The sequence below is a fragment of the Coloeus monedula genome (assembly GCF_965178545.1).
Source record: "Coloeus monedula genome assembly, chromosome: W".
Classification (NCBI taxonomy): domain Eukaryota; kingdom Metazoa; phylum Chordata; class Aves; order Passeriformes; family Corvidae; genus Coloeus; species Coloeus monedula.
Window position 1 is genome coordinate 12525388 of NC_138821.1, and position 288358 is coordinate 12813745.

A 288358-nucleotide genomic window follows, 5' to 3' on the forward strand; every position below is an offset into this window, starting at 1 on the left:
AAGGGAGCACCCAACATTTGTAGATGCCCATGGTTGAAAAGGAATGACAAATGTCAGAAGGTCTGAAAAAAACTTACAAAGATTTATTAGTAAATTATAAAGTTGGCATGGAAATTGGTATAAGTAAGTCCCTTATCTTCTAGTAGCAAGAAAAATAAAAAATAAAAGAGGGAAGATGGAGAGAAAGAGAAATAGGTCAGATAGGAGAGGAAAGGAGATCACCAGTCCTGGATCCAGTGTTTATCTGGCTGACAGGGTGTCCAGGGTCCTGGGGGGAAGCCACATGGGCTTTGTGAGGGTACCTTTTTATAGATAAGTTTTCCCCACACCGGAGATAAGTTCCTCGCTTTCTATGCAAATTAGTCATTATATGCAGTTTGTTCTTCTCGACCTTTCTGGAAATGGGTTGGAGGGCTTTGGGGGTCTGTGGTGGTCTCATCCCCCCTCTACTGGTCTTGCCTATTACTTGACCTCATTCCTGCCCTTGTTCTGGACTGTGTTGTACTTATCTCCAGGAGCCAGAACAAGGATGTTTGTCCTGGAAAAGTGCTGCCCTACCTCTGCATGGCCCCTTTTCCAGCCACATCCTGCTCTTTTTTTCCAATTTGCACAGCATGCTCTTACTCATCAATCCTTGTTTGGCTCCATGGCTATCAGTGTTTGAGACGTACACATTAGCTCCTTATCTTCTGGGCTTCTACACACCAATGGTAGTGTGATTTGAGAGAATCATACTTTACATGAAGAATGTGGGCAGCATCCTGCCTGTGCTTCTGATATTGGTCAAGAAGCAGGGTGTCAGGAAGCAGGGTGTCACCTCCCCCAACTGCCAAAATCTTGCCATGTAACTTGTTTTGTTTTAAACCACACTTTGTTAAATGTAATGAGGATATTTCGTTACTTCATATGCCCTCGATAGAGAGCTAGTGATAGAAATTCATCTGAAAGAATGCCTTGCATGTCATAAAGCTTTATTTTATGACATAAAACCAAAATAAAAGGTAGAAATTAAGAAACCACGCAGATGCTCACTTGTCCCCCCCCTCCCCCATAACCCAGTGGAACGGGGAGGAGAATCAGAAGTAAAACTTGTATGTTGAGATAAGAACAGTTTAATAATTGAAAATAAAGCAAAATACAATAATAATCATAAATAATAATACTGATAATAAAAAGGAAACAAACACGTGATGCACAATGCAGTTTCTCACCACCCACTGACCAATGCCAGACCCCCCTTCCCAAACCCAGACTGGCCACCCTTCTGGGTAACTCTTCCCAGTTTATATACTGGGCATGATGTTCTATGGTGTGGAATATCCCTTTGGTCAGTTCGGGTCACCTGTCCCGGCTGTGCTCCCTCCCAGTTTCTTTTGTGAACCTCCTCACTGACAGAGCATGAGACAAGAAAAAACTCCTTGACTTAGGATAAACACAACTTAGCAAACACCAAAACATCAGTGTGTTATCAACACCATTCTCATTCTGAATCCAAAACACAGCACTGTAACGGCTACTGAGAAGAAATTAACTCTGTCCCAGCTGAAACCAGGACAGTGCAAAAGGGTTTAGCAGTACTTAATCATGGACTAATTTAACATTTATGAAATGATTCAATAGGGTTTACTACAATTACAGCGACTTAATTATAGATTTGAGATAGCAACATTCATACCATAATCAATTCACATGCACTCACACAGATGTATGCATCTATATCTATATGTGCAAAGGTACCTGTTAAAAACTCCCCTTGAGTTCAGTGAAACATGCCATATCCCTTTGTGTTCTCAATGAGCAAGGGTTGCGCCTCGAGGAGTGTGTGTGTGTGGCCTATCAGCCTAAGCCTCATTATCAGCAATAGTCTTTCAATAGTCTTGCAAACTTGAGGGTTCATGAGCTCCGAGTGGCATCCCACTCAGAGGGAGGTGCTGGCACAGCCCACTGCAGTCCAGGAGAGCTCAAAGGGCCTTTATAGGGTCACAAGATGATTTGCTTTAGTCATCAGTAAGTTTCCATCCTGGCCATAACCCAAGTTGGTAACTACTGGACATTTTTAAAAAAATATAACAATGTAACAATGGTACTATTTCACTTATTCAGGTAAATAGTTTTCCAAGGCTGTCAGGGGATAACTGATTATCCCTTGTTCCCCACCTTGATCAGATGTTCCTGATACGATCAGTGTTGTTTCCACCTTTACCATGCAAGAGCTCCTGGTCAAGGGGTGCTTCATTACCCAACTGGTTTGATCAAGGCTTATCAGGAGCTCCTGAGATCTGTTTGTATTTCAATATCAAAATAATTAAAAGTGTGACTAGGTCTTAAAAGTATGGAAAAAGGCAAATGTTACGCTCATCTTCAAGGAGAATGAGGATGAGGAACTGGATAACTACAGGTTTGTCAGTCTAACCTCAGTCCATGGGTAGGTTATGAAGGACGTCCTCTTGTAAACTGTTTCCAGACACATAAAGGATAAGAAGGTGTTTGGGAACAGCCAGTGTGGATTTACCAAGGCAAAGTAGTGCCTGACCAACCTAATAGCTTTCTGTGATGAGCTGACTGTGTGTGTGTCTCTAAGGGGAGAACAGTGGATGTCACACCTTTTACTTTAGCCTTTGATATGGCATTTCATGGTAACCTTATGGCCAAATTGGTGAGATATTGATTGGATAAGTGGACAATAAGGTGGATGGGAAAACTGTCTTGGCCTGCCTGGCTCAAAAGGTGTTGAGTAGTGATACAAAGTCTAGTTGGGAACTGGATAGCAGTGTTGTCCCTCAGGGATTGATACTGGGGTTGATAGTATTTAATGTCTTTTTTAGTAACCTGGACAGTAGGATAGAGTGCACCTTTGACAAGTTTGTGGGTGACAGTAAATTGGTGTGAATGGTCAATATTCTGGAGGGCAGGGCTGTTGTTCAGAGGGACCCCAACAGGCTGGAGAAATAGGCTGATCAGAATGTCATGGAGTTCAACAAAGGGAAATGCCAAGTCCCACGTCTGGGCTGAAATAGCCCCATGTACTGGTACAGGCTGGGAGCCAACTGGCTAGAAAGCAGCCTTGTAGAAAAGGAAGGATCTGGGGGTGCTGGTGGGCAAGAAGTTGTACACGAGCCAGAAAAACATGCCCTTGAGACAAAGGCAGCCAAAAGCATCCTTGGCTGTATTAGTAAGAGTGCAGCCAGCAGGTCCAGGGAAGTGATCCTTCCCCTCTATTCCATGATGATGAAATCACATCTGGAATCCTGTGTCCAGTCTTGAACTCCTAGTACATGACAGTCAGAGAGAGATTGGAGCAAGTCTGGGTCTGAAGCATGTGACATGAGGAGAGGCTGAGAGAACTGGATTTGTTCAGCCTAGGAAAGAGAAGTCATGGAGAGACCTTATTGCTGCCTTTCAACTACCTAATGAGAAGGAATAGAGAAGATGGAGCCAGACTCTTCTGGGAGGTGCACAGTGAAAGGACAAGAGGCAATGGACACAAGTTGGAACAGGGGAAATTCTGACTTGATATTAGCAAAAGTTGTGTAGAAAGGGGGGGAAAGGATGTGTATCAGGAGGCATTAGGTAGTGTGTTTTCAGTCTCCCTATCATCTGTTTAAAAAAAACCCTGAAGAAATCTGTACCAGCCATATGTTTTTGGTTTTCTTTTTTTTTAAAAAAAGGCAAGTTTTTTATTGTGGCCATGGATTCTGGTTTTAGGAGTATTTATTGAAACTGGTTAGGAATTTATTCTCTTCAGTGTTATATAGGAATCTCAACTATGTTTAAAATTATTTCTGAAAATGAAGCAGCCATAAGCAGGATCGGAAATTCTTAGTAATAATCTAAATAACATTTCAGTCTTATTTTCAGTTAAAATTATTTCCTGACACACATTCTAGATATAGATGTTTTCTGATTCTACTTAACATGACACTCAGGAAACCTATTCCTAAAATTCAATTTTGAGTGGAAAACAGATATGTATTAATGCCATTTGATCACAACGCAAAACCAAAAAGAATGAACACAGTTTAGGACAGTTTTCAGGTAGATGGTTACACGACACCTCAAAATCAGCATATACTTGTGTATTTCTTGATGCCTACCAGTAAGAATTTATTGCAAAGTTTAGAAGTGAAGTTTGTGCAACATTTGACTGAAAAAAGACCCAGCTGAAAAGGATCCGAGGGTGCTGGTCGACAGCCAGCTGAACATGAGCCAGCATGTGCCCAGGTGGCCAAGAAGGCCAATGACATCCTGCCCTGTATCAGGAATAATGTGGCCAGCAGGACTAAGGAAGTGATTCTTCCCCTGTACTGAGTACTAGTGAGACCGCACTTTGAGTACTGTGTCCAGTTCTGGGCCCCTCACTTCAAGAAGGACATTGAGGTGCTGGAACGAGTCTAGAGAAGGGCAACAAAAACTGGTGAAGGGTCTAGAGAGTAAGTCATATGAGGAACAGCTGAGGGAGCTGGGGTTGCTTAGTCTGGAGAAGAGGAGGCTGAAGGGAGACCTTATTGCTCTCTACAACTACCTGAAAGGAGGTTGTAGCAAGGTGGTGATTGGCCTCTTCTCCCAAGTAACAAGGGGTAGGACAAGAGGAAATGTCCTTAAGTTGCACCAGGGGAGGTTAAGATTGCATAACTACTGTTATAATTTCAAATATATACCTGTAGAAAATCTGTTGAACATCTCATTCCTAATTACTGGCAGAGACAGAACAATACCTATACAATAGCTAGGCAAAACTTGAAGCCATATGATAAATGCTTATTTAATTTGGATCACATCTTCCATTTTATTGTGGCACTAAGTGGTGTTGGGAAATATAATAAAAAGATCAGAAATTACTGACAACATAATACAACAGCTGAGATATTAGCATCCTTTCAGGTAGTTATAGAAAACAATAAGGTCTCCCCTGAGCCTCCCCTTCTTCAGACTAAACAACCCCAGCTCCCTCAGTTGCTCCTCATATGACATTCTCCAGACACTTCACCAGGTTCAGTGCCCTTCTCTGGACACACTCTAAGACCTCGATGTCCTTCCTGTATTGAGAGGCCCAAAACTGAACACGATATTCGAGGTGTGCCCTCACCAGTGCCAAAGAACAGGGAGATGATCACTGCCCTAGTCCTGCTGGCCACACTATTTCTGATACATATCTTCCACTTTCCTTACTGGTACTTAGTTAATATGAACAGGAGCTTGAACAGGGAAGACATTTATTGGAAAAATAAATTTTGTATAGAGAAATCTGGTGGTACTTGGAAGCAGATACCAGGGAGGGATAGGACCGTTGGACTGACTTTGAATAGAGGATGGAATTTTGAGGGATTTGAGTTCTGATAAATACATACCTTAGGTGAAAGTGGAAAAAGAAAGGGAGAACAGGATCAAAATCTTCAGAAAAGGGGTAGGTGAAGGAGGGTATGAGAAATGTTAATTCTATGTACTATAGAGGGATTATTATCAAATATAGCAATTCTTTGTTTTTGACTAAAATGTTACAAAATAATTTTTTAATGAAGTTTCTTCCTTCAAAACTGTGGTTTTTTAACCTTTTTCCTGCTTTTCCTTTCTTTTTCTGTTTTTCCTTTTTTGAAATTGTCATGATGTACAGTAGTGTATTTTGTATGGTTCTCTCTAGTGTTTCTCACTTTTAATTTGAAAAGAAAGTCCAGAAATGAGGGTGTTAATCTGGAAACCTATGCTAAATTCCCTGCTGTGTTACAGATTATGTTTGTGGTCTTGTCTGGAGCAAATTATTTGGGCTCAGATAATCAAAGATAATCAGGGACCTAATTCCTCTTAGCTACTCTTTGGTTGCAATTTTTAAGTATATGAAAGTGTGCAGGGTTTTTTTACTTTGTTAATACCCTTTATATGATTTTGTATTTGGTTCATTCTCTGGTATATACAGTAGTCAAATTAAAAGGAAAATAACTGGGATTTCTATGCTTTTTGTCAAATTGTCTCTCCTGTCTCCAACAGTTGCAGGGGAAAAAAGGGTTTTGAGTTTCATTGGGAATATCACATTTGAAGAAAATAGTTTGTTCATACTAAATTGACCATGTTCTAGTAAAAAATAAAGGAAAGGATACTGTCACATGAAAGGGGGTTTTTCCTCAAACCCTATATATTTGATCAGTCTGTCAATGCCCCAAGAAAGATGAGACTCTTGTATCTGACCAGCCTGTCAGTGTCCTGTTATGGGGACTCCACTAAACAGTCCACTGTATTGGAGAACATGCATCAACAGCAAATTGGAGTAAATTCCTTTATTTCAGTTTGCAAGGAGAGACCCCCTTCTGGATCTCCCCACTCATAGTTGGTATATTATTGGTTTTGTTCAAGTATGTTATCTGCTGCCATCTGCTTCTAGTGCCCTTGAGAAGGACTCGCACTAACTAGTTCATGGAATAACACACTTTATTAACAGACACACTGATAATAGGAAATTGTGACAGATTAAAGTTCAGAGATTGCCATTGAAAGTATATTGACTGCAAAAAGAAATTTGAAGCAATATACAGAAAAGCTCTAATCCCTAACAAAAGATGGACTCGAGATAATCATTCAGCCCACATAGAGTACAGTTTGTACCCAATAGGTGTCCTTAGGGAGAAGAAGACAGGTTCAGCCTATCGACTGATCCCTGCAGTTATGATGGAGTCTTCTCTAACTTCTCCCCATTCTTAATTTACTTTTATACTATTTCTTTGTGTTTAGGTGGAGTTTAAGTGGCTCTAGTCATACATACCTTTGTCACTGATTGGTGTAAAATTCTCTCCCTTTTCTCTTAAAGACATAGTCAATAAAATCTAGAGTGCATGCCCAGTGAGCGGTGGTCATACCTTGGAGGTGGGTAACTTTGGGATGGAGGTATGCTCTGGTATTACAATGAGATTATAATGAACCAAATTCATCTGAGGAAAGTGGTTTTGCCACAGTTGCTGGTTCGACAACAAGACATCTCCTATCTCCCTTGGTTGACAGCTGCTATGTGATTTATCAACTACATGGTACCATCAAGTTCTCATTCCTGCAGGGATTGCAACAGAGCCTGGCCAAGTGTCTTCACTCACTCCACCCTCCTTTTCTTCCCTCTGAGCATGTGCTTAAGGTTGCAGGATGTGTTGTGTGGGGAACTACTGTGGAATAGGTTTTGGGCATGCCAACCACATTCCATCCTGGGAGTAGCAACTGCATTTCACCCTATAATTTCCTTACTGTTATAACTTCTGTTAGAATATGAATATAACTTCCAAGTTTTCTCTAATTTTATCCCCAGTCATTTTCTCACAGATACTAAGTTGACGTTTAAAGTCCTTTAGTATGGACCAGTCTCCAAGAAAAGTTTTGGAATTCAGATGTCGATGTCTTCATCTTTACCTTCAATTCACAGTGACCCTTAACATTATGAAACTGCAAGAAACGAAGTTTTAAACTTCATTTTGAAAGCGCATTGATTGTATCATTGTTTTTAGCACTACAGCCTAGATTTGGTGTGATGTATTGAAACTGTATTGCATTTTTAGTACAATTCACCTTTTTCCATTGTAGAGATTATGTCCCATTATTTAATATCTGGAATTGTATCACCATGGAAAGGTAAATCCTAAAGATAGTGCAAGAAGATTACTTTGTATATTTTAACCCTATTCTTCTATGCATATCCCTCCCTTACTTTGGGGACCTTTTTCAGATAAGCCTGCTTAAAAAGACTTGCTTCCTCCTGTGGAAGAAGCATTTAAGAAATTCAGGTGAATTAACTTGACTCAAGTTGTTTTCTGATCATAAGGAGGGATGATAGACTACGGCTCATTTGAGACAATGCAGTTCTTTTACAAGAAGTTTGATTTATGTATACTGACTTTAGTCAAATCTGTCTTTCTTCATAAATTGGTTCAGAGGAAAAAGATGCATGCTACTATATGCCTGTCAAAACTTTACAGCTCTGAGATGTACACTTGAAGGAGATGTACACAGTTGAAGGAGATGACAATTAGTGAAAGACCTAACTTCTGGTCTTTCTACTTTCCTGTGTGCATTTACAAAGTGTCTGTCACTGTTCCTTCTGGAACAGACTGCTCTAGCATGGGTCCCCCACAAGTCCACAGGTCCTGCCAAGGAGCCTGCTCCAGTGTGGGCTTACCACAGGGTCACAGCCTACTTTGGTCATCCACCTGCTCCAGTGTGGGGTCCTTCACAGGCTGCAGGTGGATCTCTGCTCCCACGTGGACTCATCCACAGGTGCCTTTGACTCAAGTTTGCACTAGAGTTCCAGCCTGTCCAGTACAGCAGCACAGAAACAGCAGCAATGCCATGGCCATTTGCCAACCTAGGCACATCATCATTGCTGTTATCAAAATGTGCATGGGGTTATTCTTCCCCAGGTGCAGGACCCTACACTTGCCTTTGCTGAATTTCAAAAGTTCCATTCTGTCCATCCCTCGAGCCTGTCAAGATCCTTCTGAATGGCTGCATAGCTCTGGGGTATCGGCCACTCCTCCCAGTTTTGTATCATCAACAAACTTGCTGAGGAGGCATCTACCTCCTCATCCAAGTAACTGATGAATAAGTTAAACAATACTGGACCCAGTATTGACCCTTGGGGGACACCACTAGTTATAGGCCTCCAGCTAGACTCTGGACCACTGATCACAACCCTCTGAGATCTGCCATTCAGCCAATTCTCAATCCACCTCACCATCTACTCATCCAAACTGTGTTTCCTGAGATTGCCTATGAGGATATAATGAGAGAGTGTTATAAGCCTTGCTGAAGTCCAGGTAGACAATATCCACTCCTTTCCTCACATCTATCCAGCCAGTTGTTCCATCGTAGAAGGCAATCAGGTTGGTTAAGCAGGCTATCCAAGCAGGATGTTCCCTTGTTAAATCCATGTTGACTACTCCTGATCACCTTCTTGTCTTCCATGTGCTTAGAGATGGCCTCCAGGATGAGCTGTTCCATCAGCTTGCCAGAGATTGAGGTCAGGCTGTAGTTCCCTGTGTCCTCCCTCTTGCCCTTTTTGAAGACTGGGGTGACACTTGCTTTCTTACAATCTTCAGGCACCTCTCCTGATATCCACAACCTTTCAAAGATAATTGTGAGTGGCCTAGCAATGATGTCCACCAGCTCCCTCAGCACTCATGAGTGCATTCTATCAGGGCCCATGGACTTGTGGATGTCAAGTTTGACTAAATGGTCTCTAACTCAATCCTCCTCAACCAAGGGAAAGTCTTCCTTTCTCCTGACCTTCTCCTTGGTCTCCTGGGTCAGGAATTCCTGAGGACTGGCCTTGGCAGTGAAGACTGAAGCAAAGGAGTTCAGTATCTCAACCTTCTCTGCAATCTCTGTTGCAGAGGGTCCCTGTTCCATTCAGTAGTGGGCTCACATTTTCCCTGGTATTCCTTTTGTTATTGATGTATTTGAAGAAGCCCTTCTTGTTATCCATGCCATCCTTAGCCAGATTTAATTCCAGATGGGCCTTGGCCTTCCTTGCTGCATTTCTGCATACTCTGACAATATCCCTATATTCATCCCTGGTGGCCTGTCCCTGCTTCCACCCCATGTATCTCCTGCTTATGTCTGAGTTTTAACAGTTCCTTGTTCATCTGTGCAGGTCTCCTGCCCCTTTTGCTCAATTTCTTGCCCATGGCAATGCACCATTCTTGAGCCTGGAGGAAGTGGTGTTTGAATATTGACCAGTTCTCTTGTACCCCTCTTTCCTCTAGGACACATTCCCATGAGATTCTTCCAAGAAGGTCCCTGAAGGGGCCAAAGTTAGCTCTCCTGTAGTCCAGTGTTGTGATCTTACTCATTGTCCTGCTTCCTCCTCACAAGATACTGAATTCTATGATCTCATGGTCACTGTAGCCAAGACTGCTCCCAACCTTCACACCTCAAACCAGACCTTCCTTGTCAGTCAGTATAAGGTCCAACAGCACACCATTCCTCATTGGCTCCTCCATCACCTGTATCAAAAAGTTATTGTCAATGCTTTCCAAGAACCTCCTGGATTGTTTGTACCTTGCTGTGTTGTTCCTCCAGCAGATGTCAGATGCTATCACAGAAGCGCCACAAACTTCCTAAAACTGACTGTCAAACATGGGGCCAGCTCCTGATTTCTTTGCACAGAAGCACCCCCGCAGCCCCCCCACTTGCCATGTAAACCCAATACAGGCACCAAAAAGGGCTATTGTGATTTAACTGCAGTAGGCAGCTTAACACCACACAGCTGCTCACTCACTCTCATCTTGTCAGGTCTCTCATGTCTCTCATCTCACTGCTCCTATATCATCCAATCTTTCTTACCTGTCTTGCCTGATCTCCCTCTCCTCATCTCTCTTCTGCTTCTGTCAGCTTGTCCCTCATCTTTTTTCCCGTTGCAGCTCTCTCATCTCTAGCCTCTAAACTCTTGACTCTCTGTCTCTCTTCTCATCACTTGCCTCCCCTTTTCCTCTTCTTTCTCCCATCTCTCATTTCCTCTTGTCTCTCATGGCTTGTCTCATATTTTGTCTCTTGTCACATTTCTCATGTCCCACCTCTCATCCCCCCCATACCTCTCGCCTCTCACATCGCAATTCTCTTGCCCCTCCCTGTCTCTCATCTACCTTGTGTCTCTACTTTCTCAAGTTGCTCTCACCTTTCTCAGCACATGAAACCCCCTCCCCCCACCATAGAATCATAGAACATCATAAGTTGGAAGGGACCCACAAGGATCATCAAAGTCCAGCTCCTGGCCCTGCACAGGATAGCCCCAAGAATCCCACCATATGCCTGAAAGTGTTGTCCAAATGCTTCTTGAACTCAGGCTTGGTACTGTGACCACTTCCCTGGGGAGCCTGTTCCAGTGCTCAACCACCCTCTGGGTGAAGAACCTTTTCCTAATATCCAACCTAAACCTCCGCTGACACAGCTTCAGACCATTCCCTCAGGTCCTGCCACTGTGCACCAGAAAAGAGATCAGTGCCTGCCCCTCGTCTTCCCCTCACAAGGAAGCTGTAGAACGCAATGAGGTCGCCCCTCAGTCTCCTCCAGGCTGAACAGACCAAGCGACCTCAGCCATTCCTCATACGGCTTACCCTCTAGGCCCTTCATCATCTTCATAGCCCTCCTTTGGATGCTCTCTAATAGGTTAATATCTTTCTTATATTGTGGCACCAAAACTTCCCCCGGGACTCAAGGTGAGGCTACCCCGGTGCAGAGCAGGGCAATCCCTTCCGTTGAGTGGCTGGCAATGCTGTGCTTGATGCACCCCAGGATATGATTGGCCCTCCTGGCTGCCAGGGCACACTGTTGACTTATATTCAACTTGCCATTAACCAGGACCCTGTGTGAATCGACACATACAGGTAACCAAGGTGACCATCAAAACACGACTTTATTTCATTACCTTGCTAACAATGCTGGGCAGCAGAGACACACGAGGACACTGGCTCTGTTAGGCTCTGTTAGGCTTAGTTCATTCTAGTGGACAGCAGTGGGGGGGAAAGGGTAGGGTATCTGCCCCCAATATATCAAAAGTCTTTGGGCATGCACAGTTTATCACAAGGCTGTGCTTTTATGATCGCTCTCTCTCCCAGCAGGAGGCTCAAGTGTGTCTGTGAGAGTGTGTTATCTCCACACAGGAATTCTACTTCTCAAAACAGGCAGAGGACAAACAACACTAGGCATAATAAGTGGAGTTTTCAAGGTTACTTTGAGTGAAATTATTCCCTCCTTGCCAAATATTCCGGTTTTAACCCTTTCCTCCCAACAGACCCTCAGGTCCTTTTCTGTGGCACTGCTTCCCAGCATCTTGTTCCATAGTCTCTACATACATCCAGGGTTGCCCTGTCCCAGGTGCAGAATCCAGCACTTGCCCTTATTAAACTTCATATGGTTGGTGATTGCCCAGCCCTCTAATTTATCAAGGTCTCTCTGCCTTTGAGGGAGTCAAGACCTCCCAATTTTGTATCATCTGCAAATTTGCTTAGTATACCTTTGCCAGTCTGATGTCACCCCATTCACTAGAACCCTTTGCGCCCGACCTGTGAGCCAGTTGCTCATCCATTGCATTATGTGTTTATCCAGCTGTGGGCTGGACGTTTTGTCCAGAAGGATACTATGAGAGTATTGAAAGCTGTGCTGAAGTCCAAAAATATTACATCAAGTGGCTTTTCTTGACCAAGTAGGTGGGTTACCTTTTCATAAAAGGAAATGAGGTTTGACAAGCAGGACTTTCCCCTCATGAAGCCGTGCTGGCTGTGACCGATGACTGCATTGTCTTTCAAGTGTTTTTCAATAACTCCCAGAATAATCTTCTCCATAACCTTACTAGGCATGGAAGTGAGACTAACAGGGTCATAGTTTCCAGGGTCATTCTTCTTGTTTTTTTTTTAAATCAGGACAACATTCGCCAGCTTCTGTTCAGCTGGGACCTCTCCAGATTCCCAAGACCATTCAAAAAACCTCAGGAGAGGCCTTGCAATTACATCAGCCAGCTCTTTGAGGGTTCTTGTGTGAATCCCATCAGGCCTCATAAATTTATAAGGATCCAGCTGGAACAGCAGATCCTTCAAAACTTCAGGGTCAACTGGGAGTTGACAATTCTCACAGCCATGGTCCTCCAGTTCAGGGCACTGGGACCCTGTTAGTCTATCATCAGTGTTGAAGACAGAGGCAAAGAAAGCATTAAGCACATCTGCCTTGTCCATGTCCCTGTTTGTGAGGTGACCATCCTCATCCTGTAATGGGCTGATGTAATTTCTGCACTGCCTATCACCATTAATGTATATAAAAAAAACCATTTTATTGTCCCCCACAGTTCTGGCAGCTTCAACTCCAACTGAGCTTTGGTTGCACAAATTTTCTCCCTACAGTGGTGAGCAGCGCCCTTTTATTCTTCCCATGTCACTTGACCTTGCTTCCACTGGCCATACACCTTCCTTTTTGGCCTTAGCTCCAGAGGAAGTTCCCTGCTCAGCCAAACCAGCCTTCTGCCTTGCCTGCTTGATTTCTAACATTTGGAAATTGCCTGCTTCTGTGCCCTTAACTAGTGGTTTAAAAGTGACCAGCACTGATGGACCCAGCACCTGCAAAAGCATTTTCCCAGGGGACCTTATTCACTAATTTCCTGAGCAGCCTGAAGTCTGCTCTCCTCATGTCCAGAGTTGAGGTTTTGCTGGCACTTTTCCTCCTGTCAACAGAGATTTTAAACTTGATCATTTTGTGGTTGCTGTGGCCAAGACAGCTGCCAATCTCCACTTCTCTCACAAGACCCTCTCTGTTGACAAGCAACAAATCAAGGAGGGGATCTTTCCTAGTCAGCTCTCTTAGTACCTGTTCCATAAAGTTGTCATCCAGGTTTCTTAGGAATCTTCTGGACTTGTTTGTACCAGCTATGTGGTGTTCCCAGTTAACATCAAGCATGTTGAATTCCCCCATAAGGACAAGGGCAGTTGATTGAGAGGTTTCTCTTAGTTCCTCAAAGGATAATTCGTTGGTGTCATCATTCTGGCTAGGAGATCTATACTAGACTCCCACAATGACATCTGCATTATTTATTTGTCTTACCCAGATGCTCTCAACTGTACCATTGCCATCTGTAAGCTCCATATGTTCCAGCCCCTCCAATACATACAACTCCACTCTCCCGCCCTGCCTTGCCTGCCCTGCCTATCCCTCCTGAAGAGTAACTGTCCAACATGGCACTCCATTCACAGGACTCATCACACCAGGTTTCACTTATGCCAATGATGTCAAATCTCTGGGTCTGGGCCAAAACTTTGAGCCCGTCTTGTTTGTTCCTCATGCTACATGCGTTGGTATAGAAACACTTCAGGTGTGGTTTATTGTAGCTGACACCTCATGGAGCCAATTGGCCAATTGAGGGATCCCACTAGTGCTCACCTCCTCATGTTTTGGCACACCATCCCACTGTCTATCACTGGCAAGCCTGGTTTCATCCCTTTCCCCTTCCAATCTAGTTTAAAGCCCCACTAGTTCCTGTGCTAGAACCATTTTTCCCCTCTGAGAAAGGTGCATCTCATCAGGTGTCAGTAGACCAGGTGTTGAGTAGATCATCCCATGGTCATAAAACCCAAAGTTTTTCCAATGACGCCAGCCTTGGAGCCATGTGTTGATCTCATGGATCTGCCTGTTCCTTTCTATATTATACCTTGCTACTGGAAGGATCAAGGAAAAGACTACCTTTGCTCCTGATCTTTCAACCAGTTGTCCCTAGGTCCTGAAAGCCCTTTTGATTGCCCTTGGACTTCTCTTTGTTATCTCATCATTACTGACTTGAAGAAGCTATAGCAGATAATAATCAGAGGACCTTATTAGACTGGAGAGTTTTCCAGTAATATCCCTTACCTGAGCCCCTGCAGACTTTCCTGTCAGTTTTGTCTGGTCTGCGTATCAGGCCCTCCGTTCCCCTTAGAGGGGAGTCACGTATGACAACTACCTTTCTTCTCCTCTTAACAGAGGTGGTCGTGATGCAGGGGGTAGATTGTGTTGCCCTAGGTGGCCCCTCCACCCCAGAAGGACCTTCCTTCACCTCGTCAGTTGACTGTCCTTCTGGTTCCAGGGCTTCATACCTGTTGTAAAAAGTGCCAGTCCTACTTGTCATCGTCAAGTTTTCAGGAAGAGGAGCCTTCCTTCTAGTATGGTGTATTAGTTTGAAAACAAACCAGTGGGAGACTCCAAGTCAGAAGTACAATTTGATAGGAAAATTAAAAATTAAGGCAGAAAACACTGGCTTAAACTGACAGAGTCAGGATATAACCTGATACCCTGTTTGTCAGGGTGGTGGTAGCAGTCCAATTAAATGGTGGCTGCAGTCTTCCTGGAGTGATATATGTGGTTTTGTTGAAGCAGTGATCCTGTAGAAGGGTCTGGTCTTCCTCAGAAGGTCCAGTGGTGGTTATGTAGCTCTTGTCCTCTGGGAATCCAGTAGGAAAGGGCTGACTGTGGTGTTCCAAACCTCAGATTATATCCAGGTAGGAATGCTTGGTTCCTCCCCCTGGGTGGAGCATCTTACAATGGGATGATGTAATTTTATGAGTCATGCAGTGAGACTTGATGGCCCATTAACAGAAGAGAGTTATCAGGGATGTGTCATGGAAGAGATAAAGAACACTGCCCCACCTGGTTTTAACAGCTTATGAAGATGGTGATAGAATACATACTTTTGGTTACACCTTGCATTGTAACCTAAGACATATGGGCAGTGACCAGCTTCCAGCCTTTCTGTTCAACAGACCTTTGACTGGCTACTTGACAGGGTTCCAGGTTGTCCTGGTTCTGGCCAGGAGGGGCATGGCTAGGACCTGGAGGTTATTCTATACCACCTCATGTCATTGTCAGGGGCAGGAGGAAGGGAGTCTCTTCCGTGGTTGGCATATCATGGCAGAGGGAGTAATTGGGTATTGTCTATTGTCGGGGAGTTTCTGTGTTTTCTTATTCTGGTTCCAACCAGGACAGAGTTAATTTTTTGCAGTAGCCAGGGTGGGATGCAGCTAGGACATGGAAGTTATTCAATACCACCTCATTGCTGGGGGCAGTGGGGAAGGGACTCTTTCTTCCAGGTAGAAGGAGTTCCTTCTGGTGGAGAAAATATGGTGAGGGGAAGATGATTGGTATCGTTTATTGTCTCAGGCTCCATGGTGAGCATTTTTGCATGTGAATCATTCTCTCTTTTTGCATACCTTTGTTATTAATATTGTTGCTCTTACTGTTGGTTTTCTTATCTCATTGCTGTTTCCAGTAAATTGTTCTTCTCTCAACCCGTGATCTTTACCTTTTGTGCCTCCAATTCTCCTCTCCAGCCTGCCAGAGGGGGAGGGGGAGGAGGGGAAATGAGCAAGCAGCAGTGTGGTTTGGAGAGTCTCAGTGGGAACACTAAATTGGGGAATACCATTCCTAAACCACGACAAGGGTTCACCTGGCTCTCCACTACTAATGCAACCGGGGGCTTGTAATCACAAGCCCCGGCATGCCCTCGGGCAGAGGGGACACAGCATTAGCCTCCACAGCGTCCTTGCTGGACGGCTCAGTGGAATCAGCGTGAGATGGGTGCGTGATCTGGCTCCTCCTCAGAGGAAACACGTCGGGCAGCCGGTGGAATGGCTTGCGTTAGCCCGGAGGCAAAGAAGGTGGGAGGGGCTTCTGGTGTGAGTTCCAACAGGTTTATTTGCAGGAGGGTCCAGGGACCAGCAAAAGCCCTGAGGAGACGTGGGCTAGCCCCTTTATGGGGGGGTGGAGTAAGGCAGGGAAAGAGAAAACAACCAATGGGGTACAAGCAGAGGGGAGGATACAATTTTTCAGAACAAATGGGGAAAACAGGGAGGCAGGAGTCATAACAGGGAACCAATTAATAACTAAAAAAGGGAGAACTTTCTGGAACAGGGGGAGGTAATTTAGGATTGGGAGCCACCCAGGGGGAGGTAACCTAGACCTCAGTGATCTCATCTGGTCCGCCTTCCAATCCACTGTCCTGGGTGGGGAAATCCACCCAGTGGATAGCCCTGGTTTGACTGACATTTGATGGTTTCAGCCTGAGAGCAGGCTGATCCACCCCAACATCTCCCCCTTCTTTATTACAGTGAAATGAGGGGAAAGGCTTAAGGGATTTCAAAACCAAACACTTAAAAATGGGAAAGGCTAATAAAATTAACAACACTATAAACAAAACCCAAACAATGTTCTTGATAATAGATGGAATCTGGCTGCTGAAGCTCCCGGTGGATGAAGAGAGACCGGAGGTGGAAAAGATGTTTTTAAACCAGTCGCTGCCCTCTGCACGCAGGTTGTCAACTTGGGCACGAATTTCCTTAATTTCGGCACGGATGGACTTGCTCTTTGACAAAAAGTCCATACAGCAGAGTCCTTCAAACTCATCGTAGCCATGGGCGAGGAGAAGGAAATCGACGGCAGCTCGATTTTGTAATGTTGCCTGCCTTGTTTTTTCTACCTCAGCTAAAAGCTGGCTGAGGGCGGTGGACGCGGCTTGGGCGTTTCTTCCTAGCCAGCAAGAAATCTGCTCAAGTTCTCCAAGGGCTTTAGCTGCCGCCACCCACGGCATGAAAATTGATAGGATAACTCTTTTAGAATGAGGCCAATTAGTGACCGAATTCTCACAATCATCAGGGATTTTGTAAATTGACCCAGCCTGATTAGCCGAATTTTGCCACTTGAGAAGTTGAGCCCTATCTGGGGTGAGAGTGGTCAAATACCCCAGAGTGCAGTGGGCCACCTGTGAGAAATGGTGGGATTCTGTTCCACGCTCGGTCCCCACAGATTAAGAATAAACCCTCTGGCAGCACTTTGCTGTGACTGATGGAGCTGGAAACTGACAGAGTCATATTGTGACACCAACTCTGGGTTTTATAGATTCTGTTGAAAGGGCTGACTGGGAATTGGTGTTCTGGCTTGCTATAGTGTGAGTTAAAACAAAAGGCTGCCCCAGCAGATCCCTTAAGATGCAATTCTCGGGGCTCCTGTATGGCTACTGGAAGTTTCCGCATCCACTGGTCCCAGCGGTGGGGCTGGAGGATGTGGGTGTTGTGGGTGTAGGCAACAAACTTCTCAGCATGCAAGGGAATACCAACAAGGCAGGAAGACATTGGGTCCTTCGCCTTGCCCGTGTCCAAGCATATCTCTGTCTGGTTGAGGGCTTGGGCCAGCGATACCCACATGTTTTGTGGCTGTGGTATGATCCATGGCTCGCCTCGTTAGTGGTGGCACAGGAGGAGCAGCAGCAGCAGGTGGGACAGCAGCATGCAGGAGTTCATCACACAGTCAAGGGTGGTAACTTTAGGAAAAGTATAACACAAATAGAATTAATACAAATACAATTAACTTAAATAACAATGGCTCCCTTGGACTCCCCCTCTTTCAAAACAAAACTGAGGGGTTATTTTGGGAAGGGGGACACTATAGAGAAGGTGGGAAAGGGAATGTTTGTCTTTGCAGCCTGGGAGGAGAATTTCTTGTTTATTCAGGAGGTCTTGTTTCTCCTCCTTTTCCAGGCTGTGGCAGCTTCTTTCCTTCGCTTGGCATCTGCAGGTGGTTTCAAAAAGGGTTTGATCCACTTCCCAGGGATCCATCTTGGACCCTCTGGGGTGGAAACACACCCGTAGCCTCTACCCTGTGTGACTAGGGGGTACGGGCCACGTATCTGTAAAGTGTCAGGGTCCTTTATTAGGACCTCAGGTCTCTCAGTCAGTTTATGTTTGGCAGAGTTTGTGAAGTGTCTCAGGATGGGAGGATCAGGTTCCTCATAGGAACAGTTTAAAAAGTTCAAAGTGAACAACGCTTTGGACAGTCTTATGGTGGGGGCAGCAATCTCACTGCCACCCTTTTGTTGTTCGAGTAGTCTGTTGGAATTGTAAAAAGAAGAAAGGCCTGGTGGCTCCGGTGGGGGGAGAAAATTGCAGTCCAAAACCAATGTGGTTGATAAGAGCAAACGCCGTTTATTCGCAATCCAGAGGCACTTATATAGTATACCAGCTTGTTAACTCTTAAGTGGCTTAAAACTTATCAAAGCGCATTTCTACTTCTACCTAATTTGACTTAGATTGGCAAGCTTCTACAGTTATGTTATGATTAAAAGAATTCAGAGTTCACCTCCCTTCTCTCCCGGTTAGCACATCTTATCAGTACAGCTGCATCGTTTCAAAACTCCCTCTTTGTTTCCCAGGCCTTTTCTCACACAAGAATTTTCTCATGGAGAGTCTTTCTCACACAGGCCTTTTGCTTGCAGGCTCTTGCTACAGTTCTTTTATTGATCCCATAATTCTATCAATGATCCATGTCCCTGATCCTTTAATAATTCCCAACAGTAGTCTTTTTAGTGTCTGATGTTTCCTCTCCACAATGGCTTGGCCTGTGGGTGAGTGAGGGATGCCAGTGATGTGATCCACACCCCACTCACTCATGAATCTGTTTAACTCTGCAGAGGTGTATGCAGGGCCATTGTCAGTTTTTAATTTATTTGGTGTCCCCAACACAGCGAAGGCCTGTACCAGGTGGTTGATGACATCTTTGGCCCTCTCCCCACGCTGAGCTGAGGCATTAGTTGCACCAGAAAAGGTATCCACTGAAACATGAATATATTTCTGGCGGCCAAATTGGGGGAAGTGGGTGACATCTGTTTGCCATACCTCACAACTGCCTAGGCCTCGGGGGTTAACCCTCTGACCTAGTGATGGAAGCTGATGTTTTTGGCAGTTGGGGCATGTTGCCACAATGGCTTTCGCCTGGTCTCTAGTGAGGTGGAACATTCGAATGAGAGCTGGAGCATTTTGATGGAACATTGCATGGCTCAGCTGGGCTTGCTGGAATCTGTTAGGCAGATTCGCTAGCTCGATGGGCATAGCTAGGGCATCTGCTCTCCTGTTCCCTTCGGCAATAAATCCTGGCAGGTCAGCGTGTGACCTCACATGCATTACGTAAAAGGGTTGCTTTCGGTGGGAGACAATTTGGATTAGCTTCGAAAGCAATTTATAGATTTTTGGATTTGCCACCTCTCTGAGCGATGCTCTTTCTGCTCTGGACACCACTCCTGCTACATATGCGGAATCTGTTACCAAATTAAAAGGTTCGTTGAACCGCTCAAATGCTCTGACCACTGCGGCAAGCTCTGCAACCTGCGGTGATCCTTCGACCACCTGCACATCAGATTCCCACTTCTGAGTGCGAGGATTCTTCCAAGCGATGACAGACTTGTGAGATGCCCCAGAACCATCCGTAAAGATTGTCAGGGCATTGAGGGGTTCACGACTCTGAATTTCTTTTGGAATTAATTTAAAGGCTGAATTGAACAATTTGTGTTTCGGGTTGTGAGCCAATATTTGTCCCAAATAACTATCAAAGGCAAATTGGAGATGATTGTTGTTTTGAAGGAGATGGTCCAGTGCATTGGTTGTTAGTGGCAGGTAAACATATGTGAAATCACACCCCGCAAGGGTACGGAGGCGAGACCTAGCCTTCATCACCAACTGAGCCATGAGCTCCTGTGGCGTGGTAATACTTTTGGACGGCTGGTGCGAGAGGAAAACCCACTCAATAATCAGAAGGGGATCCCTCTGCACCTTGTCCCACTGGAAAACCAGCCCATGGAGGTATGGCATTTTCCTCAACACTATGAACTGAAAGGGCAGACCTGGGGCATAACGATGGGCTTGGCGAGATGACAGTGCCTCCTGGACTTTGATGAGAGAGTTTCTTGCCTCTTCTGTCAACTGCCTCGGGGATGTGAGATCCTCATTCCCACAAAGCAGGTTGAACAGAGGGGCAAGGTCCTCAGTCGTCAGTCCCAGGAGCTGCTTCACCCAGTTGATGGATCCGCAGAGTTGATGGAGTTCCTGCAGAGTCTTGGGGTTATCATTGATCTTTAACGGTTGGAGCACCACCGTCTGCTCCTCAATTTTGAGTCCTAGATATTTAAAAGGTGAGGTCTTCTGGACCTTTTCGGGATGGATTTTGAATCCATCAGCCTCTAAAGCCCTGATTACCTCCCCCAGAGTCCAGTCCAGGTACTGCTGCGTGGGCGCACACACCAAAACATCGTCCATGTAGTGTAGGATCACAGCTCTAGCTGCCTTTTTCCGGACGGGACAGAATGCGAGCGACATACCACTGGCAGATGGTGGGCGAGTTTTTTATGCCTTGCGGCAGAATTCGCCAGTGGTAGCGCTGCATGGGAGCCTCTCGATTGAGGGAAGACACCGAGAAGGCAAACCGGGGCGCGTCGTCCGGATGCAGGGGGATCTGGAAGAAGCAGTCCTTGATGTCTATGACTGCTAGCTTCCACTGCCTAGGGAGCATAGAGGGTGATGGCATTCCAGGCTGCAGGGGTCCCATGTCCTCGATGACCTCGTTAATTTTCCGCAGGTCGTGAAGGAGTCTCCACTTGTCTGTCCCCGGCTTCCGGATCACAAAGACCGGGGAGTTCCAAGCGCTGTTGGAAGGCTCAATGTTCCCCTTCCCCAGCTGCTCCTCCACGAGTGCAGTGAGCGCTCTCAGTTGGTGTCCTTTTAAAGGCCACTGATCCACCCAGACCCTTTTATCGGTGAGCCAATTCAATTTCTGGGTGGGGCGCTCTGCAGTGGCCCCTACTAAAAATCCCGGGGTTGAGATGGGATCTCAACCCGGGCTCCCCACTGGGACATGAGATCCCTGCCCCACAATGTAAACCCAGAGTCAATAACAAATGGACGGACTGTTGCAATCCGCCCCTCTGGACCCTCAATCTGGACAAGCGTCCTGCTTCTCTGGGCGGCCACAGATCCTCCCACACCTGTAACAACACCTTCTGCCGGCTGCAACCCCCAATGTGAAGGCCAGTTGTTGGAGGCAATGACCGTCACGTCTGCCCCCGTGTCCATCATCCCTGCTAGGCTGATGTCCGAGCCCTGGCATGAAATCTTGCAGCTTAGCATCGGCTTGTCCTCCCCTACCACCTCAACCCAGAAGACAGATGGGTTGTAGTTATCTGGTGAACTTCTGGGCATGAGGATGGCCTGGGCGAGAACCTGGCCAGCTGCAAGAAAGAAAGGTGGATGAATACATTGCATGTTAATTGTAAAGAGTCCTTGTGATCCTACTTGGATGATCTCTGGTGTTGTTGAGATCTCTGGTGGTGTACGCGTGGTGTCTCCTATAACAAACAAGCAGCAGTCTTTCAGTCCTTCGCAGCTCACGAGGACCCGTTGAGGTGTGATGGAGTCCATCGTGGTTGCAGTAGTGGTAGTCACAGTCTTTCTGGTTGCGGCTTCTTTATTTATGTCGTCACGCGGGGCCGCAGATCCGCGCTGGGTCCTCAGTTTCCCGGCTGTACCTCCATGGGAGTGGGCGATGGTACTTGCCCTGGTGAAACAGCTCGGGAACTTTGATTAATTGGGGCTGGAGCTCTGCAGTTCCGGGCCACATGTCCTGGCTTGCCACATCTGTGACAAGTCCAGGTTCCGTTTGTCATCCTCTTGTCCTGAGGTGCCGTTGCCTCAGCGGCACCCGCACCTCCTACCACATTCCCCCTCATTTTTAAATTTGGTTGGCCAATTGGAACTAAGGTTGTGCAGTGCCGAATCATCTGCTTTAACGTTGGTGGAGGATCAAGTGGAAGGGTCATAATCACTCTCTTACAAGGTTCATTTGCATTAGCTTTTGCTATTTGAGTGATTATGCTTTCTCTAATTCTTGTATCTTCCACTTGCTTTTCCACCACTAATTTTAATTTGTCAATAAAGTCAATAAATGGTTCATTGGGAGTTGCCGAATTTCAGTAAAATTTAGTAGAGGTGCCGATTTAGGGGGCATCATTAAAAATGCTTGCTCTGCCGCATGTTTAACAGCATTTAAGACCGGCTCTGGGGTGTTTCAGGCCTGGTCTTGTGGCTTGGCAACCCCTCACTGGTAAGGTGGTCCATGGAAACCCCTGCGTTATTAGGGTCTTGCAACAGGATTGGGAGGACCTCTCATAGTTGCTTTCTCCACCCGTCATCCCACAACTCGAATTCGGCTGGAGAAAGCAAGCAAGAAAAAATGCTTTGGAGGTCTGCTGGGACCAACACTGTATTAGTGAGGGTGGCCCGCAGGAGATTCCGGAAATAGGGACTCTCCCTCCCAAACTCCTTCTGGGCTTTACAAAGTTCTTTGAGCCCAGCAGGGTCAAAGGGTTTCCAGGTGGGGTTGCCGCCAGCTCGGTTATAAGTAACCGGAGCGGCGAAGGGACCGGAGGAGGCTCCCGGTTCCGGGTTCAAATGGCGTCGGTTCCGGTTTCCACAGCGTGGGAACCGGAAGACGAGGCGTGGGAACCAGAAGGCTCTTCCCGGTAGGCGGGGGCTGAGGACAAAGAGGAGTGGCCACGGGAAGGGCGGGGACTCCCGACGCAGGGGGCGGGACCCGGCGCAAAGGAGGAGCTCACAGACGTCACGTTAGGAGGGGGCGGGACCAGGACAGGGCGAGGAGGAGGAGGGGCAAGAGGATTTTGGGAAGAAGAAGGAAAAAAGGCGGGCTGTGCCATGTGGTCTCCTCCATTTTGGGGGAGTGCAGGAACAGCAGGGAAAGGGGACAAAACGGTGGACGAAGAAAAGCCTTCGCCGTCATTTTCAGGGCAATAAAACTGGGAACCGCTTTTTGGGAGAACAACTGGGGAAGAGGGCATAGGAGAGCGAGTTTGGGTAGAAGACGAAACAGCCTGGCCAGGGCTACTGCGGCAGGGCAGCTGAGAGAATCGAGGAGAGTCAGGGAGACGGTGGCAGTCCTGTGCCTCTGGGCATTTTACAACTCCCGGTCTTTTCAGCGAAGGGGTAGTGGGATGAGGAACGCGAGGAGGGGGAGGAGGGACTTGGGAAGAACTGGGGAGAATTCGGGGCTTTTCTTTAATTTTCCGATTAGCTTTGTGTATATCTCTCAAAGCCCAGACCATGTAGAGAAACCTCTCTCCGGAGGGATCTCCCCTTTGGTTTAATTCTAATATTTTGTCCCTCACAAATTGCCAAAACGTGGCTGACTTCAAATTAGCAGGGGACATCTGGGGAAAATAAAAGAACAGCCACTTAACAAACCTTTTCAAAAACGCCTTTGATAACTTTAACCCACAATTCTTCAGGGACTCCCCAACTTGGAGATAAACCTCCCGCTGAGGCTGGGAAAGCTTAGCTCCCATCTTAACCTCAGCCTCAACTTCACCCACCACCGGCAAAAAGGAGAAACTAAAAATAATTTCCCAGGGGCCGGGAATCACAATACTCACAAGAAGACACAGGTGTCTGGTCCTGGAAACAAAAAGGCACGGTGAGGTCCTCCGGGACAGGCTGCTCTCCTGGCAGGAGTTGGCAACCTCCTCTTGGAGCGCGGCTTTTAAAACAGAGCGTGCTGCCACGAGAGGAGTCGGTGGCTCCGAATCGCTGACGCTTGCAGCCTCCTGGCAGCGAGGACGATGCAGGAATGCACGTGTGTGTCGTCCCTGTTCGGTGCGCCAACTTAACACAACCGGGGGCTTGTAATCACAAGCCCCGGCATGCGCTTGGGCAGAGGGGATGCAGCGTTAACCTCCACAGCGTCCTTACTGGACGGCTCAGTGGAATCAGCGTGAGATGGGTGCGTGCGCTGGCTCCTCCTCAGAGGAAACACGTCGGGCAGCTGTTGGAATGGCTCGCGTTAGCCCAGAGGCAAAGAAGGTGGGAGGGGCTTCTGGTGTGAGTTCCAACAGGTTTATTTGCAGGAGGGTCCAGGGACCAGCAAAAGCCCTGAGGAGACGCGGGCTAGCCCCTTTATGGGGGGGTGGAGTAAGGCAGGGAAAGAGAAAACAACCAATGGGGTACAAGCAGAGGGGAGGATACAATTTTTCAGAACAAATGGGGAAAACAGGGAGGCAGGAGTCATAACAGGGAACCAATTAATAACTAAAAAAGGGAGAACTTTCTGGAACAGGGGGAGGTAATTTAGGATTGGGAGCCACCCAGGGGGAGGTAACCTAGACCTCAGTGATCTCGTCTGGTCCGCCTTCCGATCCACTGTCCTGGGTGGGGAAATCCACCCAGTGGATAGCCCTGGTTTGACTGACATTTGATGGTTTCAGCCTGAGAGCAGGCTGATCCACCCCAACATAATACAATGGAAATGGGAGACAATGACAACAAACAAACCTCTCCAGTCACACTAATTAATGGACTGTTAAGAAACTACAGTCACCACTTTCAGGAAGATCAACATGGACTTTGCAACTGATAAGATGTTAAACCAAGGGCGATCCCAGACACCAACCATAGAGGGATGTGGGAACTGATAGAACTATACAAAATGATGAGGGGATGTGGGAGGGGAAGGAGAAGCAGGGAGAAACAAAGAGGAGAGATAGACAGAAAGGGGGATAAAAGTTTCCAGTCACAGGTAAAAATGGGCCAGTCAGTGTTGGGGTCCCTCCCCTGCCATGGAGCCCTGGGAGAGGGGCCCTGGGGGGGGAGACACAGGGTTTCCCTGCCCCTGCTCAGATTCATTCCCCATTGGTTGGTTTGGGTTCCCTGATAACGCCAAGGACCCTCGGGTCCCGTGACTGCGGAGTTCCTGAGCTGAGCCCCGGACATGCGGCTGGAGAAATAAAGACCTCTGAAACATCTACCACGAATCTGTCCATATATACTTCGGTTTCCACGGGACTCCTGGTTTGAAATATACTTGTTGCAGTAATCCCTGCTGCAACAAACTGGTGGAGGAATGCGGGCAAGATACCGATCCCTGAGGACAATTCGTGAGTAAAAAACCACTCTAGACCTCTCTCTTCTCATCTTGGTTTGGATATTCTCTCTGGACTATGGAAGAATCGTGGGAAATGGGGCTCTCTGAGCCACAGAAAAAAATGTATCTAGAAGTAAAAGGAATCCTTGAACAACAAAACAAAAAAGTAATGCAACCGGGAGATCTAGAACATTTCTTTATCTGGCTTTTCAAAAGGTTCTCCGATATTTCTCAAGACTTACTTTTTAATATCGAACCTCCTGTATCTTGTGAGGGGTGTTTCTGGGACGAGATCTGGGATAAAGTATGGGATCAAAGAGAAGCTTTCCGTGCATACCTTATAATCAGGGAAGCTCTTGAGGAGCATGTGTATGGTCCCATTACCACTAAAGCAGAAGATCATCCCGTGGCCGAGGCCACACGGCCGCCATCCCGGGAGCACATGACTGCAGCCGTGCCGGCGGAGGTGTCTGCGCTGGATGCGCCCGGCCCCCTCGGGAGCGCGCGCCTTATCGCGGACCCCATCCCTGTCTCGGGGTCCCCGGCCACGTGGCCGCGAGTGAGGGAGCGATGCCGCAGGCGCCGCGGGTGCCGTGGGCCACGAGCAGCCAGGAACCGGGCATCGGCGTGGCAGGCCGCTCTGAGCACACGGCTCGGAGAGCCCTGCGGAGGGAGAAGCGGCGGTTTTCACAGCGACACGAGAAGCCACGCGGCGCAGTGCTGAGCCGGAACGGGGCCGCTCTCAAAGCAGCGTGGAGTTGGCCGAGCGGAACCACTCACAGGGCACGGGGCCAGCAGGGATGGCAACGTGGGGCCGCGCAGAGCCCAGACACGTGCCGGAGCAGCGCCGCTGGGAGGGCGAGGAGCAGCCACAGCATGGGGGCCCGGCCGAGACGTCGGAGTGTGCGAGGCGGCGGCCACGCAGGACCAGCACCCACGACAAACACGCAAGCACGTGATGGGAGGAGTTATAGCAACTGAAGTCACAGGAACTGTGAAATGGTACAATGTAAAAAACAACTATGGATTTATAACACGAGATGATACAGGGGGAGATCTATTCATCCATAGAACTGCCATTAAAAGGAATAACCCTAAAAATTACCTGCAAAGTGTAGGAGATAGGGAAGTTGTACAGTTTGATATAGTGCAAGGAAAGAAGGGTTTACAAGCAGCAAATGTTACTGGGCCTGGGGGTATTCCAGTCAAAGGCAGCCGTTATGCACAAAATTATAAACAATATCCATCCCTGCAATTTCCCTACCCACAGCCTACTTCCCCCTTTTACCCTATACCCAATATGAACCCCTTCCTAAGTTTACCCTATCCCCAGTTTATTCCTAATCGGTTTTTCACCCCATGGCTTCCCTATACAATTCCATTTCCCTACAATTCCTCTCCGGTACCGAGGGGGGGATGAAAAGGGGGAGGGAAGAAATTAAACCCTCTCCTGCCTCAGTTTCCCCACAAAGCATGCCCGGAGAGTTCTGTCTCCCTTCTGTCAGCCCTAAGATGTTCCACAGAATCTGTTTGGACATTTAAAGACTCAGGAGGGTGGCTTGTTTTATCTTGAAACTGTTCTTGTTATGTTTATCCAATTGTTTTCATTCTCCTTTTATTAAAATAAAACGGGTGAGGTGTTGGGGTCCCTCCCCTGCCATGGAGCCCTGGGAGAGGGGCCCTGGGGGGGGAGACACAGGGTTTCCCTGCCCCTGCTCAGATTCATTCCCCATTGGTTGGTTTGGGTTCCCTGATAACGCCAAGGACCCTCGGGTCCCGTGACTGCGGAGTTCCTGAGCTGAGCCCCTGACATGCGGCTGGAGAAATAAAGACCTCTGAAACATCTACCACGAATCTGTCCATATATACTTCGTTTCCACGGGACTCCTGGTTTGAAATATACTTGTTGCAGTAATCCCCACTGCAACAAGTCAGTATGGTTGTCTTGATGCCTTAAGAGGCCTCCTAGAAACAGAGACTAGACAGGAGTAAGGGAATAAAAGTAGGTATTTATTTGAAAGGCCTTCAAAGGTACCCCCTGGGGCCAGAGGCTATTACCAAGATGGACCCCAAGATGGACAACAGGTCACAAGTTCTTCACTCTTTTATAGGTTTGGTTCATTTGCATATCAGGGTTAATTCTCCAATTAAAGCTTCAGTTTTCCCCTCAGCTTACTCCCTCTCCCCCCCCCCTTAGTGGCTCTTTGGTTTATACTTTTGAGCCTAGGACAGTCTAGGTGTCCTTGAAGAGCAGGCCCAGAGAGGCTTTGTTATGTCTACCTAGCATGAGAGAGCAGAAATTAACAGGCTACAAGAAACTTCAGAGTTACACACTAAGCAGTACAGGATTTGAAAAATTTAAAAGTTAAAACCTAAGGCATCATTTCCCCCCCCCCTTTAGAGGCTTGACAAGGTCTCTATCTTGTTGAGACTCTATTCTAAATATCCACTAATAATATGTGTCTAACAGCAGTATATATCTATAAACGAGAATTATAATTACAATCCTTATAAACAATCTTTAATTCAGGGCCAGTTTGGTAACCATGAAACCAGGGTGTGGAAGATACAATCAGCTTTGAATGTTATCCAGTATAAGATCTAAGTTAATTGTCAAATTGTAAACAAATTTTGTTGATCTTTTCACTTCAGTTCACAGGTCAATTATTAGTTTTGTATCCAAATGAATGTCTTTGGATATACTTTGGACTAGAATCATATGCAAAATTTAGTTCCAAACCTGAGCCAGGGTTACCAACTGTGTAGATAATAAGCACAGGAAAAAAATCATTTAAACTACATCATCTTCGTTTGTATCAGTCTCTGTTTTCTCAGCTGTTTCAGGAGCAGAAGCCTTCTTAACTCTGGAGTAGTGAATCCAGGGTCCTTTGCCAGCGACTTTGACTGCGGTGAGGGTGGTCAGCAAAATCTGGAGTGGTCCTTTCCTCTTGGCCTGTAGAGGATCACTATACCACCACTTGACATAGACCCAGTCTCCAGGCTGGAAGGGATGTGCAGGGGTGTCCAGTCCTATGGGTCTGGATAACACAATGTAATTCTGGAGCTTCTGCAAAGTAGAACCTAAAGCCATTAGATATCTCTGCAAATCAAGTTTTCCCCTCATGTGAATTTCACCTGGAACATGTGGAATTTGATATGGCCTGCCATACAATATTTCATAGGGACTGATGTTATCCCTCTGCCTCGGTTGTATGCAGATCCTCAGTAAAGCTATAGGCTGAATCGCACCGAAACCGGGCCAGGAGACACTTCAGAGACAGAGTCAGAGAAGTGGGTATTTGCTTTATTCGGCGCGCCGGGTGTGTGGGGATTGCTCCTCCAAACACACACCAGTGCTCCTTACAACACAGTATTAAGGGTTAAATTATGAATATTCATCACATTCCTTGGGACAGGTGTGGTTATACAAATTATTTCTCGGAAGTCATTAATATCATTAGCATACGGGCCACGCATGCGCTGTGTGTCCTGGTGGTCTCACTGAGGAAGGCTCCTTCTTCTTCCTCAGGGGTCTTTCTGATGAAGAGCAGTAGTCATCCTCACAGTACACTTTTCACCTTTCTCCCTGGGCATGCGTAGTCCTTAGAGGAATGATTCAGCAGTCTCTGAGATGATCCTTGTCCCCTCTGTCTTGACAAGATTAGGGTGAATTTGGCTTCTTAGGCTTTGTAATTAACATCTGCTGTCTGAACTAACATTTGCTGTCTCCCAATAGTTAACTTGTGCTTACATGAGTTAGTTATTGACTGCCCTTTCCTCAGGCAAGGCCTGAACCCACATCATGGATGTCTCTTGACAAATTTTACTAATTTGTGCCTTAAGGGTCCCATTCATGCATTCCTCCTTACTGCTTGCTTGGGGTCTGTAAGGTGTGTGCAGATCCCAAGCAATTCCCAAAATCCGGCTAACTTCTTCAATCGCATTTGCAACAAAATATGGTCCTCTGTCTGAAGACATACCCAAAGGAACCCCAAACCTTGGTATTATATGATTAAGCAAAACTTTCACCACCTCCTTGGCTGTGTTAGTGTGACAGGGGTAAACTTCTGGCCATCCACTGAAGGTGTCAACCAACACCAGTATGTACCTGTATCCCTCTTTGTGTGGTAACTCAGCAAAGTCTATTTGCCAGTAGTCTCCAGGAAGATCCCCTGCCTTTGTTACTCCTAACACAACTCTTTTCCTCGTATCAAGATTGTTTTTGTAGCAGATTTGACACATGCTCGCTAATTGTACAAGATCTGTCGTTCCTTTTCCTATTACTATCTTTTTCAGGTGTTTCAGAAGATTTTCAACCCCAAAATGTGTGCTTTCATGTTCTCTTTGAGCTAGCTCTCGAAGAATTAAGAGGTGGGACTACAACCTGATTTGCAGGTGTAACAGCCCATCCATTTTCTGTGATTTCAGCCTTAAGAAACTGTTGCAGTGGGGATACTGCAACATGCATATACCAAACCAGGAGTCCCATGGAAAGGAAATATATATGGACAGACAGATTCTTGATAGCTGTTTCAGAGAGGTGTTTATTTCTCCATCCGCATGGCCGGAGCTCTGCCGAGGAACTGTTACAGTCACCGGACCAAGGGTCCTTTTGCCCGCGCAGGGGAACACAAACCAACCAATGGGGAACGAGGCTGAGCAGGGGCAGGGAAACCCCGTGTCTGTCCCCTCAGGGCCCCTCTCCCAGGGCTACACGGCAGGGGAGGAGACCCCAACACCTCACCCGTTTTATTTTAATAAAAGGAGAATGAAAACAACTGGATAAACATAACAAGAACAGTTTCAAAACAAAACAAGCCACCCTCCTGAGTCTTTAAATGTTCAAACAGATTCTGTGGAACATCTTAGGGCTGACAGAAGGGAGACAGAACTCTCTGGGCATGCTTTGTGGGGAAACTGAGGCAGGAGAGGGTTTAATTTCTTCCCTCCCCCTTTTCATCCCCCACTCGGCATTGGAAAGGGATTTTTGGGGAAACAATTGGCAAAAGCATGGTTTTGTGAGGGAAACCATGGATAAAAAACCGGATTGGGAATACACTGGGGGTAATAGGACATAGGGTAAAAGGGAAAGGTGGGATTAAGAAAGGGAGACTGTAGGGGGGACTTACAATGGAGATATTGTCTAACATGACTACGATTTTTAGCATATATACTGCCTTTTACAGGAACATCATCAGGCCCAGTGACCTGCGATGCTTGTAACCCTTTTCTAATATAATTTTGAATTCCACCACCTCTCCATCTCCCATGCTTGGGATGCATTTTTCAGGGTTATTCTTTTTAATAGCAGTTCTATGCACGAATATGTCTTGCTGGTTGTCACACCTTGTTATAAAACCATAATTTTGCTTAACATTATACCATTTTACTATCCCTAAGATCTTAGCTACTATGATTTTTTCCTTTTTTCGAGTGGCTGCTGTTTTCTGTCTCGCTGCATCTTTGCTCTCTCTTTCGGTCTCTCCCGTGTTGGAATTGTTGGAGCTGCTGGGGCTTGCGTGCTCTTCCCGGGGTTGCGTTCGGGGCTGCGCGGGCCGGGCCGGGCCACACCGCTCAGTTCTCCGTGCGTTGCCTCCTCTGGTCGCAGTTTCGCTGCCGCTGCCAGGCGCTGTGACCACGTCTCGGCCGGGCCCCTGAGTGACGACTGCCCCGCGCCCTGCTCCAGCGCATGTTTCGGTTCGGCACGGCTCCGCTCCACCGCCACCGCCACCAGCCGCTGCCCGCGCGCCGCCCCTCTCGGTCGGACGTCCACGGGGCTCGCTCCACCACGCGCTGCGCGGGGCCGGGTGGGCACCGCCGGGTCCCGCCGCGCCTCGCTCTGCCACCGACACTGCAGCTCGCGTGGCTCTGCCCGCACGCGGGAACTGCCTCGCTGCTGCTCGGAGAGCGCTCGGTGCACGTGGCCTGGGCCGCACGGTCCCTGCGCCAGGCTTCCCTTCGCCAGGACACAGCTGACATTGCTCAACAGTCTCGGAAATTAAATAATATTCACGAAAATATTCTTCCATCGGCATATATTTTGACTCAAATATTAACTGTGTCCAAACGGTTTTCCAAAAGCCCTTGGTAAGAATTAAATCCCAAGAAACATAGAAAAAGTTCTTAAACAACCATGCCAGGAAGTGTTTCAGTTCTTTTTGAGCTTGAATCAAGCTAAAATTTACAAATCGTTGTTCAAGAATCATTTTAAGTTTAAGATAAATGTCCATATGCAGCTCTGAGAGCCAAGAGTCTTCCCACGGTTCCTCCATAGTTTAGATATGGAATAGCAAAGCAAAACCAAGAAGAGGAATCCAAAGTTTCCAGGGTTTACTCACACAAATCAGTCGCTTAGGGATCGGGGATCGTTCTGCCCGCATTAGCCACCATTATGTTGCAGTGGGGATACTGCAACATGCATATATCAAACCAGGAGTCCCGTGGAAAGGAAATATATATGGACAGACAGATTCCTGATAGCTGTTTCAGAGACGTTTATTTCTCCATCCGCATGGCCGGAGCTCTGCCGAGGAACTGTTACAGTCACTGGACCAAGGGTCCTTTTGCCCGCGCAGGGGAACACAAACCAACCAATGGGGAATGAGGCTGAGCAGGGGCAGGGAAACCCCGTGTCTGTCCCCTCAGGGCCCCTCTCCCAGGGCTACACGGCGGGGGAGGAGACCCCAACAAGAAACTTAATTAACTTGTGGTCTGCCTACTCATATTTTGGGGTGAAACCTGAAAAATCAATCTTTTTTTGTTGAATTACTACAAGAATACCTTTTTCTGCAACTCCTTTTGCTGTTTCATCAGCAAAGCGATTTCCCAGTTCTGGAGTGGTTTTCCCTTTCTGGTGACCCCTACAATGCATGATAGCTACTTCTGTGAGTTTTTTGATGCTCTCTAAGAGGGCAAGGATTTGTTCAGCATGTTTGATCTGGTTACCTTGAGCATTCAACAGTCCTCTCTCCTTCCAGATGGCTCCATGGGCGTGGACAACACTAAATGCATATTTAGAGTCCGTCCATATATTTACCTTCTTTCCTTTGCTCAGGTCTAGGGCCTTCGTTAATGCAATCAGTTTGACTTTCTGCGATGACACACCTGCTGACAGGGCCTTTGCGTCGATCACCTTGTCCTGGGTGGTTACTGCATAACCTGTCATTTGTTTACCATTTCTCATGAAGCTGCTCCTGTCTGTAAACAGCTCCCAGTCTGGATTTTCTAGGGGCACGTCCTTCAGGTCTAGTCTGCTGGAATAGACCTCCTTGATTGTCTGCAAACAGTCATGCTCAGGCACATCGTCAGTTAAGGTAGAGGACAGAAACATGGCAGGGTTAACAACAGAAGTTGTTTTCAGGGTAACATCATCCTGTTCTAACAGCAGTGACTGATATCTAAGCATTCGGTTGCTGGACAGCCAATGTCCTCCTTTCTGCTCCAGTACTGCTGCTACTGCATGTGGCACATACACTACAATGTGTTGTCCAAGGGTGAGTTTCCGGGCCTCTTGAATCAGGATGACATTAGCCGCCATGGCCTTCAAACACCCAGGCTACCCTTGGCTAACATTGTCTAGCTGTTTGGAAAAGTAGGCCACAGCCCTCCATTGGCTTTTGAGGCGCTGTGCTAGTACGCCCAGTGCCACATTCAGTCTCTCATGTGTAAAATTTCAAGACTTAGTCAAGTCTGATAAGCCCAGTGCTGGAGCTGACATTAGAGAGTGTTTCAGCTGTTTAACTGCAGCCCTTGTGCTTTCAGTTCAAATTATAATGCCATTTTCAGCTGCTTTTATTGCTCCATACAAAGGTTTCACCAACAACCCATAATTTGCTATCCACAAACGACACCAACCTACCATTCCCAGGAAAGCCTGCATCTCTCTCATGGTGTGGGGCTCTGGCAGCCGGCAAATGGCTTCTTTCCATTCCTTGCTGAGCTGTCGGTGTCCATGAAAAATCTCAAGCCCCAAGTAAACTACTGCTTCCTTGGCAATCTGTGCCTCGTCTTTGGAAACTCTGTATCCACTCTGTCCCAAAAAGCTTAACAAGCTTACAGTGAATTGAATACAGTTATCTCTGGTGTTAGCTGCAATCAAGATGTCAACATACTGAAGGATAACCCCTCCTGGCTCTTGTCTCCTCCAATCTTCCAATTCCTTTGCTAGCTGGTTTCCAAATATTTTTGGGCTATTCTTGAAACCCTGGGGTAGGACTGTCCAAGTAAGTTGACTTTTCCTCTCCATTTTGGGATTCTCCCACTCAAAAGCAAAAAGCTCCTGGCTGTTTTGATGCACAGGAATGCAGCAAAAGGCATCTTTCAGGTCCACAACAGTAAACCACCCTAATTCATCTGTCAGTGTGGTCAAAAGTGTGTATGGACTGGCTACCACTGGGTGTATGTCCTCTGTAATTTTGTTAATTGCCCTCAAATCTTGGGCTAACCGATAACTTTTACCATCAGCTTTCTTCACTGAAAGGATTGGCGTGTTATACCTGGACTCACACTGCACTAATAACTCACGGTGGAGGAATTTTTCAATTATAGGTGCCAGTCCTTTGCAACTCTCTAATTTTAAAGGATATTGTTTTTGCCTTACCGGTGTAGCTCCTGGTTTGAGTGCAATGCTCACTGGTTCTGCCTGTTTGGATCTTCCTGGAACATCACTGGCCCACACAATTGGATTGACAGCATTTTCAACTTCAATGGGGATTTCACCACATCTGTCCTGTATAAAAAGTGCAGTAACTTTGACAAATTTAGTTTCTGGAATTATAACTCGTACACCCTTCCCTTTTTAGAATTTAGTTTCAGCTTCCAATTTTTCTAACAAATCCCTCCCCAGCAATGGTTTAGGGGAGTTGAGCATATAAAGGAATTGATGAGTTACCCAGTGCTTCCCCAGTTTAAATTTCAAAGGTTGGAAGAAAGGCCATGTTTCAGTTACCCCTGTTGCCCCAACCACATGAACAGTTTCATGACTCAGTTTCCCTTCTAAAGTATTTAACACAGAATATGCCGCACTGGTGTCTACCAGAAATTCTATATCATCTTTCCCCAGCTTGGCTATAATCAAAGGCTCTGCTGGGGGAGAAGCCTCCAGTCCCCATCATTCTGAGTATGAGTTTTGTTCCAAAGGGAGATGTGGAACTGGGGGTGTCTTCAACATTGGACAGTCAGCCTTCCAATGCCCTTTCCTCTTACAATAAGTGTGTGTGTCTTTGTCCCTAGGGGGAGAGGCTTTCTTAGATGACTTTTCCTGGCTATCCTTCTTTTTGGGACAGGGTTCACCTTTGTGACTGGAGTCTCTATCTCGAAATGCTCTTCAGGCTACTTCTAACATTTTATTCATGTCTTGAAACCTGTCTTGGTTTGAAAGACAGGTGTCTGCTAAGGAAGGCAGAAACCTCCCTTGGAATGGCAGATGCAACCCATTTCCCTCAGAGTTATTATAATTTTGAAATCAAGGGGGCTTTTAGGCAAAGATGTGGGAAATAGGAATAACAGTTCTTTACTATTATATATGTGTATAACCAGTCAAACAAACAACAATAACTATGGCAGTAACAGCAAACAATCACAAACCCAGTGCCAGCCTTCTCGGCTGTCAGGCCCTTTCCCCTCGGATGCAGTTCCGCTCGCAGCCGGCAGAGGCGCTGGCGGCTCCCGGTGAGCAGGGCAGGTGCGATGGTTCCCCCGCGGCTGCAGGGGGCGCTCCGGAGCGAGCTCGAGGAGCACGCGGCACTGGTGCCCTAGGATCCCGGGGAAGGGATGGGACAAAGAAGATTCACAAACCCCTGGGCAGCCGATCCCGGTGTCCGGCCGGACCCTCGGGAACAGCAGGCTGGAACAGCAGGCTGGAACAGCAGGGACGAGCACAAATCCCGGATGGCAGATGAGGTGTATCCAAACGGGGAACACCCCTGGAGGTCTGGGCAGGCAGGGCGAGCAGGGCTACAACGTAGCGAAGCCTCGAAGTGGCGGCGGGGCAGGGCGGCCACGGCTCGGCTCCGAGCGGGGCAGGGAAGGCGGGCTTGGGATCCCGGGGCTTTCTCCAGCAGAAAGCAAAGCGGCCGAAGAAAAAGCAGCTTCCCTCTCTGTCCGAACGCCGCCGAGACCGACTGCTCCCACACACTCAGATGAAAACAAAAGAGTAGCCAGATGTGCCCCACCCTATAGTCAGCTCTTTTGTTTTTCTTAAATACCCAGCCATTTGCTTCCCAGCAACATGTATGGGCAAAATTCCTTTAACAGAAGAAAAAAACCAGGAGAGCTCCTAAAACCCCAACATTATCCACCCCGAATTTTTCCCATACTAACATGTTACATGAAACTTAACCCTTTTAACCATATAAATACATGCATCACCTGAATTATATACATATATACATGCTGATACTGATACAAGTACAGAGCCATGGGTAGTTCACCCTAAAACAAGGTCCCCCTGAGGTATGCATCCGGTCTCTCCATCCTTTTGCATCACCCATCAGGTGCAACCTGGTCCCTGAGCGAAGACAACCCCACGGATGGGTCTGTCTTTGCTCAAGGCAGAATGAACCCAAACAGTTTTTCCAAGCATACCTCTCGTGCACCACTGGAACCTTCCCCGTCTGTTGTTTGTAGGGGTTCGGATTGGGCAGGGCCTGCTCGGCTGGTGGAGCCTCGGGTGTTAACTAACCAGGTGGCTCTTGCTAAATGCACCTCCCAGTTTTTGAAAGTTCCCCCACCCAGTGCCTTCAAGGTGGTTTTAAGCAATCCATTACACCGCTCAACCTTCCCAGCTGCTGGTGCATGGTAAGGGATGTGGTACACCCACTCAATGCCATGTTCTCTAGCCCAGGTGTTTATAAGGCCGTTCTTGAAATGAGTCCCATTGTCAGACTCGATTCTCTCAGGGGTGCTATGCCTCCAAAGGACTTGATTTTCCAGGCCCAGGATGGTTTTCCGGGCAGTAGCGTGAGGCACAGGGTAGGTCTCCAGCCATCCTGTGGTGGCTTCTACCATTGTGAGCACATAGCGCTTGCCTTGGTGTGTTTGAGGCAGTGTGATGTAATCAATCTGCCAGGCCTCCCCATACTTGTATTTGGACCACCGCCCACCATACCACAGGGGCTTCACCCGCTTGGCCTGCTTGATCGCAGCGCATGTCTCACAATCATGGATCACCTGGGAGATACTGTCCATGGTTAGATCCACCCCTCAATCTCGTGCCCACCTATAGGTAGCATCTCTGCCCTGATGGCCTGAGGCATCATGGGCCCATCGAGCTAGGAACAACTCTTCTTTATGTTGCCAATCCAAGTCTATCTGGGACACCTCTATTTTCGCAGCCTGATCTACATGTTTGTTGTTATGATGTTCTCCATTAGCCCGGCTCTTGGGAACGTGAGCGTCTACATGACGGACCTTCACAGGTAGCTTCTCTACCCGAGTGGCAATGCCTTTCCACTCCTCAGCAGCCCAGATTGGTTTTCCTCTGCATTGCCAGTTTGCCTTCTTCCACCTTTCCAGCCAACCCCACAGAGCATTGGCTACCATCCATGAATCAGTGTAGAGGTAGAGCTTTGGCCACCTCCCTCTTTCAGCTATGTCCAGAGCTAATTGGACAGCTTTGAGTTCAGCAAATTGGCTCGATCCACCTTCTCCTTCAGTAGCCTGTGCAAGTTGTTGTGTGGGGCTCCATACAGCAGCTTTCCATTTCCGGCTAGCACCTACAATTCAGCAGGAACCGTCAGTGAAGAGGGCATATTGTCTTTCACTCTCGGGTAACTCGTTATATGGTGGGGCTTCTTCGGCACGGGTCACCTGCTCCTCATCTTCTTCAGAAGATAACCCAAAAGTCTCACCTTCTGGCCAGTTCGTAATTATTTCCAAGATCCCAGGGCGGCTTGGGTTTCCAATTCGGGCGCGCTGCGTGATGAGGGCGATCCATTTGCTCCAAGTAGTGTCGGTGGCGTGATGCATGGAAGGAACCTTTCCTTTGAACATCCACCCCAGCACCGGTAGTTGGGGTGCCAGGAGGAGTTGTGCCTCTGTGCCAATTACTTCTGAGGCAGCTTGGACTCCTTCGTAAGCTGCCAAGATTTCTTTCTCTGGGGGAGTGTAGTTGGCTTCGGACCCTCTGTAGCTTCGGCTCCAGAATCCTAGTGGTCGACCTCGAGTCTCACCAGGCGCCTTCTGCCAGAGGCTCCAGGACAGACCATTGTTCCCAGCTGCAGAGTAGAGCACGTTCTTCACCTCTGGTCCCATCCTGACTGGGCCAAGGGCTACGGCGTGAGCGATTTCCTGCTTGATCTGGGCAAAAGCTTGCTGCTGTTCAGGGCCCCAGTGGAAATCGTTCTTCTTTCGGGTAACCAGGTAGAGAGGGCTCACAATCTGGCTATACTTGGGAATGTGCATCCTCCAAAAGCCTATGGCACCTAGAAAAGCTTGTGTTTCCTTGTTCGTTGGTGGAGACATTGCTGTGATCTTATTGATTACCTCAGTGGGAATCTGACGTCGTCCATCTTGCCACTTTACTCCCAGGAGCTGGATCTCTCGGGCAGGTCCCTTGACTTTGCTCTTCTTGATGGCAAATCCAGCTTCCAGGAGAATTTGGATGATTCTCTCTCCTTTCTCAAATGCCTCCATTGTCGTGTTCCCCCACACAATGATGTCATCAATGTACTGCAGATGTTCTGGAGCCTCACCCTTTTCCAGTGCAGCCTGGATCAGTCCATGGCAGATGGTGGGGCTGTGCTTCCACCCCTGGGGCAGTCGGTTCCAGGTGTACTGCACACCCCTCCAGGTGAAGGCAAACTGAGGCCTGCACTCTGCTGCCAGAGAAATGGAGAAAAATGCATTATCAATGTCAATAGTGGCATACCACTTCGCTGCTTTGGACTCCAGCTCGTACTGTAGCTCTAACATGTCCGGCACAGCAGCGCTCAATGGCGGGGTCACTTCATTCAAGGCACGATAGTCCACAGTCAATCTCCATTGCCCGTCAGACTTGCGCACAGGCCAGATGGGGCTGTTGAAGGGTGAGTGGGTCTTGCTGACCACCCCTTGGCTCTCCAGCTCACGGATCATCTGGTGGATGGGGATCACAGCATCTCGATTTGTCCGATACTGCCAGTGGTGCACTGTCAAGGTGGCAATTGGCACTCGTTGCTCTTCCACTTTCAGGAGCCCAACTGCAGAAGGATTCTCTGGTAGTCCAGGAAGGGTGCTCAATTGCCTAATGCCCTCTGCCTCCACAGCAGCAATCCCAAATGCCCACCTGAGTCCTTTCGGGTCTTCGTAGTAGCTGTTCGGGAGGAAGTCTATGCCCAGAATACACGGGGCCTCTGGACCAGTCACAATCGGATGCTTTTGCCACTCCTTCCCAGTCAGGCTCACCTCAGCTTCCAAAAGGGTCAACTGCTGTGATCCCCCGGTCACCCCAGCGATGGAGACAGGTTCTGCCCCCACATGTCCCGATGGCATTAAAGTACACTGTGCCCCAGTATCAACCAATGCATCATATTTTTGTGGCTCTGATGTGCCAGGCCATCGAATCCACACCGTCCAGAAAACTCGGTTCTCCCGTGCCACTCCCTGGCTAGAGGCAGGGCCCCTCTAGCCCTGGTTATCATTCTTTCTCTGGGCGTACATGCTCGAGGTCCCTTCAAGGGGATCTGACATATCATCCTCCCTTCTGTAATACCTGGCATCTTGGTCACGGGAGGCTGAGGCTACCTTCACCTTAGCGGAACCCCCTCGGTTAGTGCCTCCCTCCTTGAGTTCACGCACCTGTGCTGCCAGGACAGAGGTGGGTTTCCCATCCCACCTTCTCATGTCTTCCTCATGCTCACACAGGAAAAACCACAGCGCAGCTCGTGGGGTGTACCTTCTCTCTCTAGCTGGGGGACGATGGGCTCTGACTTGGGGGCCTGTGACTCGCACTGGTGCCACACTGATCTTCCTCATCTCCTCCCTCATCTCCTCCCTCATCTCCTTCATCTCCTCTTTGAGGTCCTGGACCACAGCAGAGACATGAGCTTTCAGCGGACCACTGACCATACTGTCATAATTCCTGAGCTTGTTGGCAACAGAGCCCACTGTTTCTCGGTTATTGTCAGCATCAATTGTTGCAATGGTGTATTGCGGTGGCCCTAGCTTTGCCAGGTTCCACATCATCTGTCCTGTGCACTTAACCTTATTGGGGTCATTATCATGCTGTCCATCCCTCCCAAAGAGTACGTCTAATACTGCCACCTCTCTTAGCTGCTGGATCCCTTCCTTGAGTGTCTTCCACTGCATTCCATGGTGGTACTCCTGCACTCTGTCTTTGTGAACGAACCTTTCTCTCACACCCGTTAAGAACCGCTCCCAAAGGGGCCCTGGCTCCCGCACAAATATCTGGTCCACACCTGGGTCCTGGGTCAACGATCCCAGATACCTTGCCTCACCACTATCCAGTTGCACACCTGTGCCCATAAGGTCCCAAACCCAAAGCAGCCAGGTTGTATAAGGCTCACGTCCCCTACGCACAATGTCTTTTCGCATACTACGGAGACTGTCATACGACAGGGACTCGGTGATGATTTCTGGTTCTGGCTCTCCTGCTGGTTGTGAGGGCCCTAGTTCCCCATCATCATTAACTGGTCGTACTGATTTGGTCTTATACTTCCTCCTTTGCACAGGGGCGACTGCTGCTGGCTGTGGTTGTCCTTGTGGTTCAGCTGAAACCTGGACGGTTGTAACATCCATGGGTTCCGCTGCTGCACCATCGGACTCACCCTCTTTGGGGCAGGGAGAGGGTTTTTCACTAGGTGAGGAGGTGTATTCCCTTAGCACATGGCATATCCCCTGTCGCACCTGGCCCATCTCCTGGCATATCCCCTGGCACACCTGGCCCATCTCCTGGCATATCTCCTGGTGCATCTCCTGTATCCCCTTCACCAGTACTCCCACCCAGTTTGGGTAGTCCATTTCTGAGGTGGGCTGTTGGGCGGTATCAGGCTGTGGGGCAGGGTCAGGCTGTGGGGCAGGATCTCTAGTGTCTGGGGCCATGTCAGGCTCTGGGGCTGGATCAGGCTCTGGGGTAGGATCTCTAGTCTCTGGGGCCATGTCTGGGTAGTCATCCAAGCTGATCTCAACTTATCCCTGAGTGCTAAATAGAGTAGGCCTATCAGCACCAGTTGGTTAGTACTCAGAGGGAATCTAAACTCTTCGAAAATTGGTGGGGTGGGCCCAAAGAACTGGTTGAGGGGTTGGGAGAAAACTTCCCCTGGTGTCATTTCCTCACAGAAGGTACCATTGTTAACAAAACTCCAAAAACATGCACTTAGTGTGTGATAGCCCTTTAGCCATGTACCCACATTCCGGAGGAAGTTAAAAACCCATGAATTCCTCACCTTCTCGACCCATAGCACAAACTGGATAACAGCAATGGTAGCCTTAGTCAGAGGACCCGTGTTTAGGTAAGGAGCTGCAAAGGGGAAGAATATAGCCACGACCACCTGCCACCTGAACCAGGGTAAACTAGACCACATAGTGCTGCCTAACAAGGTTCCTATATCTAGCACACTAAATTAAGTTATCCAGGAACTGTTATTCCTTTTTCACCTCTCTCTCTTAATGCCCTCAGGCCCCACGGTTGGGTGCCAAGATCTGTCTTGGTTTGAAAGACAGGTGTCTGCTAAGGAAGGTAGAAGCCTCCCTTGGAATGGCAGATGTGACCCCCCTTCGAGTTATTATAATTTTGAAATCAAGGGGGCTTTTAGGCAAAGATGTGGGAAATAGGAATAACAGTTCTTTACTATATCTATATGTCTTTAACCAGTCAAACAAACAACAGTAACTATGGCAGTAACAGCAAACAATCACAAACCCAGTGCCAGCCTTCTCGGCTGTCAGGCCCTTTCCCCTTGGGTGCAGTTCCGTTCGCAGCCGGCAGGGGCGCTGGTGGCTCCCGGTGAGCAGGGCAGGTGCGATGGTTCCCCCGCGGCTGCAGGGGGCGCTCCGGAGCGAGCTCGAGGAGCACGCGGCACTGGTGCCCTAGGATCCCGGGGAAGGGATGGGACAAAGAAGATTCACAAACCCCTGGGCAGCCGATCCCGGTGTCCGGCCGGACCCTCGGGAACAGCAGGCTGGAACAGCAGGGACGAGCACAAATCCCGGATGGCAGATGAGGTGTATCCAAACGGGGAACACCCCTGGAGGTCTGGGCAGGCAGGGCAAGCAGGGCTACGACGTAGGGAAGGCTTGAAGTGGCGGCGGGGCAGTGTGGCCACGGCTCGGCTCCGAGCGGGGCAGGGAAGGCGGGCTTGGGATCCCGGGGCTTTCTCCAGCAGAAAGCAAAGCGGCCGAAGAAAAAGCAGCTTCCCTCTCTGTCCGAACGCCGCCGAGACCGACTGCCCCCACACACTCAGGTGAAAACAAAAGAGTAGCCAGATGTGCCCCACCCTGTAGTCAGCTCTTTAGTACCCAGCCATTTGCTTCCCAGCAACATGTATGGGCAAAATTCCTTTAACAGAAGAAAAAAACCAGGAGAGCTCCTAAAACCCCAACTGATGCCTTTTCCTGGTCTTAAAATCAAGAGGCATACACGGTTAGAAGGGGAAAAGGGATTTTACCTTGGTATTTATTTTTAAGGATCCTTAGGTGTACACGTCCAGGTCATATGCATTGAGATGTACCCCACCGAGTCTTTCCCTGTGTCTCTGTCTTTCTTCTTGTGTTTCCCCCCCAACATTGGGTATAACATTATAGGCTTTACTAATTAGCATATCTATCCAAGATTCCCCAATGAGAGGTTCAAGTGAGCCCCCCTCCCCAAGGAACCTTCCCCTGGATGGTTCTATCTTGGTTTGCAGAATGTGTTCTGGAGAGGACCTTGGGGTCTGGGGCACACTGATCCCTAGCTATGAAGCTTCTAAGATGTTTAGTCTCTTAGATTAACAAACAAGTCCAAGAATGTAGGCAAAAAGCACTAGGAATACAGAAGCTGTAAAAAGGTATAACAGGGGTATAAAAGAAAAGGCAAAAATCTTCATGGCATCATTTCCCCCCTTTTAGAGACTAACAAAACTCTATCTTGTCTAGTCTCTACTCTACTCTACTTTTCTTTACCTGCAGAACCGGTTTACACAACCGGCTGCTCCACAGGAAATTACATAGATAATAACTACAATTACAACTATTATGAATATTTCTTTTACCCAGGCCCAGTTTGGTAACCATGAGGTGAGGGTATCAAAAATATGATCAAATTTTAAGGTGTTATTTCTAGAAACTACTTCATGTAGAATTTGAGTTCCCTTCCAAATTTCATCCAAATCTTTCTTAATTCTTCTATTAAAATGCCAATCAATGGCCAGTGACCCTTCCCATCTAGGTAACTGAGTACAGATCCAGCAATCGCTCTTATTAAGAATTTTGGAAACATTTTGGACCACAGTCTTATGCAAATCATGGGGTGAACCCTGAACCATGGTTACCAGTTGGGCAAACAGCAAACATGTAAAAAACAGTTTAGACTGCATCTTTCTGATTTGTCTCAGTCTCTGTCTTCTTGGTGATTTTGGGAGCAGAAGCTTTCTTCACCCTGGAGTAGTGAATCCATGGTCCCTTGCCAGCAACCTTGACCGCAGTAAAAGTGGTCAGCAAAACTTGCAATGGTCCCTTCCACTTGGCTTGCAAGGGGTCGCTGTCCCACCACTTGATGTAGACCCGGTCTCCAGGCTGGAATGGATGAGCAGGTGTGTCCAATCCTATTGGTTTGGATAACACGATGAATCTCTGGAGCTTCTGCAAAGTGGAACTCAGAGCCATTAAATACTTTTGCAAATCATTTGTACCTCTCATATGAATTTCCCCTGGGATATGTGGAACCTGGTATGGCCTGCCATATAATATTTCATAGGGACTGATGTTGTCCCTTTGCCTTGGCTGTATGCGGACTCTCAGCAAGGCTATAGGCAGGGCTTGAACCCATGTCATGGATGTCTCTTGACAAATCTTGCAAATCTGAGGGTCCCATTCATGCGTTCAACTTTGCCACTTGCCTGGGGCCTGTATGGTGTGTGCAGGTCCCAGGTAAGTCCCAAAATCCTGCTAACTTCCCCAACCACTGTTGCAACAAAATGTGGTCCCCTATCTGATGACATTCCCAAAGGAACCCCAAATCTTGGTATTATATGATTAAGCAAAGCTTTTACAACTTCTTTTGCTGTGTTGGTGCGACAGGGGAAAGCCTCAGGCCATCCACTGAAGGTGTCAACCAGTACCAGTATATACCTGCATCCCTCTTTGCGTGGCATCTCAGCAAAATCTATTTGCCAATAATCTCCTGGGAGATCTCCTGTCTTTGTCACTCCTAACACAACTCTTTTGCTTGTGTCAGGGTTGTTTTTACAGCAGGTTTCACACTTGCTTGTTACAGATTGTACAATATCAGTCATTCCTCTCCCTATCACTACTTTCCTCAAATGTTTTAAAAGATTTTCTGCTCCCCAGTGGGTACTTTCATGCTCTCATTGGGCTATTTCCCGAAGGATCAGAGGTGGAACTACGACTTGTCCTACTGGGGTAACAGCCCATCCACCTTCTTTGATTTCAGCCTTAAGGAATTTAATTAATTTGTGATCCCTCTGATCGTATTTTAGGGTAAATGATGACAAATCTATCTCTTTTTGTGGTACCACTGCAAAAATGCCTTTTTCTGCAATCCCCCTGGCTGTTTCGTCAGCAAAACGATTTCCCAGTTCGGGGGCTGTTTTCCCTTTTTGATGACCCTTGCAATGCATGATAGCCACTTCCATAGGCTTCCAAATGCTCTGTAAAAGTGCAAGAATTTGTTTAGCATGCTTAACTTCATTACCTTGAGCAGTCAGCAGGTCACGTTCCTTCCAAATAGCTCCGTGGGCATGAACAACACTGAAGGCATATTTGGAATCAGTCCATATGTTCACCTTCTTCCCCTCACTCAGTTCTAGAGCTCTCGTTAGTGCAATGAGTTCAGCTTTCTGTGATGATACATCTGGAGGCAAGGCTTTTGCCTCAATGATTTTATCTGAGGTGGTTACAGCGTAACTGGTCATCCTTCTACCGTTTCTCATGAAGCTGCTTTCATCAGTGTACAGTTCCCAGTCTGGATCTTTCAAAGGAACATCTTTCAGGTCTGGTCTCCTGGAATAAGTTTCCTCTATTGTCTGCAAACAATCATGCTCAAGCACACTGTTAAGTAATGTGGATGATAAAAACATCGCAGGGTTTACCACAGAAGTTGTCTTTAGAGTAACATCATCCTGTTCCAACAACACAGATTGGTATTTGAGCATCCTGCTAGGGGATAGCCAGTGTCCCCCCTTTTGCTCCAGCACATTTATCACTGCATGGGGTACATACATGACAATGTGCTGCCCAAGGGTGAATTTACGGGCCTCCTGTATCAGAAGGACTGTTGCTGCCACAGCTTTCAAGCATCCTGGCCAACCCTGGGCTACATGGTCTAATTGTTTTGAGAAATAGGCCACAGCTCTTCGCTGGTCTCCAAGGTGCTGTGCCAGTACCCCCAGAGCAACATTCAGTTACTCGTGTAAAGAGTTCAAAAGGTTTAGTCAAGTCCGGCAGCCCCAGAGCTGGGGCTGACATCAAGGAATGTTTCAGCTGTTTAAATGCAGCCCTGGCATTCTCTGTCCACATGATTGTCCCCTTTTCAGCTGCTTTAAGGACCTCATATAAAGGTCTCACCAGTATACCGTAGTTTGATATCCACAGGCGACACCAACCTACCATTCCCAGGAAGGCCTGCATCTCCCTTACGGCATGGGGCTCTGGAAGTCGACAGATGGCTTCCTTCCGTTCTCTGCTGAGTTGGCGATGTCCACGGAAAATTTCCAGGCCCAGGTATACTACTGTTTCCCTGGCAACCTGTGCCTTCTCTTTCGAGACCCGATACCCACTTTGGTCCAAAAAGTTCAACAGACTTACAGTGAGCTTCATGCAGTCATCTCATGTCTTGGCTGCTATCAAGATGTCATCAACATACTGGAGAACTGCTCCTCCTGGTTCTTGTTTCCTCCAGTCCTCAAGCTCCTTTGTCAGCTGGTTTCCGAATATGGTCGGGCTGTTTTTGAATCCTTGTGGTAAAACTGTCCAGGTGAGCTGGGTCTTCCTCCCTGTTTCTGGATTTTCCCACTCAAAAGCAAAGAGTTCTTGGCTATTCTTATGCACAGGAATGCAGAAAAAGGCATCCTTGAGATCTAAAACAGTGAACCACCCTAATTCATTTGTTAGTGTTGTCAAAAGTGTGTAACGATTTGCTACTACCGGGTGTATGTCCTCTGTTATCTTGTTGATTTCCCTCAAATCCTGTACCAACCTGTAGCTTTTACCATCAGCTTTCTTTACTGGCAAGATCGGTGTGTTGTACCTGGATTCACATTCTACTAACAACCCAAATTTGAGAAACTTTTCAATCACAGGTACTAATCCCTTACGAGCTTCTAATTTCAGAGGATATTGTCTTTGTCTTACTGGTGTAGCCCCTGCTTTGAGTGTAATACTCACAGGTTCAGCTTTTTTGGATCTCCCAGGAGAATCATTGGCCCACACTATTTGAATGACAGCCTCTTCAACTTCCTTGGGAATTTTTCCATGGCATTCCTGTACAAGTATAGCAGCTGCTTCGATAATTTTAGATTCTGGGATTATAACTTTCACTCCTCCTCCCTTTGAAAACTTAATTTCTGCTTCCAATTTTTCCAATAAATCTCTGCCTAACAATGGCATTGGGGAATTTGGCATATACAGGAACTGGTGAGTGACCCAGTGTTTTCCCAATTTAAATTTTAAAGGTTGGAAAAAAGGCCTTGTTTCACTTACCCCTGTAGCTCCAATCACATTCACAGTGTCTTGACTCAGTTTACCTTTTAAAGTATTTAACACAGAATATGTTGCCCCTGTATCAACCAGAAATTCAACATCATCATTCCCCAGCTTAGCTACAACCAAAGGCTCTGCTGGGGTAGTTACCTTCGGTCCCCGTCAGTCCGTATTTACAGTTAGTTCCGAAACTGGGGGCTTCTTTTCTGCTCGTGATGGACACTCATTTTTCCAGTGCCCCCGTTTTTTGCAAATTGCGCATTGGTCCTCAGATAGGGGAAAAGGGGGACCCCCTTTTGATGTCTCAAATGACTTTTCCTTATCATACCTCTTCTTGTAGTGGGGTTTATGATGTTTATCTGCTAAGTCTCTGTTCTGGTATACCTTCCAGGCTACAGTCAACAATTTACTTATGTCCGGTGGCCCATCTATCTTTTGCAGCTTTCTCTTTATGTCATTAGCAGATTGACCTATAAACAGGTAGGCCAGGTGGATTTGCTGCTCAGGTGAGTCAGGGTCTAAGGTAGTGTATTTTTGTGCAGCCTCTTTAAGCCTATTTAGAAACTCTGTGGGGGTCTCATTTGGATTTTGTTTAATTTCATATAATTTAGCCCAATTCACTGCTTTAGGAACAGCACATTTTAACGCAACAACCACCCATTTTTGGTATCGCTTCAGCTTTTCCATCTGTTCTGGGACATTGGGATCCCAGTTAGGGTTCGCTAGGGGACAGATATCATTAACTGACCCTTGAAGACTCCCAGTTGCAATTTGAGTTTCTATAGCAGATATAGCAGCTTTGTTGACCATTTCTCTCTCTGTTTTATCCAATAATTCATCTAGCATAACATTTAGATCACCCCAATCTGGGTTTTGGGATTTTATGGCCATTTCTACACGCATAGCTACTCTCTCTGGGTTGTCCCTGTACTTCCCAATTGAGTTTTTCCACTGCTGTAATTCTCCGAGAGAAAATGGTACTTTTATATAAATGGCTCCTTGATTTCCCACAGCCTGTCTCAGAGGTGCTTCTAATGCAAGTTCTTCCTCCCCCCCTTTACCTGCTTTGGACCTTGTGTGTTTAGCGACGGGACTGACTGCTCTCATAGCTTCTCGGGCTATCCTGCCCCTCCTTCTACCTCCCTCCCCGTGAGAACCATCTGTATCAAAATCATCCCATTCGCTTTTAATTGAAATTGGTTCATTGGTTTTAAAACTTGTTCCAAGCGGATATTGATCAGGAACCGTCTCGCTCTTTGCAGCAGTGGAGGGGTAGGGAGGCAGGGGCTGCAAGCAGGTTCTCCCGTCCCTGGCTCTGTAAGAGCCGCCTGGGTCGGGGCCATCCCATCTGCCCTCAGCTTTAACACTGCCTGTGCCGCGAGGTGGGGAGAGCGAGCGGCTCCTCCTGTCTCTGGCTCGGAAACTTGCGTTTCTCTGTATTGGAGAATGCCGCTGCAATTGCCTGTGTCCATTTCTACCTTCACTTCTGTGTTCAGGGTACTCGGGGAAAGGCGGCTAGCCTGCCCCTTCCCCTTCTCCGCCTCTGGATTGGTTAGGGGGCGGTGGCCAATCCACCCCTTCTCCGCCTCTGGATTGGTTAGGGGGCGGTGGCCAATCCACCCGTTCTCTGCCTCCGCGCCCGCCCTCCGCCCCTGACGAGGCTGGGGGTGGGGGGGCCCCGCGCCGCTCCTCCGGCTTGGAGCTGGCCGCCTGCTCCCTCCCCTGCCCCCGCTCGGACAGTGGCGGGGACAGCGGAGGCGGCGGCACCGGCGGTGGGAGAGCCACTGCTCCCCCATCCCCCGCCCCCACCTGTGCGGGCTGCCCCGCCGGTGGAGCCGCCGCTCCCCCACCCCCCCGCTGTGCGGGCTGCCCCGGCGGTTGAACAGGGTGGGGAGACCCCCCCTCCCCCATTGCGCAAAGCTGGTGCTACCATATCTGTATCTGTCATATCAATTTCTCTGTCCGTATTAGTATACGAGTCAGCTTGCTGCAGCTTTTTCTTTCCCTTTCTCTTCCTCAAAGTCATTTCCATATTACTTTTGTCTACCACATATGCTTCTTCCCTGTTCAAATACATAGTAAAAAGTTCTGCATATCTTAGTTCATCAAACCTACGTAATGATCTCAATTCTACCATCAGGTCATTAATGATGTTATTTTCCAAACTCCCATAGCGAGGCCAATTTCCTTGACTTAATTTTGAAGTCGGCCAAACCCGTGTGGACAGCCTGATCAATTCTCGGGTGTCTAAAGTAGTTTTTCGCCCTGTCAGCCATTTCCAGTGTTTTATTATCAGCTCCAACGGGCTGTTAGGAGGAATTTTTTCATTCACACCACCCATGTTTTCTCACAGACAGGAAAATGCTGCCAGAAGAAAGCTCTTAACTCTGGAATTCAGCCTGCAATCTGGCCTTGGAATTCCGATTTCCCAGGCAGTTTATCTAGGTTACTACACTAACACTTCAAAACAGCACTTTAAAATACTAAAAAGCAACTAGTTTCAGCAAGCAGTAAATGCGCGCGCGCGAAAATCTGATCTTAACAGGATTCGAACCCACAACTCCTGATGTCTGAACCAACCAACCAACCTCTGAGCCTCTCTTGCGGCTGCGTAGGGTGCAGCCTCTGGGCTCCTGGAGGGCGTCCCCTCCTTTCTACAGTTTGCAGGGGAAAAGTTTAAGCTTTCCCCTTTTGTGGGCTTTTATGCCCCCAACCTTTCCAACCCCCTCGGAAACCTCCTTCCCTAGTGCTAGCACAGTCTCAGTGGTACTGATCCCCTTTTCACTCACCTCTTTCCGTGCTTCTGCCTTTCCGTGCTGGGTCCTAAAGTCCTGGTCACAGACTGTTGCTCCGGCCCCTCTGTAATTTGCCGGCAAAGAGAGGGGCAAAGCAAGATGTGTTCCAACCCAAGACTGCGAGTTTCAAGGTCTTTAGGGTCCCTTCGTGGTCGCCAGCAACTGATGCCTTTTCCTGGTCTTAAAATCAAGAGTCATACACAGTTAGAAGGGGAAAAGGGATTTTACCTTGGTATTTATTTTTAAGGATCCTTAGGTGTACATGTCCAGGTCATATGCATCGAGATGTACCCCACCGAGTCTTTCCCTGTGTCTCTGTCTTTCTTCTCATGTTTCCCCCCCAACATTGGGTATAACATTATAGGCTTTACTAATTAGCATATCTATCAAAGATTCCCCAATGAGAGGTTCAAGTGAGCCCCCCTCCCCAAGGAACCTTCCCCTGGATGGTTCTATCTTGGTTTGCAGAATGTGTTCTGGAGTCTGGGGCACACCTTGGGGTCTGGGGCACACTGATCCCTAGCTATGAAGCTTCTAAGATGTTTAGTCTCTTAGCTTAACAAACAAGTCCAAGAATGTAGGCAAAAAGCACTAGGAATACAGAAGCTGTAAAAAGGTATAACAGGGGTATAAAAGAAAAGGCAAAGTCTTCATGGCATCACAACAAACCCCTTCTAACTTTTGCAACTTTCTTCTTATATCGTTTGAAGCCTGACCCATAAAGAAATAAGCCAGATGATTTCCCCCTTCCATTGTATCAGGATTTATGTTCGTGTATTTGGTAGCAACTTCTCTTACCCTATTCAAAAAATCAGTAGGATTTTCATTAGGACCTTGTTTCACTTCATAAAGCTTTGCCGTTAAGAGCTTTAGGGACACCATGCTTTAACCCATATACTATGAGATCTTGATACCATTTTAATCTTTGCATTTCTGCTGGCACATTTGGGTCCCACCTTGGATCATCTGTTGGAAATATTTCTGCAACCGTGTTTTGTAGTGTCCTCTTAGCTATGCCTGATTCCACAGAGTCTATAATAGCTTTGTTTACCATCTGTCTTTCAGTGGGATCAAGCAATGTCTCTATCATAGCTGCCAAATCACTCCAGTCAGGGTTCTGTGCTTTAATTGCTCTTTGTACCAAAGTAGCCACTTTGTCTGGATTTCTTTTATATTTTCCCACTGTACTCTTCCATTGTTCTATGAGGGAGTATGTAACTTTCACATAGATTATCCCTTGATTACCCACAGCCTGTCTCAGAGGGGCTTGTAAAACTGGCCCCCTTTTTGCTCTGGTCCGTTTAGCAATTGGGCTCCACTCCCTTATTGCTTTTCTTGCTATCTTTCTCCTCTTTCGCCTGCTTAAAGCAGCTATCTCATCTTCATCTTCAGAGGAACTGCCTGGGTGAGAGCTGTCTGATTCCGTGGAGTCGGCTGTGTCAGGTCTGCCCCGGCCAGTTCTGGTACCTGGTATCACTGACAGGGACCTACTCCGTCGCAGGGACCGAGCAGTGTCCCTAGGCCTGCGCGCTTTGATGACGTCATCCTCCAAGCCAGCCGCTCGGTGCGCGGCGTTGTCATGGAGACTCCGACGCCTGGGAGAGGGAGGAACGCCACCCCCCCCCCCCCCCCCCCCCCCCCCTTGGGAGGTTCCCTCCCCACCCTCTTGGTGGAAAGCCCTACCCCCCGGCTCCTCCTCTAAGGGCGGTGCCGTAGGCTGCACACGCTGGCTGTCCCCTCCCCTCAGCCCTTCCTCCCCTGGTGAGATCAGATGGGAGGGAGGAGAGGGAGAGCCGGGCGGCTTCTGGGCAGAAGTCACTGAAGACACAAACGCCTTCCAAAGCCGCCACTGCAAGTTTTCATTCTCTTTCAAATACGGCCCTGTCGGAGCCTGAGTCGGGGCCAGGAAGTCTCCCGGGTCCGCGGGAGGCGGCGGGGGCGGCCAGTCCACCTCCCCCTTCTCCTTTTTCATCGGCCGGAACCCATCTAAAGCTGCCTCTCCTCCTCCCCCTACCCCCTGGACCCAGGTCGGCTGAGAAGGAGGAGGAGGGGGAGGGGGCCCCATTCTCAAGGCGGGCGCTATTAAATCCATCTCCACGTCTTTCCCCTTTGTCAGGTCCACCATAGACTTAACATTTTTCTCTTTTTTCCTTAAAAACAGTAAATGCTTCCTTTTAGATATTTGTAACTTAGATGCAGCCAATAAGAGCTTCGCATACTCTAGTTCTAAGAAACAGTGATCTCTTCAGTGATACGATATTAAACTCAATATTAATTCTTCATCTAGGCTTCCAAATTGCGGCCACTTTTGCCAGTTATCTAACCTATTAGCTGTCCAAATCAGTGTGGAAAGCCTAATTAATTCTGCTTTTGTAAGGGTTTTATCTTTGCCAGTCAATTTTCCCCAGTTATCTAAGTTTAAAGGTGAGTTCTGTGGTGTTTCACTCCCCATACAAGAAATATTACCACCCATGGTTTTATGCTTATAAACAGAAAATTCACAAAAACAAAACAAGATCTAAAATACTCTATAAAGCAAAGAGAGAAAACTAGAGAAGGTAGGATTTGAACCCATAACTCCAGGATTTGAACTCTGGCTGGAAACTCATTCCAAGCCTCTAGGCCACTATGCCACCTGGCTGGATGTCCAAGGGTGGTGGCTGGACAAAAGCTAGCAACAAACCAACAGAGGGAAAATTAAATTCCCTGGGACTCTCACACAAGTTCCATGACAAGCTCTCACGAGCTGCCAAGCTAACAAAAGGGGAAACACCAAATAAAAACCCCCTTGGACTCTCCCGAGTCCCTAAACAAACTGTAAGAGATCTCTTAACACCCAGTCCAGGTGCCAACAGAATACCATCTTTATTCAGTTATGTGCCTCTGTGCTGGATCTGGAGAGTTTTCTGGGCTCTTGGAGCTCCTCTGCCTCCTGGACTCCTGGCAACTGCCCCCTCCCTCCCGGGTGCTGGCAGAGGGGGGGAGCTGAGCTGGATCTTTCTGAGTTCCAGAGGATTTTCGGAAGCCTCGTTGTCCCTTCTGGTGGTGCCAAAGAACTGATGCCTTAAGAGGCCTCCTAGAAACAGAGACTAGATGTAGTGGTTTGGTCCAAAATACTCATTACTGTTTATCTGCTGTGAGATAAGAATTAGGAGAAATGCAAAGCAGGCACCAAACTTGAAAGAATATAAAGAAGTTTATTAACAACTCTAAAAGAGGGAAGAAAAAAAAAAGTATACCACCTTCAGAACTCTCCTCCTCCCCCCACCTTCCTCCCTTCTCCCACTGACAATGTGAAAAAACAACCCTTAAGATGTTCAGTCTGTTTACCACTTCCATAATAACCTTGTTTAGTCCATTTAGAAAGAGAAGTCTCTTCTTGCTCATGCTATGAAAACATTATCACAACGAGACAGCCGCCCACTTCCAAATATTGTTCAGTCCATTTAGGAAGAGGAGTCTCTCTGCCTGCGTGTGAGTCCTTTCCCCCGACTTGCAGCTTTTCCCGCAACTGCTTTCGAGGGTCCACTCTTGAAGTTTCTTGGGGTACAATTTTAAGGTTGAGCCGTTCAGAAACAAAAACAGAGGCCCTTCTCCTTCCCTGGGAGCAAAGGGTCTTCATCATCTTCATCGTTAAGACTATCTCTGGGAGCATCTCTAGGTACTGAGGCTTTCTCCTTTCCCGTTTGGAGCAAAAGTCCTCATCTGGTTCATCTCTAGGGACTGAGGTTTTCTCCTTTCCCGTTTAGAGCAAAAGTCCTCATCTGGTTCATCTCTCCCTGTCCAAACTTCTCATGAAATTACAGCTGCGTCAGCATCTGCCTATCTCAGCGCAGGTGCTTTTGCTTACGAGTTGAACACTCCACCCCCCAGATCTTCATGAAATTACAACAGGATATTCTGATATATCATAGCTTCACAACAGAATTTCAGCTTTAAGCATCTCCTCTCTCTCTTCCCTCAGGTTTTCAGCTCTTCACAGCAATAAAAAGGGTTAATCTCACCTCGGCCTTGCAGCTTTGCAGCTGGAATGTTGAATTTTTCTTATCGCAGTGGAGAGTGGGGAGAGCCGAGCCGCTCCGGCTGCCCACGGCAAGGCAGTGGGGGGGGTTCCATGGCTGGAACAGGTCCATGGCTCCAGGATGGCCGTGGCCCGGCCCGGCCTGGCCCAAGCAGGGCCTGGCCGGGCCCGCTGGCCCCCACACGGGGCCCGCAGCCACCTGTCCCAGCGCCGGAAACGAGAGAGAGCTTGGAGGGGGAGTTTGCCTATTCTTAAATGTGAATCACAGAGGTGGTCACAACTTTAAGTGGCTCAGAGAATTGTCCATATTCAAACTGGCCAGCTGATAGGTTCTATCAGTTCCCAGAGGAAACTGTAAGCACCCCTTAGCAAGGACATCCCTTCCGGGACTATGCTTGCTAACCTATGACACTAGACAGGAGTAAGGGAATAAAAGTAGGTATTTATTTGAAAGGCCTTCAAAGGTACCCCCTGGGGCCAGAAGCTATTACCAAGATGGACCCCAAGATGGACAACAGGTCACAAGTTCTTCACTCTTTTATAGGTTTGGTTCATTTGCATATCAGGGTTAATTCTCCAATTAAAGCTTCAGTTTTCCCCTCAGCTTACCCCCCACCCCTTAGAGGCTCTTTGGTTTATACTTTTGGGTCTAGAACAGCCTAAGTGTCCTTGAAGAGCAGGCACAGAAAGGCTTTGTTATGTCTACCTAGCAGGAGAGCAGAAATTAACAGGCTACAAGAAACTTCAGAGTTACACACTAAGCAGTACAGAATTTGAAAAATTTAAAAGTTAAAACCTATGGCATCAGTCTGGCTGAGCCCTGTGCCTGATCACTGCAGTCTGTCCTATTTTCTTATATTTTCTTTTTGAATGTTTTCTTAACTATCGCACTGCTTAATCTCACTCTCTGTCCTCTGTGTATGTGTTGTGGCTTAACCCCAACCGGCAACTAAATACCACACACAGCTGCTCGCTCACTTCCCTTCCCCCCACCCTCATTGTGATGGGAAGGAGAACCAGGAAAGAAAAGAAAATTAAACTCATGGGTTGAGATCAGAACAGTATAATAATTGAAACAAAGTAAAATATAATAATAATGATGGTAATATGGTAATACTAATACTACTGCTAATAGTTGTAATAAAATGAGACGGAGAGAGGAAGGTAAAACCCAAGAAAAAGAAGTGATGCACAATACAAATGCTCACCACCCACTGACCGAGCAGCAATTGGCCCCTTCTGGCTAACTTCCCCCACTTTACTCACCGAGCATGATGTTCTAGGGTACAGAATATCCCTTTGGGCAGTTCAGGTCAGCTGAGTATGCTCCTCCCAGCTTCTTGTGCAGCTCCTCCCTGGCAGAGCATGAGACACTGAAAAGCCCTTGACTCAGGGTAAGCACTGCTCAGTGACAACCAAAACATCAATGCGTGTCCTGGTTTGAAAGACAGGTGTCTGCCAAGGAAGGCAGGAGCCTCCCTTGAAATGGAAAAATGCACCCCCCTTCCCTCCGAATATTATAATTTTGAAATTAAGGGGCTTTCAGGCAAAGATATGAGGAATAGGAATAGCAGTTCTTTACTAATATATATATATGTGTATAACAAGGCAAACAAACAACAATAACTATGGCATAACAGCAAACAGAACCACAAACCCAGTGCCAGCCTTCTTGGCTGTCAGACCCTTTCCCCTTGGGTGCAGTTACTGTCGCAGCCGGCAGGGGCGCTGGCGGCTCCCGGTGAGCAGGGCAGGTGCGATGGTTCCCCCGCAGCTGCAGGGGGCGCTCCGGAGCAAGCTTGGGGAGCATATGGCAATGGCAGCTTGGGATCCCGGGAAGGGATGGAACAAGGGCTTCACAGACCCTCTGGGCAGCCGATCCCGGTGCCCAGCCAGACCCTCTGGAGCAGCAGGCTGGAACAGCAGGGACCAGCACAAATCCCGGGTGGCAGATGAGATGTATCCAAACTCTGGAGCTGCAGCAGGAACCCTGGGAGGTCTTGGCAGGCAGGGTGTGTGGAGCTACAGAGTAGCAAAGGCGCGAAGCAATGGCGGGGGCAGGGCGGCCACGGCCCAGCTCCCAGTGGGGCAGGGAAAGGCGGGCTTGGCAATCCCGGGGTTTTCCCTGAGGCACCTGTGCAGATGGTGAAAAGGTCCCTCTTTTAGTAAGGCAGGGTGTTAAATAGGGTCCCAGTGTAACAGTCACTCCAGCAAGCAAGCTCCACTCACAGTAGAAGGAAGGTAGCCGAAAGCAGAAGCCTGCAGCACTGACAAACTCCCTCCACAACGATGGGAGCCCTCCTCTCCCTCCGAACGAAGAGAACACCAGCCAGCCAGGGACTGTACTCACCCCCTTTTTCCCAGTTCAAATCTCGAGGCATCCCCCGCCCTACAGGAGAAAACCACAGGTGAAAGAGAGTAGCCAGTTGGACCTCTCCCTCTGTGGCCAGGTCTTTTGTTTTTCTTAAGCACCCAGTAATTTGTCCCCCTGGCAACATATATGGGGAAAATTCTTTAAGACAAAAAGAAAATAGAAGGAGAACTCCTAAAACCCCAACAGTGTGTTATCAGCATTATTCCCATACGGAATCCAAAACACAACACTGTACCAGCTACTGAGAAGAAAATGAATTCTATCCCAGCTGAAAACAGGACAGTATGTGTGCTGCAAGGAACAGGTGCCAGCTGCTGCTGAGACCTGTGTGAGTGAAATTTGGTGCCCAGCTACTGGAGTCAGACTGGGGAGTGTAGGCACCCTGGGGCCTGTGGTGTCAGCTACAGGAGTGAGTGAGGGTTCTACCATCAGTAGTTGGACAGGCCATAGCTCTCTAAATCATCATCATATGGTTTGGGTTAGAAGGGACCTTTAAAGGTCCAACCCCGCTGTCATGGACAAGGGCACATTTCACTAGATCAGGTTGCTCAAAGCCTTGTCCAACCTGACCTTTAACACTTCTAATGATGGGGCATCCAAAACTTCCCTGGGCAACCTGATTGTTCCAGTGTCTCACCATCTTAGTTGTAAATAATTTCTTCCTTATGTCCCATCTAAATCAGTTGAAAACCATTGCCCATTTTCCTGTCACTATGGGCCCTGGTAAAAAGTCTCCATATTTCTTAGAAGCCCTATTTAAATGTTAAAAGGCTACTATAAAATCTCCCTGGAGTCTTCCCTTTTTCAGGCTGAGGGACTCCAGCAACAGATATGAAACTGGGAGGAGTCGTTGATAGACCAGATGTCTCTCGTGCCATTCAGAGAGATCTTTACACTCTAAAGAACTGGCAGAGAAGGATCTCATGATATTCAACAAGTGGGAATGCAAAGTCCTGCATCTGGGGAGGATTTACCCCAAGCACCAGTACAGGCTGCAGGGTGACTAGCTAGAAAGTAGCTTTGGGGAGAAGAAAATGTGTGTCCTGATGGAGAAACTGAACATAAGCCAGCAATGCACCCTAATGACAAAAGAGGCCAACAGTATCCCTGACTGCATTAGGAAGAGTATTGCTAGGATTTGAGGTAGATCCTTTCTCCCTACTCAGTGCTCGTGAGGCCACATGTTCAGTTCTGGGCTCCCCAGTACAAGAAAGGGCAAGGGCAGCAAGGGACTACAAAGATGATTAAGGTACTGGAGCATATGCCATATGAGGAGAGGCTGAGAGCTGGGACTATTCAGCTTGGAAGGAGAAGGCTCAGGGAGGACCTTATCACTGTGCATAAATACCTGATGGGAGGGAGTGAAGATGAGGGAGCAAGACTATTCTCAGTGGTGCTCATTGACAGGACAGGAGGCAATCGACACAAATGGAAAAAAGCAGGAAATTCCATCTGAACACTCAAATACACTTTTTTACTGTGAGGCTAGTCAAGGACTATAGCAGGTTTTACAAAGATGTTGTGGAGTGTCTATCTTTGGAGGTATTAAGAACCCAACTGGACATGGCAACTTGTTCTAGGTGACCCTGTTTTGAGCGGGAAGGTTGGACGATGATCTCAAAAGGTTCCTTCCAACCTAAACAATTCTGTAATTCTGTGCAAAACTGAAGATTTCTCTAATTCCTGTTATGTATAAGTGTGGTTGTTTGACTGTGGCTGGATGCCAGGTACCCACCAAAGCCGCTCTATCACTCCCTTCTTCAACTAGACAGGGGAGAGAAAATATAATTAAAGGCTCATGAATTAAGGACTGGGAGAGATCACTTGTCGATTACCATCACAGGCAAAACAGACTCGACTTGGGGAAATTAATTGAATTTATTACCAATTAAAATCAGAGCAGGATAATGGGAAGCAAAACAAATCTTACAAATATCTTCTCCCCACCCCTCCCTCCTTCCTGGGCTCTACCTTCTCCCTCCCCAACAGCACAGGGAGACAGGGAATGGGGGTTACAGTCAGTTCATCACACGTCGTTCCTGCTGCTGCTCAGGGAGAGGAGTCAGAGTCCTTCCCCTGCTCCAGCATGGGGTCCTTCCCATGGGAGACAGTCCTCCACGAACTTCTCCAATGTGAGTCCTTCCCACGGGCTACAGTTCTTCAGGAACTGCCCCAGTGTGGATCCCTTTCCATGGCGTGCAATCCTTCAGGCACAGCCTGCTCCACTGTGGGTCCCCCACAGGGTCACAAGTCCTACTGGCAAACCTGCTCCAGTGTGGGCTCCTCTCTCCATGGGTCCACAGGTCCCTGCCAGGACCCTGCTCCAGCACGGGCTTCCCACAGGGTAACAGCCTCCTCTCAGGCATTCACATGCTCCAATGTGGGGCTCTTCCATGGGCTGCAGGGGCACAGCTGCTTCACCATGGTCTTCACCACAGGCTGCAGAGGAATCTCAGCTCTGGCGCCTGGAGCACCTCCTCCCCCTCCTTCTGCACTGACCTTGGTGCCTGCAGAGTTGCTTCTCTCATGTTCTCACTCTGCTCTTTTCTGGCTGCAATTACTTCTATGCAATATCTTTTTTTCCTTCTTAAATATATTATAACAAATGCGTTATTACCATCACTGATTGTCTCAGCCTTGGCCAGTGGTGGGTCCGTCTTGGAGCCGGCTGGCTTTGGCTCTGTCGGACATGGAGGAAGCTTCCAGCAGCTGCTTTCAGAAGTCACCCCTGTAGCCCCCCTCAACTCACAAAATCTGGCCACACAAACCCAACAGAGTAAGTCATCCTCAGTCTTCTTTATGATAATCTAAATAGGTTTTCTTTGTAAGGCATTTTCCTTCATTGTTGGACCATTTCTGTGCTGTATCCAAATTTTGAATATTCCTCTTAAAAATGTCAGTGCCACAACCTCATGTAGGGGTAAAATCCCTGTTTATAACTCCAGTGATTACACTTAACACTTTCTGCTAAAAAAGCTTACTTGAGTCACTTTTTCACCTTTAAAATGCTTTCCAGGGTCTTCTTTTCAGGTTGAAGCCCCTCATTCTATCACCTGCCAGAGCTTTAACTCAGCATTTGAATATGAAAAATTTATAGTGCAACTCATTAAACCAGAGGAAGGACAGCTTTGAAGAATGTGTAGTCATTTACAAGCTGATGGCAGGACTTTGACTTATTTCTGATTTTTATGAGTTGTTCCTGAAGTCACATAAATAAGTGAGAAAAGTTTCTGTTGATTTGCATTATTAAATAAGATATCTTGAGGGCAAGTAAGGTAAGATAAAACTTTTAATATTTCAGTACATAAGGATTTGAACTGTTTCAGGGAAGAAAATGAAAAGAAATTTCTTTCTGGTATTGCATATTTTACCCATTGTTTTCTTACAGTATACTTTATTCAGTGTATGTTAGTTCTTTCTGAAAGCTGACGATATTGAAGGTACTATAATTTGCTTGTACTATGATTACTACATAAATTACTCTTTTTGTTCTTTAGAATTGTGATGACTTAGTGGGAAATATTTCCATCATTCAGTTTTATTGCATTGATGATTGCAAGTCTTTTTGTGAAGGCATGCTTAATTAAGAAGTAAACATTTATATGTGCAGCTTCTAGAATTAATTATTTTTGTGCATATAGGTAGCTTAAAGTGTGTTGTCTTAATATGGTATAAGGTTTTGAGTCTCCTCTCAAAATTTAATAATAGTTGCAGCTAATGTATACAAGTGTAGTTAGAGAAGAATCAGGCCTGTGAATGGATGTTTTTCTAAAAGTTCTTTACTTCAAAGCAGTAAATAGGTTTGTGTGCACCTTGCTTCTGACTTGATAAATGTATTTGCTATTACAAAGCAGACTGTAAACTGTTAGAAAGAAATCATGAAGTCCAAAGCTTATTCTCTTCTCAGTGTGCTGCAAGCTCTAAGCAGACCTTAGATTAGATAAAGTAATAACATAATATATAATACGAATTTTCTAATACTTTAGGCCAAAACAGCATTTTAAAAAAGGAAAAATAAATTAAATATCTCTGTGTACTCATGTAATAGAACATGAAACAATCTTTAGCTAATCCCCAGATTTGATTTTGGGTGAATATGCTTCTTTTAAGATCTGAATAAGTGACAAAAAGCAAAGAAGTTCGTGCTGAACTTTTAATTTTACATTTTAATTTTATTCAGAGACCACGATGCAGACATCAGAGACTGGGTCGGACACAGGTTCGACTGTGACTTTACAGGCATCTGTGGCTGGCCAGGCAGCAGTACCCACACAGGTAGTACAGCAGGTACCGGTTCAGCAACAGGTAGGTGTCTGTTAATTTTGGGAAAACAAAAAACCCTGGCAAGACAGAATGATGCATTTCAATAGATGTAGTGAAGAACTGATTTTTACAAGGCTGCAAAACCAATTCCTTTTCATTGTTTTATTCAATTTTATTTTGATGGAACTAAAATAGCTACATAAGCAGACATGCAGTTTTCAGAGTTTATTTCTTGAACTAGAATATTTGTCAAACACCAGAAATATATATGCATGATTCTGTAAGTAGATTATTATGAAATGTGTGAAATAGCTCATAAAAATTACATTCATTTAAGTTAATGAATATTCAAATTTATTCCTTTGAAAGGAATGTGGATTTTTAAAATAAATTCAATATAGATGTAAAACACAAAAGCAATGTAATTTTGTACTTCTAAGCTGATCTCCCTGCAGGTTCTTGAGCAAATGCAGAAAGATGTGAAGTAAAACAGTAAGTAATGCATAATTTGGATTTGCCAGGGAATTAAAAGGGCTTCTGAAGCAGCCAGTTCAGCACACACTTCTGTGACATGATTAATCACCTATGCAGCCCCACCAACACTGGAGGGTGCGCTTGCATGGGGAGATCAAGGAGGGAAGCAGGAGTTGGAAAACAAGAACTGAATGTGAAAAGCCATGACTTTTGTCCAAGACTCCTTTAGTATGTGTAATTTAGCATTTTTTCTTTTTTTAAAAATTCTTTGTTCCAGTTGGAAGGGATCTACAATGTCTACTTCAACTACCTGACCACTTCAGGGCTGACCAAAAGCATAATATTAAGGGCATTGTCCAAATACCTCAAACACTGACAGGCTTGGGGGCACCAACCATGTCTCTAGGAAGCCTGTTCCAGTGTTTGACCACCCTCTCAGTAATGTTTTCTAATATCTAGTCTGAACCTTTTGTGATGCAGCTCTGAAATATTCCTACTCATCCTGTCACAGGATACCAGGGAGAAGAGAGCAGGATCTCCCTCTCCACTTTCCCTCCATTCAGCTGTCACTGTTTTAGGTTCTTTGGGTGAAATCTGATGTTCTTTTTTTCATATAAGTTGGCTTTACAGGTTCAAAATCACCAATATTAAAACTGAGAATAGCTTGTTAAATTATATGTCTGTTTCTGTGCTAGTGAATCATTGTTGTCTAAACTAAAATTTCTAGCACTGTGTTAAGTTTAGTTTTAAAATTTAAGGTTATTACCGCAGGCCTGGGCCCTAGGGTATATCACTGTGTTCCGCAGCCATAGGGAGGAGGAGGAGAGAAGATCCAGCAGGCAGGAATTGTGCAGCAAGATTGATTTATTTAATTATTTTACAAACTCTTTTATAGACTTTTTTCTTCATAGTCTAATTGGACAAAGGATCAGCCACCCCTTGGGGTGATTGGCTAAAATCCTAAAACATCCATTGTCAAAATATTTTTCTACTATACCATAAACAAGACTTTTCAAGGTTGCAGGTGTTTGGTTGTTTACATACTCTGCTACCTCTTCTGTGAGAGAGAAAAGTCTCTCACGGACTTAGAAAATAGCAAGAAAATCCTTGCTAGCAGCATTTTTGTATCTACATAAGGTGATGATTTTTTTCTGCATGTGTTGCAGGTTAATGCTGGCTGGATGCCAGGCACCCAAGAAAGCCGCTCACTCCCTCCTCTCCGCAGCTAGACAGAGGAGAGAAAATTTAACAAAGGGTTCATGGGTTGAGATAAGGACTGGGAGAGATCGCTCATCAAATACCACAATGGGCAAAACAGGCTCAACTTAGAGACATAAAGTGAATTTATTGCTAACAAAATCAGAGCAGGATAATGAAGAGTAAAATTAACCCTTAAAAACACATTCCCCCCCCCCCCCCTCCTGCCCCCCCTCCTTCTTCCCAGCTCTACCTCCTACCCCAGTGGCACAAGGAGACAGGGAATGGGGGTTATGATCAGTTCATCACCCATGGCTTCTCCTGCTGCTCAGGGAGGAGTTGTTCCCCTGCTGCACCCTGGGGTCCATCCCATGGGAGACAGTTCTCTGTGAACTTCTCTGACATGAGTTCATCTCACAAGCAACAGCTCCCTGTGAACTGCTGCAATGTGAGTCCATCCCACAGGCCACAGTACCCCTCAAAATGCTGCAGAGCGGGTGACTCTTCCATGGAGTGCAGCCCTTCAAGAACAGGCTGCTCCAGCCTGGGAGCAGGGCCCCTCCCTCCACAGGTCTCCCACAGGATCACAGCCTCCTCCCAGGTGGCGTGGAGCTCTTCCATGGTCTGCAGGTGGATCTCTGCATCGCCGTGGTCCTCCATGGGCTGCAGGGGGACAACCTGCTTCACCATGGTCTTCACTATAGGCTGCAGAGGAATCTCGGCTCTGGTGCCTGCAGCACCTCCTCCCCCTCCTTATTCACTGACCTTGGTGTCTGCATAGTCATTCTTCTCGCATGTTCTCACTCCTCTCTTCTCTGGCTGAAAATTACAACTGTGCCACAACCTTTGTTTTGATTTCTTCTTAAATATGTTATCACAGAGGCGTTACCACCATTTCTTATTGGCCCAGCCTTGACTAGTGGCATGTCCATCTTTGGAGCCCCCAGGGATTGGCTCTGCCGGACGTTGTGGAAGATTCTGGCAGCTTCTCACAGAAGCCACCTCTGTGGCCCTCCCTACCAAAAACCAGGCCATGCAAGTCCAATACAGCATGTTCTTTGCAATGCTGTTTAAATGCCTCATACATTTCACTAATAATATTTCCTGGTATACAGACTCAATTTATAATGTATAATAATTCCATTGCTATCACTTCTACTTATAATGTACCTTGGAATACATTTGCTTTTTTTTTTTAAACATGCACCCCCAAACCCCAAAAATGCAGTGTTTCAGCAAAACATTCAAATATTGGGCACTTAACATGAATTTAAAAGCTTATCTTCATGTACTTTCTCCTCTTTTAGTTCAGAACGATTCCCTCTTGTCCTATTACTATCTGCCTGTGTGAAAATGATAAGGTCTTTCTATTATTGTGCTAACTTTTTAAATGAAGCTACTATGGTGCTTTGACTTAGTAAAGCTTTCTATGAGGCTTACTGTGGTTAACTCTTTTTAAGCTTTGCTTCAAACTTTTGAAAACTAGATATAGTTTTTATCAGAATATATTTTCAATAAGGTATTACTCATGTTCTAGCATTATTATTTCCAATATTTCCTTTTCACTGAATATTTAATCTGTACTTTGGAGCATTTTCTGATTCTATTAGACTGTATATTTCAGTTGAGTCTTACTTTGAAAGTATAAGTTATGTAAGGTTTCAAAAAGGAATGTTAGGGGATCAGCCTGGCCAAGGAAGAGGAGTTTGCTGCAATAATTTGTATAGACTGAAAAGGTGATGCATATGTAGTGAAAGCCAACGCAGATGATTCTGCAGTGATTAAGACAGAATATGAAGGAGATACTGGTTTAGAGAGAAAAGGATAGATGTTAAAAGTGCTGAGAAAAGGTCAGGAATTCTAAAGGAATTGAATGTGTAGGGTAAGCAAAAGGAAGAATCAGCAGTCCAGCCCGATCAGCAGCCCAGAGCTGTGTCAGAGCTTGGAAGCTCTTGTGAGCCAATCAGACAAGGAGGGGTCATAGCCAGGAACACTGTGGGAGATTTAAATGACTCCAGAAAGCACGAGCAGCCCAGAGAGCATCGAATAGGGTGAGCAAACAGGATGTGGCATGTCAGAAGGATGTGACGCGGCAGTTCACGAGGGCAGGGCATATGGGGAGGGTGCTGCAATCTGAAAGTAGGTCCACAGCTCAGGTAAGTGCTAAGTGCTCTAGGTCTCTGCCATAATGGTGGGCACTTGTCTCAGAGCCAAAACCAGTGTGTCTACTGAGATAGCACCTAAGAAGTCTGATGCTTCTGTCCAGATGGAACTGGTAAGGAAGGAGATGTCAGTACAGGTGGTAGCTTGCAATGGATGCCCAGATACTTCTCCTGGAGAAAAGGCTGGTGCCTGCACAAAGTGTGCACAGGTTGATGACCTGTTGCAGCAGGTGGCTGAATTACAGGAGACAGTTAATAGGCTGCACAGTATTAGAGGGGCTGAAATGGAGATAGATAATGTGGCTTTGAAACCATCCACCTACAATGGATACCACTGAGCATGAGGCACCTTGGAACCTGGTGACCCACAAAAGCTGGGTTCCGATTCAACCTCCAACATCCAGACCAAAAACAGATTTGATGCTTTAAAGGCTTTAGATGTCCATGAGTAAGGCCAACAAGGAGAATCCACACCAGCAGCACACAGCAGTTACCATAAAAAGAAACTTTGAGTGCTCATAGTGTGCGACTCTCTATTAAGGGGCACTGAGGCCCCTATCTGCCAGCCTGATAAACAGTCACAAGAGGTATGCTGCCTACCAGGGGGTAGGATTGGTGATGTTACTGAGAGGGTACCCAAACTTGTCAAGAGCATGGACTAGTGCTCACTACTACTTTTTCATGTGGGTACAAATGACACCGCAAGCCAAAAAATAGATAGGATCAAGGAAGACTATAAAGCCCTGGCGAGGCAGGTGAAAAACAACAGTGCCCAAGTCATCTTCTCATCTATCCTACTGGTTAGAGAAATGGGGACAGACAGAAGCAGACATGTAGTGCACATCAATGTCTGACTTTGTGGCTGGTGCCATCGAGAAGGTTTTGGTTTTTATGACAATGATTGTAGCCTGTTAGGGAGGGATGGGATCCACCTGTCTAAAAAGGGCAAGAGAATCTTTGGCAGCAGGCTGGCCAATTTGGTGAGACGGGCTTTAAACTGAAGGACTGGGGGAATGGGGTCCAAAGTGGTGATGCTTGTGCCATTGCTTCCTCATGGGGAGTAGGCCATGCCAACCAGTGCAGTGACAGATGTTCCTTGGCTGCCTCTCAGGATGAAAATCACAGGGCTAACCACATCGAGGGTGTGTATGGCTGTGGTGAATCCTCTTACACCCCTTCTAGCGAACCTGCATGCTTGGTTACCTCTCCGAAGTGCCTGTATACAAACACACGGAGCATGGGGAATAAACAGGAAGAACTGGAAATCTGTGTGGTCACAGGGCCATGATCTCATTGCAATTACTGAGACATGGTGGGATAGCTCACATGACTGGAATGTTGTCATGGATGACTATTTACTTTTTAGAAAGGACAGGTCAGTGAGGCAAGGTGGTGGAGTTGCTCTTAATGTGAGGGAGCAACTGGAATGTATCGAGCTGGGGACAGATGTACCCAGGAACAGACTAACAAGTTGAGAGTTTATGAGTGAGAATTAAGGGACAGGGTGATATGGGTGACACTGTCATGGGTGTTTACTGTAGACCACCTGATCAGTAGGAGGAAGTTGATGAAGCTTTCTATGGACAGCTGGAAATAGCCTCATGGTCACAGGCTCCAGTTCTCCTGGGTGACCTCAACCACCCTGATATTGGTTGGAGAGACAACACAGTTTGGCACACACAGTCCAGGAAGTTCCTGCAGATTATTGATGAAAACTTTTTGAGGCAAGTGGTGGAAGAGCCAATGAGGAGAGGTGTGTTGCTGGACCTTGTGCTAACAAACCAGGAGGGACTGGTTGAAGACATGAACATTGGAGGCAGCCTTGGCTGTAGTGACCATGAGGTGGTGGAACTCAGGATCCTGCATGAAGGAAGCAAAGCAGTAAGCAGGACTAGAACTCTGAACTTCTGGAGATCTAACTTTGACCTCTTCAAAGACCTACTTAGAGATATCCCATGGGTTAGGGCCCTAGAAGAGAAGGGGATCCAAGAGAGCTGGTCAGTATTCAAGCATCACTTCCACCAAGCTCAAGACCAGTGTATCCCCATGAGCAAGAAGTCAAGCAAAGGGGGCAGGAGACCTGCATAGATGAGCAGGAAGCTTCTAGCAAATCTCAAATGGAAGAAAGAAATGTATGGGATGTGGAAAAAGGGACTGGCCACATGGGAGGACTATAAGAATATTGTCAGAATATGCAGGGATGTGACGAGGAAGGCCAAAGCCCACTTGGTTCAACAAGAGCAAGTGTATGGTCCTGCACCTGGGGAGGAATAACCCCAAGTACCAGTACAGGTTGGGGGCTGACCTACTAGAGAGCAGCTCTGCGGAGAAGGACCTGGGAGTCTTGGTGGATGACAAGTTGACTATGAGCTGTCAGTGTGCCCTTGTGGCCAGGAGAGCCAATGGGATCCTGGGATCAGGAAGAGTATGGCCAGCAGGTCGAGGGAGGTGATCCTCCCCCTCTGCTCGGCCCTAGTGAGGCCATATCTGGAGTACTGTGTTCAGTTCTGGGCTCCTCAGAACAAGAAAGACAAGGAACTACTGGAGACAGTCCAGTGGAGGCCACAAATATGGTTAGGGGTCTGGAGCATCTTATGAGGAGAGACTGCAGGAGCTGGGCCTGTTTAGTCTAGAGAAGAGAAGACCGAGAGAGGATCTTATTAATGCATATAAATATCTCAAAGGCAGGTGCCAAGAGGATGGTCCCAGACACTTTTAATTGGTGCCCAGAGACAGGACAAGGAGCAATGGCCACAAACTAAAACACAAGAAGCTCCACCTCAACATGAGGAAGAACTTCTTTCTATTGAGGGTGGCAGAGCACTGGAATAGCTGCCCAGGGAGGTGGTGGAGTGTCCTGCTCTGGAGACATTCAAAACCCACCTGGACGCGTTCCTGTGTCACCTGCTCTAGGTGACCCTGCCTTGGCAGGGGGGTTGGACTGGATAATCTCCAGAGGTCCCTTCCAACCATAACTATTCTGTGATTCTGGGAAGAAGATGTGAATCTACTATAACACTAGGAAATGTGGTGAAGAATGTGGGTAAGATAGGTGCTTTTCCACTGTAGGAAAAGAAAAGGCTATCAGGCATTAAAACAATGTCTTTGATGAAGAAGAATGGCTTTGCTCTGAAAAAAATTAATGTATATACTATATATTTGCTTAAATTTAAAATTTGAATTTATGTACACATGCTTTAGGAGCAGACTACTTTAGGTAAAAATGAAAAATTCAGAAGAAATAATTTATTTTTTTTAATTCTTTCTTGTAGTTATGAGTGGAATAATTTTTCAATGTCTAAATTATTTTCTGCTAAAATAAATTTTTTATTTGCACACTAACAATATAACTATGGCTTTCATGAAAGTTTGATATGGTGCTCCAAATGAAGAAAAAGAAATGTCCTTAATGAAAAACTAAGATTCCCTTCTGATTGTAGGGGCAGTAGTTTCACAGATGTTTTTAAATGACACAGCAATTGTCATTTTTGGAACCTTGAATTGGTGAAGGGAGAAACCTATATATGTGCAAGTAAAAAGTAGCAAAAGTAAGGCAAAAAAGTGAGAAGCATAATTAAATGCCATTTAACATCTTGTGCAATTTTTCTTAGTCTTATATTTCCTCAAATATGATTTTCCACTCATATATCATTCCTGTTTTAACATGCATTCTTAAGCATGAGGTAGCAAGCTTATAAGGATTTTAAATTAATTTCACTGACCTTATGGTTTATGTCATGCAATACAGAAGGATTCAAAGAGTAAAATTAAAAACAAGTGTCTAATCTATTTTAGAATGTGTATCCATACATTAAAGGTTACACAAAACAAATCTTCCTATTCATAGTAGACTATGACCATAGCATTCAGAAATAAATGTATCATTCAACTGGACATACAAACTTCTGCTAATGAAAATTGGAGCTTAATGAAAAATCATTTTTAACATAAAAACTAGTCATGAACTTATATTGGTCATTTATCTAAATATCAATGTTACAGCATGAGCTGCTTTCCAAAAGTATTACAGATTAATTAATGTATTAAGATGATTTTTTTTCTCTGAGAACAGAAATCTTTGTGTATACAGCTCTGATTTTTTTTTTTTTTTTTAATTTAAATGGGGTTTATAAATCCTCACATATTTTACCCTGGTATTATTCTCTTAACCGTATTAGTACTTTTAATGCAAACACTTGTATCTAAAATCAAAATTCTGTACATTTTTATCTTGCTTTATAATAAGAGATGTATTTTTTGAATTTGGGAAATTATAGTTCAGGAACACTGTTAAGAGATGGCAGGCCAATGTCAATTTATGTAACAGTTAACATGTGAAATCAGCAACCTGCTGAATTTTCCATTTAATCATCAAAAAGAGTACATATCATTACTACTGATTGACAGAAACTCTGTTTTTCTGTCACACTTGAACAGTCTTTTTCAAAGTAATGTATTTTTTTTCAAAATTAAGGTTTTCATATAAATTTTTCCTTAGGTGTCATGATTTCACCCCAGACGGCAACTAAGCACCACAGCAATGTGCTCACTCACTCCTCCCCTCCCCCCAGTGGGAGAGAATTGGAAGGGTAAAAATGAGAAAGCTCATGGGCTGAGCTAAAAACAGTTTAATAATTAAAAAGTAATTCTAATAAAATGTAAGGAAAAGAGGGGGAAAAAAGACCCAAAGAGAGAAAAATAAAATCCAAGAAAGATGAGAGTTGCAAATGAAAACAATTGCTCACCACCAACTGACTAATGCCCAGCAGTCCCCCGGCCAACCTTCCCCCAGTTTTATTGCTGAACATAGCATCATATGGTATGGAATATCCCTTTGGTCAGTTGGGGTCAGGTGTCACAGCTGTGTTCCCTCCCAACTTCTTGAGCACCTCCAGACTATTCCCAGTAGTTAACAATGAAGTTTAGAATCTTGTTTTGAAGTATATGACTTAATGGTGGAGAAGGAGGGATAGGAATTTTAGAGAGTATAGTGAGGATGATGAATGTGTTCTAACTAAAATGTTATTAAAGAGCTCTTGTAGATCATAGAATCATAGAATCAAAGAATAATTTAGGTTGGAAAGGACCTTTAAGATCATTGAATCCAACACTGCCAAGTCGATCACTAAACCATGTCTCTGAGCTCTACATCTACACATCTTTTAAATACCTCCAGGGATGGTGACTCAATAATTTCCCTGGGCAGTCTGTTCCAGTGCTTGACAATGCTTTCAGTGAAGAAATTTTTCCTAATATCCAATCTAAACCTGCCCTGGCGCAACTTGAGGCCTTTTCCTCTCATCCTGTCACTTGTTACCTGGAAGAAGGGACTGACCCCCACTTCACTACAACCTCCTTTCAAGTAGTTGTAGAGAGAGTGATAAGGTCCCCCCTGAGCCTCTTTTCTCCAGACTAAACAACCCCAGTCCCCTCAGCTGGTCCTCATAAAGACTTGTGCTCCAGACCCTTCACCAGCTTTGTTACCCTTTTTTGGACACGCTCCAGCACCTCAATGTCTTTCTTGTACTGAGGGGCCCAAAACTGAACACAGTATTCGAGGCCTTTCCAGTGCCTGGTACAGAGGGACAATTACTTCCCTGGTCCTGTTGGTGTCTTGGGGTGACTTTGTGATGTGTATCCCATATTGCTGCCCCATGCCCAGAAATTAATTTTGTGCCTTTCCGTGCCTTTAAACTGAGCCTGAGAGGGGGGAGGAAAACCTGAGCAAAACTTCTTCAAAGCAGTTTGCAGCTTGTTCAAGGTCACACAGAGAAACTTTTTTTTTTGTCAGCTGCGGCAGGAGAGCGAGAGTGGGGAAAGCACCATGCTTGCTTTCGGCCAGTTTTTTAGCTCCTTTTTCTTTCTCCAGAGAGAGACGGAGAGTTGAACTTTTGTTTTCCTGGGACTTTGTTTTTTTTCCTTTTTTTTCTCTGCTGGACTGTTTCAACATCAGAATACATCGGGAGGAATTTCCACCGAGGCATTGGCCCTGGAGGTGCGCCCACCACCCTGTCCCAGCTCCAAGGAGGGGGAGCGAGAGATCTATGGAAGGACTCTGAAATTTTCCCAGGTTTCTCTCAGCAGGGCAAGGGGTTTTATTTAGCATCATTATCCCTTTTCCTGTGTGTTTGTTAAATAGTTTTTATCTCTTTTACTTTCCTTCTAGGAAAATTTATTTTTTCCCAAACCTGGTGGGGGAGGGATGGTTGTAACCTGCCTTCTCTCAAAGGATATATTTCTAAATTTGGCCAAACCGCCACACTATTTCTGATACAGGCCAGGATGCCATTGGCCTTCTTGGCCATCTGGGCACACTGATGGCTCATGTTCAGCTGGCAATTGACTAACACCTCCAGGTCCTTTTCTGCCAGGCAGCTTTCCAGCCACTCTTCCCCAAGCCTGTAGCATTGCATGGGGTTGTTGTGACCCAAGTGCAGGCCCCAGCACTTGGCCTTATTAAACTTCATACAATTGGCCTCTACCCATTGATCCAGCCTGTTCAGGTCCCTCTTCAGAGCCTTCCTACCCTCCAGCAGATTGACACTCTCACCCAATTTAGTGTCGTCCAGGAATTTGATAATGGTAGGCTCAATCCCCTCGTTTAGATTGTCAGTAAAGATATTAAACAGGACTGGGCCCCACACTGATCCCTGGAGAACACCACTAGTGTCTGGTCACCAACTGGATGCAGCAGCATTCACCACCACTCTCTGGGCCTGGCCATCCAGCCAGTTTTTAACCCAGCAAAGAATACACCTGTTTAAGCCATGGGCTGCCAGCTTTTCCAGGAGAATACTGTGGAAGGCAGTATCAAAGGCTTTACTGAATTCCAGGTAGACACATCCACAGCCTTTCCCTCATCCACTAGGCAGGTCACTTGGTCATAAAAGGAGATCACATTGGTCAGGCAGGACCTGCCTTTCCTAAACCCACTAATGACCACTAATTGGGCTCGCCTCTTGAGTTGGTAGGGGGACTGTGTCCTCCCTGCATGCCCTTCTTGCATGAACTGCTGTGTAAACTGCCAAGCCTGCCTTGGCTGATGTGCCCCTGTCCTGGGTTTATCCAGAACAGAGTTAATTTTTTGCAGTAGCTAGGAGGGGGTGTGGACAGGACCGTAATTTTATTCAGTACCACCTCACACCACTGCCAGGGGTGGGAAAGGGACTCTCTCTCACTTCGGGGGCAGGGAAAAGGGTCTCTCTCGAGGAGAAGGATGTTCCTTCCGGTTGAGAAAATGTGGCAGGGGAAGCCGTCCAGTATTTGTTTATTCTTGCGGGCTTTCTGTGTAAATAATTTCTTTTTCTTATGCCTTTTGTTATTAATATTGTTGCTGTTTACTGTTCATTTTCTTATCTTATTGCTGTTTCCAATAGATTGTTCTTATCTCAAAATGTGATCTTTGTCTTTTGTGCTTCCAATTGGAGGGGGGTGGGGAAGCAGAAGCATTTGTTCAGTGGGAGCACTAAATTGGGGAATACCATTCCTAAACCACAACAGCGTTATTTGGCACCCAATGTGAGGCATGAAGGGTTGAGATAACAACAGATCTGCCCAGAGAGGGTTGGAAACAAATTTTATCTAAGCATTTGTTGTATTAGGTATGGAGCCACTGGTCACAATGTTGCTTGGTCTGTTCCTGTGGATGTGGTACCCAACCCTGTATATATTCCTGTATGTGCTCCTTGTGATGATCTTCTTTAGAGCAGGGAGAGGGATCAGCATAGCTTTGTTGCTGTATTGTGGGATATCAGCTTATGACAGGATAGCATCAGGGGCAATGAGGGTCATTTGTGATGTGTATTCAGTGTTGCTCTCCTAACCTTACCTCAGGCACTACCTTTGGGAGTGCATTAATAATCATACCCAGTCTGTGGGGGGAACAGGGGAGGATGATTTTCTTCACCTTTTCACCCCCTTTTCCTCCTTCAGGCCTGTTACAAGAGCTTTTGAGAATTTAGAATTTCCCTTGGATGTTAAGGAAAGCATGTTCTTGTTTCTAAGTCTGCCAGGTCTCCTCAGTGCGGCCCATACCATGTTTAGAGTCAAGAAGGAGATTTTTAGGACGGTCATTTAGAGATCTGCCCCAAGGGAGAATAGTCATGAGTGGCATGGAATGTGGGAGAAAATGGGCCAGTTTTTGGAGAAATTCTCTCCTCCAGTGTTTTGGGAGTCCACCCCTGAACAACTACAGGACCCTGATAAAATGACAGAATATTTACAAGGAGAAAGCTGTGTCAACTCCAGAGAAAAACAACTTATTACAGTGTGCTGGGCCCTGGCTACTATTTATCAGACACTGCTCATCACTAGACAGCACCCTTGGGGGAGGAAGAGGAAAGCAGACCAGCAGGCACCATGGCCACTCAAACTGCAGCTGAGCCAGGGAGACAACCCATGCTGGTAGCAGTCGCCCCCATACAGAAAAAAAATCTTAGACTAAATCAGTTCGCCTAGTGAGGGCTGAAGAGGAATCAGGGCCGTCTCCAAAGGAGGAAGAGGTAGGGCCAGAGATAATCACCCAATCCCTATCCCATGTGAGCTGCAAGATATGCAAAAAGATTTCAGCCGCCAATCAGGTGAGCCCCATGTGACCTGGCTGCTCCAATGCTGGGATATCGCAGCCCACGATATGAAACTAGATGGTAGTGAAGCCAAGCAACTGAGATCCCTGTCCCAGGAAGTGGGCATTGACAAGACAATTGGGAAGAAGACAGAAACTCTCAGCCTCTGGAAGTAACTCCTGTCAAGCGTGAGGGAAAGGTATTCTTTCAAGGATGATTTAATAGTGAGCCAAAGCAGGTGGAACGCCATGGAGAAGGGTATCCAGTACCTGAGAGAATTAGCTGTGCTGGATGTACTCTGAAGGGATTCAAATAACAAGCAGTCCCCTGTAGATCCAGATGGGGTCCAGTGTACACAATCAATGTGGCAGAATTTTGTACAGAGCACGCCATTGTCATACACCACCTCACTGGCATTGATATCAATGAAAGGAGAACAAACAGTGCTTCAGGTGATTACCCGACTGGCAATATGAAGATCTTTTTTTTCCTCCCTACTAACCTGTGCCTCAATTGTGGAAAGACTGTCCAAGACTATGCACAGACTTGAAAGACTCAAGCAAGTTAGAGAGAAAATGTCCCATGCACAGCCAGTATGGACCAGAGTCTCTGCTATTGGGAGCAAGCACCCTCCTGCTCAAGAGAGAAAGTACAAACCATGAGGTAACCTGTGGTTTTACCTGCCTGACATGAGAAAGTGGGATGGAAAACCCACCTCTGCCCTAGTAGCATGGGTATGTGAGTTGAGAGGAAGAACAACCACCACAGGAAATTCTTCAAGGATAAATGACGCTCCAGTTTCCAGAGGGCACGTCATCAGATAGAATAGGAGGGCTGATGTTACTTCCCATCGTCTTGAAGGGAACTCCAGTTCATATTTACAAGTGAGCAATGAGTACTATGACCAGGACTAGAGGGGTAATGCCCCCAGCCAGGTGGAGGAAAGGAACAGTAGGATCTATTGGACTGTGGGGATCCCATGGCCTGGCACATCAGACCCACAAGAGTATAAGGCTTTAGTTGACACCAGTGTATAATGTACCCTGATGCCATCAAGATATGCAGAGGCAGAATCCATCTCTATTTCTGGGGTGACAGGGGGATCCCAACAGCTGACTGTATTGGAAGTTAGCCTGACTGGGAAAGAATGGTGAAAACACCCCATTGTTACTGTCCCAGAGGCCCTGTGCATCCTTGGCATAGATTACCTCAGAAGAGGGTATTTCAAGGACCCAAAAGGGCATCTGTTGGGCTTTTGGGATAGCTGCTGTGGAGACAGAGGGAATTAGGCAGCTGAATACCTTGTCCGGTCTCTCAGAGGACCCTTCTACTATGGGACTGCCGAGGGTTAAAGAACAACAGGTACCGATTGCTACCAGAACAGTGCACTGTCAACAACACAGCACCAACCAGGACTCCAGGACTCCCATCCATGAGATGATTCATGGAGAGCCAGGGAATGGTCAGCAAGACTTGCTCACCCTTCAATATCCCCATATGGCCAGTGCGTAAGTCCAATGGAGAGTGGAGACTGACAGTGGACTATCGTGGCCTGAATGAAGTCATACCACCACTGAGTGCTGCTGTGCTGGACACACTGGAGCTTCAGTACGAACTGGAGTCCAAGGCAGCAAAATGGTGCTACCATTGATACTGCTAATGCATTTTTCTCCATTCCTTTAGCAGCAGAGTACAGGTCACAGTTTGCTTTCTCCTGGAAGGGTGTCCAGTACACCTGGAACCGACTGTCCCAGGGGTGGAAACACATTCCCACTATTTGCCATGGACTGATCCAGGCTGCACTGTAAAAGGGTGAGGCTCCAGAACACTTACAGTACATTGATGACATCGTCCTATGGGGCAACACAGCAGAGGAGGTTTTTGAGAAAGGGGAGAAGATAATCCAAATCCTCCTGAAGGCTGGTTTTGCCATAAAACAAAGGGAGCCCTAAATTGGGGAATACCATTCCTAAACCATGACAGTCACACCCTGTTTACCTGCCCTATTTGCGCCACTCCTGGTTGTTTCTTGGGTGCGTCTTTTGTACCTGTGAGAGTTGGTTACCTTCACTCCTGGTGCTGCCCATGCTGAGTTAGAGCTGCCACTTGTCTAGCTTTTAACACTTCCTGCTCTGGCTGAGGCTGGTGCATCCTCTGTCTCTCTGCGCTAGGTTCACAGTTTTGCTGGGTTTTGGAAAGCTCTCCTTGCACAATCCTCCACTCCAGAGCATTTCTGCCAGAGTAGTTCACCTCGGAGACATATGATGATGCATCACATGCATGAGAACCAGACTCTTCTAGGATTACACTGAATTTTTTAGGACCTACTCTCACAGGTCAAAGTTTGCCTTTTAACAGCACATGTGAGTTGTGATTTAGAGGCTTGTATTGTATAAATTGGAGTAAAAAAAATACAAAAAATCAGCATATAGATGACCAAATAAAATTTTCTTCCTTCCTATAGTTCCTAAGCTTGATGTCAATCATATAGTTCTTGTTCTTTCTAGATGGTTCTTTCTTTGGCATTGAAAATACCCATACTCTCAAGGGCCTCCATCTCCAATGTTAGTACTCCACTTAGCATATTACAGACTTGCACCACAATATTACATTCCGTGTCATTTAGTAATTGTGAGAATAGGGATATCCCATAATTGAGAGCATTGTTTAGAAACCATTAGATGCACTGAAGCACTAGTCATTCTTTTTATAAGGTAAACTATCCTATATTTCTGGTGTTCTTGTTTGCAGGTACAGCAAGTACAGACTGTGCAACAGGTACAACATGTCTACCCAGCCCAGGTTCAGTATGTGGAGGGAAGTGACACAGTCTACACAAATGGAACTATGTAAGTTGCTTATTGATCTAAATTAGAATGTTTACTAAAATATGAAGTTAAATGCACATTCTTTTAATGACATCATATGGGCTACTATATTTTAATTAGCAGAGAAAAAATGTTTGAACAAAAACTTTATTTTTTGTCATTTTAAATCATTATTTGAGTGAAAACAAGTTGGATTCATATCACTTGAATTAATCTAAAATGAATTCAGATAATTGTTACAGTTGGGCAGTGTGAAGCTGTATATGCATCATTTTGTTGTTTGGGGAAAAAACTTGAGTTTATGGACAAGTTTTAAGTTATAGGAAGTATGATCTAAATTTGTCATAATATGATCATTTGTGTAATAAAGAAGTCTTCATGTGGCCCTCTATTCTTCTAGTTGAAATTATACTGGCAATTTCCTGAATTGCTGAGGCAGCTGTAGTCATTACTTACAGAAAACAATTATGTAATTGTTCCGGTTTGGCCAAATTTAGAAATATATCCTCTGAGAGAAGGCACAACCACCCCTCCCCCCACCAGGTTCGGGAAAAAATAAATTTTCCTTGAAGGAAAGTGAAGAAGATATTTATTTAACAAACACACGGGAAAGGAAAATAATGTTAAATGGTAAAATCTTTCGCTGTAGAGGAAAATCCTGGGAAAGTGTTCGAGTCCTCCCTTTGGTCTCCTCGGAGCTGGGGCTTGGCCCAGGGCCAGGCCCTCTGTGCCCGGTGGAAAGTCCTCCCGATGTGCTCTGATGCTACAGCAATCAAGCAGTCCAGTAGAAAAGGGAGAAAATCCGAAATTCCAGAGAAGGAAAAGTTCAACTCTCAGCCTCTCTCCGGAGAACAAGGAACTGGAAAAACTGGCCAAAAGCTTACTGGAAAGCCGCAAGCCGGGTGCTTCCTCGCTCCCCTGCCCCAGCTGGGGAAAAAAAACCTGCTATCTTTTTGTGTCCTTGAACAAGCTGCAAACTGCTTTGAGAAAGTTTTGCTCAGGTTTTTTTCCTTCCCCCTCTCAGGCTCAGTTTAGAGGCATAGAAAGGCCCAAAAATTAATTTCTGGGCATAGGCAGCAATATGGGATACACATCATAAGGTCACCCCAAGACATTCCACCCCTTATCCCATATTGTTGGCACAATGCCCAAACTAAGATATTCTAATTCTACATACACATTAATACATATATATATATATATATATACACAGCTATATACGAACAGTGACAGTGACAATCAGCAAGCAGGGGTATACTGGCATTTCACACTACAGGTGGTTTTCACACAACAATCAGATCTCCCTGTGGTACACAACACGTTGTTCATCTTTCTGCATTACCCGCCATGTGCAACCAGGTCCCTGAGCAAAGACAACCCCACGGATGGGTTTGTCTGTACTCGAGGCAGAATTTACCCACACAGTCTTTCCTAACAGACCTCTGACATGCACTACTGGGACCTTATCTCCATCTGTTGTATGCAGGGATTCAGATTGGGCTGGACCAGCTCTATTGGTGGAACCTTGGGTGTTAACTAACCAGGTGGCCTTTGCTAGATGATGTTCCCAATTTTTGAAGGTTGCCCCACCCAGTGCCTTCAAAGTGGTTTTCAACAATCCATTACACCATTCCACTTTGCCTGCAGCTGGTGCATGGTAAGGCATATGGTGCACCCACTCAATGCCATGTTCTCTAGCCCAGGTGTTAATAAGGCTATTCTTAAAATGAGTCCCATTGTCAGATTCAATTCTCTCAGGGGTGCCATGCCTCCAAAGGTGTAGGTGCTCGGGGGGTTCGGCAATCACGATGGGCGCCAGACTGCGGGATCTCTGTCTGGGGGGTGCTCGGTGCGGGTTCGGACGGTCGGGACGGTGACGGATGGAGACGGGTGGAGACGAGAGATCTCTGTAGTCAGATCTTGGAACATGCGGTTTATTGCAAAGGGCGTGGGTACAGGGGCACTGCTTAGAGCTGCAGCTGGCAGCTCTGAGCAGGCCCAAGAGAGCAAGAGAGTAAGCGGGTAAGCAAAGAGAGAGAATAGTAAGAGAGAATAGTAAGAGTCTATAGTAAGAGTAAGAGCGTAGTAAGAGTGAATAGTAAGAGTCTATAGTAAGAGTCAGAGCGTAGTAAGAGTGTATAGTAAGAGTCTATAGTAAGAGTCTAGTAAGAGTGAATGAAGTCCTGGTTACAATACAATAAATCATCTTCTGTACTGAATATTCTAATTGTCACTAACCAATCTAATACAAGATACAAATCCTATAGCATTTACATACAGCCTATAAGAGTTCTTATATTACCATAGAGTGTTACATCTTAACTTCTAAAAACTACTCTTTGGACCCCTTCTGCTGAGCTAGTAGGGTCTGCTCTGACCCTTGGACCTGCCTGCAAGCAGAGGGTATTGTTCAATCAAGAGGGGATTACCTTCAGTCGGCCATACCATTGTTTTCCAGTTGTTCAGTAACTAAGACTTGGTATCTCAAAGGTGGCTTTCATTTCAATGTCGCTTATAGTTTTCATATTCCCAAAATCTTTTGTCAGGCAATCATATTTATAAGGCTTTCCTGTTTCATCTTCCCCAACATCTCCCCCGTTCCGATGAACAACTAAGATATTAGACACAGTCCTACTCGTCATTTTTTGCACACACTGAAGTATACAAGGTACTGCTACTAAAACTATAATTATTACTACTAGAATAATCAAGCCTATTTTACAGAGTTCCCTTAGCCAAGGTGCAAAGCTCCAACCATTAAACAAACTGTCTAGCCAAGACGGGTTATCTGTTGTAATTTGGTTAGCTAGGTCCCTTAGGTTTTGTAACTGTACTAAAACCTTCTGGGAAAGGCACTCTATAAGTTGAGAAAGGTTTGTCAGGGCTTGTGTCAGACAGACAGATGGTATCGGAGCCTGCAGATTTGGCTAAAGCAACCCAAACATTTGTCTTTGGTTGATTTACAGGTAAAGCTTCACTGCAAAAACAAAAACAAAAGGTTAAAAATAACATGCATCTACACAAATAATACTAGAACTCCATTCTTTTCTTGAGCCGTTTCTGGCAGACGATCTTCTCTCAGTGGTTCTGCATAGTTCACATTTGGGTGACGGCTTCTCGGCTCCCACTCGCGGGGTCCCTGGCTGAAGTGGAACCGACAACAGGCTTTGATGCGTGGTACAGCTTCACGTTCTTTGCTGGAATCCACTTGGTTCCTTCACCTGTGGAGAGACATGCAAATCCCTTTCCCCACATTATGAGATTGTATGGTCTTTCTATTTTTCCTGATTCTAGAATCTTAATTAAAACTGGGGGGTGTTTTTTCAGTTTTGCTTTTTTATTGTTCAAGAAATATCTGAAAATGGGGGGATCAGGCTTTTCTGCAGAGCTGTTCAAGAAATTAAAAACATACAAGGCTTTATTCAACCTTCTTTGAGGTGTAGCCTGGGCTTTTCCCCCTTTCTGTTGATTTAAAATGCGTTTTAAAGTTTGATGTGCTCCTTTTAGGGTACTTTTTAGCAGTTTAAGATACGGTGAGCAAATGCCACTGTATCTTACAGCCCTTTTTAGTTCTTTAATTTCAAGAGTGGGGATGGGAGCCCACGTTTTAGGACTGTCAGGCTGTTGGCTAGCTATCACAGGCTTAGCTAATAGACTAAGACTTCCATCTTTATAGATTTGGAGTCTTATTTCATGCCAATCTGTTAATTGAGCATAATCTGAGCACTTTGGAGGATTTTTTGATTCAGAAGGTAGCGCTGACAAACTCTTAGAACTCGTTTTCTCTTTATGGGTTGCAAGATCCACGCCGTTTGCTGGCGGGACTCTGGGGCTCATTGCAAACAAATCTGGCTGCTTTTCAGAGTTAACCTGTGTTAGATTTAAAGCATCAGCTCCGGCAGAGGGGCTCTCCGTCTCCCCTGCCACTGGAGCTGCATCATTGCTCCCCGTTCCCTCCCTGCTCGCGGCTTCTGAGGCGAGGCTGCGCTGCGCGGAGGGATACGGCTGGGCGGCGGAGGGATACGGCTGCGCGGTGTCGGGGGACCCCGGCGGGGGCGGCGGCGGCGTGGGGATGGGGCCCGGCTGGGGCGGCGATGGCACGGCTGAGCTTGGGAGTGGCGCAGCCGATCTCGGTGGCGGCGGGCGAGGAGGCGGCGGGGCCGCGGGGGACTGGCTCCGTGACTCCGGCACGGCCGATCGAGGCGGCGGCGGGCGAGGCGGCGGGGCGGAGCTGCACGGCGGTGGGGGGGGCGCGGCGAATAGTTCCATTAACGCTGCACAAGCCGGGATGAGTTCTGCGGTACTCTTGTCCCAGCGTGATATGGCATTAAATAATTTGATTCCCACTGAGTCCCAAAAGTCTCTGGTGTAGACTGCTGAACGGTCAGTATTTGGGAAATTAATCAGAGTCCATTCTAAGAGGTTTTTTAGCTCCTGTTTAGGTAATTGTCTTGAACTAGAGCTTAGTAAATGCTTAAGTTGCTTATAGAGATCTCTGTCATGGGCAGAGTGCGTTTGTCCCATTATCAGACCAGTATGATACTCACTTAGATGATGTCGTAGGAGCAGTGTCCTTACTCAGAGGTCCGACGTGGGGGCCTGGCCAGGCACTCCACTCGGCGCTCAGGACGCTGCTTTTGGGTCCTTTCTCAGAGCTCCGGTTTTAGGCGTCGCTTGGCGACGGCTTTCCGTGCTCAGGACCTCACGGGTGGGTCCACACTGAGAGCTCCAGTGCGGGCGGTGCTGAGCACTACTCGCCTGTGCTCGGGGCGCGCAGCAGGGTCCCTCCTTAGAGCTCCGGTCGGCACTGCTTAGCAGCGTGTCCGTGCTCGAGGGGTGCCACGGCAAACTTCCTCAAAGAGCTCCAGGTAGCCGCTGCGCAGCAGTGGCCGCCTGTGCTCGAGGACTGCCAGGCAATTCCCTCCAAGAGCTCCAGGTAATCCCCGTGCTCGAGGGCTGCCTCGGCAGAATTATAGAGCTCCGGCTTTTACGATGCGCAGCAACGGTATGCCGTGCTCACGACACGTTCTAGGTGGCTATAACTGGTCTTTTAGTTACCGTCCATGGAGAAGTCTCCCACAGATGGAGAAAGCTGAACCGAGCCTTCAATCACGTTGTGCGCCAGACTGAAGGTTCTTGGGGGGTTCGGCAATCACGTTGGGCGCCAGACTGTAGGTTCTAGGGTGTTCAGTCTGGACCGGGTGTAGACGGATGGAGACGGGTGGAGACGAGAGATCTCTGTAGTCAGATCTTGGAACATGCGGTTTATTGCAAAGGGCGTGGGTACAGGGGCACTGCTTAGAGCTGCAGCTGGCAGCTCTGAGCAGGCCCAAGAGAGCAAGAGAGTAAGCGGGTAAGCAAAGAGAGAGAATAGTAAGAGAGAATAGTAAGAGTCTATAGTAAGAGTAAGAGCGTAGTAAGAGTGAACAGTAAGAGTCTATAGTAAGAGCATAGTAAGAGTGTATAGTAAGAGTCTATAGTAAGAGTCTAGTAAGAGTGAATGAAGTCCTGGTTACAATACAATAAATCATCTTCTGTACTGAATATTCTAATTGTCACTAACCAATCTAATACAAGATACAAATCCTATAGCATTTACATACAGCCTATAAGAGTTCTTATATTACCATAGAGTGTTACATCTTAACTTCTAAAAACTACTCTTTGGACCCCTTCTGCTGAGCTAGTAGGGTCTGCTCTGACCCTTGGACCTGCCTGCAAGCAGAGGGTATTGTTCAATCAAGAGGGGATTACCTTCAGTCGGCCATACCATTGTTTTCCAGTTGTTCAGTAACTAAGACTTGGTATCTCAAAGGTGGCTTTCATTTCGATGTCGCTTATAGTTTTCATATTCCCAAAATCTTTTGTCAGGCAATCATATTTATAAAGCTTTCCTGTTTCATCTTCCCCAACACAAAGGACTTGCTTTTCAAGGCCCAGGATGGTGTTCCAGGCTGTAGCGTGAGGCACAGGGTAGGTCTCCAGCCATCCTGTGGTGGCTTCTACCACTGTGAGCACATAGCGCTTGCCTTGGCGTGTTTGAGGCAGTGTGATGTAATCAACCTGCCAGGCCTATCCATACTTGTATTTAGACCACCGCCCACCATACCACAGGGGCTTCATCTGCTTGGCCTGCTTCATCGCAGCGCATGTCTCACAGTCATGGATCACCTGGGAGATACTGTCCATGGTTAGGTCCACCCCTCGATCTCGTGCCCACTTATAGGTGGCATCTCTGCCCTGATGGCCTGAGGCATCATGGGCCCATCGAGCTAGGAACAACTCTCCCTTGTGTTTCCAGTCCAAGTCTACCTGTGACACTTCTATCTTTGCAGCCTGATCTACCTGCTTGTTGTTTTGGTGTTCTTCATTAGCCCTACTCTTGGGGACATGGGCATCTACATGGCGGACTTTCACAACTAGCTTTCTTACTCGGGCAGTGATGTTTTTCCACTCTTCAGCAGCCCAGATTGGTTTTCCCCTACGCTGCCAATTTGCTTTTTCCCACTTTTCTAACCATCCCCACAGAGCATTGGCTACCATCCATGAATCAGTGTAGAGGTAGAGCTTTGGCCACTTCTCTCTTTCAGCAATGTCCAGGGCTAGTTGAACAGCTTTGAGTTCAGCGAGTTGGCTTGATCCACCTTCTCCTTCAGTAGCTTCTGCAACCTGTCGTGTGGGACTCCATACGGCTGCTTTCCACTTTCGTTTCATCCCTACGATACAACAAGAACCATCAGTGAAAAGAGCGTAGCTTGTGTCTTCTGATGGCAGTTGGTTGTACGGTGGAGCTTCTTCAGCGCGTGTCAGTTGTTCTTCTTCATCAGCGAGACCAAAGTTTTCACCTTCAGGTCAGTTTGTAATTATTTCCAAAATCCCAGGGCGATTCAGTTTTCCGATACGGGCGTGCTGTGTGATGAGAGCAATCCATTTGCTCCATGTGGCATTCGTGGCATGGTGGATAGAGGGAACCTTTGCTTTGAACATCCACCCCAGCACTGGTAGTCGGGGTGCCAGGAGGAGTTGTGCCTCAGTGCCAATTACCTCTGAGGCGGCTTGGATTCCTTCATAGGCTGCCAAGATTTCCTTCTCTGTTGGGGTGTAGTTGGCTTCAGATCCTCTGTAGCTTCGGCTCCAGAATCCCAGTGGTCGACCTCGAGTCTCACCAGGCACCTTCTGCCAAAGGCTCCAGGACAGGCCATGGCTCCCGGCTGCAGAGTAGAGCACGTTCTTTACTTCGGGTCCTGTCCTAACTGGGCCAAGGGCTATGGCATGAGCGATTTCCTGCTTGATTTGGGCAAAAGCTTGTTGCTGTTCAGGGCCCCAATGGAAATCGTTCTTCTTGCGAGTAACCAGGTAAAGAGGACTCACAATCTGGCTGTACTCAGGAATATGCATCCCCCAAAAGCCTATGGCACCTAGGAAAGCTTGTGTTTCCTTCTTGTTGGTTGGTGGAGACATTGCTGTGATCTTATTGATGACCTCAGTGGGAATCTGACGCCATCCATCTTGCCACTTTACTCCCAGGAACTGGATCTCTTGAGCACGTCCCTTGACTTTGCTCTTCTTGATGGTGAAACCAGCTTCCAGGACAATCCGGATAACTTTCTCTCCTTTCTCAAACACTTCTGCTGCAGTGTTCCCCCACACAATGATGTCATCAATGTACTGCAAATGTTCTGGAGCCTCACCCTTTTCTAGTGCAGTCTGGATCAGTCCATGGCAGATGGTGGGACTGTGCTTCCACCCCTGGGGCAGTCGGTTCCAGGTGTACTGCAAACCCCTCTAGGTGAAGGCAAACTGAGGCCTGCACTCTGCTGCCAGAGGAATGGAGAAAAATGCATTAGCAATGTCAATAGTGGCGTACCACTTTGCTGCTTTGGACTCCAGTTCATATTGGAGCTCCAACATGTCTGGCACAGCAGCGCTCAATGGTGGAGTCACTTCATTCAAGCCATGATAGTCCACAGTCAATCTCCATTCTCCTTCTGATTTGTGCACAGGCCAAATGGGGCTGTTGAAGGGTGAGTGGGTCTTGCTGATCACCCCTTGGGTCTCCAGCTCGCGGATCATCTTGTGGATGGGAATCACAGCATCTTGTCTGGTACTGTTGGCGATGCACTGTCGAGGTAGCAATTGGTACTCTTTGTTCTTCCACCTTCAGAAGGCCTACTGCAGATGGGTTCTCTGATAGTCCAGGCAAAGTGTTCAATTGCTTAATGCCCTCTGTCTCCACAGCAGCTATTCCAAAAGCCCACCTGAGTCCCTTTGGGTCTCTAAAATACCCGTTCCGGAGGAAGTCTATGCCCAAAATGCACGGGGCCTCTGGGCCAGTCACAATGAGATATCTCTTCCACTCATTTCCAGTCAGGCACACCTCAGCTTCCAACAAGGTCAAATTTTGTGATCCACCTGTTACACCAGAAATAGAAACAGATTCTACTCCCACATGCTCCGATGGAATTATTGTACACTGCGCACCAGTGTCAACCAAGGCATCATACTTTTGTGGTTCTGATGTACCAGGCCAATGAATCCACACAGTCCAAAAAACACGGTTTTCCCTGACCTCTACCTGGCTAGAGGCAGGGCCCCTCTATGCCTGGTTATCCTTCTTTCCCTGGGCTTGTATCTTAGAGGTTCCTTCATGGGAATTGGACATGCCATCGTCTTTTCCATCATTTCCGGCAGTTTGGCTACAGGCAACTGGAGCTACTTCCTTTTTGGTAGATCCTCCTTTCTGAGACTTGCGCTCCTTCAATTCAGTCACTCGTGCTGCCAGAGCAGAAGTGGGTTGTCCACCCCACTTCCTCATGTTTTCCCCACTGTCACACAGGAAATTCCACAGCTCACTTCGTGGGATGTTCCTTCTCTCTGGGGAACGTCCGCAGAGGAGGCACTCTTTAATCTCCTGGTGACTCTTCTTTATTTCTTCTTCAATTTTCTGCATACGTGTTTCCACAGCTGTGATTCTTGCATGTGTTGGGCCATGCACAGAGTCTGCATATATTCAGAGCTTCACTGCCATATCCCACACGGTCTCATTCGCACCGTAGTCCGGTTTCATTATTGCTAAAGCAGAAGTGTATTCTGGTGGCCCAAGCTGTATGAGTTTTCGCCACATGTATGGAATAACTCTGGCCCAGTCTGGACTCCTCAATCCTGGGTCATTTGTGAAGACAACCTCTACCACCCCTAGTTCTCTCAGGCGTTGGATCAGTTGTTCTATGGTCTTCCACGGGGTTTTCTGCATGTAGAGATAGTCTCCACACATATATCTTTCAATCATGCCTGTCAAAATCCTTCTCCAGAGACTGGTAGAGTTAGCCTCCCTTTTCATCTCTTGGTCGATCACTGGATCATGTGGCAGGGCTCCCAAATGCCTCGCTACAGAACGTCCAGCATCACATCATCACCTGCCGCATCCCAAATACGGATCATCCAACTTATTATGGATTCATCGGACCGTCGGGTGTAATCCTTTCTTAGGCTGTGAAGGTCCTTTATGGACATGGACTCAGTAATGGTTTCTGTGCCTGAGTCTGTTGGAGGTTTTGAGGTTCCTTCCCCGGCATCTTTTGAGGTTCCTTCCCCTGCATCATCATCTTTCACTGGGCGATCAGTTTTGGTTGTATTTTTTCCTCGTGACAGGAGCCACTGTCAGTGGCTTAGACTCTCCATCTGGTTTGGGCTTGCTATCTGGTTTATCTGCAGCCTGAGTGACTGGGGTATCTGTAGGCTTTGCTGATTGATCTTCCTGCCTCTCTACCATTACCTGCTGCAGTGTGCGATAGGCATATGCCAAAGCCCAACATATTGCAAAGGAGCTTGTTCTCATTAGAATTGTCATTGTATTTCTCTTTCAGGTATTTCCCCACCTCAGCTGGTTTCTGAATTTGTTCAGATGGGAAATCCCAAACTATCGGGTCAGAGAATTTCTTTAGGGTTTGGCCGATGTCCTCCCATTCCCCACACCTCTCAGGATTTTTCACCTCTGGGTCAGGTGTCTCAGCAGTCACCCTGGAAATCTGAGCTCTTATTCTAGACAAGCTGCGAACCACATAGAGGAAGATTACCAGATTAAATACCAGGAGGGTGGTCTCTTTAACATCCAGGGGATACTGAACATTCTCAAAAGATAACCTATCAAATTTAAAGGGAAAGGAAACCCCGTCTCCTCCTCCTCTAACAATCTGGGTGCAATTACTAATAAATTCCCAAAACAGGCTACTGAAGCTAGGACTGGGGTTAGGACGGAGGAACCACTTATCATACACACCTCGAACAGCTGCCTGTACCTCTATCAACTTCTTATAAATCTTTATCACCGAGCACAGCAAAATAGAAATCCTTATTCGTAGCCCTTCTCTGTAAAATTTACATATCAAGGACAAGATTGGAGCAAGTTGTGGATAGGCAAACAACCCTAGGGACCAAAAAAGTACTAGTACCTCAATGAAGCCTAAGGACCAGAAAGACATGAGTACATCGAGCCAGAGAGACATTATGAACTCAACCGGTATGGTGACTACTTTACCCCAACACAGGATAAGTAAATTCAAACCAAAATGTGATTACTACAGGTTTTTTCACTTCCCTTCGAGCCACGCAGTTGGGCGCCACTAAATTTGTTCCGGTTTGGCTAAATTTAGAAATATATCCTCTGAGAGAAGGCAGGTCACCACCCCTCCCCCCACCAGGTTCTTTATTGTTTTAAGTGCAATGATATACATATTTATTATTTTTTCCAAAGGAAGGAAGGTAGAGGAAGGAGAATATGTCCTTTTGCTTCTCTCTCAGACTCTTCTATTTCCTGTGCTTTTCTTGCTTCCATGAACAGTTTTCTACCATCAAATTCCTTTCTCCCATGTTCAAACTTAAAATCTTAGAATAATTTAGGTCAAAAGAGACCTCTAGAGGTTATATGGTAAAACCCACACATGCAGTCAGAGTAGGGCTAACTTCAAAGTTGCTCAGGGAGAACCTTCCCTCCCTCTTTTTCAAGTTACCTCTAAATATATCCCCTGAAGCTTCTGATATAAGGTTAAGGAAGAAGCAAAAGGCCTGTAGAAAACTTTTTTGGTGCCAGCATATAGGTATTTATTTATGATAATCTGGCATTGACACGAAAAAGTCAACAACACTATTGGGTCCTGAGACTGATGTTAACACTTGCAGCATCCTCTTCACTGACATATTTTGCCAAATTCATTCTTCAGATAAACTTTTCCAACACACTCTCTTGTTCCCTCATTGTTTTTGCTCTTATAATATCTAAGCAATCTTCTGTCCTAAATGGGTCTGTTAAGACATGCTTATTATTAAGAATGACCAATGTGTCCCTGTTTAAGATACTGTAAAAACAGAAAGTCACTCATCACATTGTTAAACTGTAATCAAAGACTGAAAATATCTATGTAGAATGTCTGATCAGGCTAACTTCTATTTGAAAAATGTCAGCCAAAGACACTGAACTGTTGAGACAAAAGAAAACATATTTCTTCATTCACACTTGTTTTTATTTTAAAAGCTTTAGTGCTTCTACTCTTTAAATTATGGGCAGTGATATTGGCAATGTATAGTTTATTGCAGTTCATGACATTTTTCCTGACTTTATAGCTCAAAGATATTAAGCAGAGGATTGTTTGTTTTATCCTATCTATATGTTAATTGCTCCAAAGACCAGTGGTTGTCCTCCAGATGGCTCTAAATGGTGTATCTCCTTGCAGCTGCTGCTTCTGCTATTAATTATGTGAACTCTGGTTTTTAATACCTAATCTACTAACAAAGAATCTATTCCATTCCATATACAGGGCCTAGGATATATGGTTGAAGGAAGTTATCCTATTAAAACAGAGAAAGGAGCAAGTACTAAATCTATGGTGGGAATGGAAAATGTTCTATGACAAGTAACACGGATATTCTTTCATTCTCTTTTTATGGTCATGTACTAGCCTGATTCTAATGCAACCCTCAAGACCTCCCAAGAGATCATTTGCTCATGAAAACAGCAGCTAGGCCCAGTCAGTGAGGAGGAAAGGAAAACATGAGTTTTCTGATTCAGAAGAGTGAAACTGTGATCTAGTGAGCAGGAAAGGGTTCTGGTCTTAGATAAAGAGCTGGTGGAAGTGCCTGGAAAGGCGAGAGCTGAGAACCAGTGAGTGGAAAGAAGGAAGTATGGTGGCAGACATAGAAATCTAACAAAATGTCAAAATGCATGGTTGTCTGCGAAAAAGAACTTTAAAAAACAAAACAAAACAAAACAAAACAAAAATAAAAATACTGACTGGATAAACAGCCCAGAAAAGTTGTCTCCATACAGAAGATGATGCCTATATGATTTTCCTGGTATAACTCCTTACAATTTCATTTGTAGATAGCACCTTAAAAGGATATGGAAGGAGGAGCTGGCTGATGTGACAGTTTGTAGTCCTATTTCATCCACCAGTAAGCTGTATTTTAGTATTTAGGTTGTAAGGGACTTCCAGAGGTGATCTAGTCCAACCCTCTGCTCAAAGCAAGTCTAATTAGATCAGGTTTCTCAGGGACCTGTCCTATAAAGTCATGTACAGCTCCAGGGATAGAGGTTGTGTACATCTCCAAGGATAGGGGAGGTTCCTGAGGACCGGAAGAAAGCAAATGATACTTCAAAAAGAGCAAGAAGGAGGATCTGGGGAAATACAGGCTGGTCAGCCTCACCTCTATTCCTGTGAAGATGATGGAAAAAATAATCCTGGAAGCCATTTCCTGGCACACAAAGGACACAGGGGGATTTGGAGTAGTCACCGTGGATTTACAAAAGGAAAATTATGCTTGGCCAACCTGCCAGCCTTCTACAATGAGTCAACTAGCTTGGTGGATGAGGAGATAGCAGCAGATGCTCTTTATCTTGACTTTAGCAAGGCTTTCAATGCTGTCTCATATAACATCTTCATAGACAAGCTGACAAAGTGCAGGTTAGATAAGTGGACAGTGAGGTGGACTGAAAACTGGCTGAACTGCCAGGCTTAGACAGTTGTGACCAGAAGCATAATGTCTAGTTGGAGGTCAGTGTCTACTGGTGTTCCCCTGGGCTGATCCTTGGGCCAATACGGGTTAGCAACTTCATTAATGACCTGAACAATGTGACAGAGAGCACCCTCAGCAAGTTTTCAGATGGTACAAAATTGGGAGGAGCGTTTGATAGACCAGATGTCTGTTGTGCCTTGAGAAGGACCTCAACAGACTGGAGAAATGGGCAGACAGGAACCTCATGCAGTCCATCAAAGGGAAATGCCAAGTCCTGCCCCTGGGTAGGAATAACATGATGCACCAGTACAAGATAGGGGCTGACTGGCTGGAAAGCAGCTTTGCAGAGAAGGACATGGGGGTCCTGGTGGAAAATAAGCTGAATGTGAGACAGTAATGTGCCCTTGCAGCAAAAGAGGCCAATAGTATCCTGAGCTGCATTAGGAACAGTGTTGACAGGAGGTTGAGGGAGGTAAACCTTTCTCTCTACTCAGCACTGGAGAGGCCACACTTGTAGTACTGTGTCCAGTTATGGTCTCCTCAGTACAAGAAAGACACGGAAATACTGTAACAAGTTCAGCGAAGAGCCACTGCAGTGATGAAAGGATTGGAGCATCTCCTATAGGAGCAGATGGTGAAAGAGCTGGGATAGAATCATAAAATCATAGGATCATTGAGGTTGGAAAAGACCTTTAAGATCATCCAGTCCAAGTATTAACCTAATACTGTTAAGTCTAGCCCTAAACCATGTGCCTAAGTGCCTTGTCTTTATGTCTTGCCAAATGCCTTCAGGGATATTGACTCAGGATCACAGAATCACAGAATAGGTAAGGTTGGAAGGGACCACAGTGGGTCATCTGGTCCAACCTCCCTGCTCAAGCAGGGTCAGACCAGAGCACATAGCACAGGATTGTGTCCAGAGAGTTCTTGAATATCTCCAGTGAGGGAGATTCCACAAGCTCTCCAGGCAATCTATTCCTGTGCTCGGTCACCCACACAGTAAAGAAGTTCTTCCTCCTGTTCAGGTGGAACTTCCTGTACATCAGTTTCTGCCCATTGCCTTTTGTCCTATTGCTTGGCACCACCGAGAAGAGCCGGGCTTCATCTTCTTGGCACCCTCCCTTCAGAGAGGCAAAAGGATTTTAGCCCATGAACTGGCAGAACTCATTGAGAGGGCTTTAAATTAGATTTGAAGAGGGAAGAGGATGCAACTGGGCTCTCCAGAAGCAAGCCCAAGGGTGGTAAGCCAGAGTCAGGGGTGAAATCAGCAGCCCAGCTGAAGTGCATGTATACTAATGCATGCAGCATGGGTAACAAACAAGAAGAGCTGGAAGCCATGGTACAGCAGCAAAGCTATGATGTAGTCGCCATCACAGAAACATGGTGGGATGACTCACATAACTGGAGCACTGCACTGGATGGCTACAAGCTCTTCAGAAGGGACAGGAGAAGGAGAAGAGGTGGAGGGATAGCCCTTTATATTAGGGAGGCTTTTGATGCCATGGAAATCGAAACTAATGACGATGAAGTTGAATGCCTATGGGTAAGAATTAAGGGGAAGGCCAACAAGGCTGACATCCTGCTGGAAGTCTGTTATCGACCACCCAACTAGGAAGAAGAGGTGGATAACTTATTCTACAAGCAGCTGGAGGATGTTTCAGGATCACCAACCCTTGTTCTTGTAGGTGACTTTAACCTACCAGACATCTGCTGGGAACTTAACACAGCAGAGAAGAGGCAGTCCAAGAGGTTCTTAGGGTGTGGAGGACAACTTCTTGTCACAGCTGATGAGTGAGCCCACCGGGGGAGGGACTACACTAGACCTGTTGTTTGCAAATAGAGATGGGCTGGTGGGAGATGTGGTGATTGGAGGCCATCTGGGGCATAGTGATCATGAAATTATAGTTTTCAATATTTGGTGAAATAAGGAGGGGCATCAATAAAACTTTCACACTAGACTTTCAGAGGGCAGACCTTGGCCTATTCAGGAGACTTATTCGGAGAGTTCCTTGGGAAGCAGCCCTTAAAAACAAAGGAGTCCAAGAAGGGTGGGCATGCTTCAAAACAGAGATCTTGAGGGCACAGGAACAGACTGTCCCTGTGTGCCGAAAGATGAGTCGACAAGGCAAATGTCCAGCCTGGATGGGCAAGGAGCGTTTGAAGGAGCTAAGGAATAAAAAGAGGAAGGAGGGTCAGGTATCTCAGGAAATATTTAAGGGGGTTGTTAGGGCATGTAGAAAAAAAATAGAGAAGCCAAAGCTCAGTTAGAACTTAATTTGGCAACTTTTGTGAAGGATAATAAAAAATGTTTTTACAAATATATTAATGGCAAAAGGAAGGGTAAGAACAACCTCAGTTCTCTACTGGATGCAGGAGGGAATTTAGTGACTGCAGATGGGGAGAAGGCAGAGGTGTTTAATGCCTTCTTTGCCTCAGTCTTTAGCAAAAAGACGGTTTGTCCTCAGGACAACTGTCCTCCTGGGTTGGCAGATGGTGTCAGGGAGCAGAACGGTCCCTCTGTTATCCAGGAGGAGGCAGTCAGAGAACTGCTGAGACACTTGGATGTTCATAAATCTGAGACCAGATGGGGTCCATCCCAGGGTGATGAGGGAGCTGGCAGATGAGCTTGCAAAGCCGCTCTCCATTGTTTACCAACAGTCCTGGCTCACTGGTGAGGTTCCAGATGACTGGAAGCTGGCCCATTCACAAAAAGGGTAGGAAGGAGGATCCTGGAAATTATAGGCCAGTCAGTCTGACCTCGGTACCCAGTAAGGTAATGGAACAGTTTATTTTGAGTGCCATCACACAGCACCTACAGGATGGCCGGGGCATCAAACCCAGCCAGCATGGGTTTAGGAGGGGTAGGTCATGTTTGACCAACCTGATCTCCTTTTATGACCAGGTGACCCACCTGGTGGATGCGGGAAAGGCTGTGGATGTTGTCTATTTGGACTTCTGCAAGGCCTTTGACACTGTCTTCCACAGTAAACTCCTGGAAAAGCTGGCAGCCCACAGCTTGGACTGGTGCACTCTTTGCTGGGTTAAGAACTGGCTGGATGGCCGGGCCCAGAGAGTGGTGGTGAACGGTGCTGCATCCAGTTGGCGGCCAGTCACTAGTGGTGTCCCTCAGGGATCTGTGCTGGGGCCAGTTTTGTTTAATATTTTTATTGATTACATGTATGAGGGTACTGAGTCTACCATTAGTAAATTTGCAGATGACACTAAGCTGGGAGCGTGTGTCGATCTGTTGGAAAGTGGGAGGGCTCTGCAAAGAGACCTGGAATGGTTGGATAGATGGGCAGAGTCCAGTAAGATGAAGTTTAACAAGTCCAAGTGCTGAGTCCTGCATTTTGGCCACAATAACCCCTCGCAATACTATAGGCTGGGGACAGTGTGGCTGGACAGTGGCCAGGCAGAAAGGGACCTGGGGGTACTGGTCGACAGCCAACTGAACATGAGCCAGCAGTGTGCTCAGATGGTCAAGAAGGCCAATGGTATCCTGGCCTGTATCAGGAATAGTGTGGCCAGCAGGACCAGGGAAGTGATTCTTCCCCTTTACTCAGCACTGGTGAGACCACACCCAGAGTACTGTGTTCAGTTCTGGGCCCTCAGTTCAGGAATGACATTGAGATGCTTGAACGCATCCAAAGGAGGGCAACAAGGCTGGTGAAGGGTCTGGAGCACAAGCCCTATGAGGAACAACTGAGGGAGCTGGGGTTGTTTAGCCTGGAGAAAAGAAGACTCAGAGGTGACCTTATCACACTCTACAACTTCCTGAAATGTGGTTTTAGTCAGGTGGGGGTTGGTCTCTTTTTCCAGGCAACAACTGACAGAACAAGAAGACACACTCTTAAGCTGTGCCAAGGGAAATTTGGGTTGGATATTAGGAAAAAGTTTTTTACTGAAGGAGTGATAAAGTACTGGAATCATCTGCCCAGGGAGGTGGTAGAGACACCATCCCTGGATGTGTTTAAAAAAAGATTGGATGTGGCACTCAGTGCCATGCTTTAGTTGAGGTGGTGTTAGGACATGGGTTGGACTCAGTGATCTTGAAGGTCTCTTCCAACCTGGTAGTAAAAAAAAAAAAAAAACCAAACTTATAGACATTGATGAGGTCCCCTCTCAGTTTCTCAGTTGTCTCTTCTCCAGGCTGAACAGGCCCAGCTTCCTCAGCCTTTCCTCATAAGAGAGATGCTCCAGTCCCTTAATCAACTTTGTAGCCCTTTTCTGCACCCAGTCCAGGAGGTCCATGTCTCTCTTGTACTGAGGAGCCCAGAACTGGACACAGCACTCCAGGTGAGGCCTCACCAGGGCTGAGTATAGGGGCAGGATCACCTCCGTCCACCTACTGGTAATGCTCTTCCCAATGCACCCCAGGATACCATTTGCCTTCTTGGCCACAAGGGCACTGCTGGCTCATGGACAGCTTGTTGTCCACCAGGACACCTGGTTCCTTCTCTGCAGAGCTGCTTTCCAGCAGGTCACCCCCAGCCTGTACTGGTGCCTGGAGTTATTCGTCCCCAGGTGCCGGACCCTGCACTGACCTGTGTTGACTTTAAGACAGTTCTTCTCTGCCCATGTCTCCAACCTGTTGAGGTACTTCTGAATTGCTGTACATCTCTCTGGATTATCGGCCACTCCTCCCAGCTTTGTGTCATCAGCGAACTTGCTGAGGAGGCATCCAAGTCATTGATGAATAAGTTAAACAATACTGGCCCACATTGAACCTTGGGGGACCCCTAGTGACAGGCCTCCAACTAGACCCTGTGCCACTGATCACAACCCTCTGGGATCTGTGTTTCAGACAGTTGTCAATCCACCTTACTGTCCACCCATCCAGTCCACACTTCCTGAATTGTTTAGGATTGTTTAGTCTGGAAAAGAGAATGCTCAGGAGGGATCTTATCTGTATCTAAATACACTGTGCATTGAAGATTGTTGTGGTTTAACCCCAGCCAGCAACCAAGCCCCACGCAGCCACTTGCTCACTCCCCCATCAGTGTGATCAGGGAGAGAATTGGAAGGGTAAAAGCTGGAGAACTCATGGGTTAAGATAAAGACGGTTTAATAGGGAAAGGAAAAATCTCACACACAAGGAAAGCAAAACAAGGAATTAAGTTACCGCTTCCTATGGGCAGGCAGGTGTTCAGCCATCTCCAGGAGAATGGGGCCCCATCATGCATAACAGTGACTTGGGAAGACTAACGCCATCACTCCAAATGTCCCCCTCCTGCCCTTTCTCCTTCTTCCCCCCACTTTATATACTGAGCATGATGTCATGTGGTCTGGAATATCCCTTTGGTCACTTGGGGTCACCTGTCCTGGCTGTGTCTCTTCCCAGCTTCTCATGCACCTCCAGCCTCCTCGCCAGCACGGCCATATGAAAAGCAGAAAAGGCCTTGGCTTTGTGTAGCCCTGCTCAGCAATAACAAAAATATCTCTGTATTATCAACCCTGTGTTCAGCAGAAATCCAAAACATAGCCCCGTACCAGCCACTGGGAAGAATATTAACTCTACCCTAGCTGAAACCAGCACAAAGATGGAGCTAAAGTCTTCTCAGGTGTGCTCAGTGAAAGGATGAGAGACAATGCACACAAACTGAAATGCATGAACTTCCATTCAAACATAAGAAAAATCTTTTTAACTCTAAGGATGGTCAAACACTGGACCAGGCTGCCCAGAGAGGTTGTGGATTCCCCATCATTTGAGATATCTAAAACCTGACTGGACAATGTCCCGAGCTACTTACTCTGGTTGATCCTGCTTTGAGCATAGGCTGGGAAGGTGTTTGGACTAGACAAGCTCCAAAGATCCCTTTCAACCTCAACTACTCTACTATTCTATGGTTCTGTGATTACGCTTGAAGTCGCCACAGCAGAAGGTGTCATTTATACAGGATTGAAAATAGCTACAAGGGTAGCTGAGTTTCTACATCTTAAAATATTAATCCAACTTCATAAAGTGATTATTCTTTGTTCCATGGAAAGGAATAGAAAACTTGGTATTTAAAAGAATTATACTGGATTGTAAACGGGAAATTTCTTTTTAATATTTAATGCAACATACAAAACATACAATGAATGATTTAGGAAGGAATTTCAAATACAGGCACCACCTCCTGGAAGATCAAACCAAACTTTGCAACTGATAAGATGTTAAACCAGGAGGGATCCCAGACATCAAACTGGGATGGATGCAGGAATTGATAGAACTATACAAAATGATGAAGGGAATTTTAGGGGAAAGAGGAAGTAGGGAGAAACAAAGAGGGGAGATAGACAGAAAGGGGGATAAAAGTTTCCAGTCACAGGTAAAAATGAGCCAGTCAGTATGGTTGTCTGGCTGAGCCCTGTGCCTGATCACTGCAGTCTGTCCTATTTTCTTATATTTTCTTTTTGAATGTTTTCTTAACTATCGCACTGCTTAATCTCACTCTCTGTCCTCTGTGTATGTGTTGTGGCTTAACCCCAACCGGCAACTAAATACCACACACAGCTGCTCGCTCACTTCCCTTCCCCCCACCCTCATTGTGATGGGAAGGAGAATCAGGAAAGAAAAGAAAATTAAACTCATGGGTTGAGATCAGAACAGTATAATAATTGAAACAAAGTAAAATATAATAATAATGATGGTAATATGGTAATACTAATACTACTGCTAATAGTTGTAATAAAATGAGACGGAGAGAGGAAGGTAAAACCCAAGAAAAAGAAGTGATGCACAATACAAATGCTCACCACCCACTGACCGAGCAGCAATTGGCCCCTTCTGGCTAACTTCCCCCACTTTACTCACCGAGCATGATGTTCTATGGTACAGAATATCCCTTTGGGCAGTTCAGGTCAGCTGTCTGGAGTATGCTCTTCCCAGCTTCTTGTGCAGCTCCTCCCTGGCAGAGCATGAGACACTGAAAAGCCCTTGACTCAGGGTAAGCACTGCTCAGTGACAACCAAAACATCAGTGTATTATCAGCATTATTCCCATACGGAATCCAAAACACAGCACTGTACCAGCTACTGAGAAGAAAATGAATTCTATCCCAGCTGAAACCAGGACGGTATATGTGCTGCAAGGAACAGGTGCCAGCTGCTGGTGAGACCTGTGTGTGTGTGAGTGAAATTTGGTGCCCAGCTACTGGAGTCAGACTGGGGAGTGTAGGCACCCTGGGGCCTGTGGTGTCAGCTACAGGAGTGAGTGAGGGTTCAACCATCAGTAGTTGGACAGGCCATAGCCCTCTGAACCATTATCTTATGGTTTGGGTTAGAAGCAACCTTCAAAGGTCCAACTCCACTGTCATGAGCAGGGAATCCCTTTAGGGTTAGGTTGTTCCTAATGCCCCCCAAGATGCGGTTTGTCTTCTTGGTTGCTAGGGCTCACTGCTGACTCATATTGAGCCTCCTGTCAACCAGCACCCCCAGATCCCTTTCTGCAAGGGTGCTCTCCAGCCATTACTCTCCCAATCTATAATTGTGCCTGGCATTACTCTGTCACAGGTTCAGAATCTGGCATTTGGACTTGTTAATTTTCATGCCATTGATGATTGCTCCAATCTATCCAGATCCCTCTGCAAGGCCTCTTGTCCCTCGACAGAGTCAGCAGCTCCCCGCAGTTTGGTATCGTCAGCAAACTTGCTAATGGTGCATCCAACTCCTGCATCCAGATCATTGATAAAGATATTGAACAGAACTGGCCCCTAAATTAAACCCTGAGGAACACTGCTAGTGACCAGTTGCCAGCCAGATGTAGCCCCATTCACTACAACCCTTTGAGCTCTGTCATCCAGGCAGTTCTTCACCCAGTGCACCATGAACCTGCTCATCTCACAGTTGGACAACTTTTCCAGAAGGATACTGTGAGGGACAGTATCAAAGGCCTTAATAAAATCCAGAAAAACTACATCCATCATCTTCCTTTCATCCACTAGGTAGGTGATCTTATTATAGAAGGATACCAAATTAAACAGGACTTTCCCTTTGCGAACCCTTGTTGATTGTGCCTGATGACTGCATTGTTCTTTGAATGTCTTTCAGTAGCACCCAGTATTATCTTCTCCATAATTTTTCCAGGAATTGAGGTTAGACTAACAGGTCTGTATTTCTCTGGGTCTTCCCTCATACCCTTCTTGTAACTAGGAATAGCATTGGCCATCTTCCAGTCAGCAGGGACTTCCTCAGACTCCCAAAACATTTGGCAGAAGATCGAGATGGGTCCTGTCATAACATCCTCTAGCTCCTTTGGAACTCTGGGACGAATCCCATCAGGACCCATCGACTTGTGAACATTCAGCTGATACAACTGGTCCCTTACAATTTCAGTGTCCACAAATGGAAAACCACTGTTCCCTCAGTCATTGTCTTCCAACTCAGAGGACTGGGCAGCCCAAAGTCTATCAATATCATTAAAGATTGAGGCAAAAAAAGAATGTAATGCCTTTGTTTTTTCTTCATCCCTATTAGTCAGGTGACCATCTTCAACAAGTATCAGTCCAATGTTTTCTTTAGACGTAGTCTTGCTATTAATGTATTTTAAAAAGTCTTTCTTGTTATCTGACACAACCCTGGCCAGTTTCAACTCTAGCTGAGCTTTGCTTTTCTTGTCTTCTCCCTGCAAATATGAACCACAGCTCTATAATCTTCCTGCAAAGCCTAACCTTGCTTCCAGACAGTCTACAGTTTCTTTTTCCTCTTGAGCTCCACGAGGAGTTCCCTGTTCACCTGATTTGGTTTTCTGCCCCACTTGTTTGACTTTCGACACAGTGGAATTGCCTTCTCCTGTGCTTCTTAAAGGTGGTTCTTAAAGACTGACCAGCACTCATGGGCCCCTAAGCCCTCAAAGCAGATTCCCAGGGTAATCTTCTAATTAGCTCCATGAATAGCTTAAAGATTGCTCTCTTGAAATCCAGGGTAGCAACTCTGCTTACCTTTTTTCTCATTACACTTAAAATTTTAAACTCAACCATTTCATGGTCACTGTGGCCAAGACAGCCACCAACCATCACATCTCCCAAGAGTCCTTCTCTAGTCACAAACAACAGGTCTAGGAGGGCATCTTTCCTAGTTGGCTCACAGAGTACTTGTGACAAGAAATTACCTCCCACAAGCTTCAAGACTTCCCAAGGCCTGCTTGTGTCAGCAGGATGATATTCCCACTTGATGTCTGGGAAGTTGGAATCTCTCATAAGGACAAGGGCTACTGATCCAGCAATTTCTCCTAATTGCTTACAGAATAACTCATCACTGCTTACATCCTGGCTGGGTGATCAGTAATAAACACCCACTATAATATCTCCTTTGTTTTCCATCCCCTTAAGCCTCACTCAGAGGCTCTCTACCACATCATTGCCAACTGTAAGGGCTGTACAATCAAACCTCTTCCTTACATATAGTGCCACATCTCCATCTTACCTGCCCTGCCTATCCCTCCTAAACAGCCTGTAGCCCTCCATCCCAGCACTCCAGTTGTGGGACTCCTTCCACCTAGCAAATATATCACTACTTGCTACATCAGTTAGACATACACAAGTCTATGGGACTTGATGGGATCCAGCCAAGGGTGGAATGTTTTGGAGCAGATCACCCCTACAGAGAGGGGTCTGGACAGGCTGAATTGATGGACTGAGGTGAATTGTATGAGGTTCAACAAGGCCAAGTGCCAGGTCGTGCACTTGGGTCATAACAACCCCATGCAATGCTACAGGCTTGGGGAAGAGTGGCTGGAAAGCTGCCTGGCAGAAAAGGACCTGGAGGTGTTAGTCAATTGCCAGCTGAACATGAGCCATCAGTGTGCCCAGATGGCCAAGAAGGCCAATGGCATCCTGGCCTGTATCAGAAATAATGTGGCCAACAGGAACAGGGAAGCGATTGTCCTTCTGTACTTGGCACTGGCAAGGCCACACCTCAAATACTGTGTTCACTTTTGGGCCCCTCACTACAGGAAGGACATTAAGATGTTGGAACATGTCCAAAGAAGGGTACCAAAGCTGATGAAGACTCTAATGCATGAGTCTTATGAGGACCAGCTGAGGGAACTGGGGTTGTTTAGTCTGGAGAAAGGAGGCTCAGGGGACACCTTATCGAGCTCTACCTGAAAGGAGGTTGTGGTGAGGTGAAGGTTGGCCTCTTCGCCCAGGCAACTAGCAACAGTACAAGGGGAAATGTCCTCAGGTTGCACCAGGGGAGGTTCAGGTTGGATATTAGGAAAAATTTATTCACTGAAAGCATGGTTAAGCATTGAAAAAGGCTCCCCAGGGAAATGATGGATTCACCATCCTTGGAAGTGTTCAAAACATGAGTGGACATGCACTTTACAATATGGTTTAGTTGACATGGTGGTATTAGGTCAAAGGTTGGACTTGATGATCTTGGAGGTCTTTTCCAACTTTAATGATTCTATGATTCTGTGATGCTATGACTACCAGGTCATGTTCATCTTGTCATCAGCCGACACCTCCAAGTCCTTGTCTGCATGGCTCCCCTTGATCCATTCTCTACCCGCCCTGTATATTTGCATAGTATTCCCCCACACAGGTGCAGGACCTTGCATGTGGAGTCATTGAAATTCATGAGGTTTGCACAGGCCCACCTCTCTAGCTTGTCAAGATTGCCTTTGATGGCATCCCTTCCCTCCAGCTTGTCAACTTCACCACTCAGCTTGGTGTTATCTGCAAACTTGCTGAGGCTGCACTCAGTCCCATTGTCTATGTCATTAATGAAGATATTAAATAACACTGGTTCCAAAATGGACCCCTGAGAGACACCACTCATTACTGATCTTCATGTGAACATCGAGCTGTTAACCACTACCCTCTGGATGAGACCATCCAACCAATTCCTCATCCACCTAACAGTCCACCCACTGAATCCATCTCTCTTCAATTTAGAGAGAAGGATGTTGTAGGGGACCATATCAAAGGCTTTACGGAAGTCCAGATAAATGACATCTGTAGCCCTTCCCTTGTCCACTGATAGAGTCACTCCATCATAGAAGGCCACTAGGTTGGTCAGGCAGGACTTGCCCTCAGTGAAGCCATACTGGCTGTCCCAAATCACCTCCCTGTCCTCCATGTGCCTTAGCACAGCTTCTAGGAGGATCTGTTCCATGATCTTCCCTGGCACAGAAGTGAGGCTGACAGGCTAGTAGTTCCCAGGGTCCTCCTTTCTACCCTTTTTAAAATGGGTACAATGTTTCCCTGTTTCCAGTCACCTGGGACTTCACTTGACCTCCATGTTTTTTCAAATATGGAGAATGGCTTTGCAAATACATGAGCCAATTCCCTCGGGACTGTGATTCATCTCATCAAGTCTCATAGACTCATGTCTGTTCAGTTTCTTCAAGTGGTCACAAACACAATCAGTGGGACGGACTTTGCTCCCCAAGTCCCCCATCTTGCAGTCCATCTACTCAAGATGTGTGGGAGAGACGTTGCCATTGAAGACTGGCAAAAAATTTGTTGAGTACCTCAGCCTTCTCCTCGTCTGTTGCTACCCATCTGCCAGCCTTGCTTATTGGGAGAGGTAGGGTACACCTTCTTTGACCTCCCTTTTCTGATTGACATACCTGAAGAATCCTTTCTTCTTGTTCTCTGGCCATTTTCAATTCTAGCTGAACTTTAGCCTTCCTGACTGCATCTCTTCATGCCCTAGCAAGGTTCTTATGGTCCTCAATGGCTATTTGGCTGTCTTTCCATACCTGATATGTTTCTTTTTTGCTTTTAAGCACACCCATAAGCTCGTTGTTAAGCCAGGGTGGCATCTTGTTCTGCCTTCCTTTCCCTTTGTAGGGGGATGAACTGTTCTTGTGCTTCCAAGAGACTGTTCTTCAATAACTCCCTGCTCTCACAAACTCCTTTTCCCTTCATGGACGATTTCCATTGAATGCCTCACACCTGGGCTCTGAGCATCTTCAAGTTGGCTCTTTTAAAATCCAGGGTCTTTGTCCTACTACTGGTCTTCAGTGTGCTTGGCAGGATATTAAACTCCACAACGTTGTGATTGCTGTATCCAAGGCTACTATTGGCAGTTATCTTGTCAAGTAAGTCTTCTCAGTTTGCAAGCAGTAAATCCAGCAATGAACTGCTCCTAGTTGGCATGTCTAGTATCTGTAGCAGGAAGCAGTCCTCAGTGCATTCTGAGAACCTGATGGTTGACTTGTGCCCTGCTGTGTTGTTTTCCCAACAAGTGTCCAGGTAATTGAAGCCACCCATGAGGACCAGGTTCTGTCAGCCTAAGAATTCCTTGAGCAGCCAAAGTAAGGTTTCATTAGTCTCATCATCCTGTTTGGGAGGTCAGTAACAGATACTTACCATGAGATCCCCCTTGGTGACAATCCCTCCAATCTTGATCCAAAGTTATTCAATGATAGAACTTTTGTGATCTCCACATCTCACCTTCATAAATTCAAATTTATCTTTTACATAAAGTGCAACTCTACCTTCTGTTCTTCCCTTCCAATCTTTTCAAAAGAATTTGTAGCCATCCATTGTGGTCTGTCACATATGAGTTTTCCCCCCAAGCTTCTTTGACTCTTATGACATCATAACTGTCATACTGGGCATGGAGCTCCAGTTCCTCCTGTTTGTTGCCCAGACTATGTATACATGCACTTGAGGTGGCTGGACTTGGGGTTTTTGACTTTGGAGAGGGTTGGGGAGCATTTCTCACTACTCCGGTAGGTATGCTCATCCACCCTGTTGCTCGTGGATATACAGGTGTCACAGCTTTGGACCCCACCTCCCCAAGTTTATTAGTTTAAAGCACGATTCACTAAGTCAGTCAATATGCTGGCAAAGATTCTCCTGCCTCCTCTTCTAGATCAGTAGATTCCAACTCTTCTCAATAGGCTGCATTCATCGAAGAACGTCCTGTGACCATAGAAACCAAAGCCCTGGGGACAACACCATCCACAAAACCATGTATTGATCTGCATGATGCATTGACTTCTGCCTGCACCCCTATTCCTGACTGTCAAGACAAAGGAGAAGATCACTTGGACACCCGTCCCCTTCACTTGAAGCCCCAGGGTTTTTAAGTCCTGCTTGATCTTGTCCAGACATTGCTTTACCATGTCATTGGTGCCCATGTGGAAAAGTAGTGGATAGTAGTCTGCGCTTTTAGCCAGTTGTGGCAGTTTCTCTGTGACATCCTGGATCTTGGCTCCTGTCAAGCAGCAAACTTCCCTTGACTGTATATCAGGATGGCAGATGGGTGCCTTGATGCCTCTCACCCACTCTTAGCACTTGCTGCTTTCTTTTGCAGCTTTTAGTATGTCCTGCTGTTGCAGTTTCTCCCTGTGAATCGCTCATTGGTTTTGCCCACTGCTAAGGCTTCATATCTTTTGCTGGTTGGTACATACAAGGAAGGGGAGTGAAGCAATATCCTGTTCCCATGGTTCACCAAAGACCATGGTGCCTCCTTCTCCAAGGTGCTGTGTGTTTGCCACTGCAGCTCTTTGTCTGGTAATCCTTGGAGGTCAGTGACATGGGGTCCTAGTATTTATTCTTGCAACACCTCAAATAGTACTCTGTTTCTTGTTCCCCCTTGTAAAGGCCCAGAAAAGCTGACTTTAGTCGTGGGGTGCATCCTCCTGCCCTCCTCCCCAGGCTGCACTATGATCTGAAAAATGCTCATTAGGCCTTGGCCTTGACTAACTGCACTTGGACTAAGCCCCTCTTGAGCTTATCAGAAACACTGTCTGTTCCCAGGAACTAACAACTCAGCTTATTCTGTGATTTCTCTTTTTTAACAAACAGCATTGGAAACTTATTTTTCTTGCCTGAAAAACAACCCAAGTAGAATAATATTTTTGTTATTGGACCTTCAAAGAAAGTTACTGACTTGAATTGCAGCCAGGATGGAAAATTACTATGACTAAAGCCCATTCTCCAACAACCCTATAAACAGCAGTCCAAAGTGAGACCCTTTGAACTCTTGATTCCCAGAAGATAAGGGGCTAATGTGTATGTCTCAAACACTGATAACCAGATGGCTGTGGAGCCAACCAAGGACTGGCCACCATGAGAAAAAACAAGATTTGGCTTGAGAAGGGGGGCCATGTGGAGGTAAGGCAGCACTTTTCTGGGATAAACATCCTTGTTGTAGTTCCTGGAGATAAGCACAGCACAGTACAGTGCAATCACAGGAATGAGGCCAAGAAGTGGGCATGGACTATAGGGGGAGATTAAGACCACCAAAGAGCCCTGAAAGCCCTCCAGACCATTTCCAGAAAGGTCTGAAAGAATGGACTGCACATGAGAATTAATGTGCATAGAAAGAGAGAAACCTGTCTTCAGGGCAGAGAAACCTATCCAGAAAAATGTACCCACCCCCAAGCCTGGGCAGTGCCCCCAGGACCCTGGACATCTCATCAGCCGGACCAATGCTGCTGGACTGATGCTGAAACCAGGATTATAAGATGGATGAACACTGAAACCAGAACTGACATCCCATCAGCTGGATTGATGCTGGAACCAGGACTGGTGATCTCTTTTTATCTCTTTCTTTTTCTCTTTCCCTCTTTAATCTCTTCCTTTCTGTTTTTCCTTTCACCCTACCCCTTTATCCAAAACCTACCCCTTTATCCAAAACCCACTGCTGTGTGCTTATATAGTAGGTCAGGGACTAACATACCAAATTCCATGCCAAGTGTGTAATTTACTAATAAAACTTTCTCATTGTTTGTGGACCCTCTGACTTTTGCCTTTCCTTTCGAACACGAGCATTTATGAATCTTAGGTGCTCCCTTCCCCTTAAGGATGGGTCTTCACACCCCTCCCTAATACAGCATAACCTAGTGACTTCCTTCTGCATCTCCTCCACCCAGGAGCGTGATGTGCAGTTTTTACAGCCCTCCACCTGGACAGCAGCTTCCCTGATAGGAAGCTCGGTCTGGGTGGCTGCCTCCACTCATTCCAGGCTAGCCTGGCTAGACAGCCAATTCCTGCCTGCTGCAGAGTACAGCTCTCATCTGGTCTCTACCACCATGTTTTCAACAATCCCAAAGCACTGCCTAAAAAGGTCCTATGATTCCCTGGAGACCTCAAGCTGCTGGATAGGCTTGCACAGCCAACAGCTATTTGGGGTGACCATTTGGGCTGCAGCATAGGACTGTGTTAGCAGAGCAGGCAGCAGTCCAACATCTAGTAGGATGTGCTGCCTTTCTCATGCACCCTTCTGCTTGAACTGCTGCACAATCTCTTGCGCCATTCCTCTCAGGCACTGTTCCCTACAGCACCACACCCTGGTCACTGGCACTTCCTAGGGGCCAGTTACATGTGGATTCCTGTGGTTTGAAGTGGCTGCACCAACAGTGGGGATCACCCAACTCTCTCACGCCCCTCTTATGAGACCTGTTGCCTGCCAGCCAGTCCCTACACACACACACAGCCCAAGGGTATTGGGAGCCCAGAAAGCTCCTCAAACACCCTCCAGGACTTCATAAGCATCACAGTCTTCTCAGCACACAGCAAATACTACTGCTGCTGCTACTACTGCCATTGCTGCTGCTGGTATTGGCTTCCCATGGTTCGAACTGGCTGGGGAACAGCCACCACCACCCAAGCGAATGGATCTCCAAACTGAAATCAAACACAAAACGGAAGTACACAGAAGGTGGAAGCAGGGACAGACTACTTAGGACAAACACAAAGATATTGCCCATACATATAGCAAGACAGCTCTGAAGATTGTCTAGTGCACACCCCCCACCCCCTGCCCAGCTCAAAGGACATAGGAGACTATCTGCACTAGTTTTATACTTTTTTGGGCAATAGTGGATGCTCTGTGAATCTTAAAGATTCCTTACTGAGATGCACTGAAGGATCCATTTGCCATCCAGACAAAAGAACCAGAGGCCACTGATGTGTTAGAAACCAACAGAGAGACACCTGTGACATGCCACAAAGGAATTAGGTTGTGTTCCTCTAAAAAGGTGACAAGGTCAATAGGCCCACTAAAGTGCCTCTATAGCAATGCATGTAGCATGGATAACAGACAGGAAAAGATGGAAGCCTCTGTGCACCTGGAAAGCTATGATTTAATTGCTATCACTGAGATTTGGTAGGACAAATTGCATGACTGGAGCGCTGCAATTGATGGCTATAAACCGTTCAGAAAGCACAGGCAAGGAAGAAGGGGTGGAGGGGTTGCCTTCTATGTAAAAAAAAATTGATTGACTGGAGAGAGCTGTCTTTGAAAACCAGTGCTGAATGGGTTGAGACCTTTTGGGTAAAAATAAGGGAAAAGCCAACAAAGGAAACCTCGTGGTTGGTGTTTACTACAGGCTGCCCGATCAAGGTGAGGATGTCAATTAAGCATTCTTACTTCAACTGCAGGAAGAATCGCGCTCACAGGCTCTGATCCTCCTGGGGAACTTCAACCACCCTGACACCAGCAATCTCTCTTCCCACAACCTTAACCTCAAGGTCTATATCCAAGACAGGGAGGAAGCAGTTCCTCCCATCATAGGAGAAGATCGGGTTTGTGACCACCTAAGAAACCTGAGCATACATAAATCCATGGGACGACACAAGATGCATGCCAGGGTCCTGAGGGAATTTGCTGATGTGGTTGCTAAGCCATTGTCCATTATATTTGAGAAGTTATGGCAGTCAGACCACATCCCTGATGACTGGAAAAAAGGAAACATTGCACCCATTTATAAAAAATGTTAAAAGGACCACCCTGGGAACTACCAACCAGTAGACCTCACCTCCGTGCCCAGTAAGATCATAGGACAGATCCTCCTGGAATATATATTGAGGCATACGGATGACAGGGAGGAGATTAGCACAGCCAGCATGGCTTCACTAAAGGCAAATTGTGCATGATTATTTTAGTGGTCTTCTACAATGGAGTGACTGAATCAGTGGAAAAGGGAAGAGCTATGGATGTCATCTACCTGGACTTCTGTAAGGCCTTTCAAATGGTCCCCCAAAATATTCTGACCACTAAATTGGAGAGATATGGGGACTGTTAGATGAATTTGCTGGATGGCTATGTCCAAAGAGTTACAGTCAATAGTGCAGTGTTCAAGTGGAAACCAGTGACAAGTGGTGTCTGTCAGGGGTCCATATTGAGACCAATGCTGTTTAATATCTTCATCAATGACATAGTGAGTTTGAGTGCACCCTCAGCAAGTTTGCAGATGACACCAAACTGAGTGGTGCAGTTGACATGGCTAAGGGAAGGGATGCCATCCAGAGGGATATTGACAGGCTAGAGAGGAGTGGGCCCATGCAAACCTCATGAAGTTCACCAAGACCAAGTGCAAGGTCCTGCACCTGGATAAGGTCAATCCCCAGTATCAATGCAGACTGGGGATGAATGGATCGAGAGCAGTCCGGAAGAGATGGACTTGGGGATATGCTGGTGGATGAAAAGTTGGTCATGGGCTGGCAATGAGCGCTTGCAGCTCAGAAAACCAATCACATCCTGGGCTTCTGTCTTGGGGTGACGTTATGATGTGTATCCCATATTGCTGCCCTATGCCCAGAAATTAACTTTGTGCCTTTCTATGCCTCTAAACTGAGCCTGAGAGGGGGAAGGAAAAACTGAGCAAAACTTTTTCAAAGCAGTTTGCAGCTTGTTCAAGGTCACACAGAGATAACGACTTTTTTTTTCCCCAGCTGTGGCAGGGGAGGGGGAAGCACCCGGCTTGCTGTTTCCCGAGTCAGTTTTTTGGCCAGTTGTCCAGCTTCTTTTTCTCCGGAGAGAGGCTGAAAGTTGAATTTTTTTTCCCTTCCCTGGAATTTCAGATTTTCTCCCTTTTCCACTGGACTGCTTCAATATTAGAACACATCGGGAGGACTTTCCATCAAGCACAGAGGGCCTGGCCCTGGGCCAAGCCCCAGCTCCGAGGAGACCAAAGGGAGGACTCTAACACTTTCCCAGGTTTTTCCTCCACAGCGAGAGATTTTATTATTTAGCATTATTTTCCTTTTCCCATTTGTTTGTTAAATAAATAGTTTTTATCTCTTTCACTTTCCTTTGAGGAAAATTTATTTTCCCCGAACCTGGTGGAGGAGGGGTGGTGACCTGCCTTCTCTCAGAGGATATATTTCTAAATTTAGCCAAACTGGAACAAATTTAGTGGCGCCCAACTGCGTGGCTCGAAGGAAAGTGAAAAAACCTGTAGTAATCACATTTTGGTTTGAATTTACTTATCCTGTGTTGGGGTAAAGTAGTCACCATGCTGGTTGAGTTCATAATGTCTCTCTGGCTTGATGTACTCATGTCTTTCTGGTCCTTAGGCTTCATTGAGGTACTAGTGCTTTTTTGGTCCCTAGGGTTGTTTGCCTATCCACAACTTGCTCCAATCTTGTCCTTGATATGTAAATTTTACAGAGAAGGGCTACGAATAAGGATTTCTATTTTGCTGTGCTCGGTGATAAAGATTTATAAGAAGTTAACAGAGGTACGGGCAGCTGTTTGAAGTGTGTATGATATGTGGTTTCTCCGTTCTAACTCCAGTCCTAGCTTCAGTAGCCTGTTTTGGGAATTTATTAGTAATTGCACCCAGATTGTTAGAAGAGGAGGAGACGGGGTTTCCTTTCCCTTTAAATTTGATAGGTTATCTTTTGAGAATGTTCAGTATCCCCTGGATGTTAAAGAGACCACCCTCCTGGTATTTAATCTGGTAATCTTCCTCTATGTGGTTCGCAGCTTGTCTAGAATAAGAGCTCAGATTTCCAGGGTGACTGCTGAGACACCTGACCCAGAGGTGGAAAATCCTGAGTGGTGTGGGGAATGGGAGGACATTGGCCAAACCCTAAAGAAATTTGCTGACCCGATAGTTTGGGATTTCCCATCTGAACAAATTCAGAAACCAGCTGAGGTGGGGAAATACCTGAAAGAGAAATACAATGAAAATTCTGAGAAAAAGATCTTTGCAATATGTTGGGCTTTGGCATATGCCTATCGCACACTGCAGCAGGTAAAGGTAGAGAGGCAGGAAGATAAATCAGTAAAGCCTGCAGACACCCCAGTCACTCAGACTGCAGCCACACCAGACAGCAAGCCCAAACCAGATGGAGAGTCTAAGCCACTGACAGTGGCTCCTGTCACGAGGAAAAAACACACAACCAAAACTGATCGCCCAGTGAAAGATGAGGACAATGCAGGGGAAGGAACCTCAAAAGATGCAGGGGAAGGAACCTCAAAACCACCAACGGACTCAGGCACAGAAACCATTACTGAGTCCATGTCCATAAAGGACCTTCACAGCCTAAGAAAGGACTACACCCGACGGTCCGATGAATCCATAATAAATTGGATGATCCGTATTTGGGATGCGGCAGGTGATGATGTGATGCTGGACAGGGCTGAAGCGAGGCATTTGGGATCCCTGTCACATGATCCAGTGATCGGCCAAGCAATGAAAAGGGAGGCTGACTCTGCCAGTCTCTGGAGACGGATCTTGACAGGCGTGATTGAAAGATATATGTGCGTAGATGATCTCTACATGCAGCAAACCCAGTGGAATACCATAGAACAAGGGATCCAGTGCCTGAGAGAACTAGGGGTGGTAGAGGTTGTCTTCACAGATGACCCAGGATTGAGGAGTCCAGACCGGGCCAGAGTTATTCCATACATGTGGCGAAAACTCATACAGCTTGGGCCACCAGAATACACTTCTGCTTTAGCAATAATGAAACCGGACTACGGTGCGAATGAGACCGTGCGGGATATGGCAGTGAAGCTCTGAATATATGCAGACTCTGTGCATGGCCCAACACATGCAAGAATCGCAGCTGTGGAAACACATATGCAGAAAATGGAAGATAAGATGGAAAGGAATCACCAGGAGATTAAAGAGTGCCTTCTCCGTGGACGTTCCCCAGAGAGAAGGAACATCCCACGAAGTGAGCTGTGGAAATTCCTGTGTGACAGTGGGGAAGACATGAAAAGGTGGGGTGGACAACCCACCTCTGCTCTGGCAGCACGTGAATTGAAGGAGCGCAAGTCTCAGAAAGGAAGTTCTACCAAAAAGGAAGTAGCTCCAGTTGCCTGTAGCCAAACTGCCGGAAGTGATGGAAAAGATGATGGCATGTCCGATTCTCATGAAGGAACCTCTAAGATGCAGGCCCAGGGAAAGAAGGATAACCAGGCATAGAGGGGCCCTGCCTCTAGCCAGGTAGAGGTCAGGGAAAACCGTGTTTTTTGGACTGTGTGGATTCATTGGCCTGGTACATCAGAACCAGAAAAATACGATGCCTTGGTTTGTAGAGAAATGGCTGAGTGAACAGGGACATGTATACATGCACAATCCAAGCTATATTAGTGAACTGTCCTTGACTAGAGGAAAAAAGAGAGGAGCAATGCTGATGTGGCAAGCAACAGGATGTTGCGGAGGGGGATGCTGACCATAGAAAGAGAAAGACTTATGTTAATTAGTCGCGTGCATATTAATCTGTAACCAATCGCTTGCTATTAAAGGCCGCGTGAACAGTAGCTGTAACCCAATAGTATGGAGCTTGCTTATGCGTGCTTGGGGAATTAGGGTATAACTATGGGTCTGACAATAGAATAAACGGAGTTCCATCATATCTCTATGAGAAGCGTGGTTCATCCTGGCAGATCCCTGGCTATTTCTGGCGCCCGACCAGGGACTGTTCCTCAGAGGAAGATACGCTCACTGATCACCAAAAGGAGGGTGACGACGACCAGTGACAGAGATACTGCGGGCAGACAGTGTCGACCGTGAGTCAAAGGACGTCAGTCAGGCCGGTAAGAAGGGTCGCTACCTTCCCTCCGTGATACCCTGCTAGCATGGATTTAGAGTTTGCGGCAGCACAGAAATTACTCCTCAGTATCCTCGCTAAGCGAGGGGAGGAGGTCAAGGAAAAGGATCTAAATAAGCTCGTTTTATGGGCGCAGGAGTATGGACATTTGCGAGTCCCCCCCCTCCTCTTTGATGCAGCCGAGTGGAGGGAAGTAGGGGATCACCTCTGGGACTGTACTATCCAGGGAAAAGGGAAAGAAATTACAAACTTAGGGCCCACCTGGAGAACTGTTATAAATGCCTTGAAAAATATGCAAGCTGAGTCGAAAGTAGCTGCAGCTGCGGTGGAGGCAATTGCAACACCGTCTGGTGTTGTCGCTCCTGCCCGAACTACACAGCGTGGGGGGCTGAGTGGACTGTTTAAAAGCCCGAGCGGGATAAAAGGGCAGAAAGCAGAGAAGCACTTTGAGACTGTCAGTGAGCTCCTGCGGGAGCAGGAGAAAGAGCTCTTGCAATCAGAGCCAAAAGAGGAAGTTACCACCACCACGCCTCAGAGCAAACTGAAGGTAAATGCGGAAGTTGCAGTTGACCAGTCAATGGGCGGAGCAATGGGCGGTCCTTCTTGTCAGCAGCGCCTCTACCCTGCTTGCCCACCCCCTCCACCTCCGCTGCCAGCAGAGATTCATCCCGGACCACAGACTGCTTCTCTGCCACAGACTGTTTTTCGGCCAGAGCCACAGACTGTTCCTCTGCCAGATGATGACATACCAATGACAGAGGTGACAAATGAGCTACCTGCTCATCCCCCAGGATCTTGTGTGAACCCACAACCATTGGAAAGATGGGCTCATCAAGTAGTAGAGGCAATGCATCAAATGAAACAACACTTTGATTGTGCTCTGTCTTCTATGGAAGAAAAGCTCAATTGAAAGCAGGAGCCACAACAGGGTCCCATTGAGTCCTGAAAGGGTGTGGCCCAGATGGCCCTGCAACTACAGGAATGGGCTCTAGTCGAGCCCTCCGCTCCACCTCCCAACTTTGAGCCAGGACGTGACACGTACAGCAGATGTTCCCAACCTTTGGAAAGTGAACCTCCGCTTGATGACCGACGACCTCACATTTGGACGACCACTTGGAGTCTGGGAACAGTCACTGAGTGTGCATACTAATCACCGCAGGAATTGTTTACGCTGTTATAATAGCTTGTGCTTGCGCTGTGGGGGCTGTGGAGAAGAGCTTACATGGGGAACTTGGAATGTAGATGAGTGAGGTAGTTTATGCCGAGAATGTTATCAAGTGCCTGAGACAAGTTTTAGGCAGTGCGCGCTATCGTGCTCAAGATATTTTGTTGTGTTTTTGGGTGCACACAGAAGGCTTTAGAGAACGTTGTTCATCGGGCTTGGCTTGTGCAAGAAGAAAAAGGGGGAATTGTAGAGAAATGGCTGAGTGAACAGGGACATGTATACATGCACAATCCAAGCTATATTAGTGAACTGTCTTTGACTAGAGGAAAAAAGAGAGGAGCAATGCTGATGTGGCAAGCAACAGGATGTTGCGGAGGGGGATGCTGACCATAGAAAGAGAAAGACTTATGTTAGTTAGTCGCGTGCATATTAATCTGTACCCAATCGCTTGCTATTAAAGGCCGCATGAACAGTAGCTGTAACCCAAAGGTATGGAGCTTGCTTATGCGTGCTTGGGGAATTAGAGTATAACTATGGGTCTGACAATAGAATAAACGGAGTTCCATCATATCTCTATGAGAAGCGTGGTTCATCCTGGCAGATCTCTGGCTATTTTGGTTGACACTGGTGCGCAGTGTACAATAATCCCATTGCAACATGTGGGGGTAGAATCTGTTTCTATTTCTGGTGTAACAGGTGGATCACAAAATTTGACCTTGGTGGAAGCTGAGGTGAGCCTGACTGGAAATGAGTGGAAGAAACATCTCATTGTGACTGGCCCAGAGGCCCCGTGCATTTTGGGCATAGACTTCCTCCGGAACGGGTATTTCAGAGACCCAAAGGGACTCAGGTGGGCTTTTGGAATAGCTGCTGTGGAGACAGAGGGCATTAAGCAATTGAACACTTTGCCTGGACTATCAGAGAACCCATCTGCAGTAGGCCTTCTGAAGGTGGAAGAACAAAGAGTACCAATTGCTACCTCGACAGTGCATCGCCGACAGTATCGGACAACTCAAGATGCTGTGATTCCCATCCACAAGATGATCCGTTAGCTGGAGAGCCAAGGGGTGATCAGCAAGACCCACTCACCCTTCAATAGTCCCATTTGGCCTGTGCACAAATCAGAAGGAGAATGGAGATTGACTGTGGACTATCATGGCTTGAATGAAGTGACTCCACCATTGAGCACTGCTCTGCCGGACATGTTGGAGCTCCAGTATGAACTGGAGTCCAAAGCAGCGAAGTGGTATGCCACTACTGACATTGCTAATGCATTTTTCTCCATTCCTCTGGCAGCAGAGTGCAGGCCTCAGTTTGCCTTCACCTGGAGGGGTGTGCAGTACACCTGGAACCGACTGCCCCAGGGGTGGAAGCACAGTCCCACCATCTGCCATGGACTGATCCAGACTGCACTAGAAAAGGGTGAGGCTCCAGAACATTTGCAGTACATTGATGACATCATTGTGTGGGGGAACACTGCAGCAGAAGTGTTTGAGAAAGGAGAGAAAGTTATCCGGATTGTCCTGGAAGCTGGTTTCACCATCAAGAAGAGCAAAGTCAAGGGACGTGCTCAAGAGATCCAGTTCCTGGGAGTGAAATGGCAAGATGGACAGCTTCAGATTCCCACTGAGGTCATCAATAAGATCACAGCAATGTCTCCACCAACCAACAAGAAGGAGTCGCAAGCTTTCCTAGGTGCCATAGGCTTTTGGAGGATGCATATTCCTGAGTACAGCCAGATTGTGAGTCCTCTTTACCTGGTTACTCGCGAGAAGAACGATTTCCATTGGGGCCCTGAACAGCAACAAGCTTTTGCCCAAATCAAGCAGGAAATCGCTCATGCCATAGCCCTTGGCCTAGTCAGGACAGGACCCGAAGTGAAGAACATGCTCTACTCTGCAGCTGGGAGCCATGGTCTGTCCTGGAACCTTTGGCAGAAGGTGTCTGGTGAGACTCGAGGTCGACCACTGGGATTTTGGAGCCGAAGCTACAGAGGGTCTGAAGCCAACTACACCCCAACAGAGAAGGAACTCTTAGCAGCCTATGAAGGAATCCAAGCCGCCTCAGAGGTAATTGGCACTGAAGCACAACTCCTCCTGGCACCCTGACTACCAGTGCTGGGGTGGATGTTCAAAGCAAAGGTTCCCTCTATCCACCATGCCACCAATGCCACATGGAGCAAATGGATTGCTCTCCTCACACAGCGGGCCTGTATCAGGAAACTGAATTGCCCTGGGATTTTGGAAATAATCACAAACTGGCCTGAAGGTGAAAACTTTGGTCTCACTGATGAAGAGGAACAAGAACCAGTGACACGTGCTGAAGAAGCTCCACCATACAACCAACTGCTATCAGAAGATACACGCTACGCTCTTTTCACTGACGGTTCTTGTCGCACTGTAGGGATGAAACGAAAGTGGAAAGCAGCCATATGGAGTCCCACACGACGGGTTGCAGAAGCTACTGAAGGAGAAGGTGGATCAAGCCAACTCGCTGAACTCAAAGCTGTTCAACTAGCCCTGGACATTGCTGAAAGAAAGAAGTGGCCAAAGCTCTACCTTTACACTGATTCATGGATGGTAGCCAATGCTCTGTGAGGATGGCTAGAAAAGTGGAACAAGCTAATTGGCAGCATAGAGGAAAACCAATCTGGGCTGCTGAAGAGTGGAAAGACATCGCTGCCTGAGTAAGAAAGCTAACTATGAAAGTCCGCCATGTAGATGCCCATGTCCCCAAGAGTAGGGCTAATGAGGAATATCATAACAACAAACAGGTAGATCAGACTGCAAAGATAGAAGTGTCACAGATAGACTTAGATTGGAAACATAAAGGAGAGTTGTTCCTAGCTCGATGGGCCCGTGATGCCTCAGGCCATCAGGGCAGAGATGCCACTTATAAGTGGGCGCGAGACCGAGGGGTGGATCTAATCATGGACAGTATCTCCCAGGTTATCCATGACTGTGAGACATGCGCTGCAATCAAGCAGGCCAAGCGGGTGAAGCCCCTGTGGTATGGTGGGCGATGGTCCAAATACAAGTATGGGGAGGCCTGGCAGATTGATTACATCACACTGCCTCAAACACGCCAAGGCAAGCGCTATGTGCTCACAATGGTAGAAGCCACCACAGGAGGGTTGGAGACCTATCCTGTGCCTCACGCTACAGCCTGAAATACCATCCTGGGTCTTGAAAAGCAAGTCCTTTGGAGGCATGGCACCCCTGAGAGAATTGAATCTGACAATGGGACTCATTTTAAGAATAGCCTTATTAACACCTGGGCTAGAGAACATGGTATTGAGTGGGTGTACCATATCCCTTACCATGCACCAGCTGCAGGCAAAGTGGAATGGTGTAATGGATTGTTGAAAACTACCCTAAAGGCACTAGGTGGGGGAAATTTCAAAAATTGGGAACATCATCTAGCAAAGGCCACCTGGTTAGTTAACACCCAAGGTTCCACCAACAGAGCTGGTCCAGCCCAGTCTGAATCCCTGCATACAATAGATGGAGATAAGGTCCCAGTAGTGCATGTCAGAGGTCTTTTAGGAAAGACTGTGTGGATGAATTCTGCCTCGAGTACAGACAAACCCATCTGTGGGGTTGTCTTTGCTCAGGGACCTGGTTGCACATGGTGGGTAATGCAGAAAGATGGAACAACGTGTTGTGTACGACAGGGAGATCTGATTGTTGTGTGAAAACCATCTGTAATGTGAAATGCCTGTATACCACTGCTTGCTGAGTGTCACTGTCACCATACATAGCTGTGTATACATATATGTATGTATTGATGTGCGTGTTTAGAGTTAGAATATATTAGTTTGGGCATTAAGCCAATGATATGGGATAAGGGGTGGAATGTCTTGGGGTGACTTTATGATGTGTATCCCATATCGCTGCCCTATGCCCAGAAATTAACTTTGTGCCTTTCTATGCCTCTAAACTGAGCCTGAGAGGGGGAAGGAAAAACTGAGCAAAACTTTTTCAAAGCAGTTTGCAGCTTGTTCAAGGTCACACAGAGATAACGACTTTTTTTTTTCCCCAGCTGCGGCAGGGGAGGGGGAAGCACCTGGCTTGCTGTTTCCCGAGTCAGTTTTTTGGCCAGTTGTTCAGCTTCTTTTTCTCCGGAGAGAGACTGAGAGTTGAATTTTTTTCCCTTCCCTGGAATTTCAGATTTTCTCCCTTTTCCACTGGACTGCTTCAATATTAGAACACATCGGGAGGACTTTCCACCAAGCACAGAGGGCCTGGCCCTGGGCCAAGCCCCAGCTCCGAGGAGACCAAAGGGAGGACTCTAACACTTTCCCAGGTTTTTCCTCCACAGCGAGAGATTTTATTATTTAGCATTATTTTCCTTTTCCCATTTGTTTGTTAAATAAATAGTTTTTATCTCTTTCACTTTCCTTTGAGGAAAATTTATTTTCCCCAAACCTGGTGGGGGAGGGGTGGTAACCTGCCTTCTCTCAGAGGATATATTTCTAAATTTGGCCAAACCGGTACCGCTTCATAAAAGGAAGTGTGGCCAGCAGTTTGAGGGAGGTCAATTCTCCCCCTCTACTTCACTCTCATGAGACCCCACCCGGAGTACAACATCCGGTTCTTTTAGAGAAAGTCCAGAGGAGGGCCACAAAGATGATTAGAGGGCTGGAACATCTCTCATAAGAGGAAAGATTATGAGAGCTCGTTTTTTTCAGCCTGGAGAAGAAAAGACTCCAGGGAGACCTTATTGCAGCCTTTCAATATATAAAGGGGGCAGAGTGGCACTTTTTGCCAGAGCTTGTACTGGCAGGACAAGGGGCAGTGGCTTTAAACTGAAAGAGGGAATGTTTACATTTAGATTTAGGGATCAAGAGCATAGCTGAAATGCTTGTACACCAATGCACTCAGTATGAGAAACAAACAGGATGAACATGTTGTAGTGGGTTGACATTGGCTGAATGCCAGGTGCCCAACCAAGCTGTTTTATCACTCTCCTTCCCAGTGGGACAGGGGAGAGAAAATAAGATGGAAAACAAGTAATAGGTTGAGATAAGGCAGTTTACTAAAGCAAAAGCAAAAGTTTGCATGAACATAAGCAGATAAAAAAAAAGTTTATACTCTACAGCAAGTGATGTTTAGACACTTCCCAGGAAGCAGGGCTTCAGCACATGAAGTGGTTGCTCTGGAAGGCAAACATAAATAGCAAATGTCCACCATTCTTCCTCCGTCCTTTAGCTTTTATATCTAAGCTGACATCATATGGTATGGAATATCCCTTTGGTTAATTTGGGTCATCTGGCCTATTTGTGTCCCCTCCCAGGATCTTGCCCACTCCCAGCCCCTTGATGGGGGGGGAGGATGTTGGTTAGACAGCGCTGATGGTGTGCCAGCGCTGCTCAGCAGCAGCCAAAACACTGGTGTGTTATCAACACCTTTCCAGCTCCCAATGCAAAGCACAGCACTGGGAGGGCTGCTATGGGAAAATGAACTCTAGCTCAGCCAGACCCAATACACATGCTTGAACGACCCTGTCTAGGTTTGAGACAAATTGGGAGGAAACGTCTGGAATGAACGTGTCCTCTAATAGAAGGCAGGTGCCAGCAGCCCCTCCTCCACTCAGGTTTGGAAAGAAATTTCTTGGAGGAAAGTGAAACAAAAAAAAAAGCTGTTTATTTAACAAGCAGGGTGCATGCAGGCATGAGAGAATGAATAATGTTAAATAATAAAACCTCTTGCTGTGGAGAAGACCTGGTAGATTCACAGTCCTTTCTGTAGGTGTGGCTCTGCTCTCTCCGGAGTTGGGGTGTGGTGTGGGCCCCTCCGGGCCACGGTGTGGGGCCTCCAGGTGATGGTGTTCCAGGCCGGAACAGAGTTCCAGGAGAAGAAGAAAAAGCCACAGTCCCAGAAAAACTTTCTTGCCTCACCTAGCAGGCTAGCTAAAAAGCAAAAGATTTTAACTTTCCGTCTCTCTCCTGAGAAAAAGGAGCCGAGAGCTGGGGAAAAGCAGGAAGGTGCTTCCTTGGCTCTGCAGCGGTGAGAACGCAGGGGAGTGTATGTGTCCTTGAACATAAACCGCACTGAAGAATTCGCTCGGCTTCCCCCCCTTTCTCTCGGACCCAGCTTAAAGGCACAGAAAGGCACAGAATTCATGTCTGGCATAGAGCAGGTGATAGGGGATACAGCATCATAAAGTCACCCCAAGACAGTCTATTAGGTCTATTATGAGTTATTTTTTGAATAGATATGAGGTAACAGACAAAAGGCCTTAAACAGAGTTACTTACTATACATTATAAACTAAAAGAACTACTAGTAGATTACATAAAACAGTGCATGACATAAAGGTACCTATATTATAGCTAGCAAATAAATAGTATAGATTAGGAGTCAATGTAACTTACTACCAAATTGATGATAGTGTACAGAGTCCTTTCACTCAACTGCCAGGAGAGTAACCCAAAACTCACGGTAGAAGAAAATAGTAGGAGACGGGACTCCGCAGTGATGGCGAATTCTTCCCACAGCGACCCCAGCCTGTCTCCCCTCCGATCCCGAGAGCGAGAGAGAGCTCGGAGCTGAGTCCATCCCCTCGCCCCCCAGCCAGAATCTCATGGTATCTCTGCCCTTCCCAAGAGAAAAGCCCCCGGCTAAGGGGGTGCAGCTGGCTGCACCCCTTCCCCCACCTTGGCCACTTCCTTTGTCTCTCTTAAGTACCGGTTGTTATTATCTCTTAGCAACAAATGGGAGAAAATTCCCTCAGAGAACAAGAAAAAAAAAGAAAAAAAAATCCTAACCTCCAACAAAGATTAACTGGTTAATGAGGCCCAAAGGTTTAATAGTTGGAAAGAATTGTGGAAAATTGCTGCTGTTCCTTTGACTTTTTTACTCCCTTCACAAACCCTTTCATAAATTGTAGTTCTTTTTTAGTTTTTCCTTCTTTTTCATAATAACACTGTACATATTGCTGTCCAATTTAAAATTTCACTCTGCTGAACTGAATGTCTTAAAATACAAATGAGTTCGGAATTTCAAGCTTCAGCCAGAGGATTTCAGTTAATTTGAAAACAAAGCAAAGCATTTATAGGACTCTTGTATATAGGACCCTCTTGGCTGACATTTTTTTGTCATGTTTACAGTTTTGTAATGTACACAGTTGTTGTGGTTTAACCCCAGCCAGCAACTAAGCACCACACAGCTGTTCACTCACTCCTCCCTCCCTGCAGTGGGATGGGGAAGAGAATTGGGAAAAGTAGTTTGACAGTTGGACTTGACAACTGTTGAGGTTGACGGTTGGACTTGATAATCTTAAAGGTCTTTTTCAACCTTGATGATTCTATGGTTCAATGATTCTATGAATAGTAAACCTCATGGGTTGAGATAAAGAAAGTTTACTAAGATAAAAAAAGGAAGAGAAAAGAATAGAATATACAAAACAAATGATGCAAAATGCAATGGCTCACTAGTTGCTGACTGATGCCCAGCCCATCCCTGAGCTGTGATTCCAGCCCCCTGGTGAACTCCTCCCAGTTTATATGCTAAGTATGACATCACAGAATGTTATGGGTTGGAAGGGGCCTTAAAGATCATCTAGTCCCAAGTCCCCTGCCCTGGGCAGGGAAACCACCCATTAGATCAGGTTGCTCAAGGCCTTATCCAACCTGGCCTTGAACACTGCCAGGGTTGGGGCATCTACAACCTCCCTGGGCAACCTGTTCTGGTGCCTTACCACCTTCACAGTAAAGAATTTTTTTCTTATGTCTAACCTAAATTTCCCCTCTTTCAATTTGTATCCATTATTCCTATCACTACAGTTCCTGATGAAAAGTCCCTCTCCAGCTTCCCTGTAGGTCCCTTCAGATACTGGAAGGTTGCTATGAGGTCTTCATGCAACCTTCTCTTCTCCAGGCTGAATAGCCCCAACTTTCTCAGCCTGTCTTTGTAGGTGTCAGGAAAATTAATCCACAAACACCAGAGGTTTATGTCCAAAAAGGAGACAGAAGAGTCCTGTTACTTCATTCGAATAAAGGGAGAGGCCATGGGCATTTCCCATGGGGTCTCTCAAATTGTTAGAGGATGCAGTCTCCTTTTTATCCTAATTTCCTGGCTGCATTTCCCTCTCTTTCCCCATTGACTGAGGTACTTGAGAGGTACAGACGCCCTTCTAATGTGTACTCCCCCCCCCCCCCCCCCCCCCCATTTTTCTTTTTTCTTGTGTCTCTGTTCTTTTTCTCTAAGTCCAGGGATTTAACACGGTCTTGAGTGAGTAACAGTCTGTGTCAATTAGTGAAATTCCTATGGAATTTATGGTTCCTCCCATTGCTTCTTTCACCTCTCAGTATCTGGCTTTATCTACCAGCAGGCCCACTGTTTGTAAAGACACCTCCTTCTCATTCCTTTCATAGGGGAGGTGCTCCAGTCCTCTTATCAACTTCATGGCCTTCCTCTGGACTTGCTCCAACAGTTCCATGTCCTTCTTATGTTGAGGGCACCAGAACTGTACTCAGTACTCCAGATGGGGTCTCACAAGAGCTGAGTAGAGGGGGAAAATCACCTCCATCAACCTGCTGCCAAGTCTCCTTTTGATGCAGCCCAGGATGTGGTTGGCTTCCTGGGCTCTGAGCTCATACATGGAGTATCGTTTGGGTCAGCTGTCCTGGCTGTGCCCCCTCCTAGCTTCTTGAGCACCCCCAGCCTTCATTCTGGCAGGACATGAGAAGCTGAAAAGTCCTTGACTTAGTATAAGCACTACATAGCAACAACTAAAACATCAATGTGTTATCAACATTATTCTCATCCTAAATCCAAAACACAGCACTGTACCAGCTGCTAGGAAGAAAATTACTTCTATTCCAGCTGAAACCAGTATACAAAATAAATGTCATATAAATAAAAATCCAGCTTTAACTGGAGGATTTTAAAAGTTACAACAATTTTTAAAATTACTATATAATATATTAATACTTGAATGAGATTTTCCTCTCACATCTTCAATTTTTGTCATACTTTTCTCCACTCATCTCCAGATGGGGCTAAAACCATTTTCTTTTAAGTTTAATGAATACTTATTTTAACAGTGAGTCCAAGTTAATTACTCAGTACTTTGACATATGAAATGTTATTTTGTGTAGATGCAGGGGGTTTTTGCCAATCCTATTAAGTTTGATTATAGCAACTGTACACTCTTTTCTACAGTGATGTTTCCCTCACTTAAAGAATTCAGATAAATAACTACTACTTCTTTTATTTTCTTTTCCTGAAGTCGAACAACTTATCCTTACACGGAAACCCAGATGTATAGCCAAAACACTGGGGGAAATTACTTCGAAGGAAGTTCTGCACAGGCAACTACAGTGGTCTCCTCTCATAGTATGGTGGGCACCGGAGGGATTCAGATGGGTGTTGCAGGAGGACAGCTCATTAGCAGCTCAGGAGGGACCTATCTGATTGGCAATTCAATGGAAAATTCTGGTCATTCAGTGACTCATACAACACGGGCCTCCCCAGCTACAGTAAGTACTTCAGAACTATGTTAAATCTTTGGGGATATTTCTTAATCACTATGATGTTCTGGCATGCTGACATGTTTCTGTAGCAAAAAGCATATTATGTTGGCAGAATCAGTAATACATGGCTTTGTCTTGCAAATATTTACATTTAGTTTAACTCTGTACATGCAAATAGTACAGCGCTGTCATGGTTTAATCCCAGCTGTCAACTAAGCACCACGCAGACACTCACTCTCACCCAGTGGGATGGGGGAGAGAATCAGAAGAATAAAAAGGAAAAAACTCATGGGTTGACATAAAAGCAGTTTAATAATTTTAAAATGGAAACAATAGTGATAACACTGATAGGAATAAAAAATTATAAGGAAAAGAAAAATATAACAGAGTACAAATAAAATCCAAGAAAGACAAGTGATGCAAATGAAAGCAATTGCTCACCAACCGACTGAGCCAGTCCAGCTGCCCAGTCAGTCCCCAAGCAGTGGCGCCCCTGCCAATGTCTCCCCTAATTGTATTGCTGAGCATGACATCATATAGTATGGAATATCCCTTTGGTCAGTTAGGGTCCCAGTTAGCTGTCCCAGCTGTGTCCCCTCCCGACTTCTTGTCCACCCCCAGCCTACTCATTGGTGGGGCAGTGTGAGAAGCAGAAAAGGCCTTGACTCTGTGTAAGCCCTGCTCAGCAATAACTAAAACATCCCTGTGTTATCAACACTGTTTTCAGCACAAATCCAGAACACAGCCCCATACCAGGTACTGTGAAGAAAATTAACTCTATCCCAGCCAAAACCAGTGCAGTTCACTGGGGATGCTTGCATGCATAAGAATGTGGATGAGATTGAAAATCTTGCTGCAACCTCCTTTCAGGTAGTTGTAGAGTGATAAGGTCTCCCCCGATCCTCCTCTTCTCCAGGCTAAACAACCCCAGCTCCCTCAGCCCCTCTCCTCATATGACTTGCTCTCCAGACCCTTTACCAGCTTCCTTGTCCTTCTCTGGACACGCTCCAGCACCTCAATGTCTTTCTTGTAGTCAGGGGCCCAAAACTGAACACAGTATGGGCAGGGACATCTTACACTAGATCAACCTGACCTTGAACACTTCCAGGTATGGGGCATCCACAACTTCTCTATGCAACCTGTTTCAGTGTCTCACCACCCTCATTGTAAACAGTTTCTTATGTCTAATCAAAACCTCCCCTCTTTCAGTGTTCAATCATTGCCCCTTGTCCTACTGCTACAGGCCCTACTAGAAATTTGTTCCTGTCTTTCTTATAAGCCCTCTAAGTATTGAAAGACTCCCTAGACCCTTCTCCAGGCTGAACATCCCCAACTCTCTGTCTTTCCTCATAGGAGAGGTGTTCCAGCCCTCTAATCATCTTTGTGTCCCTCCTCTGGAACCACTCTAACAAGTCTTGCTTGTGCTGGGGACCTCAGAGCTGAATGCAGTACTCTAAGTGAGGTCTCATGGGAGTGAAGTAGGGGAGAAGAATCACCTCATTTGACCTGCTGGCCATGCTTCTTTTCATGCAACCCAGGGTGCGATTGTCTTTCTGTGCTGCAAGTGCACATTGCCAGCTCATGGCAAATTTTTCATCCACCAGTATATCCGCAAGTCCTTCTCCTCAGAGTTGCCCTCAATCTGTTCATTCCCCAGTCTGTATTGATACTGAGGATTGCTCTGACCCAGGTGCAGTACTTTGCACTTGGCCTCGGTGAACTTCATGAGGTTTGCATGAGCCCACTCCTCAAGCCTGTCAAGATCCCTCTGGATGCTACATAGCAAGTCAACTGCATCACTCAGTTTGGTATCATCTGAAATCTTGCTGAGGGTGCACTCAATCCCACTCTGTGTTACATTGATGAAGATATTAAACAGTATTGGTCCCAGTATGAACCCCAGAGGGACACCACTAGTCACTGATCTCCATTTGGACATGGAGCCATTGACTGTAACTCTTCAGAAGTGGCCATCCAGATAGTTTCTTATCCATCTAACAGTCCATTGATCAAATCCATATCTCTCCAAGTTAGTGGCCAGAATGTTTTGGGGGACCGTTTCAAAGGCCTTACAGAAGTCCAGGTAGATGACATCCACAGCTCTTCCCTTTTCCACTGATGCGGTCACTCCATTGTAGAAATCCACTAGATTAGTCAAACATGATTTGCCTTTGGTGAAGTCATGTTGGCTGTGTCTCCAATCACCTCCTTGTTTTCCATGTTTTGACATACACGGAATCACGGAATGGGTAAGTTGGAAGGGACCACTGGAGGTTGACTAGTCCAACCTCCCTGCTCAAGCAAGGGGTCTAGAATACATTATTTAGGATTGCATCCAGACAGTTCTTGAATATCTCCAGGGAGGGAGACTCCACAATCTCTCTGGGCAATGTGTTTCAATGCTCAGTCACCTGCACAGTAAAGTTCTTCCTAATGTTAAGTTGGAACTTCCTGTGTTCCAGTTTCTGCCTGTTGATTCTCGTCTTATTGCTCGGCACCACCAAGCAGAGCCTGGCCCCATCCTCTTGGCACTCTCCCTTCAGATACTTATATACCTTGATAAGATCCCCTCAGTCATCTCTTCTCCAAGCTGAACAGGCCCAGATCCCTGAGCATTTACTCATAAGTGAGATGCTCCAGTCCTCTAATCATCTTTATAGCCCTCCACTGGACTTGGTTGAAGAGCTCCATGTCTCTCTTGTACTGAGGAGCCCAGAACTGGACACAGCACTCCAGGTGAGGCCTCACCAGGGCTGAGTAGAGGGGCAGGATCACCTCCCTCTACCTGCCGGCAATGCTCTTCCCAATGCACCCCAGGATACCATTTGCCTTCTTGGCCACAAGGGCACTGCTGGCTCATGGACAGCTTGTTGTCCACCAGGACCCCGAGGTCCTTCTCCACAGAGCTGCTTTCCAGCAGGTCACCCCCAGCCTGTACTGGTGCCTGGAGTTATTCCTCCCCAGGTGCAGGACCCTGCACTGACCTGTGTTGACTTTAAGACAGTTCTTCTCTGCGCATATCTCCAGTCTTTTGAGATCCTTCTGAATGGCAGCATAGCACTCTGGAGTATCCATCACTCCTCACAGTTTTGTATGGTCAGCAAACTTGAGGTGAAGGCACTTTATTCCTTCATCCAAGTCATTGATGAATAAGCTAAATAATACTGGACTCAATACTTTTCAGGACAATGTGTTTCATGATCTTACCAGTCACGGAGGTGAGGCTGACTGGTTGGTTGTTTCCAGGGTCCTCCTTTTTACCCTTTTAAAAAATGGGTACAATGTTCCCCTTTTTCCTGTCACCAGGGTCGTTTCCTGACTGCCATGACAAATATAATGCAGAATGACTTGGCCACTGTATCAGCCAATTCTCTCAGGATCCTGGCATGCATCTTGTTGGGTCCCATGAACTTGGTGCATGCTCAGGTTCCTCTGGTGGTCACAAACTGATCTTCTCCTATGATGGGAGGGACTTCTTTCCTCCAGTTATTGCCTTGAGGTTTGGGGCTTGAGAGATGTGGGAAGAGAGATTTTCATTGAAAGCCGAGGCAAAAAAAATTGTTGAGTACCTAAGCCTTTTCCATATCGGTTGTCACCAGTTCTCCTGTGCTATTTATCAGGCTGGATATGAGAATACATTTTCTTTAATCTTTCTTTTCTGGCCAACATACCTGTAGAAGCCCTTCTCATTCTTCTCATCCCTTGCCAAATTCAGTACCAGCTGTGCCTTAGCTTTCCTGATTCTATCCCTACACATTTGGGCAGCATCCCTATATTCTTTCCAGGTTCCCATGTCCCTGTTTCCACAGCCTGTGCATTTCCTTCTCATACTTTAGGTTTGACCAGGAGGTCCTTACTAGGCCATTCTGGTTTCCTGCCTTTTTTGGTTTGCCTGATCTCTTGCATGTGGGAATCAAGAGCTCTTGTGCTCTAAGAATAATGTCCTTGAAGAGCTGCTGGCTCTGTTCAGCTCCTTTATCCCTGAGGGCAGTTCCCCAGGGAGTCCCATCAACTAATTTCTTGAATAACTGAAATTTTGCTCTCTTAAAATTCAAAGTCCTGACTCTACTCTTCACCTGGCCCATATTCCTCAAGATTGTGAATTCCACCAGGGCATGATCACTGCAGCATGGGCTGCCACCAGTCTTGAGAACTCTAATTAGTTCTTGACATCTCTAATTAATTTAAGGGTCTTGATATATAGGGTTCAACTCATACAAGCACTAATCAATTGAAACCTAAATAGTTCAGCTTAAACTGTGATGTCAAACACATGCTGTTTTAAATTTACTAGAAAGTAGAAATAAACCAGGTAAACTAGACCAACACACCAGTTCAATTTTTCTTGTTTTGTACCTGGTACATTTCACTTTTAATCCTAATTCTACCTGCACCATCATAATATTTTTTCATACTTGTATAGAGAATTTAAGAGATCACAATAATATGTAGCCAGACCTGCTTCTTAATGTAATACTCATCAAATGTATTCAAATATTTTGAATTAATTTTGAATAATTTTCACATGAAGACAAATGAACCAGGCATAGGGCTTTTTATAACCTCTGACACTTTTGCCATATCAAGATTTAGTTCTGTTTCACTGTTTACAATAAACAACTTCATTTTGTTTTATTCACTGTCACTAATCAAATAATTACATTTTTGTAACTAGCAAATTAGAAGTAAAATTGATAAGATTTTAGCTGTTCCTGATAATTCTACTAATACATTGTAGCAATTTGAAATTATATTACATGTATCCTACTTGAATGATGAGCCTGGGTAGGTTACTGATGGTTAATGTCAGGATGGGCAGCTACAGCAAAGACTAATTAGAAAATTAACTGCCCTATAAATGATAGAATTTAAATCACCCTGTACTTTTTACTATATGTAAATGTTTTAAGGATTGTTCTGATAAAATTTGCATTGTAATACCAATGTTTCCTAATGTCAAAACTTCCAAAATGTATATATAGTTATTAAATTAAAAAATGTATTATGCTTGTCAGCCTGGAAGGAACTCCCATCTATTAGTTCTGTTTTTTCTAACAAGCATTAGGGTTGACTGTTATTCATCAGTCATCACTATCCATAGGAACTATTGACTCAGAAATGTATCCTATTTCAGTCATGCTTGTGTGCATCAAAATGTACATGGAAATAAAAACAAAGCCAATATGAATTAATTAATTAGTTCATACTTCTGAATTAATTAATGAATACTCCTGGTACTAAGTACAGTGTGCCAAGCATTCTCCTGATGGAAAAGAAAGCATGGCACCTTTCTAAAATTAACCATTTGATAATGGAGTGGGAGAAAAAGAATAACAGCCACAAATAAGGAGGACCAATAGTAATGTCAAATCCTGATAATATAGTTTTGGAGGAAGTATAGTTCTTTTAGGAGAAAAAAAATATAAAAATGTGTAAGCTTCCATAGCCTTATTTTAAGCTGGAGTAGTTTTGATTTGGAAAGTAGTTTGAAATAAGATTTTATTTATTCAAACAGCCAACCTCTTTCCAGGTAAAGGAATTTTTTTCCTTTTTCCTCACCCCTCTGGTAATTGGCAGTACAGTTTTTATAGCTGGATTCATCCTAAAATGAACAAACTGTTTCAGATTAAAAAATCAGAGATACATGGATCTTTATGTTATATTGGAAAATTAAATTACCTAGTCTGACCTTTTAATCATACAGGCCTGACATTTTTATTCAAATCTTCTTCTGAACACAATGACTTCTTTTGTGAAAAAGGCATTCAGTCTAGGTTTCCAAACACAAGAAAGTGAATAATCTGTTTAATCAGTCATTCAAATGTTCAAGTACTATCACTGTTAAAAATGTTGGTCAATTATGAATTAACTAGTGGGGTGGAAGTTTAGAGGATTTGGGGGTCATGTACTCTCATTAACCTCTGTCCCCCAAGACTCTGCCTCCTGATTTGTTCTGCTCCATATCTGTGAAGCATCATGGCTTGTTTCTATCCCTTCCCAGGAAAAGAGATAACTTTCAGTGTTGCACAGTAGACAGAATTATATATATGTCCTCCTCTGCCCTGGGAGCCCCATACAGCCCCCACTGAATTTCCAGAAAATCCCCATGAGACTAAGGTCAGATACACTTGCACCATTTACATTCTGGCCTCATATGCTTATATTGCTCATTACTCTCTAGCTTTCAGCCATTATCTTTTGTTGTGTTAAAAATTTTAAATTGCATTTAAAAATTAAATTTAAAAAGCCCTGTAGCACTTAGTATTTTGTTTCTAGTTTTGCCTCTTAATGTATTTATTCAGTAGATCACATACCTATATCAGCATGTTATATTTAGTGTATTCTTTGCAAACAAATTGTTTCTGAAATAACTCTTTGTGGTGGGTTGTCCTAGCCACCAGGTGCCCACCAAGCCATTCTCAATCCCACTCTTCAACAGTCTGTTTTGCCTCTGACGATAATTGGTGAGTGATCTCCCTGTCTTTATTTCAACCCATAAGCTTTTTGTCATTTTTTTTTTCTCCCCCTGTCCAGCTGAGGAGGAGGAGTGTTAGAGCAGCTTGGTGGGCACCTGGAGGCCAGCCAAGGTCAACCCACCACACTTTCAAAGGCAAATCAGATTTGACTTGGTGAAATTATTTTAATTTATTGCAAATTAAACAGAGCAGGATAATGAGAAATAAGAACAAATCTAAAAACACCTTCCACCCACCCCTCCCTTCTTCCCAGGCTCAACTTTGCTCCCAACTTTTCTACTTCCTCCCTCAGAGCAGCACAGGGAGACAGGGAATGGGGGTTGCTGTCAGTTCATAACACTTTGTTTCTGCCTTTTCTTCCTCTTCATGTTCTTGTCCTGCTCTAGCATGGGGTCCCACCCGCAGGAGACAGTCCTCCATGAACTTCTCCAATGTGGGCATTCCCACTGGCTGCAGTTCTTCACAAGCTGCTCCAGCGTGGTTTTTTTTCTCCATGGGGTGCAGTCCTTAAGGAATGGACTGTTCTAGCATGGGTCCCCCACAGAGTCACAGGTCCTGCCAACAAACCTGCTCCAGCATGGGCTCCTCTCCACAGGCCACCATTCCTGCCAGGAGCTTCCTTTAGGGCACATCCACCTTGTCCATCGTGGAGTCCTCCACGGGCTGCAGGTGGATATCTGCTCCACTGTTAACCTTCATGGGCTGCAGGGAAACCTCTGTTCAGATGCCCTGGAGCACTTGCTCCCCTCTTTCTTTACCGATCTTAGTGGCTGCATAATTTTATTTCTCACATATTCTCACTTCTAGCTGCCAGCGTGAAGTTTTTTTTACCCCTTCTTAAATATGTTGGGACAGAGACTAGCAACATCACTGGCCCAGATTTGGCCAATGGTGGGTCTGTCTTGGAGCTGGCTGGAGCTGTCTTACATGAGAACAGCTTCTAGCGTCTTCTCTCAGAAGCCATCCCTGCACTGCCAGGTCTACCAAAACCTTGCCACATAAACCCAATACACTCATATGGAAAAGTATTCTCATTATTAAAAATTGGTCAAAGGAACACAATGATGTTTTGTATCTGAGGTATTAAAAATTTGATATCGGAGATGCCTCTGAATCCCTGAAGTGAATTTCTGTCTGTTCTTTTTCCTTTTTTTCCTGTAAAAATGTATAAAGTAGGTCAAACGTGACTAGCCACTGCTGTCATTATAGTTCAAATCTTAGTGGCATGGTGTTAGCACTTTTCTAGAGTAGTGGATTTCTGTGTGTTTGTTGTGGTTTAACCCCAGCCAGCAACCAAGCCCCACGCAGCCACTTGCTCGCTCCCCCACTAACGCAGTTCTTAGTGCCTGAAGCACGAGCTCTGGCGTGCCCCAGGTCAAAGACAGTCCAGCTGCGTTACTTCTGCCCGTCGCAGAAGCGACTTCGGCGTCAGGAAAAGAGCTGCTTGCTGGGCTAGCTAGCTGGCTTCTTTGCAGAGGGAACACGGCAGGAGCCAATGGTATTGGCTCACGTTAGCTCAGAGACAGAGAGAGGCTGTTCAGGTCTGACTCCTAACAGGTTTATTGTTAGAAGTTTCGTAACCCGAACAAGCTCGGAAGGCTGGAATACGATGGGATGGGAATGATGGGATAGTCCCCTGAGGCTTGTCCTCAGTTTTATAGGGAATTTAAAAACCCCGGTGAAAGGGGAAAACAACCAATGAGCTACAAGCCATGGGGAGGATACAATGTAACAAGAACCACTGGGGTAAACCGAGAGGCGGGAGTTATAACAGAACCAATGAACGACCGAGTAACCGAGAATTTTCCCGAACAGGGGGAGGTGGCTTGGACCCGGGCACCGCCCAAGGGGGTGCAGCTTAGGTTTCTGAGCCGCCCATCAACCCACCCTCTGAGTCTACCTCTTCCGGAAACTCAATCCAGAAGATGGGCTGGGATTGATTGGCATCACGCTGCCCCAGCCCCACAGTGGGCTGGGTCACACCAACACCCCACCAGCAGGATCAGGGAGAGAATCGGAAGGGTAAAAGCTGGAGAACTCATGGGTTGAGATAAAGACGGTTTAATAGGGAAATTAAAAGCCACGCACACAAGCAAATCAAAACAAGCAATTAATTCACTGCTTCCCATGAGCAGGCAGGTGTTCAGCCATCTCCAGAAGAGCAGGGCCCTATCATGCATAACAGTGACTTGGGAAGACAAAGGCCATCACTCCAAATGTTCCCCTCCTGCCCTTTCTCCTTCTTCCCCCCACTTTATATACTGAGCATGATGTCATGTGGTCTGGAATATCCCTTTGGTCACTTGGGGTCACCTGTCCTGGCTGTGTCTCCTCCCAACTTCCCATGCACTCCCAGCCTTCTCGATAGTTTGGCAGTATGAAAACCAGGAAAGGCCTTGATGCTGTGTAAGCCCTGCTCAGCAATAGCAAAAACATCTCTCTATTATCAACACTGTGTTCAGCAGAAATCCAAAACACAGCCCCATATCAGCCACTGGGAAGAAAATTACCATACCTCAGGCAAAACCAGCACGGTGTCTAATTAAATAGACAGTTTGTTCTTAAAGTGCCAATTGATCTCTTGCAAATTGTCTTGTCATATTTTTTTCTGAATTTTTAAAAATAATTATCTGAACTTTCTGTTTTGTTTCTCAATCCTGATTTCCTGATGGGACTAACTCTTGTGGAAGCATACAGCTCTTGCTATATGATTTTAGCTCAGTGGAGTGTGCCTGTTTTAGAAATCCTATTTAAGCTTGCCAAGGTTTTGGGGGGATTTTTGAGTCTGTACCATAACTGGCAGATCAACTACAGGGCAGCTTAGGGGTTTAGAATCTCAAGTGTATGAGAAAGGTGAGGTATACAGACTACTCTTTGATTTCTAAAAAGGGATTGCATTGAAGAAAAAGAGTGGAATTGATAATTTGACCAGCCATTTGAAACATCCAATAGGGAAATAAAAATGGACACTGAATTGTCTTTTGAGAACTTAGGGAGAAGGGAGTCATCTGGTATAAACACCAAACATTTTGAATTTTTACCAAGTCATGGATGTTATGTATGCTTCTGCTCCATATGTTGGCCCTGTATGTTGTTTTCTGATCAAAAGAAATATTTATATTCATCAGTCAATATGCATACCCTGTGCACATGCACAGTACTGAAGATGACTGTGCTGTGTTTATCGTAATGAAATTTAATGGATGGTGATAGCATCTGAAATACCCTCACATCAACATCAGAAAACAAACAAAATAATTAACGTCCCCATTCATTTCTCCCAGCTTTCCTATCTGATTGGGGACAGAAAAGAAGTCCTCAGACTAACTAAACATTTCATCTGGGAAAGGTGTGAATTTTGGAGGCCATTATTTTCTTGAACTTCTCCATCTTCCCCTTAATTATTATAAATATATTAGTTACAGTATTATGTTTTGGAAGGTAAACAGAAATAAAACAAGTGATACAGTAGCAGAGACCACAACTATGTCTAACTCTGTCTGTGGATTACCATAAATTTCAGTATTTTCATTATTTGACTGCTGTTCTTACTGAAGTGGACAACACTGTTCCAGTAATTCATTATTTTCTCTCTTGTTCTCCTTTGAATATGAACTACCTCCTGCTATTTGTGCATCTAGTCCAATATAAACACTTCTAAAGCTTTTCTGAGTTCTTTAAAAGTTGGCATATATAAAATATCAGATATATTTCATGATCTTTTTGTGTATATGTACAAAACTTTTTTCACAAAAACTTAAAACAATTGCTTTTTTTTCTTCTGTCTTTCAATTACTTTTTCATTCTCTTGAGCAAAATCCAATATAACTAGTAAAAGCTTTACTACAGTTGCTTAGTCTGTGAGAACTTTCAAGAGAATCTTTCACATTTTTCTGGGTGTTGGACCTGTGAGTTCTCTTTGTATGGTCACTGATGCTTCATTTTCAAGTCTTTGCATATAGGCAATTTTGTCTGCCCAATTCAAGGCTCTGGTACGAGTACCTCTTCAGAGGACAGTAGCATTTGTATGAATGCACTATTTTGAAATATAGGTGGAAGGGACGCTGGAGTTCTCATCCATTTATCATATAACACTTTAATATAGTGATGTGCATAGACCTTGTTTTAGGATTGTCAATCAGAAAGTAAGAATTGTTACCAGGAAAAGCTATAACAGCAAATACAGTTATTACTAGTATCCAAGACTTAATTAGCTGTGCTGAATTTAATTTTTTTAATACACATTTGATGAATTAATAATTTTTTCATAACTTATTTTGTATTTCACTTGGCTTAAAGCCTACAACGGCAACATTTTTGAAACAGATAAAGTTAAAATTTGCTAAATATATAGCAGATAAAAATTAAAGGGAGCAGATGAAGTTAAAAATAGGTGCCTGTTTAGAGACATGGACTTCTTTTGGACATGAGGCAGCAGATATCTTAAACTTTAGGATATTATCAAAAGTAGTCTGTTTTACTGTCAGTGAAGAGGGGTTTAGAAAGGCAAACAAATATAGATAATGAATTAGAGGATGTCCATGTTAATTTCAGTAACTTAGAGCTTAAATTTCTTTTTCCTTATGTCCTGACTTCCTCAGAACAACTTTTGTGTCAAATACTTGAATCATGATGAAAGCAAGTTTTCCTTGCCATTGACTTTTAGGAAGGAAGTTTTTCAATGTGAATTGGGTATTTTAAAGTGTTTTTCTATGTATATACTATAGAGACATCTGAGATGTTAATGTATATATTCATCTGATAAAATGTTAATGGACAAAAAGACTTTAAAAATAATGGTTAATAAGATTACATAAAGGCTGAACATTGTAGGATTTAGTTGACATATAATAATCACAGTTTTGAATTTATTATCCACAGAAATGTTCTACCCTTCTTAACCATTAATGACTACAGCAGATAATAAATTAGCATTTTAGAAGGCAAACTGAGTGAACTGACGTAGAAGTCTAAAATCACAATTCCCATTATTATCATGCCGTAATTTCCCCATCCATGTTTATATTAATATGTACACTCATAATTATATGTATCAGTAATTAGTAATGCAGATATGTTTAACATGCTTTGGTTGGGGCTGCTGCGGAAATGATAACTTCTTTCAGTTATCAGTCAAAACATTTTATTAAATGTCTTTCAATATAGAATTGGTTTTTCAGTAAGAAGAAATGTATGACCGATCACACATTCAAACAGATGGGTGTGTGATTTTTTTGTCAATTAGCATTCCAGTTGTAAATAGGCCTGCAACTTCTGATTGATTGTCCTTAGAAATGTAAGGAATGTAATTAATTAATCTCTATCTGTGCATAATATAATTTCAACTATATGTGCATAATATAATTTCAAATGTTCAACTTATTTTTGTAATTTTTCCCAAAATGTTAAGGCTACAATTAAAAAAATTAACAAACACTATTTGGGATAACCACTATTTAATTTGGGATATATGATTAAAAACACTATGAATGAAGGTGAATTTAAGTTCATGCTCATCTTTTTCCAGAACCAAAACCTAAGTTCCTGGTCCTAACTTTGAACTTAAAAGATTGAAGGAACAAATTCTGCATGTGAATAACTTGCCATTAAAGTTTCTGTTACTTCCCCAACATGCAGGGGCCGGTTTCACATAGAACATTTTGAAAGCTTGAGGACTCAAGCCTATCAGAAGCTTGGGATTTTTAAAAATAAAATAAATTGTAATGAGAGAGAACCCAGAAGTAGCTGAAAGTTTTCAAAATGAGCCAGACAAATGATTCATTGTCTAGAAAATCTGCCTTCAAGTTAAGTTATTAACTACATGCTAGAGAAGGTTAAGAGCTGCTTTGTCTATGGTTAGGTCCCTGCATGGGAAAAAGTTACCTGATGGTAAAGAGATATTTCAGTAGCAGGTTGTCCTGGTTTAAAAGACAGATGTCTGCCAAGGAAGGCAGGAACACCCCTGGAATGGAAAGATGACCCTCTCCCTCCTATTATTATGACTGAAATTACAGGGCATCCAGGCAAAGATATGGGAAAAGGAATAACAGTTCTTTACTAAACTATATTTATATAACAAGACAAAACAAACAACAACAACAGCAACAGCAACAACAACAAAAGAAAACCCAATTACAGCCTTTTCCTGCCTGTTAAGCGACTTCCGCTTTGGTGTAGTTACGACCACAACCGGCAGGGGGCGCTGTTGGCTCATGTAAAGGCAGTGAGGCTGCAGTAACTCCCCCGTGGCTTCAGAGGGCGCTGTTGGCTCAGGTGGCTTCAGAGGGCAGGCCGATGTGAGCCCTGAGCCTCCCCAGGGGGTAATGGTGGCCTCGGAGAGAGAGAGAAGGTGGAGGAGGGGGTAAAGAGTTTGGTTTTCCCCAGGTTCTCACATGCACGATATGGTATCCTGGCGATGGCAGCAGCCGAGGTTCCAGTCAAACCAGCAGCTCTGGAGAGAGGGAGGAGTTGTGTGAGGGGGTCCGGTTTACCCCTGAAGCACCCACGCAGACGGTATGGGTCTTCCTGGCAATGGCGAATGCTGAAAAGTCCCTGTCAACCGGCAGCTCCTGCAAGCCTCACCCATGGGGGGCAAGGAGAATTCCCCAGCAGCAAGGGTCCAGCACCAAAAACTGCCCGCACAGCCCTGCTCTTAGCCCAGCCAGCTGGTTCCCTCCTCAGCAAGCCAATGCCCAATCCCCGCCCTCCCTCCCTGGAAGCTTTCAGTGGAATGCAAGGGTCGTTGGCCAGTTCTTTTGTATCTTAATTGCCCATCATTCATTCTCCCCGGGCGTCAACCGCCCTTTCCTCTCAGTGTCCCCCTTTTCAGGTAACAAATGGGAGAAAATTCACTGAAAAAACCGAACCCATAACACAGGTAAAGCTCAAAAGGCAACGCATCAAAATTTAGACAAGGAATACTGCACAAAATGTTTAATAATGAAAAGAATTATTATTGGAACAAGTTACACTAGAATATGATGAATACTTATAATTTCAAATATAGATCAAAAGTCTTTCTGGAAGACCTGCTCTAGTTCACTAATACTTCATGAGATTAATGAAATAATTAAGGGCGAATTTTAGAGGCAAACATTTCTTGACCTACATTATTCAAAAAAATAAGACAAGCTGATCATAGTAATCATTAAGATCTCTGGCTTTAAAATCTATGGATCTGTGGCCATGAGTATGCCGACAACATCAAGCTGAGTGGTGCAGTTGACACACCTGAAGGATGGGATGACATCCAGAGGGACCCAGACAAGCTCGAATTCTGGGCCCATGAGAACCACATAAGATTTAACAAGGACAAGTGCAAGGTGCTGCACCTGGGTAGGGGAAAACCCAGGTGATAATATAGACTGGGGGATGAACTGATCGAGAGCAGCCCTGCTGAGAAGGACTTGCAAGTGCTGGTGGATGAAGCTGGACATGAGGTGGGAACGTGTGCTTGCAGCCCAGAAAGCCAATGATATCCTGGGAACGTGTGCTTGCAGCCCAGAAAGCCAATGATATCCTGGGCTTCAATAGAAGCAGCATGGTCAGCAGGGTAAGGGAGGTGATTCTGCTCCTTTACTCCACTCTGGTGAGACCCCCCCTGGAGGCCACCAAGACGATCAGAGGGCTGAAGCACCTCTCCTCTGAAGAAAGGATGAGAGAGTTGGGAGTTGTTCAGCCTGGAGAAGAGGTGGCTTTGGGGAGACGTTATTGTGGCCTTTCAGTACCTGAAGGGAACCAACAAGAAAGCTTGAGAGGGACTTTTTACAAGAGCATGTAGTGCCAGGACAAGGGGGAATGGCTTCAAACTGAAAGAGAGTAGGTTTAGATTAGATATTAAGAAGAATTCTTTACTGTGAGAGTGGTGAGGCCTTGGCACAGGTCTCCCAGAGAAGTTGTGGATACCCCATTCCTGGAAGCATTTAAGGCCAGGTTGAATGGAAGTCTCAGCAGCCTGGTCTAGTGGAATGTGTCCCTGCCCATGGTGGAGGGGTTGGAACTGGATGATTCTTAAGGTCCCTTCCAACCCAAACCATTCTATAATTCTATGATTATATATATATATATTCATAATTTATGGTTTTAAAAAATTAGTTCTTTGAACAGGTCACAAAAACTAGTCTCAGTGAAGCGAGAGGGTAGTGTAATAGCTTGAATGAGCCAGCAGGAGGCAGGACTTCAGCCCTGTAGTACTGCTGTAGAGAAGGTATTGTCAAAGAGTGGAGTGAGATTCAGAATTATGATTTAAATTATGCATCATGTTATAATATCATGTTAAAATGGGAGAGTCTACGGTTGTACTATATAGTGAGTTGATCTTATTATGATGAAATCTTAACCTTTTAATTTTTAACATAGAGTATCCTTTTAAATTTGACCTTTTCTGTCTGATTGAATAGTTTGACCTAATAGTATTTTCTACTGAAGCAAGAAAAAAATCTGTGTTCAAACATTATTTTTGCAATATTTCTTGCATACTCATCAGATCCTAGTATGCTTTTATCAAAAGGCTTATATTTCTAATAGTAAGCAGTTGTAAGAAAGACTTTCTTTTTCATTGAGAATTCCTACAGTAAGAATACTATTTGATTAGTTTATAAAAAGGGGAAAGCACATTTTATTTATGCACTAAGTGAAATATAATCTGAAATATTTTTCAGTTTTGTGCTGTATATTGAGTGAAGTCATTTTAGTAATGCAATTTGCCAGTATTAACTCTTTGGATAATAGTATAATAAAGAAGGGTAGGGAAGATTTATTTAAAAACTGTCAACAGTGGATATAAGTGGTTTTAAATGTACAGATGCTTTTCCATTGCTTTTCTGTTTTTTCCATTTAATGTGGCTCATTATGTGCCTTTTTTTACTGTACATCCCATTGTCTCAATGACTTTCAATGTTTTTGCTATTCTAGCTCTGCATCTAAACTACAGTTAGATTGTAACTTTATTTTTATTGTTGTCATTATTGAATTAATAAGATGTATTAATATGGAAGGGAAGAATAGGAATGGATATGGTTGTCTACTCATTTGTATTAGGAGTAATACTACTGTATAATTAGTGGCTTATAATACTTTTTCATTTAAAAGTATTATTTTGAACTCATCTGATTTTTTATTTCCTTTTAATGATGAATCTTGCTGTCTGTGTAAGCCTCCAATTTTTGTTTACTTTGAGAGCTCTGGATATTCAAAGAATGCTCTAACAGGCTGTAGGGGGTGATATCCTGTACATTGAAGCTAATGACAGAAAACCTACTGAATGATTGAGATTTTACTTCATGGTTGCAGACAGCAGAAATTTTATTTCTTATTCACACTCAAAGTGTGCACAGTTCTTTCTCAAATACTTAGAGGAAGAAACATTGAGGCCTTCTTAGGATTTTATTCTGGGATTTTTTTTCTTTTATTCAAAACACTGATTGTTCAGTAATTTTTACTGTTTGCAATGTAGCTTACTAGTAAATCCACTTCTCTTATTTCATGAATAGGGAGGAAGGTAAATTGGACTTTGAAAGTGGGATCCTGCAGTATATACGCAAGCAAAATGCCTCCCTGACTTCACTAGGAGGTTTGCCTTCATGAGGACTTCAGGATGAGGCCTTTAAGTAGAAAATATCCCTTAGCTGTGACCAAACTAGATATTTCTGTTGAACTTAAAGCAATCTATCAAAATTTTTCTGATTAGTCTTTTATACTGTCTTGAGTCATTTTCTAATGACATCTATTATCAGATTGAAATGGCGATTGAGACACTTCAAAAGTCTGATGGTCTTTCTACTCACAGAAGCTCTCTTCTCAACAGCCATGTAAGTTGTCTCTTCTTTCATGAAAGCTAATCTCTATCTTGTTCTGCATGCTTAGCCTGCCTCTAAATGTTTGTTTTAATTTATTGCTATTTTTTGCTTGTAATTTTTCCATTTTAGTTGCTTGTAATCTACATCTTATGTCACTAAATTTTGTCAGGCTAAGTGTCATGATACACTGTAGAGTGCATTTCTTTTCTAGGTTCTGTATTGTGTTAAGGCAGCTTAACATATTTGTCTATTTTGCAGGTCCCAATGTAAATGTAAAAATAACCAAATAACCCTTAGGTAGTCTGTGTTTGACATTTAAAAATAATTCTCTATAATTTGTGTACCTCAAATAATACTTTAAGAGCAGGTAAAGGGGGAAAGAAGCAGTGCACACATTTTGAATAAAAAATATACTTTAGATTTCTTTTCAGATATTTCTATTATTCTGAATAAGTTTATTATAACAATTCTGCAGATCCATCTCATGAGATTTAAAAATGAAAACAATCTGTTAGTGTCTAATATATTTTCTTCTTCTGCCTTTTGCTTTGTTCTGTCTTTGCAAATCCTGTAGTTAGGAATTTTCCGTAATAAAAGGCTGAAGAGTTTTGCATAAAAAGATGGTTCCAAATATAACTTTTAGGTAAAGGAGTAAGGCTCAAAATTTAATCTTCAGTTTGTTTTTAAATAGTGCTAGTCTTTCTTGAAATGTTGTGCAAACAAAATGTTTTTTCTTCAGCTGGTATAAATAGTTTTGTATTTTTAATTGCTGCTAAATTTATATACATACTGCATCCCTTTTGCTTCTAAGCCTTACTAACAAACATAAAATTACATATTTTTTCAGATTCTTGTATTTCTTTACCACAGAAAAGTAAATATTGATTGTGATATGAATGTATGAGTATATTGGATAGAGTCTATACACTTATTTTGATTTGTTGACATCTCCCCCCCCAAGAGTGTGGTAATATGGAGGTGAAAAGCAAAATTTTTTTGTATAAATTTATCATCATGGGAGAAAAAGACAGCAGGAGCCAGTACAATTTCTTGGAAGAGAATTTAGTTTTCTTAGAAAATGTTAAAATTAGATGAAGGAAATTGAATTCTGTTTGAAATGTGAAGAAAGAGATTTAGATAATTTTGGATGTTTTAAAAGTAAATGTTTCCAACCTAGAAACATGTTAAAATTATTTTAGCATCATAATTAAATGAGTGATAAATTTTTTTGCAAAATGCCAAACATATGTATTAAAACTTAGATATACAAAGAATTGCTAAATCTGCCTTGAATCTGACAAAGAAATCCAGAATCTTCATAATGAAAACAATAAGAATTAAAGGACAAGCTTTTCTACATCGGAAAACCGTATTCCCCTATTTCCTGTGTAATGCACTAGTTAAAAGATCATGGAACAGATCCTCCTGGAAGAGGAGGAAACATATGGAACACGGGGAGGTTATTAGAGACAGTCAATGTGGCTTCAGCAAGGACAAATCATGCCTAACTAATCTAGTGGCCTTGTACAATGGAGCAACTGATTTGGTGGACAAAGGGAGAGGTATGGATGTCACCTATCTAGACATCTGTAAGGCCTTCGATACAGCCCCCCACACCATTCCTGCTGCTAAATTTGAGATATATGGGTTTGATGGGTGGACTCTTAGATGGATAAGAAACTGGCTGGATGGCTGCATCCAAAGCATTACAGCAAACAGCTCAGTGTCCAAACGAGGATCAGAAATGAATTGTGTCCCTCAAGAGCCTGTACTAGGACCATTGCCATTTAATATCTTCATCAATGGCTTAGATAGTGGGATAGAGTGGGTCTAAGTAGGGCCACAAAAATGATTAGAGGGCTGGAACACTTCTCCTATGAAGAAAGACAGAGAGACTTGAGGTTTTTCAGCCTGGAGGTTCCATGGAGACCTTATTGCAGCCTTTCAGTACTTAAAGGGGGCTTATGAGAAAGATGTAGAGAGACTTTTTACCAGGGCCTGTAGTGACAGCAAAAGGAGCAATGGTTTTAAACTGGAAGAGGATAGATGTAAATTGAACATAAGGAAAGAAGTTCTTTACAATGAGGGTGATGAGACATTGGAACAATCAGGTTGCACAGAGAAGTTGTGGCTGCCCCATCCCTGGAAGTGTTCAAAGTCAGGTTGGATGGGGTTCTTTGCAACCTGATCCAGTTGAAAATGTCCCTAATCGTTGAAGGGGAATTAGACTAGATGACCTTTAAAAGTCCCTTCCAACCCAAACTATTCTATTATTTTATGAAAATATCTTTCTAATAATGAGATTTGTATCTGTCTGTTATGGTAGTCTTATCCTGATGTTTCTTAACTGTTTTGAGGTATTTTAAAAACTACTGAAAGACAAATAGAGGGATCTATTGTGGATTCTGTGGGGAAAAAAGACCTGCAGGCATCTTGCTGTAATAAATGTTCTTTCCTAGCCTCAGTCATTTTGGAAGAAATTAATCAAACCCAGATCAAACTTACTGGATATTTTCCCTTTTTTAGAAACTTTTATTGAATTATGACTCAAGGACAGTAAATATGGTTTTAGTCCTATCTTCTTCCTTAAGCTCGCATTTTGCTGCCTTAATTAATACCTGTTTATTTTAATGATTTTTTTAAATTTTCCTTTATTTCCTTTCCTGATTTCTTTCTGTATGTGATTAAATAATTTATAATTTAATGATTTTTAAATATTGGCATTTCATTGAAGTTGTAGTCAATTTACCCATTCTGCATAAACCATTTAATACCATTCCAATGTTGTTAATATTATAAATCAACAAGTCAAAAATCAAAGTGTAGACATTTCAATTTTAGAATTAGATTTTTTCAAATACAAAAATGTGTTTAAGGTTGTTTGCAATAATGTTATCATGTCTGCAGATTATTTACTTTTTACATGGCATTCAGCTATTGGCATTCTTCTTTGAAGGCTGTAACTTGCCAAATAATCATGTCAGCATTTTTTTATTGAAATATCTTCACCCTGGAGCAAATATCCTTACTTGGTACTTATCTTGGGTTTTGCCTTCCCATTGTTGGCTAATGCCAAGCTGTGGTTGAAAGAATATCTGTCAAATACAGATAATTAGTAAAATGCACTGAAATTAACCCTAATAAATTATAATTAATCTGGAAAAAAAGTCTAATACTATATTTAGAAGTTAAATTGGAAATAATTCGGGGGTTTTGTTAATAATTTTTTTCTTTGTGAGGCAAAACAAATTGCTCATATTCCATAAACTAATTAGTATAGCTTAAATTGTAAGTTTGAAGGATATAATTAAGATATAATGAAATGGTTTTGATAATACACTCATGTAAAGGTAAAAAGTTATAATATTTTTTCCTAGGCTTTGTTTCAGAATTGTAAATGCTCAAGTTAATAAAAAATTGTGAATGTTAAGACTGCATTTATACCTAAAAAGTTGATATAAGGATGATGAACTGCACTTTTTAATGTTTATTTAAAGTGCAACATTATCTACATCCATCTTGCACACAGCTAGATTATGCTTCTCTTACATCTTTACACAGAGCTCTTGTTTAGAAACCTAAGCATGATAGTTCTAGTGATGTTTTCTGTAAGAAAGTAAACATGCAGATGGTCTTTGAAAGGTCTCGAGTAAATGTTTTCCTAATTTTTTTTTCATTTTTCATGTATTGTGTTCAGTAAATTGCTTACAACTGACTTAAACAGAACTGTATGTCCAATATATTCATTATAATCTAATTTTTACTAATAGTTCTGCAATAAAGAAGGGTCAGAGTGGAAACATATTTCAAGAGTAATGGACACTAAAATATTGATATTCTTGTTCTGTAAATGACAAGTTATATGGAACATTACTAGAACACATTTTGTTCAGTGATCTATTAGTAAGTAGCCCTGCACAGTAGCATATTCAATGTCACATAATTATATATTTTACTGTACTTTAAACACATATCTCGGTCATATTAATTGCTTTGGTGGACTAAAGTGAAATGGCTTAAACAACTGTGTGAGGGTCCAGCATAATGGAATAAAACTTTGTTCCAAATGCCAAAACCAAATCCATGGTTTGGGGATTTATTGGATGCTCAAACTAAGTCCAGACTTTCTGTAAGATTTGTGAACCTGGAAAATTTGGATGTTCATTCTAATTAATTTTGGTATAATTACTTGCTTAAGTAATTAGTAAATACAAGATGAAAACAAAATTTGGAAATTATTCAAGTGGAAATTAAAGGGAAATTCCAAGGTTATGAAACCATGGGGGAAGGAAGGTGCAAGCTAAATAAAATGATAGTATCCCCAAAAATCTGAAACCACATAAGTTAAATATAGAATCATAGGATCATTTAGGTTGGAAAAGACCTTTAAGATCAAGTCCAACTGATAACACTGCCAAGTCTACCACTAAACCATGTCCCTAAGTGCCATAGCTACATGTCTTTTAAACACCTCCAGGGCTGGTGACTCAACCACTTCACTGGGCAGCCTGTTCCAATGCTTGACAACCCTTTCATTGAAGAAAATTTTCCTATATTTCCATTTACTCTTGTCCTATTTCTTGTTACTTAAGAGACTGACATCTACATCACTACAAGCTCCTTTTAGGTAGTTGTAGAGAGTGTGATATGGTCCCCTCTAAGCCTCCTTTTCTCCAGGCTAAACAACCCCAGTTTCCTCAGCTGCTCCTCATAGGACTTGTGCTCTTCATTGCTCTTCTTTGGACATGCTCTAGCACCTCAGTGTCTTTCTTGTAATGAGTGGCCCAAAACTGAACACAGGATTTGAGGTTCGGCCTCACAGCTGCCGAGTACAGGGGGGCAATCACTTCCCTAGCCCTGCTGGCCACATTATTGCTGATACAAGCCAGGATGCCATCAGCCTTTTTGGCCACCTGGGCACACGCTGGCTTATGTTCAGTCAGCTGTCAACCAGCACACACAGATCCTTTTCTGACCAGCAGTTTTCCAGCCACTCTTACCCAAGCCTGTAGTGCTGCATGGGGTTGTTGTGACCCAAGTGCAGGACCATGCACTTCGCCTTGTTGAACCTCATACAAGCTCTGTAGAGCCTTCCTACCCTCCAGCAGATTAACACGCCTACCCAACTTGATGTCATCTGCAAACTTACTGAGGGTACACTCAATCCCCTTGTCCAGATCATTGATAAAGATATTAATCAGAACTGGCCCCAATACTGAGCCCTGGGGAACACCACTTGTGGCCAGCCACCAAATGGATGTAATTCCATTCACCACCACTCTTTTGGCCCAGCCATCCATCCAGTTTTTTACCCAGCAAACAGTATGCCTGTCCAAGCCATGAGCAGCCAGCTTCTTCAGGGGAATGCACTGGGAGACACTGTCAAAACCCTTACTAAGGTTCAGGTAAACAACATCCACAGCCTTTCCCTCATCCGCTAAGTGCGTCACCTTGTCATAGAAGGACACCAAGTTAGTCAAGCAGAACCTGCCTTTCCTAAACCAATGCTGACTGGGCCTGATCCCCTGGGTGTCCTGTACATATCATGTAATGGCACTCAAGATGATCTGCTCCATAACGTTCCCTGGCACTGAAGTCAGACTGATAGGCCTGTAGTTCCCTGGATCCTCCTTCTGGCCCTCCTTATAGGTTTGCTAACTTCTAGTCAAGTGCGACCTCCCCCATTAGTCAGGAGTGCTGATAAATAAAAACTATAAAAATATTTCCATTTTATTTTTTTGTTCTCTTATACTGGTAATTGTCATTAAAATGACCATTTTACTTGAGTTTTGTGTGAATGACCCTGAGATTTGCTCAGTTGGTTAGAGCATGGTGCCAATAACACCAAGGTTGTGGGTTCAATCCCTGTATGGGTCATTTACTTAAGAGTTGGACTTGATCCTCATGGGTCCCTTCCAACTCAGAATATTCTGTGGATCTATGTTAGTTACTATTTGTCCTATATAAAGGTACAGCGATGTATTAGAAACTGTTTGCCTAAATGTTTCCAAAATTATTCACCAAAATTCTGAAATAAATTACAAAGGAAAAAAAAATAATGTTAATTCTCTTCCTCTTAGAAGTCAAAAGCAAAGAGTCTACAACAGAAAGGGATTGGACCCATGATGCTTTATAGCTATACAAGTTATTTTTCATGTCCTCTAGATTGCTTTTTACCTTATATTTGATAGTTTCTTCTTTGTATTTGGAAGACAATAAACCCTGTTAAGTTGAATGTAGTACTGGGTTTTTTTCATTTGTATATTTTTAATTCCATGTGAAGAGAAATAGTATATCATTCCAGATTTTAAAATTTATTAACTTAGTTCTATTAGGTTTTTTTCATGCAATTAATATAAATTACATTGGTTATTTTATTTCCTTGGAGTTCCAGCAATTTTTCTCCAAAGCACAAATAATTTCATAAAATGTTAATGAATGGTACTGAATCTGAAATATTTTTAGAAGTGGAGCTATCTGGGCTCACAGGTGCCATAAGTCTTGTTATTTCCTTGTAAACCTAAAAAAAAATTCCGAAACTAAGGCATCATGGCATATCTAGCATTGAAAGAAATTTAAAGAGATTATATTTGCTTGAAGAACAAAGTCACTGTATTAAACAGGCCTTAAGAGTGGTCTAAAAAATATCAGAGTTCTGTGTTGTACAATTAAGTGGGGGTTTTCAGTAGAGTAATACTGAATTTACATATGTTCACTCTTTCATATTTGACATAGCTCCAATGGCTTTTAGACAACTATGAAACTGCAGAAGGAGTGAGTCTCCCCAGAAGTACCCTTTACAACCATTACTTACGTCATTGTCAGGAGCACAAGTTAGATCCAGTCAATGCTGCCTCCTTTGGAAAACTCATACGGTCAATCTTCATGGGATTACGGACCAGAAGACTGGGAACCAGGTTTGCGTTAATAAAATCTTAAAGTTTAATTAAAGTTTAATTTAAAGTTAGAAAAATACCAATAATAATCGTGAACATGAAGCTCATATATTAAAAACAAGCAAGGAATTAAGCAAATAAAAATATTTAAAACTTTTCTGTTAAGGGAGTTGCCAAATCCAGCAGACTTCAGGACTCAGGGGACTCCTGGTCTGCTATAGCCAGATTCTGTGTACTCTTATGACCCAGATATCTTCCATCTCAGTCCAATGGATGCAGCTACTGCTGTTTCCATTTGCAGGTCCAGATAATAGTGAGACTGAACATGTATTCTAAAGATGCAGAAAAATGCACACATGACACTAACACAGCTAACCACAGAAGCTAACACAGGGAAATGCCTTTACCAGCACCCATATAGACACTCTCATAAACATGAACACAGATAGCCCAATTCTGTTCTTTCATTCCAGTTGACCAGGACTGATTAGTGGAACATTCACAAACCCTCACTCACAAGCATATCCCATTTATGGAATTGTTTTATTCACCATGACTGCATAAGTAATTTAGTTGGTTTTTTATTTACCTTATTCTATTTAAATGAAGCCCAACAGTAAAGTGCTGGAAAATATAGTTTAAGTGAACTGATTTTCAGAAGCTGGTGGAGTTATATCAGTTTTATACCAGAGTGAGAGGAAAGACAAGCCTAACTTTTATGTACTGTTTTCCAGTCAACGCAAATGTTAACGTGTGATGTATATACAAAAGAAACAATGTTATTTTTGTTCTTTCATGAAGGGGGAACTCTAAATACCATTATTATGGGATTCGTGTCAAACCAGATTCTCCCCTTAATCGTCTACAAGAGGACATGCAATATATGGCTATGAGACAGCAACCCATGCAGCAGAAACAGAGGTATAGTGTTATATGAAACTACTTTTTCATATTTCTAGTTCTTAGAACCTTACCTGTCTGCATTTATGTGGCAAAGTTGAATCTCTAATGGAAATTTTTTAACTTCCCTTGGGAAAAAGAGAAGTTTGTCAGTTCAGCAGTTGATGTTGCTGGAGTCTGATATCAGTAGACAGACATACCTAAAAACTCATAAATTTGAAAAATTTATTAAAAAAGTAAAATATTATTCAGTTCTTCAGAACAGACACTTCTTGGTGGTCTTGGGTTATTTTCTCACAAGATGGAAAAAAAAGTAATAGGAGCTTTGAATTTCAAATTCTGCTGTTCATTTTCATCTCTTTATTCAGCACACATAAAAAATGATAGAAGAACTTGTGATTAGGTTCAGCTTTGTGTTGATCTCCTCCTCCTCCTGACAAGAACTGTTGCATCAAACCCCCGAACTTGAGCAGAGAAGACTTGGGCCTCTTCTGGGCTCTGCTTGGAATAATCCCATGGGAGACAGTCCTACAGGGCAAAGGGGTCCAGAAGAGCTGGTTTATTTTTCAAGGATCACCTTCTCAAAGTTAAAGAATGGTCCATCCCAACATGCAGGAAGTCAAGCAAAGGTGGAAGGAGGCCTGCATGGATGAACAAGGAGCTCCTGACAAAGCTCAAACGTATAAAGAAAGTATACAAGAGGTGGAAGCAAGGTCAGGGAACCTAGGAGGAATATAGAGTCTGTCTATAGACTCTCTCTATATATAGACTGTCTGAGTGTGCAGGGATGGTGTTAGGAAAGCCTATGAAGGACAAGAAGATTACTGAGAGTTGTCAGCATGTATTTACAAAGGGGAAATCATGCTTGACCAACCCAATAGTTTTCTACAATGAGGTGAATGGCTCCATGGATGAAGAAAGAGCAGTGGATTATGTCTATATTGACTTTAGCAAGGCTTTCAAAACTGTCTTCCTGTCAGGGAGCAGCAAGGGCTGGCTTCTCCCTAAGGAATGGGGAACTGGGAGTTGAGTACCATGGTATACACAGCAGGGACCTCACCAGCCTGGGCCTAGTCCTGCAGTATCCAAGTGAAGTGAGCAAGGCAGATCTGGAGATGGTAGTCAAATTTAACCGAGAGTCCAGATCATCAGACAAATTTGTGGTGATGACACAGGTCCAAGGTCCAGCCAGGAAGTCAGTCCACAAATCAGACTCAGGTCTGGTGAGGACAACCAGGGTCAGACACAGTCCATTGATCATTGGGTAGGTCCCTAGGGGCAAGACAGGTCCAAGGTCAAGACAGAACGCAAATCTATAATTTGGGGTCCAGGTCAATGGAATCCATACCAGTCACAGGCGTGGGTGATCAGTACTACTACTGCAACACAGGGATCTTATCAATGTGTATAAATACCTGATGGGAGGGAGTAAAGACAAAGCCAGACTCTTCTCAGCAGTGCCCAGTAACAGGACAATGAGCAATGGGCACAAACTGAAAAACAGAAAATGTCATTTAGTTGAAAGACACCTCTGGCAATTGTCTAGTCCACACACACACACCCGCAGCACAAAGCTGTGTCAGCTAGAGCAGGTTGCCCACGCCCATGTACAGTTGGGTTTTGAATTTGTCTAAAGGTGGAGACTCCACAAACTTACTGGGCAAACTGTTTCAGTGTTCAACCACCCCTAGAGTAAAAAAAACCCAGGATTTTCTTATGTTTAAGTGGAATTTCCTGCAGTACAATTTGTGCCCGTTGCCTTTTGTCCTTTCACTGGATACTAATGAAAATAGTGTGGATCTGCTTTATTTATTCCATCCCAACAGTATCTATATAAAGTAGTTTTGAAGATCTTTGTTCATCCCCTAAATCAATTCAGGTGTGCAAAGATTTCAGTAAAATAAATTTCCAAATCCCCAGCATTCTAAATAGATGACATGCAGAGTAGGGAGCTAGAATGACTCTGTGATATTTACAAGGTGAAAAACTTAGTACTGTTTGTTTTCTGTGCAAAATCAGATATACTAATATACTTTTCAGACAAGAGGTGTTTATCCAATAGAAAAATAAGAAATTTTCATTGAAAAAATTGAGAATCCATGAACCAACTGTTACCTACACAACGTTTTGTGTAAAAACTGCCAACTTTGAAGGTTTTGATGTAAATTTTTTGATGGAAAAAATAGACATTTTAAAAGCAAGACCAGATGTCTTCCTAATATTTTTATCACAATGGACTATGGTTAACATAATAGTAATTTTAAACAAAAGTTTAAATATATATATATATATATATAAACTAGCATTTCTTATTCTAACATGTTTAATACAATTTTGCTGTTCTCTAGCATGCAGAAATCTTTCCTTCTACTTTTTATTTCTGTTTATATCCTTATTTTGCAGGGTTTAGGATACAGTTTGGTCAGATTTTCTTTTGAAATATGTACGGAGGGAAAGCTTGACCCATATAGTTGCTTGTTTATTTTAATGGATATAAAGATTCTCATGTATGTACTAGACCTCAGAAGTTAATGCTTGGGGGGTGGGGGAAAGGATAAAAGAGCTACATGTAAGAAAAACAAAAAAAAGTATGCATTAAGCTGCATTACATTTTTTAAACACTACATTTCTGAACTAAGACTTCTGCCACAGTTATGAAGCATGCTTAGTATATATCTGAGAAGTTTAGTATATAACTGTATATTTGTATAAATTTTATCTTACAGTATTCATAAATCTATCATGTTTTAACACAAGATATAGGGCTTAATACTATAGCTTGAGTCATTAAGAGCAATCTTGTTATTCCCAGTTTTATTAATATTTCTAATTTTATTTAAAAACTAAAAAAAGTTTTAACTTACAATAATTCTAAGAAGACATTCAGAGCAAAGAGAATCTAAGAATCATGAATGTTTCCTTCTCCTTTCTGATAAGCTGGGAAATGTTATTTTTCTCCTTTAGAATCAGCTGACAACTGTGTTTGCTTTTTCTGTTCAGATGTATCAATTCTACCCCCTCTCCATCAATCACATCTAATTGGATAGACACTTCTAGTTTTTGACTTCTTGACAAAGTGTAGGCTGAATTTATGCTACAGATCACTTTTCCTCATTCTTAATTTGAAAGGTCATGCAACTTTCCTACTTGTGTGACATTGTATTCCCAGAATCACAGGATATGATGAGTTGACTGGGACCGATAAGGATCACTGAGTCCAACTCCTGGCCCTGCACAGGACCATCCCCAAGAGTCACACCATGTGCCTGAGAGTACTGTCCAAATACTTCTTGAACTCTGTTAGGCTTAGTGCTATGACCACTTCCTTGGGGAGCCTGTTACAGTGCCCAACCACCCTCTGGGTGAAGAACCTTTTTCTCATATCCAACCTAAACCTCCCCTGACACAGCTTCAGACCATTCCCTCGGGTACTGCCATTGGCCACCACAGAGATCAGTGCCTGCCCCTCCTCTTCCCCTCACAAGGAAGTTGTAGACTGTGATGAGGTCCCTCCTCAGTCTCCTCTTATCCAGGCTGAACAGACCAAGTGACCTCAGCCGCTCCTCATTCAGCTTCCCCTCAAGGCCCTTCACCATCTTTGCTGCCCTCCTCTGAATGCTCTCTAATAGCTTAATATCTTTTTTATATTGCGGTGCCCAAAACTGCACACAGTATTTAAGGTAAGGCTGCACCAGTGCAGAGCAGAGTGGGACAATCACCTCCTTTGACTGGCTGGCACTGCTGTGCCTAATGTACCCCAGGACACGGTTGGCCCTTCTGGCTGCCAGGGCACACAGCTGACTCATGTTCAACTTTCCATCAACCAGGACCCCCAGGTCCCTTTCTGCGGCCCTGCTTTCCAGCATCTCATTCCCCAGTCTGTCCGTACATCCAGGGTTGCCCTATCCCAGGTGCAGAATCCGGCACTTTCCCTTGTTGAACTTCATATGGTTGGTGATTGCCCAGTCCTCTAATTTGTCGAGGTCTCCCTGCAGGACCTCTCTGCCTTTGAGAGAGTCGAGACCTCCTCCAGTTTTGTATCATCTGCGAACTTGTTTAGTATCCCTTCCAGTCCTGCATCCAAGTAATTTATACAGATGTTGAAGAGCACACGAACAAGGATGGAACCCTGCAGAACTCCAGACACAGGTCACCAGTCTGATGTCACCCCATTCACTATAAGCCTTTGCACCTGACCCATGAGCCAGTTGCTCACCCATTGCATGATGTGTTTATCCAGCTGTGGGCTGGACATTTTGTCCAGAAGGTTCTTGTGGGAGATGATGCCTTTTCCTGGTGTTAAAATCAAGAGTCATACACGGTTAGAAGGGGAAAAGGGATTTTACCTTGGTATTTATTTTAAGGATCCTTAGGTGTACACGTCCAGGTCATATTCATCGAGATGAACCCCTCCGAGTCTATCTCTGTCGTCCCCCGCCCCCCCCCCAACATTGGGTATAACATTATAGGTTTTACTAATTAGCATATCTATCCAAGATTCCCCAATGAGAGGCTCAAGTGAGCCCCCCTCCCCAAGGAACCTTCCCCTGGGTGGTTCTATCTTGGTTTACAGAATATGTTCTGGAGAGGACCTTGGGGTCTGGGGCACACTGATCCCTAGCTACAAAGCTTCTAAAATGTTTAGTCTCTTAGCTTGACAAACAAGTCCAAGAATGTAGGCAAAAAGCACTGGGAATACAGAAGTTGTAAAAAGGTATAACAGGGGTATAAAAGAAAAGGCAAAAATCTTCATGGCGTCAGAGACAGCATCAAAAGTTGGGCTGAACTCCAAAAAGATTACATCAAGTGGCTTCCCTTGATCAGCTAGCTGGGTTACCTCATCATAAAAGGAAATCAGGTTTTACAAGCAGGACTTTCCTCTCATGAAGCCATGCTGGCTGTGAGCAATGACTGCATTGTCTTTCAGCTGTTTTTCAATACCTCCCAGAATAATCTTCTCCATAACTTTATCAGGCACCAAAGTGAGACTAACAGGCCTGTAGTTTCTGAGGACCTCCTTCTTGCCCTTCTTGAAAATTGGGACAATATTTGCCAACTTCCAGTCAGCTGGGACCTCTCTAGATTCCCAAACTGCTCAAAAATCCTTGAGAGGTTTTGCAATGACATCAGCCAGCTCTTTGAGGATTCTTGTATGAATCCCATCAGACCCTATAGATTTGTAGGGATCCAGCTGAAGCAGCAGATCCCACACAAGTTCGGGGTCGACTGGGAGTTGATCATGCTCACAGTCGTGGTCCTCCAGCTCAGGGCACTGAGACCCCCTTGGTCCATCATCCATGTCAAAGACAGAGGCAAAGAATGCACTAAACACCTCTGCCTTGTCCATGTCCCTGTTTATGAGGTGACCATCCTCATCCTATAATGGCCAATGGTTTTTTTACACTGCCTGTTGCCATTAATATATTTGAGAAAACTCTTTTTATAGCCCCCCACAGTTCTGGCAGCTTCAACTTCAGTTGAGCTTTGACCATACAGATTTTCTCCTTACAGTGGCAAGCAGCATCTCTGTATTCTTCCCATGTCCCCTGACCTTGCTTCTACTGGCCATATGCTTTCCTTTTCGGCCTTATTTCCAAGAGAAGATCCCTGTTCAGTCAAGCTGGTCTTCTGCCTTGCCTTCTTGACTTCCAACATTTGGGAATTGCCTGCTCCTGAGCCCTTAACAGGTGGTGTTTAAAAAGTGACCAGCACTGATGGACCCCAGCACCTGCAAAAGCATTTTCCCAGGGGACCTTATTCACTAATTCCCTGAGCAACCTGAAGTCTGCTCTCCTTATGTCCAGAGTTGAGGTTTTGATGGACCTTTTCTTCTGTCAACAGAGATTTTAAACTTGATCTCTTTGTGGTCACTTTGTCCAAGATGACCACCAATCTCCACTTCGCTCATGAGTTCCACTCTGTTGACAAGCAGTAGGTCAAGGAGGGCATCTTTCCGAGTTGCCTCCCTTAGGACTTGTTCCATAAAGTTGTCATCCTGGTTTCTTAGGAATCTTCTGGTCATGTTTGTACCAGCTGTGTGATGCTCCCAGTTAATTTCTGGCAAATTGAAGACTCCCATAAGGACAAGGACAATTGACTTGGAAGCATCCCTTAGTTCCTCAAAGAATAATTCATTGGCATCATCATCCTGGCTAGGAGGTCTATAGTAGACTCTCATGATGACATCTGCATTGTTTGTCCTTTGATTCTTAAGGTTTTGGTAGTGGGTAAGGTGTTGCCCTGTGCTGGACACAGCTGGTTCCAGCTGGCTTGCTAATGGACCCAATGCAGGCCAAAGCTGAGTGAATCAACAAAGTTGATGGTGCCTCTGTGAAAACATACTTAAGACCGGGCAAAACCCACCAGACATGCAGAGGAGTAGGGGGGGAAAAGAGTGAAAACCAGCAGTATGAACAGAGGTCAGAGAAGAAGGTGGGGGAGAAGGTGCTCCATGGTGCCAGAATCAGTATTCATGTAGCAGCTTACGTAACAGACCATGCTGGAGCAGTTGGATATTTTGTGAAGGAACTGCAGCCCATGGAGAATCCATGCCAGAGAAGAGAAGTGTGAGAAGGAAGGAGTGGCAGAGAGATTTTCTTATGTACTGACCATAACACCCTTACACCCATGAACTGTTCATTGCCTCACTGAAGGGGCTGCATGTAACCTGTGTCAATAGCAAGAGGGGGGGGAAGATGAGTCTGGAATGAAGGCATGAGCCTGGGAAATGAGGAAGTGTATTTTAATATTTGTCTTTTTGCTTCCTGCTACTTGAATTAGTAATTACATTGTTATTTTAATTGGTGATAAGTTTACTTAATTTTACCTGAGTCTGTTTTTCTGCAATGATGATTTGTAAACAATCTCCTGTCATTATCTTGGCCTGCAATCTTTCTTGCTCCCGTTCTTCCTATTTTCTCCATCTGACCAACTGGGGCAGGGAGGGTGTGAGTGGCTGAGTGGGAATTTCACTGTTAGCCAAGGCTAAACCACCACAAATGTGAATACATCCAAAGACCTGCTAGAGGTATGCTTGTGTGCAGTGTTTGACATGGCCCTGAATTCAGGGTCTGAGATTTCAGAAATTAATTTCAGTTGAGTGGTAACAACCATTGAGCTAATTCAAAGGTTGCTGAATCACAGTTGTGATCAACATGAGCTATGGGAGTGCTACTTCTGTATTCCAATAAGAAATTTAAAAATAGTAAGTGTAAACTACGTGACTACATGACTGTTGCTAACAGTCCCATCTCCCAGTTGAGACAGTAGCTTGGACACAACAGACACAGATCAAGCCATTTAAAGCACCTTTGTACTGGAATTGAAGAAATTCACAGGTAAGGACTTGCCTCACCTATATAGGTAAGAGCCCTGACTTTCAACTGGAGCTGCTTTATGGCTCAGATTTCCAAATGGAAGTCTGGTTTGTGTTTGACATACTGGTGTTAGATGGTTTATGGGAAGGAAATGCCAGGATATTTAAATAATTGAATTCACAGCATCACAGAATCACAGAATGGTTGAGGTTGGAAGGGACCTCTGGAGGTCATCTTGTCCAACCCCCCTGCTCAGGAAGGACCACCTAGAGCAGTTGATCAGGACTATGTCCAGATGGCTTTTAAATATCTCCAAAGAGGGAGACTCTACCATATCCCTGGGAAACTTGTTCCAGTGCTCAATCACTGGATATTTCCTGATATTCAGAGGGAATCTCCTATGTTTCAGCTTGTGCCCATGGCCTCTTTTGCTTTCGCTGTGCACCACTGAAAAAAGTTTGGCTCTATTGTCTTTGTATCTTCCCTTCAGGGATTCATATACATGAGTAAGATCCCTCTGAGCCTTCTCTTCTCCAGGCTAAAGAGTCCCAGCTCTCTCAGCCTTTCCTCATAGGAGAGATGCTCCAGTTCCTTAATCATCTTGATGGCCTTTTATTGGCATCTCTTCATTATGTCCATGTCTCTCTTGTATTGGGGAGCCCAGAACTGGACATAGTACACTAGGTGTGGCCTCACCAGTGCTGAGTAGAGGGGAAGGATCATGTCTCTCCACCTGTTGGCAATGCTTTGCCAAATGCAGACAAGGGTACCATTGGCCTTCTTTGCAGCAAGGGCACAATGGTTGTTCATGTTCAACTTGATGTCCATGAGGACCTCCAGGTGCTTTCCTGGAAGCAGCACAACCCTCTGTAATATCAACCACTCTTCCCAGTTTTGGTGCTGTTTGCAAAGTTGCTGAGGGTACACTCTGCCTGATCATACAGATCATTAATGAAAATGCTGAACTGGACTGGACCCAGTATTGACCCTTGGGGTACACTGCTAGTCACTACACTTTTTGCCACTGATCATCATCCTCTGGGCCCGGCCATTGTGGTGGGTTGACCTTGGCTGACTGCCAATTGCCCACCAAGTTGCTCAGTATGACAAGGGAGAAAAATACCACAAAATGCTCATGGGTCAAGATAAGGACAGGGAGATCACTCAGCAATTGCCATTACAGGCAGAACAGACTCAACTTGAGGAAATTAATTCAATTTATTGTCAATCAGAGTTGGATAATGAGAAATAAAAATAAGTCTAAAAAACCATTACTCTAAATTCTTGCTTCTTTGCAGGCTCAACTTCACTCACAACTCTTCTAACTCCTCCCCCCCAGCAGCACAGCGGGATGGGGAATGGGGGTTGCAGTCAGTTCATAATGCATTATCTCTGCCTCTCTTTTTTCCTCGCCTGCTTCAGTGTGGGATCCTTCTCACAAGTGACAGTCCTTCATGAACTTCACCAATGTGGGTCCTTCCCATAGACTGCAGTTCCTCATGAACTCCAGCATGGGTCCTTTCCATGGAGTGCAATCCTTCAGGAACAGACTGCTCCAGCATGGGTCCCCCATAAGGTCACAGGTCCTGCCAAAAAACCTGCTCCAGTGTGAGCTCTCCATGGACCGCAGCTTCTTTCAGGGCACATCTACCTGTTCTGGTGGGGGTTCCTCACGGGCTGCAGGTGGATCTCTGCATCCCCATGGATCTCCATGGGCTGCAGGGGGACAGCTGCTTCATCATGGTCTTCACCACAGGCTGCAGAGGAATCTCTGCTCTGGCACCTGAAGCACCTCCTCCCCCTCCTTCTTTTCTGATCCTTCATGTCTGCAGAATTTTGTCTCACATATTCTCACTCCTCTCTCCCAGCTGCTGTTGTGCAGCATTTTTTACCCTTTTAAAAATATGTTATCACAGAGGTGCTACTAATGTCTCTGATTGGCTCAGGCTTTGGCCAGTGGTGGGTCCATCCTGGAGCTGGCTGAAACTGGCTCTTTCCAACATGGGGATAGCTTCTGCTGTCTCCTCTCAGAAGCTACCCCTGCAGACCCCCACTACCAAAACTTTGCCACATAAACCCAATATCATCATTCAGCCAATTCTCAATCTATCTCAGTGTCTGCTGATCCAGCCCAAATTTCATCGATTTCTCCCCTCATCTACCAGGCCAGTTGTATCATTGTAGAAGTTTATCAATTTGGTCAAGCGCGAACTCCTTTTGGTGAATCCATGCTGACTACTCCCAATTGCCATATTCTCCTTCATATGTTTTTAAATGGTTCCTAGGTTTAGCTGCTTCATCAACTTCTCAGGAACGAGGTGAGGCTAACCAGCCTATAAAAGCTGTTAAAACTGTTTGACTCCTATAATGTCACCTGTAATAATGCCAGAATTAAGACTTTTCCCCAAGATAAAGCACATTGGAGCAAGTGGTAGGATAATCCTGGCTCCTAGCACCTATATTTTTTTTTTGTGTGAAAGTTTTTTTTAAACCCTAGAAACTCAAAGGACTTCTATGCATTCAAGGCACTTTGGATTCTACTTGAAGAGCTGAAAAATTTGTGAAATAATAAATTTTGTAGAAACTAGTGGAACTATGTGAACATACTGATTTTGATTTAAAAATAGGAATTGATCTTCTGCCAGACATTTTTAAAGTATAATGAAAATAAAGTTAAAAATTCTTTAAAAATTAGGTTTTTGGATTGCAAATAGATCTATCAAGTGATGAGAAGTTTATCCATAAGAGTTCAATGTTACTGTTGATCAGGGTAGGGAAAAGATAGGAAAAAGTTCTGGAGCTAACTACAAATACAATAATAGGCTACAGAGCTACAAATATATGTGTAAAGAATATAGAGAATATATAATAGAAAAAAAGGCAAAAATCAATTCAGCATCACTGTGATAGTAGAGATTAAACTTTAGTCTTCCTAAAGTTGATTACAGTTGTACAATTTATTTCTGCCAGCCTGGGATTTTATCCTGGGCCTTTACAATAATTAAACTTCATATAAAAGTCATAGAGATTTAGATGATGACAAAAGTTTTTGTCTTCAAGTATTATCATTTAGGAATGATACTCTATGTTAATCGAGCCAAGAGGTGTCTTTTGGAAAAGTATGCTTCTTGTATATCACATGTTCTATGTTATTGTATAGTTAAATATATGTCTAGAATGACCAGAACCTTGGATGCTTGCTTCTTATGGGAACTTTCTCATAAACTAAAATTTAAATAGCTACATAGGACATTCCTATTATCTGTTTAATAAGATCAAAATGGGAACATGCTCACATCTGACTCAACTGCTTCTTAAGAGGAGAATTTTCAGAGTGGAATTTGTTGATGTTTCTAAAGTTAATACAAAGCTTTACAATCTGCAATTTCAGACTTGAGCAACAGTTCTGTAGTGGTTTGGTTCGAAATATCCATTACTTACTTATTTTCCTTCTGTGAGATAAGAATTAGGAGAAAACAAAGCAGGCACAAAACTTAAAAGAATATAAAGAAGTTTATTAACAGACCTAAAAGAAAGAAAAAAAGTCAGACTAAACCTTCAGAACACTTCTCTTCCCCCCACCTTTCTCCCTTCTCCCACTGACAACATAAAAAGACAACCCTTGAGATTTTTTCAGTCAGTTTACCACCCCTATAATAATCTTTTTCAGTTCACTTAGGGAGAGGAGTCTCTCTTGATCATGCTATGGAGACATCTCCACAAGAAACAGTTCTCTCATGGCTTCAATGTCACAGAGAGACAGCCGCCCAGGATGGTTCTCTGCTCACATGTGAAAGTCCCTTCCCTCATCTTACAGCTTTCCCCACAGCTGTTTTTGAGGGTTCGATCTTGAGCTAATGGGGTACCATTTTAAGGATGAGCTGTTCAGAAGCAAAAGGTTCTCTTCACCTATCTCTGGAAGCATCTTCATCTCTAGGAACAGAGGTCTTCTTCTTCCCTGGGAGCAAGGGTCTTCATCACTTTCATCTCTCTCTGTTCACGTGTCATGGGTTAGCAAGCATAGTCCTGGAAGTGATGTTCTTGCAAAGGGGTGCTTACAGCTTCTTCTGTGACCTAACAGAACCTATCAGCTGGCCAGTTTGAATACGGACAATTCTTTAAGCCACTTAAAGTTGTGACCGCCTCTGTGATCCACACTTAAGAATAGACAAACCCCCCCACAGCTCTGTCTCGTTTCTGGTGCTGGGACAGGTGGCTGTGGGCCCCATGCAGGGGCCAGCAGGCCCGGCCCAGGCCCTGCTCAGGCCAGGCCACGGCCATTCTGGAGCCGATGGGCCCTGTTCCACCCGTGGAACCCCCCCACAGTCCTGCTGTGGGCAGCTGGAGTGGCTCAGCTCCCTCCCCCTCCAGCGAGGCCAAGATTCAGCCGAAAGCTTCCCACCAATGTCCGGCAGAGATCATGTGACCAACAGCTATAAGCTTCATTCCAGCTGCAAGGCCTGGGTGAGATTAACCCTTTTAGTACTGTGAAGAGCTGAAAACCTGAAGGAAGAGAGAGGAGATGCTTAAAGCTGAAATTCTGTTGTAAAGCTATGATATATCAGAGTACCCGTTGTAATTTCATGAAGGCATGGGGGGTGGAGCGTTCAACTTGTGAGCAAAAGCACCTGTGCTGAGATAGGCAGATGCTGAAGCAGCTGTAATTTCATGAGAAATTTGAACAGGGAGAGATGGAAGCGATGAGGACTTTTGCTCCAAATGGAAAAGGAGAAAACCTCAGTTCCTAGAGATGCTCCCAGAGATAGTCCTAACGATGAAGATGAGGAGGACCCTTTGCTCCCAGGGAAGGAGAAGGGCCTCTATTCTTAGAGATGAAATGCTCCCAGAGATGGGTGAAGAGAACTTTTGTTTCTGAATGGCTCAACCTTAAAATTGTACCCCAAAAAACTTCAAGAGTGGACCCTCAAAAGCAGTTGTGGGAAAAGCTGCAAGTCGGGGGAAGGGACTCACATGTGAGCAGAGAACCAACCTGGGCGGCTGTCTCATTGTGATAATGTTTTCATAGCATGGGCAAGAGAGACTCCTCTTCCTAAATGGACTGAACAAGGTTATTATGGAAGTGGTAAACAGACTGAATATCTCAAGGGTTGTCTTTTTACATTGTCACTGGGAGAAGGGAGAAAGGTGGGGGGAGGAGAAGTGTTCTGAAGGTGTGGTATAATTTTTTTTTCTTCTTTTAGGTCTGTTAATAAACTTCTTTATATTCTTTCAAGTTTGGTGCCTGCTTTGCGTTTCTCCTAATTCTTATCTCACAGAAGGTAAATAGTAATGAGTATTTTGGACCAAACCACTACATCAAGCTTCTCATCAAATCACAGCTACTTCAACATTTGCTTGTTTCAGCACAGGTACCTTTGCTCACAATTGCAGTTTGAACACTGCACACCCCATGCTTTCATGAGATTACAACAGGTACTCTGATGTATCATAGTCCATCACCATAGCTTTACAACAGAATTTCAGCTTCTAGGTTTGAAGCATCTCCTCTTTCCCCTCCCTCAGGGTTTCAGCTCTTCCTTCTTCACTGACTTTGGTGTCTTTATGGTGTTTTCTTCACGTGTCTTCACCCTTCCCTTTCCTTTGACTTGGGAGAGGATTGATGTCTGCAGGCTTCATCTGTTCTGGAGAATCTTACAACACTAAAAGGGTTAATCTCACCTCGGCCTTGCAGCTGGAATTCGCTTATCGCTGTTGGTCACATGGTCTTTGCTGGGCAGCGGCCTCAGATGAATTTCAGCCGCACTAGGTGAGGGCCGGCCTGGCCGAGCCACACTGCGGGGCTGCCGACACGGAGCAGGGCCGTGGGGGCTGGCCCGCACGGAGCAGGGCAGCGGATGGAACAGGGCTGCGAGGCTCCGGGGTGACTGTCTCCCGGCCGGCCCAGCCCGCACTGAGGGGGGCTGCGCCAGGTGTCCAGCGAGCAGAAGTGGCTGACATCTCAGCCAAGCGGCGCCGCGGCCCACCCGGCCGGGCCACGCTGAGCAGGGCCCAGCCGGCCCTGCTGGTCCGCATCACAGGCCCCCAAGTTACTTGTCCAAAAGCCGGAAGCAAGAGAGCTTTCCCGGGCTTTGTTTGTTCTTAAATGTGGATCACAGAGGCATGTCAAGCTTCTTAAGTGGCTTAAAAAAGTTGCCAATATTCAAACTAGCCAGTTGATTGGTTCTATTGGATCTAGAGGAAGCTGTAAGCACCTCTTTGCAAAGAATCACTTCCGTGGCTGATGGAGCCCTCTTTAACTAAAAACCCAAACTATGCTAAACCACGACAAGTTCACATGCATTGCTTTCTGCACTGAGGTTTCTCTAGTTTTCTTCTGGCTACAAAGCTATTTCAGAAGGACAAAGGTCCCAAGTTCTTATCACTAAGAGTTGTGGTGATGCCTTTTCCTGGTGTTAAAATCAAGAGTCATACACGGTTAGAAGGGGAAAAGGGATTTTACCTTGGTATTTATTTTAAGGATCCTTAGGTGCACACGTCCAGGTCATATGCATCGAGATGCACCCCACCCAGTGTGTGTGTCCCCCCAACATCGGGTATAACCTTATAGGTTTTACTAATTAGCATATCTATCCAAGATTCCCCAATGAGAGGCTCAAGTGAGCCCCCCTCCCCAATGAACCTTCCCCTGGATGGTTCTATCTTGGTTTACAGAATGTGTTCTGGAGAGGACCTTGGGGTCTGGGGCACACTGATCCTTAGCTACAAAGCTTCTAAAATGTTTAGTCTCTTAGCTTAACAAACAAGTCCAAGAATGTAGGCAAAAAGCACTAGGAATACAGAAACTGTAAAAAGGTATAACAGGGGTATAAAAGAAAAGGCAAAAATCTTCATGGCATCAGTGGCAGAATTAATTTTCAGTTGTGTTGAAGATGGCAGGCAGAATCTTCAGCCTGTCAGTGTGATGGTTTTAACATCTGACCACCCAAAACAGGACTCCTATTTGTATTTTTCTCCTTTTTATCCTTTATAAAAGTTTTTATGACAAATGATGAATAGAATAGAATAGAATAGAATAGAATAGAATATTTCAGTTGGAAAGGACTTACAATGATCATCTAGTCCAACTGCCTGACTACTTCAGGGCTGAACAAAAGTTAAAGCATATTATTAAGGGCATTGTTCAAATGCCTCTTGAACAGTGACAGGCTTGGGGCATTGACCACCTCTGTATGACACTGAACCGTGCCATAAATCAAATCCCTCCTGATGGGAGAGAATTTTCTAAAAGTCCTTGCAAGGAGTTTTAAAGATAAACCGAGACTTCCTTGAGTTTCAATGCTGCCGGATAGTTGTTTATTAAGTCTTATCAGAGGAGCAGAGCTACTAGCGTGACCCAGGTACAGCATAGAGCACAGAAAGCAGGAGTGAAATCTCTAATTATCAAGATTTACACAGCCTTTTAAAGATAATTTAACCAATAGTTACTAAAAACGTATATTATTTTCACTTTCCTACTAGTTATTCAGTAACACGGACGGGAACTGCAGAATTCTCTATCCAATCATTCCAAACTACGTTTACTGCAGAACATGGAGTAGTAGAAGAAGGAGAAGAAGGTTTAGGGAACATCAACAATCCTCCATTTTGATATTTTTTACTCTTATCTATTTACTACAAAGAGAAGCCCAAAACCTCTAAATTTTTCACCCTGTGACAATCTTACATAGTAGTCTATCACCTAATTCACACCACTGTATTTTCTAGTTCTTGTCTGATTGTTGGTAATTTTTTCCAAGATTGGAGGTTAAAACCGTGTTGTTCAGGGGGGTAAGAACCCTTAAAAACAGGCAGAGAAATATTCTTCGCACTCTGGGTTAGTACACTGTAGGAAGCCTGTTCCAGTGTTTGACCACCCTCTCAGTAAAGAAATGCTTCCTAATATCAAGTCTGAACCTCCCCTGCTTCAGCTACTTAATTTAAGTAGCCTTCTCGGACCTTCTGAGCTCATGAGAAATTTATTACATGCTAAAATTATTTAAATTACTTTGTCTTCAAACAAATGAATTGCCTTTCTTTAGGTGATTAAACCTTTATTTTTGAGCTACTTGATTCCTGGGAAGACAAGTCCTTTGGAAAAGGAAATATTGTGTTTCTGTTTAGTGTAAATGAGCTTTACATGTTAGTGGTATAGTTTTTAAACCAAATTCTACAAGAAATTGGTAGTTGTGCCGTGATATCTGGTTTATGAATTTTATAATGTGTTACCAATGTTCTACATTTCCTTGCTACAATTATTCCGATGTTACTTTTTTCTTTTGTGTGAACTAGCAAAGCTGTATATTGAGGAATCAGGCACTTGCAAAAAAGTGAACCTAAAGAATAATTTTGTATTTGATAATTCTGTAGGTACAAGCCTGTGCAGAAAGTGGATGGCGTTCCAGATGGTTTCACAGGAAGTGGTCAACAGACAGGCACATCTGCTGAACAAACTATAATTGCCCAAAGTCAACATCATCAACAGTTTTTAGGTATGAAAAGATGTTATACTGTCATCTCACTGATAATAGAACAAAAAGATACTCATAGGAGCTATATGTTCTATATTGCAAGATTTCTGCAATATTTAATATTCATCATGCAGATATAAAACAAAAAAATGTGCAAAATCTATTTGCACAGTAGATTTAAAATATATTGTAATGCAAGTGTGGTGAAGACTCTGGGGCAAACTGCTCTGACAGATGTGCTCTGGAGTCAAGGATCATGCCGAGGGACTGTGGAGAGAGTTCCTGAAGTGGCAAGACCTCGAAATTAGCACCAAGAGGTGCCTCAGCACCCCACCTTCCCCCTCCAGCAGGAAGTGCTGAAGCTCTGACTCAGAGGCAGCTCTGACTCAGCGTGGGTGAGGTCAGGAGTGATAAGGTCCACTCTGCACCCTGTAACACCCCAGACACTTAATGTTTGGGGCTAAACTGAGGTTCCTTTGCTCTGGGTAGACGCAAGGGAGAAATACTGACCAGATATTCTCAAGAGGTAAAAATCCCACAAAGGTTTACTGGCAAAAAATAGAAAATCAAGGAACTTTGGCAAAACATTCAGTACAACATAAAATACTTATCACAGCATCAACTTAGCCCATTCAACTTAGCAACCTTTAAACCCATTTGATGTTACGTTCCATGAAAAGAGAGTTAGAAGAAGAAAGGGAGAAAGACAGGAAAGATATAGCAAAACAGACATATAGCTACCAACTCCTGGGTTCCAGCAATGTAACAGATAGAAAACTCCAACATGAAGGTAGGGTTAAAGAACAACATGCTTGCCTTGTGGTCAGCCTTCTTAAACCCTTGGCCCTTCGTGGGCCTTCCTCCCAGGTAGGACTTCTGGTTGCTCGGTCACTCAGGGGCTGGGTTAAGCAACACTGGGGGACTGCCTCCAGTGTGCTATGATTGACAGAGACTGTGGGGCTTGGGGGTATGGGGGGCAGGGCACCACCTCACCAGAGCAAGGCCTGACCCGCCCCCTACTACACATATTCCAAGCATCCTAAAATGTCTCCAGACATTGATCTTTCCAGTCTCTGACACACCCCTACAAAAGCAGCTCCTAGGGTGCAGAGTAGGTAAACAGGGCAGGGTGTGGCAGTTCAGGAATGTAGAATGCAGTCACCCACCAGCTCAAGAGGAGAGCTCAGTTGGTGGTCATTACATTCTCGGAAGGAGCTCAGCTATGGTATCCACTTGGCAGGGAGCTATGTCCTCTGGACTTGCCAGAAAGGATGTGGTGACACAGACAGAGCTGCCATGAAAACACGCAGCCATCTAGGTCTTGGGATACAGGGAATGCCAGAGCCTGGCACTGGTATTGGATGGCAGTAGAGACAACAGCTGTGTGAGGTGTGATAAAGTGGGTGATCTGCTCAGCCCAGGGACAGAGCTAAGAGAGGAGGTAGAAAAGTTAAGAAGTATCAGGGACTCTGAATGGTTGAGACACTCTGCCATTCCTGAGGCAAATGCACCAGCTGGCCACACCACAAGAAGAAAAGGATCCCTTACACTCTCACCACCAGGCAGAAGGAGGGGACCTAAGAGATGGGAGGGAATGGAAACAGGTCTTTACTCAAGGCAGCAGGCAAATCCCCTCCTGGCCTACCTCACCTTCCCAGCTGCAATACAATAAGTATGAGGCTCTAGAACTTGAAGACCAGGTACAGAATTGTCAAGGTTGGAAGAGACCTCCAAGATCATCTAGTCCAACCATCAACCCAGCACCTCCATAGTCACCTTTAAACCATATCCCCAAGTGCCACATCCAGATGCCTCTTGAACACAAATACAACATGGGCACACTACAATATGGACAAAGGTCCATCCAGGTTGGAGGAGTTGCCTAGGGTGAGTAAGTCTACGCCCCTGCATCACAACTGCCTCAGTCAAGGAAAAATAGAGCAATTGTCATTGGTGACTCCCTTTAAGAGGAACAGAGGCCTGATATGCTGACTGGACCCAACCCATAGGGAAATGTGGTGCCTCCCTGGGGCCTGGGTAAGAGACATTACCAAGAAACTCTGTAGCCTGGAACAGCCCTCTGATTATTATCCATTACTGGTTTTTCAGGTGGTCAACAATGAAGTCCAAAAAAAAGTCTAAGGACAATCGAGAGGGACCTCAGGGCTTTGGGATGACTGGTTGAAGGATCTGGAGCACGAACAGTTTTCTCCTCTATTATGTCAGTTACAGGGAATGATGGAGGCAGAAATAGGAAAATCATGCAGATGAATACCTGGTGCTGAGCCAGGTGTCACCAGCAGAATTTGGTTTTTTTGATCATGGGTTGTTTTACATGACACTGAGCCTGCTGACAACAGCTGGGGTACACCTGTCTCAAAGGGGAAAAAGATCCTTGTTAGTTAGCAGGGCTCACTGAGATAACTTTAAACTAGATTTGAAGGGAATAAAATCAGGAACAATGGAAATAAGCCTGGGAGTGGCACGCCACTGACGGATGGTGTGCTAGTGAGGTCCTTCAGTCTGCTGTCTCGATAGAGGTAAGGGATGGAGATCCATGCAGTAGAAAGGATGCACGGGTTATTGATGTGCTAGAAACCACAGAAGCAGCTGAGAATGGTCAAGCAGAAATTAGAGCTTCTCCCCCGAAAAGGTAGTGGATCAATAACACAACTTAAGTGTATTACATCAATGTATTCAGCATGGGCAACAAACAGGAGGAACTGGAAGCCATGGTGCAGCAGGAAAACTATAACATAGTTGCCAGCACAGAGACATGATGGAACAAGTCACACAACTGATGCAGATGGTCTTTAAGGTGCCTTCCAACCCAAACCATTCTATGATTCTGTAACCTGATCTCCTTCTGTGACAAGGTGACCTGCCTAGTGGATGAAGGAAAGGCTGTGGATATTGTCTACCTAAACCTCAGTAAAACCTTTGACACTGTGTCCCACAGCATTCCTGGAGGAACGGGCTGCTCATGGCTTGGATGAGTACACTGTTCCCTGGGTAAAACACTGGCTGGATGGCCAGGCCCAAAGAGTGGTGATGAATGAATTTAAATCCAGTTGGTGGCTGGTCACAAGTGGTGTTCCCCTGGGCTCAGTATTGGGGCCAGTCCTGTTTAATATCTTTATCAATGATCTGGATGAGGGGATTGAATGTGCCTCTGTAAGTGTGCAGATGACCTCAAATTGGGCAGAAGTGTTGATCTGTTGCAGAGCAGGAAGGCTTTGCAGAGGGATAAGACAGGCTGGATCGATTGGTCGAGGCCAGTGGTATGAGGTTCAACAAGGTGAAGTGTTGGGTCCTGCATTTGGGTCACAACAACCCCATGCAATGTTACAGGCTGGGGGAAGAGTGGCTGGAAAGTGTCAGAAAAGGATCCAGGGGTGCTGGTCAACAGCTGGCTGAACTTTAGATGGCAGTGTGTCTGGGTGGCGAAGAAGGGCAATGGCATCCTGGCTTTTATGGTTGCTTATGTAAAAATGCTTATTAAATATGTTGTTGCAGTAATTGTACACTTTGTTTTGAATTCATATATTGGGATTTTGAAGCACCACATCTTTTGGCATAACCTTGCTGTGTACCAAAATCATTGGGAAACTTAGGCTATAGTTAGCAGGTTTTTGAATTTTCCCTTCCACTGTTCCCATAGTTGACAGTGCATTTTTCCCCCCATACCAGTATATCTGTTGGAAACACTTATGAGAAATAGTAAAAGCACGTTTGCTACAGTTGAAAGGCTTTTAAATTTCAAGTAAATATATGCTGCTGAGTCTACTAAACCCTAACATTCATGTCAATTCAAAAACTCTTTGGTTGATCAAAATAAAAACTATTACATTATATTGATCTCTTATATACTGACATGAATATTCTGAAAATGAGTCTTATCTTTTTTCTAATATACAGATACAATATGTATGTGCAATCATTTTTATCTGCTACCTATCAAGAATAATTTAACATCTCCTTTTGTTTTAAAAATAGCTAGCTGGTTTGTTCACAACTTTATTGCAACTTTAAAATAGATTTAGTATGAAAGACATTCCTCTTTGGGCATTATGACCTTCTAGACTTTATTTCTTTACATCATCCTTAAATGTTTTCTAATCAAACTGTAATTGGCATCATTTGCAATAGCTTTTTTCTGTTATGTTGTCATGGAAACAGATGCATCTCGAGTACTTCCAGAGTTTGGAGAAGTTGAAATATCTTCTCTGCCAGATGGTACTACCCTTGAGGACATAAAATCATTGCAAAGTCTTTATCGAGAACACTGTGAGGTAAGAAAAGTGTCTTTTCACAGAAATCATTCTTTGAAAATTCATGTTTTCTAGTAAGAATCAGTACAACAGGGTGACTGACACAAAACAGATTGCAGCCAGCCTACTTGTACCTTATGTGATCCTCAAATATTTTGCTTATTCAGAAAGGATATTTGCAAAAAAACCCCTGAAATTTCTCTCTTAACAGGGAAAAAAAATAACATGTAATAGAATACCGATACTGGAATGTAATCATGTGTAGGTTTTGAGAATTTTAGATAAAACAAACTTTAGATAATATATATACAGAATTTTGCTTTTTTTTATATGAGTTGAAATCAGATTAAATTATTATTTCTAATGTTTATGTTAAAAACAAACTTTTTTTTTCAAGTTTTAAAGAAGCAGGTTGCTTAAGAACTTAAGGCTGCATGTTATATTGAATAACGTGTTTTAAAATTATTGTTGAAGGTGCTTTAAAGCATGTAACGAAGTAACAAAATTAATGAAATAGGTTTCCTTTGTGTTTGCAATAGTGTTAAAAGTTCCGTTTAAGTGAATTCACCTGAGATATGTGCTTAGGCTCTTTTCTGGAGGGTTGATCTTAGTCACTTGGCCTGATCTAAGTCTGCAGTTACACTAGTCCAGACAGTTGGAAAATTTTTTGCTAAAAAGTTATTAAAAAGGATATTATATGTTTATTTATAAGCATACCTTTTAATATTTTTTTCTGCAAAATGACCAGGGGCAGCGATACCCCTGGAAAGAATTGGGGGGAATCACTTAGAAGACTATCTGCACTGATTTTATATTTCTTTAGGCAATAGTGGATGTTATTGTGAATCTTCAGTTTAGCCTGATAGAAAAATTGTGGCAAACTTTCTGGCGCTATTCTCCCTCTGCTCCAGCTGATGACACAGCTATTATTGAACTGAGGTCAGTAAATGTCTCTTTGCTTACTGTTCCCCATCATGATACAACAGCAGGAGTCAAATCAAAGAAAGACTTAGTTTTACATATAGGCTAAGAACCTTTTCTGATATCAGTAGTTTTTCAGGTTAAATTGGTGTTGTCTGCTATTTGGTATATAGGGTGTTGGTATATGTCAAACTGCAGCCTTGAAATGATTGTATACATCTTCTATTTTTTCCTTTGGATTACTAAATTCAAAGTATCTTTTCCCAATGTATTGTCTGGTCTGTTTAAATTGCAAGGACCATTTTTATCATACCTCTGCATTATTTATGGTCTGGAGCTGAACTTTGGAGGCTATTTTTTCCCCCAGTTTCATATGGCGAAGTTAGAGTTTCAATTGGATGTAACAGAGACATCTATAAAGTTTTCATTAAATAATCTATTTCAAAATCCATTGTACTTTTCTTATCTGTATGTAAATGCATTTCCATTTATTCACAACAGCAATCTGAGTGAAATAGAAAGTCGACTTCCAAAAGGAAAACTAATTACTCTGTGCAAAAATGAGTCTATTCTGAAATGGATGGGTAACTGTGACCATGTGATGTACCAGGCTTTGGTGGAGATTCTCATTCCTGATGTCCTTAGACCTATTCCTAGTAAGTTAAACACAGATAACATTTCATAACACTGTCTTTTGTTTTGTTTTATGTGGTGAGATTTTTGTGCCTCATGTGAAACTTTTGGGAATGATTTTGAAGGATGTAAACGTAGTGTCTGTGTCATCTTTCCTTAATTCTGTTGAGTAGAAAGGTGTACTGGAGTTGATGTAAGCATTGTACTTAAAGAAAAGCAGAGTGGATGCTTCGTTGCATTTAGGAAAGCCTCTAGAATTTTTAAGAATATATTTTCTTATGAATTATGCCTTTTTTAACTGCAAATTCTAAGTTTTTATTAAAGTTAAAAATGGCTTTCTTTATATACTAGCTCTAGTCTGACAGCTGTGAATGCACTATGGCCCTGAGCCTGAGTCCAGTAATGTCAAGACAGTCTTTCTGTTGACCTCAGTAGGCTTTAGTTTAAGTTTTTTATATATAAGTTCTAGTTGTTAATAAAAGTAAAATGTATATGCTTTGTCATTTCATTTTTGGATAATTAAACATTAATGTATTATCAGTGGCTGCTAAAACCTTATCAGTTTTGATACCTATTAAACCAACACTATCAAACATCTTAAGTCTTGTTTATTGTTCCAATCTATATTTTCTATTTCCAGTATGAAGGACTCATCAATTGATTCTAATATTATGGCCAACTGACCATTATCAGTAATAGAGCATTCTTTTCAAAGCTGATTTTATAGCATCCATCATTGCTCAAGCATGGTATTTTTTTATGGCTGCTTTTGGTAGTAAACGATTTTTAATTTTTTTTCCAGGAAGGATAAATTCTTTTTAAAAACATCTATTGCATGTTTTGTATGTTGTGTTAAATCTTGAAAAGTAATTATAATTACATATATTAATATAAAATATAATATATAATATTAAAAGAAATTATAAAATAAATATTAGGAACCAACAGGGAGACACCTGTAAAATGCCACAAAGGAATTAGGTTGTGTTCCTCTAAAAAGGTGACAAGGTCAATAGGCCCACTAAAGTGCCTCTATAGCAATGCATGCAGCATGAGTAACAAACAGGAAAAGATGGAAGCCTCTGTGCACCTGGAAAGCTATGATTTAATACCATCACTGAAACTTAGTGGGACAAATCACACAACTGAAACTCTGCAATCAATGGCTATAAACCATTCAGAAAGCACAGGCAAGGAAGAAGGGGTGGAGGGGCTGCCCTCTAAAAAAATGGATTGACTGAAGAGAGTTGTCTTTGAAGACAAGTGCTGAATGGGTTGAGACCTTATGGGTAAAAATAAGGGAAAAGCCAACAAAGGAAACCTCGTGGTTGGTGTTTACTACAGGCTGCCTGATCAAGGTGAGCCTGTTGATGGTGTTCTTACTTCAGCTACAGGAAGCATCACACTCGCAGGCTCTGATCCTCCTGGGGGACCACCTTGACACCAGCAATCTCTCTTCCCACATCTTTCAAGACCCTGAATTTCAAGTCAGGGGCTGGGAGAAAGAAGTCACTCCCATCATGGGAGAAGATCAGGTTTGTGACCACCTGAGGAACCTGAGCATACACCAGTCCATGGGATGACAGGAGGAGCTGGAAGCCATTGTGCAGCAGGAAAACTATGACATAGTTGCTGTCACAGAAACATGGTGGGATGACTCACATGACTGGAGTGCTGCAATGGATGGCTATAAACTCTTTAGAAGGGACAGGTGAGGAGAGAGAGGTGGCAGGGTAGCCCTGTATGTTAGGGACTGTCTCAATTGTCTGGAGCTTAATGATGGTGTCTATAGGATTGAGTGTTTACTCAAGAATCAGGGAGAAGGCCAAGACAGATTTGGCAGGAGTCTGTTATAGCCCACCCAACCAGGATGAAGAGGCAGACAAAATATTCTATAACCAGCTGGGAGAAGTCTTATTAATCACTAGCCCTTGTTCTTGTGGGAGACTTCAACTTATCAGATGTCTGCTGAAAATACAACACAGCAGAGAGGAAACAGTCTAGGAGGTTCCTGGAGTGTGTACAAGAGATCTTCCTGACACAGCTGGTAAGCGAGCCAACTCAGGAAGGTGCCCTACTGGGCCTGTTGTATGTGAACAGTAATGGACTTCTGGGTGATGTCTTAGGCAAAGCAATCATGTAATGACAGTTTTTGATTCTTGGACAAGTAAGGAGAGGTGACAACAGAACTGCTAGCTTGGACTTCCAGAGGGCAGACTGGCCTGTTTAGGAGACTGGTTGAGAGAGTCCTTTGGGAGGCAGTCCTGAAGGGCTAAGGAGTCCAGGAAGGCTGGACATTCTTCAAGAAGGAAATCCTAAAGGCACAGGAGCAGACTGTCCCCACGTGTTGAAAGACGAGCCGGCAGGGATGACTGGCTTGGCTGAACAGAGAGCTTTGGCTGGAACTTGGGGGGAAAAAAAAGGAGAGTTTATGACCTTAGGAAGGAGGGACAGGCAACTCAGGAGGACTACAAAGATGTCGGGAGTTTATGCAGGGAAAATATGAGCCAGCGATGTGCCCAGGTGACCAAGAAGGCCAAAGACATCCTAGCTTGAGTCAGAAATAGTGGGACCAGAAGGACATGGGAAGTGATTGTCCCCCTGTATTTGGCACTGGTGAGGCTGCACCTCATATTGTGTATACTTCTGGGCCCCTCACTTCAAGGAAGATATTGAGGTGCTGGAGCATATCCAAAAACAGGCAACGAAGCTGGTAAAGGGTCTGAAGCACAAGTCTTATGAGGAGCATCTGAGGGAGCTGGAGTGTGGGGAAAAGGAGGCTCAGGGGAGACCTTATGTCTCTTTACAACTACCTGAAAGGAGCTTGCAGCAAGGTGGGGGTCTCTACTCCCTAGTAACAAGTGATAGGACAAAGGGAAATGGCCTCATGTTGCACCAGGAGAGGTTTAGAGTGAATATTAGGAAAAATTTCTTCAATGAAAGGGTTGTCAAGCCTTAGAGTCACCATCCCTGGAGGTATTTAAAAGACATGTAGCTGTGGCACTTAGGGACATGGTTCAGTAGTAGACTTGGCAGTGTTAGGTTAATAGCTGGACTCAATGATCTTAGAGGTCTTTTGCAACCTAAATAGTTCTATGATCCTGTGACCGAACAAGTTGCATGCCAGGTTCCTGAAGGAACTGATGTAGTTCACAAGCCATTCTCCATTACATTTAAGAAGTCATGGCAGTCAGACTGCATTACCAGTGACTGGAAAAAAGGAAACATTGCACCCATTTTTAAAAAGTGTAAAAATGAGGATTCTGGGAACTACCAACCAGTTGGCCTCACCAGTTACCTGTAAGATCATGGAGCATGTAAAGGAAACTTCCCAGTCTGACCATTTAGGAGACTCTCTGGCAGTCACACTCCAAACACCAGAGACTTTAACTGCTGGGACCAAAGCCCCTTCGCAGTGGCGGCTCCAGTGAGCCAAAGGGAGCCGCTGCACACCCCACTCATACACAGTCAGACCAGGTTTCCTTACCGGTTTGACCCCAGGTTTCCCATAGCAGAGTCTCAGATGTCTCATTCCATAAAGCAATTTATTCACTGCCCAGCAACACAGAAACAGCCTGAGCTGGTGCCTCTGAGGAGTCTCGTGAATGGTCAGACTGGGTAGTTTTCTTAACAGAGCAGATTCTCCTGGAAGCTACATTGATGACAGGGGGGACATTAGACACAGCTGACATGGCTTCACCAAGGACAAATCGTGTCTGATTAATCTAGTGGCCTTGTATGATGGAGTGACTGCATCAGTGGAAAATGGGAGAGCTACAGATGTCATCTACTTGGACTTCTGTAAGGCCTTTGATACAGTCCCCCAAAATATTCTGACCACTGTTAGATGGTGTTGTGGTTTAACCCCAGCTGGCAAATAAGTACCACACAGATGCTCCCTCCCCCACTAGTTGCATGGGGAATCAGAAAAAAAAGTAAAACTTGTGGGTTAAGAACAGTTTAAAAATTGAAACAAATTAAAATATAATAATACTAATATTGTTAATGATTATAATAACAATAATAATAATTGCAATGAAAAGGAGAGAGAGAGAGAGAGAAATAAAACCCAAGAAATACAAGCGATGCACAATACAATTGCTCTCCACCCACTGACTGATGCCCAGCCTGTCCCTGAGCAGCGATTGATCACTTCCAGCTAACTCCCTCCAGTTTATATCCTGGGCATGACATTCTATGGTGTGGAATATCCATTTGGCCAGTTCAGGTCTCCTGTCCCAGTGTACTAGTTTGAAAACAAACTAGTGGGAGACACCAAGTCAGAATAACAATTTAATAGGGAAATAAAAGGAGGGGGAAAGAAAAAAAACAATAAAAGTGGATAACACTGGGTTAAACTGACAGAGTTAGGATACAACCTGGCACCCTGTTAGTCAGGGTGGTGGCTGCAGTCCTCCCGAAGTGGTGATCCTGTAGAAAAAGAAGGGTCTGCTCCTCCTCAGAAGGTCCAGTGGTGGCTGTGTAGCCCCTGTCCTCTGGAAACCCAGTGGAAAGGCCTTATCTCTGGTGTTCAGCCTCAGATTATATCCACGATGGGATGCTTGGTTCCTCCCTCTGGGTGGAGCATCTCACAATGGGGTAATGAGTCATGAGGCCAAGTGTTGATTAGGCTCATTAACAGAAGATAGTCCAGAGGGAGTTATCTATGAGTCATGTGGCAGGACAATGATGGGCCATTAACAGCAAGATAGTCTGGGGGGAGGAGGCAAGGAAACACTGCCCCACCTGATTTCAACAGCTGACGGGGATGGTAATAGAATACACCGCAACCCAGGACACCCAGTCATGCTCCCTCCCAGCTTTTTGTGCACCTCACTGGCAGAGCATGAGATACTGAAAAGTCCTTGACTTAGGGTAAGCTCTACTTGGGAAAAACCAAAACATCCATGTGTTATCAACATTACTACAGAATCATGGAATCATTTAGGTTGGAAAAGACCTCTAAGATAGAGTCCAACCTTTAACCAATCACCACCTTGTCAACTAGACCATAGCACTAAGTGTCACATCCAGTTTTTTCTTGAAAACCTCCAGGGATGGTGACTCCATCACCTCCCTGGGCAGTCCATTCCAATGTTTAACAACCTTTTCCATGAAGAAATTCCTCCTGATGTCCAGCCTGAACCTCCCCTGGCGCAGCTTGAGGCTATGTCCTCTCATCCTGTCGCTAGTTGCCTGGGAGAAGAGGCCAACCTCCACCTCACCACAACCTCTGTTCAGGTAGTTGTAGAGAATGATAAGATCACCCCCTGAGCCTCCTTTTCTCCAGGCTAAACAACCCCAGCTCCCTCAGTCACTCCCCATATGACTTACTCTCTAGACCCTTCACCAGCTTCCTTGTCCTTCTATGGACTTGCTCCAGACCTTCAATGTCCTTCCTTTAGTGAGTGGTCCAGAACTGGACACGGCACTCGAGGTGTGGCCTCACCAGTGCCCAGTAGAGAGGGACAATTACTTCTCTGGTCCTTCTGGCCACACTATTTCTGATACATGGCCTTCTTGGCCATCTGGGCACACTGATGGTTCATGTTCAGCTGGCTATCGACCAAAACCTCCAGGTCATTTTCCACTGGGCAGCTTTCCACCTGCTTTTCCCCAAGCCTGTAGCATTGCATGGGGTTATTGCGACCCAAGTGCACGACTTGGCACTCGGCCTTGTTGAACCTCATACAATTCACCTCAGTCCATCAATTCAGCCTGTCCAGACCCCTCTCTGTAGGGGTGATCTGCTCCAAAACATTCCACCCTTGGCTAGATCCCATCAAGTCCCATAGACTTGTGTATGTCTAACTGATGTAGCAAGTAGTGATATATTTGCTAGGTGGAAGGAGTCCCACAACTGGAGTGCTGGGATGGAGGGCTACAGGCTGTTTAGGAGGGATAGGCAGGGCAGGTAAGATGGAGATGTGGCACTATATGTAAGGAAGAGGTTTGATTGTACAGCCCTTACAGTTGGCAATGATGTGGTAGAGAGCCTCTGAGTGAGGCTTAAGGGGATGGAAAACAAAGGAGATATTATAGTGGGTGTTTATTACTGATCACCCAGCCAGGATGTAAGCAGTGATGAGTTATTCTGTAAGCAATTAGGAGAAATTGCTGGATCAGTAGCCCTTGTCCTTATGAGAGATTCCAACTTCCCAGACATCAAGTGGGAATATCATCCTGCTGACACAAGCAGGCCTTGGGAAGTCTTGAAGCTTGTGGGAGGTAATTTCTTGTCACAAGTACTCTGTGAGCCAACTAGGAAAGATGCCCTCCTAGACCTGTTGTTTGTGACTAGAGAAGGACTCTTGGGAGATGTGATGGTTGGTGGCTGTCTTGGCCACAGTGATCAACAGCTGGGCTCAATGATCTTAATGATTCTATGATCATGGAACGTTTGAGTTTAAAATTTTAAGTGTAGTGAGAAAAAAACATCAGCAGAGTTGCTACACTGGACTTTAAGGAAGCAAACTAAGCTATTGAGGGAGATACTTAGCAGAGTACCTTCAGAATCTGCTTTGAGGGCTTAGGGGCCCACGAGTTCTGGTCAGTTTTAAAAGGTATTTAAAAGACACATAGATGTGGTGCTTATGGACATGGTCATTTGCTTTCTTCTAGTCCTCATTAACTTTCCCTGATCGCCATGACCTTTCAAAGATAATTGAGAGTGGCCTTACAGTGAAATTAGCCAGCTCCCTCAGCACTCATGGGTGCATCTGATCAGGTCCGTGTACTTATGCATCTCCAATGTTTTAAATGTTTCCCTAACTGGGTCATCCTCTATTGAGGAGAATTCTTCCTTGCTGCAGACTTTTCCTCTGGTCTCAGAGGCTTTGGATTCCTGAAGGTAGTCCTTATCAGTAAAGACTCAAGTGTAGAAGGCATCCAGTACCCCAGCCTTTGTCATTAGGTTCCCTGCCCCCATTTGGCACCAGGCCCACATTTTCTCTGGTCTTCATTTCTTCTGCTGATGTACCTGTAGAAACCCTTAATGTTGCTCTTCAGTTTCAACTCCAGGTGGGCTTTGGTTTTCCTAACCCCATCTCTGCACACTTGGACAGTGTCTCTGCATTCCTTCTGGGTCACTTGCTCCTTTTTGCAGCTCCTGTGTGCTTCCTTTTCATGTTTTAGTCATGAGCTCCTTGTTCATCCACACAGACCTGTCACCTTTGCTTGATTTCCTGCTCATTGTGATGGACCATTCTTGAGCTTGGAGGAGGTGATCCTTGAATATCAAACAGGTCTCCTAGATCCAGTCTGCTCTCCAGGACTGTCTCCCATAGGATTCTTCCAAGCAGGTCTCTGCACAGGCCAAAGTCTGTTCTCCTGAAATTTGGAGTTGTTATCCTGCTATTTGCCTTTTTCTATCCTCTCAGTATACTCAACTCCACCATCTCATGGTCAATGCAGCTCAGACTCCACCCAAGCTTTATATCACCAACAGTTTGTAAGAATTGTAAGAAAAGTTTCCTTGTTTCTAAGAATTGGCTCCAGCAGTGTCTCCTTTTCAGCCCTGTTTTGCCAATTACAAGCTCTCTCTTTTCCATAACACCCTGCTTGCCAACTCATTCCAGTATTCCTTCACTTGATTGTAGGTCGTCATCTCCCTCCCGTTATTTCTAGTTTAAAATTTTCCTCACCAGGTTGTCCAGCCTGTTGGTAAAGATGGTTTTGCCCCACTTGGTCAGGTGTATCCCATCTCTCTCTAACAGTCTTCAATCTTTAAAAAAGGGTCCCTATGGTCATAAAATACAAATACCGACTATCATTGCCAGCTGGGCAACCAACTGTTGACCCACAGGATACTTCCATTCCCCCTCAAGATCTTGCTTTTCACTGGAAAGGCCAATGAGAAAACTACCTGGGCCCCCATACCCTTGACCATTGCCCCATGATGCATGTAGTCACACTTGATATGCTCCAGGTCTCCTCTGGCAGTATTGGTGCCCATGTGAAGATTTGCAAGGAGTAATAATCTGAGGGTCAGACAAACCTTGTCAGTATCACCACAGCATCCTAGATCCAACCCCCAGCAAGCAGTAAATCTTCCAACACAGCAGGTCAGGTTGGCAGATGTGGGCCCCAATCCCCTGTAGCATGGAGTCTCCCACTATTATCAGTTGTCACTTCCTTGTGGTGCTGCTCCATGGCTCAGGCTTAACTAGCTCTTAGACGGAGTTCCCAGACCCTCATCTGCTGTGAGGGTACTGCATCTGTTCTTTGCTGGAGATATGCAGGTGAAGCAGGAGCCTTCTTTATGTTTCCAGAAGTCACAGGCTTCCAGCCTTTGCCATTTCCTAATCCAATTAGCACAGACCACCTGATCCTCCTTCAATACAGCTGAGACTTCAGGCTGCAGGGTCTTGAAAACGATCCAGTAGATCTCTTTCTCACCTTCTCTGATACTGCACAGTCTGCTGACCTCTTCCTGCACTTCTTTGGCAACACAGGTCCTGTTCCACTGCACACCTTCTGCAGGCAAGAAAACTGTCTCACTCTGCCCCAGCCTCAGCAAGAGACCCCAAGCACTTGTTGTACTCTGAGAGCTGCATCTTCCCTCAGGAGTCCGATCTGAATTGAGGCCTCCGATGTTATAGGGATAGTTCCTTCAATGGCTGGAGGTGGTACCCTGTGACACATTAACACCATTGCTGAGGACGTGAATGCTGTTCTCTCTTCTGACACAAGTACTGCATCTTTTGTCTGCCTCTGTTAGCTATGCTGTAAGAAGCAACTCAGGAAAATATTTGCAAGTACTGCTTTGTAGAAATACCCCATCATAGGCAGGTTTCTTTTTTTCTGGATAATCAGAAAGGTACCAACAGCAGCTAGCAAAAAAAAAAAAAAGGGGGGGGAAAATGTGTTTAATTTAGTAAGGATGCAAACTGATAATTCTATTTTTGAGTTTCATCTTTTTTTCTTTTCCTGATTTTCAGTATTTGGGGAAACCTACTCTTTCACATAACTTCCTAATAAATATTACCATAAAAGAAATTAATAGTGAAGAAAACTTTTTGAAAAGCAAGCTCTAAGTAAAATTTGGTCAGTTGAAATTTTTGTGAAAACATTTCAGTGCCTACAAAATGAATGAAAAACTACTGTGTGGGAAAAAGCCAAATTTCTTTGTTTAAAAAGAAGCCAAACACTTTATACTTCAGTCAGGATTAAAATTTGTTATTATCTAATGATTCTAGCAAAAGACCAGAGCCACTGTGTATTAATGGCAATAGATCCTTTCCCCTGAGAATGGCCTTTTTATCTCTTCACATGTGACAGGATAGACAGCACCAAACTTGTTTGGGAGTTCCTCTTCCAGGCAGAGAAGTTATGTTCAAGATATTTTTCATGTTGTATTTGTCAATTTCAGCAATTACAAATACCAGAAAGACTGCAAAATCTTATTTGTGTAGAAGAAATATTTCAGATGAAAAACCCAAGCTTTTTGAAGGCTTATTCAAAAATATACGTTTTCCTTTTAACCTTTTTTGCTGTATCGTTTGATGTGTGTTTAGTAACACTGCAAACTATCTGAATGAGCTTTTTTTTTATTCTGTAGGTAATAAATTAACATGAGCTAATGCTTTGTTAATTAGCAAGTGCATTGTAGTGGTTTGGTCCAAAATACTCATTACTGTTTATCTTCTGTGAGATAAGAATTAGGAGAAATGCAAAGCAGGCACCAAACTTGAAAGAATATAAAGTTTATTAACAGACCTAAAAGAGGGAAGAAAAAAAAATTATACCACCTTCAGAACTCTCCTCCTCCCCCCACCTTCCTCCCTTCTCCCACTGACAATGTAAAAAGACAACCCTTAAGATGTTCAGTCTGTTTACCACTTCCATAATAACCTTGTTTAGTCCATTTAGAAAGAGAAGTCTCTTCTTGCTCATGCTATGAAAACATTATCACAACGAGACAGCCGCCCACTTCCAAATATCGTTCAGTCCATTTAGGAAGAGGAGTCTCTCTGCCTGCGTGTGAGTCCTTTCCCCCAACTTGCAGCTTTTCCCGCAACTGCTTTCGAGGGTCCACTCTTGAAGTTTCTTGGGGTACAATTTTAAGGTTGAGCCGTTCAGAAACAAAAACAGAGGCCCTTCTCCTTCCCTGGGAGCAAAGGGTCTTCATCATCTTCATCGTTAAGACTATCTCTGGGAGCATCTCTAGGTACTGAGGTTTTCTCCTTTCCCGTTTGGAGCAAAAGTCCTCATCTGGTTCATCTCTCCTTGTTCAAACTTCTCACGAAATTACAGCTGCGTCAGCATCTGCCTACCTCGGCGCAGGTGCTTTTGCTTACGAGTTGAACACTCCACCCCCCATATCTTCATGAAATTACAACAGGATACTCTGATATATCATAGCTTCACAACAGAATTTCAGCTTTAAGCATCTCCTCTCTCTCTTCCCTCAGGTTTTCAGCTCTTCACAGCAGTAAAAGGGTTAATCTCACCTCGGCCTTGCAGCTTTGCAGCTGGAATGTTGAATTTTTCTTATCGCAGTGGAGAGGGGGGAGAGCCGAGCCGCTCCGGCTGCCCACGGCAAGGCAGTGGGGGGGGGTTCCATGGCTGGAACAGGTCCATGGCTCCAGGATGGCCATGGCCCGGCCCGGCCTGGCCCAAGCAGGGCCTGGCCGGGCCCGCTGGCCCCCACACGGGGCCTGCAGCCACCTGTGCCAGCGCCGGAAACGAGAGAGAGCTTGGAGGGGGAGTTTGCCTATTCTTAAATGTGGATCACAGAGGTGTTCACAACTTTAAGTGGCTTAGAGAATTGTCCATATTCAAACTGGCCAGCTGATAGGTTCTATCAGTTCCCAGAGGAAACTGTAAGCACCCCTTAGCAAGGACATCCCTTCCGGGACTATGCTTGCTAACCTATGACAATGTTAATGTAGAAACATATGTGGGTTAAATGATCGACAGTGAAAAAGAGTGTTTGTTCTTTGTCTGGAAACCTCAAGAAAGAAAAAAGAAAAAGCCCATTCTGTAGAGCTAATTCAGAAGTTTTATAAGTCCAAATTAAATTTCAGATGAGCATCCACATTTGGGGACAGTAACATAAACCAGTTATCACTACAAATTTGAAGAAAATAATGCTGTGAAAAATAAAATATTTCCTTTTTTTTAAGCAAATTGGCTAACTTTGCTAGCAGAAGTTCTTAATTACAGGATTCATCGATTACTCAAGCTGAAAAAGGGCATTTCTCATATTAGGTGACTTCCACGAGAAATTAATTCTTACTCTACCAAACGTGCTGTTTTGCCTCATAAACAAAATCCAGTCTTGCACTGTTTCTTCTTAGATGTAGTAAAAAATAAATCACTTATAGATAGTAATATTTCCCTTTTCTGTTTTTTTTTCTTCTTTGTTACTGTAGCAGCATTCATTCTCCACCAAGTTTTCACACCAGTATGAGCAATCCTACCTTCTGTTCATTTAATACATTCTTATATATTCCTTATTGATACAGTTGTTGAACATTTCACATTGCATTTTGTTCTTCAGAACTAAAATAAAAAGCATGTTGGCAATGGTTCAGGGTACTTCAAGCTTACTTGAGGAAACTGAAGTATTGCAATAATTGCTGTTTCCTGTGGGGTTTTGCTCTTTAAAAGCAAAAGCACTTAGGCAAAAATTGATGGCAGAAAATTCATGATGGAAGTTTTCAGGAGATAAGAAACAGTTGTTACAATCACTAATGTACCTGTAGGAATGCCAAAAAGAATTTTCACTGCTGATCATAAGTTTTTTGAAGGGGTCTTAGGTGAAGTGGTCAGTTCTGTTTGTTAAATCAGAAACTAAATAATTGTTACATAATATAGAATGAAAGAATAATTCAGGTTGGAAGGGACCTCAGGAGGTCTCTAGTCCAACCTCCTGCTCAAAGCATGGTTAATGCTGAATTCAGACTTGTTTGTTCAGGGCTTTACCCTGTCAGGTCTTGAAAACATCTAAGGATGGAAACTACACAAAGCTCTCTGGGTGACCAGTTGCATTGCTTAACTGTCTTCCTGGGTTGCTTTTGCTCTGCTTTGTTGTCCCTCTAGCAGATAGGGACAGCTCTGCCGTTCAAGTCCCTCATGAAAACTGGAGCCTGTGAACATGAAGCTTATTCCAGTTACCTGAAGGAGACCTGTATTGGCTTTACATGGCAAGCTTTTGGTAGAGGTGGGGGGTGCACAGATGACTTCTATGAGAAGATACCAGAAGCTGTCCCCATGTCAGAAAGGGACGGACACTTTCAGCTGGCTTCAAGATGGACCTGCCGCTGGCCAAAGTCTGAACCAATCAGAGACATTAGTAGCATCTCTGTGGTAAAATATTTTTTAAAAGAGTAAAAAATGCTTCACAACAGATGCCAGGAGAGAGGAGTGAGAATATATGAGAAACAACTCTGCAGACACGAAGGTCAGTGAAGGAGGGGAGAATGTGCTCCACTTGCTGGAGCAGAGATTTCTCTGTAGCCCATGGGGAAGACCATGGTGAAGCATTGTCACCCTGCAGCCCATGGAGGATCCCACATGAGAGCAGGTGGATGTACCCCGAAGGAAGCTGCAGCCCATGGAGAGCCCATGCTAGAGCAGGGTCCTGTCAGGAATGGTGGTCCCGTGGGGAGGAGCCCATGCTAGAGCAGGTTTTCTGCTGGAACCTGTGACCTTGTGAGGAAACTAATGCTGGAACAGTCTGTTTTTGTAGGACTTCACCCTATGGAAAAGACCTATGCTGGAGCAGTTTGTGAATAACTGCAGCCTATGGGAAGGATCCATGTTCAAGAAGGTCGTAAAGGACTGTCTTCCATGGATGAGACCCCATACTGGAGCAGGAGAAGAGTGTGAGGAGGAAGGAGAGGCAGAGTGTTATGAACTGACTGCAACCCCCATTTCTTGTTGCCCTGTGCCACTTGGGGGGAGGAGGTAGAAGAGTTGGGAGTGTTGGTGATTGAGGCACGGACCCAGACCAGCAGGGAATCTGAATTGTTTATTCAAAGAAATGAGCTGATTTTATACACTTTTCCAAGGCACAGTATTTCCTTATATGGTAATTCTCACTGCGTGACCTATCCCGTGTTGCCACATCAGCAACACACTTTCCAAATGTCCTTCTATGGGATGATCACTCGCTGTTCACTCATCTGTCAGCTCCCGGAAGGCTCCTCTCCATAGGGGTCTGCTGTGTGACACTTCCTCCCCCCAGGGTCTGGTGGAGACAAGCTTCTCTGTGCCGCCATGTGCTCCTTTGTGCTGCCATGTGCTTCTGCAGGCACATCCTACAGCCTGCAGCTCAATTCTATCTTATCTCTCTCTACATGGGAGTTAAGTTGTTCCTAGAAAGAAGCGAGGGTTGGAGGAAGTTTTTTTTAGATTTGTTCTTATATCTCACTATACAACTCTGATTGGCAATAAATTCAATTAATTTCCCCAAGTTGAGTGTGTTTTTCCTGTGATGGCAATTGCTGAGTGATCTCCCTGTCCTTATCTTGACCCATGAGCATTTCTTCGTATTTTTCTCTGCTGTTCTGTTGAAAAGAGAGAGCGATAGAGCAGCTTGGTGAACATCTGGCAGCCAGCCAAGATCAAACCACCACAAGACCATCTACTTTTTCCTTATGAGGTAGGCTGTATCAGATACCCACATCACCCACATTGTTATGTCATCTAACCTGGACCCTTAAGCTCTCAACTGGCTTATCATCCATCCCTAGGCAAAGCTCCATGCATTGCAGCTCCTTTTTCATATAGAGCACCTTCTTGGCTAGTTTTCCCTAAAGATTCTGTATCTATCCATTGCAGCACTCCAGAGAATCCCATAGTTATAGTTGCACAAAGTCTATTTGGAAGCCAGTAAATAGCAGTGTATCCCAGAGGCCAATACTGGGTCCAACACTGTTCAATGTCTTTATTGGTGATCTGGATGATGGGGCAGAGCATACCCTCAGCAAGTTTGCTGATGACGTAAAACTCTGAAGAGTAGCTGATGCATCACAAGGTTATGCTGCTATCCAGAGAGACCTCAACAAGATGGAGAAATGGGCTGACAAGAACCTCATACAGTTCAACAAGGGGAAGTGCCAAGTCCTGCCCCTGGGGAGGAACAATCCCATGTGCCAGTACATGCCAAGGGGGCCAACCAACTGGAAAGCAGCTTTGCAGAAAAGGACCAGTGGATCCTGGTGGACACCAAGTTGAACATGAGCCAGCAGAGTGCCCTTGCTGCAAAGAGGGCTAGTGGTATCCTGGCTTGTATTAGACAAAGTGTTGCCAGTAGGTCCAGGTAGGTGATCCTTCCCCTTTATTCAGCACCATTTGAGTGCTGTATACCTGGCGTCCTGTATCTAGTTCTGGTCTCCCCAGTACAAGAGTGACATGGACATACTGGAGAGAGTCCAATGAAGGGCCATGAATTGGCACTGCTTAACTGCCCTCAAGGTGAAAAAAATTCTCCTATCAAGTCAGGACCTCTTTTTTTTCAGTTTATGCCCAGTGTTTATCACTCTCCTGCCATGCATCTTTGTGAAGAGGCTGAGTCTGTGTTCTTAAAACCTTGTAGGTATTGAAAGGCTTCTATTAGGTCCCCCCTAAACTTTCTCTTTCAGGCTGAAAAACCTAGTTCCCTCAGCCTCTCCTCATAAGGTATGTGGTCCAGCTCCCTGACCATGTTAGTGGCCCTCTACTGAACTTGCTACAGTTTATCAACATCCTTCTTGTAATGATAGGGATCCAAACCTAAACTGGATAAGTCTCTGAGCCAATAAATGCAGTAGTTCTCAATGTGGAATATTTACATACCGAGGATGCAAAAGGTTTCAAGAGAGGCACCTTGCCATCCTTTTCATTTTATTTTTATTCTTTAATGTTTAGGTGCCTTGACTCAAGCCATTCGCAATTTTGCAAAAAGCCTTGAAGGTTGGCTTTCCAGTGCCATGAACAATATTCCACAGAGAATGATACAAAGCAAGGTAAACAAAGTTGACTGCAGTTTTCTTTACTTTCTGCAATTGTACACGAGATGTCATTCAAGATCTAAAAGTAGCAGCATTTTAACTTTTATGCTAAATGTCATATTTAAGTTGAACTTCAAACATGAACCATGGGGTTGGAAATAACTTTGTTTGCCAAAAAAAATAATAGGAAAAACTGTATTTGTTCTATTATATGTGAATTGCAATACCTGAGGGCTCAAATTAATACAGCAATTTTAGAATTAAAATAGACAAAACAGAAGATTGGTTGATAATACAATGTGTTAAGATAAATGGATTTCTTCATAGGTTGCCACTGTAAGTGCATTTGCCCAGACTTTGAGAAGATACACATCTCTCAATCACCTGGCTCAGGCAGCTCGGGCTGTGCTTCAGAACACTTCTCAGATCAACCAGATGCTCAGTGATCTCAACCGTGTGGATTTTGCCAATGTACAGGTACCTTTAACTTTAAAACCCAGACTTAAAAAAAATTATTATTTCCACCCATTTTTAAAATTTTTATTGTTAGCTCTTACTCTATCAAGAAAGCAAAGTGGGAACATTTTTCTGATCTATATATATACAGTGATTCAGTCAAAACTTTCCAGCTTCTGCTTTGGCCATAAGAAAAATAGAACCTCAGAAACATTATCTATTTCCATTTTCTCTGAAGGCTTCTTATCCTTCAGACCATGCATTCTGCCAGTTTTTAATGCAGATGAAAGTGTAGACTACATGTGTTCTTAGAATGAACAGCATGAACAATGCCTGAAGATGAAATCTTGGATAGCATAGATTCTGATCTTTCATTAAAAAATATTGATCATAGAGCACTATTTCTAATACAGATGGTTTAATTATTTTTAATATGTTTCATATTTTTATTTAAAATACGATATCATTAGTATACTTTCTTTAATTGTTTGTGTTTACATTTCCAACCTTTCCTAAGTAAATGGTTAGAACTAGTTTCCAGTTATCTGTAAAACATCGATTTATTATTTTTCATTAGGTTTAGAAAAGGTTTCCCTTTTATCTCTTTCTTCTCCTTAGAAGAAACAAGTTTTTTTCTCCTGTTGCTACACTAACTTACATGGCCCAGATACTGATACATTTGTCTTCTTTCATGAACAAACATTTTAAAACATTTTACCTTAAAAGAAGTTCAGAAGTTCACTAGCACAGTTGAATTCTTTAAGTTTGTTGCAAAGATCTTTGAATAAATAACATTTAACACAATATAGTTATATTGCATAATAGTGTGTAAACTACCTAAGATTTAGTATGTAACCAAATATGTGTGTGCCGGTTTGGACAAATGTGGAGGAAAATATCCTCTGATAGAAGGCAGGTTACAACTACCCCTCCCCCACCAGGTTCGGGAAGAAAAATTTTCCTCAGAGGAAAGTGAAAGAGATAAAAAACTATTTATTTAACAAACACACAGGAAAAGGATAATAATGCTAAATAATAAAACCTCTCGCTGTGGAGAGAAACCTGGGAAGATTTCAGAGTCCTTCTGTAGGTGTGGTCTCTCTCCTCCTCCTCGGAGATGGGTCAATGTGGACCCACCTCCAGGGCTTTGGTGGAAAATTCTCCTGGTGTGTTCTGATGTTGAAACAGTCCAGAAGAGAAGGGAAAAACCAAAGTCCCAGGAAAACAAAGTTCAACTCTCTGTCTCCCTCTGAAGAAAAGAGACGAAAGCTGGCTGAAAAGCAAGCAGGGTGCTTCCTCCGCTCTTTTCGCCGCAGCAGGACGCAGAGGAGTGTGTATCTGTGTCTTTGAACAACTGTTTTGAAAAGTTCGCTCAGTTTTTTCCTCTCCCCCCTCTCAGGCTCAGTTTAAAGGCACAAAATTAATTTCTGGGCATAGAGCAGAGATAAGGGATACACATCATAAAGTCACCCCAAGACAATATGGTATATTAGAAATTGTTCTGTGGTAAGATATCAAGTCTGTGAAAGTTGAGATGTTAACTTGGCATGTGATAGCTAGAGTTTAAGAATATGGTCTTTGTTAAATCAATATTGGCTTTCTCAAATTCCATTTAAAGGAAATATCCATCTTGGTCTTATTAAAACTTTAAAATTTAATATTCCATGATAATACTGTGAATTGCTCTTTATTGTATATAGACTGTGTTTGTCCAATTGTGTGCTATTTATATTATTCATTACTCATTAGGCAATGTGTAATATATTGCAGACCGCGGATAAACACAACAATCCTTTCTTGCCTATAAAAGAAAGCTCTTTTTAAGTGAGGGGATTAAAAAATGTAACAGAAATTGTATTTGGTCTTAAGTCCTTTGTTGTGGTTTACGAATGGTATTCCCCAGTTTAGTGTTCCCACTGAAACACCCCAGACCATGTGCCACTCACTTCATTCCCCCCCTCCCCCTGTGTCAGGATGGAGAGGAGAACTGGAGGTATAAAAGGTAAAGACCATGGGTTGAGATAAGAACAATTTACTAGAAACAGCAATGAGATAAGAAAACAAACAGTAACAGCAACAATATTAATATCAAAAGTGTATAAGAGAGGTGAGAGATTCACATGGAAATGTTCAGCACTACGCCAAATGGAGCCCGACAATACTCGACCTCTGCCATGCTACCCCAACCTGGAAGGGACCCCTTTCCCCATTCCTGGAAAATTATATGAGATAGTATAGAATAACCTCCAGGTCCTAGCCGTGCCTCCTCTTGGCTACCACAAAATTTAACCCTGTCCTGGCCAGAATAAGGACATCATCCACCCCTACAACTTCCAACTATATACATATATATATATATATATACACATATATACACAATCACAGGTATCATTGCCATAGTCAATGACCATCCCTCCAAGATGTCTGTTGAGTTCATTTAGTCCATGACTGTGGGTTCTATCCATCCTAAATGTCTTCCAGGGGTGGAGAGCTGGTGTGCTGTCAGCTGGTTGCAAGCTGCATCAGGAGCTCATGACTGGTATATCTGGAGCAGTCCATCCTCATTTTCCATGGTAGTTATGACATACAGTGGCAGTGTCATTCAGCAACCAATATTATACAATTCAACATTGCAGACTGTTCTCACCCAAAAATCAAATCTCCTTGAGGTACAACTTGTCTTGATCCACCTTGTCCTTCAATAACTTCTGCAACTTGCCATGTAGGGCTCCATATGGCAGCTTTCTATTTTCAATGGATCCCTACAATATGGCAGGAACTGTCAGTGAAGAGAGCGTATCGCTTTTCATTTTCTGGTAGCTGATTATATGGTGGGGCGTCCTCAGCATGTGTCACCTTCTCCTCCTCTGATAGTCCAAAATTTTCGCCTTCAGGCCAGTTTGTGATGACTTCCAAGATCCCTGGGTGATTGGGGTTTCCTATTCAAGCTCACTGTGTGATCAGTGCAACCCACTTACTCCACGTAGCATCAGTGGCCTGATGTGTTGAAGGGACTTTCCCTTTGAACATCCAGCCCAGCACTGGCAGTCAGGGTTCCAGGAGGAGCTGTGCTTCAGTGCCAATCACTTCTGAAGCAGCTTGAACCCCCTCATAAGCTGCCAGTATCTCTTTTTCAGTTGGGGTGTAACAGGCTATGGATCCTTTGTATCCCTGATTCCAAAAACCTAGAGGTCAACCTCAAGTCTGCCCTGGTGCTTTCTGACAGAGGCTCCTGGAAGGATCATTCTCCCTGGCTGCGGTGTAGAGAACATTTTTACATCCTGTTCTGTCCTGATTGGCCCAAGGGCTACTGCATGAACAATCTCCTGTTCAAAAGCTTGTTGTTCAGGACCCCACTTAAAATCGTTCTTCTTCCATGTCACTTGATAGAGAGGATTTACAATCTGACTGTAATCTGGAATATGCATCCTCCAAAAATTCACAGCACATAGGAAAGCCTGCGTTTCCTTCTTGCTGGTCAGTGGGAACATAGCTGCTATTTTGTTGACCCCATCCTTTGGAATCTGACAACATCCATCTTGCCATTTTATTCCTAAAAACTGAATTTCCTGGGCAGGTCCCTTGACCTTACTTTGTTTTATGGCAAAACGGGCCTTTAGGAGGGTTTGGATTATCTTCTCCCCTTTCTCAAAAACTTCCTCTGTTGTGTTGCCCCACAGGATGATGTCATCAATGTACCGTAAGTGTTCTGGAGCCTCATCCTTTTTCCAGCGCAGTCTGGATCAGTCCATGGCAAATAGTGGGGCTGTGTTTCCACCCCTGGGGCAGTTGTGAATGAGTGTTTTAAGTTCACTTAAAGAATCACCAGCAAAGGTTTAATATAAAAAGCCACATAATGACAAAGTTAATTGGCAAGGTTCACTCTATTATTTACTAGATGGTTAAAACACACAGAGAAAAAGCAAACAAAAATCCAAAATCAGTCAATCCAAATCAAAATAAACACAAAACTCTCTTTGTGGAGGCTGGGGCGGGAGGAGGGGAAGACAAGAGGCTAGGAAAGGGTAAGGATAAAAAAGGAATACAGAAGACATTCCTGTTGAGTCACAAGCTTCAGAGTAGACTCCCATGATAAACTGAACCCTGGACTTGACCAACAGCACTTCACTTCACTTAAACTTAACAGCATTTAAGCTTAATAGTACTTAACTTAAACTCAATTGATAAGTTAAGCAATTTAGTAAAGGATTCATATAGAATTTGCTATACAACAGTAACTTACTTGCAGTCCTAACTTAGTTACAAATCTAAAGTACTTGAGAATCTAGGAGAACATTATATTTGCTACAGCATATGCACACTCGCATGCACAAAGACGGTACCTGTGAAAAAATCCCCTCGAATTCTGTGAGATACTCACTTCAGATGCCATTGCATCTTCTCAGCAGGTGAAGGGTTGACTCCTGAGGAGTGAGGGCATCAGCCAAGGATCCATTGTTGTCATTTGGTGATCTTCTGAGTATAGCAAATTTGAGAGTTCACTGGCTCTGAGAGGCCCTACTCAGAGGGACGTTGCTGGTCACAGCCTGCTGCAGTCCAGGAGAGCTCAAAGGATCTTACTTTGGACCACTGTTGATAGGGTCACAAGAGAGTGGACTTCAGTCATAATAATTTTCTATCCTGGCTGCAACTCAGGTCAGTAACTTTCTTTGAAAGCTTGATAAAAAAAATATTATTCCACTTGGGTTGTTATTCAGGCAAGAAAAATAAGTTTCCAAGGCTGTTCATTAAAAAACAGGAGCTCATTAGACAGCACAGGTTCCTGGGAACAGACAGTGTTTTTGATTAACTCGAGGAGCTGTTTGTGAAGGCTCCTAACAAGCATTTCTCAGATCACAATGTGGCCTGGCAAGGGGGTATGCACCACCACAGGCAGTTGGTTCCAGGTGTACTGGACACCCCTCCAGGTGAAAGCAAACTGTGGCCTGCACTCTGCTGCTAAAGGAATGGAGAAAAATGCATTGGCAATGTCAATGGTGGCACCACTTTACTGCCTTGGACTCCAGTTCATACCGAAGTTCCAGCATGTCCGACACAGCAGCGCTCAGTGGTGGTGTGACTTCGTTCAGGTCATGATAGTCCACTGCCAGTCTCCACTCTCCATTGGACTTACACACTGGCCAGATAGGACTATTAAAGGGTGAGCAAGTCTTGCTGAGCCCTCTCTGGCTCTCCAGTTCACAAATCATCTCATGAATGGGGGTCACAGGGTCCTGGTAGGTGCGGTGCTTTTGACAGTGCACTGTTGTGGTAGCAATCAGTACCTGTTGCTCTTCGACCCACAGGAGTCCCACAGCAGAAGGGTCCTCTGAGACACCAGGCAAGGGATTCTGCTGTTGAATTCCTTCTGTCTCCATATGTCACGGGATGAGTGGGAGCTTCAGACAAGCCCTGCCTTAGCCTCAGATTTTGGCAGCAGTTCAAATTTAAGGAATCACTCTGGCCCACAAGTTATAGTGATGGTGAATCAGGTCTATTTATAAAAATTAATTATTTATTAAACAGACAAGACATAACAGATGAAAGATCTAATCAGAATTACTTACTACACAATATAAAACGAAAGAACTACTAGTAGATTACAGCATAATATAAAACAGTGCACGATATCAAGGTACCTATATTAAAGCTAGCAAAAGAAATAGTATTGATTAGGAGTCAAATTCAACTTGCCACCAAAATGATAATAATGTACACAGATTCCTTCACTTAACCCCTAGGGAGTAACTGCGAAGCAAGCGTCCCTATTTACGGGAGAAGCTCCCCACATTTCCAGGGAAATGTATAGAAGATTTCTGCTTTATGAAAGTTTGGTGTGGCTTTTATAGTCGTAAAGTGAGATGTCTGTTGGTCAGAAATACAGCTTATATTCCTGTAGTGGTTTGGTCCAAAATACTCATTACTATTTACCTTCTGTGAGATAAGAATTAGAAGAAACACAAAGCAGGCACCAAACTTGAAAGAATATAAAGAAATTTATTAACAGACCTAAAAGAGGGAAAAAGGAAAAAAATAAAATCATACCACACCTTCAGAACACTTCTTCTCCCCCCCCCACCTTTCTCCCTTCTCCCACTGACAATGTAAAAAGACAACCCTTGAGATATTCAGTCTGTTTACCACTTCCATAATAACCTTGTTCAGTCCATTTAGGAAGAGGAGCCTCTCTTGCCCATGCTATGAAAACATTATCACAACGAGACAGCCGCCCGGGTTGGTTCTCTGTTCGCATATGGGTCCCTTCCCCCGACTTGCAGCTTTTCCCACAACTGCTTTTGAGGGTCCACTCTTGAATTACTGGGGTACAACTTTAAGGTTGAGCCGTTCAGAAACAAAAGTTCTCTTCACCCATCTCTGGGAGCATTTAATCTCTAAGAATAGAGGCCCTTCTCCTTCCCTGGGAGTAAAGGGTCCTCCTCATCTTCATCTTTAGGACTATCTCTGGAAGCATCTCTAGGAACTGAGGTTTTCTCCTTTTCCATTTGGAGCAAAAGTCCTCATCGCTTCCATCTCTCCCTGTTCAAATTTCTCATGAAATTACAGCTGCTTCAGCATCTGCCTATCTCAGCACAGGTGCTTTTGCTCACAAGTACAAGTTGAACGCTCCACCCCTCATGCCCTCATGAAATTACAGCGGGTACTCTGATATATCATAGCTTTACAACAGAATTTCAGCTTTAAGCATCTCCTCTTTCTCTTCCCTCAGGTTTTCAGCTCTTCACAGCACTAAAAGTGTTAATCTCACCTAGGCCTTGCAGCTGGAATGTGGCTTATCACTGTTGGTCACATGATCTTTTGCCGGGTGCAGCTTCAGCTGAATCTTGGCCTCGCTGGAGAGGGGGGGGAGCTCCGTCTGCCCATAGCAGGGCTGGGGGGGGGGGGGGGGGGGGGGGGGGGGCTGCGGGTGGAACAAGGCCCATCGGCTCCAGGATGGCCGTGGTCCGGTCCGGCGTGGCCCGGCCCGGTGTGGCCCGAGCAGGGCCTGGGCCGAGCCTGCTGGCCCCTGCACAGGGCCCGCAGCCACCTGTCCCAGTGCCGGAAACAAGAGAGGGCTCTGCCCGGGGTTTATCTATTCTTAAGTGTGGATCACAGAGGCAGTCACAATTTTAAGTGGCTTAAAAAATTGTCCATATTCAAACTGGCCATCTGATAGGTTCTGTCAGGTCACAAAGGAAGCTGTAAGCACCCCTTTGCAAGAACATCACTTCCGAGACTATGCTTTGCTAACCCATGACAATTCCAGATCTCACTTCAACAGTAAGATGTGTATTGGCAGTTGGGAGATGCCAGACCGACGTTAACCCCATGGCACCAAAATAACTCACTACAACACAGCTTGTCCTGCTTGAGTTATCTGACTGGTTAACAATCAACAGATGAGCTCTTGTTGGTGGGGTGAGATGCCCTGCCACACCACAGCAGCTATCCCAAAAGCCCAACAGATGCCCTTTTGGGCCCTTGAAATACCCTCTCCTGAGGTAATCTATGCCAAGGATGCACAGGGCCTCTGGGGTGTTTTTGCCATTCATTGCCTGTCAGGTTCACTTTGGTTTCCAGTACAGTCAGCTGTTGGGATCCCCCTGTCACCCCAGAAATAGAGATGGATTCTGCTTCCACATATCTTGATGGTATCAGGGTACATTGTGAGCCAGTGTCAACTAAAGCCTTATACTCTTGTGGGTCTGATGTGCCAGGCCATGGGATCCACACAGTCCAATAGATTCAATTGTCCTTTTCCTCCACCTGGCTGAGGGCAGGGCCCCTTTAATCATAGAATCATAGACTGTTAAGAGTTTGGAATGGACTTCAAAGATCATCTAGTCCCAACCCCCCTCCCCTGCCATAGGCAGGGACACTGCCCACTAGACCACATTGCTCAAGGTCTTATCCAACCTGGCCTTGAACACTGTCAGGGATGGGGCATCCACAGCTTCTCTGGGCAACCTGTTCCAGTGCCTCACCACCCTCACAGTAAAGAATTTCTTTCTTATGACTAACCTAAATTTCTCCTCTTTCAATTTGTACCCATTACTCCTTGTCCTATCACTACAGTTCCTGATGAAGAATCCCTCTCCAGCTTCCCTGTAGGTCCCTTCAGATACTGGAAGGCTGCTATGAGGTCTTCATGCAACCTTCTTTTCTCCAGGCTGAATAGCCCCAACTTTCTCAGGCCCCCAGCTGCCTTTGCAGGGGAGGTACTCCAGTCATAAATTTTGTGGCCCTCCTCTGGACTTGCTCCAACAGTTCCACCTTCTTATGTTGGGGACACCAGAACTGTATGCAGTACTCCAGATGGGGTCTCACCAGAGCTGAGATTCGCCTTGGACCTGCTGCCAATGCTCCTTTTGATGCAGCAGGACACAGTTGGCTTTCTGGGCTGCGAGCGCTTACTGCTGCCTCATGTTGAATTTTTATTCAACCATCACCCCCAAGTCTTTCTCTGCAGGGCTTCTCTCAATCACTTTTCCCCCCAACCTGTTGGTGTGCCTGGGATTGCTGCGACCCAGGTGTAGGACCTTGCACTTTGTTTTGTTGAACTTCATGAGGTTTGCATCAGCCCACCTCTCAAGCCTGTCATGGTCCCTCTAGATGGCATCCCTTCCCTCCAGTGTGTAGACTGCACCACACAGTTCAATGTCATCAGCAAATTTGCTGAGGGTGCCCTCAATCCCACTGTCCATGTTGCCAACAAAGATGTTGAACAGTATTGGCCCCAGTACCCACTCCTGAGGGACACCACTCATCACTGGTCTCCATGTGGATAATGAGCTGTTGACCACAACTCTTTGCATGCAACCAGCCAGCCAGTTCTTTATCCACTGAGTGGTCCATCCATCAAATCCATGTCTCTCCAATTTGAAGTGTCTCTCCAAATAGTACTGGTCATAGTACTCATTGCTCACTTCTTGTAATTATGATCAACTTGAGGTTCCTTCAAGAGGATCAGAAATAACATCAGCCCTTCTATTCTGTCTGAGGAATTGCCCACTGGAAACTGGAGTGACATTTATTCTTGAAGAAATTCCTGTGGTTTTTGTTCTTCCTTTCAACTCATGTACCCATGGTCCTAGAGCAGAGGTGGGTTTTCCATCCCACTTCCTCATTTCCTCTTCATGATCATGAATGTAAAACCACAGGATACCTCAAGGTGTGTTCCCTCTCTTAAACAGGGTGGTGCTTGTTCCTAATAGCAGAGATTCTTGTCTGTACTGGCAAGCCATGGGACATTTCCTCTTTAAATTGCTGGTGGTCCTTAGTGTTTCTACAGCCAAGATGCAGGCCTGTATGGGGGAAGACAGACTTTCTTCATATTGCCAGAGTTGAGCAACCAAATTATTCACTGTTTGTTCATGACATCACTGCCAATGAGTTGGCATATGACAATGGCGCGCTCTGTAGAAACTTCCACCACATGGATTGTGTACACTGGACCTCATATGGATCTACAGGGGACTGCTCGTTATTTGAATCCCTACAGAGTACCTTCAGCACAGCTAATTCTCTCAGGTACTGGATACCTTTCTCCATGGTGTTTCACTTGCCTTGGTGCACTGATAGATCATCCTTGAAAAGATACCTTTCTGTCATGCTTGACAGGAGTCACCTCCAGAGGCTGAGAGTTTCTGTCTTCTTCCCAATGCCCTTGTCAATGCCCACATCCCTGGACAGGGATCCCAGCTGCTTGACTTCACTACCCTCTAGTTTCCAACAGTGGGCTGCTCTATCCCAGCATCAGAGCAGCCAGGTCACCAGGGGCCCACCGGATTGGCAGCAGAAATATTTTCACATATCTTGCAACTCACCGAGGGTCCAGTGATTGTCCTCGATTCTGCCTCTTCTTCCTGTTGTGAGGGCCCTGCTTACTCCTCTTCATCCCTTACTAAGCAAACTGATTTTGTCTTGGATTTTTTCTTTTGTATAGGGGCAACTGCTACGAGCACGGGTTATTCCTCTGGCTCAGCTGCAGTTTGAGTGGCCATGGTGCCTGTTGGTCTGCCTTCCTTCTCCTCCCCGAGGGTGCTGTCTAGTGATGAGCAGTGCCAGATAAATAGTAGCCAGGGCCCAGCACACTAGGCCCAGCACACTTCACTCCTCTCTGGATCCGTCACAGCATTTTCTTTTCAAATATTCTATGACTTTATCAGGGTCCTGTAGTTGTTCAGGGGTGAACTTCCAAGCCATTAGAGGAAAGAACTTCTCCAAAAACTGGCCCATTTTCTCCCACATTCTATGCCACTTATGACTATTCCCCCTTGGGGCAGATCTCTGAATGACCTTCCTAAAAATCTTTTTCTTGACTCTAAACATGGTGTGGACCGCACTGAGGAGACCTGTCAGACTTAGCAACAAGAACATGCTTTCCTTAACATCCAAGGGAAATTCTAAATTCTCAAAAGCTCTTGTAACAGGCCTGAAGGAGGAAAAGGGGGTGAAAAGGTGCAGGATATCATTCTCCCCTGTTCCCTCCACAGACTGGGTATGATTATTAATGCACTCCCACAGGTAGCGCCTGAGGTAAGGACAGGAGAGCAACAAGGAATACACATCCCAAATGACCCTCATTGCCCTTGATGTCATCCTGTCATAAGCTGATATCCCACAGTACAGCAACAAAGCTATGCTGATCCCTCTCCCTGCTCTGAAAAAGATCATAATGAGGAGCACATACTGGAATATATACAGGGTTAGGTACATGTGCCAGTTTGGACAAATTTGGAGGAAAATATCGTCTGATAGAAGGCAGGTTACAACCAGCCCTCCCCCACCAGGTTTGGGAAGAAAAAAATTTTCCTCAGAGGAAAGTGAAAGAGATAAAAAACTATTTATTTAACAAACACACAGGAAAAGGATAATAATGCTAAATAATAAAACCTCTCGCTGTGGAGAGAAACCTGGGAAGATTTCAGAGTCCTTCTGTAGGTGTGGTCTCTCTCCTCCTCCTCAGAGCTGGGTCGGTGTGGGCCCACCTCCAGGGCTTTGGTGGAAAATTCTCCTGGTGTGTTCTGATGTTGAAACAGTCCAGAAGAGAAGAAGGGAAAAACCAAAGTCCCAGGACAACGAAGTTCAACTCTCTGTCTCCCTTCAGAGAAAAGGAGCCAAAAGCTGGCTGAAAAGCAAGCAGGGTGCTTCCTCCGCTCTTGCTACTGCAGCAGGAGAACGCAGAGGAATGTGTATCTGTGTCCTTGAACAACTGTTTTAAAAATTCTTTTGGTTTTTTCCTCTCCCCCGTCTCAGGCTCAGTTTAAAGGCACAGAAAGGCACAAAATTAATTTCTGGGCATAGAGCAGCGATAGGGGATACACATCATAAAGTCACCCCAAGACATTCCACCCCTTATCCCATATTGTGGGCTCAATGCCCAAACTAATATATTCTAACTCTAAACATACACATTAATACATACACATATATATATGTATATACTGCTATGTACAAACATTGACAGTGACACTCAGCAAGCAGTGGTATACAAGCATTTCACATTACAGGTGGTTTCCACACCACAATCGGATCTCCCTGTGGTACACAATGTGTTGTTCCATCTCTCTGCATTACCCACCATGTGCAACCAGGTCCCTGAGCAAAGACAGCCCCACGGATGGGTTTGTCTGTACTCGAGGCAGAATTAACCCAAACAGTCTTTCCTAACAGACCTCTGACATGTACTACTGGGACCTTATCTCCGACTACTGTATGCAGGGGTTCAGATTGGGCTGGTTGAGCTCTATTGGTGGAACCTCAGGTGTTAACTGACCAGGTGGCCTTTGCTAGATGCTGCTCCCAATTTTTGAAAGTTCCCCCACCTAGTGCCTTCAAGGTGGTTTTCAACAATCCATTGCACCGTTCCACTTTGCCTGCGGCGGGTGCATGGTAAGGGATATGGTACACCCACTCAATGCCATGTTCTCTAGCCCAGGTGTTTATAAGGCTATTCTTAAAATGAGTCCCCATTGTCAGATTCAATTCCTTTGGGGGTACCATGCCTCCAAAGGACTTGCTTTTCAAGGCCCAGGATGGTGTTCTGGGCTGTAGCATGAGGCACAGGGTAGTTCTCCAACTATCCTGCTGCCAGAGGAATGGAGAAAAATGTTCTGGAGCCTCACCCTTTTCTAGTGCAGTCTGGATCAGTCCATGGCAGATGGTGGGACTGTGCTTCCACCCCTGGGGCAGTTGGTTCCAGGTGTATTGCACATCCCTCTAGGTGAAGGCAAACTGAGGCCTGCACTCTGCTGCCAGAGGAATGGAGAAAAATGCATTAGCAATGTCAATAGTGGCGTACCACTTTGCTGCTTTGGACTCCAGTTCATACTGGAACTCCAACATGTCTGGCACAGCAGCGCTCAATGGTGGAGTCACTTCATTCAAGGCACGATAGTCCACAGTTAATCTCCATTCTCCTTCAGATTTGTGCACAGGCCAGATGGGACTGTTGAAGGGTGAGTGGGTTTTGCTGATCATCCAACTCTCCAACTCATGGATCATCTTGTGGATGGGAATCACAGCATCTTGAGTTGTCCGGTACTGTCGGCAATGCACTGTCGAGGTAGCAATTGGTACTCTTTGTTCTTCCACCTTCAGAAGGCCAACTGCAGACGGGTTCTCTGATAGTCCAGGCAAGATGTTCAGTAGCCTAATGCCCTCTGTCTCCACAGCAGCTATTCCAAAAGCCCACTTGAGTCCCTTTGGGTCTCTGAAATACCTGCTTTGGAGGAAGTCTATGCCTGAAATGCACGGGCACTCTGGACCTGTCACAATGAGATGTTTCTCCCACTCATTTCCAGTCAGGCTCACCTCAGCTTCCACTTGGGTCAAATTTTGTGGTCCACCTTTCACACCAACCATAGAAACAGATTCTACCCCCACATGCTGCGATGGAATTATTGTGCACTGCGCACCAGTTTCAACCAAGGCATCATATTTTTGTGGTTCTGATGTACCAGGCCAACGAATCCACACAGTCCAAAAAACACAGTTTTCCCTGACCTCTACCTGGCTAGAGGCAGGGTTCCTCTAGTCCTGGTTATCCTTCCTTCCCTGAGCATATATTTTAGAGGTTCCTTCAAGGGGATCGGACACGTCATCTTCTCTTCCATCATTTCTGGTGGTTCGGCTACGGGCAACTGGAGCTACTTCCTTTTTGGTGGAACTTCCTTTCTGAGTCTTGCGCTCCTTCAATTCACGCACCTGCGCTGCCAGAGCAGAAGTGGGTTGTCTATCCCACCTCCTCATGTTTTCCCCACTATCACACAGGAAATACCACAGCTCACTTTGTGGGATGTACCTTCTCTCTCTCTCTGGGGAACATCCGCATTTGGCAACAGAATCTCTGCTCTTTACCACTGAGATTTGGAGAAGGCCCTCTTTAATCTCCTTCTTGAGTTCCTGGTGATTCTTCTCTATCTTATCTTCCACTTTCTGCAGATGTGTTTCCACAGCTGTGATTCTTGCATGTGTTGGGCCATGCACGACATCTGCATATGCTCGGAGCTTTGTCGCCATATCCTGCACGGTCTCATTCCCACTGTAGTCCGGTTTCATTATTGCTAAAGCAGAAGCATATTCTTGTGGCCCAAGACGTATGAGTTTTCGCCACATCACTGGGTCAACTCTGACTCTGTCTGGCCTCCTCAATCCTGGGTCATCTGTGAAGACAATCTCTACCACCGCTAGTTCTCTCAAGCGTTGGATCCCTTGTTCTATGGTCTTCCACTGGGTTTGCTGCATATAGAAATCATCTGCGCACAGATATCTATTACAGCTGGTGATGGGGTCAGTGGCTCTGACCCAGGAAGAGGTGACCGGTCCGGAGAGATGATCCTAAAAGGAATCGCCTTCCCGAGGCCCGGTGTCTTCCCTCAGCTGCTGGCTAGGAGGGCCTGTGCAGAGACTGTCAGCTCTTTAGTGATTATCAGCTCGTGATTCCAGCTCAGCTCTGCAAGGCAGCCTCCAGGCCAAGCCAGACCAGAGAGAGAGACGAGAGGCTCGTGTGGCTGGTTCCGCACGAAAGGTAGCTTTATTGTCGGTCCGTACTCTGGCGAAGGGGAAAGCCAGGGACAAGAGCTCTCTCTGTCACAGGGGCAGAGGCCTAGCTTTTATAGGGATACAGGGGATGGGTAAAGGCCAATGGGTTACAAAGGATCTGCATAGGGTCTCCTAAAGGATTGTGGGTCTGTCTTTTCTCGCCGTGACCAAAGAAGTGGTTGCCTTTCCAGGGAGTCCTGCTGGGTGATTAGGAAATCTTTTATCTCAGCAGAGATCTCTCCAGGGCAGGGGCTGGGCATACCCCACAGATATCTTTCATTCACGCCTGTCAAAACCCGTGTCCAGAGACTGGTAGAGTCAGCCCTCCTTATTATCGCTTGGTCGATAGCTGGATCATGTGACAGGGATCCCAAATGCCTCGCTTCAGCACCGTCCAGTATTATATCATCACCTGCAGCATCCCAAATACAGACCATCCAACTTATTATGGGTTCATCAGACCATCGGGTGTAGTCCTTTCTTAGGCTACGAAGGTCCTTTGCGGACATGGACTCAGTAATGGTTTCTGTGCCTGAGTCAGTTGGTGACTTTGAGGCTCCTTCCCCCACATCATCTTTCACTGGGCGATCAGTATTGCTTGTGTGCTTTTTCCTCGTGACAGGAGCTACTGTCAATGGCTTAGGCTTGCTGTCTGTTTTGGCTGCAGCCTGAGTGACTGGGGTGTCTGCTGATTTAGCTTCCTGCCCCTCTACCTTTACCTGCTGCTCTACAGTACCTAGCAGTGTGCGATGGGCCTATGCCAAGGCCCAGCATATTGCAATGAGCCTTTTCTCATTAGAATTGTCATTGTATTTCTCTTTCAGATATTTTCCTACCTCAGCTGGATTCTGAATTTGTTCAGGGGGGAAACTCCAAGCTATTGGGTCAGAGAATTCCTTCAGGGTTTGGCAGATATCCTCCCATTCCCCACACCACTCAGGATTTTCCACATCTGGGTCAATGTTTCATCAGTCACCCTGGAAATCTGAGCCCTCATTCTAGACAAGCTGCAAACCACATAGAGGAAGCTTACCAGTTAAAATACCAGGAAGGTGGTCTCTTAACATCCAGGGGAGACTGAACATTCTCAAAAGATAATGTATCAAATTTAAAGGGGAGGGAGATTAAAGGCTGGGAAACGCCGTCTCCTCCTCTTCTAACAAACTGGATGCAATTACTAATAAACCCCCAAAACAGGCTACTAAAACTAGGACTGGGGTTAGGACAGAGAAACCACATATCATACGCACTTTGAACAACTGCCTGTACCTCTGCTAACTTCTTATAAATAATTATCACCAAGCACAGCTGTACCGGTTTGGACAAATTTAGAAATACATCCTCTGAGAGAAGGCAGGTCACCACCCCTCCCCCACCAGGTTCAGGAAAAAATAAATTTTCCTCAAAGGAAAGTGAAAGAGATAAAAACTATTTATTTAACAAACACACGGGAAAAGGAAAATAATGCTAAATAATAAAAATCTCTCGCTGTGAAGAAAAAACCTGGGAAAGCGTTAGAGTCCTCCCTTTGGTCTCCTCAGAGCTGGGGCTTGGCCCAGGGCCAGGCCCTCTGCGCTCAGTGGAAAGTCCTCCCGATGTGCTCTGATATTGAAGCAGTCCAGTAGAAAAGGGAGAAAATCTGAAATTCCAGGGAAGGAAAAAAGTTCAACTCTCAGTCTCTCTCCGGAGAAAAAGAAACTGAACAACTGGCCAAAAGCTGACCGGGAAGCTGCAAGCTGGGTGCCTCCTCCCTCCCCTGCCGCAGCTGGAAAAAAAAGTCGCTATCTCTGTGTGACCTTGAACAAGCTGCAAACTGCTTTGAAAAAGTTTTGCTCAGTTTTTCCTTCCCCCTCTCAGGCTCAGTTTAAAGGCATAAAAAGGCACAAAAATTAATTTCTGGGCATAGGGCAGCGATATGGGATACACATCATAAAGTCACCCCAAGACAACAGCAAAATAGAAATCCAGATTCATGCCCCTGCTCAGCAAAAGTTACATATCAGGGACAAGATCAGAGCAATCTGTGGATAGGCAAACAGGCCTTGGGACCAGAAAGACATTAGTACATCAAGCCAGAGAAACATTATGAACTCAACCAGCATCGTGACTACTTTACCCCAACACAAAGTAATTAAATTCAAACCAAAATGTAATTAGTACAGATTTTTTTCACTTTTCTTTGAGCCACGTGTTGGGCGCCACTAATTATTTGTGCCAGTTTGGACAAATTTGGAGGAAAATATCGTCTGATAGAAGGCAGGTTACAACCAGCCCTCCCCCACCAGGTTTGGGAAGAAAAAATTTTCCTCAGAGGAAAGTGAAAGAGATAAAAAACTATTTATTTAACAAACACACAGGAAAAGGATAATAATGCTAAATAATAAAACCTCTCGCTGTGGAGAGAAACCTGGGAAGATTTCAGAGTCCTTCTGTAGGTGTGGTCTCTCTCCTCCTCCTCAGAGCTGGGTCGGTGTGGGCCCACCTCCAGGGCTTTGGTGGAAAATTCTCCTGGTGTGTTCTGATGTTGAAACAGTCCAGAAGAGAAGAAGGGAAAAACCAAAGTCCCAGGACAACGAAGTTCAACTCTCTGTCTCCCTTCAGAGAAAAGGAGCCGAAAGCTGGCTGAAAAGCAAGCAGGGTGCTTCCTCCGCTCTTGCTACTGCAGCAGGAGAACGCAGAGGAGTGTGTATCTGTGTCCTTGAACAACTGTTTTAAACAGTTCTCTTGGTTTTTTCTCTTCCCCCTCTCAGGCTCAGTTTAAAAGCACAGAAAGGCACAAAATTAATTTCTGGGCATAGAGCAGCGATAAGGGATACAACATCATAAAGTCACCCCAAGACAATACAACACCCACATTAACAGACCAAGCAACATTGTGACCAGTAGCTCTGTACCAGTACAGCAAATGCTTAGATCAAATTTGTTTCCAACCCGCTCTGGGCAGATTTGTTTTTATCTCAATCCTTCGTGCTGTGGGCACCAAATAGGGATGTTTTGGTTTAGGAATTGTATTCCCCAGTTTAGTGCTCCTACTCAAAGACCACAGACCATGTGCCACTCGCACACTAACCCCCTCCCCCTGCCATGGGCTGGAGACTAGAATTTGAGGCACAAAAAGGTAAAGATCATGGGTTTAGATAAGAACAAATTACCAAAAAACAGCAAAGAGATAAGAAAACAAACAGTAACAGCAACAATATTAATAACAGAGTGTATAAGATAGGCAAACAGTTCACATGCGATTGCTCACCATGTGGCACCCAGTGGGTTTCTGGTTTTGTTTGTTGTTGCTGCTGTTGTGGCTGTTTGGTTTCCTTGTTATACATATATATGCATACTAGTAAAGAACTGTTATTCCTTTTCCCATATCTTTGCCTGAAAGCCCCTTAATTTCAAGGTTGTAATAATTCAGAGGGAAGTGGGTCATATTTTCCATTCCAAGGGAGGTTCCCACCTTCCTTGGCAGACACCCATCTTTCAAACTAAGACAAAAGGGGTTTCATTTTTATATTGTTACTTGTATAAAGGTACATGACCAGATGTTTATTTTGGAACTTTTTGGTCTGGCATATCAGTCCACCAGCCAGGCACCTGGGCTTGTCAAGCACGAAGCCCCTGTTTTCCTAAAATTGCATATGTTGTTTTGAAAAGGTACATATGTTTAAAGGTTTACACAGTGGCCAACTTTGGTTCAGGCCCCACATAGGGCCTACCACATCACCCCCTGTGCATGGTGTGAAGTAGTATAGAATAACCCCAGCCTTAACCCATCTGGCTGCTGCAAAAATTAACTCTGTCCTGGCCAGAACCAGGACACTCCTTCAAAGCAAAAGTGACCATGGTACTTTGGTTTCTTTGTTCCTCTTTAGTTTTTACTCTCTCAACTTCCATTTGACTGCCCTTTCCACTCCTTGTTCCTGCAGTCTCAAGCCTGACAATTCCTGAAATTTTTACTAGAAAAATCATGAATGAGGGAGGTTGAAAATTCTTTAATGAAAATTAATATGGAATATTGCAATGTATTTGTGGATTTCCATTGTATTTTTGTGTGTGTGCTTTATTTGATGCCCATTTTTGTACTTTGGATTCCTCCTCTCATTTTCTTCCAACAAAATTGAGAGAGACATGAAAATAAAAATACTCATTAGTTTGTCTAATAAGTATATTCCATCCTTTTAATTTAATTGTTCAGTCTTTAAGAATAATTTACATTTTGTGTTTTGCTTTCATGTTTGCCATGTTTTATAACAGGAACAGGCTTCCTGGGTGTGTCAGTGTGATGACAATGTGGTTCAAAGACTAGAAACAGATTTCAAGATGACACTTCAGCAGCAGAGCACTCTGGAGCAGTGGGCTGCCTGGCTTGATAATGTAATGGTGCAAGCATTGAAACCATATGAAGGAAGACCCAGCTTTCCTAAAGCAGCGCGGCAATTTCTTTTAAAATGGTCTTTCTACAGGTAGTCTTCTAAATTATTTTAGCTATTTTATTATTTCCTCAATTTTATGCCATAATAATGTTGAAAAAAGTATCAGAAAATAGTTCCCAAGAAATTTAGAGCTTTCCCCCCACCCCCAAAAAGATCAGTGTTCTTAACATTAAACATAGTGCTTTGTGCAACTCAGCAGCGGATAAAATTATCCTTGTATATTGTTTTAAAGGCCTTGTGCAAGTGTAATGAGGTTAGAATCTTATCCTGATTTGGAAACATGCTATGAAACATTTTGGATTGAATAGCTATACCATTTTAAAGTCAATGTTTTAATATTAGTTATTAAAATACCACGGGTTCTATTTTTATAATGTAGGGACAAAAAATTATTTTTAATATGTAAAAAGAACAAGAGAAATGTTCCATGTCATCTGCTACTGTATCAGTTAACATAGTAAAGCTATTTTTTTTCAAAATGGTACCTTATAGCATCTACTTTCTGAGAGCATCACATAGATGTTTACATCCACAATCTGCATTTTTCTATTATAAGGTATACACAAACTTATCTAAATTTTACAATTTTAAAAAACATACCAATTAAAACATTTGAACTAGGAATGGGAGCAAAACAGGCACAATATTTTGAAAGACCACTTTGTTTGAAATTAAATAATTTTAATACAATTTTGTTATTTAAAATTTTAACAAAGAACTTCCTTTTGCTAAGTTCAGTCTTTACATGTGCTCACATATTGGTAATTGTGCATACACCAAAAAAAACCCTTCCCCCCTTTTTGAAAATTTAGCTTTTAGTTGTGTAATGTGGTCTCTAACCATGCTTTCAAAAAAGGGGAAAGACAAACAATTGTCTTTCCCAGACATTTCTTTCTGAAGACACCATAAATCAGATGGTTTTGAATAGCATTACTCTATTATTCTTGAAGTGTATATTCCATATGAATAAATTATTAAAGAATTGTGATATTTATTTCATATTTTCCCCCCATATTTAAATAGCTCAATGGTGATTCGAGATTTAACCTTACGCAGTGCTGCTAGCTTTGGTTCTTTTCATCTGATCCGCTTGCTTTACGATGAGTACATGTTTTACTTAGTCGAACATCGTGTTGCTCAGGCAACAGGAGAAACACCTATCGCAGTTATGGGAGAGGTAAGATAATACACAAGACAATGGATTGGTGAATTTAGCTATGCATCTTCGGGGTTTTTTAACATTCACATAGACCTATGGGATATTTTTTAATAATATTTGTAATCTGTTGTAGATTAAGTTGTAAATACATTGGCATCTTCAAATTTGGGTTATATACCTTCATTCACGTTTCACACGAAATGAAAGTAGCACAGAAGTACTTGCAGGATTGGGACATGGCATAATTTCATGCCTATATTTCAATGTATTTTGTTTAAAATAGAGCAAAGTATAAATTCAGAATCACTGTGTCTTATATATGTTCATGGTATTTGCAATCTGAAGTTTTCCTCAGACCTCTTTTTCTTCAGTAGCTCCCCTAACCATTAATTTTGTGTAAGTTGCTTAAGAATTCACATTATCTTAGGAGTTATCATCAAGGGATTGTACTTTTAAAGTTCTAGAAAATGGATGTGGACATACAATAGATAGTTCACCAGACTGAAGCTTGATGCTTTTATACTTGATGATCATTATATCATGCTTAATCTTACTGATAAGTTGTAAGTCACCTTGCATGACTTGATATATCATTCTTTCCTCAGGATATATTTAAAAGTATAATTAAATATTATAAAAATATGTACATTTTCATAGAGATTGGAAGTCTTGGCTTAATTTGTAGTTTGATCTGACGTAAAAAAAAATTACTTTCTGATTAGATACTTGAACTCTGCTATTACATTTATAGCAAAGTATTGCAAAAGTGTAATATTGCTACGTTCTTGTTTTCTTGACATAGTATATGTCAAATGTAATTTTTGTGGTGTACTGTGGGACTTCCTAGAATGTTTTGGTAAACTTAAGACAGATATTATCTTCGAGACAAAACATGTAATCTAAAGTTTTGAGAGATGAGAAGGGAACAGGGAAGTTGTAAACATTCATTAAATGCATGGCTTCTTGTGTTTCTCTGCATTTAATGACTAGTTGAAATAAAATGGGAAAGACTAAGGCTAGTTTGACAAACACTTGAAGCCATTATGAACTGTCTTTGCAGCTGAGAAAAGCACTGTTTCCTCCTCTCCCATCCCCTTAGATTTGTACATTGATGCTGGCACAAGTACTCAGACAGTCCTGTGGTTAACTGGATCAGAGAATTAATCCTGTCCAAAATAATCCCTTGGGCTATTTTTCTTGGGTTAGTTCTGTCATGTGGTTCTTTGCATGGCCATGTGGAAGACTTAAGGTGAAAGGATGGGTATGGGAGGGTGAGGAGGGAGTATATGTGAGGGAACCTGGAAGGATAGGGCTGCTGCTGCTTATGCTGGTTTAGTGTTCACTGAAGTTTTATCTTTCTGTATTTCTGAAAAGGACTGAATCAGGTATAGTTAGAAATATATTTATTTAAATATTGTACTGCTTTTATTTGAGATTAACTCATCAAATTATGCTCTGCTGCTTCTCATTTAAGAGAAGGGTAAAAGACTCAGACAATGAAAGGGAGGAAAGAAGTTTGATTTTTCACTTGTGAGCAACTTTTCACTTTATTTTTTATAAGTAAACTAGTCAGCATAATATGCTGTAATAACCATCAACCCTATTTTCAGTGGTGCCATTTATTTACCCTACATATAGTTTTGCTACACTATAACTGCCTTTAGTGACACACCATTTCAGGGGAACTTTTAAGCAAACTTTTGGTTAAAATATTGCAGTTTAAAAATGGACACCAGTCATATTTTCCAGTATTCTACATCAGAAATATCTCACTCAAAGTAACAAAGGCCTTGACAGAAGTCACCCTAAAAAACTCAAAAACATATGCTTAAGTTTATATCCTATTGTTTTAATTTCTGAGAATATTTTATTTTAATTTCCTTAATATGAACACAAATATAATGGAATGGAAAATTAACTGGTATACTATGGATGTGACTGCAGTCAAATGCATGCACTTTCATACTAGCCACAAGCCATTAGAGCATACTACTGGCTTTGCCATAGATAATCTAAGGTCATGTTTGTGTAGGACTGTGTCCACACTTTTTAATGTTTATTTTGCAGTTTGGTGATTTAAATGCTTTATCCCCTGGACATACGGATAAAGGTAAGCACTCTCAAATGTATAATTTTATATAGAACTACTGTGTCTCTTGGAGCAAAACAAGTTCTTTATTTTTGAAAATATAGTTAAGCAGAGTCTAAAGCTGCATCATAGTTTAAATTATGTGAATATTACTATTATATGGGTACAATATGCTATACATTATATATAGTATATAATGATTAGAATATTCTAGGGCCTTAATAGTTAAAATTTTTAAAATGTATATTATTTACACAAGAAATTTTCAAAATTTAATTGTATATCTTGGTAAGAGAGCTGAAGGGGATGGACAGTTGGAAAAAGGAAGATATGATTGGTTGCTACACTTTCCTGTGTTTTCATATTTCATGTTATTTGTAAAATAAAGGCCTTTGTATTCAAATTTTTTCCCTTTGTGCTATTTTTTCTTTTCTTTTCTTTTTTCTTTTTTTTTTTTGTGTTTGCAGATGAGGGCAGTGAAGTTGAAAGTGAAATAGAAGAAGAGATGGATGAAAATGGAGAGCCACAAGCCAAGAGGGAGAAAACAGACTTAAACCAAGCATTTCAGGTGGGCTGCTTGCAGCAGCCAGTGCTTGAGAGTGGAATAGAGCAGAGCCTCCTGAACCCAATTCATAATGAGCACACTGTTACAAATACTCAGACTATCAGACAATGCAGTGCTACTGGAAATACATATACTGCAGTCTAATATTGAAGTGCCCCCCAACTGCATTAGCCTTGTTGATGCTGGACTTAATGGGGGAGGAAGGAGAATAGGTCTAAAAGTTGACTTATCAAATTTTAGCTGTTCTGAACATTACCTTTTATTGGAGTTGTGAAATAAAATGGGTGTATGCATTTTGCCAGATATTTAAAAAAAATTATAAGCAAAATCATTTTACATTGGTTATTCAATATTGAGGTTTTGTAGTTTCAAGTGTCAATGAAGATTTTTGTCAAGCTTTTAATGTTAATGCTTTTGTCCTCTTAAAATTAAAATAACATTTTTTTCATAGATTAAATATATTTTAATGTTAATTATTTGTCATAATGATTTCATATACATAGATTTTTAATTAGATGCAAAATATTAAAAGAAATACTTTCTTTGACATACTGGATGCATACTCATTTGACAGTAGATGCATCAAATTTGTTATAAAAGGTGCTTTTCATTGAACAGAACTAGAAGACACTATTTTGATGAAATTGTGAGCATTCAGGGGGTATTTTTATCATAATGTTGGAGAGTTGGGAAGATCTACTGTTTTCTTTCTGTAAGGAAGAAGTGTTTTCACTGCATTTACAAATGCAGAATAAGCGATAGAATTGTAACAATGTAGTAATGTGTACACTGTAGGCACACCTAATTATCTAATCACATGTAAACAATACAAGCTTCCTTTAAAATCAACAGCTCTGGATTATATTTGCGTGCCAATTCCTCTGGTTTTGGAGATCACTGATTCTATTTTGAGACCACTGCACAGATACGTCTGGTTGTCAAGTGGTACTGTAGTTAATAGAAACTAAACCACAAAAGAAGTAACTTGGTTTTTTTTAAATATACATGCTACTTATGTTGAACTGGACATACAGGAAAACATTCCTTTTGGATGACTTTCTTCTATTCCAGGCCTTTTCCTACTAGTTTAATTTGCTGCTTTCATAAATGATAATTTATAGAATGTAAGAAATGTAGCAACCTGCATAATTTTCTTTTCAAAATGTATTTCCTGATTAATAAAGTTAATTTAATTTTTTACAAAAATTTATTAAGGTAGTGTAACTGGCACACCTCCCTTGTACTTATTCCCAATTGCTTTAAATTTGAATAGGTGGCTATATGGATCATTGCCATTTAAGAATGTACATCAGGGATCGTTGTACCTCGGCTATTACATGGTGCCTTAAACAGAACTGAAGCTAAGATTTAGTATTTTTTGTTATTTTTAATAACTCTTAAAATTTATTCAACAAGGTGTGCCTGTCACTTTCAAATTTCCTAAGTATTAGGGGCAGGTTACATAGTCTTCAAAGAAATAAAGAGGGTTTTATTATTAAGTGATATTTATATCCCTCCTAAAATTGATACTAAAAATATTTTTCTTGTTTCTAGCTGAATTTCACTTTATTACAAATAAAATTTGCTTGGGAACTTGAAAAGCAAAACTAGCTTTAATGCTAACTTCAATGTTGTTAAAGTAAATGGACCATAGTCATAAGAATGGTTATATATTTTAAACTCTTGTCAGATTTTAATTTTAAAAAGTCAGACTAAATAAATAAGCAGGTACATAATGCAGCACATATTTTCAATTTGTATATGTGGTAGGGTGTCAATCTGATGCTAGGTTTTAATGATTACATTTTATAGTGATAGTTTATACAGTCCATATTAATTGGCATTAAACATCTCTGATTTTTTCTGATTATTTTAAGCATTTTCATTATTTTTAAAGCAGACACATGATTTTTCTAGGCTAAAATATTGAAAATAAATTTAAAAAAGCAAAAAAGTAAAGGAAAGAGAAACAAAAGCAATTTTATAGAAAGGACTGCATTAAAAATTAAGGGAGTCTCTTGTTTTATCGAGTGTGACTGTGGATTGATTTTTTTTAAAGTCATATACATCAAATGGGTGAACATCGTGTGACATGAACAGTGTATTTTTAGCAAAGAAATTTGTTGCTACAACTTTCAGATGCTCCAAGAATGGTTACAGATCAACTAAGATGGCTTAATACTTTTGGGGGTACAAAATTATTTGTAAATTTCTTAGCAGAATTTGGAGGCCAACCCATACTGCTCCATTCTATGTAGGCACAATTCCTACTTATGTCTGTAGATGTTTTTTGTATCAGCAAAAAGTGCAAATGAGGTTTGTATTAATTTATGTCTGAATTCACCTGTGCACTGAATCCTCATAGGTTGTGTTCTCCCAAATATCGCTGCATCCTGGGTTTTTTCCCCTTAAAAATCAGCACCCTTCACTAAAAATTCTAAAATCTAACCTATGATAAATATTCACACCCTTTTATTTTGCATTATAATATTTTAAAAAATAAAATATAGGTGAATACTCAGCATTTTTCATTCCTAACATAGGGTGCCCTATGCTGTACTGATGGTCTGTATTGCCTGGTTTCAAATTTTGTGTTGACAAACCTTAAATATTTTTTATTGGTAGAATGTTGGATTTGTTGTTGCTGAGAGAAAAGTATGGTTGTAACATGTAAATCTAGATTGCTAAGAAGAGGCGGGACCCGAACATCTTTTGAACAGTTGATCACTGTTCATGTAGTGCAAAAAGAAAACAAAATATACGCATACAAAGCTAGAATGCATATCATGGATTCTAATAGCAGTTATCAAAACAAATTGGAATTATTCCTGATTCAGATAATTGAATGAAGTTTGTATTTCTATGCTTATCAACTGATTATTCTCTCAAATGTTTATGTAATAATTTTCCCACTTTAACAATTATTTGAAAGAATTAAGTTGCTGTAAGCTGCTGTGCTTTGCTTTTAAATTTACTGCAATTTAGGTCAAACATACACACATGAAACAATTTAAACACTTTTGATATTTGTTAATAGATGGGTATTGTTAATGATTTGAGCACAGAAATATGGATACCTCCGTCCAAATTATGTAGTGTGTAGCATGTGGCTGAATTGCCACTCTGAAGCCTGCTTAACTCTTTTAGAGCTCTAAAGAGCTGTAGCAAGCATCTACTGACTAGATACTACAAGATAAAGGCTCATATCATTTGTGGATTTTACCCAATCTTGATGTGAAGTTAAAAAAAATTATTTTAGAGTCGCTTCCCCTATTGGCACAAATTACTTAGTAAATACTGTGGCAGAATGGGTATTGTTGAATTACTTTTTCAAAACATGGGACCAAATTTCACAAGTTTTATATTTATGAAAAGTTTTTGTTACATTTTCATATTTCTCATTGTAAATCAGTTTTTAAAAAAGTCCCCTCTTTTCAGTTATCTGCTTCTGTGTTTTATTATTATACTGTAGCATGATTTGTGCATCTTTTTTTTTAATGTTCCGTTAAAAAAATTTAGATAATATCCTTTAAATTGTTTACGTGCAAAATTATGATGTACAGCATTTCTGCCTTTAGTTCACAAATGTGCAAAATATTGTGCTGGTGTACTGTCACTGAGGAGTGTATAGCTTTATAAAACATTTCAATTTAAACTGAAGCATTTTTAAATGTCTGAAATACTGCTTCTGTTCAAAATATTTTCCACGGGGGAAGACCTGACCTGATATATTTGTGGTTCTCACCAAATGATATTGGCATTGTTTAGAAAAACATTTATATTAGTTAGCACTACATTGCAATCTAGCTTACTTTATAGAGTGGTTTTACAAAATAAAATAACCTTTTATAGTCATGAAAAAAATGGTGGAAAAGTAACTTTTTAAATAATGTAAGTATTTTTGGTACTTTGTGACAGTTATTTCAGAGTTTAAAACATTCATTTGACAGATCAGTATAAATTTCTGAAAATTACATCCTTGTCTCTGTAGAAAAGGAAAACTATCATGTCTGTGGTTTAAAAATTGGTCAATGAATGGTATTCTAGTATCTTTGCTACTTTGGTGATAAAAAAAAAAACCAACAACACAGGAATAGAAGAATAAATAGTGCTTAGTTTTAGCCTTAGAAAAATAATTTAATGTAATGCCTTGCATTAACCCTTTGAGCATTGTAAGGATACACTTTTTAGGTAATTTAATTAGACCACTGAAAATATTCTATATATTTAAGTAACTGATTGTCCTGCAGAATTTTTTTTAAATTTCTAAATTAAATATTTGCATGCTAGACAGAAATGTTTTTGTTTCAAAAGGCTTAATAGATTTAGGTGAAATTATTCGCTGCCATCAATATGTGCTGTATGGTGCAAAACTATTTCTGCTATTTTCTTCTCATAATTGCATAAATATCTGAAGAAATCAAATATTTGACTCTACAGTCATAGGTTGTTTGCTTTAAGATGCCTTTACAATATGGAGGTTTAGAAAAAAATATTTGTACTCTTTTGGAAATATCTTTCAGGTAAAATTAAAATACTTTAATACTGTAAATTAAAATCTTTACAAATAAAACCAAAACTGCTTAGTTAACAAGAGAATGAATTTTACAGAATCCTTGGTATGTTTGCAATCAAATTTTCTGCAGTCTGATAAATAGACAAAAAAGGACATTGCATTCATATTACTTTTAACATTCAGTCACTGTGATATGAACTAATGAAGACAGTGGTACTAGATTCAGCTTCCTCTACAGGGATGCAGTTTAGATAACTCTTATTGAATGTCAGAATTTAGAAAGAAATAAAAACCAAACCCTAGAAATTGCACCTGCCTTCTGCTGTGTTGAAAAGTCCTTTTTTCGTACAAGTAGTACTCACCAGAACAAGGGAACAAGTTCAGAAGTGAGTAGAGAGTTGTTGAAAATTATAGATAGAAATACCACCTTACTGAGCTTTTCTACTGGTTCCTTGCAGAAGCAATCAACAACAGTAGGTGCAAATGTATTTTATTCACATCTGAGTGAAAAAAAAGTCTCATTACATTTAGTGGAATTACATTATTAATATAGTTCAAGTAAGTTGTAAAGATTTCTAGTAAATTAATGCAAATTCATGCATAATTAGAATGCAATGCTCAAAGGGGTTTAATTTAACAATATTTTATTCATAATTTATTGTAAATGCTCCCCAGTTTGCCTGCCTTGAACTTTGCTGCTAGTGATTTTAAATGCTAGCAGACCTAACTTTAATTTACCCATTATACTTAAAGTAAAAGCCACTTACAGAGTGACTGCCTAGTTTTTGTTTGAGGAAAATATGCCTCAGTTTGATCATTTAAACTCTCATGGTTTATTCTGATTTTTTTTTCTTTTAAAAAAGAAACTCAGCAATTAAAATGTTGGGACAGGAAGCCCTGAGTAATTAAAGTTTTTGCAAAAATTGTTCTTGTAAATTGATCAGTAAGCCTGAAATTCACTACAGAGAAAAAAGTCCATAGCAAGACTATGAGCATCAAAATGACCCTCACTTAAATCAGAATCAGGGAAATGCTCTTATGTTCTTAAGTGCTTCCTTGATCATGGTGCAAATGTCTTCAAGAATTTTCAGCACTGGGTGAACTTTATAATAATAAATATTTTGAAAGAATTAAGTCTGTAGAGGGACAACCTCCCTTGATTGGGGTTCACCAGGGATATAATCCATTATCTTTTGACTTGCTGATAACAAGAGGGTCTTTTTCTTTTAGTGTTTTTCTTTAACACAAAGAATACTAAAGGGTTCCCAAATACATTGTTAAAGTGATTGTTTTGTATTTAAACATTAAACACCATATTGAAATAACCCAATAAAGCAATTTAAATGTCAAAAAAATATAATTATGTGCCAAAGCAAGTTTCTCATCCTCACTAAAAATTTGGATTTCCAGTAATAACCAATGAGGCTATTGAATAAACTTTGAGTGCCTTTCAAACACTTGGGAAATTTTGCCTCAGGTGGTGAACTGTAATTAGGTTAATTCTAGAGCTTGCCAATCAACAATTCTGTCATCATTCAGGGCTTTCTTAGCTTCTAGAAAACTTACTTGGTTCCATTTATTTTCTACTGTATTTTTTTAAGGTGCCCTCATTTAAATTTCACTTAGTAAGTGGCAGTTTACATTATTCAGTACCACAGGCACAGAAATGTAATAACACTAGGAGAAATTGAACTTTTGTTTTCCTATTTACTGCATACATTATGTAAATTAAGAAAGCAACTTTTTGGTAGAACGTGCATGTGACATACTGTAGTTTTGCAGTTTTTTAATTTCTTGAACACACTTTTTAATTATTTAAGGAAAACCTCTTTACAGAATAATTTGATAGGGTTTTTTGTATAATGTGTTTGATTTTGTAAATATGTATTTCCCAATGTGATTTTTTTTTGGTGAGAAATGCTAAATCTTTTAGTATATCATGTCCTCTCAAAATTGGAAGGAGCTAAATAATAGTTTGTGGGCAATTTGTATTGTGTACTGTACAATAACTAGGAAACTTTTATAATTATAAAAATATATATTAACTTTTAGTGTGTTGTTTTTAAAAATAATGACTGGAACATGCTAAAGACAGTAGGATTTTTCTGAATATTTCAGACATGAACTCAGGCTAGTTTTCTTGTGTTTTTCAAAATAAAATTGTGCATTGTCTTCTGAAATAAATTTGTTTTCCTGTTACAAACATTTGACATTTGAATTGTTTTGGGGTTTCTATAACTAAATACTTTAGATTGCAATACTATTGATTTTGGAAGAAAAATTATTTCAACTTTATTTAAATCATAAATGGAAGTTTAGTTCAACCCCGCCGCAGTGCTATAATATAGTTCCTATAGCATACAATATGGTAGAAATGGTGGAAATTCAGGGATGCAAGTTATTGTAAGAAGACAACAGAATATGATTGGTTGCACATCAAAATATCATTTTTTTTACTTCTGCAAGGTAATTTTTCCACACGACATTGATATTACAAAGTAAGTCACATTCTATATCAAGTTATTTTAAATGTATTTAATTTGCCTCACCTCAGAAAATCACTTCTAATGTGTAAAAAACACATGTAGTCCACAACAATCTAAACTGTGCCAAAAACCATCACAAATATAAAGCAAATTATTATCCCACAAAGGAACCGAGACAGTCAAACCTTTATCTCTTTCTGGCAATGTTATGCCAAATAGAGTTGCTGTGTTGACTTGATGCTGTTATTCCTAATCTTGTTCCAGATTTCACTAAATATCATTGTATGTATTCTTCCCCAATAACTGGATTAGCCTAACAATATTAAAAAAGAAAACAAACAAAAAGAAATCTTGACTACAATGTGGCGCTGTTGACAGTTTGTTCTGAACAATTTTATTAATAGAACTGTTTTCCTAAGGAAATACTATACACCCAAAATCTGAAGTTGTCTTCACTACTAGAGTTTAAGGCATAGTCAAACATACTTTCACAGATCTAGCTGGAGTGGTGTTTAACAAGATGTTGTCCCAAACTGCTGTCTCTTTCCAGCTGGAAGTTGCTGCTACCCATGGTGAGTATGATGTGAGTACAGATGATTTGAGTAATATCTTTTTTCCATAGCTTGGAAAGTCCTTAAAGCTTCCTAAGGTGTTGTAGTAGTTCAGTTAGAGGAACAAGAAAACAAGTGGATGATGATGGGCATTTATTGAATTATAGAATGATATAGGTTGAAAGAGATATTTGGAGGACTAGTCCAATCCACCCCACTCCCTGAGCATGGCCTCTATTTGTGTTTGACATCTTTACGGGGAAAAAGCTTCCTAATATCTAAGTGGAATTTCCCATGTTTCGGCTTGGGCCCATTGCCTCTTGTCCTTCCTTCTCTTTTGAAGGCTAAGTGATCCCAGCTCTCATCCTCTTCTTCTATGCCATATGCTCCAGCCCCCTGACCATCTTGATGGCCCTCTGCTGGGCTCACTCCAGTATGTCAAGTCTTTCTTTTACTGGGGAGACCAAAAGTGGACACAGGACTCCAGTTGTAGTCTCATCAATATTGAATAGAGGGGAAAAATAGCACTTCTCTTAACCTTCTGGTTACATTACTGCTAATACATCCCAGGACACAGTTGGCCTTGACCACAAAGACACACTGTTGGGTCATATACTAATTGTCCACCAGGATCCCAGTGTTAGCTAACAAGTTCTATTTCTTTAAAAAGGAGTCTATGCATCAGGGGAAAAAGATGTTGGAAAATTATTTTAACTTTAGCACAATACATGATCCCTATATCCGTGGTTAATACTTAATTTTGCACCATACAGTGCTTAGTACAAATGCCAGAGATTAGTTTGGCTTTGTGTTAACTTCCTACATCATAAGTCTTGTGCCAGCTAGTGCTTCCTTATTTACCAATATCATTCATTAATATGTACTATCAGATGTCTTAGTTTTGAGAACAGAGATAGAGTGCTGGAACAAAGAATGATAAGAGAAGTGCATCATAATCTGATCACATATTTGAGATACACCCAAGGAGAAAAGATTCATTAGAAGATACGGAACCATAAATGGAAAATTTGGGGAATGGAATCTTCCCAAAAAACCACCAAAGACCCTCAAAAGACCCCTACTGATATCCAAATAAGTCAGTGGAAATAGTTAGCATATATGCATGTATTCAGGAAATGTAATATGTAATAGAAATCTAGTGAATTTGTATTAGTTTCATGAATACAACCTGGTATGTTAGGCTACTGTGTGTGCATATTAGGTGAAGTGATCCCCATGCACCCAGGGTGCTGAATAATGTCAGCTTTCTAACCTAACAAACTGCAAACTGGTTGAAGACTTTATTTCCTGGTTTTCCTTGACACCAGGTCCTTTTCTGCAAATCTTTTCTCTATCCAGTCAGCCCCCAACCTGTACTAGTGTATGATGTGATGTCTTTTCCTGGTCTTAAAATCAAGAGTCAAACACGGTTAGAAAGGAAAAAGGGATTTTACCTTGGTATTTATTTTAAGGATCCTTAGGTGCACTATGTCCAGGTCAAATGCACAGAAATGCACACCGCAATGCACACCCCCAAAAGATCTGGTATAACATTATAGGTCTTACTAAATAGCATATCTATCAAAAATTCCCCAATGAGAGTCTTGAATGAGCCCCCCCCCTCCAAGGAGCCTTCCCCTGGATGGTTCTATCTTAGTTTACAGAATGTGTTCTGGAGAGGACCTTGGGGTCTGGGGCACATTATCCTCTACCTACAAAGCTTCTAAAATGTTTAGTCTTCTAGCTGAACAAACAAGTCCAAGAATGTAGGCAAAAAGCACTAAGAATACAGAAGTTGTAAAAAGGTATAACAGGGGTATAAAAGAAAAGGCAAAAATCTTCATGGCATCCAAGTTGTTCCATCCCAGATTTGGGAAATTTCCCTTTCCCAAACTCATTGAGGTTCCTGTCAGCAACCCTGCTCTCCACTGTATCATCTGCTCCCCCCAATCTGGTATTGTCTAGAAACTTTCAGAGTGTTCACTCCATCCCATCATCCAAGTCATTAATAAAGATGTTAAACAGTATCAGCCCCAGTATCAGTCCTTGGGAGGCCATTGGCAATCAGTCAATGTTTGGACTTTGTAACACTGATCACAGTGGTGAGCATGATGGTCCAGTCAAATTTCAACACATATTATTGTCTATTCATCCAGTCCATATTTCATAGATTTGGCTAAAAAGAAGCTATGAAAGACCATGTCAAAGGCCTTGTTGAAGTCGACGTGATGAAACAGATTTAGAGGAAACATAAAGATTGTAGTCATAGGCTTGGGATTTCAGTTGTAGGCTTGGGCCCAGTGAGGGTTAATCAAAATAGTTAGGAGAACTGGACCTGAAATAGAGTTTTAGATGTTAGTAACTGATTACCAAATAACTGATGATCTGTCATTTGCATGTTTGTTTAGCTGTGCTTAGAATAAGGAGCAGAAGCATTGATAAGTTGGTGTATAGAATAAAGACAATTACCAATTTCCTCCCTTTGTGGGAGCCCGTCCAAAAGTCATGCAAGAGGAAACTTAGAGGTCACTAAAGTAATTAGGATTGTTAAAACTCAGAAAGGCAAAAAGGTCAAAGTGAGGAAGATGAGTTACTTTATCTTCCTTAGGACCACTGACCCAATTCAAGACCACCGATTCAATTCAGAACACACACTACGCATGCTTAATGACATGTAAGCTCATTTCCATACGAAGCGGAGAATGGGAAGTGTTAACACTATGAATATGCATTTGTATTTTGGATATTCATAATATTTGGGAATAAAAGGTATCATGTTTGCTTGTATCGGGGCCTGTGTCTTAGGGAGCTATCTCACGCAGAGCCTAGCGCCAAATGAAACATACACTTTCTAAGTCTAAACTGTTAGAGAGTTTCTGTCCGTCTCAGTTGAATATCGATATTAGATCGATATTCATATTTTGGTAAATCATTTTGGCGACTCTGTTGGGACCCTGCTCTATCTGGCCGTGGGGCCAGGGGTCCGGGGACCCCCCTCGGGCGCCCGCCCCACAATTTTGGGGAGAGGGGGCTCCTTGATCCTCTGACACCCCGGGGAGAGACCAGGACCTGCTGGAACCACGGACAAAGAGGTATGTTTTATAAAATTGAAGGGTACCCTAAGGAAGGCAGCTTGTAAGACACAGCGGGATGCCCTGTGCGAAGCGGAAGCCTGGGAAAGTTTGGTTGTAAGTGTCCGCGGAAAGGGTCTGTCTCCCGTGAGGGGAGCAGAGCTGCCTCTGTTTCCCGGGGAGGGGAGGCACAGAGGCGCTGCCTTGGTCTCTCGTGGAGGAGAGCGGGGCGCGCAGCGTGGGTGGTGGTGCGGCGCGCGTGGCTGCGGAGTTCGAGTGGCTGCAAGAACTCCGGCTTGGTTCGTTCCCGTAGAGGGGAGCGAGGACCGCGCGGTTGCACACCGGAGGAGTACGGGCGGTAGCGGCGGGAGTGCCGCCGGCTCCGGTCCAGTCGGTGGCTTAGAATCAGCATTGGCTTGTAGTTTGGGATATGAGTGGTGAACAGAGAGAGAGAGACTAACTTTATTTTGAGTGCTGTGCGCATGCGTTAGGGACGCGCCGCAGGTCTGCAGGGGCCTCTTTGGATCAAAGAATACGGACCCCCTGGGCTGAGCAAGCGTGACAGGGGTACGGTGGCTGGGTTATGCCAAAGAGCGTGTTGAGATTATGAATTAGCAGTGCGTTGTGTGTATGTGTTTAGTTAGTTGGTACTTTGATTCGTGTGTATTTGAAGCGGATTAGCTACGTATTCGTGTGAAAAGGTTGTAAGAGTTTGCGTTTAGTGGAGTTGGCGGAAGGATTTTTGTGTTTGAGAGAGCAGAGGAATTTGATCTTTGTGTATGAGTTATAAGAAAGGCACCAAGTAGTGTGTGTGAGTTTTGAGTTGTGTGAAGGGTGACGGTGAAATTTGATTAAGACATTAATGAAGAGTGGTAATTGTGTGTTTGAAAGTTGTTGAATTTGCGCTTAAAGGAGCGAGCGGAGCTAGTTTGAAGTTACGCTCGGCGTCACCTTGGCGACCAGCGGAGTGATTGGAGTTTGTAGCCTTGGATTTTTGTTTTGTAAGCCTTTAGTATATCTTGAAAAGTTTGATTGTAAGTGAGTTTAAATTTGGTAGTTTTGTGCGGGGTAACATCCAGACGAAGGGCTAATAATTTTAACCTTAGCAGCGAGGCAGAGCGGCGTAGCGTGGAAGCGGCAGGGGCTAAACCCCCCAACCCCCCCCCCCCCCTCGGCAGAGTGAGTGAGGCGGAAGCACAAGCTGTAACTCGCCAGCTCGGCAGATTTTAGCGGAGCCTTGCGAAACCCCAGCAGAATATTTGCTCAGGGTTGCAAAAGGCTTGCGGTGGGTTTTATAAGTTTAAAATTGTTGGTATAAGTGCTTTGAGTAAATTGTTTTAAGCATTTGAATGTGTGGTGTGAGTTTTATGTGCTGTGTGAATTTTTTTTAGATTTGAATAAAAAGAAGGGGGTTTTGGTTTTTTGAGTGGTGGAGTGTGTGTGTCGTGAATTTTATTAACAAGCTTTTTGTGAACTTTAAAATGGGGGCAAACGAAAGCAAAGAGGCTCCTAAGAGTAGCCCCCTGGGATGTGTTTTGACACACTGGAAAAAAGATGGTGAATCATAGTGGTGCAGAGACCAAGAGAGCTTATTAAGTTATGCACCCAATGGTGGCCGCTTTATAAACTGGAAAGGGGTGCGAAGTGGCTGCCTTCTGGTACACTGGATTATGAAACATTACTGCAACTAATGCTTTTCTTAGACGTGAGCAAAAATGGCAAGAGATTGTTTATGCTGAATTATTTTTCACTCTTCGAAATCAACCTGAGTGATAAAAAGAGTGTGGGATCAGACCACCCTCTGATCCCTTGGTATTGGCTTTTGAAAAGGATAACAAAGTTAATAATGAAAAACCTAAGCGATGTTGCAGTGCATGTTCAGTAAACCAGAGATGTACCTCTCCTGACAAGGTATATCAGCTAGAAGCCCAAGAACAAGAACTGGCAGATCTACTTAAGTCACCCCCTAAAAAGGGAGATGGAGGAGGGGTAGCAAATGATACAGAATCAGTTACCATCATCTCCATCCCCGAACCCCGCTCCACTTTCTATTTCATCTCCCTCTGGGAAATCGATAACAACTAACCTGTACCCACCTTTACCAAGTAGTGACAGCGAAGAGGATGAACCACCCTCCCCACAGGGTCCTATAACATTAAGGACCTGGGGGCGAACTAAAAGACATGTACAAGCACCTTTAAGGGAAGCAGTAAATTATGAAGGGATTCTGTCTTGGGGTGACCTTATGATGTGTATCCCATATCGCTGCATATGCACAGAAATTAATTTCTGTGCCTTTCTATGCCTCTAAACTGAACCTGAGAGGGGGAAGGAAAAAACTGAGCAAAACTTTTTCAAAGCAGTTTGCAGCTTGTTCAAGGTCACACACAGATAGCAATTTGTTTCCCAGCTGCGGCAGGGGAGGGAGGAAGCACCTGGCTCGCTGAGCCCAGGAAGATTTTGTTTTGTTCTGTTTTGGTTTTTTTGGCCAGTGGTTCAGCTGCTTTGTTCTCCGGAGAGAGACTGAGAGTTGAATTATTCCTTCCCTGGAATTTCAGCTTTTCCCCCTTTTCTACTGGACTGCTTGATTGCTTTAACATCAGAGCACATCGGGAGGACTTTCCACCGGGCACAGAGGGCCTGGCCCTGGTCCAAGCCCCAGCTCCGAGGAGACCAAAGGGAGGACTCTAACACTTTCCCAGGTTTTTCCTCCACAGCGAGAGATTTTATTACTTAGCATTATTTCCCTTTCCCGTGTGTTTGTTAAATAAATAGTTTTATCTCCTTCACTTTCCTTTGAGGAAAATTTATTTTTCCCGAACCTGGTGGGGGAGGGGTGGTTGTGCCTTCTCTCAGAGGATATATTTCTAAATTTAGCCAAACCGGAACAAATTTAGTGGCGCCCAATGTGTGGCTCGAAGGAAAGTGAAAAAACCTGTGCTAATTACATTTTGGTTTGAATTTACTTATTCTGTGTTGGGGTAAAGTAGTCACCATGCTGGTTGAGTTCATAATGTCTCTCTGGCTTGATGTACTCATGTCTTTCTGGTCCTTAGGCTTCATTGAGGTACTAGTGTTTTTTTGGTCCCTAGGGTTATTTGCCTATCCACAACTTGCTCCAATCTTGTCCCTGATATGTAAATTTTACAGAGAAGGGAGACAAATCAGGATTTCTATCTTGCTGTGCTCGGTGATAATGATTTATAAGAAGTTAACAGAGGTACAGGCAGTTGTTCAAAGTGTGTGTGATAAATGGTTTCTCTGTCCTAACCCCAGTCCTAGCTTCAGTAGCCTGTTTTGGGAATTTATTAGTAATTGCACCCAGATTGTGAAAAGAGGAGGAGACGGGGTTTCCCTTCTCTTTAAATTTGATAGGTTATCTTTTAAGAGTGTTCAGTTTCCCCTGGATGTTAAAGAGACCACCCTCCTGGCATTTCTGGTATTTTATCTGGTAAACTTCCTCTATGTGGTTCGCAGCTTGTCTAGAATGAGAGCTCAGATTTCCAGGGTGACTGAGGAGACACCTGACCCAGAGGTGGAAAATCCTGAGCGGTGTGGGGAATGGGAGGACATTGGCCAAATCCTGAAGAAATTTGCTGACCCGATAGTTTGGGATTTCCCATCTGAACAAATTCAGAAACCAGCTGAGGTGGGAAAATATCTGAAAGAGAAATACAATGAAAATTCTGAGAAAAAGATCTTTGCAATATATTGGGCTTTGGCATATGCCTATTGCACACTGCAGCAGGTAAAGGTAGAGGGGCAGGAAGATAAATCAGTAAAGCCTGCAGACACCCCAGTCACTCAGACTGCAGCCACACCAGACAGCAAGCCCAAACCAGATGGAGAGTCTAAGCCACTGACAGTGGCTCCTGTCACGAGAAAAAAATACACAACCAAAACTGATCATCCAGTGAAAGATGAGGATAATACAGGGGAATGAACCTCAAAAGATGCAGGGAAAGGAACCTCAAAACCACCAACGGACTCAGGCACAGAAACCATTACTGAGTCCATGTCCATAAAGGACCTTCACAGCCTAAGAAAGGATTACACCCGACGGTCCGATGAATCCATAATAAGTTGGATGGTCCGCATTTGGGATGCGGCAGGTGATGATGTGATGCTGGATGGTGCTGAAGCGAGGCATTTGGGATCCCTGTCACGTGATCCAGTGATCGACCAAGCGATGATAAGGGAGGCTGACTCTACTAGTGTCTGGAGACGGGTCTTGACAGGCATGGGCGAAAGATATATGTGCGGAGATGATCTCTACATGCAGCAAACCCAGTGGAAGACCATAGAACAAGGGATCCAGTGCCTGAGAGAACTAGGGGTGGTAGAGATTGTCTTCACAGATGACCCAGGATTGAGGAGTCCAGACCGGGCCAGAGTTATTCCATACATGTGGCGAAAACTCATATGACTTGGGCCACCAGAATACGCTTCTGCTTTAGCAATAATGAAACCAGACTACGGTGCAAATGAGACTGTGCGGGATATGGCAGTGAAGCTCCGAGCATATGCAGACTCTGTGCATGGCCCAACACATGCAAGAATCGCAGCTGTGCAAACACATGTGCAGAGAATGGAAGATAAGATGGAGAAGATTCTCCAGGAGATTAAAGAGTGCCTTCTCCGCGGACGTTCCCCAGAGAGAAGGAACATCCCACGAAGTGAGCTGTGGAAATTTTTGTGTGACAGTGAGGAAGACACGAAGAGGTGGGGTGGACCTCTGCTCTGGCAGCACGAGTGCGTGAATTGAAGGAGCGCAAGTCTCAGAAAAGAAGTTCTACCAAAAAGGAAGTAGCTCCAGTTGCCTGTAGCCAAACCACCAGAAATGATGGAAAAGATGATGGCATGTCCAATTCCCATGAAGGAACCTCTGAGATGCAGGCCCAGGGAAAGAAGGATAACCAGGCATAGAGGGGCCCTGCCTCTAGCCAGGTAGAGGCCAGGGAAAACTGTGTTTTTTTTGGACTGTGTGGATTTGTTGGCCTGGTACATCAGAACCACAAAAATGTGATGCCTTGGTTGACACTGGTGCCTCTTTATCTTTTTGTCTTTTCACTTGCATTTCTTTCTCTTTGAATGTATCCTCTAAGTTGGTTTCACTTTCTTGTTCAAAACATACCCATCTTTCTTTCATAGGGAACTCTCCAGACATCCTCTGGCTTGGGTTTGCAATGTTTTTTAGCTAGCCAATATATTTTATTATCTTCTTTACAGGTTGTTAACTGGGAATGATCGATACATTTGGGATTCATGTTTGCATGTACTCTGATTAATACACTTACTGTATCTCCTCTATACAAGGGATAGTAACACTTCTCACAAGTGTTTCCTCCACTTCCTTTGAAGTAAGTAAGTAGTAGCATTGGTACTAGTGGGAGTCTGGTACGGGCTGGCCTCCTCACCTCTCGATCTACAGGGGTTTTCTCGGTGCCCTAAGAGTTTTTCCCAGAGGTAGTTCCCGATCCAGTCTTACCTCCCACCTCTGGTTTTCCCTTCTTCTGGAGACACTCTTCCATGGCCTTTATCGTACCAACTCCCTTTCCTCAATTTGGTCCCAATTAGGGTGTCATAGGTTAGCAAGCATAGTCCCGGAAGGGACGTCCTTGCTAAGGGGTGCTTACAGTTTCCTCTGGGAACTGATAGAACCTATCAGCTGGCCAGTTTGAATATGGACAATTCTCTAAGCCACTTAAAGTTGTGAACACCTCTGTGATCCACATTTAAGAATAGGCAAACTCCCCCTCCAAGCTCTCTCTCGTTTCCGGCGCTGGCACAGGTGGCTGCGGGCCCCGTGTGGGGGCCAGTGGGCCCGGCCCGGCCCTGCTTGGGCCGGGCCGGGCCGGGCCACAGCCATCCTGAAGCCATGGACCTGTTCCAGCCGTGGAACCCCCCCCACTGCCTTGCCGTGGGCAGCCAGAGCGGCTCGGCTCTCCCCCCTCTCCACTGCGATAAGAAAAATTCAACAGTCCAGCTGTAAAGCTGCAAGGCCGAGGTGAGATTAACCCTTTTACTGCTGTGAAGAGCTGAAAACCTGAGGGAAGAGAGAGAGAGGAGATGCTTAAAGCTGAAATTCTGTTGTGAAGCTATGATATATCAGAGTATCCTGTTGTAATTTCATGAAGATATGGGGGGTGGAGTGTTCAACTCATAAGCAAAAGCACCTGGGCCGAGATAGGCAGATGCTGATGCAGCTGTAATTTCATGAGAAGTTTGGACAGGGAGAGATGAACCAGATGAGGACTTTTGCTCCAAACGGGAAAGGAGAAAACCTCAGTCCCTAGAGATGCTCCCAGAGATAGTCCTAACGATGAAGATGATGAAGACCCTTTGCTCCCAGGGAAGGAGAAGGGCCTCTGTTTTTGTTTCTGAACGGCTCAACCTTAAAATTGTACCCCAAAAACCTTCAAGAGTGGACCCTCGAAAGCAGTTGCGGGAAAAGCTGCAAGTTGGGGGAAAGGACTCACATGCAGGCAGAGAGACTTCTCTTCCTAAAGGGACTGAACAATATTTGGAAGTGGGAGGCTGTCTCGTTGTGATACTGTTTTCATTCATAGCATGAGCAAGAAGAGACTTCTCTTTCTAAATGGACTGAACAAGGTTATTATGGAAGTGGTAAACAGACTGAACATCTTAAGGGTTGTCTTTTTACATTTTCAGTGGGAGAAGGGAGGAAGGTGGGGGGGAGGAGGAGAGTTCTGAAGGTGGTATAATTTTTTTTCTCCCCTCTTTTAGGTCTGTTAATAAACTTTATATTCTTTCAAGTTTGGTGCCTGCTTTGCATTTCTCCTAATTCTTATCTAACAGCAGATAAACAGTAATGAGTATTTTGGACCAAACCACTACACTAAATTGGTGTTTCTGCCCGGTTACAAACCGAACCCGCGACATAGGGTTGCAAGGAGAGTGCTCTATGGAACAGTATCGGAAACTGAGAGGTTATTTTGATTATCAATTCCTAGCTGTATAAAGCTTGTACTTGTACTATAACAAATATTAACAAACTTTAAGGATATAGGGATAACAATGTGGGTGCTTCCCATGTGGAGGGGTCGTGTTCAGAATCCCGCTTCTTTCAGCATTTTTTTCAGGACCAATTTCAAGTCTTTATCGTTCCTGTTGGCTATAGTCCATTCGCCTCAGCTGGGGGTTGTACTGGACCCTTCACTCAACTTGCATGAGTCCACCCCCGCTCCTTTGTTCTTACTGCGGTGTTTGTTGTAAGCAGCACCTGGAAGGGGCCTTCAAAGCGAGCAGTTAGTGGGAGGTTTTTCCATGATTTAATCAATACTCAGTCTCCCGGGTTAATACTATGTATTTTACAGTTCAATGGGGAAGTTTGGGGGAGGTAGCCCTTTTTCCTTAGTTCTTCTAGGGTTGTTGTTACTGTTTCAATATATTTTTGCATTGTTGTTCCCCCTTCTTGATGTTCCCCAATACTGTACGGGGTTAGCAAGAAAGGCAGCCCAAACAACATTTTGTAAGGAGAGACCCCTAGATCTGTTCGGGGTCTCGTTCTTATTCGTAATAGGGCTAGTGGTAAACATTTGACCCAGTTCCATTGGGTTTCTAAGACCAATTTTGTTAAGATATTCTTTAAGGTTTGATTCACGCTCTCGACCCTCGGTTTTGAAAGACAGGTGTCTGCTAAGGAAGGCAGAAGCCTCCCTTGAAGTGGCAGATGTAACCCCTTCTCCTCCGAGTTATTATAATTTTGAAATCAAGGGCCTTTAGGCAAAGATGTGGGAAATAGGAATAACAGTTCTTTACTATTATATATATATATATATAACCAGTCAAACAAAACAACTGTAACTATGGCAGTAACAGCAAACAATCACAAACCCAGTGCCAGCCTTCTCGGCTGTCAGGCCCTTTTCCCCTCGAGTGCAGTTCCACTCGCAGCCGGCAGGGGCGCTGGCGGCTCCCCGTGAGCAGGGCAGGTGCGATGGTTTCCCCGCGGCTGCAGGGGGTGCTCCGGAGAGAGCTCGGGGAGCACGTGGCACCGGCGGCCCGGGACCCCGGGGAAGGATGGAACAAGGGCTTCACAAACCCCGAACAGCTGGCCCCGGTGTCCGGCTGGACCTTCGGGAACAGCAGGCTGGAACGGCAGGCTGGAACGGCAGGCTGGAGCAGCAGGCTGGAGCGGCAGGGATGAGCACAAATCCCGGAGGACAGACGAGATGTATCCAAACGGAGAACCCCCCCCCGGAGGTCCAGGCAGGCAGGGCGAGCACGGCTACAATGCAGTGAAAGCTCGAAGCAACAGCGGGGCAGGGCGGCCACAGCCCGGCCTCCAGCGGGGCAGGGAGGGTGGCCTTGGGATCTGGGCGCTGTTTCCAGCAGAAAGAAAAGTAGCCGAAAAAAAGAACCAGCAGCTCCTTTCTCTGCAGCTTCTCTCTCCGAACGCCGAGAGCGAACTGACCCCACACCCAGGTGAAACAAAGGAGTAGCCAGGCCCACCCCACCCTCCGTGGGCAGCTCTTCTGTCTTCCTTAAGCACCCCAGCGATTTGTTGTCTTAGTAACAGTATGGGGAAAATTCCTTTAACAGAAAAAAAACCTCGAACTCTTAAAACCCCAACACCTTCCCAGAACTCTGAGGGTGCCAAGGGGTGTGTAACTCCCACTTTATTCTCAGGGCCCTGATGACTTGTTGCGGAACACTGGATGTAAAGTGGGGGCCACAGTCCAAATCAATAATATTTACTAGCCCGTATCTTGGAATAATTTCTTCCAAGAGCACTTTTGTCACAGTTTGGGCTGTCTCCCTTCTCGTGGGGAACGCTTCAACTCAGTGGGTTAGATGGTCAACTATGACCAATAGGTGTTTATATCCCTGGGCTGGAGTTAGTTCAGTAAAATCAACCTGAATACTCTGGAAAGGTCTTATGGCTAATTTCCTCCCTCCCGGAGTGGTTTTTCGCATTACCTTTTTGTTGACTTTTTGGCAGGTTAGACATTCTCCAGTGATGGATCTGGCTATTTCATATATTCCCATTCCCATGTAATATTTCAGAAAATGATCACATATTCCTTTTGTTCCCCAGTGAGTTAATGTCTCGGTTTTGAAAGACAGGTGTCTGCTAAGGAAGGCAGAAGCCCCCCTTGAAGTGGCAGATATAACCCTTTTTCCCTCCAAGTTATTATATTTTGAAATCAAGGGCCTTTAGGCAAAGATGTGGGAAATAGGAATAACAGTTCTTTACTATATATATATATATATATATATATATGTATATGTATATAACCAGTCAAACAAAACAGCAATAACTATGGCAGTAACAGCACACACAAACCCAGTCCCAGCCTTCTCGGATGTCGGGCTATTTCCCCTCGGGTGCAGTTCCGCTCGCAGCCGGCAGGGGCGCTGGCGGCTCCCGGTGAGCAGGGCAGGTGCGATGGTTCCCCCGCGGCTGCAGGGGGCGCTCCGGAGCGAGCTCGGGAAACACGCGGCACCCGTGCCCTGGGATCCCGGGAAGGGAAGGAACAAAGGCTTCACAAACCCCTGGGCAGCCGATCCCGGACTCTCAGGAACAGCAGGCTGGAAACGGCAGGCTGGAGCGGCAGGCTAGAGCGGCAGGGACGAACGCAAATCCCGGGTGGCAGGCGAGATGTATCCAGATGGGAGAACCCCCACGGATGCCCAGGCAGGCAGGGCGAGCAGGGCCACAGCGTAGCGAAAGCTCGAAGCAGCAGCAGTGGGGCAGGGCAGCCACAGCTCGGCCTCCAGCAGGGCAGGAAAAGCGGCTTTTGGGGTCCCGGCGTTGTTTCCAGCAGGAAGAGAAGAACGGCCAAAAAGAAAGAAGCAGCAGCTCCTTTCTCTGCAGCTTCTCTCTCCGGACGCTCAGAGCGAACTGCCCCCACACCCAGGTGTAGACAAAAAAAAGTAGCCAGGCCCGCCCCACTCCCTTTTTTGTCTTTCTTAAGTACAGCTATTTGTCCCCTAGCAACATGCATATGGGAGAAAATTCCTTTAACAGAAAAAAAAACCTAAGACTAAACTAAAACCCCAACAGTTAATCAGTGGATCTCTTCCATCACTTTCCTGGTTATTATTCGGTTGAATATTTGTCGCCCGTCTGGGGTCCACCACTTTCTGTCCTCTGTTTTTACCCCTCCCATCTGCTCTATTTCTTTTAGCTCTTTGTCATTGAAAATTGGTACCCCTTCTTCCCTTATTCTTCCCTGGTCTTCTTTTGCCATTAAGACTATGACTGGGTCCCCCATTTCTAAGGCTGCTTCTTTGGCCGCCAGGTCCGCTAATTTGTTTCCTTAGATTTCAGGGGTATCCCCTTTTTGGTGGCCTTTAATATGGACTATGGCAATTTCTTTTGGTCCTCTGAGGGATTCGAGTACTTCCCTGATCAGATTTTCATGTGCCCGATTTTTCCCTTTTGAGTTAAGGTATCCCCTCTCTTGCCAGATTTTTCCAAAGGTATAAGCTATCCCAAAGGCGTATTGAGAATCTGTGTAGATTGTCCCTATATCGTCTACTAATAAATCTAAACCTCTCTTTAGGGCATATATCTCGCAGTTTTGTGCAGACCAATTGGAGGGTAATTTCCCTTTTTCTTTGATTTCCCCTGCCTCAATAATGGCATATCCTGACGCCCTTTTTCCCATTACAATTTGAGAGGGTCCATCTATATACAGGATCCTTCCATATGGTAAGGGGTCTTCTGTCTTCTCTTACTTTTGTTTGTATCTCAATTAGCTCTATACAATTATGCTCTAAATTTTCCATTGGTTCCCTAGTTAAGAATTGAGCAGGATTTAAACATTTTGAGGTGACAATCTCTACATTCTCAATATTCATCAGGGTTATTTCATACCTCAGGATTCGGCTGTCTGTTAGCCACTGAGGAGCTTTTTGGCTTAACACTGTCCTCAAGTCGTGGGGTGTGTGTACTTGAATCCTCCCATTGAATGTAAGCTTTTGAGTGTCTTTCAATAAGGTAGCTGTGGCTGCCACAGCTTGAATACAGGCTGGCCACCCTCTTGCAACTGGATCCAATAATTTTGACAGATAAGCCACCGGCTTCCTGCTTCCCCCCCAATCTTGGGTTATTACTCCATATGCTATCCCCTCATTAACATTAACAAATAGATCAAATTGTTTTCTTAAATTTGGCAGACTCAAAACTGGGGCTTTTGTCAGTCGAGCCTTTAAGTCTTGGAACTGTTTGGTATCCTCCAGAGTCCAGGTCACAGGTTCTGTGCTTATTAATTTTTCATACAAAAATTTTACAGTTTGTGTATACTGATCAATCCATAATTGACAATAGCCAATTAAATCTAATAGCTTTCTTACATCTCTTTTAGTCTTGGGCGGTGGAATTGACAGAATCCCCACAACTCTTTCAGGACTGAGCTTTTTGTACCCTTTTCCAATTAGATGCCCCAGGTACTTTACCTCTTCTTCTACAAATTGGAGTTTTTTCTTTGATACTTTTAATCCTTTTTCTCCCAGAAAATTTAATAAACTTATACTGGCCTGTTGGACTTCTTTTTGATCTTTACCTGATATTAGTAGGTCATCCACATATTGTAGAATTTGTATTTCTTCCCCGGGTACAAAGGATTTCATAAGATCCTCTAAAGCTTGTCCAAATAGGTTAGGGGACTCTGTGAATCCCTGTGGGAGGCGGTCCACTTAAGTTGTTGTTTACGTTTGCAGTCTGGGTCTTCCCATTCAAAGGCAAACCAATTCCTGCTCCCCTCCTCTAACGGACAGGCCCAGAAGGCATCCTTTAAATCTATTACTGAGAACCATGCATGTTCTCATGGAATTTGACTAAGAAGAGTATATGGATTTGATACTATTGGATATTTGTAAATAGTTTGTTTGTTAATTTCTCTCAAATCTTGCACCAATCTATAGATTCCATCAGCTTTCTTAACAGCCAGAATTGGTGTATTATGTGGTGACATGCATGGTTCTAGTATGCCTTCTTCCACGAGTCCCTGTATCACAGGTGTTAGTCCTTTCTGGTCTTCAGGGGAGATGGGATATTGTTTTACCCAAACAGGGGGAATTCCTGACTGCATTTCTATCTTAATTGGTGGGATATTTAACAACCTTCACCCTCCTCCTTCCGCCCAGACTATTGGGTTAATTTCTCCCATATCCCGTTCAGTTAATAACATTATGTGGGCTACCATCCTCCCTTCCTTTGGCACTACTCCAATTCCCAACTTTACTTGCAGGTCTCGCCCCAATAAGTTACAACCTAGTTTTGGGATATAAAGGAAATCAGCCCTGCATTCTCTTGAATTGCCTTTTACAATTATGGTCTCTATTACCTGGGCTCCGAACGGTTCCCCTTTTGCTCCCTGCACTTGGCAGATCTTTTTGCTTAGCTGAGCCCCCCTAGGGAGCTTTGTCACACAGGATTGATCAGCACCTGCGTCCACTAAAAACTCATATTCTTTGCTCTGGGGGCCAATTTCTAAGTTTACCAGGGGCTCTATCTGGTGTCTGATCTCATCCCCCAGAGCGTAGAGCCCCTGACACCCCTAATCATCATCTCCTCTCAGAATCTTCTCCAGGGTGTCCTGTTCTCTCTCAATCACTTCATCAATTTGTAATTTTTTACAGGACCACTTCAAGTGTCCTTTCTCTCCACAATAATAACAATAAACATCATCTAATGGTGGTTTTTTCCATTTACCCAGCTTCCCTTTATTTTCTGCTCCCCCTTTTGGCTCCTCTCTTCTCACTCCGCTTTCTCTTGCTACTGCCACCATAATTTTTGCTTTTGTTCGGTTTTTCTCCTCATCTCTCCTTAAATAAATTTTCAGAGCTTCTCTTAACAGGTTGTTAATTCCCCTTTCTTTCCAGTCTTCCAATTTTTCTAATTTCCATCTAATGTTAGGCCAAGCTTTGGTAACAAACTGTACTTTTAATAATACTGGGCCCTCTGGTCCATCAGGATCAATGTTGGAATGTAACTGAAAATTTCATTTTAATCGATTTAGCCATGTCCCTGGGGACTCATCTTTTTCTTGACTCCCATCAAATGCCAATTTGGTATTGCTGCTTTTGGGTACAGACTCTTTTATGCCTCTTATAATTAGGGTCCTGTAGTCTTGCATGTTTCTCCGGCTCCCTTCCTGGTTGGGATCCCAATTTGGGTCCTCTACAGCAAGTTTTTGCTCACCTGGGGGACCAGTGCGATTTTCCTTCTCCCAGATCTTCATACCTGCTGACCTTATGAGGCCTATTTCTTCTGGGGAGAAGAAGATGTTCATAACAGAATGCAGCTCCCCCCAGGTATATATATTGGGACCCAGGAACTGATCTATTTGTTGTGCTGTCCCAATTGGATCTTCCACCAGGTTACTCAGTTCTTTTTTGAATGCCCTCACTTCAGAGGCTGTCAGGGGTGCATTTACAAAGCCTATTCCTCTGACTGCCCCCGCTAGTGGAATTTTATCAGGTTTTACCTCTGGTCTTACACCACTTTTTGATCTGGTATTACAGTAAGGGCCAGCATCTGAAAGGTCATCTGACGGGCTCACTAATTTTTTGTTATCATGTTGGGAGGATACAGTTGTTAGGTTGGAGGATATCTCCAGAGTTTTTTTCACAGGGAAAGGTGTTGTATTCTGACTTACAGGTTCAGCATACTGCAGGTTAGTAGGGGTAGAGGGCAGCGAGGGAAAAGCGTCAAGGGGTGGATATATATGAGGGAGTGGAGTTGTTGGAGGGGGTAAAAATGACGTGGAGATTCCCTGAGGAGATAGAGGCGGGGATCATTGGGGGGGGGGGGGGGGGTAAATGTAGGTTTTGAGAGAGGCTGGGTGTTAAGTGCGGGGATGGCTTGATAGTCTGGAGGAAGAATTGGTGGGGCTACATAATCAAGGGGATCCCACCTCTTTTGAATAGCTCTCTCATTTTCTTTATCTTCTTCCTCTGATTTCTGTTCTTTATCCTTTTTTAGTTTATATACCTTAGAATCTCCTTCCCTAGATACATATTTGACCCAGCAAGTTATATACTCTATTTCTTCTGAATTAGGGTTTTCTTGGTTACACACTTGCTGATATAATAACTTACATAACCACTTATCTCTGCTTCCATACCAGGGCCACTTTAAAGATTTTTGTTGTAATTTCCTCTTTGGCCAATGTTCCACACAATAATAAATCATCCTCACTTGTTCTAACTTTTTAGTTGTTTCCCATCTATTCCAGTCATCCAGTATATCACCAAGGGGGCTACCAGGAGGAATATTCTTATTCTTTTCCTTTGATCGCCCTCCTCGTCTACTGTGGCCCTGGCCCATGGTGACCTTTAGTTATTATAAGCTTTTGGGCCGATAAATAAAATTGCCAAGGTAATACCAACTTACTGTTACTGGCCCTTTAAACAGATTTGTCTTTCTTTTTAACTTAAAAGAGGGAGAAGTTCTCTGAATTAAAAATAGCTCCCTCTTATCTCTTTCTGTTTACACAACAGGTCTCCCTGTCCTCAATAATCAACTTTGGTGCCCCTGGGCACTCTTATCTGGCATTCTTATCTAACGACCACTTATCTCACTCACACGTTCATACACACCCTCAAGAAAGGTGGTGCAGGGGACAAAGAAGAAAAAGAAAAAAAAAGAAAAAGGAAAAAGAAAAAGAAAAAGGAAAAGGATTTTCACTCACTCAATTTCTCAGGCCTGTTCACACACACACATCTCGACTTCTGAGTCGAGTTTCGGCTCTGATGCCTCGCCCACCTGGACTTTTAGGTACTTTTTTCGACACTTCAGAGCCCCCTGAGTACTAAACCCTAGGTTTCCCCACTGACCTAGGTTTAGCACTCCCTTTTAGTTCCCTTTTCTTTTATTGGACAGAGGAAGGAAACTTTAGCAAACCTCTTAGACTTACACAAAGTGGACCCCTGTTGCCAGGGAATCACTGGTCGGTGTAGGCTCCAACCCTGACCCCTTCCACCTCCCCCGAGGTTTGGCTATCCCTCTCCCCTAGAGATAGCCTCAGAGTCAGGGATTCGAACCTCCGCACCTTGCCCAAGCTGGACTTCCCACCCTTGTACCCTGAGGAATGGGCCACATGACCGCCCCTCTTGCGGCCGCGGTGCTATAAAGGTCCTACGATACTGTGGCCCCCTTCGCCTTGGGATCGGCCTTTCCGGGCTCCAGTACTGCCAGGCCTTAGGGAAGGACCCTGAATCTGGTTGCCTGTGGTGCTGGTGCATCCACCAGTTCACCTGTGACCCTGTTTGCGTGTCACTCACACCTTCACCCCAGCTCTCACACGCCCAAGAAGCTGGGGCTAATTTGTGTGTGACTCACTCTCTTACCACAGCTCCCTACACGCCCAGGGGACAATGGCTTACCAGGCTCCAACGGGGCCTGCCCGGGTGCCCTGACTGTAGGAACAAGGAGAGGGGCGCCTCATTCACTCTTCCCTCTTTCGCTTCCCTCCATTCCCAGCTGGTCTCCTTGTGGAGAAGCCAGAACCGTGGTACTAGGAAGTCCGCACTCACTTCGGGGCTCAGAGCTACTGGTCCCGTCTCACACACTCTCCACACACTCGCCCTCCCTGGCTCCCCCTGCCCGTGGATGGGTGATACTCACCAGCTGGCATCCCGCTCTGCTGTGCCTCATGGGCCTCAGGCCTTTTCCGGATACCTATGCAAGGTTCCTCCGTGGACCTGGGGAGGACAGGCGGCCATCCCGTCTTCTGGTCCTGGTCGGGCGAGGTCATATCCTGGACGAGTCCCCAAGCTGTTAAAAAACGGGAATGCACTCCTGGTTCTAAAGTGATTTCAGCTTTTATTATGTGGCCTAAAGCATAGGGGTCCGCGAGTAGAGCGCACACCGATGGTCCAGGGACGTAGAGCAGGAGGGCTCCGCTGGATCTTCTTCTTCAGAGCAGGGATGTTCCCAATGTTCAAGGTTGAGCGGCACATCTCACTGACCTGGATGCCCCCTTTTTATACTGTTTTTTGTCCCTTTGGATTGGTCTCTGTTTGGATCCTTCATTTGCATTAGGTTAAGGTGCTGATTGGTTCTTAAGGGTTTCGTCCAGGCTGGCACGTTGCTTGGGGGGGATGCACTTTACTTAGGTGTAACACAGTACCCCTTTTTAATATAATAGCCAAACCTTTTAACAGTACATGCATTATTAACATAACAATTATTAACTATTTAACAATATTACTATTAACAGTATAACAGTTTCTAACTTATTTTTGACATAAACCATCTGGTAAAGCTGTGAAATCCAGTGGGCCTATCTATTAAAGGGTTTGATGCCCTTTTGGTCCTGCATATAAAAGTTCGGAGTAAGCCTTGTAGTTGAGAAACAACTTTAATGTGGGGAAATACTGGTCCTATTGCACAGCGGCCTTGCCATCCCAAGAGTAAAACTTTATAGGCGCTGTGTCCACATATCCAATACCAACCCTGTCCTGGGGGCACTGGCCAACCCTTGGGCTTTGGTCCTCTTCTTGTTTGATTCCTATTCCACATATTAGCCCCCCCATAGGTCTGAAATTCTGAGCAGTTGGGGTAGCTGCCTATAAATGTTAAGCTCCCACATTTGGAATCCATCTTATTTCCTCCTGAGTTTTTAGGTATAGATTCCTTCCCACACAGCTACATGCAGGGTACCAGTGAGGACTCACTTATTGGCTCTTCAAACTCTACTTTCCACTGAAGTTGGTCAAGGGATATGTTGACATAATGTGAAAGGTTATTAGTACTAAGTGCAGCATGGATTTCTGTTGTATTAGGGAATGTTGCCTCAACCAAAGGAAAGCCTCTAGCAGAATTTTCAGGCAGCTGGGAACATATCCAGCAATCAGATTAAAATTCTCAACAAGACCTTTGAGCAATCGAAGGTATGTATTGGTCCCACTTGCCCGCCCCAATTACTACTGTTACTAATATGGTGCAAATCATGTTTTGTTGATTTTTCATATTTGAAGGCACATGTTGGAACCCTGGATTCTGAGAGTTTCAGCCTTTCAGTGCTGAGAGGCAGTGATCCTCAGAAACACACTGTATTAGATCCAAAACCCTGGGAAAAGTTTCCTAAATTGTGTGATAACACTGTCATACATGAAATCCCTATTTGTGCTTGGTCTTTGCATATTAAGTGCTTTAATTAATTGATTTTGAGTTAAATATTTTTAGATTAAATCTTAAAATTAACCCATCAGCCCAGGTACAAAAATCCAGTTCCATTATTAGTGTTTTCAATTGTTCAAAGTAGTTTATTAAGAGAGTTGCACCCTTCCCAGTTAAAAATTCCCCAGTTAAAAATCACTAACTTGCCCCTTTCAAACTTCAAACCACCGGTACACCATAAGAGCTACCTTTCCTGTGTTTACTGTATACTTTTACAAGTGTTTTAAGATGTGTTGGATGTATTTTAAGACCTTTTTTTAAGTGTTTTCACTTGCATTCTGATTCCAAGGCCAAAAAACCCCAGTTCTAATAGCCAGCAGCTATTTTTAGCCTCAGAGCCATTACTCTGCAGGCAAGCTCCATGGCAACCTGAATACCTGAATTTTAATGAAGGCATTGTAGCTCCCTTATCTCAACTGATACCACCCCTCTGACAACGATGAGCCATTGCTGGATGGAGATGATCTATCAAAGGGAAAGAACCAATCACTTTAAACTGAAGGGGTGGACTGGGGGCGGAGCAAAGACACTATAAAAACAACGAGGCAGAGAGGCGGGGTCTCTTCTTCCTCTCACTCTCTGCAGGCTAGCTGTAGTAGACGTCGGTGCTGGGCATTCAAAGCCTTACTCCTTTTAAGGGGCCTTTAGTAATTTTTTTTAAAGTCAGTCCAGCACTGCAAGTTCTACCTGAGGTCTAGTGCTGTCTCAGCCAGAAGATCTCAAATCCCTGCGCTCCTGGGGCATACCATCTACCAAGCCGTAGGATCCCAAATTTTTATATTTTTCTAATTTCTGTCATTTTTCAATTTTTCTGTTTTCAATAAATTAATCTTTTTAAGAGTTGTCTCATTTCTCAGAACACTGAGGTTGTTGCTGTGTAATTAAAAGTTATGTCACTGGGTGAAATATGTAGACACGTAGAAAATTAGGTTTAGAACATATAGGTTATAATAGGTTACAATATGGAGGATTTTGGGTGTGGATTTTTGTCTTCTTCCTTCTTCTTCACAAACCTGAATTTTCTGTCATTGGGTCAAAAGTTCCGCACTGCAGAACATGAAAAGTTAGTAATTCGATTGTAAGTAAAAACATATAATTGGTTAGTTTAGACTTTAAAAAGCTTGGAAAAGTAAAACTCACAGCCATTTTTCCACCCTTCCAACAGAGGCAGTCTCTGTGCAGCTGTGTTACTGATAAGATATAATAAACAACTAAGTCCGAACAAGAATACTTACTCTCCTGCGTCTCAATTCAAACTCTGAGTAAAAGAACTCGAGATGTAAGAAGAAAAAGTAATAGGCACAGAGGTCCTGTTCTTCTTGACTCCCATTCTGGTTTTGGTGCAGGTTTGGTCCTTGTATAATGAATCCAAGTCCGTTTTCCTTGTACTTTAATTGCCGTATGAGTGGTCAGCAGTGTCTGATAAGGTCCTTCCCATTTTTCCTGAAGTGGATCCCCTGAAAGAAACTTAAACCCAATCTCTTGGATTCACATTATGAAAGGGTTTATCAGGTGGTGGTGGTTGACAATTAACAACTTTAGTGTGTAATGATTGTAATTTTTGACCTAAATGCTTAACATAGTATATTGAGTAGCTTTGTCCTACCAGAGCCACACTGTCATTGCGAATCACGTTTGTTCCATAGGGCCTTCCAATACAGAATTTCAAAGGGACTTAGTTTTTCCTTGAGCTGTGGTTTTACTCTAATTCTTAGCAAAGCCATGGGCAGAGCCTGATACCAATATAAAGTAGTTTCTTGACAAATTTTGGCTAATTGCTGCTTTATTCAGTGATTCATCTTTTCTACTCGTCCACTTGCCTGTGGCCTTTATGGTGTATGTAGCTGCCATTGTATTCCTAATAGATGACTCATTCCCTGCACTACCTGGGCTACAAAATGTGGTCCCCTGTTGCTGCCTGTTCTGAGCTTCCCCTCCCCCTCCCCCTCCCCAAGACACTTGCCTCTGCCATGTGCTCTGGACCCCTTTGTTCCAAAGCACGGGCAAAACCAAATGTAACTCAAACTCTTTAGCAGTGTCTGATTGGCCAGTCACCCTAGGTCCGCCCCCAGTCCTCCCCTTTCCCCTTCTCCGAATAAAAGAGAAGATCAAGGGAGACCCCGCCTCTCTGGCTTTGCAACTCTTTCTGCGAACATCTCTTGTCATCTGTTTCTTTTTGAAAGCTTCTAACTGCGGGAAATTAGGCGAGTTGAGAGCTATATTTCTCCCTCTTTGCTTCTGCTGGTGGTATTTGCTTTGCAGCTGATACAGGTACCAATTTTAGAGCTATTAAAATGCTAGATTGCCCGTGCTACCTCTCTAGGTTGCTCGAGGCTTTCTAAGGCATTGAACTACAAGCGCTAGCCGGTAAAAAGCTGAAAAGATACCTCCTCAGTCCCCTATCAGAATTAATTTCCCTAGATATTCCAAATCATGGAATAATTTCTTGTACTAAAGCTTTAACAACTTCTCTAGCTTTATTTGTTCTACAAGGGAAACCTTCTGGCCAACCTGAAAAAGTGTCTGTGAGGACTAAGAGGTATTTGTATCCTCCTTTTCTAGGTAGTTCAGAAAAGTCAATTTTCCATATATCTCCTGGCAAAACTCCTTTAGGGATAGTCCCTGTGTTCTGCTTAACAGTAGTATTAGGATTGTTTTTGAGACAGATTTCACAAGTGGAAGTTATGTTCTCGATTGTCCTTTTTAATTCTGATGCTGTCACTTTGTCCTTTAAGTGGTTATGTAAAGCGTCAAATCCCCAATGTGTTTTAGAATGTTCGCTTTGGATAAATAATTTTAACAGTTTTCTGGGTATGACTATGAGATTCTCTATCCTAGCCCATCCATCTGTTCCTATTTGTCCCTTTTCTTCTTGCATCCAATTTAAATCATCAGTGTCGTATGGTGGGGGATTTTCACCCATAAGGATGCTAGAAGGGATTAGAGCTAGGGCTTGAATTTGGATCCCATCAGCCACTGCTTTTGCTGTTTTGTCTGCCATAGCATTTCCCAGTTCAGGGATGGTGCTACCCTGGGAGTGTCCTTTACAGTGCATTATAGCCACTTTTGAAGGTTTTAACACTGCTTCCAGCAAATGTAAGATTTCAGTAGCATGCTTGATTTCTTTCTTCTGTGAGGTCAATAAACCCCTTTCTTTCCAAATAGCCCCATGAGCATGTACCACCCCAAAAGCATACCTTGAATCAGTCCAAATGTTGATAGGTTTTTCCTTCAGCCAATGCCAAGGCTTGAGTTAGGGCTATTATTTCAGCCTCTTGAGCTGATGTCCCCACAGGTAACAGATTTGCTTCAATGACTGCGTCTGTGGTTGTAATTGCATACCCAGAAAACCGCTTACCATTCTTGACATAGCTGCTTCCATCAGTGAACCAGTTTTCCACGTTTTCTAGTGGAGAGTCCTTCAAGTCTGGGCAGCTGGAGTAAACTGCCTCCATGGTTACTTGGATACTCACATCCTCCTATTCTGCTAGGACAGCCTGGTATTTGAGAAAGCAAGATGGGGTTAACCAATGATTTCCTTTCTGTGTGAGCACTGCTGACACTGTATTGATGCCTAGGTTTTAACTTTTATATTTTCCTGATTCTGTACTGCTTAGTGTAACTCTGAGGTTTCTTGTAGCTTGCTAATTTCTGCTCACTTGTGCTAGGTAGACATAACAAAGCCTCTCCAGGCCTGGTCTCCAAGGTCACCCAGACTGTCCTAGGCCCAAAAAGTATAATCCAAAGAGCTTCTAAGGGGGGCCAGCAGAGGGGAAATCACATCATTGAACTGAAGCTTTAATTGGACAATTAACCCTGATATGCAAATGAACCAAACCTATAAAGGTGTGAAGAACTCGTGACCTGTTGTCCATCTTGGGGTCCATTTTTGGCAATAGCCTGTGGCTCCCAGGGTGTACCTTTGAAGGCCTTTCAAATAAATACCTATTTTATTCTTTTACTCCTGTCCAGTCTCTGTGTCTAGGAGGCCTAATAAGGCATCAGTATGAGAGACAAAAACAGTTATCTGTTGGCCCATTGTGAACTTGTGGGTTTCTTCTATGTTCGGGATCATGGCTGCCACTGCACGCAGGCAGACGGGCCATCCTCGGCTGACCATGTCCAGCTGCTTGGAAAAGTAAGCCACTGGCCTTTTGTATGGTCCCAGCTTCTGTGCTAAAAGTCCCAACACCAGTCCTTGTCTCTCGTGTGAAAACAATAGAAAAAGTTTAGTGACATCCGGTATGCCCAATGCTGGAACTTGCATTAACTCACGTTTCAGAGTTACAAATGCATTATTAGTCTCTGGTGTCCAGCATAGGTGGGTCCCCTCAGTTTCTTTTAGGAGCTGGTACAAGGGTTTCACAATTAGTCCATAGTTGTAGATCCCCAACCTACAGCATCCTGTCATTCCCAGAAAAGTTCTCAGTTCTTTGGTTGTAGTTGGCCAGTGCATTTGACAAATTGCCTCTTTCCTGTTATCTCCCAAGGCTCTCTCCCCTCCTGCCAGTTCATATCCCAGATATGTAACTTTCGGGAGGACTAGCTGAGCCTTTTCAGGGGAGACCATATATCCACTTAGTCCCAGAAAATTTAAAAGACTTACAGTCCAGTCCTTGCAGTCTTCACGGGTTCTTGTTGCTATTAGTAAGTCAACAACGTACTGCAGAAGTGTACCTTCTCCAAGTGGCGGTGTCCAGGCTTCCAGTTCCTTGGCTAATTGATCTCCAAATATCATGGGGCTATTTTTGAATCTTTGTGGCAATACAGTCCATGTAAGTTGGCTTTTTCTCCCTGTTTTGGGGTTTTCCCACTCAAAGGCAAAAATTTCCTGACTGCTTTCAGCTAATGGCAGACAAAAGAACGCATCCTTTAAATCTAAAACTGAAAACCACACCCAGTCACTTTGTAATTTTGTAAGTAAAGTGTAAGGATTGGCCACTATGGGATGCAGGGTTTTTGTTATTGTGTTTATCGCCCTCAAGTCCTGAACTAATCAATAATTTCCATTTGGCTTTTGTACTGGTAGAATTGGGGTATTGTAGGGAGACCTACACTTTCAACAACTCTTGATCAATAAATTTAGTAATTATTGGTTTTATTCCTACTCATGCTTCATGCCCTAGTGGATATTGTTTAACTGACACTGGTTGTGCCCCTTCCAGTAGTTCAATAATCACCGGGGAAGCCCGTTTTGATCTCCCTGGAATTTCAACATCCCATACTAGTGGGATCACTTGATCTGTTATTTCACTATCTATGGGCATTTCTCCTTTTTCAGGGACATTTGCTAAACTTAAGGCAATAATTAATTTTTCCTCAGGAATCTGTAGTCTCATTCCTTGTTCTGTAAATTCTATTTTTGCTTCTAACCAGGTTAATAGATCCCTGCCTAACAGTGGCTTTGGTGAATTTGGAAGATATAAAAATTGGTGTATTCCCATCTTTTTGCTTAATGTAAATTGTAAGGGTCTCAAAAAGTAGGCTTTTTTGGTTTTTCCCGTGCCCCCAACAACTTGGACATAATCATTGCTTATAGGACTCAAAGTCTGATTAAGGACTGAGAATGTGGCTCCAGTATCCACCAAAACTCCACCTCCGGTTCCCCTAGCCTAACTTTAACCAGTGGATCTGCTAGGGAGGGACCTCCCTGTCCTTGTTACTCTCGATACAGCTGTGCTACAGTCACCAGTTCTGGTGGCACTGATGGTTGTGTCATTGGAATCGCGGCACGGTTCATAGGGCACTGTCTCCTCCAAAGTCCTTTTTGCCTGCATTGGGCACATTGGTTAGGGCCTGGGCATTGCTGTCTTTGTCCTCTAGGTGGAGGTCTTCTCCCACCTCTGGGGAGTCTCTGTCCTGTAACCTGGGCAACCGCCACCGTAAGGGGCAATGCTCTGTTTTTATAAACTTCCCATGCTGCTGCTAAAAGTTTCTCTACATTCCAGTTATCTGGCTCCTTAGCCTTTTGCAAATTTCTGCCTATATCTGGTGCCGATTGACCCATCAATAAGGATATTAACTGTTGCTGCCCAATTTCAGAAGCTCGATCCAGTGTAGTGTGTCTCCTCATATTATCCCTTAGCCTTACTACAAATGAGCCTGGGGACTCAGGGGTTTCCTGGTGAATACTGAATAACAATTATCAATTAACTGGTTTAGGTATAGCATTTAGCAGTCCCCAGTGTATTAATTTCCTGTATCTAACCAAAAATGGATATGTTTGTGGATCATTTGGGTCCCAATGTGGATCTCCTGTAGGGAAAATGTTATCTACATTCCCATGTAGTATTCCAGTGGCTATTTGTCCCTGCACATGTTCTTGCCACAGATATTAGAGCTGCTTTTTCTGTCTCAGTTAACTCTGATAGCATTAAATCTATATCCTCCCAATCAACATCTTGATTTCTAACAACTAATTCAAACCTCTTTGCTACCTTTTAAGGGTCTTCTCTATACATTCTGGCTGCCCCCCTCCAGGTATCTAAATCCAAAGCTGTAAATGGTGCTTTAACTTTTGTTATTCCTCTGTCTGGCCCTACCACTTGTCTGAGCGGTGCTATAAGCTTCTTCTCTACAGGGGCCTTGTTCCTAGTTCTAGATGATATTCCTGAGCTAGCCTCATGTGGGAGACAGAGGACTAGAAACTCCTGCAATTAAAGGAGGCTTTGATTTACTGTCGAGGTCTCCTCCCCCCGCCATGTAGCCCTGGGAGAGGGGCCCTGAGGGGAGGCATGGGGTTTCCCGAGCCCCTGCTCAGCCTCGTTCCTGATTGGTTGGTTTGTGTTCCCCTGGCGGGCAAGGACCCTTGGTCCAGACTGTGAGAGTTCCTGGGCAGAGCCCCAGCCATGCGGCTGGAGAAATAAACATCTCTCTGAAACATCTATCAAGAATCTGTTCGTATATATTTCCTTTCCACGGGACTCCTGTTTTGATATATGCGTGTTACAGTATCCCCGCTGTAACAATTTACAACCCTGGAAGAGACTAGGTCTGGCTTAATTGACAGAGGTTTATAGATCTTAAGCAAAAGGATCACAAGCCTGTGTTCCTATAGTTATAAGTAAAAATGTACACTGGGTGTTCTGGTGGAGGGTTTTAAATATAATAGTGTGATTTTATATAGTTTAAGTTAAGAATGTAAATGGTATAATAGAGACATCTGTGTGTACATGACATGAGAAGTTATTGGTCAAGACACAGCTGCATTGCAGAGAGAAGTGCCACAGGTGATAGGTCATAAATCCAAAACAAAGTGTCGTTTTAAGTGCCTATTGGATTAGAAAGTTATAAATTACGATGTAACTCTAAATCTTGTGACTAGTTGCCATTATTCGGAGGTATTGTAAAATCTCACTCCTCGACTGATGCGTTATTTTAAACAATAAATTCGTGTAATCGCGTAGTCCCATTCCTGAAAGTTATTTCCTTCGATGAGTGAACACACGGGAAATTCGACAGCCTCACTTGTCCTTTCGTCACCACTACCCTCTGGGGATGTTGGGGACTCTGGGGACGTTTTCCCTGATGTTAGGGTGTCACCACTGAACTTCATTAATTCCTGGGTTTCTAAGGGATCCTGGTCTCCCTCACTTTTGAGCTTTAAACATCTCTGCCCTATACTGCATGATGAGCAACACCTCTTCATGCAGCTTTTCCCTTTTGCCTCATTTTCTAAAAGAAGGACCATTGAGTCCTGTGGTGCCAAATTGATGCCACACTTTCTGCCACTCTGGTTTGTGTCTTAAAGTAAAGAAAGAGTCAGTGTAAGAAATTCCATCCCATTTATTCTCCCTCCTTAAAAATAACATTAATTGCAGCAGAGTGTTATAATTTAAAGTCCCATTTTCTGGCCACTTTTCACCATCATCTAATTTGTACAGTGGCCACCATTGGTTACAGTATTTAATTAGGGTACTCTTTTCTATAGTCCCTCTGGGGATTCCTCCTAGTTCTTTCCAGTGTGCCAACACACACCCTTAATGGTCTTTTCTGGGTTATTTCCTTGCTTAGTGATGATCCCATTGCCTCCTTTGTTTCTCGCCTTTTTCTCCCTCTCTTCTCTCTTCCATGCCAACCTTATTTTACACTTCCTGCACATCTCCTCCCACTTTTCTTCCCAAATCTCCCAAGTCTGGGGAACCAATTCCCTTCTTCCAACCTTTAAAATATGAATTATTAAAATGCTGGGTAATTGATCAGTTTCTCTATTTGCAAAACTTTCCTAAGAAGGATCTATTGGAATTTTACAAAAGGAGGAGAATAACAGATAGTTTAGGATGGTTTACTGAATTAAATTTTAAAAATACTTTCTCCTGCATCCCTGTAAATAAGAGAGACCAAGGACTTTTTGCTGTCAAGTGGAAGAATCCTGAAACAGGGAAAAAGAGCCAGCTCATCAAGACCATCCTGCCTGAGAGTTTAAAGAACAGCCCAACTATATGCAGAGATCAGCTGGCAAAGGAACTGGAGAACTGGAGAAGTCAGCAACTGAGAATTGCTGCATCCAACAGTTGCATCAAACTCACTGTAAGTTTGTTCTGTGAACATTGACGACATGTACCCTATGCCATGTTACTGAAACAGGGTAATATTATTCTGAAAACGTTTGCTGTCAATCCTGGTATGTCTCTGTTCCCAACACTAACTGATAATGTATCTGAGTATGACTGTTTGCAGACCATGGAAGAAGCCTATTCCAGCAGACCAGACCTGAATTATGTGCCAGACTGGGAGCTGTATGCAGATGAGGGCAGCTTCATGTGAGATGGCAAATGGATGACAGGTTATGCAGTGACAACCATGAACCAGGTAACCAGGGAAAAGGCCTTGCCATCAAATGTATCATCACAGAGCTGAACTGATTACATCAATGAAAAATCTAGAACTGAGCAAAGCCATCTGGAAGGAAAGAGGACTGGCAATTGTTCAAGGTAATGGAGTTGAACACACTGAACAGATCCATGCAGTGCTACAGAGTGTTTGGAAGTCTAGAGAAGCAGCTTTTATGCATTGCAAAGCTCAGCAAAATGGGAAAACAACTCCTGAATTAGAGAATCATTTTGATGATGAAATAGTAAAAGGGGCTGCAGAAAAAGGCTGCTTTGAAAGACAGGTGTCTGCTAAGGAAGTCAGGGGCTTCACTTGGAATGGAATATGTAACCCCCTTCCCTCTGAATTATTATAATTTTGAAATTAAGGGGCTCTCAGGCAAAGATATGAGAAATAGAAATAACAGTTCTCTACTAGTATGTATAACAAGGCAAACAAACAACAGTAACTATGGCAGTAACAACAAACAGAAACAGAGACCCAGTAACAGCCTTCTCGGCCGCAGGCACTTTCCTCTTTGGTGTAGTGATGGTCACAGCCAGCAGGGGCGCTGGCGGCTCCTGGTGGGCAGGTGTCATGGGTTAGCATAGTTAGAGAAGTGATTCTTTTGCAAAGAGGTGCTTACAGCTTCCTCTATGACCTAAGAGAACCTATCAACTGGCTAGTTTGAATATTGACAATTTTTTAAGCCACTTAAAGAACTTGACACACCTCTGTGGTCCACATTTAAGAATGGACAAACCCCAGGAAAGCTCTCTCTTGCTTCCGGCCTTGGGACAGGTAACTGGGCAGGGCCCGTGTGGCCCAGTGGGGCCAAGCTGGGCCCTGCTTGGCCCGGGCTGGGCCGGGCCACAGCCATCCTGGAGCCGTGTGGCCCTGTTCCATCCGCGGCTCCCCCCAGCCCTGTTACATGCAGACGGTGTGGCCCGGCTCTACATCCCACCCCCCTCCAGTGCGGCCGAAGATTCAGCTGAAGCTGCCCGCTGCCCAGCAAAGATCATGTGACCAACAGCGATAAGCGAACTACAGCTGCAAGGCCTGGATGAGAGTAACCCTTTTAGTGCTGTAAGTTTCCTCCAGAACAGATGAAGCCTGCAGACATTAATCCTCTTCTGAGTCTGAGGAAGAGGGAAGGTGAAGAAAACACCATAGAGACACCAAAGTCAGTAAAGAAAGAAGAGCTGAAACCCTGAGGGAGGAGAAAGAGGAGATGCTTAAAGCTGAAATTCTGTTGTAAAGCTATGGTGGTGATGGACTATGATATATCAGAGTACCCGTTGTAATTTCATGAAAGCATGGGGGGTGGAGCATTCAAACTGTACTTGTGAGCAAAAGTACCTGTGCTGAAATAAGCAAATGCTGAAGCAGATGTAATTTGATGAGAAGTTTGAACAGGGAGAGGTGGAAGTGATGAGGACTCTTGCTCCAAATCGGAAGGAGAAGACCTCTGTTCCTAGAGATGCTCCCAGAGATAGTCCTAGAGATGAAGATGATGAAGATGAACCTTTTGCTCCCAGGGAAGGGGAGGGCCTCTATTCCTAGAGATGAAGATGCTCCCAGAGATAGGTGAAGAGAACCTTTGTTTTTGAACAGCTCAACCTTAAAATGGTACCCCATTAGCTCAAGATTGAACCCTCGAAAACAGTTGTGGGGAAAGCTGTAAGTCGGGGCAAGGGACTCTCACATGCGAGCAGAGAACCAACCCGGGTGGCTGTCTCGTTGTGATACTGAAGCCATGAGAGAACTTCTTGTGGAGATGTCTCCATAGCATGATCAAGAGAGACTCCTCTCCCTAAGTGGACTGAAAAAGGTTATTATAGAAGTGGTAAACTGACTGAAAATCTCAAGGGTTGTCTTTTTACATTGTCAGTGGGAGAAGGGAGAAAGGGGGGAGGGGAGGAGAAGTGTTCTGAAGGTGTGGTCTGATTTTTTTTTTTCTCTTCCTTTTAGGTCTGTTAATAGACTTCTTTGTATTCTTTTAAATTTTGTGCCTGCTTTGCTTTCTCCTAATTCTTATCTCACAGAAGGTAAATAAGTAAGTAATGAGTATTTTGGACCAAACCACTACAGCAGAGCAGGTGCAATGATTCCCTTGCGGCTGCAGGGGGCGCTGTGGCGTGAGCTCAGGGAGGACGCAGTAATGGCAGCTTGACCGAGACAGGAAGGGATGGAAGAAAGGCTTGCTTCACAAACCCCCAGGGGCAGCTGATCCCAGTGCCCTGGCAGGAATGAGCACAAAATCCTGGGTGGTAGACGAGATGTATCAAACTCCGCAGCTGTAGTGGGAACCATGGGACATCTCGGCAGGCAGGGGGTGCGGAGCTACAGTGTTAAGCAAGACTCGGAGCAGTGGCAAAAGAATAGCAGGGGCAGGGCAGCGGCGGCTTGGCTCTCAGCAGGGCAGGGAAAGGCGGGCTCAGGATCCTGGGGATTTTTCCCCTGAGGCACCCGAGTAGACAGTGAAAAGTCCCTCTTTTAGTGAGGTAGGGTGTTAACAAGGTCCCAGTGCAACAGCTGCTCCCACAAGCAGAGCTCCACTCATAGTAGAAGAAAGGCAGCAGGAGGCAGAACCCCGCAGTGGTGGCGAATTCTCCTCACAGTGACTGCAGCCTCTCTCCCCTCCGAACACCAAGAGAAAAAGAGAGCTAGGGGCTGCACCCAACCCCATTTTCCCAGTCCAAATCTCGCTGCATCTCTGCCCTACAGAGAAAACCCCAGGTAAAAGAGAGTAGCCAGATGGACCCCTCCCCTGAGCTGTGGCCATGTCTTTTGTCTCTCTTAAGTATCCAGTTGTTATTGTCTCCTAGCAACACATATGGGGAAAATTCCTTAAGAGAAAAAAAAAAAAAAACAAAAGGAGAACTCCTAAAACCCCAACAGCATCTTAAAAGTGGTGCTACAGAAGGGAATTGAGTTGTCAAGGTTTGCCCCAAAGTGTAATTAAAAGGACCATCAGTTTTCTGGCAGAAAGGCTGAAATCAAAAAGTTAATGGACTATTACACAAGAGGGACAGATTGTAGTCCCACCTCAGCAAGAACATGAAGACACTCATAGGGGAACAGAGAACCTTTTGAAACATTTGAAGAAGGTGGTAATAGGAAGGGAAATGGCTTATATTGTACAGTCTGTAACAAGCAAATGTGAAATCTGCAACAGAAACAACCCAAACACGAGCAAAAGAGTCGTGTTAGAAATAACAGAGACAGGAGATTTTCCTGGCGATTATTGGCAAATAGATTCTGCTGAGTTACCAGGCAAAGAAGGAAGCAGGTATGTATTAGTGTTAGTTGACACCTTTAGTGGATGGTCTGAGGCTTACCCCTGTCACACTAACACAGCAAGGGAGGTGGTGAAAATTTTATTCAGTCATGTAATTCCAATGTTTGGGGTTCCTTTGGGGTTGGTCCCCCAGTGATCAGGGAAGTTAGTCAAATGTTGGGAATCGTTTGGGATCTGTAAATTCCCTACCCACTCCAGACAAATGGTAAGGCTGAATGTGTGAATGGAGCCCTCAAAATACAGATTAGTAGAATTTGTCAAGAAACATCCATGATATGGGTTTGTTCCGGTTTGGCCAAATTTAGAAATATATCCTCTGAGAGAAGGCACAAGCACCCCTTCCCCCCCAGGTTCGGGAAAAAATAAATTTTCCTCGAAGGAAAGGGAAGGACATAAAACTATTTATTTACCAAACACATGGGAAAAGGAAAATAAGGCTAAATAATAAAATATTTCGCTGTGGAGGAAAAACCTGGGAAAGTGTTAGAGTCCTCCCTTTGGTCTCCTCGGAGCTGGGGCTTGGGCCAGGGCCAGGCCCTCTGTGCCCGATGGAAAGTCCTCCCGATGTGCTCTGAGGTTGAAAGCAGTCCAGTAGAAAAGGGAGAAAATCCGGAAATCCAGAGAAGGAAAAGCAAAGTCTAACTCTCAGTCTCTCTCCGGAGAACAAGAAGCTGAAACAACTGGCCAAAAGCTGACTGGAAAGCAGCAAGCCAGGTGCTTCCTCCCTCCCCCTACCGCAGCTGGGGAAAAAAAACCTGCTATCTCTGTGTGACCTTGAACAAGCTGCAAACTGCTTTGAAAAAGGTTTGCTCAGTTTTTTCCTTCCCCCTCTCAGGCTCAGTTTAGAGGCATAGAAAGACACAGAAATTAATTTCTGTGCATAGGCAGCAATATGGGATACACATCATAAGGTCACCCCAAGACAGGGTTCAAGACTTACCTATAGCCTTACTGAGAATCCACATACAACCAGGGCAGAGAGACAACATAAGTCCTTATGAAATATTGCATGGCAGACCATATCAAATTGTGTATTATTGTTATAAACATATATTATAGTATTGGCTTCTCGCAAAGTATTAAAGTAGATATTATATAATGTTAGAAATGCTTTTTGCTGTGTGGATGTAGTTTTCTCTCGTTTTAGCAAGAATGTTAGCAAGTGTGAGCAAGTAAGATAACCTCCAAGGGAGCAGAGGATGAGGCCCAAGGAGCTGCTAATCAACACTTTGTCCAGAGAACAAAAGGGCCCAAAGGCTACTCCACCCGGGGAATGGGCAGCCAGGAGGGTCCGAGAGCCGCTATCACCTCTCTGCCCGGGGGACAAAGAGGCCCAAAGCTGCAATCAGCCCTGACTGTCTGGAGAATTAAGAGATCCACCCTACCATCGACTCTTACCTAGCGGGCCCAACCCCAAGAATCAAAAGAAATAAAACCACAAGGCAGAAGGCTACGCATGCTCTAAAAAGGCGGACCCAAGGAGTGGCCATGCAGATCAATTCCTGGAAAAGTTTTAATATGAATAAAGAACAGACAGTAAAAATGGTATAAAAAGGACTCACCTCGAGCATCAGGTGTGCTCTTGGCAGAGCGCCAAGGCACCCGGCCATTATCCCTTTGCTTTATTTTATGTGTCTCTTATTGTCTTTATATTAAACTCTTTAAATTCTAACAGGAGAGTGAACCTCGTTTTTCACAATTATCATGGTGTCCCGCAGTGGTAGGGAGGAGAAGAGAGATCCAACAGGCAGGAATTGTGCAGCAAGATTGATTTATTTAATTATTTTACAAACTCTTTTATAGACTTTTTTCTTCATAGTCTAATTGGACAAGGATCAGCCATCCCTTGGGGGTGATTGGCTAAAATCCTAAAACATCCATTGTCAAAATATGTTTCTACTATACCATAAACAAAGCTCTGCAAGGTCGCACGTGGTCATAGTTTATAGAACTCTACAAATATCTTCCATGAGAGAGAAAAGTCTCTCACGGGACTGGAATGAAGCAAGAAAAATTCTTGCTAGCAGCAATATTTGTATCCACAGTGTATATTACAGAAGAAATTCATATGAGAGGGAAAATTGACTTGCAGAGGTATTTAACAACTTTTAAGTTCCACTTTGCAGAAGCTCCAGAGATTTGTCATGTTGTCCAGACACACCCGCCCATCTGTTCCAGCCTGGAGACTGGGTATGTACTAAATGGAGAGACAGTGACCTTACAAGTTAAGTGGAAAGGACCATTCCAAATCCTGACAACCCTCACCAAAACCAGAGGTGCTGGCAGAGAACTCTGAATTCACTGCTCCAGAGTTAAGAAGAGCTCTGCTCCTGAAACAACTGGAAAACAGAGACTGGTACAAATTAGGATGATATGATTGTCTTGGGGTGACTTTATGATGCTCTATCCCCTATCGCCTGCTTATTGCCCAGACATGAATCCTGTGCCTTTCTGTGCCTTTAAGCCAAGAGAGAGGGGGGGGAAAGGCAGTGGAATTCCTTTGGCGGATGTGTTAAAAAACACAGATAGCTTGCTCGCTCTCTCCCCAGCTCTTGGCTCTGCAGCAGGGAAAAGAGTTGCATTCTCTTGCTTTTTAGCTAGCTTCTTGTTCGTTAGCTGAAGCAAGGAGTTTTCCTGGGATTGTGGCTTCTTCTTTATTCTGGAACTGTTCAGCTTTGCTCTGGTCCAGAACACCATCACCGGGAGGCCCCACACCGTGGCCTGGAAGGGCCTACACTGCACCCCAGCTCTGGAGAGAGCAGAGCCACACCTACAGAAAGGACTCTGAATCTACCAGGTCTTCTCCGCAGTGAGGCGTTTTATTACTTAACATTATTCATTCTCTTTGGTGCCTGCATGCACCCTGCTTGTTAAATAAACAGCTTTTTTTTCACTTTCCTCCAAGAAAATTCTTTCCGAACCTGGGTGGGGGAGGGGCTGCTGAAACCTGCCTTCTATTAGAGGACACGTTCATTTCAGATATTTCCTCCCAATTTGTCTCAAACCGAGACAATTTGGCGCCCAATTTGCCTGGAGAAAGTGAAAAAAACCCCTGTACTAATAACAATCTGGTTTTAATTACTTTGTATTGGGGTAAAGCAGTCAGTAGTCACCATGTTGGTTGAGTTCATAATGTCTCTCTGGTTTGAGGTACTAATGTCTTTCTGGTGCCTAGGCCTGTTTGAGGTACTAATGTCTTTCTGGTCCCTAGGCCTGTTTGCCTACCCATAGACAGCGCCAATTTTGTCCCTGGCATGTAAAGTGATTTAAATTGTTCTTTTGTCCCTGTTATCTGCACAGTTGGCAACCATGATTCAGATTTGGTCCCAAAATTTGCATGTGACTTTAAAATGTATCCAAGAGCTCTTCATAAGAGCAACTTGTCAGGGTGGTAATAGATTTGCAAAACAGAATGGCTCTTATTTTCCTACTAGCTGCAAAATTATTAACACTGTTGTTGTTCTTATGTAGATACAAGTGAGAGAATCATTAAGGATTTGGTTGAAATTTGGTAGCAAACTCAAATTCTACATCAGGCAGCTTTCAAAAGGCTCACTGAACTTTGAATGTACCTTCAGTACACTCACTTCATGGTTACCAAACCGGGCCTGGATAGAAGAAATGTTCGTAGTGGCTGTAGTTATACTTGGCATCTGTATGATATCCGGTGGTGTGCTTAAATATGGAGTAGAGACTAGACAAGGTAGAGTCTTGTCAATCTCTAAAAAAAAGAGGGGAAATTATGCCGTTTTGGTTTTTGCCTTTTTTTCCTTATATATTCTCTGTCTTCTTTACACATATATTGTAGCCTATTGTATTAGTGGCTAGTTTTCCCAGTACTTTTCCATGCCCTTTCCCTGGGTTTGTCTTTCTGACAAAACAAATTCCAGAGCTCCAAGCCCCAGGGGGTAAAAGGCCCCTATCCTATCTTGGATCTTCCTGGCTACCAAGGTTGAGAACAACTCTTCGAGATACATTTAATGGATAAAATACAGCTAGTACTGAGGGGGGGGAAGACTTAGAAGGGGCTTGACCTGGGGGGGAGGAATTGCCTCACCACTTCTGCTCCTAATTGGTGCTTTTTTTGTCAATTATGCTAATTTACTAAACCTATAAAACTGTATGCACCCCTGTGGGGGGTGGGCTTTTGTGGACCTTCTCCATAACTGCCCCAGGAAGCCTCCAAATAAAGATTCACTTTTATATTACCTCCTTACTAAAATTATCTTGAGTTTCATTTCCAGGTTGGAAAAAAGGCAACAAAAGAACTGTTATTCCTTTTCCTATATCTTTTCCTGAAAGCCCTGTAATTTTGGAGTTATAATAATTTGGAGGGAAGGGGGTCACGTTTTCTATTCCAAGGGAGATTCCCGCCTTCCTTGGCAGACACCTTGTCATGATCCGGTTATTAAAGGTTGTTAGAAATGCCTCTGCCCAAATTGAGGTGCAAATGAGACCATATGCCAGTGACAATAGTATGGATTTTATTTAATAGTAAATATCAGAGAGAGACAGAGAGACAAAAGAAGATAAAGAAATAGGTGGGGGGGACAGAAAGAGTGACAGGGACAGAATAAGGAAATATCACCACTCCATGGATCCCAAAGATGTTCCGTTGATCCTCTCCAGCTGGTCTTCTTGGTGATGAAGGTCCCCCCGAAAAGCATAAAATCCGATGGGTTAATATATGCTCAGGCCAGGTAGGAAAACCGGGGAGGGGGGCAGTTTGCCATTGTCTCTTACAACAGACTCCAGGTTTGTTGCATCACATGCAGTCCTGCAGTGCAAGGCTTCAGGAATGACTCTGGGGGGCACTTTGGGGGGGTCTTTGATGGATTCTGACACCCCCTCAGCTGCCTCTCACGTGAATGTCCTGTGGAATGTGGCCTGTGGGGTTGGGGGTTCCACAGCTGGGCCAGTTTGTGTAAGGGAGGATGGGTGTTCATTGCCTCTGACCAGGGGTGACACCTGAAACCTTCTCCCCCTGGCCTCATTTTGGCGGGGAGAGTCTGTGTAAACCTGGCTTCTGCAGGCTGTGGTCTCCCCCACCCTAAACTCAGCCAGGGAAGAATCTCTGCTGTGTTTGGCTTTCTTGTGGATGAATTCTTCTCTTTCAGCCTTGTTTGTTTTTTCCTAGGCCTGAGATGATTAAAGAATGGGTTTTCTCTTTATCTTATTGAGAGGGACCAATCTGATTTTTATTTATGCCTCAACATATGTTACACGTGAAGTGAAGGATTTTTTTTAAGGGCTGTGCACGTGCTGGCAGCCCTGACCCTGGGGAGGCTTTACCTGGCAGCCAATCAGGGCAGAGAAAGCTTCCACGATCGGGCTGTGAGTGACCCCTCACTTGCCGGTGAGACAGATACCCCAGATGCCCGGGAAATCGGACTGGGGGAGGAGCCTTAACACATAAAAGCAGTTAACTGCAACACAACAGGAGCCATTTGCTTTGGGGTCTTTTTGGAGGGAGCAGGGGCTCTTCTGTAGATTCAGCTTGGCTCCCCTCCCCCCTTCGTTTTTTTCCTCCCCTATGGTCCTATTTCCCTGCCCATATTTTCTTTGCCCTGCTTCACTATTCCCGCGAACCAGCTCGTCACTGCGACAACTTCCTGCTCTGCTGCCTCCCCGACGGAGCGGGCGCTGCCGCACCCAGCCGAGCCCGCAGCCTCAGCCGTCGTCCGCAGCACAAGCCCGCCTGCACCCGGCCGAGCCTGCAGATGCTGAGGCTTGTACCCAGCCGGTTTTCTGCCGAAGGAAGAAACACACAGCCTGCTGCTGTTTGGAAATTGTGCCCAGCCTGCCACGGGAACTACGCAGACGCACCGCGGTTCACAGCACGCACACTCCGTCTGCTGAGCTGACGCCAACAAAGCGCCCAGAGTTCTTGTGGTAATGCTCTCCCTGTCTTCTATTTCTTCTTGTTTGTGAAAAACGAGGTTCATTCTCCTGTTAGGATTTAAAAGTTTAATAAAGGACAATAAGGGACAAAGATAATAAAGCAAAATTCACAGTGCCGGGTGCCTTGGCACTCAGCCAAGAGCACACCTGTTATTTCGGAGACACCCTTTACATACCTGTCCTATTGCATCAGCCTAGTGCATATTCATAATCAATTATGCATATTCAAACTTTTCCTTAAACTAGTTTACATGTTCCAGGAACTGTTTTTATCATGGCTTCTCCTTGGGTCTGCCTTTTTAGAGCATGCACATTTCTTGGCTGTGGTTTTAGTCATTTTTATTATCCTCAGAGTGGGCTTTTGGTCCATGGTTTCTGCAGACGGTAGTTGCTGATAGTTGGCATGTCAGTAGCACGGGTCTTCAACACACATTGGTTGGACATTATCCAACCAAGCTGACAGTTCAAAAGCGTAGCTATATGTAGAGGGATTCCTTGTGGAACAGGGGCATATGATACCCCAGGACAGTCTTGGCAGTCTGGGCAACCCCAGGGCTGCTAGGGAAGAACCCCTGAAGGGGCCTCAGGCTGCAGACAGGCTTGAAAGACACCTGGCAGCAGGCAGCCTTGAAAATCCTTGGCAAAGTTACACACTGGTCAGCTCCCCCGGTGCTTAGAGGCTGTCCTGTGGGAATAGGGCATGAATCTTTGTAAAGTAGATACAAGTTGGTGTAAGTAAACAATAAAGGGGAGCACGATGCTCAAATCATATCGGTGTTCGTATCATGACTCTGGCCGGCTCCCCTGCCCTCGGAACCCCCCCCCCCCGCTAAAACTATATTAGCTATTTCACTATTATGTCTTTATAAAAAAGCTATTTTAACATTATACATATAGTATCTATTTGTAACGAAGCTACTTTTACATATAGCATCTATTTGTAGAAAGCCAATATTATAATATGTATCTATTACAATAACAAAGCTACTTTAACATCACTCATTTTAACATTGGCAGAAAGCCAATATTATAACATTTATCTATCAAAATCTCCCCTCTTATTTTTATAAATCATTTGGTTTGAGCAGTAATTCTTGTTTTCTAACTTCCATCATTTGCTCTTTTTTTCACAAATCAATTTTGCTTCTTCAAAGGGATCTTCCATATTATTTTGTTTCTTTAACACCATTATCTTTTGTGCCGTTCCAGATGTAGCCAATTTGGGGTCCATAGGCATTGTAAACACTTGCATACCTTGGACTACGCTGGTGATGAGCCGAATAAAACAGGGGACCAAGCAAGGAAGAAATATCAAACCAGCTGTAGTACATAAAAGGAAGAAGCCTAGCTTCTTCCACCATTCTATTCCCAACACATTATCCCACCAGCTAGTTTTTAACATTGATTCTCATTTTTGGACCGGTACATGGGCTATTTTTCTGATATCCTTGGCTATATCTAGGATGGCATTCCCATTGTCATCTATTTTTGAACAACAATCTGATGTATTAAATTTTCCACAGACATCCCCTTCTTCAGCTAATAAATAGTCTAAAGCCAACCTGTTCTGATGCACTGCAGTTCTGGTCTGGCTTTGTTGACTTGATATCAATTCCAATGCCCAGGCAGTTTTGTTCGTTATTATCTCCACAACTGCGTGGAGTCTCATAATACGATTCAGCATATAATTGGGGTTTGATATCCCCAACTCCCATCTTGTGCCCAGGTGGCTGGCCCATATGTTTCCAGTATGTGTTCAGGGGGCCATTCTTCATCTCCCCATTTTTGAAATCCCCCAATCAATTCCCCTTTTTTTCTTTTTAGGTCCTCATAAACTGGTACTCCTAACTGATCTCCATCTGGTCCTGGTAAAAGGAAAAATCCTGGCTGTATGATCCCCAGAGTACAACTCCCTTTCCACTGGGGGGGGAGGGGGGGAGTTTTGGGTACGCTCTTTTCCCACATATCCAAAATAAGCCATCTGGTGCTTTCCAATAATAATTTCTCTGTTGATTTATACTCTCCCAAAATTTTGATATTTCTGGGATCCCAAAATAAGGATTCTTGCCTCTATCATTACATTGAAAAAGTCTGGTTTCGTTATTATACTTGCAATTTTTCCCTTTTGTTTTTCTCTGGGTCCAATACAGAGTTGGTTTCTCTGGGATCCACCATGTAAAAGTTCCATTACTAGCTTTATATCTCTTACAGGGAGTATTTCCTACTTCACTAAGAAAATTCTCCAGTGCACCAGAGACATTCTTCTCCTATTACTGTTGAACTTCAAATCCACACTTCTGGTCGGTTTTCCCCTCTTATATTTGTCTGGTTCTATTTAAGGAGTTCAACCGAGCCTAAGCTACTGCCTTTCCATGGCCATTCTTCTGTCATTAAGGCCCCTCCACAGACCCAATAGTTGGTTATGTTTAGTTTCTTACTTATTCTTTCCCCCAATTCCACAAACAGGTTTTTCCCAAATCTCTAGGTATCTACTTCCTTTTCTAATTGCTGTTTAAGTTTCATATACAAATCTTGATGTGGGGTTGACACAGAATTAGATTTCTGTGCTGGCTTTGTCTTTTTGTTTACTACTTGTTCTTTTACCAAATCTTGGACTCTACCCTTAAAGGCAAATGTGAAACAAACCCATCTTTCCCCCTTTGGACATTCATTTCCCCACCTATTACCACTTGTTCCTAAGTTTTCTGCAATCCAGTATTTTTTCCCATTTTGCTTACAGGTACCTAGTTTGGATGGGTTATAACAGTGACTGTTGATGTGGGTATGTGTAATAAAAAAGGAACCTCAGTTTCTTTCCATGTAAAGCTTTCAGTAGCACTTGCGACATGATTTTGCTGCTATCCCGAAAGGGAAGAGACAAAAAATGAGTGACACAAGGAGGAATAATAGAGGTCTGGTATGGCTTCTACCCCCACCTCCCATGCCTATGGGGTTGCTACCCACAGCAGGTGTATATGATCTTCTTGGTGGCGAGTTATAGTGGCCAATCCGGTCTTGCCCTCTATTTCCTTGTTACCTCTTTTTGCTATTTTCCAGGCAAATCACTTTTGGCACTGTAATTTTCCCACCGTTCCTCAGGTACCTCCCACTCAACAGGCACTAGTAATTCCCATCCATAGGGCAAAGTTATTATCTTGGCTATTCCTAGTTCTATGTGGATAGGGAATAAATTTGTCATTCGACACTCCATAGAATGAGGGTGCCATTTTTGTGAACTGCAGTACCATTTTTTTTTTTTTTTTCACAACTTATGCATTTACATTTAACCCAGACAGGGTATATGGTATGGCACTGATGGAGGTTGTGATATCTCAAGATTAGGATACAGTCTATCCTCTTCTTTATACAAATCACAGGCTAAGGCAAAAACATGAGGATTCTTTGACAGAAACAGTCCTGATCCTCTAGTTCGGAGTAGAAGTATTCCTTCCCAAGGGAGTGTTGGAGGTTCCTCAAAATTTGTCCAGACGTCACTTGATATAAGCTTGGCCTCTGTCATGGGTTAGCAAAGCATAGTCCCGGAAGTGATGTTCTTGCAAAGGGGTGCTTACAGCTCCTCTATGACCTGACAGAACCTATCAGCTGGCTAGTTTGAATATGGACAATATTTTAAGCCACTTAAAATTGTGACCGCCTCTGTGGTCCACATTTAAGAATAGACAAACCCCGGGCAGAGCTCTCTCTCGTTTCCGGTGCTGGGACAGGTGGCTGCGGGCCCCGTGCAGGGGCCAGCAGGCCGGGACACAGCCATCCTGAAGCCGATGGGCCCTGTTCCACCTGCAGCCCCCCCCACAGCTCTGTTCTGTGCAGAAGGAGTGGCCCAGCTCCCCCTCTCCAGTGCGGCCAAGATTCAGCTGAAAGCTGCCCACCGCTGCCCAGCAAAGATCATGTGACCAACAGTGATAAGCGACATTCCAGCTGCAAGGCCTGGGTGAGATTAACCCTTTTAGTGCTGTGAAGAGCTGAAAACCTGAGGGAAGAGAAAGAGGAGATGCTTAAAGCTGAAATTCTGTTATAAAGCTATGATATATCAGAGTACCTGCTGTAATTTCATGAAGGCATGGGGGGTGGAGCGTTCAACTTGTACTTGTGAGCAAAAGCACCTGCGCTGAGATAATCAAATGCTGAAGCAGCTGTAATTTCATGAGAAATTTGAACAGGGAGAGATGGAAGCGATGAGGACTTTTGCTCCAAATGGAAAGAAGACCTCAGTTCCTAGAGATGCTCCCAGAGATAGTCCTAGAGATGAAGATGAGGAGGACCCTTTGCTCCCAGGGAAGGAGGAGGGCCTCTATTCTTAGAGATGAAATGCTCCCAGAGATGGGTGAAGAGAACTTTTGTTTCTGAATGGCTCAACCTTAAAATTGTACCCCAGTAACTCAAGATTGGACCCTCGAAAGCAGTTGTGGGAAAAGCTGCAAGTCGGGGGAAGGGACTAGCATGCGAACAGAGAACCAACCCGGGCGGCTGTCGCATTGTGATAATGTTTTCATAGCATGGGCAAGAGAGACTCCTCTTCCTAAATGAACTGAACAAGGCTATTATGGAAGTGGTAAACAGACTGAACATCTCAAGGGTTGTCTTTTTACATTGTCACTGGGAGAAGGGAGAAAGGTGGGGGGAGGAGAAGAGTTCTGAAGGTGTGATATGATTTTATTTTTTCTTTTTCCCTCTTTTAGGTCTATTAATAAACTTCTTTATATTCTTTCAAGTTTTGTGCCTGCTTTGCTTTTCTCCTAATTCTTACAGAAGGTAAATAGTAATGAGTATTTTGGACCAAACCACTACAGCCTTATTTCCCAATTAGGTGTGATTCTTGGTACATGCCTTGGATCATTTGGGTCTTCCCAGTTCACTACCACCCAGTCCTCGCTTAAGAATCAACTTGATATCACCTGGCTTAGATGTTATAGTCCACTCCTTAGGTTCTTCCACAGGTCCTTTAATTCTGCTGGCATGGATCCACCCTCTTTCCCTGGTTCGGATCACTGCCTCGGTTGTCAGTAGTACCTGAAAAGGACCTTCCCATTGTGGAGTTAAAGATTGCCCTTTCCATGTTTTCACTAGTACCCATTCCCTGGGATGGATGTTATGGATTTTAAATTCTAAAGGTGTGGTTTGAGGGATTATCCCTTTCAACCTCAAATTTTCAAGCATTCTTGCAATTGTGACATATTTTCTAACACTCATTTCCCCTACTTCATAAGTAGCAGTTTCATGTTGGGTGGTCAGAAAGGGTAATCCGAACATCATCTCATAGGGTGACATTCCCAGGTCTGACCTGGGTTGTGTTCATACCCTCAATAGAGCAAAAAGTAAACATTTTACCCATGACATTTGTGTTTCAGTCATTAATTTTTTTTAAAGTTCTCTTTAAGGTCTGGTTCATCCTCTCTAACCGGCCCAAACTTTGTGGATGCCATGGGGTATGCAATACCCATTTTATTCCCAAGGCGTGAGTTATTTGCTGTAAAATTTTTGACATAAAATGTGTCCCCGTATCTGAGTCTATTCTATTAACTATTCCATACCTGGGAATTTGTTCCAAAAGGGTTTTACATACCACATTAGCTGTAGCTATGACAGTGGGAACAGCTTCTACCCAATGAGTTAAATGGTCTATTATTACTAATAAAAACTTCCACCCCTGTACTTGGGGCAGTTCAGTAAAGTCCACTTGGATACTTTGAAATGGTTGCAGAACTAACTCGCGGCCTCCTAGTGTTGTTTTTCTCATTACCTTTTTATTTACCTTTTGGCAAGTTATACATTTCTCAGTTACTTGCTTTGCCAATCCAAAGGTCCCAATGCATCCACAATTCCTTAAAAACTGATCACACAAAGCTTGAGTACCCCAATGAGTTTTTTGATGCATGTCTTCTAATATTTTTCCAGTAAGTGGCTTATTATGTAACTGCCTGCCATCAGGGAGTTTCCACTTCCAAGACTGATCTTGCTCTCCCCCTATCTTACTTAATTCTTTTTCTTCTGCTTCACTAAATTTTGGAACTTCCAATTCTTCCTTGTCTGGGGTCAAAATTAACATAACCTTTTTGGTCCCATTTTCTGCTGCATCTCTAGCCTCTTGATCTGCCAAGTTATTCCCTTTTATTTCTGAGGTCATTCCCCTTTGGTGTCCTTTAACATGTACTACAGCTATTTCTTCAGGCAATTTTAATGCCTCTAAAACCTCTAAAATGAGTCCCTCGTATCAGTCCATTTCCCTTAGAATTAAGTAACCCCCTTTCTTCCCAAATTTTTGCAAAGGTGTGTACTACCCCAAAGGCATACTTTGAATCAGTATATAGGGTTCCTTTCTTTTGTGCTAAATATTCCAGTGCTCTTTTTAGAGCATATAATTCACAATATTGCGCTGACCAATTTGAAGGTAATTTCCCTTTTTAGATGGTCTGCATACTTTCCCCATCAACCAAGGCATATCCTGACATCCTTTTTCCTTGTAAGCATCTAGATGAACCATCAACATATATTTTTTCCCCTTCTGGGAGGACCTGTTCTGCTAGATCTTCCCGAATTTTAGTTTGGTATAGTATAATTTCTAAACAATTATGTGTTAAGTCACTCTTTGGTTCTCCATATAAAAATTGAGCTGGATTCAAACTTTTGTTTACTTCTAGTGTCAAGTCATCACTATCTATCAGAATTGTTTCATATTTTAACATCCTAGAATCTGTTAACCATTTTTCAGCTTTTTGATTTAACACATTTTGGACTGCGTGAGTTGTACACACAATTAGTTTACTCCCAAAAGTAAGTTTATGGCTCTCTTCTACCAGAATAGCCGTAGCTGCTATAGTTTGAATACATACTGGCCAGCCATGGCTCACTGGATTTAGCAATTTAGACAAATAAGCTACTGGCCTTTTCACCCTTCCTCATTCCTGGACTAAAACTCCATGAGCCACTCAATTTTCCACATTCACATACAGATAAAAAGGTTTTTCTAATGAGGGTAAGCTCAAAGCTGGTACCAAGGCTAATTTCAACTTCAATTCTTCTAATTTATTATCATCTTCCCTGGTCCACTTTATATTGTCCCCATCTGTCAATTTTTCATATAAAAATTTTACTGCCTGCGTATATTCTTGTTGGGGTTTTCGTTTGCCTCCTGTTTTTCTTTTTCTCTTAAAGGAATTTTCCCCATACATGTTGCCAGGGGGACTAATTGCTGGGTGCTTAAGAAAAACAAAAGACCTGGCCACGGAGGGAGGGGTGCATCGCTTTCACCTAGGTTTGTGGGTAGTCAGTTCCCGGCCTTCCTTCTACCGGAGAGACCCCAGGATCCCAAGCCTGCCATTCCCTGCCCCGCTGGGAACCGGGCCGTGGCCGCCCTGCCCCTGCCGTTGCTGCGAGCCTTTGCTACATTGGAGCCCTGCTCGACCTGCCCAGACCTCCGGGGGCTTCCCACCGCAGCTCCACAGTTTTGATACATCTCGTCTGCCACCTGGGATTTGTGCTCGCCCCTGCTGTTCCAGCCTGCTGTTCCCAAGGGTCCGGCTGGACACCGGGATCGGCTGCCCAGGGGTTTGTGAAGCCTTTTTTCCATACCTCCCTGGGATCCCAGGCCACCAGTGCCGCGTGCTCCCTGAGCTCACTCCAGAGCACCCCCTGCAGCTGTGGGGGGAACCATTGCACCTGCCCTGCTCACCAGGAGCTGCCAGCGCCCCTGCCGGCTGCGACCGGAACTGCACCCGAGGGGAAAGGGCCTCACAGCCGAGAAGGCTGGCACTGGGTTTGTGATTGTTTGCTGTTACTGTCATAGTTATTGTTGTTTGTTTTACTTGTTATACACATATAGATATATAATAGTAAAGAACTGTTATTCCTATTTCCCATATCTTTGCCTGAAAGCCCCTTGATTTCAAAATTATAATAACTCGGAGGGAAGGGGGGTTGCATCTGCCATTCCAAGGGAGACTCCTGCCTTCCTTAGCAGACACCTGTCTTTCAAACCAAGACAGATCTTGGTGCCCAACCGTGGGGCCTGAGGGCATTAAGAGAAAGGGGTGAAAAAGGAATAACAGTTCCTGGGTAACTTAATTTTGTGTGCTGAATATAGGAAGCTTGTTAGGCAGCACTATGTGGTCTAGTTTACCCTGGTTTGGGTGGCAGGTGGTCGTGGCTATATTCTTCCCCTTTGCAGCTCCTTACCTAAACATGGGTCCTCTGACTAAGGCTACCATTGCTGTTATCCAGTTTGTGCTATGGGTCAAGAAGGTGAGGAATTCATGGGCTTTTAACTTCCTCCAGAATGTGGGCACATGGATAAAGGGCGATCACACATTAAGTGCATGTTTTTGGGGTTTTGTTAAAAATGGTACCTTCTGTGAGGAAATGACACCAGGGGAAGTTTTCTCCCAACCCCTCAACCAGTTCTTTGGGCCCACCCCACCAATTTTCGAAGGGTTTAGATTTCCTCTGGGTATTAACCAAGTGGTGCTGATAGGCCTACTCTATTTAGCACTCAGAGATAAGTTGAGATCAGCTTGGATAACTACCCAGACACCGGCCCCAGAGACTAGAGGTCCTGCCCCAGAACCTGACATGGCCCCAGAGACTAGAGATCCTGCCCCACAGCCTGATACTGCCCAACAACTCACCTCAGAAATGGACTACCTGAAATGGGTGAGGGTACTGGTAAAGGGGTGCAGGAGATGCACCAGGAGATATGCCAAGTGCTAAGGGAATACACCTCCTCAGCTAGTGAAAAACCCTCTCCCTGCCCCAAAGAGGGTGAGTCCAATGGTGTAGCAGCAGAACGCATGGATGTTACAACCGTCCAGGTTCCAGCTGAACCACAAGGGCAATCACAGCCAGCAGCAGTCACCCCTGTGCAAAGGAGGAAGTATAAGACCAAATCAGTATGCCCAGTTAATGATGATGGGGAACCAGGGCCCTCACAATCAGCAGGGGAGTCAGAGCCAGAAATCATCACCGAGTCCCTGTCGTACGACAGTCTCCGTAATATGCGAAAAGTCATTGTGCGGCGGGGGCGCAAGCCTTATACAACCTGGCTGCTTTGGGTTTGGGACCTTATGGGCACAGGTGTGCAACTGGATAGTGGTGAGGCAAGGTATCTGGGATCGTTGACCCAGGACCCAGGTGTGGACCAGATATTTGTGAGGGAGCCAAGGCCCCATTCTCGCTGGGAGCGGCTCTTAATGAGTGTGAGAGAAAGGTTCATTCACAAAGAAAGAATGCAGGAGTACCATCATAGAATGCAGTGGAAGACACTCGAGGAAGGGATCCAGCAGCTAAGAGAGGTGGCAGTATTAGAGGTACTCTTTGGGAGGGATGGACAGCATGATAATGACCCTGACAAGGTCAAGTGTACAGGGCAGATGTTCTGGAACCTGGCAAAGCTAGGGCCACCGCAATACACCACCTTCATTGCTGTAATGGGTTAACAAGCATAGCCCTGGCAGTGATGTTCTTGCAAAGGGGTGCAAAAACAGGGGCTGGCCAGGCTCGGGCCAGGCCGGGATGGGCCATGGCCATCCTGGAATCGATGGGCCCTGTTCCACCCACAGAACCCCCCCACAGCCCTGCTGTGGGCAGACAGAGCGGCTCCCCCTCTCCAGTGCTGCCAAGATTCAGCTAAAGCTGCACCACTGTCTGGCAGAGGTCATGTGACCAACAGTGATAAGCCTCATTCCAGCTGCAAGGCCTAGGTGAGATTAACACTTTTAGTGCTGTGAAGAGCTGAAAACCTGAGGGAAGAGAAAGAGATGCTTAAAGCTGAAATTCTGTTATAAAGCTATGATATATCAGAGTATCCCGTTGTAATTTCATGAAGGCGGGGGGGTGGAGCATTCAACTTGTGAGCAAAAGCACCTGCGCTGAGATAGGCAGATGCTGACGCAGCTGTAATTTCATGAGAAGTTTGAAAAGGGAGAGATGGAAACGATGAGGACTTTTGCTCCAAACGGGAAAGGAGAAAACCTCAGTTCCTAGAGATGCTCCCAGACATAGTTCTAAAGATGAAGATGAGGAAGACCCTTTGCTCCCAGGGAAGGAGAGGGCCTCTATTCTTAGAGATGAAATGCTCCCAGAGATGGGTGAAGAGAACTTTTGTTTCTGAACGGCTCAACCTTAAAATTGTACCCCAAAAAACTTCAAGAGTGGACCCTCGAAAGCAGTTGTGGGAAAAGCTGCAGGTTGTGGGAAGGGACTCATATGAGAGCAGAGAACCAACCCAGGCGGCTGGCTCGTTGTGATAATGTTTTCATAGCATGGGCAAGAGAGACTCCTCTTCCTAAATGAACTGAACAAGGCTATTATGGAAGTGGTAAACAGACTGAACATCTCAAGGGTTGTCTTTTTACATTGTCACTGGGAGAAGGGAGAAAGGTGGGGGGAGGAGAAGAGTTCTGAAGGTGTGGTATGATGCTTTTTTTCTTCTTTTAGGTCTGTTAATAAACTTCTTTATATTCTTTCAAGTTTGGTGCCTGCTTTGCATTTCTCCTAATTCTTATCTCACAGAAGGTAAACAGTAAGGAGTATTTTGGACCAAACCACTACAATTGAAATGATTGATACTGAGAATACTCGAGAAACAGTGGGCTCTGTCACCAGCAAGCTCAGGAATTATGACAGTATGGTCAATGGTCCGCTGAAAGCTCATGTCTCTGCTGTGGTTAAGGACGTCCAAGAGGAGATGAAGGAGATGAGGGAGGAGAGGACGAAGGTCAGTGTGGCACCAGTGAGAGTCACAGGCCCCCAAATCAGAGCCTGACCTCCCCTGGCTAGAGAGAGAGGGTACACCCCACAAGTGAGCTGTGTTTTTTTCTGTGCAAGCATGGGGAAGACATGAGAAGGTGGGATGGGAAACCCATTTCTGTCCTGGCAGCGCGGGTGTGTGAACTCAAGGAGGGAGGTACTAACCGAGGGGGTTCCGCTAAGGTGAAAGTAGCCTCAGCCTCCCGTGACCGAGCTGCCAGGTATTACAGAAGGGAGGATGATATGTCGGATCCCCTTGAAGGGACCTCGAGCATGTACGCCCAGGGAAAGAATGATAACCAGGGCTAGAGGGGCCCTGCCTCTAGCCAGGAAGAGGCATGGGACAACCGCGTTTTCTGGACGGTGTGGATCTGATGGCCTGGCACATCAGAGCCACAAAAATATGATGCATTGGTTGATACTGGGGCACAGTGTACTTTAATGCCATCGGGACATGTGGGGGCAGAACCTGTCTCCATCGCTGGGGTGACCAGGGGATCACAGCAGTTGATCCTTTTGGAAGCTGAGGTGAGCCTGACTGGGAATTGTCGCTGTTATCCCCAGAGAACGGCGAAATCACGACATAGGTCCAGGTTAAAAGATATGGCCAAAGCAGAGCTAAGACCTCATTTAATGAATTTCTCCTCTTTTATAGTGTAGTTCGCAATAAAGAAATTACGATTGGCTTATTCACTCACCACCTCTCAAGGTGATAGGCTGAGCAGTAAGACGGCCATTTCCAAATATTATTCTCACAAGACTGAAAACAATTCTACAGTTTCCACAACAACTTGCAAGTGCAAAAATGGTTTACATTCTTATAAACTGTTGTCCATCCACTTCTCATGAGAACGAAAACTTTCTCAGAGAAGCTGTGAGAAGCCGGATTTCTCTGTTTCTCAGCTAAAGCATGAGAAAGGAAAAACTTCACAAATGCTACAGAGCTGGAACATTTCTTTGCTCCTGCCTTTTAGCATCCACAGGGAAGGAGTGGCAAAAGCATCCAGTCGTGACCGGCCCAGAGGCCCCGTGTATTCTGGGCAAAGACTTCCTCCGGAGCAGCTATTACAAAGACCCAAAAGGACTCAGGTGGGCGTTTGGAATAGTTGCAGTGGAGGCAGAAGGAATTAGGCAATTGAGCACCCTGCCTGGACTATCAGAGAATCCTTCTGCAGTTGGGCTTCTGAAAGTGGAGGAGCAACAAGTGCCAATTGCCACCTCGACAATGCACCGCCAGCAGTATCGGACAAATCGAGATGCTGTGATTCCCATCCACAAGATGATCTGTGAGCTGGAGAGCCAAGGGGTGGTCAGCAAGACCCATTCACCCTTCAACAGCCCCATTTGGCCTGTGCGCAAACATGATGGGGAATGGAGATTGACTGTGGACTATTGTGGCTTGAATGAAGTAACTCCACCACTGAGTGCTGCTGTGCCAGACATGTTGGAGCTCCAGTAGGAGCTGGAGTCCAAAGCAGTGAAGTGGTACGCCACTACTGACATTGCTAACGCCTTCTTCTCCATTCCTCTGGCAGCAGAGTGCAGGCCTCAGTTTGCCTTCACCTGGAGGGGCGTGCAGTATACCTGGAATCGACTGCCCCAGGGGTGGAAGCACAGTCCCACCATCTGCCATGGACTGATCCAGGCTGCACTGGAAAAGGGTGTGGCTCCAGAACATCTACAGAACATTGATGACATCATTGTGTGGGGGAACACAGCAACGGAAGTATTTGAGAAAGGAGAAAAAATCATCCAGATTCTCCTGGAAGCTGGTTTTGCCATCAAGAAGAGCAAAGTCAAGGGACCTGCTCAAGAGATCCAGTTCCTGGGAGTAAAGTGGCAAGATGGACGACGTCAGATTCCCACTGAGGTCATCAATAAGATCACTGCGATGTCTCCACCGACCAACAAGAAGGAAACACAAGCTTTCCTAGGCGCCATAGGTTTCTGGAGAATGCACATTCCTGAATATAGCCAGATTGTGAGTCCTCTCTACCTAGTTACCCGAAAGAAGAATGATTTCCACTGAGGCCCTGAACAGTAACAAGCCGTCGCCCAGATCAAGCAGGAAATCGCTCATGCTGTAGCCCTTGGCCCAGTCAGGACAGGACCAGAGGTGAAGAACGTGCTCTACTCTGCAGCCGGGAACAATGGTCTGTCCTGGAGCCTCTGGAAGAAGGTGCCTGGTGAGACTCAGGGCCGACCACTGGGATTCTGGAGCCGAAGCTACAGAGGGTCCAAAGCCAACTACACTCCCACAGAGAAAGAAATCTTGGCAGCTTGTGAAGGAGTCCAAGCTGCCTCAGAAATAATCGGTACAGAGGCACAACTCCTCCTGGCACCCTGACTACCGGTGCTGGGGTAGATGTTCAAGTGAAAGGTTCCTTCCACGCATCAAGCCACCGACGCTCCTCGGAGCAAATAGACTGCCCTCATCATGCAGCGTGCCCGAATTGGAAACCCAAGTCACCCTGGGATCTTGGAAATAATTACAAATTGGCTGGAAGGTGAGACCTTTGGGTTATCTGAAGAAGAAGAGCAAGTGACATGTGTCAAAGAAACCCCACCATATAACGAGCTACCAGAGAGTGAAAGACAATACACCCTCTTCACTGATGGCTCCTGCCAAATTGTTGGCGCTAGCCGCAAATAGAAAGCTGTTGTATGGAGCTCCAAAAGGCAAGTTGCACAGGCTACTGAAGGTGAAGGTGGATCAAGCTAATTTGCTGAACTCAAAGCTGTCCAATTAGCTCTGGTCATAGCTGAAAGAGAGAAGTGGCCAAAGCTATACCTCTACACTGATTCATGGATGGTAGTCAATGATCTGTGGGGTTGGCTGGAAAGGTGGAAAAAGGCCAACTGGCAGCGTAGAGGAAAACCAATCTGGGCTGCTGAGGAGTGGAAAGGCATTGCCACTCAGGTAGAGAAGCTACCCGTGAAAGTCCGCCACGTAGATGCTCATGTCCCCAAGAGTCGGGCTAATGAAGAACATCATAACAACAAGAAGGTAGATCAGGCTGCAAAAATAGAGGTGTCCCAGATAGACTTGGATTGGCAACATAAAGGAGAGTTGTTCCTAGCTCAATGGGCCCATGATGCCTCAGGCCATCAGGGCAGAGATGCCACCTATAAGTGGGCACGAGACCGAGAGGTGGATCTAACCATGGACAGTATCTCCCAGGTTATCCATGACTGTGAGACATGCGCTGCGATCAAGCAGGCCAAGCGGGTGAAGCCCCTGTGGTATGGTGGGCAATGGTCCAAATACAAGTATGGGGAGGCCTGGCAGATTGATTACATCACACTGCCTCAAACATGCCATGGCAAGCGCTATGTGCTCACAATGGTAGAAGCCACCACAGGATGGCTGGAGACCTACCCTGTGCCTCACGCTATAACCCATAACACCATCTTGGGTCTTGAAAAGCAAGTCCTTTGGAGGCATGGTACCCCCGAGAGAATTGAGTCTGACAATGGGACTGCTTTCAAGAACAGCCTTATATTAACACCTGGGCTAGAGAACATGGCATTGAATGGGTGTACCACATCCCTTACCATGCACCAGCAGCTGGGAAGGTTGAGCGGTGTAATGGATTGCTTAAAACCACCTTGAAGGCACTGGGTGGGAGGACTTTCAAAAACTGGGAGGTGCATTTAGCAAGAGCCACCTGGTTAGTTAACACCCGAGGCTCCACCAGACGAGCAGGCCCTGCCCAATCTGAACCCCTACAAACAACATACGGGGATACCGTTCCAGTGGTGCACATGAGAGGTATGCTTGGAAAAACTGTTTGGCTTAATTCTGCCTTGAGCAAAGACAAACCTATCCGTGGGGTTGTCTTCGCTCAGGGACCAGGTTGCACCTTGTGGGTGATGCAAAAGGATGGAGAGACCCGATGCATACCTCAAGGGGACATGGTTTTAGGGTGAACTACCCATGGCTCTGTACTTGTATCAGTATTGGCATGTATATATGTATATAATTCGTGTGATGCATGTATGTATGTTGTTAAAAGGGTTAAGTTTCATGTAACATGTTAGTATGGGAAAAATTTGGGGTGGATAATGTTGGGGTTTTAGGAGTTTCCCTTCTGTTTTCTTTTCCTGTTTAAGAATTTTCCCCATACATGTTGCCAGGGGGACAAATTACTGTGTGCTTATGAAAAAAAAAGACCTGGCCACAGAGGGAGGGGTCCATCTGGCTACTCTTTTTCACCTGGGCTGGTGGGCTGTTAGTTCCTGGCGTTTGGACGGAGAGAGAGGCTGGAAGGAATTTGTCAGCACTGAAGACTTCTGCTTTTTCAGCTGCCTTCCTTCTACCCAAGAAACCCTGGGATTCCCGAGCCCGCCTGCCCTGACTCACTGGGAGCTGGGCTGCGGCTGCCCTGCCCCCGCCATTGCTTCAAGCCTTCGCTACTCTGTAGCCCTGCCATGCCCTGCCTGCTGAGACCTCCGGGGGGGTTCCCACCGCAGCTCCAGAGTTCAATACATCTCGTCTGCCACCCAGGATTTGTGCTCGTCCCTGCTGTTCCAGCCTGCTGTTCCCGAGGGTCCGGCTGGACACCGGGATCGGCTGCCCAGGGGGGTTTGTGAAGCCTTTGTTACATCCCTTCCCAGGATTCCAAGCCGCCAGTGCTGCGTGCTCCCCGAGCTGGCTTCGGAGCGCCCCCTGCAGCCACGGGGGAACCATCGCACCTGCCCTGCTCACCGGGAGCCGCCAGCGCCCCTGCCGGCTGCGACAGTAACTGCACCGAAGGGGATAGGGCCTGACAGCAGTGAAGGCTGGCACTGGGTTTGTGGTTCTGTTTGCTGTTACTGCCATAGTTCTTGCTGTTTTCTTGCCTTGTTATACACACACACATATATATATATATATAATAGTAAAGAACTGTTATTCTTATTCCTCATATTTTTGCCTGAAAGTCCCTTAATTTCAAAATTATAATAATTCGGAGGGAAGGGGGTTGCAATTTTTTTTTTCTCTTCCATTTCAAGGGAGACTCCTGCCTTCCTTGACAGACACCTGTCTTTCAAACCAAGACAAGGTGTATGAGTAACATTACCTGAATCTGCTGAACAAGGATTGCGATTTTTCATAATGCCCTTGAATTTATCTTTTGTTCTCAATATGGCTAGTGTGGCAGCTCCGTTACCTCTACCTGAACAGTGGACAAGTAAGAGAGATGGAGCCAAAATTGAGTGGAAAGGTACCCCTATAGTGCATAATGTTTACCAAACCTATGATCCACCTTCTGATGCACCTCATGATGGATGGTTACACAATAAATATTGTAGAACTAGGCATCCAAAGATAACCATCCTATCTCAAATTGAATCCCCTCATCCAGCCATCAAATTGAGTAAAGGTAAATTTGGTCCTGAGACAATAACCTTTGAGGAATATAACGCTAAACAGCCCTGCCTTGTTTACTCATGGGATCCACTGTTTGACCCACTATACACACCAGATGTATATGAAGGTGAATATACCACAATTTTTAACTCCTCCTGGTGTGTGCAACTTCCTAACATAACAAATATAACTCCTGTCAACTGACAAAATTTAATGTGGGCATGGTCTGTACAAACATTTCATAAAGGGAAATTTAGAGAATCCAAATTTACCATGACTCAAAAAGAAAATAGACCTCTATTCAATTGATCAAAGGTTATAACATGCAAAGAAGGACCTGGAGATCCTCCAGAAACATGGTTTTCACTTAGAATTCGAACATTAATAAGGGATATGTGTACTTGATGGGAATACCCCTCAAAAGGCTGGAGAAATCAAGATGAGTCCTGTAACTCCACCTACAAATACCTTCTCAACCCATGCAGAGTTCCCTTTACCCAATACCCAGTCCATGGTACCTCAATAAATACTAAGCCAAAAATCACCATCCTTGATTATGCAGATAAAACCAATTGTAAAACTGCAAAATATATAGCCCCTCTTGGAATGGCTTGGGGATGCTCTGATGGGAAATTTTATTCACATTTGTCATTAGAACAACATGCTGGACTTGAGTGTGGAATTGGAATTCCCTCCCTTTGCCCCAGATGGGTTTTTACTTTCACTAAAGTGTCTAAAGAATGTCACTATCATAGTGCTCCCTCTTCAAAGCCAACACAACGACCAGAATGGGCAATTCAGGGAATTGGCTTTCCAGATTACTATACAACTGGACAAAAAATATCTCTATTCCTGGATAATGTCTTTATTCCCTCTGTCACCTTAAAAAGACACCATTTTGTATTAGAAGATATTACCTGGCAATTAAGTGTATTAAGCAATTGGACACAACATGCATTTGGAGAATTAAACACCCAAGTCCAGCAAACTACTGAAAGGACTTTGCAAAATAGATTAGCTTTGGATATGATAGTGTTAAAGGAACAAGGAGTTTGTGGAATGTTAAATTTGACAGAAACTGTTGTATAACAATTCACAATGCCTCTACCTCCATTGAGGAGGCACAAGCTAAGATGGGAGAAATAAGTAATCATACTAGAAATTTGTTTTGTGCAATGAAACCACGAGAAGTGTTTGATAGTTCATGGGTCACTATCATCCTACAGTCTCTCGGGCTCACAGGATGGGGAAAATGGTTAGCACAAATTGGGATAACAATTGTCATTGGAATTGTATTCCTAATTGTTCGCATTAGCCTGGTTAAATGCATGATACAACACTTACTCCTTTCCCTCTCTCCCTCTGTACGCTATATTCAAATCACCACCACTGAAGAAGGCTATCTTGATGTCCCTCGAAATAATGCTGAATCACGGGATGGGATGTAAGAGTCTAATAATAAGAGAAAGGCTTCAATAAGTGCTTCATCATTATATCTGCTTATCATAATCACTCTTGAACACCTGAAAACTACATGTGGTATGGGCCATGAGTAGCCTGCCTTGAGGCCCATAAAAAGGAAGGAAAAACTGGTGCAAAACACGGAGGGGAAAGCGAAGGGCAGAATCCCTGACCTTTGCCTTCCCCCTCCCTCCCCCCCCCCCCCCCCCCACTACCACCACCACCATCGCCTGCTGCGAGACACCCTGAGGCCTCTGGGAGCTGATGCCGCCCACCTGAGGGAAACCCCCCGATCCTGCACCCCTGGACCAAAATCACAAGTGAGTTGTGGAACCCCTACCCCTGCTCCTGCGTTCCGTGGCGAGAGCACCACGAGTGGACCGAGGTTCAGCTGCAAGCGACTGGGCACCATGCCTGCATCTCGGAGGACAGGCTGCCTCATTCCAGCCAAACTGCTCCAGAGATCGGAAAAGGCAGATAAGATGCTTCAAACAGCAGAAAAAAAAGGCAAAAACTGCTCTGCTCCCCCCACCCCGTCTCAGCAGCAACAAAGGTAGCACAGTGTGGTAGTGACCTATCCTACACTTTTAAAAGTAACCTTGGTTTTTTCTAACTTTTCTCTACTTTTTCTTTCTCTTTGCCGCTTTTGCTATTAAATAAAATACATCAATTTTTTGGCACCATGTGCCGGTTTGGCCAAATTTAGAAATATATCCTCTGAGAGAAGGCAGGTCACCACCCCTCCCCCACCAGGTTCAGGGAAAAATAAATTCTCCTCAAAGGAAAGTGAAAGAGATAAAAACTATTTATTTAACAAACACATAGGGAAAGGAAAATAATGCTAAATAATAAAAATCTCTCACTGTGGAGAAAAACCTGGGAAAGTGTTAGAGTCCTCCCTTTGGTCTCCTCGGAGCTGGGGCTTGGCCCAGGGCCAGGCCCTCTGTGCTCAGTGGAAAGTTCTCCCGATGTGTTCTGATATTGAAGCAATCCAGTGGAAAAGGGAGAAAATCCGAAATTCCAGGGAAAGGGAAAATTCAACTCTCAGTCTCTCTCCAGAGAAAAAGAAGCTGAACCACAGGCCAAAAAAACTGTCCTGGGAGCAGCAAGCCAGGTGCCTCCTCCCTCCCCTGCCGCAGCTGGAAAAAAAAAATTGCTATCTCTGTGTGACCTTGAACAAGCTGCAAACTGCTTCGAAAAAGTTTTGCTCAGTTTTTCCTTCCCCCTCTCATGCTCAGTTTAGAGGCATAGAAAGGCACAAAAAATTAAATTCTGGGCATAGGGCAGCAATGTGGGATACACATCATAAGGTCACCCCAAGACACACCAACATTTAATCTCGTTTGGTTTTAATCTCATTTCTGGGAATATTTTGAACCTTCAAAGTTCTTTCCCTTGTATACACAGAGACTTAGTTTTGTTTGCTCTTCTGGGTTTAAACCGGATCGTAACACCATACAACGTCACAATTACAACATATCATTAGCATACTCATATTTGCATAAAGCTGTGTCATCAGTTTGTTGCTTTCGTGCATGCATCAGTTCCTTCTGTGGTGGTCGTCAGTCTTCTGGTGGTCTTTTGATGACTTCTGTAGTCTTCCTCACATTTGAACTTTTTACTTCTGTCTACAACGCATGCCTGGTGCTTCTTGTTTTTCAGTCTAACTTGTTTTTAGCTAATTTTGCAGTTTCCAACTTCCATTAAAACTTGCTATGTCGTGATTCTATTAGATGGTAGCATGTCGCGACCTTCCCAAAAGTGCCTCCAAGAAAGCCTCTTGGTGCAGCCAGCACACTTGCACAAACACACTGGATTGCTAGCTACAACAGTCCGATGATGAATGAACAGGAAGAGTTTTCGCATAGGGTTTTACAGGAGAGATTTAATGCATCTGCACTCGTGCAAGGTTTCAGAGAAGACCCAGGCTCGAGCAATGGGGGGTCCAGGGTAAAGGAACTAATCGAGAAACTCTGAGGATGTATCAGGTGACAAGGGTTGTGGCAGCCAACTGAGCCAACCAGGGGAACAGAACTGGGGTACATTAACATGACAGAACAGAGCATTCTGGGGGAAGCTTTTCAGTCACCATAAGTTGGAAAGGAACCTAGAACTTATCCCACTGTAGGACTCCTTTCATTCCTTGTCCAGCAGGCCCACCAGCCTCCACAATGCTTTTGATGGCAGATGTTATCTCATTGGCTCTGCTGTCTTGCTTGCTCTGCTATCTTGCTTGCTTTAGCTGCACATCTTTTTATAATGTTTCTTGTGGTTAACCTTTTGTTTACAATGTTTCTTGTGGTTAACCTTTTGTTACATACCACTTAGGTTTCAGTTACAAATGTAATGCTGCTCAAAGTGACTAGGAAACTGTACAGGAAGGGCAATTCTAAACCTGTTAGGGCTTCATTATGTTAGGAGCTGCCCTCAGAAGAGAAATCCAAGGGACAACGTTTAACAAAATGGCTTGCATAAGGTACAGTAATCATTATAGGGAAACAAGGATGGTGAAATGAGTTTTGGTTTTTATTTACGTTGTATAAAAGCAATCATGAGATGAAGATGGATGGATGCTGTTGACAGTGTGGACTTATTTGGACTAATGCTGTGTCTTGGTTTGAAAGACAGGTGTCTGTCAAGGAAGGCAGGAGTCTCCCTTGAAATGAAAAAAAAAAATGCAACCCCCCTTCCCTCCAAATTATTATAATTTTGAAATTTAGGGGCTTTCAGGCAAAGATATGAGGAATATGAATAACAATTCTTTACTATTATATATATATGTATAACAAGGCAAACAAACAACAATATCTACTGTAGTAACAGCAAACAGAACCACAAACCCAGTGCCAGCCTTCTCGGCTGTCAGGCCCTATCCCCTTCTGTGCAGTTACTGTCGCAGCCGGCAGGGGCGCTGGCGGCTCCCGGTGAGCAGGGCAGGTGCGATGGTTCCTCCATGGCTGCAGGGGTCGCTCCGGAGCGAGCTCGGGGAGCACTGGCGGCAATGGCGGCTTGGAATCCTGGGAAGGGATGTAACAAAGGCTTCACAAACCCCCCTGGGCAGCCGATCCCGGTGTCCAGCCGGACCTTCGGGAACAGCAGGCTGGAACAGCAGGGACGAGCACAAATCCCGGGTGGCAGGCGAGATGTATTGGACTCCGGAGCTGCGGTGGGAACCCCCTGGAGGTCACAGCAGGCAGGGCATGGCAGGGCTACAGAGTAGCGAAGGCTTGAAGCAATGGCGGGGGCAGGGCGGCCGCAGCCCAGCTCCCAGTGAGTCAGGGCAGGTGGGCTCGGGAATCCCAGGGTTTCTTGGGTAGAAGGAAGGCAGCTGAAAAAGCAGAAGTCTTCAGTGCTGACAAATTCCTTCCAGCCTCTCTCTCCGTCCAAACGCCAGGAACTAACAGCCCACCAGCCCAGATGGACCCCTCCCTCTGTGGCCAGGCCTTTTTTTTTTTTCATAAGCACACAGCAATTTGTCCCCCTGGCAACATATATGGGGAAAATTCCTCAAGAGAAAAAAAGAAAACAGAAGGGGAACTCTCAAAGCCCCAACATGCTGAGAGGTGATTCAAAGGTATCTACTCCACAGCAAGGTACTGTAAAGTAAAGCACACCTTTATTGGCCAGGCTGGGAGCACGCAGGGGTTAACACCTCCATGTGCGTGTCCCACATGGCCATCTTACAGAGATTTTTTTATATGTTTACAAATTTGTCATTCTGATATACGGAAAAGACTCCACTACTGGAATAAGTAGTAAAGTTTATTCCAGCGCTAGGACGCATGGGGGATAATTCCCCCAAAGTCAGGCGTGCCGACAGCTGCATTCAGCTTGGTATATATCGGGTTACAAACTCCATATTCATTAAGTTTCCCAATACGCCTATACATATTCATCACCTAGCCCCACCTAGCCTTGCCTCGTATTATAATGAACCCAAAAGTCATTTACATCTGCGTTGCGCTTGCGCAGTGTTGTCTGGTAGTCGTGGACAGGGGTCTCCGGGATGAAGTAAGAGTCCTCCTAAAGGGACTTTCTCATTCTGAACTTTTCACCTTGCTTCCCTGCACATGCTCTTTATGTTCCTGGTCCAAGTCCAAACTTCAAGGCTGGTTTAAGTTAGTTTTAGGTTCGAAAACAGGATCTTTGATCAAGATTCCTTCCCTTTATCAATAGTCTTATATCTTCTCATTCTGCTTTGGTAGGCACAATAAGCGTTGAGCAAGCTGTGTGCATTGTTTTTAACAAACAACTTCTTAGCAAATCATTTAACCTCTGCTTCCCCCTCCTCCCCCTGATTCAAAACCGCAAGTCATTTAAGACCCCTAGGACTGTTACTCTAGATAAGTGACCAAAGCAAGGGCAGATGACAAACTTGTACACTTATAATGACAAACACGTAAATGTAGAATTGAATCAGGGGAGGAGGGAGAAGCAGAGGTTAAATGATTTGCTAAGAAGCTGTTTGTTAGAAGCAATGCACACAGCTTGCTCAACGCTTATTGTGCCTACCAAAGCAGAATGAGAAGATATAAGACTATTGATAAAGGGAAGGTGTTGAGCTTTTGACAGGGTACCCTTCCTTCTCGGACCAGGGTAAGAGAGCAGAGGAGGCTGCTGTTCTGCTAAGTTCTTTATTTCATAGTCTCATAGCATTCTTGAAGGAAGAGTTCAAAGGGGGTTACATGATAAAGCCAAGCAGCAACAGCAGGCAAAAACAGCTTCTTCTTCTTCTATATGCTCTATATGCTCTATACTCTAGACTCTATATATATTTTCTTACAGAAGTGTGGATTATATTTGCTAATTGACCAATAAGATTAACACACAATTCTAGTTTTTCTTTTCTTAACCTATCCAGGTCTAATTCTAACAGTCGTAAGTCTTACACAAGTGTTACATAGGTATTACACAATTTCCATATACAGTTTCTATCAGTTCTTATTGTTTATGTGAACACTCTTATCTAAAAAATGTGAACAGTATAAATCTATCTATATTTTGTCTAAAGTAAAGAATTCTGTGAAAAGGTAACACTGCTGCAGCAAGAACTGTGTTTAAGGTCTCTGCTACAGCTTTTTAATGTTTAAGGCACTTAGCATATATTTCTACTAAAAGTTAAAAAATCTATATTTCTATCTCACTTTGGTGTGGCTTCATGTATCTCAGCTTGTCCAAAGGTTTTAATTCAACCCCTGTGTTTTGGCTTCCCTCTGGGGCTGAGTCCAGAGGAGCTTTCACTCCAACATCTCCCCCCTCTTGTTTGAACCATGAAGACTCCCTTAATAGCTTTGTTGATCATTTGCCAGATACATTGAAGCAAACGAGGCACCATTATTAACACAACTATAATGATAACTAATATGTAAAAACCTATTTTTAAAAGCTCTTTCACCCATGTTGTTAAATTCCATCCATCAAGCAGGTTATCTAACCAAGTTCCATCATCAACTCTAATTGTTGACACACCTTCTTTTAGTTGTTGAATACTCTTATGAATGGATTCTGAATGATCAGATAAATTCATACAACACATTCCTTCAAAATCTTCATGCCCATGTCCATGTGCTAATAAAAGGAAATCAGTTGCAGCCCTGTTCTGCAAAGTTGCACGTCTGACATCTTTGGTATCTGTTAGCATATCACTTAATGCAAGGGAAGTAGCATTGAATTCCTTACTCAGCCAACACCCTAGTCGGTATAATTGTTTCAGTGCAACTCCTGAAGCAAGGTGTGGTAAAAGAAGAGCTGCTGAGAGCATTTTTACAGGACCCCAGGGTACAAAATCATCATTACAATCTGGCTTGTACAGAGGAATAGACCTTTTACTTTTATGTCTCATAAAAGCAAGCAGTTTTGCACTGGGTGTTAGCAAAGTAAGTTTTCCCACGCTACATAGTCCACCAGTGATGTATGCTGGGATAGCAGGCCAAACTCAATCTCCACAAATGAAAAATACTCCACGTGGTAATTGAAAGGGAGTATCATATACAGAATGAATTAGAGAAGTATAATTGCACCATGAGGTCTGATTTTTATATAAATTGTGATAAGGAGTAACATCCTTAATTAAAGATTGACCCTTGTTTGTATAATTAAATTTGACACAAAAGGTCATATATGTAGAACCAAGGATCTCTAATTCCTGAGGTTCAGAAGATGCCTTGGGAAGGTGAGGAGCCCACCAATCCCATGCATCTACTGGATTGTAGTAATTCCACACATTTGTCTTAACAAAGGACCTTGAATAGCTTCATCAATTTCTATCGGGATTGGCCAAGCATCCATTGGCACACCAACCAAGCAGGTGGAAAATGGTTTCTCAGGGGTCATGTTGGACAAACATATAGTATCTAAACCTGATGCATTAGCTAAAGTCACCCAGACATTAGCTTTAGGTTGGTTAACTGGTAAATCTGCATAGCCAAAAGGAAGCAAAACAAAAAAGCATAAGCATAATTTTCGATTAAGTTCCATATTCTTCTTATACTATCATCTAACAAAGAATTCTACAATACTACTGATTGCCACACCCAAAGTTCACAGTCTTCTGTAGATAGAATGCAAGAAGTCAGGCAGAGGTTGCGATCTCTGTTCAGTTCGCGTCTGTGTGCCTGCTTCTTTACTTGTGGGGTTGTCAGCATTTCTTCGCATTTGATAGGGTTTCACATATTTCGCTGGAAGTCATCTGAGTTGACCGCCTGTGGAAACACAAGCAAACCCTTTGCCCCATGTTATTAAAGGAAATGGACCTTCAATCTGCCCTGTTTCTGGGTTTCTAATTAACACTGGAGGATTTTCTTTTAACTTTGCTCTTGTACTGTTAGAGAAATGTCTGAAAATTGGTGGATCAGGCTCTACAAAAGAGCTGTTTAAAAAATTAAAGACATACAGAGCTTTGCTCAACCTCATCTGCAGTGTTGCCTGTGCCAACCCTCCTTTTTGTTGATCTAGAATACGTTTTAAAGAGTGATGTGTTCTTTCAACAATGGCTTGACTTGTGGGAGAGTAAGGAACACCAAAAGTGTGCCGCACTCCCCAATCCATTAGAAAATCAGCCAATTTCTTTGCAGTATATGCAGAATCTGTAATCAGATTAAAAGGTTTTGGAAAGAGCTGAAATGCTCTGACCACAGCTGCTAGCTCTACCACTTGAGGAGAACCTTCCTGTGATTTGGAAAGTGGATAGAGCAGGCACCTGGGAAGTTTAACAATGCAATTTGTAAATCTTCTGAGTTTTTTAAAGCCCAATCAAAATACTCTCTTTTTAAAGGCATATAAATTATTGCAAAGTCTTGACCTGTCATGGTGTGTTGCAAAATGATTAGAGGATCAGGGACATGGATTATTGATAAAGGGAACAAATCAATAAAAGAACTGTACAAGCAAAAGGCCTGCAAGCAAAGGTTTGTGTGAGAAACTGCCTGCATGAGAAAGCACCTGTGTGAGAAACAGGCCTGAGAACAAAAAGGGAGTTTTGAGGATGTGCAGCTGTGCAGATAAGATGTACTGACCAGGAGAAGGGAGGGTGAACTCTGAATTCTTTAATCATAACATAACTAGTAGAAGCTTGCCAATGTAGTCTAATTATGTAGAAGCAGAGATGCGCTTTGATAGGTTTAAGCCAATAAAGAGTTAACAGGCTTGTATACTATATAAGTGCCTCTGGATTGCTAATAAACAGAGCTTGCTTTTTATCAATCATATTGGTTGTTCTGCAATGTCTTCCCCCGTCGAAGTCATCGAACTTTTCCAACAATGGTGTAGCGGGTTCAGTTTGTAAACCGGGCAGAAACACCAATTAGAGTGTAGTGGTTTGGTCCAAAATACTCATTACTTACTTATTTACCTTCTGTGAGATAAGAATTAGGAGAAAGCAAAGCAGGCACAAAACTTAAAAGAATATAAAGAAGTTTATTAACAGACCTAAAAGAAAAAAAATCAGACCACACCTTCAGAACACTTCTCCTTTCCCCACCTTTCTCCCTTCTCCCACTGACAATGTAAAAATACAACCCTTGAGATTTTCAGTCAGTTTACCACTTCTATAATAACCTTTTTCAGTTCACTTAGGGAGAAGAGTCTCTCTTGCTCATGCTATGGAGACATCTCCACAAGAAACAGTTCTCTCATGGCTTCAATGTCACAGAGAGACAGCCGTCCAGGTTGGTTCTCTGCCTGCATGTGAAAGTCCCTTCCTTCGTCTTACAGCTTTCCCCACAACTGTTTTTGAGGGTTCAATCTTGAGCTAATGGGGTACTATTTTAAGGTTGAGCTGTTCAGAAACAAAGGTTCTCTTCACCTATCTCTGGGAGCATCTTCATCTCTAGGAATAGAGGCCCTCCCCCTTCCCTGGGAGCAAAGGGTCCTCATCACTTTCATCTCTAGGAATAGAGGCTCTCCTCCTTCCCCGGGAGCAAAGGGGCCTCATCAAATTACAGCTACTGTCATTTTCTTATTTCAGCACAAGTACTTCTGCTCACAATTACAGTTTGAATGCTCCAACCCCCCATGCTTTCATGAAATTACAACAGGTACTCTGATATATCATAGTCCATCACCACCATAGCTTTACAACAGAATTTCAACTCCTAAGCTCGAAGCATCTCCTCTTTCTCCTCCCTCAGCGTTTCAGCTCTTCCTTCTTCACTGACTTTGCTGTCTTTATGGCGTTGACTTGGGAGAGAATTGATGTCTGCAGGCTTCATCTGTTCTGGAGGAAACTCACAGCACTAAAAGGGTTAATCTCACCCGGATCTTGCAGCTGGAGTTCGCTTATTGCTGTTGGTCACATGATCTTTGGCAGGCAGTGGGGCAGCGATCTCAGAGCCCCGGCCACACCAGGGGCTGCCTGCACGGAGCAGGGCTGGGGGGGGCCGCAGATGGAACAGGGCCCATCGGCTCCAGGATGGCTGTGTCCCGGCCTGGCCCAGGCTGAGCAGGGCCTGGCCCCGCTGGGCCACATGGCGCCCCCCCCAGTTACCCGTCCAAAGGCCGGAAGCAAGAGAGAGCTTTCCCGGGGTTTGTTCATTCTTAAATGTGGACCACAGAGGCGTGTCAAGCTCTTTAAGTGGCTTAAAAAGTTGCCAATATTCAAACTAGCCAGTTGATAGGTTCTGTCAGGTCATAGAGGAAGCTGTAAGCACCTCTTTGCAAGAGAATCACTTCCGTAGCTATGCTAACCCATGACACATGGTCAACAGCCTTTCTCTGGCTCGGATTATGATTTGAGCCAGCATTTCCATGTTTATGAATATTGTTTTTGGCGACCTGTAAGGCAAAAAGATCCATTCTATTATCAACAAAGGATCTCTTTTGGAAATGTCCCACTGGAATATGAGACCATACAGCTGCATCTTCTCTCCTAGGACTGCAAGAAAAAAAGGTACAGATTCTAAACATTGATGAGCTTGTTTTTGTTGAAGAGCTTCAGTGACCTTCTCGAGAGCTTTCTGAGCTTCGGGTGTTAGGGATCTTGGAGAAGTAATGTTACAGTCCCCTCTGAGTAGGTCAAAAACTGGAGCAAGTTCATCATTGGTGATCCCTAAAGTGGATCTGACACAGTTTATTTCTCCCAAAAGTTGTTGTAGATCTTGCAAGGTGTTGATCTTGGTTTGCAGCTGTATCTTGTGGTCTGATTGATTGCTCTGTCATTCTCTTCTTACATAGCCTTGTTGTTCTGCTGAATTGTTAAATTGAGAGCATCAAGGGTTTTTGCAAGTCTCTGGTCTATTACTTCTGACTGGCTTTTGAGAGCCTTTTCAAGTGACTCTCTCAAGGTAGCTGCTTGTATCGTAGCTATTTGTTGAGGGCTGCCAACTTTGCTGCAGGCTTCTATTATTTGTGATAAAGTAAATTCCTGTTCAGGTAGACTTTGAATGACTTTTCTGCATTCTTCATTGGCGTTTGCATATGCAAGGTTGCGAAGCAGAAGTGGTCGGGCTTCATCATCTTCACACTGCCTTTCCAAGGCTTGTGTCAGACGATCAATGAATGCTGTATAGGGCTCTAATGGCCCCTGCTTTACTGATGTGTAAGTCCCTTCTGGGGTCCCCGCCAGTTGTCAATAAAAAAGCTTTGCAGGCTACTTTTTTTATGTCCCTTAATACTTCTCTCGGTAAATCTACTTGTTCTTCAGGCTTATCATTGGGAGGATCACCTGTTAACTGTGCTATTGTAAGTGCTGCATGAGGGCCTCCAGCATATGTTGCAATTTTTTGATTCAAGAATTTCCTCCATTTCATGTCCCATAGGATATATTGTGATTCTGTTAAAATTGATGAAGCAATGTATCTGCAATCAAAAGGTATTAAATCTGCATTATCAAATATTGCTTTTAGCAATTGCTTAAAATATGGTGAGCTTATCCCATTTTCTCAAATTGCTCTTCTCAAATCCTTGATGTCATTGTGTTCTACCTTCACCCATCTTGGTTCGGCATTCCCTCAGCCCTATCTGACTGGCAGAGCTAGAAGTGGCTCTTGGGCTAAATCAAAATCTTTTTCCTTTAGCGCCTTTTGTCTAACTTTTGCCCAGTCTGTTGTAACTGGCTTTTGACTTTCCCTCAGAGGGTGTCTTGATTGAAGGAGAGATAGGTTTTCTTCTTCATCAGAAGCATAACAATCATTGTCCATTCTTCTGCTTTTATTATTCCAGCAGCTGTTTCCTTCTGGTCCATCTCCCCCCTCTCTGTGAAATAGAATGCGTTGTTGTGAGGCAGGTTGTAGCCGTGTCTGTGTATTATAGGTATTTGAGGGCGCAATAACAAAAGCGGCCACAGGTGGCGCTGCAGCTGTAGGATGAGCATCTCGTTGGTTGCAAGATTGTGCTGGCGGAAGTACGTGGCATTGTTTACGGAAGTTACGAGGGCGCCGCCATGTTGTTGTAGGTCTCCAGGACAGCATGGTAAAAGTTCTGTAGTGAAGTTGTCTTTCGGCCTGGCGCCGGCCCGAACAAAGGAGGCTTGATCCGCATTAGGAGCCATGGGCGGAGGACTGCAGTCAGCGTGGTCCTGCCACTGGCTGGCCGGCGCAGCCGGCGGCCGCACGGATGATGGAGAAGCGAAGGCGGGCGGCCGAGCACTGCTCCGGCACGGGCTGCAAGCCGGACCCCGCTGCAGGTCTGCATGGGAGGGAAGACGCGAGCTGCGGAGGCTGAGACTCTGCCCGAACCACGCCAGGCGGGAAGAAAGCCGCGAAAGGCAACAGCGGAGACCCTGCCCGAACCGCACTGCACGAAGTGGAAGACGCGACCAGCAGCGGCCCGAGCCGCACCAGGCGTAGGGAAAGCCGTGCACGGCAGCTGAGAGGATCCTGCCCGCGCCACACCGCATGGGGGAGAAGGCGTCGATGGCAGCAGCGGAGAGTTTCCCTGCGCCGCGGCGCGCGAGGGTCCGGCGCCTGGATCGGTCTGCAAGAGCGATTCAGCCATAGAGGCAAGAGGTAAAATCTTTTCAGAAAAGGAAGGGAGAACCCCTCCTGTTTTCACGGTTCGGGAGGGGGATGGGAAGCCTGATAAAAAGGTAATGGCAGCGCCTGCAGAAAGCCGCTTCGTTGCCCGTAGCGACGGGGCGGAGTCTGCAGCGTCTGGGGGCACGGGGGGAGCCGGTTCGCGAGCGGGGACCTCCAAAGCGTCCGCGGGGGGGCCGCTTGGGTCGCTCGCAGAAACGCACGGAGGCTCCGTGGCTTCACACGGTGTTGTTTGAACTAGCTGTGCAACCCGAGAACACGGCTGTGCCCCGTCCGCCGGTCTCGGGGGGTCACACGGTTGCAGGCTAGCAGCAGTTAAAGAATGCAGAGGTTTCACGGGAGGGCGACCCTCGCTCGGACCGCTACATCGCAATTCGCGCGCATCTGTGTCTCCCGTATGTGCAGTATCTGGCTGAGAGCACTCTCCACCCACGTTAATGTCTAGTTGCGATATAGAATTTGAAACTGGACTTTGCAATATGTCGTTATCAGATTCGACTGCAGGGACTGTAATTATTAATTTAGAGAAGGGGTTATTCAATATTTCAACAATTATTCACCATATCGGCAATATATTTGATACAGATTTATTTCCACGGGTGGATTAATCAAATAATTTTATACCGATTTGGTCCCATAATTTTTTATTTAATGCAGAGCCTCCTTTAACTTCTGGAAAATTTTTTTGAGCATATATTAAAAGAGCTTTCAAATCTTTGCTTGGGACCTCATAATCATTACATATTAATAAATATTTTAGATGTTCATAAATCTGCCTCTGCTCTTTTGGCATATTGTTCCCCATCTAGATTACTTCAAAGGATGCTTACCTTACCTCCCCTAAGGCAAGCTTCAGCGTCTCTCTCCAATTCGTCCTGCGAGTTGGATTTATGCTTTGTTTCAGCATCCACTAGAGTCCGCATCACCTTTTCGTTCCAAGGTCCTCTTTGCTCCCAGGATTTTTCTGTTTCTTCCAAACGGCCTTTTTCTTCCTATTTTGAAGATGCATACACAGGAAATTTTTTAAAGTCCTTCCCCCTTAAAAATAGAGGCACCATTTGTTGAGCTTTTGACAGGGTACCCTTCCTTCTCGGACCAGGGTAAGAGAGCAGAGGAGGCTGCTGTTCTGCTAAGTTCTTTATTTCATAGTCTCATAGCATTCTTGAAGGAAGAGTTCGAAGGGGGTTACATGATAAAGGCAAGCATCAACAGCAAGCAGCAGGCAAAACCAGCTTCTTCTATATGCTCTATATGCTCTATACTCTAGACTCTATATATATTTTCTTACAGAAGTGTGGATTATATTTGCTAATTGACCAATAAGATTAACACACAATTCTAGTTTTTCTTTTCTTAACCTATCCAGGTCTAATTCTAACAGTTGTAAGTCTTCCACAAGTGCTACATAGGTATTACACAGATTTCCATATATAGTTTTGTTATAAATAAAGTATGTAATTCGTGCTATTATGTATAAAACTAGAATATAATCAGACCATGTAGAGACAGTTTCAAAATCCCTCCACCAGCCTGGCTGAGAGAAAAATTTCACAACACTAAAAGTATTTCTTTCACAATAAGTGAGGATTCCACCTAGGTGGGGTTGGATCTTATCACCGGGACATTTGCACTATGACGACTTGATCACCACACTCTGATATCTACATTGCATCTGATAAGGAATCGGACATTCCGGGAACTAAAAATAACTGTTCCAGGAACCAGAGATGGCCCATCCATCAGCAGAAATAGCCCACTCATCACCCAGGATGGACAATTCATCGGACCCAGGAAAGGCTTTGTGCAGCCCAACTCCGGGACAAGAAAACTTCATGAATACAAGAATAGAATTAATTCGGACTCTGCCTAAAAACTGTATAAGAAGAGACCAGCCAAAGCAGCAGTCATGAACTTGGGAGGTCTGGTGCGATAGAGATCAGATCTATGCGTGTTCACCCAGCTCCGACCCGGGGCTCGAAGCTGCTTTTCTCGATCGTGGCTTTTGAAACCGATATTTCGGTCGTATAATAAATGTCATTTCTTTATAAATTTTGATTGGGCAATTCTGTTTATCTTAGTTTGGTGACCCCGACGTGATGCGATTTGGGGTATCGCGGACCCCTTTTTCGGTCAGGAGGCGCCCCACTAATTTTTCTAGCGGCCTGGCCAGACAGGGGATCCTGCGGACCAATTGTATCAACGAACCTAATTTAAAACAGCACCTCAATCGAGAAAAGGGAATAAAACGAGCTCTCAGGGAACTCGGGGGGGACTCAGGGTGGGATCCCCGGAGCCGCGGCAGGGTAATTCACTCATAAAAATCTACGTGCACGAAGAATCCACACAGGGAAACGGACCGTAAGTATCGCGTGGTTGATTGAGGGCGACCGAGCGTGCGTGTGAGACGTGATATTGTCATGAAGCGAGTGCGGACCCCAAGATTGCAGTTCCTCTCTCCCTCAAGGGAAAAGGTTGGTCACGGGGGAAGTGAAAGACATGGGGTAAAAACCTAATTCTTTTCCACACGTCAAGCCTGAATAAACCGAGAAATTCGGGGGATCGGCCGCTGACGGCTAGGGGGAAGGGTACGTCCTTTATCGAGTTCAAGGACTAGTAAGCCCCCTAGTCTCGGACATATTTAGTCCAGGTAAAAGTCAGAATTTTGAGAGCAGTTACCGGAGGAAAACTCCCAGGGCGGTCCCCTGCGAGGGCTACTATACCGGTAAGAACTTAAAATACAAATTCAACGCGGTACTGAATTCGGGAATTTAGAGGACTCCACAAAATCCAGGTAAGATACACTAGCGAAGTAATTTTTTTTTAATTTATTTTTTTCTTTAAGATGGAACAGAAAAAGAGTAAAATCCCGAGAAAACCCTAAGAAAAATCGGGGGGGGGAAGGAACAAGGGATACCTAAAATCCCGAGAAATAGTCCCTAGACTGGATACTAGAACATTGGGGGGACTGTCCGTAAAGGAGAAATAAACCCAAGGAAAGGAGAAAAGGCAAACAAGAAAGAGAGGGGTTGAGTCCCCCTGAAAGCATTGCCCCCCCCCCCCCCCCCCCCCCCCAAGCCCAGGCTCCTGTTGCGCCGCCGGTCCTAGAGCCCGAGGTCCCGCCTGTCCCGGCTCTCACGGCACCGCCCGCAGCTCCACCGCTTGTCCCAGCGGCAGCGGCTCCGCCGGTAGCCCCGGTGTTCCCGCCGCCCCCTCCAGCCCCTGCGGGTCCGGCGGCAGACCAGCATCCCCTTACGGCCCCCCCCGCCCATGCCCCTGCCCCGGCCCTGCTGGCGGCCCCAGTCCCGGCTCCGGCCCCGGTCCCGATGTCCGCGGCCGTTCCGCCGGCCCCTGCCCCTGCTGCGTTGTCTGACACAGCTCCATTGAACCCGGCTGCGGCCGGCCACGCGGGCTGCGCTGGGCCCGCCGGCAGCTCGGAATCCTGCTGCCGTGGCTGCTGTGGACCCGTGCAGAGGGTCCACGCCAGGTTCTGGTGTCCGTCAGAGGAGCTTGTCCCCTTGCCAGTTCCAGCGGCACTTCCCGCTTATCCCCCCCCCCCCCACTCCTGGAGGAATCAGCCCCGGAGAGGATTCCCACCTCCTACCCCCCCCTCCCTCGCCTGCACCGTTCCCCTGGCAACGACCGCTTCTGCCGTTTCTCTTAAAGGAGAAGCAAAACACCAAAGTTCGAGCAGATCTCGAGGAACAAGCCCTTTCAGAAAGAGAAATAATATCTGTAGACGGTTCTTCCAGATGTGTACAAAGAAAAAGAATGTCAGGGTATGCTTTAGTTGATGGGGGGACTATGCACACTGGAATATTTAGCATACAAGAAGAAAAAGGGGTTGATTCATGGGAGAAGGATGAAAGATGAGAAGATCTTTCAGGAGGTCTAGTACTGTCAGAGGCTTCTCAATTTAAGGTCCAGGAAGCCCTTGATAAAATTAAAAGTCTGACCCCTAAAGCAAGAACTAATTTTTTTGTAGACTCGGGAGCTGAACAAACCACCGTTCAGTGACTGCCGAGTGGATGTACAACAAGCAAAGATACCCCAACGGTGGTCGGAGCAAAAGGGGAATCCTTTAAGGTCCCGGTTATTAAAAATGTAGAGTTCGAATCTGAAACCAGGACATGCCTAGGGAATGTTTTGTTGATTGAAGAGGCTAACTACAATTTGTTAAGAGATTTGATGGTGGCTTTGGAGGTAAGCTTGATTGTTCAGGAGTCACAGTTTGTAGTGAGCTTATACAAACTAACCATAGAAGATAAAGACAAGGTGAATCCGAAAGTCTAGTATACCAAAGGAGAGGCAGGCAGAATAGAAATTACACCCATTCATATCGAGATTAAAAGGCCAGAAAATCTGATTAAGGGTTAAACAATATCGTCTTCCTATAGAAGGGAGAAAGGGACTAAAGCAAGTAATAGCTGAGGCGCTGTTCCCCACGGTCCCCTAATCCGTGCACTTTGCTGGGTGGCACCCCCCTCAGATACCTGGTGTGGTGTGGTAGACTTGAGAGGTGCCTTTTTGGACTTGTACTCTGGCAGAAGAAAGCTGGGATTGTTTCACTTTTCGGTGGGGGGATCCAGGAACCCGCTGGGGACGGCAGCTCGGGTGAGCCTCCTTGCCTCAGGGGTTTGTGGACTCACCGAGCTTGTTTGGTCGAGCTCTTGAGCAAGTGCTCAGCTGGTTTTGTTCGGGGAGCCAGGCTGCCTCAGTGCCTGAATGGCTTGCTGGTGGCTGGACCAGCAGAAAGGGATGTGAGAGAAGCCACTATAAAGTTGTTAAATTTCTTAGGAGACAAGGGGTTAAAAGTCTCCAAATCAAAATCCCAGTTCACTGATCCCGAGGTAGAATACCTGGGACATTGGCTAACGAAAAAAAAAGGGGGGAACTATTTTTACAGACTCCAAGTATGCATTTGGTGTGGTACACAGTTTTGGGGAAATTTGTGAAGAAAGAGAGTTAATTAACACCAGAGGGAGAGGATTAATCCATGGGGAAATAATAAAACAGATCCTGGAAGCTGTCAGGAAGCCAGAGGCTATTTCAATAGTGCATACAGGAATGCAGTTCCAGACCCGAGGAGCTGATAAAGAGGCGAAGACGAAACATTATTAAAGAAATTAACAGGAATCTACAGAGATTGAGAAGGCATGGACTGACGCAGCGGTTCAGACAGCAGAGAGAGGCTGGACGCAGGCTTCTCGAGTGAAGACAGAACTTCAAGAAGAGACGCCTGAGTGGAGGATCACTTCTGCCACAGGGGACTTAAAGATAAAACTGCGCCGGCCCAGCAAATGACTGGGAGGGACGAGATAAATTGTATCGTAATTGGTTGTACATGTTACCCGTTTGTCTCTTCTGAGTGCAAATATTGTCACGAGGTTCGGGTTACTCATTGCCAAAGGGGCTATAGACCCAGAGGCTTGTGTACACAGTGTTTAGAAGAAGAACAAGACTTGACTAGCCGTGTTTTACAGCTTGCTACAAATTTGAGTATAATATAACTGGATTCTTTAAAGTAGTATCACCTATACAAAAACGAAGTAAGGAGAAAATTGGACTCTTTGGCACAGATTCTGACTGTCGAGTGTCACAGGTTTTAAATAAAGTACCCTGCGGGACTGACACAGTTAAACTCTCTAGGTGGGGTGTGTACAAAAGGCAGTATGCAGCTCGATCTGGCCACAGGATCCCAGGACAATATTACTGCTGCCGAGAAGATCGTTCACCTCACCACTGGTAGCAACCCAGTGGGCGTAGGCACATGCAGAGGGATGCATCTGTGGGGATTCCTGATGGTTCTGAGCCTAGCCATATGCAAGACAGCTAACCTACAGCCGGATAGCTGGCCCTACACTGAGAGGGAAAGCTTCACCGAGAGGTGTAAGCTGTGGCTGAAAAGCCTCTTAAAGGAACAAGGTACCTATCAAGTCCCAGAGGTCTGTGAAATCAGAAAGAAAGGCAAGACCTGTCATATAAACTGCACTCGATTCCAAATATGTAAAACAAATGGGGTAATTTTGTGCTACCCCAAGTTGCAAGCTCTAAGCACGGGCAGTCAAGGGCACCTCCTATTAAAAGTAGACACCACATTAATAGATATAAAAGAGAAGTCACACAAAAACCTATTCCAACTTGCAACCAATGTAATCAGACTGTTGGGATAAGAGGAAAAAAAAAATGAAACCCATTTTTGTGGCCTACTTTCAGGTTAACAATCTGTGCTATGATACCTCTACATTAAGCATGTGTATTATGAGTAGAAAAACTTACTAGGTGGGGCAAAATTTAAAATATCAAGGTAAACTGACCCTGACCAACGAACCTGTTATACTAGACCTCCTTGAGGAAAATGATGACAGGGCATGCTTGCAATATGATAACACCTTTTGCTTTTCTAAGAACAAGGATGGCATGGACCCAGAAAGCACTATGAAACAGGTAGCATTAAAGCTTAAAAAACAAAAATCAGAAATAAGAAAAAAGAGAATAGAATAAGAGAGACTATTGGCATTAAGCAAACAATACGACTTACTAGAAAAGTAGTATAATAATTGGGAATAGCCAACCCCTAAGACTAACTTGTTCATAGACCTGATGCAAGAAATCGCTACTGAGTTAAGTTTATCCAACTGTTGGATATGTGGGGGGCTAAAATCAGCAGAAAAATGGCCTTGGAAGGGTGAAGGCTTAGCTCCAGAATAACTTCTAAAAAGAGATAAATCAGTTCTCAAAGACTACACAGAGACCTGAAGGTTGGATTCTAGACCAACGAGTAATAGGAATAATTTGCATCAGCAGGGAAGGAAATGAATATACTGAAGTTGTGGGATACACTCCGTGTATATCCACCCTAGCAATATATTCAAATAACAAAAGTAAAATCTGGCAACCAGAACCCCCTGCAGGATATTGGAGTCAGGAAAGAAAAGCAAATTGTGATCGGAATAGTTGAGTTAACCTTTGCTGGTACAAACTATCTGGAGCTAACCCTTACCAATCCTTAGAAGACTTAAAAGAATATTGGAGAGAACCAGAAAATATGAGAATAAAATGGAAAGCCCCTGATGGTATGTACTGGATATGTGGCAAAAAGGCATACAGCGAACTGCCCAGTAAATGGAAAGGTTCATGCACTCTAGGTATGATTCAACCTTCTTTCTTTACACGCCCCAGATCAGAAAGTGGCCTGTTAGGAGCCCCTCTATACAAAACCTTAAGCTGAAAGAAAAGGGGGATAAAGAAAACACTACCTATAGCAGGTGGGAGTCAAAAATGGGGTGAAGAAGAATGGCCCGCAGAAAGAATAATCCAATATTATGGCCCAGCAACATGGGCACAGGATGGGAGCTGGGGGTATAGAACCCCTGTCTATTTACTCAATCGGCTCATAAGGCTCCAAGCTGCAGTAGAAGTGGTTTCAAATCATACCTCAGATGCACTAGAACTGTTAGCTAAACAACATTCCCAGATGCATGCCTTTGTATACCAGAACTGAATTGCATTAGACTATTTGTTAGCTGAGGAAGGGGGAGTCTGTGGCAAGTTCAATGAATCAGAATGCTGCATAGAAATTGATGACTATGGAGAGACCATCAGGGACCTCGCAGCTGAAATGAAAAAAGTGGCACATGTTCCAGTCCAAAAATGGAATTCCATCTTACAAGCATCTTGGTGGGAACAATTATTTGATAGTACATGGTGGAAGAAGGCAGCATTCTTCATGCTTTGTTCTGTGGCCAAGGTGATATTCATACCCTGCATGATACCATGTTTTAAAAGAAGAAGAAGCAAATAGTAAAGCTGCCAAGGTTCTGATAAAGTTTAAAAAGCAGATAAAGGAGGAAAAGCTAGAGTTACAAGAAAAACTAAATAGCTATGACTAAAAGGAATTCTTTTGTTTTGAATATTCATACCTTTATATTTGTAGTAAATATTTGATGATAATATTTCTATTTTTTTATAGTAACAAAAAGCACGAATTAATGTTTCCATATAAAAAGGGGGGAATTGTTATAAATAAAGTACGTAATTCGTGCTATTATGTATAAAACTAGAATATAATCAGACCATGTAGAGACAGTTTCAAAATCCCTCCACCAGCCTGGCTGAGAGAAAAATTTCACAACTGTTGGGGAAGATGAAACAGGAAAGCCTTATAAATATGATTGCCTGACAAAAGATTTTGAGAATATGAAAACTACAGGCGACATCGAAATGAAAGCCACTTTTGAAATACCAAGTCTTAGTTACTGAACAACTGGAAAACAATGGTATGTGTTGCCTCTGACGGAGGCGTAGCGACCTGGTTCAGGAACGGTACAACGACCACCTCAGGTCGTTCGGGCCATCAGCTCACAGACACCAATTTGGTGGACGGCAAATGGCGTTTATTCATGGGTTACACAGGGTTAAATAACCTGGGTTTACCGCGTCACTTCCTTCTGGTCAGGTATTACCTGTAGAGGGGAGGGGCTTTACCTGTCCCGCACAACGCGATATCTTCCGAACGCCTGTCCCTAATCTCCTACATTTCCCCCCCCTCTATCCTAAATTATCTACATTTCCCCCCCCCCCCCATGATTGATTAAAAAACATGCAAAGTATAAATGTTATAAAATTTCAAGAACTAGTAAAAACCTACATAACAAGTTATAAAAGGTGATATAACATTCAGAAAATAAATGTGCTCTAGAGCAATTGCTGGCGGTCAACAAACAGAATGTTAACCTTTTCTAGCCGGCTTTTAACAAATGACACCAATTTGTTTAGTATGCAAGGCCTGAAAATCAGCGTTAGGAGTAACATAGTGAGGGGGCCTATTAGAGTGGAAACAAGGGTGGTCAGCCATGGAGACTGGTTAAACCACGACTCGAACCATCCTTGTTGGGCTTCTCTTTCTCTTTTTCTCTGGGCTAGTCTTTCTCTTAGTTCAGTCATTGAGTCCCATACAACTCCAGTGTGGTCTGCATAAAAGCAGCATTCCTCTTTCAAGGCTGCACACAGGCCTCCTTGTTGCATGAGCAAGAGGTCCAGTCCTCGCCTGTTCTGCAGGACGACTTCTGAGAGCGAGGAAACAGATTTTTCTAGAAAGGAGATGGGTTTTTCAATCCTTTGTAAGTCCTCATCAATAGTCATCTGCAGCTGAGAAAGTCCCCTGGTGTTTGGTCACGAGGGCTGAAACACCTGTGGCCACGCCGGTGGCTCCAAGGCCGAGCAGCATTGCGATCGTGATGCCTGTTATTATTTCTCTCTTGTGGAGCCGGCTAGGTTCTTCAAAAAGGTGGTACATTGTTGCAGCGGGGATTACTGCAACAAGTATATTTCAAACCAGGAGTCCCATGGAAACCGAAGTATATATGGACAGATTCGTGGTAGATGTTTCAGAGATGTTTATTTCTCCAGCCGCATGGCCGGGGCTCAGCTCAGGAACTCCCCGGTCACGGGACGCAAGGGTCCTTGGCCACCCCGGGGAACACAAACCAACCAATGGGGAATGAGACTGACCAGGGGCAGGGAGACCCCGTGTCTCCCCTCCAGGGCCCCTCTCCCAGGGCTCCATGGCAGGGGAGGAACCCCAACATCTCACCCGTTTTATTTTAATAAAAGGAGAATGAAAACAACTGGATAAACATAACAAGAACAGTTTCAAGACAAAACAAGCCACCCTCCTGAGTCTTTAAATGTCCAAACAGATTCTCTGGAACCTCTTAGGGCTGACAGAAGGGAGACAGAACTCTCTGGGCATGCTTTGTGGGGAAACTGAGGCAGGAGAGGGTTAAATTTCTTCCCTCCCCCTTTTCATCCCCCCCTCGGTAGCGGAGAGGAATTGTAAGGAAATGGAATTGCATAGGGAAGCCATGGGGTGAAAAACGGATTAGGAATAAACTGGGGATAGGGTAAACTTAGGAAGGGATTCATATTGGGTATAGGGTAAAAGGGGAAAGTAGGCTGTGGGTAGGGAAATTGCAGGGATGGATATTGTTTATAATTTTGTGCGTAATGGCTGCCTTTGACTGGAATACCCCCAGGCCCAGTAACATTTGCTGCTTGTAAACCCTTCTTTCCTTGCACTATATCAAACTGTACAACCTCCCCATCTCCTACACTTTGCAGGTAATTTTTAGGGTTATTCCTTTTAATGGCACTTCTATGGATGAATAAATCTTCCCCTGTATCATCTCGTGTTATAAATCCATAGTTGTTTTTGACATTGTACCATTTCACAGTTCCTGTGACTTTCGTGGCTACAACTCCTCCTATCACGTGCTTGCGTGTTCGTCGTGGCTGCCGGTCCCGCGTGGCTGCTGCCTCGCCAACTCCGACGTCTCGGCCGGGCCCCCATGCTGTGGCTGCTCCGGCGCGTGTCTGGGCTCTGCGCGGCCCCGCGTTGCCATCGCCGCTGGCTCCGTGCCCTGTGAGTGGTTCCATTCCGCAAACTCCACGCTGCTTTGAGTGCGGCCCCGTTCCGGCTCGGCACTGCGCTGCGCGGCTTCTCGTGTCGCTGTGGGAACCGCCGCTTCTCCCTCCGCAGGGCTCTCCGAGCCATGTGCTCAGAGCAGCCTGCCACGCCGATGCCCGGTTCCTGGCTGCTCGTGGCCCATGGCACCCGCGGCGCCTGCGGCAGCGCTCGCTCACTCGCGGCCGCGTGGCCGGGGACCCCGAGACAGGGATGGGGTCTGTGATAAGGAGCGTGCTCCCGAGGGGGCCAGGCGCATCCAGCGCAGGCACCTCCGCCGGCACGGCTGCAGTCATGTGCTCCCGGGATGGCGGCCACGCAGCCTCGGCCACGGGATTAGTATGATCCTCTGCTTTAGGGGTAATGGGACCGTTCAAATGCTCCTCAAGGGCTTCCCTGATTGTAAGGTATGCACGGCAAGCTTCTCTTTGATCCCATACTTTATCCCAGATCTCATCCCAGAAACACCCCTCACAAGATACAGGAGGTTCGATATTAAAAAGTAAGTCTCGAGAAATACAGGGGAACCTTTTGAAAAGCCAGATGAAAAAGTGTT

At 44.4% G+C, this 288358-nt stretch overlaps 1 protein-coding gene across 2 annotated transcripts; it reads left to right on the top strand.

Moving 5' to 3' along the window:
- Positions 1–59452: 59452 nt before the first annotated feature.
- On the top strand, positions 59453–202646 carry LOC309584625 (transcription factor RFX3-like; the record flags this gene model as incomplete). Of its 2 annotated transcripts, none has more annotated exons than XM_082300757.1 (16): positions 59453–59575; positions 74682–74779; positions 118900–119149; positions 135354–135428; positions 142152–142333; positions 143114–143233; positions 158896–159017; positions 163176–163288; positions 164091–164206; positions 164690–164844; positions 179678–179775; positions 180088–180237; positions 198511–198719; positions 199713–199866; positions 201916–201958; positions 202405–202646. In XM_082300757.1, the coding sequence occupies 16 exons, from the start codon at positions 59459–59461 to the stop codon at positions 202644–202646; spliced, it is 2244 nt and encodes a 747-aa protein (XP_082156883.1). The 2 variants fall into 2 exon arrangements, with proteins under 2 accessions (XP_082156883.1, XP_082156882.1); XM_082300756.1 differs by having other exon boundaries at positions 59459–59575; positions 201916–201974; positions 202388–202646.
- Positions 202647–288358: the final 85712 nt, after the last annotated feature.